Source organism: Agelaius tricolor, unplaced genomic scaffold (genome assembly GCF_023055355.1).
Source record: "Agelaius tricolor isolate 1412-34295 unplaced genomic scaffold, bAgeTri1.0.p SCAF_8, whole genome shotgun sequence".
Classification (NCBI taxonomy): Eukaryota; Metazoa; Chordata; class Aves; order Passeriformes; family Icteridae; genus Agelaius; species Agelaius tricolor.
The window spans coordinates 47,912,731-48,201,088 of record NW_027269268.1 but is presented as its reverse complement, the minus strand read 5'-3'; the positions used below and the strand labels follow the sequence as shown (position 1 = coordinate 48,201,088).

Below are 288,358 nucleotides of genomic sequence, written 5' to 3'. Positions count from 1 at the left end.
GACAGTTTTCCAGTCTTTACATAATTCACAGAATCTTGGAGTCACAGCAGAGCAGAAATTGGAAAAGTCTTCTGGAGATCTAATGCGACTCCCTTCCCCAGAGTGGGTTTTCCCACTCTGAGGCCAGTTGAGTTTTGAATATCTCCAAGGATGGAAACCCTGCAGTCTCTTTGGGCAACCTGTTCCACTGTTCAACCACCCTCACAGTAAAAATGTGTTTTCTTATATTCATTATTTATCCTGCTTAGCTAAGACCTGCCTTACTTCAGTGTCTGTACAGTTCCAAACACAGGAGGGCTCTTCAAGAGCAAGAGCAATAGAACAAATCTATGGAGAAGTTTCAGGAGAGATGTACAATAATAAAGATCATTGAAGGCTACTAGTAAAAAGTAGTCTTATATAAACATAAATAAATTTCTATATTTAAAGAGAAATTTAAACTTTCAAGTATTTAAGTATCATATCAAATATTTCAGACTAAGGAAAAAAGCAAGATCAAGCCATTACCTCATAAACCACATAATTTTTATATTTAGTGTCTATTGCATGAAGGGTGAAGGAAATGCTGTACAAAATATTACCGGTTATATTCTTATTAAAGCATTTCCATTATAATTACACAAAGATACTGTCTGACTGATAAGTCTTACTGGCCTTGTTTTTGTTTGCTGACATTATGCCTCAAATGGGTAACTGCTTTCTTTGTAACTGTCATGCAACAAAACTCTAGAAAGGAAGCATCCTTGCAGTTCACAGTTCCAGATTCCTATCCCAGGAACAGTAACTGCATTTCTTCTGTTCAAATTCCAAGTTACCCTGAAGATCCCTCTGACTTGAGAACAAACTCATCCTTTCCTCACATCATGATTTAAATCATACCCGGTCATAGTTATTTCACTTGATTTCCAGTGAGACTTTTTTGGTTTAAGTTTTGGGGGTTTTTGTTGGTTGAGGAGAAAATTTGGATTTTTTTCACTCAAATAGAATTTGATAGGTTTGTCCTCCATTTTGGACCCACTCACACTCTTGCCTACTGACACAAACACATGAATGCTCTCAAAAGGGTGGGTTACTAAGGAAACCAGAAACTATGGTAACCTAGACTAGAAACACTCTTATTTGTCCAAGGAGATGGGAAGGAAAATTCAGGCAATGCACACTGCAGTTACACTGAAGGTCCTGATCTTTCCTTTTCTCTTCAGCTGCTGCAGACCTTCTGTTTCTCATATTTCCCTTCTAGTAAGAGTATCAAAACAGAATTTTGACTAAGATAAAAGGAGAGAAAATCACTACAGTAATGTAGATGGGTATAAATAAGGGTAAATTGATTTAGTCAGTATTACTACACAAAGCTGGTAATGTATTTAGTTTTTCCTTTTACCATTAGGTCAAAAATCCTTCTTAACTTCAATCATTCTTCTATTATTAACACAGCAGCTTGGTCAGCAGTGCCCCGCATTGCCCACCTTTGCTCTGAGGAGTAAGGTGTTGTGTTAGCAATACTCTTCACAGCACCTCTTGTCAAAGCTATCACTCTGCAGATGTTTATATTCATTTTTATTTCTGCTGTCATAAATAGTCTCATTGGAGTAAGAGCTGCTGAGGGCTAGCAAATGCTCTATGATTGCTCAGTAATGGTGCTTCATTAGAAGTGAAAGGATCTCAGAAGCTCATTGAACTGGTCTGGAGATATTTCATTTGTGCCTTGTAGAAACAATCCTTTTTACTGCTGAACTAAGCAACAGAACATTCCCTAATTGTAGGGCATGTGACAAAATTTAGAAATGGATCATGGAAAAATAACAGATGTCATAATAAAGAGATTAATCTTGACTGTGTTCATTCCTTAAAAATTTTGAGAAAAATAAGTGCTGTTTTTACTGCAGGATAAGTCCATTTATTTAGAAACAGGGGAGTGCAAGTTGCCTAGGTTGAATACATTTGCCTGGCTTTACTAATGATCTGATTTAGCAAGCTGACAGGATATTGAACAGCACAAACTCATAGGTTTACTGAAATAAGTGATATTATTTCCATGAAGTCATTTGAATCAGGGTTACAGGACTGGACCAGGATTGAACTCTGTGTTAGCAAAAAGTATAAATTCTGTCAGAAAAAATTTGCTACAATGTTCAACAAAAATGCTTAATGTATTGGTGCAAGATATTGCTAGCCATGAGTATTTTTCTAAGTGAAGCATCCAGAGAAGAATGTGGCTTTCTTATTTAAACAAAACCAGCAAGTAGATTTGTAAATGTTAATGCTCTTTATATATTTATAAAGAATGTGTGTCTGTACCATACATCATGAAACAGATGAATTATGTTTTTGATATATTTTTTTACAGTGTAGATGCGTTCATCAATAGCAAACTGATTAATATCACATGCAGAATGGTTGCTGAAAAACACCTTCTGAGCAGAACTGTGGCATTTTGTGCATGTGAGCTAGAAAGACAACAGATGATGTGAAATCCCTCCCATTTAGCATATCCACTTCAGAGGTAGCCAGGATTTTGTTGCTATGAGAGAGGGAGGAAGCCAACCTGTGCTGGCTGAATGGCACACAGAGCTTTTTAGTCACACAGGGAAAAGCACGAGAGCTAGGGGAAAAAAAAAGTCTGATATTAGTAGTTAAAGGAGTTAATTAAATGGAGGAGTCACATAATAAAATGGCACGAAGTCCTCTTTGCTATCTGCATGAGTTATGACCTAAGGCTGGTAGTACACATATTGTTAGATTAGCAAATATTTACAAAATAAACTATGATTTAGGGGATGTGAAATGCTTACATTAAATATTAAAAACATACCTGAAATTTTACTGCTATCATTTCCTAATTAATATTTTAATAGAAAGGTTGACCATATCAGATGTGAAACTATCTTCCATAATCACAATTTAGATTAATGTTATTTTTCCTTTGACAAATACTTTTTTTCAGAAAAGAAAAAGAAAAAGTTAATGTGAATAGTGGTTAGGACAAATGATTTTATGCTAGATCTAGTTGTAGTATGTATGATTTGCTAATATGGACCATTTGAATCAACAGGATCACCCCATTTGCATTTGCAGGTTAAAACTCTTATTTATGCAACTCTGAGGCACAGATTATAAAGATATTGCTTGGTCTTTGGGCTGGGAGCACTACAGAAACCCCACAGAAACACCACAAAGCCCATGGGTCTTAATGGAAGCAACATTAAAGGCAGAGAGCAGAAAGTGAAGAAAGAAAATTAAAAGGAGGGGCAATTCTCTCCTTCAGAATCCAAATAGACCAAAGAAGGAAGGAGGTCTCTTTTGAGAGCACCAGAGAGGTAGAAAATCTCCTTTGCCATGCAGCAAATCTGAGAGGGTGAGATATGAGGAATGGAAGCACAAAGGGAAATAAAGTGCCCTTTCCCTATCTGCTCACAAACCTGCAGACAAAACTGTGGGAAAGTGCTAATGGTCTGCTTGGTGACTTGTCAGGCTGGACTTATCTGTCCTCTTCCCTGTAAGTGGAAGGGAAGAAACAAGATACAGATACCTGGGCATCCTTATGTCTTCCTTCTTAGCTGAGCCCCTGCACTGTTACACTCTATGTCTTCTGCTGCAGCATGGCAGGACCTGCAAGTGTGGCCTCAGGTTTTTTACTGATTGTGACCAAGGTTAACTGAACCTCCTGGTTCTGTCACTCTCAGTGTTTGTCCTACTGTGCTTTTGCTCTGTCATATGTAGTAGTTGTATTTCTCAGGGCAATTTGTTAGAGTAGCTAATAAGAAAAACAGAGGGATCATAACTTACTGCTGGAGGCTTCCTTTTGTTGCCTTGTGACTAACCCTAAACTTTCATGAGCAGTGGAGAATGATTGACACATTATGTCCTTGAAAAGAAAGGCATTGCTCTTTTGATCTAATCCAGCCTATTATAATGGCATCACCTCATTTTCACAAGAATTCTGGCTCTATGAGCAGAAATAAATCCATGCCAAGAACCCCCCGAAAATGTTTGATTTCTTGTTTTGACTGTATCAGTCCAGTTTAATTCCATGTCCTTTATGTCTGATTGATTTATATCAATATTTAAACTAGGTCTATTCCCCAACTAATTGACTTAATTTAGGCAGCCCCATTGCAGTTTTTCAATGCATGAATTAATCTTCTAAATTTAGCTATTTGATTTTCAATATGAAACTCCAAACTAAGGGAAATAAAAACTGATGTTGAGGATGTGTACAACTTTTCTATTTCTAGCATACAGAAAATCTTGTCTCTTTTCTGACAAAAAGTAGAACAATTAAAAGTTCAAACAGTTTATGACTGTAAAAAGGACTTTGGAAAACTATTGATGTTTATATGTCCAAACACATTTTTCATTTTAAATTCTCTATTGCTTCTGGCTACAGCTACAGACTGTGATGAGTCTACTGGCCAGTCAACTGTCGATAACCCAAATTCCTATAGCACCCTAAATTTTTGCCTATTTTCAGGCATATGAATTCTTCTTAATATGCCTATTATACAGAATAAAGCTTATCTGTTGAATTGGATTATCTCTGGAATATCTGCTGCTAGGGATCTAGTCATCTGTGAAATTCATTCTAGGAACACACATTCTTCATCTGAGCCCAGGAATCTGTCCCTGATGGGTCAAGTCTGTGTCTGTTTCTTTAAGCAGAAAATATGCAAGTCAAAGTTTTCAGCAGATCTGCTTGCCAAAGTATTCCATTTAATCAACTAGTGTGACTTTCTGTGTGTTAAAGGCTGTTGTGTTACATACTTATCTCCCCTATAATCCAAATGCTTCCGTTAGTGAAAATCATTCCAAATGTCAGGAGACTAAACAGTGGCATGTTGGTTGTCCTGGCTGATCTGTTGCAAACAGCAGAAGTTTACACTTTCCAAATCTAGTGATAGAGATATAATCCTTTGAGCTGAATACTTCATTCATACTTGGTAAGAAAGCAGGCTGTACAGCAGCAAAGAAAGCTGATTGACCTGCCTTGTTGACCTCTCTAGGTAAACTTCCCTGTTTAAGTACTAAAAAAAAAATAAAATAATAAATCTCTCCTTCTGAATGCATCTCTCAGCTCTGTGTTGACGAAAAAAGGAAGGGATCTTTTTCCTAATGTAATTAAGGGACTCACTGAATCCCTGAAGTATGAGTTTTGATAAATTAAATACTACGTGAATGCCAGAACAACATTACTGCTCTCCAGTCCTTTTAAAAATTGTCTGTGCTCCCAACCCCTCATTCAGGTCCCTCTCCCTCCTGATTGTTCTCACCACAAGTCCATGCATTTGTGTTTTGAGGGGCAGTCTGTACTGCAAACCCCTGCTCCCACCTTCCTGAAAATGGGAGTTATTGTACAGCTGGGCATGAGAGCCCTTCTGTGCCACAGGGGCTGATTGGCAGCCTGCAATCCCTGATTCACCCTTTAGCTTGCTCATGTCTGACATTAGAAGAGTACCCTAGTCCTTAGAAGGACCCTAGACTATTCCAGTGAGCTTTCCAGCTAGTTGCTGTGGGGATCTTGGATATAAGATGTTCAGCTTTAACTACAATCATTAATTTTAGCAAATTCTCCTTCACATCTTTCTTTGTCAACAGATGGTAAATTTTACTGCATCCTTAACATCATATGGGATGTAACATCTCCTTCTGCTTCATTATAAATACAGAATAGAAATAAATAGTGGTCGTTTTGGCAAATATGCATCACTACTTGTAACTTTAATATATGTATTTAGCAACAAACATAGTAATGGACTTTGCTTTTTTGGCGTTTTGGCCACTGTCAACTCTGGATTATTCTGGAAAAATATAGCTAGGAAGCCTAGGCTAGTGTAAAAATCTCAGTGTTGTGATTATTGTGAATATGGCTGACAAGGAAAATTTTTTTGTAGTTACTTGGAACATACTTTGGCCTCCATAAGTCTTGTTAAAGCCCAAAGGTCAACACTGGTTTTTCCAGGAACATTGGATGTCTTTTGATCACATCCCTGGGTAACTTGGTTCTGGGTTTAAACCTGCTCCCATTCTGCCATTCACGTGCTGCTGTGCCCATCTGAAGCTCTCCTGGAACTGGGGTGCTTCAAAGTGCAGTCCTGAGGCACTGAGATTATTCAGGAGCAAATTAGGGCTGCTGAGTTTACAGCCTTTATCTTTGTATCACATGAAAGAAGTTAAATTGTTTCTGGATGAGTTTTCCTTTGTATCTCTGTTTTGTTGTTTCTGAGATTAGGCCAGCAAGCAAGCAACCAAGTTCTGCATCAATAGCAACAACAATTCACAATCTGTGTAAATGTCAGTTGACTGTAGGCTTAAATAAGTAGTTCCATGAACAGGGGAACTATAGAAGTCTGGTTTGTTTTGCATTTGTATCTCGCATTAATTGACATTTTAACCATATTTTACCAAACCACAGCATGGATCTCACCCTTCTTTGACATCAAATGACATAAGTAGGATTTGTATAATAATTATTACAGTGTGAAGTACAGGAGTTTATAATTGTTGGTAATTCTCAGTCTGAAGTCAGCCTTTTCAACAGCTGCAATCTTTATTATGCTTACAAAGATCTATAATCAAAGGCTGAGAAAATGTCCAGAAATATAACAACAAAACTAATTTTTATGGTTACCAACATCCTCGTAGCAATAGAGTTTGGAATGGGAATTATTAAAAGAGTTTGCAGATGGAGGAAAGTACAGCATAATTAAACTTAGATTTTGTTTCCCTGATTGCCTGGTGTGAGGGGAGAAGACATGTCATTTATTTATAAATCTAAATAACTAATTGAAATAAAATAAGTCTGCAAGAGCAGAGAAGCATTAGAACAAGACCTTTCAGTTTAATTGTGTGTTACACTTGCCAAAGTTCTGCTGTTCCTTTGAGATCTAATTGATAGCTGGAATCAAGCAGGTGAAAACAAACGTGTGGGGCCTTCACCATACCTTCTATTAGATCATTCCATTTTTATTAAACATGTAAGAAGAAAACTGGGTACAATGCCCACTTTTAAAAGAAAAATGATAATTGACTTTCCATGAGATTATAATTTTTGGCATAGGCCAACAGGTGAAGAAAGAATAAGAAGTCTGTACTGTCCTGCAAGTGATGAACAAGCTCTTACCTCAGTATGAGCTCTCAGAAAGATGCCTCAAAAATAGAAACAAGAAATAAAATTATAATGAACATCATTATATTCTGGTTTTGTATAAGATCTCTTAATAGAGTGTCTGAGACTCCTTACACTTGTTGTAAATCAGTTTTACAGCCTGTGGAGTGACACCAAACTTTTCTTTCTTTTCTCTGGCTAAGAAGGAACATAATTCTTGTGAGTTACTATTCTGCACAAATTTTGTTACCTAAGTTGTATTTAAAATTTAAGAAAAATAATCTTTGGATAGATGCAAGCTGTGATAAGGCATCCTCAACAGTACTGAAAATGTATTTTAAAATATGGAACAACTTCCTCCACTCCGCTGATGTAAGGAAGGGGAATTACCCAGCTAAAGCCATATTTACCTCTTTTCTCAGTACAGATATTTTCCCCTTTAAAATTTCTTCAGCACTCCATAGAAGTAAATTCTCCCTCCATTAAGGAACAGAAATCATTAGAGCTGAGGTCAAAACCTGCCAAAGCCAATGCTTTTGAGAAGGATGTGGGACAATGTGTGGGATGATGTGGGATTTTCAGTCCATCAACATGATGAATTTTAATTTTCCCTTGGAAAACAACATGAAATATTTACAAGCCCTTGTCAAATTTTAGAGTCTGGAACTGAATGTCTTAATAATGCTCCTTTACAGTTTTTAATATAATATTAAAAAAATTAAGCAAAACCCATATTCAGGCACCTGAAAAAATAAAACCCCTTTGTTACTGGTCAGTGCCTCCAAGAAAATCATCTCGTTGCTCTGAGGATTATTTTATATCCTTTATTCTGATGCTGAATTTTAGTCATGCATGTCTGAAAGCTGTGGTATCATAACAGAACTTTCAGTAATAGACACTTTTGAGAATGTTTGCTGAGTTCAGCATACAACATCTTTTCCTCTGCTTTCCACTTGAATTACTGTGTAAATTCACATAAGCCACTGTTGTACCTCCAGCACAGCATAGAGAGCTCCATGTAAGCACAAACAAATACAGGCACAGAAGGGAATCTATTAAAGACCATTTAATAAAAATGGAAACCATCTGACTATAAAGTGTGTAGGGGAAAAACTGTAGTTATGTGTTAAAGCAAATGTAAGAGAATGTGTGGAGCAAGACACTCTAAGCACTGATAGAGGTTTTAAAATCAAATGCAGTAGCATGAATTCACCATGGAACAACAATATTTGAACATTATTATAGTGGATAAATCTGACTGAACATTAATAATTTGGATTCTTTAAGGAAAGAATTATTAAAAAATAAGGATTTTGATTAAGTCTAGAGAATTATCAGAAAATCTTCAGTTCTGATTCTGTATCAGGTAAGAGAATTATTTTCTTAGAAGCTCACCCTTTATCAGCGATGCAATGGAGATGACAGAAATCAAGAAACTGTCTGTGAAATCCAAGAAGAGACAAGGAGAGAGAGAAAAATGAGTTTCAATCTAGAGCATAGAAAATTGTTACTAAAATAGGAATTGAAGAAAAGCCATGCCTGCCAGTAAAAAGGCCAATAGAAATTTAGTTTTTTTAAAATTACATTGGGAACAAAAAAGATTCTACTAATGGGATAGGCCATTATGAAATTGGAGATAGCTAAAATGAAGATAATGTCTTAGGAAATGTTCAAGAGATATTCCTATCCCATTCAGAAAGGCTGATGTGTAAGAGTTACATAAGAACAAAGAAGAACGTCCTACCTGCTCATAGAAAAAGAGCTGATACCAATAACTGCTGATGTCAATAACTGGAATACAGAGTTTGAGTAGAGCTGGCTAAGGTATCTGGTCTGCTAGTGTTGAACTTGTTAAACATTTGAATACTAAGGAAGTTCCATAGAGTTGAAAACCAACCCCACGTGTACCAGTAATTCAAAAGGGTAAAAGAGGTTTCAGTTATCCTGAAAACAAAACCAATTGAAATAATGTGCAAAGTGCTATCTGATAAAATCATTGAAAAATATGAATATGATTCAAAAGTGCTATCTGATAAAACAATGAAAAATAAGGATACAATTTATCAGCACTGATATGACTTAAAGGAAATAGATAATTTCAAACAGGCCTGACAGATCCCAGGTCCTTGCCAATGTTGAATCATCCTTACGTGGCATGAAGATGCCCTGTACCTCCCCTTTCAAGGGAGATACTGCTCAGATTCCTATTAGGGTCAATGTTTTTTCAGCATTTCATCAATGATATGAGGAAGCAAATATGAAATCTGAGATGATAAATTGTGCAGATGGAAAGGTAAATAATCCTGAAGGTTTGGTAGTCATTTAGAGAAATCTGGATTGCTTGATTAGCTGGAACTATGCAAGGAATGCTCCTATTCAGGTGTAGTGTTTGGAATAGTGCTCATCAGTGAACTGAGACTTTAGGCAGAATTTCAGGAGACTTAAGCCTATGAATAGTGGACTTAGGTGATAGTTTCAGTCTTGTGTCTTTTGCTATGTGGATTTTAATAGAGCCCACATTTACATATTTATAAGTTTCGCTCAATAATTCTTGTCCTTTTCACAGATGTTCAGATCTTTTGGCCGTGCTTTTATTTCACTTTTGTACATGCAAATACTTCTTGTAAGGATCCTAGGAACACCTGTATGATGAAATGTACATGCATGCGCACACACACATGTGTGTCTCTGAAATTTCAGAATGTTGGCTATGGAATGTAGTGGGAACAGTAGTGCAAAAGTCACCCAAAAGGTGAATTGAATGTATACAGGTGTACATGGTATTTTTTGAAGTGTGTCTACGAGCTTATATGGAATGTATTTCTTACATTAGGAAATATGACTTTTCTCTCAGAAAATATCCCAGATTTGCATATTTTATATTCAATATAAACGTGGCATTATTTATTCTTTGATTCCCAAAGTGATGAACCTCTTCTGATACTCATCCTTTCCCTTGGAATAAGGTGAAAATTTGGTCTCCATTAGCTATATTCTATAAGCTGATGAGAAAAATATCCATGTAGAAAGTCACCATAAACTATTGCTCAGTTGTTTTATCTTCCTTTTCCTTCCTTGTTCATTTCAATATATACTAATATATACTTTTCCCTGCAGTACTGCTGCAAATTCCATCTTTTTCAATTTATTTTCTCTCAGATTAAGTTCACATTTTTGGTAATTTGGACTGGATTTTTACTACCCTAAGTGATATAATCAATATAAATTTTAAACCACGAGGCTTTTATTTATTTTTTTTAATGAGACAACTGCTTTTGGCACTATACTGTCAAGACAGTGATTGAGAACCAACACATTTTGGAACAAGGCTCTTTGAGTTTGCTGATGCAGTTCTGTGCCTTGTGCCTATGAAGTGATCTTTGAGCTAAGGAGTTTTCTTCTCTTTGCCTTTACTGCCTTACATATTCTTTCAAGTGTTGGATCATGATTTGGTTTGTATTGTTTTGATGAAGCAGCTTTAGTGCAGCTGTTGAAGACTCATTTGAAGGGTTTGTTTGTCTGCTTCCATGTTCATTGCTTGCAGGAAATTGTGTTCTCCATAACATAAGGATATAATCTAGTTTTCATAAACTTTATTTTGGTTTAGGTGACTTTGATTGGCAAGTTCTAATTACTATTTTAGGATAACTCTCATTCCACAGATTTTAATTCCCAGATCACAATTGGGTTTTTTTTGCTTTAGCAGAAGCTCAGTCTCTCACAATTGCAATATTACATTTTCAGATTTATATAAACAATAAAAAAGTACTTCCCTTATTCTTTGAACTACTACATAAAACATAAAAATGTATTTTATTTTTAATTTGATAATGCAGAAATTCTCACATTTCATAATCACAACTTCATAGTTATGCTCATCTGCCTTAATTAACTAAAATCTATTAAAAACAAGTACATTAGAAAATTGCTCATCAAATTACAGCTGCTCCCTATTATTTTTAGCTGGTCATTGTCTAATAGTTTGAGAAGTTTTTGGGAAAGCACTATGTTAGTTTAAGACATGCTCAGAAGGTAATTGAGGTTATTTCCTTAGAATTCTGTAGCAGTAAATGTGAACTACAAGAAGTTTGACCTTTATATTTATAAATATCAAATATGTGCAAGTACAGGCAAATTAAAAAAAACCATCAGTGGACAATTCAAATATTGAAAGATGAATCACTCAATTTTTCCAAATGTTGAATATTAGGAGAAAATTAGCATGAGATCTATGCTCATATATACAAACTCTTTATCAGGTTACAGAAAACAATGTTTGCATAGATTTATGATAAACAGAGAATCTCACTTTTAATTGAAAAGGAATCTGTATTTTTTAAAACTGGGTTTTTTTCAACTGTCTCAGTAGATGTAATAGAAGACACACCCTTGCTTCACTTCAATTGATTCATCCTCCCTATTGGCTGTTTATAGCATTTCCATGTTAGAAGATACTGTGGCAGAATCTGGCACTGCGACATTGTGCAGGTCTTGAGAGAAAAATAGATTTTATAGGCTGGGGCAGAGTAGGGCAGGGTAGTGCTGGGCTCTCAATGGTTTCCCTTCTTGCTGCAAGGGATTCTCAGCTGCAGGCAGGGTGGTTAGTGAGGATATGGATCTCTGAAGGATTCCCCACATGGGCCTAAAGCCTTGATCATTTCCAGTGAGAGAGGACAACCAGGAAATAATAGCATTGGTACAGTAGGGTGGCCTTTAGCTTCTGTGATGTTTTAGCTGACTGAAAAGTAAGATATTGCTCTGCTGCAGATTATATACACAATCACTATTATTAATTGTTCAGAGTCTCTGGAGATTCAGTGCAGATGAACTTGTGTGTTCCACCTTGAAATATTGCCAGATTCATCTCTGAGTTCACAGTAATTGTAATGTTGCCCAAGGCTCATATGGGAATGTGAGCTGTGTGTCAGGCAGTCTAATTAGTGGTCTTATCACTTCAGTAAGTCTTTATGTGAGTGGTGTTCCACAAACTACGAGGTGGAGGTAAAAAATTGAAAGAAGCCATGAATATCAGTGAAAAGACTGACCTGATCCTGCATTGAAGTTCTGGAGAAAATTCAGACTTTCTGTTGAGGACACTGTCTCATTGCATTGACATTGCAACAATGTCGCATTCTGTTGATGCATTTTACAAAACAGGAGCTGCAGAACTGAGGAATTAAGGATATTACCTAATCTTTCTTTATGACCCTTGGATGGAAAAGTGTGGGAACTCAGCACATCACTCCGGATGTCCAGAGTTGCCAGGAGAACCCTTGGGGGTCTCGGAAATCCTGGTATGTTGCCAAGAGTGTTTGGTGGCTTGATTTTGATCCATCCACAGAAGTGACAGTAGTTTGAGGACATGAGAATCACTTTAGAGTGAAGGGTGTAAAAGAGACACATTTATAGGGTGAAATATAAACTTTAAGGTTTTTGGTACAGGGGGGTTATGGAGACAAGATGGAGGGATCAGGGCGTGTCTCGTCCTTCTTTCTTCTTCTTGTCTTCCATCTTCTGTGGTGATGTTGGCACTTGGGGATTGGTTTATGGTGAAGGTGCACTTGCTAACATGGGTGAAAAGTATTGGAAAATAAAGGTAAATATCATGTACATAGATTTTAGTATAAAAAGACATGACCGCCCCGTGGGTGGTCAGAGTGCCCTTGGCTGCCTTGCAGATCAGACCTCTGTTGGGCAGACAGAAAATTTTGTAGATAAGAAACAATAAACAATCTGAAGATCGAAAAGCTGAAGAGTCCAGACTCGTCCTTTGAAACGCGTGCCACCCAAGAACCACCCTACCCGTGTCGGGGCAGAGACAGACAGCCGGACCGGACAGAAAAGTTAGAAAATATTCATTTACTCTATGCTACTTACAAAAAAATATTTTCTGACAATTTCAGATTCATAAGACAGAGACAAAACAGTTTTCAGCTCCAAACACTAAGTCTTAGTTTGCAATACAACTGCAAACATATGCCTGTATCCCCTCACCACATGGACTTCAGACAATTAGGAAAATCATTGCTCAAAGAATTATTCAGAGGTCTGCATTTCTGGTGTTTAAACTAATCTGAATTAATTGTCTAAAGTCAGAGAAGGTGGAAAAAACAATCTCTGATGCATATTTTTGTTAGGAGGAGTTAAAAATCTACTGAACATTAGTTAACTTATGGAGTTATCAGTGGAAAAAATCTAAAAATAGGTGGGCATAGGTCAAGATGGGCATGACGATGAGAGACCAGCACACAACTGCCTCTTGATGAATGGTAAAGGTGATGATTTCTTTGGATCTGTAATGTAGTAATGACTAATTTTATTAAAAACTGTATTTGTGGTTAAAATGAGTAGGCAAAGGTGTGAAGAGATATGCACTTTCTGTAAAAGACAAGTAGGAGGAGAAAAAGAAAAAAAAATTATACAGAACTTAGCAGAAAAGGTGAGAGAATGTAATTAGACAGTGGTGTTTTCTGAGGTTAGTAAGTTTGTTCAAAGTTTTTATAACAGTTAAAAGAAAATTCCCATGAAGTAATTTTCTACCTGAAACAGGACAGTTGGTTGTTTTAATTTGTTGCTATGTATTCATGTCTGCAGAAATAACAGCTTTTGTGAATACTTGACTAAGAATAATGTGACTGTTTCAGGATTCTTTGGAAATCAGCTTTGTGTGAAGGACTTTCAAGGTATTGACTTTAAAGGATTTGGCTTTAAAAAAAAAAAGAAAAAATGTATTAGATGTTTTTACAGTTGTATTTTAAGGAACATTTAGTACCAGATTATTGAGTGTCTATATTATGAGACATACTTTCTTTATCAAAAGTCATTTACAAGTGAAGTTTTCTGAAACTACACAGGTATTGCTGTCATTTCACTTAGGGTGGATTTCTCTATCCTCAAGAATTACTCACATTTATGCAGAGGATTTTTCCCTTTAAAGGCATTATAATTTTTATGACATATGCTTACACTTATTTTCCTCTTATATATTTTGCCTTACAATTGAGCCAAAGATGAAACTTGCAGTGACAAATTCCACATATTTCTGTCAAAAGGATGACATGAATTATTTGCAAAGATATTTCAGAGGTAGGAAGCAATTTCCATCTTTAAGGAATCTAATCATACTGTTTATACTAGAAACTTTACTTGGTGATCCAAATCTTTAGGAATACACCAAACCAAATATCCTGCCTGACACTGATAACATTTTCCCTAGTCATGCATATATACCTTTTACTAGTTTCTGATCAGCACTCTATATAATGCACATACATCTTTTCCTAGCTTTGATCAGCACTCTAACACATTTCCTACACTTTCAAACAAACTGCAAAGCATGAAGTTCACACAAATTTGGGTTAAGGGGTCAAAAAAGATGAAACTTCTCTGGGAGAGTGTTCTCTGTAGGATGTGGCAGAAGATTTCTCTGTGTAGAGGTAGCACAAACTTTTTTCATTTGATGGATAGAAGAGATTGTGTGCCCTGGAAGAAGTGCTACATCACCAAAGGCTTGCCTGGAATGTCAGCACATTTTTCCTGATACTTGCATATTCTGTACAAAAACCTTACCAAGTTGTCCTGTACAGGACAGCCTACTATCAGTTCCCATCTATATTTAGGGAAGATGTTAAAAAATGAAAAAGAATCAGAAATGAATTGTTGAAATACATTTTGACCAGTAGTTTTCTATTTTGCCAAGAATTAGGTGAAACAGCTACATATGTAGCAGGTAAATATGCTTCACATGTGTATGCACATTATATATGTATATATAACGTGGCTATATAGATATATATACACAGCACATTTATGTGTGTTTATATACATATACATGTTACATTTATATACGTGCTATTTTAAATAGATTTTTTTTTTATTTCCAGAAGACTGAAAATCTGAAAAAAAATAGGACATAATTTAATAGAGTTCAGCATATATGAAATCCAGTAGGTCTTGAATTCCAAGGCTGAGTTTTAATTGTTTAAGTAAATAAACTTTTTCTTTCTTTCTTTTCATTAATCCACCAGATTAGTGATTGGTTTGCCGTGATCAACTAATGATTTATAGATCAGTGCTTAAATGAGTGCTTCAGGCTTTTATCATGCAACAAGCAAATTCTCACTAGATTATGTAGCTCTCACTAAAGTAAATTAACCATAGTTTATATTCATACTCAAAGTAAAGCTTTCTTTGAAGTCTGTAATTATTAATATGTTTGAGGTCAAGCAGTTATTTATATAAATTACTGGATAAGGGCTAGCCTGTTCAACATTTTGGAGAATCAAATTTGAATGTCCTGAATCAACTCCTACTGATTCAATTTCCATGGCTGTGAAATTTGTCCCTATGGACTGCAGGAAAAAGTAACAAAAGAAGGAGCAGCTGTGATAATAGTAATGAAGACCTCCTTCACTGATGAATGCTTTAGCCCTTAAACTGAGTACTCTATGAGGAACCACCTCTTCCATAAAAATAAGACTTGTGAGAAGGTACAGGACAAAAGAGAAAGTGCACAAAAATATAGGTCTGGAAATAGTCTCCTGCATCATCAGATCTAATGATTTGTAATTCTCAGCAATCACACCAAGTCTGAAGGTTTCACAGTATCATCTGTGCCACATGCTATTTATACATCTCATGAAATATTTCTGCATTCCATTAAAAACATAAGCTCTGTAATAAAAGTCTTAGCTAAACTTTTCCATTGGAAGAGATCAAAAGACACTGTAGCCATTGTCAATGCACGATCAGGATGTTTATTAAATAACCTTTCCAGATCATTCCAGGAAAAAACACATCATATGAACAAATATCCCAGTGACTCTTGACTCCCTGATACAAGAAAACTCTTCCTCAGTACTACTTCTAGTGACCTTTCTAAGATTAATAATTACTATAAATACTGCATTTATTATTTTAGATTAACTTCACAAAGTGGATTCAAGGCAGCTTGCAGTTTCACACATTGCATTGCTGGATGTATTTTTATCTCTCTGAGCCTGTTATTTTGCATCATGTAATACTTATCCTTACTTAGCATTTTCATTAGCATGTTCACAAGACAAATACATAAATCACCAGAGCCTGGGGTCCACTGAGGTACTCACACAGGTGGTATGAGTACCAGTCAATTGTACTTGTAAGCCTAGGGATGCTGCATTTACTTCAGCAAGCTGCATCCTTTCAGAAAGAACTAGCAGATCAATTGTTTCCAGAGCTGTGGAGCAGCAAGGTCTGGCCTTTTGCTCAGCATCTGTGTTAAAAAAAATATTTATTGTAACCTCTGACTGAAGAATACTTGAAAAATAAAAATAGTATTCTTTATAGCTGCTTTTGTTAAGTAGTCATACAAAGAAACTGGAGAGCTTTACATGGTGAAGGCAGAACAATGAGAGTCAGGGAAAGCTGAACTGTTCTGAGCACTGCAGCACAATGGAGCTTCCCAGAGTGCTTTGGTAGTCCTTCACCAGGCCAAGGAGACAGAGCTACCAGATTTTTCTCTAAGTATGGATTTTCATTTAGAGTAGAAACGATTTTTTTTTTGGTGCAATTTTTGGAGTGTGAAATGTGTTTTATTCAAGTAAGGAATGCAATATGGAAATCTCAAAGAATCTTCACAATCAAAAATGAGGAAAATAGTCAGCTCAAGTAAATTGAAGTGCTTTATTTGTATCTTCTAATATTTAATCTCTATTTGGTTGTGGGGTTTTTTAATTTTTTTTTTTTTTTTTGTTATTACCTAAACTTATTTTTATTTTAGGAAAAGTAATTTTAAAATTTCAAAGCACCATGATGAAATGTTTTGGTATTTTCTGAACTCTTTGCATGTGTTCTTACAGGTTTTCCAAAGTCAGTTCTTTCCTGATTCAAATGAATAGGCATTTTCTGATGATATATATATTACTGAAGGATTACAATTACTACTTTTAAAGGTTCTTTTTACAACAAGGCCAAAACTACAACTCTTTGATACATGTATTGCTTGTATTCTTGTATCTGTAAATAAAGCAGAATATTTTTGTCATCAGTTGAATTGAAAGCTTTTTGGAATTTTTATTTCATGTTTCTAGTAGGATTTAGTATAGGTTTTCTGTGTTTTCTGCAGACCACTAATGCAGCCACTGGCTATGAATTTAGTGTCTGTAGTGTTTTCACCATAGAATAAAAGAAGCATATAAGAAAAAATCCTTGAAACTGCTTAGGCAGTGGTCTGTTATTAGTGTTTCAGACCCACTGTTGCTGATACTTGCTGATACTTGTGTTCTTTTATTCTTAGGAAAGAGCCACAGCTTAGTAGCAGAAAGACTGAGGGTAAATTATTCCATCATTTAAGTGTTTTAGGCATTCCAGCAGCTAAATGGATCCCACTGCTGCTCTGGCATCCTGAAGCATTTCTGCTATGACTCACAGAGTTACTAACGAGATTATCTGGGTGCTTTGCTCATGAGCCACTGTCCCTGCAAGTCCCTGGCAGTTCCTGCCCTGCAGGACCCAGCTCGAAGCTTCCAGGCTGGTGTCAGCTGAGACAGGGCAGCTGGGGGCAGCACAAATGGGAGCCAGCACTCACAGCTCAGTGCCTTCAGGTTTACCTTCCTGGGTCTGAAAACGGATTTTGGCTCAGATTCTCCAGGATAATATATTAGGGTGAGAGATGAAGGCAGAGCAAAAGTGAAAGGCCAGCAAGCACTTGCAGAGCACTAAGACTTAGGCCTGGCTGCCTCACTGCACATTCAGTGATGTGGGTGGGAAAATGTAATCAGGAGAGAGGGAGGAATTGGGAGAGAGGGAGGAATTGGCAATGAAATAAAGCAGGAACAGTAACGTAACTCTGCTTTTTTATTCTCAGTTAATACAGAGTTAATATAGCAAAGCAAAGGAATTTATTTTAAGTTCACATTTAAGAGAGTTGTGATAGTCTCTTACTATACCAAAGTTCTTAATAAACTATGAGAAAATGCTTCAGTTTTGAAACTCAATGAATTCTTCTGGTGAAGAAAGTCCTATTTGAATAAAAGAAATGCAGCTTGAAATAGTGCAAATATTATGATCCCTAAATGCACTTTTTAATGCTAAAGTCAGCTAACAGATCTTGGTGGGATTTTTCAGGCAGTGTACCAAAGGACAAGTTCTGGTAATAATCATGTCATGTCCTCAAACTGAGGCTGTATTCTCAATGAGTTCCAGTACCACTAGGTGACATGGTGCTGAACATGGCTTGTCCTTTGCTATATCAGTTGCAGAATCAGCATTATATTTGCAGCTGTTAAAAATGGAATAGGATGAAAATGTCCTGTGTAAGCAGGACTCTTGAGCTACGGTGTGAATAAAGAGCTTTTATTACTACTTTACTGTACTGTCACACATAATGGAAAAACTGTTACAATATCCACATTTAGCTCATGTTTCTAAAATAATTTTGAAAAATCATGTGAGAGATGTTAACAATTCTGCTTTTGGCTTTGCTCTTGAATGAAAGAATATATCATGAAATGACCAAAAAATTATAACTCCTTTGTCCATTTCTTAAGCAATATTCTGTCAGATTTTCCTGTCCTGCCCATAAAGACTTAAAGAATAAACACATTCCTAGGGCTGAGTCTTTCATATTCACACTTTACTAACTTCTACATTAAAAAAGTAGCTTCCTCCTTCTTTGTGAATATTTAATAACAAACACTAAGCAGCAGTTAAATTTTAGATTGTGAAGAAATAAATTTGGCATGGAAAATATTTTAGAGGTCATTTAATGAAAGAGTATTAAGGAACTAACCATGAACTCAAATGAATTTATATTTTTTCCCTCTAAATGCTAATGAAATGGTTTGGGGAATATTTACATAATTTTTGGAGCATGCAAAAATATTTTAAGTTGGTTTCAGTGCACTGAGCAATGGAAATTCATTAATAGCAGTGAGATCTCCTCCAAATAAAACTGAACAAGACTTATTTTAATCTATGATAACATATCATAAAATCCATAAAAAGGAATATGAAGACTTGGTTTTTAAAAGTAAGTGGTAAATTTTAGTGACCCAATTTCTAATGACATCAGAAAAGCCCATCAAGAAGTACTTGCTTTATGAAATCAGAATAAACATTTCAGCCCATTAAAATCTGTTCAAGACCATAGGAATCACAGCATTAACACCATAATCAGCAATCTGACTCAGGAATTTTTCCCTTTTATTTTTCTCACACTCTTTAAGCTGCAGCTGTCTTTACTTTTTCTCCTCTTCTCCTCTTCCCCTCTTCCCAAAGGGGAGAACCATAGCTGCTCATTCCTTCTTATATGTGAAGACTCATACTGCATCTCTCAGCAGCCTTTTTGTCTTTTTGTCTTCTGCTCCCAGTCTCAAAATAGGACTGGTCTAACTCTTCTAGTGCTGCTCTCAGTACTGAGATAATGCTACAGATGACATTTTTTTTACCTCTCAGCTCAAGATTTCCCCCCCCTTTTTTTTTGTCCATATTTGATGCTCCAGTTCCGTATTTGTGCTGTCTGTTTAGGCCCCTTTGAATACATGCAAATAGTGGGTTATGGCTGCTCATGATTCAAAAGCAGAACAGCAGCACAAAAGCAGTTAATTTGCCTGTATACATCATTACTGGCACACCCATCAGTCATGGTTTAGCATAGAGAGGTGGTATCTTAAGTTATTCTAGGAGTTTCTGCTCCTCAAGCAGCTATTCAGGCTCCCTCTATGATCTTTATTTTAGGGAGCTGTCAAGGTGCTTGCCTTGCTGTGGCTCTGTGGATGTCCCACCTGATAGGCACTTCTCCATGTTCCATTACAGCAGGGAAGAAGAATCTATCAGAGATCATATGTGGTGGACTTCCTCTGGGCCAGGGAGCAGAGCAGGGATAACCCATGTAGACTTCCAGACTGGAACAACGCAGAAAGGAGCTACTGCAGTTCTCACGGTTTTGATGCTAAAGCAATGGATCCCTGCCAGGAGTTCAGTGCCTCATTCCTCTTCCTGGGGCCAACCTCCTCTGCAGTACTCACGTCAGGCACTGAGGCCTTAGGCACTGCCTGATCACTCTCATCACTTCCCCTGGAGTTTGCCAAATTGCCCACATTGTCTGTGTTCATACTGGGAGTCATATCCAGTCACTTTGAAGTCCTTGGGTACAGTTTGACTCCCCTGATGTGCTGTGTTGACTTTCTTTTCTCTATCAGCATAACTGTTCTGTGTGTCCACAGGCACAGTCAATGTGCTGCTGCTTCACCTTCCATTCCCACTCCCCCCCAGCTTCCACAAAGCACCCTGAAGATCTGCAGACAGTGAGATCTCCAAGTCAGAATAAGTGGTGGGTGTTTTGAGGCTGAACCCTCTGACACGCTTTTAAACAGAACATCAGGGACTCACAAGAAGGAGGAGGAAAGTTGAGAAGAAAGGTACCTGCGGCTTAGTCAGGCTGTCTGCCAGTGTTAATATGCAAAAACAAGGCTTAAACTGAGAGGTCCAAGGGCTGCTACTTTTCTTGTTCCAGGGTTTTATCCTTGCTCAAAACAAGACCTAAAAGTAAATTTAACCCTATTTCACTGGAGTCTGTACTCCAGATAACTCTAGGGATTCAGGAGTAAGCCTTCTCTAGGTGTGTGTGAGCACAAAGGAGCTTTTGTGTGACTCCTCTACATCACGTCATCTTTGAGGCTCTGTTCTTCCCTTACACTCAGTGTCATGACTGAAGTCTTCCCAGCTTCAGGCTGATAATTCATAAGGCTTTTAGGGTTTCCATTTTCTCTTTGGGATCATCTGCTAGTAAGAGCAGATCTATCAAAGCTTAGCAAAGCAATAGGGTTGACCTAGGCTAAACTCAAGTGAGAGTGTGAGCACTCTTCAAAATGATAGTGCTTCTTAAACTGCATCTATCTTTAACAGCCCTTCATCAGAACTAAGATGACTCCAAGAAAAGCAAGGGAGGATTTCAGAATTGTTCTTGTAGCTCTAAATTTGATGAGACTGATCCAGTGATTTTTTTGAGAGGGATCAACAGATGCTGTGAGATGGATGTGACAGGGCCTACAGAATTCAGGAGATACAGTATGAGGGTAGGTGCTGGGTGTAAGACAGGCTCCTGGTCAGAGGCACATCTGCTTTCCTAGATGCCTAAAACAGTGAGTTGTGAATGAGTTAGTCATCAGTCAAGTGAAGATTCTCTTATAGATGGTGTTTTTCTTGAACCTGAGAGACATCAAAGGCCTGTAACCTGGTAGTGTGTGTGTGTGTGTGTGTGTCTCTGTTGCTAGGTTTGACACTTCCAAGTATGGACACAAGAAAATTAACATCCCTGAGTAAGGCTTTTCCTTCAGCCTACTATGACCAACAGAAATGATGGGAAACTTGAATTCACTTGTTGGACCAGAGGGAAGGAAGCGTACAGCAGCTGTCTACTCCTGAGCATAACGTGGCCCAGCATGGATCTTCAGGTTTAGGATTAACTTGACTCTCTGAAGAAGTTGATGTGGGCTCAAAAAGAAGAATAATGAGGAAGATGAAGAGCAAGAACAGTGAATGACTACTCTGATTCCTTCATATAGCTTATACCTGCAGCTGTTTCCAGTCCTCTGCCTGCAAGGTGCAATTGGTTGTGAGAACTAGGTCAGACAACAGTTTTAAGGCTCTGCTCTTTAAGGCTTTGATATTCTGATTTAAAACTTAGCAATGAATAATTCTATTTATTGATTAATTTAGTTAATTAATAAATCTATTTAATTAATCTTACTATGTATTTAATAGGTGTTGTATTATTTCTTAACTCTATACCTTAATCATAAACTGTAGCCTTCATAAGGACTGCCCCAAAATTTTGGTTTAAATCTCCATTTTGCATATTTTCAGAATTAGAAGGTAGGAATAATTTTATGTTTATTTGAAAAAATATAATTTTACATAACTAATTTTAAAATAATTTTATAGGGTACTTTTGAATATAATTTTGTCTCCCTTTTAAAACATTTGTCTTGAAAGAAAATCATAGTATTTTCTTGAAGGTGGTGGGTTTTTTTTGTGGTTTTTTTTTTTTTTTTTTTTGTGATTGACATGTACAACATTAGAAGTATCTTAGCAGTTTTATTGACTGGGATCCCTGTCAGCATACGCCCCTGTATTGAGATATTGAGTGTTTTGCTTCAGAACATCTATAACTTCTGCTTTCAAGAATTAAAAATTGTATTCAGACTTAATTTCATTCTTTTCTTTTTGGTTTCTTTGAACAAAAGGAATTGTTGTAATGGTCCAAGCTCAGAGTGATAGAGACCAGAGGACATTATTTTCCTCCTTTGGATTACTTTTTGACAGCCTTTCTGGTTTTTTCAGATTGTTCAATATATCATTTTCCTCACATGAGAGAAAGCAGTTATTAAGTTTTACTTGCCAACAGTGCAGAAAATGACACAAATGTTTTGCTTACTGAGCATTTTTAAAGTTCTTCTCAAGCATTAGGCATCCATAAAAACAACATATTACTTTTGATTAACACCAAGAGTTAACTTTTTTTTTCCATTAAAATGCATCTATTTCAGCTACAAGTAATTTAGAACAGTATCTTTAGTAAAATTGATGGGAGATACTACTGATCAGAGAGTCACGTGCATTAAGTATTCTGGTGACAATAGGAGCCTAAGCTTGTTGCAGATTCTTGTTGGCAAGCTCATTTTTAAAAAGTCATTATTACAAATTGCTTCAACTAGTCAGATCATACAAAATCTACTTGTACTGTAATATTCCAGATGCTTGATTACTGTTCTTCAGTGTAGTGAGTTGCCAATTTCTTCCTCCTGAGAATGTGTGACAGATTGCAGTACAATCTGTTGATGGTCTTGATTGTAGCTAAAGTACATCATTGTCACCCATGCTAAAAAGCTGGTACATTTACTGTAAATATATAATTTTAGGAAATGTATGATAGTGTTTTGTGTTCCAGCAATTGCAAATGGTATATGACAATATACTTGATCTGGTAAGGAGGAAGATCAGAGGCAGAGGAAAACAAAGCAGATAATAGAGCAGCAAAATGTACTGGGTACACTAATTCTATGAACAATATAGGTTGAATTGTCTTTGGTGTGCGTGCTGGTGTTTGCGTGTTTGGGGAAAAGGAGAGAAAAAGAAAGAGGACCTTGTTTCAGTCCTAGTCTCCATTTTCTGCTCTGAAAAGTTTGGCACAACAGCCATCCCAGCACAAGATTGTGAATGCTAAATGTTACAGCCGACTCAATGACTGGCAATAATTCAGGAAATATGGATTGTTTATTCCCTCTTTTGCCCTGTGGAAAAAGATCAGGGATAGAAAGGCGCTTTTTAAATTTTTTTTATTTTATTTTATTTTTTATTCTGCTGACATCAGAATTTCTTTGTGCATCTTGCTCTCTCAACTTCCCTTTCCAGCATAGCCCTTCTTTGAAGTTCACTAAGGTTCCAGCTCAGGGAAGCATTTAAATGTCAGGCACATTCCCACTCAGCAAATGACCAAGGTACTGAAAACACAGATGACTTGGCCCGGTTCTCTCACCCTCTCACCCTATGTGTGTTGTTTTTTCTTCTCCAAGCACTTAGGTCATGAGGCGGGAGACCTAGACCTGTCCCAGCTTTGGGTACTGCCACTACACCACACCCTGGTAGCTCTTATATCTTAGCATAGGTTTCACATCAAAAGGGACTGGCTCTGGAAGCAGGAGTCCCTCTCCCCTGCCTGTCTTTGGCCCCTTCCCCCTGACTGGAAATTGCTGTTACACGGCTGCAGGGTCAGTTGGCTTCAGCCCACACACCAGAACACTGCCCTGCAAAATCATGTCTTATTTTTGTTGGCTCCATCACATGCCAAGATCCAAGAGAATTTTTGGGAACATACCCCTGCAGACAGGCAGATGTTTTGGGAGTGGGACTGCTTACTCCAGGATTGCCAGTTCAGGTAGGCTCCATAGAGCTGCAAAACAAAACTGTGCCATCAGACAGGGAGATAGCGGTACTTCCTCCTGCACAGAGTTCTTCTGTGTTCATGGATACATGACCCAAAATCATGAGATACTGATGCAGTTAGTGAAGCCATTCAATGGGAACAAGATCAACCTTTAGTTCATGTTCTCCTATCTTCTCTTGTGCTGAATATTACAACCTGCTGGGAAGCCAAGCATTTCCATGTTGTGAAACAAGTAAAACCAGTAATTGAAAGATAACAAAATTGGTAGGTTACTGTATTGGCAAATATTATTTACATGATATTTTCAGGAGGACTAGGAGTGCTTTTAGTTTTAGGAGGATGGGTATAGTTTCCTGGTTAGAATTCTAGAATACTACATAGTTAAATTGGTGATATAAAATATTGCCTCTATTTTAGTAAATAGCTGTTTATTTACTACCAGCAAATATTCAAATATATCAATAAATTCACCAGCTTATAGGCTTTCTCTTTTTTGAACAGGACCTGAAAATGAACACGTCCTATCTCTGGACTGGTACCATAGATACCAGTACCAAGAGAAAGTATTTGCTGCATATGAAAATTGGAAAAAGTACAGATATATGATTTACTTGTTCTGGTTACCAGATGGTGCTGAAAGAAGTTCAAAGAGGTCCTTATAGGATAATGTGGAGATCAAGAAACAGATTTATGTCTAAAGATAAGTAGTGTTCCATAACATAGACTCTTGCTTTAAGGTAGTATATTGATGATAGTTTAAATATTATTTAGTCAATATTCTGTGATGCCCAATACTCATGCATACAGCCCTGTTGATGTCGAAATTTTAGCTTAATGGCTTTTGTATATTTTTTAATTTTTATAACAGCTATTTGCTTTGAATTCCTCACAAGATGAACTAGTGCTGTATTTTTAAGACTGCACAGGATGAAAAGAGAAAGCTGAGGGACAGTCAAACCATTTTCTTCAGTTTATACATACGAGGTTATCTCTAATACTCCAAGAAAATAGTGGAATAACTTTCCCTTGGATTCTTTTCAAAGCTTGGTCTGTTCTGACACCATGCTTAGAACCATCTGGCTTCTATGTATGCATTTCTGTTCAGACTGTGGGGAGTTTGGAGGCCCTTGCTGTTTTTTGTGGGAAGCAGCCCCTCTTTTGGCTGCATCTGCTCATGGGGTTTTCCTGTAAGAGAGCTCAAACAACTCATGAATTTCTCTATAGAAGATAATGTCAGAATGCAAAAATTTTAAAGTGATCTGAACCTCCATGGGAAGACTTTGAGGAATTCTCCCAGCTGAATGTTGTTGAGCTGGGCCAACCCATTTTTTGGTTCCTTTTTCTGTAGGTTGCTGGCCTGCAATGGATGATCTCTGTGGCAATGTGGAATTGAGCCATGACAAAATGGCTCAATGGCTGCTTAGAAGTGGGATGAACCCTGAGAATTACAGTGGCAAAGCTCCCACAATGATGATAAAATGTAATGCTGAATAAAGGGTGTCTGCAGTTACCTTTTATGTGGTCATGTAATATCACTTACAAAATTGGAAAGATTGCTTCTCTTGGATGAAACGTTCATTTAAAACCCCTGTGTAGAAATGTCTTGGCTCTGTTATGATTTTTCATTATTTTCAAATAAGGAAACAAAATTAAAAATGACAGATTTTCTATATGTGCATATTCATGTGTATGAAGAATTTTCAGTAACATAAACCATATTTACTGTGTGTTAATGTATGTCATACTCTCTTATACCAAGACCATTCTTTTGTCCTACAACAAATAGATGTTTTCCTTTAAAGGTTAAGAAATGAGAACCATGGTAGTAGGTCACTGAGTAATATACACCTGCTCTCACTTGTTTAAATTACATTTTCTCTGTACACTGTGGCTCAGCAGTATCAGGAGACTATTGTTCCCTGGGCTAATGCAATCTTTCCATGTGAAAAATTCTTGATCTGTTTCTTTTCTGCACTCCAGTTGCTGGCACCAGTGTTTCACCTGTTTGGTGCTAAAATGCACAGAAAGCAAATGCATGTAGTTTCGGTACTGAGGTGTCCTTCTTCTAGAATCTTTAGCTTGGTTTATTTTCATTAAGCAAAGCTTTTCCTTTCAGCACTATGCATGTCCTCATGTCCTTCACCTGAGAGAGAGAGAGTAAGAAATTAAGAAAGGGAAATGGTCTATGCAGATTCAAAAGCAAAAATATTAGAAACCCTTTCAAACAAAGATCATGAGATTTACTTAGTGCATGAAAGCACATATAAAACTGACACATCTTTATTATTGCACATTGTTGCACAGATGCATACACAAACATTCACTCATTTCACTTGCAACATGACAGCTTTTAATAAGGGTGTTATTTAAAATAAATAAGAATAGACCTGGTGCTGTTTGATGCTAAAACCTTTCTTCTGCTCTTAGCATCAATGAAAGTCCATGCTGCTAATTAGCTAACAAAATTAGTTCTTTTTTATTCTTGAGCTTTTATGAGATTTTTATGGACATTCATTTAAAAATGCACATCCGCATAATAGATTGATTGTTTCTTTCCCAGAAAAACAATGGCTTTTCTGGTCTTCTTAAGCCAAACCGGTAGGATTTGGGATCCAACATTTCTGAAAATCAGATTCACATCAATTATTACACTTTAACTTGTAGTATGACAATCTGAAATCTGGATTGCCCTGAAATCTGGATTGCCTCTTAGATCTCCCACAATAAACTCAAAGATTATTTTATGACTATTAAAAATAAAAATATTGTCAAAGTAAGTATTCTATTAAAAGCAGATTTTGTCATATTTCAATTATTTTTCCCAGTAAAACTCTACAAATTTCTCCCCATCAGGGATGATTAAAAAAATTAAAAAATACAGAGGTGATGATCTGCCACAACACCTTTGCTATGCCCATACATAAACTATTGAATTAACAGGTTACCAATAGGATAGAGCGCTGTAAATCAAAATGTTGAAAAATTTCATTACTTGTCACAAGAAAAGTAGTGTATCAGTCAGAACAAAAAGAATGCAAGAAGGTACCAAAAGTAATTTCCATAACTTACTGATAATGCACTAAAAAAATAAATATTTTTGTATCAAATTATAAGCTTTTATATTAATAATTTAATGAAAAAAAGCTAGAGCTTATAAGAACACAATTTTAATACAATAATAGGTCTGGGTTGCCATATATCTCTTTTTATTCCAGATTCTTGTTAATGATAAATATAAATACTTTGAAGTACTGCCACATGTACTATTTAATTATCAATAATTTGTAATTTATTAACTTTGCATAGGCACTCTGTATTGGTATTATAGTTGCTTGTTTTTAATTAAAATGAATGCAAAATATGGCATATGTTAAACCCCTAGCATTATATAGAGATGATTATTTATATAAAAAGCTAGGTCTCTCCTTACTGTGTGAGATAAAAGGGCCTTTAACAGTAGGAATGTTATCAGCCACTAGTAACCAACTGTCTTCTTCTCAATAATTAAAGCAGCAAGTAAATGTACCCAAATTTAGCCTTTTTAACCTCTGCATTTTTGTAGACTCTGTACTGACTGTAGACACTAGTGAAAGATACTGGCAATATGCCAGGGACATTTCTCTCAGTCTTAAATAAATACCATAGAATTGTAATCAACATATTGTGTGAAGATCCTGCTGAGCTATATTTACTTTCATAATGAGCATTTTTAAGCATTTGAAATAGAAATCAAAATTATAAATCATTTTTGTAAAGGATCAAAACCAACTGAAACACTCCAACATTTGCCTTTGAAGGTTTGCTTTTGTAAACAACTATGGTCCAAATGAGCTTTCAAGATAAAGTTATTAATTCTTTCAGTCTGCTGAATCTTCATGGGGTTTTGAATCAGTGGTCTAGTGACTAATGGTTCCAACTGCCTGAACTATTTCACTGTCTCTTTTGTACTAGGAGACAGCCTTTGCAGCACCAGTCCCTGGGGAATGGGCATGAACTGAGTTTTAGGCTTATTCTCTGAAGACAATTCAGACTTATTTATGCCTGGGTGGGGCTCCCATTTCCAACTGCTCTGGAGCCCAGTGATGTACTAGGCTGCAAGGAGGTTTGTGGGTTACTGTAGTGAGTATATGTCTTTATTTTCAAAACATGTCCTGTTTGTATCATTTTTGAAAGGTTGGTGAATACGCAGAACAACTTGAAATGAGACTAACTGACCAGGTGGCCCAAAAGATTTATCACCAGGAGATTCATTAGCATCTCCATTTCGGTTTTGCATCCAGTTCTCTCATTTTGTTGCAGCTACAAAAAAAAACCGCAGCCCACGTGTGACTTAATTCCTCAAACAGACCTCACTGTGTGGCATTAAGTGACCTCACAAGCATATAGTCCAGATTTTTAAACAAATGCATAGGTCTCAAGATAATGAAAAACTTCGTGCTTTCTAGCAGACATTGGCAATTACCTGTGTAAGTACCCTGGAAAATTCTTTAAAGCATGTATCTATGTTGCAAAACACCTTAATATGTCTTCACTTAAGTAAAAAACCTATCATACCCATATGAGCTACTATAAACTCCTGAAAATCAAAGGCAAAAGAAGCATTAAGGGCAGCATTTGAACAGGCTGCAAATTAGAGACACCTCTGCAAATCCAAGGGGTATCGAGCTGAGATACACAGCAGAAGAGATTAGAACATGGTGGCATAGTGATATCTGGTATATCTCCCTGCTTTCATCAGCTCATGGCTGGCTGTTCTCCCTGGGGCAGACAGCTTGTCACCTCAATTTAGGAGACAGCAAGGTGTCAGTAAGATTTGGCTCACTGAGACTTGCCCTTGTCAATTCAGTTCTTGCTTTGGGGACTCTGTGTTTAAATGCTCATTAAGAAGATTTTACACATTTTTTCCTCTGCTTCAGATCTATTTCAAAATTACAATTCTGTTTGGGATTTAGTTCACTAAGTTAGTTATCATTTGTGGAACTCTCCCTCCCCCCACCCACACTTTCTTTCTACAGCTATTTAGACATGCCACTTTACTTCATTGGCAGCAGACATTCTAAGGTCCCAAATTATTAGCATTTAAAATTTTTTGTCATCTCACATATCTCTGTGAGTTTCTTTTCGTCTGTTGTTGACAGAATTGGTTAGAATTGGTTAAACCCTCACTTCCTGATGTCACATTTATTAGATGATAATAGTGGTAGTTGGTGGTTTTGAACAAAGGCTGCTGAAATCAGCAGAAATAATCCAATTCCTCTGAGAAAATGAATTTTCAGAAAATGGTGTCTTACCAAAGATGCATCATTAATTTGCCAGAAGCAGAGTCAACATGCATTATCTGCTGTATGTAGGCCAAAACTGCTGTTTGAAATTTACCTGAGCAATAAAGGGAAGATCTACCTAGGAAAGTAAATCACTGAAAGTATTAGAGTGGGAAAATTCCTACCCATCTAAGCTATCTAAATGTTTTTCCCTAAATAAACACTGGAAATTTCCAGGGAAAATGCTGAGTAGTTATTTCAATGACAGCAAGCTATGAAAACAATTGTAAAAATTTATTCCACTTGCAAGTCAGCCCCGGTACTTTCCTTCATTTTGGGTGAGACAGTTGTTACCTGTAATAGACACTGTGCAGTGTTGGTAAGGAAAGTCTCCCTCCCCAGAAGGGCTGTGATGGAAATGAGTTTGGGCCCTCTCTGCTGACAGACATGGTTTTATGATCCAGTTATTAATATTTTTAGAGTGATGCCTCTGCCTGGGTTAAGGTGCAAATGAGACCATATGACAAAGTCAGTGGTATGGTTTTTATTTAACAGTAAATGAGAGAGAGAGAGAGAGAGAGAGACACAGAGAGAGAGAAAGAGAAAGTAATAGAAAAGAAGTAAGGGGAGAGAAAGAGAGTAACAGAGACAGATTATATAGAAAATTATCACCGCTCTGTGGATCTCAGTGGCATCTCATTGATTCTCTCCGTGTGGTCTTCTTACTGGTGAGGGTCCCCCCCAAAAAAATAGAGTTTTATGGATTAGTATATGTTCAAACCTGGTGGGAACACCCAGGTACCTCCTCTGGACTGGGGGCAAGTTTGACACAATCTCTTGCAACAGCCTCTGCATCTGTTGCATCACTGTGCATCACATGCAGTACTCTGGTGCAAGGTCTCAGGAATGAGTCTGGGAGTGTTTTGGGGGTCTTTGATGATTTATGACACCCCCTCAGCTGCCCCTCACATGAACATGCCATGAGTATGGCCTTTTGGGGGTGAGTGTTTTACAGCTGAGCCAGTTTGTGTAATGAAGGAGGGGTTATGCCACACACCCAAAACTCTCCTCCTTCCCCCTTGGCTGGAGGAGGGGGGAGTCTCTGCAAACCCAGCCTCAGCAGATGAGCCTGTGGGCCTTGGCCTGCCCCACCCTGAACCCATCCAGAGCTGATTTTCACAGCAGCTCTTTGGTTTGGCTTGTGGATACATTCTGCTCCCTCAGCCTTGTTTATTTCTCCCTAGACCTGAGATAATTGAACAATGGTGGCCCCTTTATCTCAGGTTCCCTTCACCTTAACTCACAGCCCAAAGCTCTAGTCAGGAGGGATCTTCAGGGAGGGGTGAGTTTTGGTGGTTGCAGCTTCTTTAAACATTTTTGCCATCATAGACAAAAGGACCTTCCTAAGACTGTTAAAGCAATTAACCATAGTATTCCAGTCTCTGACATTCTGACAGCAGCACAGGCACATGGCACTGGCTCTGTGGAGGAAGCCCATCTCTCTCCTTCTCCTTCATATCTCACACCTGCCTATATAACACACGCTCCTTTCCCTACCTCGGCAATGTGCCTGGACAGAGACAACCCTTTATGCAGGAATGTTCCTCTCCAAATCCCTGGGGGTACTGCTGGTGCAATGGTGTGTCACTCTGTGCCACATGCCTCTGTCCCTTTGGTTAGGAGGGTGGAGAGAGGTAACTCGTGGTCCTTCTTGCCACTGCTGGGACACAGCAGATACTCTAAGTCCTATGTGGGCAAAATCTGTCCCCTGCCTCGCCTTTGCCTTGGATGAGGTATCAGTGGGGTTCACACTAGTCCTTTGCAAGTACCTGCACAAGAGCCATTTTCTTGTGGAAAAAAGGATTGCATGGGAGATGGAAGAATTTCTCAGGATGAATTTCGCTTTTAGCAACGTGTTGGTTCAATCCTGCCTAAGCAAACAGTAAAAAAGCAGATCCAAAGGAATCCAAAGCAAGGGAACAACTTATTTCAAAGTCTGAAGTTCAGTCCCTATTTAAATGTAGATTTATATTTCTTCAGGTGAAGATGACTGACTGTGGGATCATCTAATAACAAAATCATGCATTCTCCATTACCTATAGCTTCAAAATCAGGATTTGATGTCTTTCTCAAAGACATTCCAGCTACATAAATTACACAGACATTGAATCTATAATCAAATTTGGAAGATTATTACAAAACCTCTCTATGGGGTTCTCAAAAACTACAGGTTTGTTATTTATGCAGTGTTGCACAGACACAATTTTGAAGGAGAGAAGAAGCTTCACTTTGAATACCAAGTCTGTCTGATATCCTCAGTGCTAACCTACATACCCTGATGGGATCACTTGCATTTTACAAAAAGACACCCTGAAAGAAATTACTAAAAGCACTCCCAGACCACTAGTTCTGTAAGTTAAATCTGTAGCCACGTACACAAAAAAAGTTTTTCATAGCAGTGCATTTTTCCTATCCTAAAAGTACCCATTTATGACAATATGCTCTGATTTAATTTAGTAAAATAGGGCATTTATCAAAAATCCAGAAACACGTTTGTCTTTCTGGGTGAAAATAATGTTGACAGCTTTTGAATTATGTACAGTATATATAGCACATTATTTAGACCTCAGGAATAGGGAGGAGCAGCAGCTTTGTGTGTGGGCACAAAAGCTGACATTCCACTATCAGGTTTGCTTGAAATTGCTAATTCCTCCTAAATGTTGATGTTTCAGCTTGTTGAATATTATTTTGTTTTGTAAGTATTTTGTAGGAATGATGAGAACTCTCTGAAGAACAAAGCAATATTCATTGTGAAAAGAATGAATATTCGTTTTCTTCCAAAACCAAAGTTTGAACTTTAGATCTCTAACCTTGATCTATCCCCAAATTTACCAGTGCTGTAGGATTTATTCCTGTTAAAGATTTGAAGCAGAATCACTTAATTATTATAATTACTTAATGTTAAAATTCTTTCCATTTTGGCATAATTGAACACCTCCATTCTATTGACTTAATTTGTATTTTTATATAACTAAACTATCTTTTTTTTCCCCCAGAATACTTACAGCTTCACTTTTTCAGAAATTCCCCAGGAGTACCTCTTGGCAGTTGATATTTACACTGCTTTTCTGATGATTTTATGGTTTAATTGCTGTTGAAAACAAACCATCAGCTATACACAGGTAGACCAGGTCTCATCTCTTTTAAAGTTTCACTTTTACTGCAGCATTTACAAACCCAGGCTCCTATCACAGAGATGGGTTTAAAATGATTTCATGTTTACTAGTTCTTCCATCCTTTAAAATACTAATATTTATTTCATCTATTCATGTGCTGCAGTCCCACATGAATTAGTTTAACTGAGCTAATGTATAATTAGTGTTTCTCTCCATCCTCATGTTTTTTACCTTAACCAGATGGGAATTCTGCTCACACTTTATGTTCCAGAGAAAGAAGAGATTGTTAGCATTTTAACTATTTTATGACTTTATGTATTCTTAAGAAATTCCACTCATTTTTAAATCACAATTACAGAATCCCTTCTGATTTTTAAATAATTTAATTACTAAGTTTCCACACTCAAAAGTATTTTAGTAAAATGCAACAGTCTTTCCTAAGCATAGGATATCTTCCTGAAGCAAAACTCTTTCTTTCAGTAGTTATGTGGTTTTGTGTTTCTTAGGCATTCAAGATGTGTTACTAGTTCACAGCCAGGATTTTGTCTGCCTAAGAGCTTGCAAGGAGAAGAAAGCAAATGGCAGATGTATGACTGAAATGTGTCTGCTAAGGGGATTTTCAAGAAAGATAAATTCATTACAAACATGAATTTTTGCCTGGTGAACCTGCAGACTTATTCTGTGGACCAAACCACTTGTTTATATACAGACAAATTGTGATCTTTGTAGGAACCTGTGATGCTACTTTATAATTTTTCAAATGAGCTTGATACCACAAAATGCTGGTTTATTTTTGACATTTTGAAACTTTTTAGCTTTTAGCTAAACTGTCCTTGTACTGCTTCTGTGTTCAGAGCACTTAATTTCCCTTAGGATGGGAGAGTGAGAGCTGGCTGTAATGACTGATCTTGTTCCCTCTATCTTTTACTTCCTCTACCTCAAGTATCTAAACTGCTATCAACAATTACAGGGAATTTGAAATTCCCTGGATAATGGAAACATTTGTAGTTAGTAATTACAGAGACTTTTCACTCTCCTGGTCCTGAAGAAAATCAGCTGCTGAGAGCTAAGAAGTACTGTTTCCAGTGCCTTGTGGTATCCTTCCAACTGCCAATTCCCTTTTAACTGTTTTTCTGATACTTCCCCACAATGACAATCTACAAAATATCAATAGAGTTAGGTGTCAGTGAAGTGAGGTCTCTCTGTCAAACCAATTGTTCTCTCTTAATAAACAAAAGGAGCATAATTGTCAGACCTGAGGGAGTGGGACTTCCAGCAGAGATGTATTTGCTATTCTTACCTTGGAATCCTTGAAGGGTCATTCTAAGTCTTCATACATGTCAGAGTATCTTGCTCTAGACAAATTACCAGCTAGAGAAAGCAGCTTCAGTGCCTGAAGCAGCAGCCAAGCAAGACAAAGGCACTGCATTGAAGACAGAGATAGGACCCATAATTCCCAGCATTATGTCAAAACACAGGGTTCTAATTTATTCAGTGATTAATCCCCACCTCCAGGAGAAATCAAACTGCTGCAGCTGAGCATGACCACTGGTTATTAGGGCAGACCAGCAGACATCACAATTCACATCTGAATACTCACATCCATGCCTTCAGAACTAAAAAGATTGTCTGAGTTCCCCCCTGTAGGGCCACTGTTAGCTCTGGAAAGAGAATTCCCAATGCTTTGCATGGTCTCATGTGCCACCCTTGGGAGTCCAGAGGCAAAGCTGCACTTACAACTAACTCCAGTGGTCCCTTTCCATAGAGGGAAATATGCTGCAGAGGGCAGAGTGGAAACCTTTTAGCAGCTGATGAGAGATAGTGCTTACTGAAGCAATTGCTTTAAAATATTCCCAGATGGGAACATTCTCAGAGCTGCAACATGCACCTGGTAGGACTCAGGGTGAAGATGGAAAAGCTTCTCTGGCATAAGTAGCAGGGGCTGTGTGACCACAAGTTTTTGCAGTGTGTGGGGGTGTAAGACAGTAATGATGACGGACAAAGGACCTGTGAGAAATCACCAAACTCAACGAAGGTAAAATTCTATTACTTTTGAATGTGTGAAATGTGTTACATTCCTGAGAGTTTGAAAAGAGCTTAAAACAGTTGTTCTTTGATGTAGACTGCTCTTCACATCTCAAAATCTGTTGTCACAGGAGTCAATCAATATTTTATTTGAAATTTAGGTTTATTAAGTGGCCTATTGGAATTTATAATTAAAAAATACAATATTTTTTCAGACTAGTTGCTGTGATTGGGGTTTTGGGATGGAGTATTCTGACTCACACTAGAGAAATGACCCTCTTATAATAAATTTTTATTTTATAAATTTTTTCTTCAAAACTAAGTAAAATCAGCAGGTATTTATTTCAGGGAAGTGAAAAAAAATCAATTTACGAGATGGTGTGTTATTTAAGGCCTTTTTTGTGGGAAGGGGGAGAAGTGGATCAGAATCTTTGTTAATTGCAAGGACCTGTGGGGAGTTTCAATCCCCATTGCCTCAAATGTGGTTCATTCGGGTGTGACTGAACTTTTGCTCATACTGAAAACATTTCTAATACCTTATTTTGTTCACTACTTCACTGAATTTTAGGATATTTTCTTTTAATTGGTTCTTTCAAGGTTTTTAAGCCTCATTAGTATGAAAAACTAGTTACTAGGGTGTTAGCCATCATCTGTGCTTACTCCATCCACCGGTTCTGTTCTATCCAGAACTTGATTTTTAATTTCCTACTTGATCTTGATAAACTTACTTCTCTTCTGGTTTAATACAATTAATTTTGTTAATTGCCCATTTATGCAGGTCAAGATCTCTAGGCTTATTACATAAATTCCAGTTTTAACACATAGACTCATTAGCTCACAGCTTGCACTGAGAACATGCTGCCCCATTGGTATATTTTCAGATGTTGACCAGATATCACACTGGAATATTGACAGCTTTTTAGTCATTAAATCCAAAGAAAGAGAGTGGAAGAATCTAGTGATGAAGAGAGAGAAAATCTTCTAAGTGTGATTGCTCATATTAACTAAAAAATCCTAGTAAATGTTTAATCTAATCACATAGTAGGCCACCATATTGCACCCAGTTTAGGGCATATATTTTTCATATATGAAAAATATAGAAGAGGCAAATGAAAAAGAAAGAGGCAAAATGTTTGAAAGAACAATGAATTCAGACTTTCTAAGGTGTTGTTGAGGGATGTGGTAGTTGACCCTGGCTGAACACCAGGTTCCCTCCCAACCACTCTATCACTCCCCTTCTTAGATGGGCAGGGGTCAGAAGTAAGACAGGTTCATGGGCAGTCAGGGAGACAATTACTGTAATGGGCAGAACAGACTCAGCTTGGGGAAATTAATTGAATTTCCCACTAATACAATCAGAGTAGGATGATGAGAAATAAAACCAGATCTTTAAACACCTTCCTCTCTCTCCTCCCTTCTTCCAGGGATTGACTTAGCTTTGGATTTCTCCACCTCATCCCAGTGAGTTGCACAGGGGAGCAGTCCCTTCATCAAACATTGTCTCTGCTGCTCCTTCTTCCTCAGTTTCTTCCCCTGGAACCTCTTTGGGTTCCACCCACAGGAGAAAGTCCTTCTTGAATTTTTCTACTATGGGACCTTTCTATAGGCTGCAGTTCTTTATGAAGAGGTTTATAGGTTCTTTCTATGGGGTGTAGGCCTTTACTACTGCACACAAGTGTGGATCTTCTGTGGGGTCACGAGTCTGGCCAGCAAAACTGCTCCAGCAGGGACTTCTTTCTCCATGGGTCCACAGGTCCTGCCAGGATTGTGTTCCAGCTTCCCATGGTCCGGGGGAGAAGGTTTCCTGTACTTCCCAGTGCAGCATCATTCAGATATATCCCCCTGCTCACCAGAGCAAGTCCTCTGCAGGTTGCAGGTGCTGCAGGGGCACTGCTGCTTCACCATGGTCTTCACTGTGGGCTGCAGGGCAATCCCAGCTTGGGCACCTGGGCCATCCCCTCCCCTCTGTCCTTCTGCACTGACCTTGGTGCCTGCAGGGCCCTTCCTCTCACACATTCTCACTCCTTGCTGCAGCTGTGCAGTTGTTTCCCTCCCGCCATTATCCTGGGCTGCTGCCCTCATTGCTGATGGACTCAGCCTTGGTGGGCAACAGATCTGTCTTGGAGGCTGATGTCACTGACTGTTGGACAGGGGGGCAACTTCTGGCATCTCACAGAAGCCACCCAGCAGCACCACCTCTGCTTCCCCAGCCCCCTATCCCTCCATGCTCACCACTACCATGACCTTGGCATGCAAGTGCAATATGTGGGGGAAGAATCAATAATAATATGGGGATGTTTAGCCTGTTGAAAGGAGGACTGTGGAGTGATGTGGTAACAAACTTCTATATATGAAAGGGCTGCTGTAAAGAAGGGGTTTTCTGTGCTCTCTCCCTATGGTGGCAGAAACAAGATGAATCTCAAGCAAGAGAGGTTCAGATGGGGTATTAGAATAAACTTGCCAAGCCTCTGAAATACTAGAATGGAAGTAAGTATGAGTCTTTATCACTAGAATATTTTAAGAGCAGGCTGGACAAACTGGTCAGGTGTGATAGATAATTGATTCTGTCTAAGGTCATAGATACTTTCTAAATATCTGAGACTTCTTTCAACTCTATGATTAGATGTTTCTATCACAACTGATGCTGTACTGTTCCTTTCCTTGGGATTTCATACATGAAGGGAAAATTTACCTTAAGAGCTGGCCCTGGTCTGGTCTGGGCTACCTTTTCTACTTAGTAGCTGGTACAGTGCTGGGTTTCCTGGATTTAGTATGAGAATAATGTTGATAAACGGTGATATTTTGGTTGTTAACTGAAAATGTTTACCCTGAGTCAAGGATTTTTCAGTGTCATTTGCTCCACTAGTGAGGAGCTGCACAGAAGGCTGACACAGAATATAGCCAGGACAGGAGGTCCCAGACTGGCCAAGGGGATATTCCACACCACAGAGCATCACCCCAGTATATGGGTATTGGCTGGAAGAGGCTGATTGCTGTTCAAATATGGGCTGGGTCAGTGAGTGGTGGGCAACTGTGTTGTGTATCACTTGTTTCTGTCAGAGTCTCGTGCTCTCTCTCAGTTTTTTTATAATTACAGTCTTACTAATTATAGTATTATTGGCATATCATTATTAACAATAACAACAATATTTTGTTTCAATTATTAAATTGCTCTTACCTTAATCCATAAGGTTTACCTTTTCTTTCTAATTCTTCTCCCCACAAGACTGGGGGAAGTGAGCAAATGGGTGTGTGATACTTAATTGCTAATTTATTCCAGTGAACTTTTAAAACCAGGACTTAGTTTACAGGTATTGAATGCCCAACAATTAACCTTATTGGCTTTGGTGAAAATAAAACAGGAACATTTCTTAAAGAGAAATTAATATTAATAGAATATTAGCTACAGAATCTAAGTCAAATCACAGCACTGTTTGGCCTTCTAATTAATTTGACTGCCTTACAGGAGGATCATTTTTTTTCCCAAGGCTCTTACATTATTCTAATTCTTATGATAAATCCTCAATTAAAATTGTAATTATAGGATAATTTACATTTCACTTAAGAAAATCATTTAAGTGCAATCAATGTAAGTATAGGCAATTCAGAAGTTCAAGTAATTATTTAAGATGGCAGTGTGTTAAATAAGCATCTGTCTTGATTTGGGCAGTATGTCAATTAAAATGTAGCCCAAGTATTACTGAGTAAAAATTACAGCATTGGTTTTAATTCTGTCAGATGTGGTAAGTAAAGGGTAAGCAAGTTCATTTCTGCTTTAAGCTTTCAGAAACCTGAATGGCTCAGGAGTGGAGATAGATGAATGTATGCTCCTCAGAAAGTAAAGATACCATTCTGTGCCATGACTGAGGGAAGGGATGGCAGTGGAAATGAAGTCTGTCATCACAAGATGATTTATTTCTCAATGGAGCAGGAGAGCTTCCTAGTCCACAGAACTGCCATTCAATTTGCACCCGATTCAGCCAGCAAGGATGAAGCCAGCCAAAAATCACTAAAATGTGTTTGCATAAGAAGAAAGAACTAAAAAGTGCCTCCAATACTTGAGTGAAACCTTAAAACTACCAGTAATAAGCACTGTTTGTCTATTGCTATGGTAATACAATGACATTCCAATCTCTGTGCTGTCATTTTCCATTATGGCAACTGTAATGTGACAAACACCCTTTTATTTTGCAGGCAAAGTAGAAAAAGGAAAGGAAATGAAACCTATAGCACTACTGTTCACATGCTTCAATGCTAAAGAGATGTGCAAAAATATGCATTGCATATTATGTTATAATATGGCTTTGTAAATAAACTGTAAAGCTGTTCTCTATAAATAGAGAAAATTAAATAGGTAAAAAAAAATTGAAGAAAAAGATCTCTTACTCCATCAAAAAAACAAAAAAAGAGAGAGAGGAAAAAAAAAGAGAAATTAAGAAAACACTCAGTTTCCTCTTGGCTCCTGTGGCCTATTTGAAGTACTGGCATACAAGTTTCCTTGGAAATTCTCAGAAGTGCAGATGCTAGAGGTGGAAAGGACTTATGAGATCACCTAAAGCATTACCTCACCTGCGCAAAAAAGGTTTTGTGTTGTCAGCATTTTTTCCTAGAGAAAATTATGTTCATAGTTAGCTTTCTTCCTTCCTTGGGTTAGACCTGAAGTTAATCTCTAAACAGGTGTTTATTTCCTTGAAGTTGCTGAAGTTATAGGGGACCCCTTCTCTCCAAAGCTAAGGTGTACTCGAGACACTTCTTATAAAGATTTTCTGATTTCAGAAATATATATTTGCTCAGACTTAAGGACCTATAAAACTAAATTTGAACAAAACTTCCTGTTGAGAACAGGTAGATTTTATGGGAGAATTTTTCTTTTTGTAAAGAAACTACATAGAAATAAATTTTGTAACTAGTCATCACTTTAGTGACGTTATACACTTTTATGTATAACACTCTGTTATACACTTTTTGTGTATGTATAACAATTGAATTCATTTATGTAAACTAATACAAGTTCACTAAACTCAGTCAATCAATTTCTATCTGCAGCACTGCAATATGATGGAAACTGCCTGTTTACTAAAATCATTCAATTACTTTTTTTTTTCCCAGTGGGCTTCCAGCAGCTTTCAAGTTGCTAGCCTAACAGAAAATGTATGCATGATAACTAAGGAGGTGATGTTTCTTCTCCTGTTCTCATCCTCAAAGAATATCTCCTTCCCTAATGTTTTTGTTTCCTGTATGTAAAATGCAGATAATAGTAATCCTTTGTAAGGAGCTTTGAAATCTATATTTGAAACATGCTGTTCATAGCAGTAGCCTGCAGGCTATTCCCACTTTCAAACCACTGCCACCCTGACAGGGTAGAGGAGGTGGTGTTAATCCTCAGGGCTGTAGAGCAAGGCATCATTCAACCTTGGCTCTCCCAACCAACAGCCTTTGAGGCATGTGCAAAGATCATCTCTTTTTCTTTGAGAAGGCATGGTCTGAGATATTGAGCAGTGGGAGGGCCAATCTGGTTCTCAGTTTAGTGGTGCTAACAATAAATATTGTGATTGTTTTAAAAATAATTGTACTGACCTTTAAGAGGGCTGCCAAAATCTGGGCTGGGCTTTTTCAATAAATGTATTTAATAAATTACAAAAAGGTTGCATTTCCTCTCTACCCACAACCTAAATATAAAATTATTATACGTTAAAGGCAAAATAATGCCATTTAGCATCAATGCAATCATACAATTACATTGTGCACTTGAAATAAATTTGCCCACTTTTTACTGTAATTTTACGGTAAGTGCCAAGACTATTGTGGCTCTTGTCTCTAAGAATCATTGCCTTTTTTTCTCTTGCTAATGTTTCTGAGGGAGACATGCAGGGGGTCCTTAAATCTGAGCAAGATATTGATGTTATTCCACAAGCCTCTGAATAAACAGAAGTGATTCTTTGCTGCATGAGTGTTTACAATTTTATTTGATTATTTTTTCAGTGGGAAAATGATTTTATCTGTCCCTAAGTTGAACACATCTGAGATTCCAGACTCTTTATTGTCCATTTGGACATCAGAAAAGCTGGAGCAAGAATTAAACATTCACTTGGGTGCCTTTTCTTTTGCTTCTGTTACTCCCTGAGGACCACCAACTACAGTGGCTGCCTGTGAGTTGCCATTTTAGAGGGTTATAATGGATTGAAACAGACTCACTTAGCCTTCCATAGGCTTTCTCTTTTTCTTGGTGATGGGATATTAGGGAGAGATTGCTGCAGAAATTGCTGTTTGAGTCTTTCTGCTTTTGATATTCCTTCCCTGCAAAGTAGAACTGTGCAGCAGTGCTGCAGAAAGAGGACGATGGTGCCCAGTAGGCCTGATGTGAATTAAAAAATATACATGAAAGCTTGAAGTAGATCCTTCTTCTTCCCTGCCCAGCCATCCCTGTTTGGATCGTGTTTTTTAAATGACTGGAGAACTGGTTACAGATGGAGAGGACTCTCCACATGCACAGTGACAGACTGTGCACACAAGGGTAATGGTGCTGCCTCTCAGATTTTCTAGGTTCTCCCTGGATGCCAGTAGTCCAGGAAAAGCTAATTTAATGGCAGAAAGCTGGTAGGGGTGGAATAGTATGAAATTCTAGAAAGGAGGGCTTGATTCTTATCCTGCAGTTTTTGAAAAGGGCTTGATTCTTATCCTGCAGTTTTAAAAACCTCCTCTGCCTAGCCAAAATGTAAATTAGCAGTGTACTTTGTTTCTGAGGTCTGGACTCATGCTTTGTGACAGTTCAACACTTCTGACTATGAAATATAATTATTGGTCATAAAACCTGGTGGAAAACAGAAAAGGACTGCTTGCTATAAATAGCTGTGTCACTTTCCATGTGCAGAGATGTATTGATAAAATGCAGTTTAGGCTATTTTGTTTTCATTTATTCTCATCTCTGTGAGTGCTATTCACTTGGTAGTTGATTTGGGCTTTTTTCCCCCCTTTTTCTTGTTTCTACTTCTGGCATGAAAGTTAAGGAAAAGAAGTGCTCCTTCTATTGAATTTCATAGCACAGCACTTTTCACTCATGATTTATTTGAGGCCAGTTTTTCAATTTGTGGTCCATATAGGAGGTAAGAAAATTCTGTGTACAATGGTTGTGTTTAGATAAAAAACACAAGGTCAAAAAACACAGTCATATACAAAGTGGATCAGAACTCTAAAAAAAATTATCCTGAAATTTGCAGGGAGAGAAACTGGCTATATAATATTTTATGCTGAACCTAACTTGAAGCATTGTTTTCCTTTACTGGGAAGCAGAGCACACAGGGTGAAAAGGTAATGTTGCTTTGTTTTAATGAAAAACCATTTTTCTGCTTTAAGATCCATTTCTGAATATAAACATACGGAATTGCAACATCTCTTATATTTCTATACCAAACTGTCAGGCAAAATTTATCGGAACAGAATGACAGATTTTGAGACTGAGTTTTCCTTCTGCCTTCTGATACTGTATCTGTTTACTGTGAAATTGCATGGAAAGAAAAATTCTTATAGAAAATGTTCATAATTTCAATTTTTAACATCATATACTCAGGAGTGGTGGAGACTTTGGGCTCCAACGTAATCCTGACCTTTTCTCTGAAACCTGTAAAAGTTGTAGAGTTTTGAAAGGTGAAATCTGTAAGAGTGCTGTACACTTAAAGTAAAGGGACTGAAAAGATAAGGTTCTCATACCTTCATTTTAATGTAAAAAGCCACAAAGATGATCAGAAGACTGCAGCCTCTGATCTCTTTTTTCTATGGAGACTGTCTGAGAGAGCTGGGCTGTTCAGTCTGGAGAAGAAAATGTTCCATGGAGACTTCATTGCCATCTTTCAGAACAAAAAGGGGGCTTATTAAAGAGAAAGAACAGCCTTTTACATGGGCAGATGTTGGTACAACAAGGGGAATGTTTTTAAACTAAAAGAGGGTAGATTCAGGTTAGATATTAGGTAGAAATTCTTTCCTGTGAGACTGGTGAGGCACAGGCACAAGTTGCCCAGAGAAGCTGTGGATGCCCCATCCCTGGAACTGCTCAAGGTTTGAGCAACCTGGTCTAGTGGAAGGTACCTGGTGCCCATGGTGGAGGGGCTGGAACTAGGTAATCTTTAAGGTCCCTTCCAATCCAAGCCATTCTATTTTATGAAAAAAATAAAAGGATGGCTTTTCACTTAGTCCAAATAATTTGTCATCCTGATCTCATGCACCCTTTTGTTAAATCAACCAGCTGTTTATAGAGTCAGACATCCTTGGTGTTCTAAATGATGCCCTATGGAGACCTTATTCAAATTTATCTTTCTTACACTCTCAGTGGAGAGCCAACAGTATTTTTTACAAAGTCTCAACAGCAGGATGATAATTTACAGTTTGGGAGATTCTGATGTAAGCCTTTTACATCTTGAGATAAAAAATACCAGCAATGTATCTACACAGAAACAAAAGGTCACTCTTTCTATTACAAAATTTCTCCACAATTTTGTAACAGAATAAATTACATAGGATTGATTGCAAAGAAATTAAAAAAATGCATAAACCAGCACTGATTTTAATGGGCTTCACCCCAGATTTAGTGTTTCACATTTTGACTAAGTTTCTGTACATACACATGTGCCCACATACACAAAAGATTGCAAACTCATTTTTTTAGTGTTTCTTACAGAACTTATTATGCTTTTCAAAAGCAGAATGAAACATGGAAAAACATTTGCAGAACTGAGGAAATCAGTCCCAATTCTCACACAAATTAATTGATGTAACATGACAGTAACAGTAGAGATGTTCTTTCCTATTAAGCAAGAATACAGCTTATGTCAATTAAATAATTGACCAGGTGCCTCTAAGAAACAGGTATATATCAGGGGAAATGTCATGTCAAGAACATTCAGTTTGAATTAGTAAAAGGTTAGAAACAACTAAGGTAACAGAAAACACAATGGTATTATAATGAAGTTATTACTGCTCTAGAAAACATCTTTAATTGATCAGATTCAATTTTACATTATCCAGGAGAACAGAAGAGCATGTGCTGATATTTATGAAGAGCCAAGAGCACTAAACTGCTCAACCTAAAATAAAGTGCATTCAGATGTAAGACTTTGCATTAGTCAGTTGTAAGGAGAGGATACAACTGGGACTTTCAGATCACAGCTCAGATTCTCTTCTAAAATGCAGTTTCCTCTCTTATTCCCTCAGTCATAAGGCAGCCATTTCTGAAACAGAGATTTGTTCTACTGCTAAATTTTATTTTAAATATTATAGGCAAACCCTTTAGATGAAATTTTTAATAATAAATTCAGGAATTGTTCCTTTGTTTTCTGCTGGTCCTTCTGAATCAGATTCCTATTTTCTTTCCTGAATAACTCACATTAATTTTCCAGGAATACAAATATCTACAGAAGAAAGAGAAATTGACTTATATTTTCCTCTAAACAGGGTCATAATTTACGAAATAATTGCCAGAGGGTCAATTTATTTGAACATGAGGCTATCCCAAGCCTCTTTAGAAATGTGGATTTTAAGATTGTAGATTTTACATCTGCAATCACATTAGATTATTGATCTGGGATGCTCTGGCTGCCACTTGAAGTATTAAGCACCACTCTGAGTTGGAAGCAAACTAGGAAATGACACTTCAGGTATAGCCTGAACTTTTCTCCTTCTCCTTCATCTGAAACAGAACAAAACAAAATAATTAAAAAAAAAAAAAACCCACCATAAAACCAAAACCCAAAAACCAAAGAAATAAATAAACAAACAACATTGTTTTGGAAAGTTCCTGCAGTTCTTACTCTGCTGAGACAGGCCTGGATAGAGTATGACACAGACAAGTACTTCATGCTTGGCTCTGACTTGCTGAGTTATGGCAAAGGGCAATTCATGTTGCTCCTTATTGCAGCAGCACATTTCTGTTACACATCATTCTGTCTTTAGCTTAACATCTGATGACAACTGGCAACAAGGCAATTAGGAAGAAGCTACTGCTGACTTGAATTATAGATACTCTATTAAATGCAAAAAAAATTATGTTCCCCACTGAACTCTCCTGTTGCTGCATTGTGCACTCAAAGCCTGGAAATGTCCAAGTTAAGTGGCCTTTGCTCTGCCCTCTGGTGTATATGCATTACAATGGTCTTTAAACACATGGTTTCAACAATTTCTCATGTAACAGAATGCAAAAAATCCCACAGTTAAGAATTTTAGCTACAAAACTAAATCTTTCTGCAGTAATCCTCTTTTTCCTTCTGTAGAAATTCAATGGTCATGACATTTCTAGTGCTCTAAATACTGTTAAAAACACTTCAGTAGAAAAATATGATTAAAGCAAATATTTGTAGCAAATTCACATATATATGTGAAATAAATGTCTCATCAGAGTAAATTATCCTTTTGTGATTTATATTTTCAACAGATTTTATTTGATTTTTAACAAACATGCATAGGAATGGGAAAAAAGACCTTGTTTCCTCAAAGTGTCTCTATATATAAACCATTGTAATAAAATTGAAATGGAGGATTTTTTTGAGCTTTATTACCATTATGTTATTACTGTAATGACTGCATTTCAAAATGTCATATTTTTTTACATTTTGTATTCATAACATGCATTAAACAAGGGGAGTCCTACTCTCCTTTTGTGAGGTGGAGAGATAAAGCACAAAGACCTAGGTTCCTAAGTGTCTTTAGTACTCACTAAAGTACCTTCTGCACTGCTGTTGCTGACAGAGCTGGAGCTCAGGAACACCTGTACACGCTGCCTTCAAGAACCAGACATGGTGGGCACAGGTAGTGGGGCAAGCAGCCTGGGTTGTGAAGCTGCCAGGGAAGAATCCTCTCTCAGGTGCCAGTCTGCACTGAGGTCACTGCCACGCTCTGCTCTCTGGCAACTCATCCAGTCTGTGCTGCTGGAGAGCCACCAGGAGTGCCCACCTTGCTTGGTGGCTTGATCACTGAACACAGATAAATCTATTTTACCTGACACAAGCTATTCAAAGCTCAGCAAAATCCTAAACTTCCACCTCCATTTGCAGCCAGTTGTATCAGTCCAGGCATCAGAACAAAATAAATCTCTAAATCTCTCTCTGGAGATGCGCACCTTTTTTTGCACTGTTGGAAAGGAATCTTGATATCTGATATAGACTGGACAATTTTCAGCATCTGAAGTTAAACAAGATCACTCTATTTGAAAGGGTCTTGCCCCAAATTATGTTGTGAACCTATGGATGATTAGGATGCAAGACCAGGGACATCTAATCCAGACTGTTGAGCTTAGCAGTGGGACACTCTTATGTGCTGCAAAGCTGAAACACTGAGCATTAAACACTAAAGAACCAGCCTCATCCTTTGCAGCCTACTAAAAATCTGGAACGAGAATTGAACAGTTCAATTCTTGTGCCCTTTTCAACTAAATAAAAGGTGATTCAGTAACATCCAACTGAATTACCTATAATGCTGGCCAGCATGCTTGACTGAAGGTTATAGTGCATTGGCCAAGGATGTGAGATGGGAAGATGCGACTGCATAAATCTTGCCCATAGAAATGCTCAACAGCTATTAAACTTGCATGTGGTCTTTAAATTATGAGATACCGTTTTAGGGGCTTCAATGGAATTTCAAAGTTGAATTTAGTATTTGCCATCCTTTTGAACACTGAATGTTTCTTTGTTATAGCTAGTAGATGCTAAAATAAAAGGCTCAAAGAGTAGAAAAATAGTTTGAAAAATACTATAAAGTTGTTCATAAAGCTCCCATAGAATTTTTCATTCCAAAAGTCTTCTTTACAATATTTACATGATTAGATGTTTTACTGAGAAGAACAAACTTGCTAAAGAAATTGTCACAGAAGTTGAATCAGAGTTGACTGGGGGTCAAAGAGAGATAGTTTTAATTCTGTTGTGCTGTAGTAGTTTTATGCAATACTTTTTGATTTCCTGCCACAAAATGTCTTGCGTGAGTACTGATGTATCTGCTCTGTTGAGGCAAAATTTCTTGTGCTTGTGATAAAGCTTTCCTTGTTGGGTGAAAATGAATTAAAATATACTCAGTGTGCTTACAGCCCTTGAGAATTCTGTTTATTTTTGCTTTTGCCATCTGTGTTAATCACAAAAGGAAAGTCTAGCTTGTAGCGTTAGTACAGCACACACAATGCTTTTGAATAATGATGATGTGAAATAAAAAAAAAATGAAAGGAAAACTAATTTTACCTCTGGAAACAAAAAGACATTCTTAAGGGCAAGCTATTATTCTCATCTACTTGTTCTAATTCCAGCATGCTTCTGCTAAATTAATTTCCACCTAAGAAACCTTGGTCAAGGGTCACAATTCTAAATACAGACAAAACTCCATCTACTGCTCTTCCTAGAGAGTACTGAAAACCTCCTCCAGGCTCCATTTTGTGTTTACATCTCTTCCTGATTCTCTGGACACATAGATATTAATGATGTGTACAAATCAAATAAATCTAGATCAACTACATATCATATTTATATATCCCTTTAAAATATTGTCTTGGTGGAATTTTTAGGCTCTGTTGATATTGGAATTGCAGAGCCAATGTTAAACCCAACAAAATCAGTCTGTTATGAAAAAAGACCCTTTACATCATTGTCATCGAGAACTGAAAGAAAGTAGAAAACAAACTTTTGCCTTTTTTCTAATGCCACAGGTTCTCATGTATATATGACAACACAAACCCAAAATGCCATAGACATGTTGAAGTGCTGTGGCCTTTACAGTTTTCCCAGCCTGAGGTAACAAAATGAGTTATTTAATCTCTTGTCTGGATCAGCCTCATTAGGAAGGACTGTGACATGTCTTCCTTATTCAAAAATGGCAAGCAGAGACCCAATGTCTTGTTTCTCAAGAGCTCTGATTTGTGTGGCATATTGTTTTTTTTCTCAGAATAATTTCTGCCTTGATTGCTTGTGCAATGTCAAACTCTTTTCCTTCTGAACACATACATTATTACCTTTACTTTTATTGGCTCATGTATACTGGACGAAGCCACCTTTGAAGATTACTCAGCTTCTGATCATGTAAAGTCAAGCTGCTTGGTACAGTTTTTTGGTGACATACTGGATTTCTTTATTGAGAGGCTTAATAACAGTTTCCTTGAAATGAATTAAGATGTGTCTGAATGGCAGGCTTTTCTCTTCAGTTTAGGATCATTAAATATAGTCAGTCATACAATGCTCAGATCTTCAGATTATACAAATTTGGACCTTTCTCTCTGAAAAAGAATCTTAGACTTTGGTTATTACAAAATAAACAAAGATCGAGGCTGGTATTGAACAGGGTATCAGATAACATATCTTAAGAAACAAAACATCACCTTTCTTTTAGAATGTGAGTTAATAACACAGGTCAAATCCCTAGCAGTGATAGATCTTGACATGCCTTTCCTGCCAATTTATTATCTCAGAAAAATTGGCAACATATACACCTCTAAACTGAAATTATTAATCAGAATACCCCTCAGCTCTGGATAACTGGAGCACACACATGCACATGTGCATGTATGTGTCCATTAGACTTAATGCCCTCTGTGAAAATGCCACAGGAAAATCAGTTGTGCTTCCCAAATTTGTGATGAGTGTTGGCCAGATTTGTGGTTTATTTTATTGGGGTAGATCATGGAGTAAATTATAACTCAGTGTGAGTAAGGATACCAGAAGGAGTCCCTAACTAATTATGTAGATGTATTACGATTAATAAATAATAACTGCAATTATTGAGGAATGGCTTAACCAATAAGGTCTTCAATAAATGTTTAATAGTTAAAATACATGATAAACAAAACCAGATGGCAATATAGCATATTGCCAAGTCCCACTTGTGCAGCACAGGGTATACTGCTTTATTAGTTTTGAAAGCCCAAATGAAATATACCTCGAATGTAAAGAAAAAGTAATTGGAATATATTTTCATTCTTTATGACTTTGTGTGACTATGTAGTGCCCATACATCTCCAAAGCAAAAGTGGCTTTTTTTTTGTGTCATTGATTGGTTTACTGAAATTATCCATATGCTTTAGCTAAGCTACTTTCCTTATTTCTTTTGTATGCTAGATTCAGAATAAAAATAGCAGAATAGGAATGAATATGGCTTATCCTTATACTGAATCTTTTAATCACACTTATCTTTTAGATGAAGTCCATAGCTATCCCACTACTCACTGTCCTGTACAAAATAGAAAGATCTATTTAATTTTCATTGGAGCTATGATTACTCTGGCCCTGTGCAGTTGATCTTGGTCTGGATTCCAGGTTTTCAATGCACCACATTGAATGAGATTTGGGACATTTTCAAATGAGATACAAACAGTTAATACTTGGATCAACTTCTTGAGTCGTACTTAAAGTTGTGATCCATAAATGACTGTAATTAGCAGATGACTTTCCATTGACCAAATGGCTTTGAGATTACCTTTCTCCCCAGAGTGTCCTGTGATCACAACATGGCTGATCACTGACAGCTCGGTAGCAGAGTTCTCGGTGTTCTTTCCAAGTTAACTTAATTAACTCCTTCTCCAGGTCTTACTGACATTATTTTCCCTTTATTGTGTTTGTTAGGTTCAGACCATCATTTCTGTCAGTTATAAGGTTGGCATTTAATCTATGAGAGTAATGTTTGACCTTTATGATAAAGGAATAAAGGGTATTTAGTTTTATTCAGAGTATTACCTGTCTTTTCCATATAACATATGAAAATAGATTCAGAATTTTCCTTCTGAGGCAGCAAATGATTAGAATATATATGATTTAAAGGATATCTATGCAATGACACACAACTTCAATAGCCCAGTTACTAGGGTCCTAGGCCCAGATTTCAGTCTAACTACTGATTCACATAAGCTAGATTTTGCCTTTGCTTTTAAGAAAACAGGAAAGGGGTACCTTTAACTTGAATTTACTTTTAGCCAAGATCTGAATAAAACCAAGGCAGTCTGTAATTTTTATGTTTTAAAAACTTTGTGGTATAGGCTGGCCTTGCTTCCTGCTAGCCAGCTCACCAAATAATAGAGCTTTTGATGTTTATAATTGAAAAATTTATCTTTCCAGCAAAAAAGAGGAATGGAGTAACTCAGCTCTGCTCTGTTAACCTCAGCAAAAGCAAGGAACTTGATGTGACTCCAGCCAAAGCACTTAAAGCTCTTCTGAAGGAAGTAGCTGTTCTTGCTTCAACCACTCAGCCTTCCTATACTGGGAGGCTTTTAAACCAGGGATAAAGGAATAACATCCTCCCTTTCTCCTTGTTTCCCAGCCAATTCTCTTGCTTGCACCCATTTTAGCAATTACATCCAGCTGCACTTTGGTGTTTCTTGCAGGGCTCCTGCCTCTCGTCTTAAGAGAAAGCCAGATCTTAACAACAGCAACAGAATCCTTTTCACCCTGTGTTCTCTCATTTTACTTTTCTTGCATTGGTAGTCTTGGATAAAATCCTGTCCTTCTGTCTAGGTAAAGACCAGAACCCATTCTCTTAACCTAATCCTGTATTAGCAAAATTTGGACAGGCCAGGGCCAAAAAAATATAATTTAGCTCATGGCAGTATCCAAGTCTTCCCTGTCGTGCTTTTGTTTTGGGCTAACTGGCAGCTTTCTAAAGAGCTCTGAGGTTTGGCTTGGGAGCAAGTACAGGCAGAGGACCATTTCTAAAAATCAGCTTTTGTGGGACCTCTGTTTAAAAATACAAGCACAAATTGTTTCGGTCTACAAGTCTGCAGTGCCAGAGAATGGTTGCAAATTTGTTCAGCTTCCTGACATGGATTGACATGGTGAGGACATAAACTTGGTTCTGCTTTTGTATAGATAAAAGTACTTCTACACATAACACTTCCAGAAGCTAACAGAAAATACTATAAGGATGACGAAGTATTAATTTATGAAGCTGTCCATAGTGACATGAATATCCCAATTAGAGGACACAAATTTTATTTATATAACAGTATGGATTATTATTGCTATGCAGAGCATAGCATTGTAATAGAACAAAAAAAAGGAACACATTCAGTGACAATAAAAAAGACTATAAAAATAAGCCTGATAGAAAATAGCTGTTTGTATGGCATAAAATTAGCCCATGGAACTAATTATCAGAAGTTTAATTAAGACATTTTGCTCAGTACAATTCAAACATGATTAGGATTTATATGTATAAATAACTAACTGGAACTAGTCTACCTTGGTTAAAATGTGGCTTTAAATCAGCACAGAGTTAATAAGTAAGTTTATAAATAGTCCCTAAGGGCTTCTTACATCTTGTGCCACTGAATGTTTGCAGCTGATATGAGCATCGAGTGCCTTAGAAAGAGATGTGGACTCCCAAACTAAGAAAACCCCAAACAAAAAACAATATTTTTTGGATCTCTTAATCTCAGTTCTTAACAGTAGCAAAAGGATGTAACCATTTTTGTACTGTCTTATGGAAAACTGTGGAAGACATGAAAATGCTTAATTCTGTGTACCTTTGAGTTGCAGACAGAGTGGGTGAGAGGTGAAGAAGAATGAAATAGGAAAAGGGTGATGTCCAAAGGCAAATCCTCAGAGTCCTGTGTTGCTTTGAAAATAATTTCCTGAATCAATAAATGCAGGGGTTAAGTACTGAATACTAATGATAAGTACTATATACTAAAATTAAGAGCTAATTTAAATACAAAACAAATGATTTGCATTTCCTTCCTAGCTAGAAATGAATATTGTTCAACATCTTTTATGTATTTTGCAGAAAATATTTATGATCCGAAGGAAATTTTTTCAAAGCAGAATTTTCTAGTATGATTAGTGATATTCTATTCTTTTTGCCAGCTTCCTAACTAAATGTAAAAAAATTAAAAATCTGAATTAGCTGAGACTAGAAGGTAATTTCTTTTCAGCAACTAGAAGTCTGCTAAATGTTTGACTAATAGAATTAAAGAGAGAGTACAGAACACATGGAAAATGACAGAAAATACATCTTCCCTTCTTTTATAACTTGTTTTTTAGTGTAATTTTCCAAGTAGCTGCATTATATTTTCCTTTTTTAAATCTAATTTTTCTCCTTTTTTTTTTTTTTAATTTTGCTCCTTTTATTTTGTCTGTCACAATCCATATTTATGTTCACTGGTCCTCCCATACCTGACCCTTGCTCCTCTTACTCCCAGTCTGAATTTCTTGCTCTCTCTTTTTTTTTTCCAAATTTTCCCTCTTACCTCACACAGAAAAAAAAGTTTTTCTGTAACTTAAAAATTTTCTTGCCTGGGGAGGTGGCAGTGAAGCAGGACTGACCTTAGCAATGCAGCTAAGGTCACGTTTCTTCTGAGTAATTCCAGACAGACTAATTGGGCACAGTGAGATCCTCATGGGTTAAGGGAGAAGGTGGTATCTCAGTCCACTACACTAAGAGGATTTCCACTTGCAGAACAGATGGCAGGTACAAGCAGCCTCTCTCACTTCCATTTATGAGGCCCTGTGTGGAAATGTGCAGAAATTTTTCTTGTGCTGCTTAAAGAAGCATTAAAATCTTGAGTGAAGTGGCAGAGTAATAAAATGCTGCCCAATAGATGATTTCTTTCTGTAAAACATTTATCATTCTAATTCTTAAGAGATGATTAAACTACAGTTCAAACGCATAGAATCAAACAGCAAATGATAATCTTACAATTAGAATGGATTATAAATGTATTCAGATAAGTGCTCTGGAAAGGTAAATCATGCTGTAACAGCTGGATTTAAACTGTCAGTATTTGTCTGAGATTTTTACAAACTATGCTACATTTTAATAATGATGCTTACCAATTTATACTTTTGGAACTGTACCTTCACCACATAATTGTAGAAACAGCAGCAAGAAATGAAACACACAGGCAGATGTATTCATTCCTGTTGCCAGTGTACATTTTGCATTACCTTGTGACTTTATGGAAGATGTTCTGTTTTCTGAGAGCAGTTTGTTGTCAGTACATGACCTAAGGTGAAATCAATTAGTCTTACTGTCCTCACTACTGAGCTTCTGTAATGTTTGCTATAGGATAATCCTTTCTGATAGGAATTGAGAAATCTATAAGAATGCAAAGAGTTGTCATAACCATTTTTGTACTATTTCAGAACATTTAGAATGGGGAAAATGCCAAAAAAATACCCATATAATTAAATATTGCGGCACTAAATAATTTTAAAATAAAATTTTGTATTTTTGTCAAATTTCTCCCTGTTTAGAATAAGAATGAAATGTGACTTCTCAAAACTTGATCTTTATGAAATTAAAAGAACCTCAACAAGTAGATATTTATTTCATAAGAAGCTATCCTATCACTGTATCATATCAGTGGTCTATGTTAAAAACAAACCTTTCATGGGTTTTGCATAAAGACTTCTAGGCATGCAAAATACTGTATAAAAAAATCATAAACACTGTCTTTGCCCCAAATACTTTATCTTCTAGTCACGACACAGCATGCCTAAAACTGGGAATGATGATACAGAATGTGATTCTAAACCAGAGTAAAAACCTTTTTCCCCTCAATCTTATTTTAAACACCTCTAGTATAAATGAGAGGATTTCTGGAGAGGTCTGGAGAGGTCTGAAGAAGAGATTTTGAGAATTCCAGATGTGGGAGCAGAGTGGATGGTGGGCAGAGCCAAAGGCAGTTTGGCAGGAGTTGTAATGTCAAGGTGCTGCTCTCCTTCCCTGCAGGTGGGGTGTACTCCTTAACACACACCCCTGAAAATGAAGTCACCCCTTTTCTGCACAACACTTGGCTCCTCAGCTGCATCTTGATGGGTGTCAAATAAGAGAGGCTTGAAGTAAAATCTAATATCACACCCACACCCCACCCCCCCACCACACCCACACCAGTTGTAAAAAGCAGTATAGAGGCACAAATGTGTCTGCCATGGAGCCATCCAAAACAACCTCTGTGTTTCAGTGTCTTTTATCTTCCACAGTGTTACCACATTAGTCCTGTTTTCAAGGTCACTGTTACATTTTTACAGTTGTCACTCAAAGAAATAACAGAAACTAGCTGTGGTTACAACAGCTATGGTAGCAATTCAGTTGCTTAAAAGAGCTAAAATAACCAGGAAGTTCAATTGCTGAATTTATCTTGTGATTCAGACATCATTTAAAGATAATGTTTCCGGGAATTGATGCATATCTGCGTATGTGCTGAATCCAGGAGAGACCTTTTACCTTGACTAAGAGGGCAATCAACTAAGCACTTCACTTTCTCTATCTGATCTGCTACCTTAGGCACTAAGTTAAGAGTTGGGAATGTTGTGAGAGGTAGTTTTTAAAATGCAAAACATTCTGGGGAATAAAATAAGTTGCTTTTCTTATTCATTTGCTTTCCAAAATTTATGAATTAAGTAGCTGACATTCCATTGCTTGTCATTCATGAGTCTTCAGTTAGTAAGGACTTCTCCTTATGGTTTCTACAGGAGTAGTATTTAGTCACATGTAAATGTGTATATCATTAATAAACTTCAGTATCTTAGTTCCCAAAGCTGATGCAACACTTCACTGACGCCAGTCAGTCCAGGGCAAAACGATGAAAAACTGCACATGCTACAAATACTATCATGACACTATTTCAGATTCCCTTTATACTTCTGTGAATGACTTAATGAAGTGCGAAGGGAGAGGGGATCATTAATGAAATGGGAAATAGGTTTCCCCACCTGTAAAATGGGGATAATCATTCTTACTTTTCCTGGAGAGTATTAATAGCAGCTAGAAAAATGTGCTCTGGTTTTGTAATTATTACTGCTAGAAGACAAGCAAAATGAAATGATTTATGATATGCTTTTAAATGGATGCCCAGACTATGGAACAAATACTTTTTAGGGCTGTCTGAGCATAGTTTGCACATTAATTAACTGGATTAGGATCTAATTTAATTAAATTCTCTTTGTATGGAAAATGTCTTTTGGATGAATAATACTCTATTCATTTGTTTTTTTGGTGATTTTTATTTAGTGGTTAAACAAAACTGAAAAGAGGAATACTGAATTCAAAGTAAGAATGCTTGTGGGAGGAATACATAAAGTTAAATTAAATTGGTCTCTGAACTAATTCAAGCTGTAAAAATAAGGTCATTTAGATCTGTTACCCAGGTGTTATCTGAACTGTGAATGTTTATGTGCATATATCCATGCAGAAAACAGAGTGGACTCCTCATCCTGGGTTACTGTCAATCTCTTCTTTAAACTCTGGATTGTTAAAATAAGGAAGATTTTGAGCAGAATGAAGATCCTAACTTCAGTAAATTGTAGAGGATTGTTCACATGCTGGGAAAAGCTAGAGGATCTATACCTTAATCTTTATGTAATAAAACCTTTATTGGTCTACCTTGATCATGCAAATAATGTAATATCTTTACTTGGCCCACGCTTCAACACAGCACACTTTGGCCTTGGAATCTGTTTAACCATGGTGCCTTGATAGTATACCCAAAAAAGTAACTCCTCTGAGAGGCAGAAGGTCTCATGTAGTTCAGATTGTGGCTGCATCCCCTTGGAGACCAGGCACTCTGAGGAGGCTGGTGGGTCATCTCTGCATCAGGCAACCCCGCATCCACCTAAATTTCAACTCCCTCTCTAGTGATGTTTACATGAGGTGTGCTCATAAGTGTTTCATGACCAAAAAACATGCAGTGCAACTGCTCACATTCAACATGGTATTTGCCATGTCTTATTTACAACCTACTGTTAAAAAGAAAATCTGAGCATTTTTCAGGGTCCTAAAAGCTCTCCCAAAACATCTTAAAACAATTTCATTTTTCTCTATTCCTTTCTAATATTTGAAGTAATTCTATGCACAAAAAACTGATGTGAATCTTCATTTTCCTTGACTGCAGTAGCCTTCAAAGTGTTCACATTCTCCTCTGAAACGTGTAACTTCCCTCCTCCACTGACTTCCCCTGCAGCTGAAAATACTCTGCATCTTCAGTGCCCTAAGACCTTATAGTTATAGGACCTGCCTATTCACTGATTTGTGCCAGCTTAGGTATTTAAATAGCTTTCAAGAGTCTTGCATGAGTTTGAATCTATGTGTATATGTATGTACACATGCAGTCATGTTCTATATTGCTTTCTTAATTTGGGATTTTGAAAAATATTTTTTAAATTGGTTTTGTTTTGGACCCATCCAGAAAATAAAATGATAGTGCACATGATCTAAAGAATAACAGAGGCATTTGGAAGAGCTGTTTTTACCATATCAGATCTGTGATTTACAGTGTTCTAGTCACAAAGTGCATTTTCTAATTATAGAAGGCTTTAGGGGGGAGATGAGAGGGATTGATATAAAAATGAGGCTGCAAAAATACAGTGTTTTACTTGTTTAGGTAATTTCCCCATGTGTTTGAAATATATTGTAATGTTCAAGTCCAAATAGCGTTTGTGAATGTTAATATGTATTAATTCACCTCATAGTTGTTTGTGTAATTATATTTACCAGCTTTGTCATAAATTAAATTTGGAGCAATCTAGTGATTAAAATATACTTCCTGAAAATCACTGTTCATTAAGCTTAGTAAATATTCTGGATGTGCTGACTTCAGCTGATTAACTAGTCACCTGTATCACAGGAGAAAGGACTTTTATTTGAAACTGCTTAAAGAATACTCAGCTTGTGGCATGCTGTTGACCCCTAAGAGACACCTGTACTAATACTTTTAAAAGGCATGAATAATGATGAAAGATCTTATATCATCTAGCTATGAGATATTGCCTTTGCCTTATGTAAGAATACAATACTCTGAACATTATAATTTGTGCTACAAGGCTCTTTTACTGTATGTTTTCATTTATAGAAAACCAGGTGTGGCTGAGTTTGCCATCTGGTAGTCATACTGAATTAAGTGAAAACTCTGGAATTATGTAGTAGAGGTAAAAGGGACAGGGTAACAGTGAACCTTAGTGAGGAAGAATATGGTGCATCTGTATGGCTGTGGGCCCCCACTGTAAGCACAATGGCCTGGTTCCAGGCTTCTCTCATGAAACTTTCCATGGACGTTCCTGTGGTTAGAGTCCTTGGGAATGTGATGTCCTAGGGAACCCAGGGACCCCAGCCAAGAACTAAAGGGGACCTGCTTCAATCTGGGATTCTGAAGAACCTTGTGCTCAGAGCGAGAAAGAAGAGTCCTCCACGAGAGCTGGGACTGTGCAATGTCAGAGTGACTGGGCTGGCTCAGTGCAACCACCTGCCATGGCAACCTTCTTCTTTGAGTGTCAACCACCTACCTTGGCAACCTTCTGCTTTGAGAGTCAACCACCTGCCATGGCAACCTTCTGCTTTGAGTGTCAACCACCTACCTTGGCAACCTTCTGCTTTGAGAGTCAACCACCTGCCATGGCAACCTTCTGCTTTGAGTGTCAACCACCTACCTTGGCAACCTTCTGCTTTGAGTGTCAACCACCTGCCATGGCAACCTTCTGCTTTGAGTGTCAACCACCTACCTTGGCAACCTTCTGCTTTGAGTGTCAACCACCTGCCTTGGTAACCTTCTGCTTTGAGTGCCAACCACCTGCCTTGGCAACCTTCTGCTTTGAGAGTCAACCACCTGCCATGGCAACCCTCTGCTTTGAGAGTCAACCACCTGCCATGGCAACCTTCTGCTTTGGGTGGCCTCAGAAGCCACATCTGTATAAGCAAATGAAGCATAGTCGAGAATAGCCCTGTATCCAGTGGCCAAGGGGAGAGGGAAAGCCTTCATCCCTGTAGCTTAACACCTCCATGATGCCATCAGGGAATGGCTCTGGGAAAGCTCTGCTCTTGAACTGTGCTGCAGAACTATTTGGGAAATAGTTGGCAAAGAAGTAGTATGCCAAGGACACTTATTAGTATTTATTTGCAATTAATTAGCACATGTGATTGTGTTTCTGTGACTGGGAAATGATCTGGACTTTAGATGAACTGACTAGCACAGGCACAGTTTACTTAGCAAAGGTGCTGCTTTCCAGGAATTGCTAAGTAGAGAAAAGGAGGTGCTTTTGTTCATTTTATGTACTTGCACTCAAATACAAGGTAGATCACGGATATATTTAATTAAACTTTTGCAAATACTATGTTTTGTGGGACTGTTTTCTGAGAACATAATTCAATTCTGATTCAAAAGCAATGCAGACATACTTACTGAGCCACTGGATCTAGGTTAATAAATTCTGCTTATTGGGAGTAATATCTATAGATCATGGAGATGTTGAGGTAAAGAGCTTTGTTGAGATGTATTGGTCTGATGCTCATGGTAAAATTTTAGTCCCTCTGAAGCCATTTTAACTCCAATGGAAGTGGGGTTTTTTCCTGCCTCAACTTACTATGATTAAACCTCTAATCTTCTACTGAAAGTGGTTAAAGACAAAGGCTTTTATGTAAAGTGATGTTTGTTCTTTTTTTCTTGTAACTGTATTTTATTGCTGTGAGGGTTCTACAATTTAATTTAAACATGAACTACACCAACCCTTTCTGAAATAGCAGTTTGTCTGCAGTTTAGCTCTGGAATCCCTGCAGATAAGGCTCCCATGAGAAAAGCCCTGAAATATCTTGAGGGATGATTAAAAGCTTCAGTAATGTTCTATTAAACCTTGCTGCTTTTAAAATAAATGGACACTTCATTGCTGTAAGACATTTTACCTGTAGACATTCATTTGGTGTCTCATGTTTTTAAATGACTTTGCCCCCATATTGCAGTCAAACCTCAAGATATTACAGGAAAGAAGGATTAAGGAGAAATACCTATAATGACTGGTAGATTAGTAATGATAAGCAGAATGACTCAAGCTCAAATTTTAATTTCATATGATGCTTGATGGGTTTCAGGATGTTATGGTTCGTAGTATCAATTCATTAAAATAAGTAAATGTGGCCTGGAAACTAAAAAGATCCCACCTATGTCTTTCAGAGATGGTCAGATTAAAGTATGTGGTTTTTTTAATAAGCACAAATGGATATGTGCTAAGTATTTTAATGGAAACCTGAAACCACAAACCTTTTTCCTGCCTTTATATTTTATAAGAAAACTTGAAGTTAGAACAGATTTAAAATTCTCAGATCTTTTGTTCTAACTTGATTGCTATTTTAAATTAATATAGAGCTTTGACCTAGGAATAAATCTGCTACAGTAACCCACAGTTCAATCAATATTTGTGATAATTATTAACAGTTTGTACCTGTATAAGAAGGGGTGAGAACTCTGCTCTGCAAAATGCAAAATTATGTTGGTTTAGCATTTTTATTAGTATGGAAAATAAGTAAATTATTTCCATAAGTTATGGAAAATAAAGTCCACTTCAGCTCTTGCTCTGAAGCTTTGGACTCGTGATCCTGAGACTGAGAAACAGAGATGATTGAAATCACAACAGAAATTTTGCAGATTATTATAGTGTTCACCAGTATTAATAACTGTGTAGGCTCTCTCAGAAAGGCTCATATTTTTGAGCCACTCAAGGAATATTCAGGAGTAATTTTTTTCTCTCTCTCTATATTGCTGTTTCCACAGACAATGATCAGCTATTTTTTTAAGTTTAATGTGACTTATTTTGGGAAATGTGGAAGGTATTATTATTTCTGAAAGCAGCTGAGGTTCTGTGTTTTCTTTAATTTTCTGTAGAAATTATGTCAAAAATCTTATCTAGTATTCAAAAAAAAAATCCTGTTCTCATTGTGGCAATTTTGTGCTTGACTTGTGCTTCCAGTGGGAAGAAGCAGCTACAGAAATTAGGAGTCATGGACAGAGAGGTGATCTCAGATTCTAAAGGTCAGTCCTGTGACAGAGTCCAATTAATGGGATGGCACCATGCACTCGCTTATTTTTAGCGGGGAATCAATGCAGAGATGGGAGCCATGCTGTGATATTCTTATGGTGCCTCAGCTGGTGGGAAGTTGCACTTGCATCAAATGGAGGTTTCTCAGGAAAACACAATTTCTCTCTTTGCTTACATGTTGCAATAATTCAGCACAAGAATCAAGTACTGGCTATTCACGTCAGACAAATTACTTCAAAAACTGACCAGCAAAGAGCTCTGGTCAGCCCACAAATGGGAAAGAGCCATGTGTTTGGATATCCAGTTACAAATGGACTTAAAAAGCTTTTAGGAGAAGCTCTTAATAGAAAGGGGCATTGTGCAGAATGTAGTTGGAACTAGGTGTTTTCCACTTTTTTTTTCCCTTTGCTGTTCCAGCTGCTGACCCCTGCTAAGCACTGAGCAACTTGAGAGATGACTCTGCTTGTATGTGATAAGAAAGTTGCTGTCCACAGGTGGGTATGGACACTCAGTGATAAGAGAAAAAAGTATTTTTGCTGGTTAAGAAGAACCTGCCTCCAGATATGTGGTGAAAGTTCAGAGGTGAATAACTGGTCTGATAAAATCTTAATAGGAATAACTGATGGAGTCTGCCAGGGCTCTGTGGGTAGGTGTTGTATCTGAAATTTTACACATATCTGCACTAATTTTTATTTTTTAAATTTTAGTTTTATCTTTATTTTGATTTTTTTTAATGTTTTATTTAGACTAGGAATGTAAAATAGACTCATAGTAACCTTTTCAAAGTCAGCCTTTTATTTGGCCTTTCATTTTCCTATGTTTTTCTTTTCTCTTGAAACTAAGACAAAATGTCGGAAGTGGTATTATCTATGAGAGCCATTTAGAAATAGAAAAGAATTCAGCTGAAATGAGTTGTGATTGAATAGTCTTTGCAATTGTTGTAGCAGGGAAACTTAATATAGAGTTGCCATGGAGACTGGTTCTTTGGCCACTGGTCTAACACATTAAAGCCTTTTAGTTCAGCAATATGATATTTGCAGTTGATGCCATACATGATATTAACAAGTGGTTTGCCTGCATTAAGAGGAAAATAGCTCTAAAATTACTGCACTTCTCATTAAAACAGAAATATGCAAAATGCCTTGAAGTTATTTGAATAATCAGTGATGTGAATCATATCAGTTCATATAAGAGCAAAACATGTTTATTGCATCAAAACTTGGGCAGACTCCTAGTCAGAGCTATTGAAATGTGAGTTTTAATGGAGGCTGTCATGTCAAGGTGAAAGAGGCAAACCAACTTCCTCCAAGTGTACACTGTGGCTAGTTTTGGGGTGAGGTTACCTTTTCTCTCATTAGCCTTTTTCAAAGGAAGTCTCCTGAATGTGGGGTTGTTTTGGCTACCAGACTTGCACTGTACCATGAAGACACCAGTTCCTTTTGCCTTGAAAGATTTATATTTATTACTGTTTAATGACATATTGTTTTTGTAAATGGCATGGTATTTTTACCATGTGGCCATTGCACCGAGTTCTGTAGAGTACATTTAATGGAATAAATGGAAGAACACATTTAACAGACTGTAGAAACTCAAGCAGAGGTAAACCACTTAATAGCAGTGCCTGTAATGAATTTCCTAACTAACTGGCCCGCTTCATAAACTGATAACATAGACAGAGACTTAGCTTTAAAGGCCCTTGATCAAGCAATGGACAGAAACAAAATGAAAGACAGAGCTATAGCCATCAGAATCCATTCTGGTTAGACAAGACCCTGGGGCACTCCCTGTAATGACCTGTTTGCTGGCTAAGTCAATATTTCATATCTGCTGTCCAGCTGGACTGGAATGCTAAAATACTGAGTTCCTCAGTCCACCACTGCTGTGTCAAATAGAGCCTGAATAACATTGCGATCCTGTAAGTCCAGCATCTGTAATTCCAGATTTAACTTTCTGCAGAGCAGCTGTCAGGCACAGAGGTGACCCAGAGAGGCCAGGGGCTGGATCAGGACACAATGTTGTGACACTGTGCCATCATTTCACTGCTATCTTGTACTGGCTGTTTCTTCCAGGGTGCAACAGCATCCACACATCACACATAGTTTGTAATTTTTTTTGTGTAAATCCAAGTTTGTTTGCAATTTTTTGGGGAGGATGATTTATCCTCCTTGCAAAACTGGCTGTTCGAATGCTACTATCTTGATATTCTCAGAAATGTCCTGGGATTCCCAGCACAGATTTTGTGTTCAAGAGTTTGGGAAAACATATCATTCTCAGTATGAAATTCATGTATATTCCAGTATCCACAGACCTTGCTACTGTTAGAGGACAAGTTCATAATGCAGTAGATGATCCAGCTATATGCTCTGGTTTGATCAGTCAGTTTATTATGGTTGTGTTTTGCACAAGAAGTCTTTGGATTAAGGATGTATAGGAATGCCTTTGGAACTTCTCTTTGCAGGAGGACATCATCTCCCTGTCTGGAAGAAATGTGGATTACCTCACCCTTCTTTCCACTATGCAGAGTGCCCCATTTTAATTTCTATTCTTTTGTATTTTTCTACAGTTCTGTTAAAACTGAGCAAAATCAAACCGTTCATTTCAATTGGTCCTGCACCGCACTGATTAATAGAACTAGTTGATACATTTTCTTTTGTCAGAAGATGTCATTTTTCTGAAGTCAAACAAGTATGGGTGTCTGAGACTGCCCTGCATGAGGATTAACAAATTAATAATGTGAGACACCTGTACTCAAATCTAGAGGTTAGGAGTGATGTGGGGTGTAACATTCTGATACAAAATTAACATAGTGTCTATGGATGATTTTCAATAAATATGAAAAATAGAATTTTTCCAGAAATCATTTTTTCTTACTATTGTCTGTTTTTGAAGAGAAGAAAAATTTTAAAATCTGGGGAAAAACCCCAGAGCTCTCAATTTATAGCTGATTACTCCTCTCTAGTAATCAGCTATAAATTCCTTTGCCATACTGATTTTTACTTTCCTGGTTGCATGAACTTTGAAATTCTCAGAAATTTTCCTTTAAATTCCATAATATACAATAATTTATATCTACAGGGATATATTCCCAGTAAGCAAAATATGCTGCTACTCTGGGCTTTAACTGGGGCCTCAAAATGTGGAAAGGGATAATTTTTTTCAGTGACTCTTGCTCCTAAAACTTTCCAAAAAATTATCTGTTACTGCTACTGTGAGACAAAAATAGTGAAAAATGACACTTTTCCTGAGATACTCTGATTTCTGTCTGAAATCTCTGATTCTAATAAAGGTAATACACACTCATACTCAGTTAAACATTACTGCATTTGAAACAATTTTTTAAAAAGAGATTATACTTTGTTAGCCTTTTAGGGCTGTGCCCCAAAGCTTGCTGGATCAGCAAAGATTTTAGTTACGTGAAGATAAATTGAGTTTGTGGTTGTAATTTGCCATGAAGTGAGCAGAAAAAATGCCTGGATGGTGGGTGGGCAAGGTGAGAGCAAGATCATAAGCAATGTATTGCTGGTCCTGGAGAAGGGTGGGGAGACTGCCTGGCTGCAGAATTGCCCCAGACATTCCCAGGGCCTCAGGGCAGAGAAGATTTTGTCTTATTGCTGAACACACAGCAAAGGGAACTTCTACTTCCCAGTGTCACCCCAACCGACACCTGAAAAGGAGGGTGGGCTTCAAAACTGGTAATTAGCTTTAGCTGCTTCCTATAGAGCACTTACTGCTGCCAGTATCTGTGACAGCCAGGAGGGACATCTCTGGTGTCTCAATCAAAGAGATGTAACACAAGCACCAACCCTTTGGGTATTTGGGGCCAGTCCTGCAAACTGCTGTGCACTTCCTTGGAAGCACTCAGCACTTCCCTGACAACTGCATCAATGACAGTCAGGACAGGTGGACCTCAGGAGCCCAAAGGGCCATAGTAGCCCCGGGAGGTGCTAAGCACTTGGCTGCATGGCTGCTTCTGTCTGCAGGCCCAAGAGGGTACTGAACAGTTCAAACTACTGCAGGGAAGAACAAAACCTTTGGACAGAGTAGGAGAAATTATTCATCTGTGTAGGAAAAAAGACAACCTTGAATGATTAAGAACCGTGTGAGAGATATTAATAATCACATGACTGAGCTTAGAATGCAATAAAATACATAATTCATGAACTCACAGCAAAGAATGAATGATTCACATCGCCTTGAAAATTAATTAAGAAAGATGCCTGGTAATGCTAAGGATTCACCAGGGTCCATAATTCTGAAAAAAGACTGAAAACAGGCCTGTGTTTTTATTCCACTAAAGCATCACAAAATTCTGATAGGGAAGAAAGGGAATGAAACATGATGTTTCAAAAAATTATCAGACCTCTCTGTAATCATCAGAAAATCAGTTTCTAAAAAATCTGAAATAACCATCAAGAGGAATAATACAGCCATAAAGCAACAGAGAAATCAGACAAGAAAAATTTGCCAAATTTTCATGAAATAAAACTTAGAATTTTTGTTTTTAAAAAGCAGCTTCCGAGTTTCCGTTTCCTGTCAGGAATGGTTGGTTAGTTCTTTGTACTGAATTGCTTTGCCTCTTTTCTGAAAGACAGGAAACTTGTTTCCTTAATAGGATACAAAACAATACTGGAAAATTTGCAATTGTAATTAGTGGTGGCTGAGGTCAGCAGTAAGAAAAGCTAAATTTGTGAGGTGTTCAAAGCATTTTGCAATTCACTTGCCCCAATGTTTTTTTTCCCTTTAACAAAATTAATCTGTGAAAAGTCTCTCCAGGTGCCGAATGAAATAACTAATTTGGAAATGGAAGGGATAAACCACACCATTTTTCTTCTTAGCTAAAACATTTCTTCTGTCCTGAGTTTCAGTGTAAAGCGCACACTATTTCAGAAGGCAAAACGTACCAGTGCAGTTCCATGGTGTTTGCAAGGGCCACCCAAAAGAGAATTGTGCAGAGCAGTCCAAATCACCCAGTCCTGGAGAAGCGTCTTCATCTCCTTTCTTTGTAAACCGTAATCGCTATCAGTGGGAATTCTGTGGCATTTTGCACCTGGTCAGGGTTGTGTTACTCGGAAGGCAGCGACTGTCTGTGCACCTCAGTCAGGGCATTCCAAGTGGGACTGTGCTGGGAGTGCAGCAGTCACCATCTGCAGGATGATGTTCTGAGAGGTGCCTTTAAAGGCTTATATAAGCTGATAAAGTTACTGTGTGGGGGAAGTTCCTCCACAGCCAGTGATATGTCTCCCTACAGCTCTGGAGGCACACTTATTAAGTGGCAAGAAAGCTTTCATGTAATTAGCTCTTTTCTCAGCAGTTATCATTATAGGGGACAGGAGATTAAATGCAGTGTATTCTTTGGGTAAGGGAGAGATCATTGTACTTGCATAAAATTAAAATTTCCCAGGGATTGTTTTTTTTTTTTTGCTAATATTTGTTCCACATAAGATTGTTTGTATGATTTTGTGCATGTGTGTTACTATTATTTCACAATAATCATGGAGACTTGGTAATAGCACTCACCCAATTTATTTCATGTGGTACTAGATTAAATAACTGATTCATTAAGAATCAACAGATGAAGATCTGCTTATCAATATCATGCAGATGAGATACTTAGGTGCATATAGATAATACTCACAGAGGCATTGTGCTAGAAAGCAGGTGTTGTTCTTCAAATTTATGGTTAATGACAGACATCAAACACATGATATTTGCCCTGCTAAGCATGGTTTGCCAAGAAAGAAAAGGTTTCTAAGCATTCACACATGCTCTAGCCTATCTGTGTGAACACACAGGAGTCAAGACTGTCTTAACAAAAGAGCACATCTCTTCTGGAGAGCAAAGACCAGCTCTAGCATTGTTGTATTTTTTTTTCTGATAATGGTAATTACTTTGCTTTGTCCACCTTGCATTGCTTTTATGAATTAACTAGATGAAAGCCTCCGGCCAGAAATGATAGCCAGCTTTCCTTTGGATCTCTGCCAGCAACCTATAATTAAAGTGTTTTCTTGAGAGAAGACCACTATATAGTACCCATTGTGCATTATGTCCTTGGAACTTGACTGCAGAAACTGAAAAAAAAAATCTCTAATTTATGTCATGGCATATTTCCATGGCACACAGAAAAGAGAGAACTGATTAGTGATGGCCAACATGGCTTCACTGAGGACAAATTGTGCCTGACAAATTTGGTGGCTTTCTATGATGATGTTATAGCATTGCTGATTGAGACAAGAGAGACTGGTGTCATCTACTGGACTTGTGCAAAGCCTCTGACATTGCTCTAAAAGGCATCCTTCTCTCTAAACCAGACAGACATGGATTTGATGGATAGACCTCTTGCTGCATAAGGAATTGGCTGGATGTTTGCACTCAAAAGAATTGTTGTCAATGGCTCAATATCCACATAGAGCCCACTGACAAGTGGAGTTGCTCTGGGTTTGGTATTGGGACTGGCACTATTTGACACCTTTGCTGGTGACACAGACAGTGGGACTGAGTGCAGCCTTAGCAAGGTCACTGATGACACTGAGCTGAGTGGTGTGGTCAAAACACTGCAGGGAAGGGATGCCAGCCAGAGGGACCTTGAGGGTTGGGCCCACGTGAACCTCATGAAATCCACCAAGGCCAAGTGCAGGGTCCTGCACCTAGGCCAGGGCAATCCCAAGCATAAATAGGCTGGGCAGAGAATGCACTGACAAAAGCCTGGGGAAGATGAGCTTGGGGCTGTTGGTTGACAACAAGCTCAACATGACCTGGCAATGTGCACTTGCAGCCCAGAAAGCCAACTTTGACCTGGGCTGCATCAAAAGCAGAGAGGTTAGCGTGTTAAGGGAGGAGATCCTGCCCCTCTGCTCTGGTGAGACCCCACCTGGAGTGCTGTGTCTGACTCTGGGGCCCCAACACAAGAAAAACATGAACCTATTGGAATGAGTCCAGAGAAGGGTCATGAAGATGATCAGAGGGATGGAGCACCTTTTCTATGAAGATGGGCAGAAGGAGTTGGGGCTGTTCAGCCTGGAGATGAGAACGTTCTGGGGAGGTGTTATAACAGCCTTCCAAAAGGGGAAGCCAAAAGGGGAATCCTAAAGGAGACCTCTAAAAAGGCTGGAAAAGTGCTTTCTACAAGGGCCTGTTGTGACATGAAAAGAGGTAGGTGTGGAAGGATAGAATGTAAGAAAATAGTGCAGAAGGTAGTCTCACACCTGAGGAGTTGCAGCTGTACTGATCACCAAAGATCAGGAACAGCCCTGCCCTTAATAGGCCACAGCTGTGTCCAATAAGGAGATAGTGCTACAAAAGAGTCGTTAGCTGGCTGAGGAGAGTGATGGAGTTTGTTGGCTGTGCTATGAAGAGAGGTGGAGTCAGTGCTGTGAGGAGCTGTCCATGAGAAATTGCTGAGAAGGTATGGGACTTTTGAGATATGATGACAGCAGGTAGGTGCTTTAAACAGACAGAGGATAGGTTTAGATTAGAATTTGTAAATAAATTCTTTACTGTGAGGATGGTGAGACACTGGAAGAGGTTGATCAGAGAAGTTGTAGATTCCTCATTATTGTAGGTATTCAAGGCCAGGTTGGAGGTTTGAGCAGCCTGTGGAAGATGTCCCTGCCCCTGGCAAGTGAGCTAGAACTACAATATCCTTAATGTCCCTTCCAAGCCACACCATTGCATGATCATATTGCCTCTTTCTGTAGCTAGTTACATCTGGGGACTGTTGCAAGTGAAACTGTATTTCATGGAAATAACCATACAATCACAGAATCACAGAGTGATATGGATGTACTTAAATTGGATATACAAATAAAATATCTTACAGTGAATTCAGCTAACTAAAATGAGGGGATGGTCCCAGAAGTTTAGTGTTTGCAGACAGAAATACTGGGAGTGTCTGCTGAATTTAAAGACACACCAGCACTACTCTTTTAATTTTCTGACATAGAGAAGATCCAAAAGTTCAAGTCTTGTTTTGCTACGTGAGCTAATATTGCTAAACAAAAGGATTTTGTCCTGGCTTTAGCAAGAGACCCTTGAGAAGCTGCTTTATATGCTTAGAGCCATCAGGCAGATGGAATGGCTTTTTGTTAACTGAGAGACGAACCAGAAGGAGCCATTATCCAAGTCTGTGCCATCATGATAAAGATGGAAAGATTTCTATGGTTGACATTGTGTGTAGGTTTTTAGAACCTCCATGTTTTGCCTAAATGAGATAATAACTGGAAGTCAGGAACCAACCAGCAGAAATCATAATTATTTGTCCTTAAATAGAAAAAAACAGTGCTTTTCAGGTCCACTGGTTACAAAAAAAAGTGAAGACTGTGAATAAGAAACTTGTCTTTACATCAGCAGTTATACTGTTGGCACTTTTAATTTTGCATATGTGAAAAAACACTGTGTAGTTTAAGGGTACATGGATTGGTTTACACTATTTTTGCCAAAAAAATACCTGTGCTATTTATAACAACAGTCAAGTTAAAATCCCTGCTTGAAAAATTTTCAGCAAGTTCTGAACATTCTCTAAATTGCCAAGGTCAAGAACCAAAAATATTTGTAGAATATTACTTCACGCTTGGTATGTCTCAGTGGAGATGCAGCTATAATTAACTGCTATTGAAGCAAAAGTTACTAAGTATTCCTGATTTAGTTCTTTTCCTAGTAAAAGCTGGGAAATTTGATGATAACTTCGTTAAAAGGTTTCAATTTTTGTTGCTTGTTTTATATTTAAAGGAAGAAACTTAAATTGATCAAGTTACAGGATATGTGCTTTTAATTTGTTTGTGTTTATATCAGTCAAATATCTATGTTAAAACAGATTAAACTCCTTGTTCCTGGTGGCTTTTCCTTCATATCAAAGACACCTGCAGAAATATGAGGTCAGACTATTCTTTAGGAACTGCAAGGAAATAAATTACTTTTTAAATGGACAGGAGTATTCAGAAGCTTTCCAGACCTTTTTCTAAAGTCAGCAAGATTTTGAAAGAAGCACATTTTGATAACATTTTTGGAAAAAAATCTGGCTCAATTTGGATTAACAAAGTTCAGCTTTTTAGATGGAATTTTAAAACTGTTCTTTGCACTGTGTCTTGCAATGTTATTATTGAAATAAACCTCAGTATACTGACCACCTACATAAAGTTTATACAATTAGTTTTTTGGGAATTTCTTAATATATACATAGAAACTGTGCTGCAAATGCCATGCTTGTCTTAATTTGCCTAATTTCTTCATTGTATTGCATTCAAATTCCAAATAATGGTGATATAGAAATTTTAAACTCTGGGGACCTTTTATTCACATGGAAGCTGCTTTAAAAATTGATTATTCTCTTGAGTAAATCAGGATTTCAAGTGTCATCGTGCTGGAAACATCTGTTTATATATAGGAACTGCCGACATCCCATTTCTTTCCAGCAGCAATGCCAAATAATCATAAATAATGGCAGAACTCTTCACTCTATAAAGAAAAAAAAGTATCCAGAAATTAGTTTAAGTCCTATGTAATTAATATCTTTTGCCTAATCCTCAGTAGGATGTTGTGCATTCCAGATTATGTGGTGATCTAAGGAATTGCTAGATCCAATAGTCTGGTTCCTTTGCCCAGAAGAAAAATGGATCCAGGAAACTAAAATCTTGGAAGGAAAGCAGGAGAAGAAAGACATTTTGGAATCTGTTTTTTAAACCCCGAAACACAGAAAACTTCAGTTGTTTATACAATTTGGAGTACATTATGAACTTGTTCCTTCCATATACCCAAACATGATAGATAACTTGCAGACAGCTAAAGACTTTGGATATATGAGGCCTCTAAGATCAGTAAATTTAGTTTTACAGGAGACTTTTCCTTGAGATTCTCCCCTTTCCCAATTAGAAATTCTGCAAGGCCAACCTGTTCAATACACCACAATCAGATGGAGCTCATCGTTTTAATGTCCAACACTGTCCAAAACACAGCAGACTGCTGCCAAGTGCAGGCAGGTCTGAAAGAACCTTTCTCCTCAGGCAGGACTGGGGCCTCCTGGATGGTTTCTTTAAGTGTAGATATTCATCTTCTTAAGTGCCATCCCCTTTAGTATTACTGGTACAATGAGAGAGGACCAGAGACCTCAGCTGTAGGTGAGTGGTTTGGGTTGAGAGGATCTTTCCCAGCTTTTTGAAGACTGAAAGGTGGTGCCTTTCCCACTGGCTGAGCTAAATGCAATTTATTTTGTATTTTAACCAGCTGCTTCTGGATTTCTATTGTGGTTATCAGTTTTAGACTTCTACATTGTAGTAACATAGAAGCTATTTCAGATAGCTTCTATGTTAGATAGATTTTTGGTACACTTTTACCAGCTAATACCTACCTGTGTTGTTTCTTACTCACTTTTTCCCTGTGTTTGTTTTACAGTCCATTTGACTGATTTTTTTTTTTTTTTCTATTGTCCACAGTCAGGTGCAGTTTGGAATGCTTAAATAAGTTTTGCCCTCAGGAAAAAAAATCCAAACAATTTATTAGCAATCAGACATCAATAGAAAGGTTTCTTGAACCCAGAGATATTAAGGATACACAAGTTAAAGTAAGCAAGTTTCAAAGGCTAAGATTCTTTCTTAGATGTCTATTTCAAAGACATCTTTCTAAGATGTCTATTTCAAAATTTTTCTAACTTCATATTACTGATCCATTGGAACTTGGAATTGAAGTTTTAAATTCTTTATTTGTAGATTCAAATGAAAGTAATACAAGAATGAGATAACATTTGCAAAATGTAATTTTGATCCAGTTCCAAGCAGAATATCTTGTTGTGCTACAGATGTGCCTAATACTAATTGATTATTTCTTTAGCAGAAAAGCTATTTAGAAGTGATCCAAGATACAAACTGACACTGCAACTGTCTGTATGGCAGCAAGTTATACTGTGTTTTCACTTCTTTCATCTTCCTAAAATTGAATATGTCCAGAAGGAGTGATGCAGCTTCACTGAATCTTATGCTAATGCTTTCCCAGAAAATGTTTTCTTTTCTCCCTAAATTATTCATTGAGCTATTAGAGGTCTGAAATAAAACTTTAATTAGTTGTTAGAGGCTTCACAAAGTATGACCTGCTGGAACGTATGAATGGAGTTGAAAGGGAGCCATCTGACTACAGGAATTGCAGCCAGGGGAACAGGACATGGGCAGAAACTTAACATCTGTTGCAGATTTCCAGTGTTTTGGGCAATGGGATTTTTAGCTGAAAGCTGAATGATAGCTTTTAGTTGACTACATTATGGAGTACAATAAAATATATAAAGTGCTGTCTTAAATAATGTGTACTGTCATTTTCAACTGGTGATTTCACATTGGAATGTACTCACCTGTCCACAAGCTAAAATTCATCAGTTTGAGGGCATATATCATGTTAAACAGTGCTCAGCATTATCTGCTCCTGAGACTGTTATTTTCAGCTGCCCTCCACTCTTTGTTCTGTAGCTTTTTGCTTGAGATAGAGAGGGAAAAGTGGACTGGAGTTTTGAAAGCAACAGGAGGAACTTATGTATCTACCTGTCACTAAAAACAACCCTTTAATATACTTGAAATAGAAGAAAGAAATCCTACTTATATGAATTCAGATGACAGTGAGGCTCAATAATTCAAAGATATCTCTTCTTGGATGTCTGCTTAAACAGAAACATCTCTTTGCCTTTATTCTATTTAAGTTTGTCATGGCTGCACACCCATCTCAGGCTGCAGCATTGTTCCAGTGACTTCATTTCAAGATAAAATCATGGAGTTAAGTATCAGTATAAATTTTTCAGGAAAAATGACTTTCAGCAAACTGGAAAGTAACAGCATTAGCATTTATCATTATTTTATTGAAGTATTTGTGAAGTTTATGAAGGTTTATTAGCAATGCTGAAGTCAGATATATTGTCATATCTAAAACATCCACCACATTGTTATTGTCAGTGGGACTTATTTCTTCAGGTAGGTACAGGGATTTAAAAAAAAAAAAAAGATATAAACCTGTGAAATGCTGAGAGCATGAAATCCTGTGTAATAGTAATAAACTTTATGACAAGTGAGTAAGGGTTTCTGTGACACTTCAGTAAAGAGTAGTGTGGGCTGCTTTTCTCTACAGGCAAAGGATGGCAGATGAAAATAAAGCAATCCTCACTAATAATCTTTCAGTCCTCTTCTACCCAGTGAAGTTGAGGTTAATTTACAATATACATGACACCAACAAAGAATAGGGGTAGGAGGGAGTGGCTAAAGGACTAGACAACTGCCTAATACAAAACTTCAAGAGCATTAAGAGGGGGAAAGTCTTGTTGAATGAAACAGGAAGACTCAAGGGAAAGAAAGAATAGGAATCAGACCATGGTGTCACCAGTATATTTGGAAAAAAGCAGTTCTCCACAGCACTAGGACTGGCTGAATAACCGGCTTCACAGTTCACAGATTTGTGGATGTTTTTCTTTTTAATTTGGCTTAGTTTCAAATTGGAACAATTCCATTTTTTTAAGAAAAATTTCTTCAGAAAAAAAAAAATTCCAGGAAAATGTTTTGGAAACACTGACATACTGTGTTTCCAAAACCACACATTTCTCCCTGACACTACAGCTGCCTAATGGAACTGGCATTCAGAGAGCAGCTCCATGAGAAGGTGTGGTCTGGGGTTTGACTTTGGGCTTTCTGTTTTCAGGTCAGCCACCATGGGCAGACAACAAGTAATGGGTTTAAACTGAACTATGAGATGCCTTTTTTAAACTGAACTAAAGATAATTTTTTAAAATTGTTATATGTATTCCATATGTGTTTATATAGGTATTGCATATATTAAAAAATATCTATTTTTTCTGTTAAAATGTCCAGAAGGAATTGTGGAACTGCTTCTAAAATGTTTGTATATGTTTTTTGAACTTTTCACATCCCTACATAGCAAATCTAAGCATAATAACAGCTGATTTTCATTTCTTGTTTTGCTTTTCACAACCCATTTTAAAAGAAATCCGTAGGTGATCAAACATTTTCAATCCTAAGTTTAATAGAACTGAAGTAGATAATGATCTGCAATCTCTTCCATTCCTATTTATTATTATTATTTGAACTGCATGTGATATGTAAATGTAACCTGGAAAGATAACAGTTAATATTCTTTGTGATATTCCCTGTATCCTATTTTTTTTCCAATCTTTCTCTAAACACTTCCTTTTCCAAAAAGTCTGGCTTCTTCAAACCAGTGCATTTTTATACTTTTAAGATCCAAGAATAGAAACAAAAGCCTTTTTCTTGCTTTCCTGTGGCATAGCAACACAGTTTGAATTTTGAAATGTTAAGTGTCCAATGCTCACACTGGTGTGAGCTACTTGTATAGGAAAAAAAATCCCTGAAAACCAAAAAATGCAACTTGCAAAAACATGTCATTTATTTTTCATTTTAAAATAACCAATATGTTGGTGCATAGCAGCATGCAGCAGAAGTATGAATAGCTCATGTCATTTTCAATGAATCATCCACTCAAACTAACAGTGAGGAAAAAAAAAGGCAAAAGAACTGAGTGAGGAAACCACAGAAATTAGGGAAAATAGAGAAGGCCTAGATTCTTGTCTAGATAGGCAATTATTTAGAGCTCATATATACAGTCATGCCTATTTTTGATCAAAAACTTTACTGGGATTCACTATCTGAAAAACTATCTGAATGTCCTTTACTTTAGCTAGCAAAGATTTTTTTTTGCACACAAAATTTGCAGTTCTTGGCTACTGTTAGCATTTCCAGAACATCTCTTAACACTTTCGCATCATATTCAGAGTATTGGTTTTGTGATCTGAACTGTTAAAAATGATTGGGAACTGTAAGTTAAAATTCTGATATGAATTGGTGTATTTAGGAAAACTTTACCAAAACTTTGTTGTTTTCTATGATTAATAAGGTTCTTTCTGAATATTTCACTGATTAGATGGGGTAACTGAAGTGAATATCAGCTTTTCCAAGGAGTTAGCTGGAACATACACTCTTATAGTGACCGAGATATATTTCCCTTGACCAGTGATGTATTTGCTGGCAGTGGAGACCCAATGCAAATGAAAGGTGTTTCACAGTTCTCTCTGAAATGGGACAAAGTGTTTTTGTAATTAAAGAATTACCACATGATGATGAATTCCAAATTACTACACAAATTTGAACACACAATTTGAACATAGTTGAACCCATATTTTAGAGGCTTTAATTTAGATATTTATGCTGGTCTTTATGTTTAGAAAGAGAACTTAATATAAATTTTCTAGATTAAAACTGTTCCTGCAGACAAATTTCTGATGTGAACATGCATGCCATTACACATAGGATTCAATCTCCCATTTAAAAAAAATGTGGGAACAGTCATTATTTGTAATTGTGTTCTTTACATATATATATGCATGCATGTATGTATATATATGTAATTGTTTCTCACAGTTTCAGTAAGTTTGGCTTACTGCTTGAAATTCAAGGTCTGTGTTTTCATTGCAGGACTGGTCATGACAGTCACAACTTATTTCTTTAGATTTCTGGTGAGATAGTATATTTATTTTACAGCTTTGTAAATCCATGGAATGAATATTTACTCTTCTTGAGAATTTATACTGAGAACTCATGAAAATTTTTGAAAGCAAGCCTGTAAGAAATTAAAATGTATTTGAGACAAATAATCTAAGATATCAACTAAAAGATTCCTTTGCTTTTAGCAGAAAGTTGGTAATACAACTGGGAGCAGAACTCTGGTGATTCATGGTTATGCCAAATTGTAAGTATAGATATCAAAGAACTGAATATAGATTACCTTTCTGGGTTTGATCCTACTTTTAACTCGCCATAATATTCACTTCATAATAGATGATTCTTCTCTACTTGGGGAACTCGCTATATTTTCAAGGTTTACAAACTCAGAGTCACAGAGTCATAGAATGGTTTTGGTTGGAAGGGACCTTAAAAGTCATCTCATTCCAACCCTCCTGATATGAGCAAGAGCACCTCTCACAAGATCAGGTTGCTCAGAGCTGCATTCCAACTTGAACACTTCCAGGGATGGGGCTTCCACAACTTCTCTGGCCAATCTGTTCCAGGGCCTTACCATCCTCCCAGTAAAGAATTTCTAACTAATATCTAATCAAAACCTACTCTCTTTCAGTTTGAAGCCGTTTCCACTTGTTTCACTGGAGGTTCTTGTAAATGCTCTACAGCCCAATTTGCCTTGTGTTCTGGGACACATTTTCAGCAGTTGGCCCTTTGCAGTCTTTGCTTACTGAAATATAAAACTGATCAGTTAATCTTGTATAAATATTTGTAGATAATAGAACTGGTGTATAATTTAATACTTTTCTCAATTTAAAGGAAAACGTTTCAACCTTTGGTTATATTAATTGTGAGTAACCTGGAACTGTTCCCATTTTTAAGGTGTCAGTTTACAGCTGCATTGTAACATAATCTTATCTGAACCCTGTACAATCTGTTCCAAGGCTAGGGACATTAAAAAACAAAAAAGAAAAGGACAAATGTGTTTTTAATCAATAGCTAATATGTGTGTGCAAGAGAGATTACTTTAGTTTTAAATGTGGGTTGTTATATTTGGAAATACTTAGCTTAAAATGAAATGGTAGAGTGTAAGAACATATAAAGGTATCTCATTATATCAAACAGAAAAACTGTTCAAAGCTGTAATTTTCAGTGGTTGCCTTTTCTATATTTTCTCTCATCCTGTTGAAAAGTCTCTTGATAGTTCCTACTATTACCCATTATAATAAGCTGGATTTTTGAGAGTGCATCCAGGAAATTCTAAATGGGTTATTTTACCCTAATACTCCAAAGTACTATGTATTATAATAAACACCAGTGTGATTAGGAGATGGTTGTAGGGCTTGTGCTGTAATGAAGCTCACCAGTAGTCTTACCACCCTCTCCCTCCCCAGAGATCCATGGCTGGGATACAGTGGTTAAAACCAGGGAAGAGCCTTCAAATTCAAATGATGGTTGAAATTCTGAGATACTTAATAGATTAAAAAAAATCTTATTTAATTTAGTTTTCTTAGTTTTAATTTTTGGGATGTCTTGTCTAGATGCCTACACATTTTCAAATATTTGATTTTCTTTTAAGTGCAGTCTTAACTCAGATTTTCCTGGTATCAGCAAACAAATGTGGGAAGCAACTTTCCATTTTATATAGATGGAGAAATCAAGTTGCATCTCAAGATTTGTATTGCTTGAGTCTCAGAATAGTAGTCCCTTTGAAAATCAATATTGAGTTGGTAATATCAATGAATTATAATTTTGTTAATGCTCTTTTGAATTTCTGCTTTTGTATACAGCTTTACAGTACTAGCTCTATCAAACCTATAACATATTGTGCTAAAACAAATACTGAGTGCTAACCTTCCTTTCCCCCCTGAGCTCCTCCCAAGGCTTCAGGTAGCTAGCAGCTGATAAATCTAGTTTCTAGGTTACCAGTGAACCAGATGGTAACACACAGAAAAAAACCAAAAAGAAAACCATATTTTTTCTCCACTTATTTAATTATGTTTTCTTATAGTTCATTAGTTAACTTCTGCTAAAATCACATTTTGTTCCAGGAAAAAGGTTCTGCTTTTCAAAATGTGACTAAAATAACTAAGAGTTCTGAGATGTAAGTTCCTAACTGTTAAAACATGCTGTCATGCAATATAACAACATTTAATACATGCAACCATGTAATTATGCATAATAACTAGTGATCATTGTGTATGCTGATAGGAAGGATAAGGGGGGGAGCTGGTCCTCTGCACCTGCAGAAAGCAGACAACTCTTCTCACTGTGGAGGAAACAAGATAATGACAGCATGATATTACATGCAAACATTTATTTTTTGCAATAAAATACTAGGAAGAAGTCTATCAATTAAGGTTTGTTATTGGGAACAGCAAAATTATGTTGTTTGTCAGCTTAAAGACAAACAAAAGACTTGTGGAATGAAATCCTTAATTCTGTTTACCACATAGCTGCTGAATTCATTATTACTATTTTGAAGAAGATTTATATTGGCTATTTAAGCTTCTGTTTGGGATAAACTCTCTGTATACATATTAAACTCTACTTCAGTCGTGAAGTAAATAATGAAATCGTCAGCCCATGTGATCTGATATTTTACTAAAAGAAAAACAAGCTGCTGTGAAAACAGAATTGTACTAATGCTGAGGCTCTCAGCAGGCCTTATTAGCTCAGGCACAGTCCTGCATTAATGTAGCTAATGGCTTTGGGCAGGCAGTGCCTCCCTTCCTGACGATTTGGAGTGCGAGTGTGGGGCCTGCCCATGGCTCTCTGCATCCAACAGCAGAAGCACCCACTGAGCTGATCAGTTATTAGTAAAAAGCAACTTAATGTGTTTGGGAAAGATTAAATCCTGCTGAAATGTTTGTGCTAGCATAGGAACGTGGCTACCTGCCATCTGGGGCTGATGAAAGTGGCTAAAACTGCTCCTGGAGATAAAACCCAGGCCTTTCAGAGAGTGAAGCACCCCATAATGCTGAACCTGTCAGAAAACCAGTACATGTTATCGTGTTTTCTCCATGACTTTCTGCAAGAAAAGTCTTTGGAAGAAGAGCTGATAGATACTATTTTCTCTCATTAACAAGATTTATCAGATCTTTAAACTATTAAGAGTGTCGTGTCACATCCTTTATGTTCTGAGCCTTGGACCAGGATGTTAACTAGAAATGGTTCAGCAGCGCTGGTGGGAAGGTTCCTTGTGGCATCTCAGAGGCCACTTCTGTTGACTTCACAAGGAGAGCTGTCACATGGTGATATTAATATATAGCAGGTGCAAACCTGAGATGGAGAAAGCCAGTCCTCCTAGTTATACTTCAGTCAGTCATGATGGCTAATCTTTCCTATTGGGGGGAAACTTCTACCCAGTATTTGTTAACAAATTATGTACTCTCAGTCATTAGTTTGTGCTCCTTATATATCAAAATCATTTTTAAAGTAAAACCTGCACTGTAGCACTGGCAATGGATCGTGCTAGCAAGTATTTGCAGTGGTTGGTATGAGCACCCAGCAGTCCCAGCAACTATCTGAGCAGTCTTTCATTTTGGCACAGTCCAGATAAGGAGACAATGAACTTAAGTGCACAGGTTAAATACATGTTTTCAAAATAAGGTCAGATTAAACTGGCTCCAGAAAAACATTGATACTATAATGTTAGATTGGAGCAGCAGGTCTTACTGTAGTTACTGTTTAACTTCTAGACTGCTGAACATATACTAATAAATGCATCAATAACGTCATTTCTTGTTTGCTCTTCAATTCTTGGAACATTCTCGCAAATCCAGTATTCCCAACTGCAGCCAGCTACATTACATTGGGTTGAACTCAGTAATTACATGCAGAGCCTCAACAATGCAATCCTAACTTGTCATAGCTTGGATGACAGTGACACAGTGCAGACTGTGCAGGGACACAGCACAAAGCTGCTTCTATTGAACAGCCCATCTGCTTCTAATAAAGAATATACTAACAATAATTAAATATGGTAGAATCAAGAGGGAGAACACAACTCGTTCATATCCTACTAGAAGAACATTACTATATACTTAGTGCTAATGTGCAATAATCACATTCACAAACTGACAATTCCAATCAGCACTGTAGAACTATACAATTAAAGCAACAGCATAATTAAGAGCACAGCTTTCTGATAGCCCACATTACCAACAAATGACTATAAATTTGAATAATGTTCTCATCATGAAATTGGCCATTAATCAGATCATAATCAGCATTATTGCCAATCATAAAAGAAATGGATTATCTGGTTTAAGAGCAAGATAGTGCTCTTCAGCTAATCTACTGTTCCAGGTTGCATATGTGTGTCACATATTTTATCTCAAAATCCTAGTTTTCTGAGCTTCTGTTTTCCTCTGTCTAGAATTTTGTGCGTTTTGTGTGCAGTTCAGGTAATACATGTCAGAATGGATAAATGGAAGTGAGAAACAAGTCAGTCCCTCTGAATTAATCAAAATGAAAGAAATGTAAAGAAGTAAAACTGAAGGCTATTGTCACTGCTTATTTCTTTGGGAAAGCTGTACTCAGCTGTGCAGATTTCTATTAGCATAAACAAAGTTATGTGTGAGATTAATTTCAAGCTTATTGTTAAGAGACTATTTTCACAAATATCTTGAGAGACATGAGTGTTAGAGGTGACTTCTAAGCCTATATTACTCATAAGATAAGTGTGGACACACTTGCCTACTTTTTCCTTGGCATTGCCTTCAGGAGTTTTGTTTTTTGACCTGACTGGAAGCTGATCTTAACAGCAAAATGTTTCCCTTTGGACAAATCAGCTGAACTGATTAATGCCAGAAACATCACAGCCCAAGCAGTGCACCCAGGCAGGGAGACAAGGTGGGGCCGGAGGTTTAGAGAAGTTTAAGCAAACCTGGAAACTTTGAAGGTGGTCATTCTGACTCGCACCAAAGCCTCAGAGAACAATGGGCTTTGAATGGAATTAAACACAGGTAGTTTCTCTGAGAGCTTTCAGTTATGAGTATAGAAGAAGGTTGTAATGCTTGTAACTCTAAATGCTATTTTCTTACAAATAAATGAAATATTATTGATGTAATAATTATAATGATGACAGAGTTTTCCTATCTATAACTAATAACTTAAAGGCTTGTTAACAATTTGGAAACAAATCCTCTTAGCTTCAAACTGTGAATTAGTGTTTTTTTGTATGTATATATTAATAATATTTTTTTATACTTGTGATAATTTAAAAAATCATTAATTTTGTAAAACAATGATATGTCTTTATTAGACCCACTTAATACAGTTGTAAGAGACTTTATTAGTCATCTAAATCTCTCTTCTAAGTCTGAATTTGAAGCAAAACTGCTCAAGCTAAATATAGTTGGAGAATAATTGTACTAATTTAATGCAATTCCATTAAATAATTAGAACATCAGAGAGAAAAAAATTATTGGATTGGTATCTCTACAGCAAAGGGTTGTTTTTTCAAGCATAAAAATGATAAGACTATTGGATGGATGGAATAAGATAGTAACCCAATTGGTCAAGTTGATTATTACGTTGGAGCAATTCTGAAGCCCTAAAAAAATCATTCCCTGGGAAAATTATGCAATTATTGGAATTGAGTCCCAAGCACCTAAAGGGCAAAGACATAATCCAGAAACTCAACACAGATTTGCCAGGGCATATTATGCTTGACCAAGCTGACTGTCTTCTCTATTGATATGACTGGTTCTTTGCATGAGAGGAGAGTGGGGAATGTGATACAGTTTGACTTCCACGAGGTTTTGGACACCATGTTCCACAGCACTTTTTCTTTGTAAGCTGAGAAGTGAGGTCTCAAGAATGGGACTGTTAGAAGAATATTAGCTGGACCAACAAGTTTGAAGTGCAATAATCCATGGTTTGAGATCTGCTGGGTAGTCAGCTGTGGTGGTGTTCACAGGGGTCCCAGGACCAGGGAAGAGATGAGAATCTTGACTCCATCTTTCAGAAGGCTGGTTTATTATTTTATGATATATATTATATTAAAAGTAAATGATATATTAAAATTATACTAAAAGGAGTAGAAGAAAGGATTTCATCAGAAGGCTATCAAGGAAAGGAAAGAATGAAATGATAATAAAATCTTGTGACTGATCACAGTCTGGGACAGCTGGACTGTGATTGGCCATTAATTAGAAACAATCACATTACACCAATCAAAGATGCACCTGTTGCATTCCACAGCAGCAGATAATTATTGTTTACATTTTGTTCCTGAGGCCTCTTAGGAGAAAAAATCCTAAGGAAAGGATTTTTCATAAAACATGTCTGTGACAGTCAGCAATGACTGTAATACCCTGGGCTTGGTATCAGACTCATATTGTTCAATGACCTTCAGTGGTATTATGGATGGTGACACAGTGTATCCTCAGCATGTCAGTAAAGGGAGAGCAGCTGACTGAGGTAGCAACACCTTAGTCTGGAGACACTTGAATAAATCTGAGGATTGTGCCTGCAGAAATCCTGCATGGTTCAACATGGAATATTGGGAAGTTCTTTTTCCTTATGCAGAATTACCCTGTGCAGACTGGGAAGTGACTGGCTGAGAGATCTGCAGAATAGGGCTGGGATGTTACAGGTGATGTCAGGCTGAACGAGCAGACAACATGCTCTCACCGGGAATAAATTTTGTAATACAATAGTCTGAATTTTGAGGAGATGGACCCCAGTCCGAAAAAATTGCTATCCTCTTTACTTGTCACTGGACAGGTCACTCAGGAAAAGTCCATTCAATTTGGGGCTCTGACATTCAAAACATACAAAACAAAATAGGAGAGAATCCATCTGGGCTAGCAGGATGCTCTGGTGCCTGCAGAACATCTCCAAAGAGAGGCTGAAGGACCTGAGCTGGTTACTCTGGTGGAAAGGAGAATGAGGGCCCATCTAACATCTGCTTACAGCTATTTCAAGGGTAGCTGGGAAGATGACAGGGCCAGGTTCTTCTTGGTAGGACAGATTATGTAGTAAGGGCAATGGTCACATGTATCTCAGACATTATGAAGTTTACACTTGCAGGGAGATGAAGGACTGGAACATGTTTACCAGACCAGTTATGGGACCTCTGGATATATTTGAGGTTTGGCTACACCAAGCCTTGGCCTACCTGACCAAGTGCTGGCTGTGGTCCTGCTTGAAGCAGGATGTTGTATTAGATGATAATCAGAACCCCTGCCCACCAAGATAGCTCTGGGTTTTTCAGCTTTGAAGGCTGGTTCTTCTACTTCAGACTTAAAGAAGGAGTTCTGAGTAAGACTTTATTTCTTAACCTGTCAGGTAAGCAAGTGTAAAATACCAATTTCATAGTCTTTCCTTTAATGATAAACTTAGCCTGTGCCTGCTGTCATCAGTATCATGGAGCACTCTTCCAACAATTTTGTTTTTGATTGCTGTCTTCTTTTGGGTCTCAAGTCAGTCAGACTATTGTAAATGGATATGAAACTCCACTGGTTTCTTCTGGTGGTTTATTCAATTGCTTCTGGCTCATACTGATAGATGATAACTGTAGAGATTTGCCCCATGATGATGAGAACCCATTGGATATAAAATCAGTAATAATGTGTCAACTGCTACATAGATTTCGTGATCGTGCTTTCTATTACATAGGATTGCACAGTTATCCTGAGGGCAGAATTCAAGATTTTTGCTTTTCATACTCTTGTGATAAAGACCAACAACTATTTTAGAAATGCTGGTGGAAATAGTTTCCCCATATGAGCAATAGATGAATTTCTTCTTAAATTTGGACAGTCAACATATATTTAGAACTCTTGTTTGAAAGAGAAGATGAGCTCTCACCCTGTGTCCCTGTTCTACTGAATGCCTATTCTAAATAATTAAATTGTTTTGTAGAGACTGTAAGTCATACATATGAGACATAATGTATGTTAAATTAAACAGGCAATCATTATAAGTGACAGAAATATACACTATAATAACACAAGGATGTATCTCATGGAAAAGAGAAAAGAGTATTTGAATGACCTGTTCTGAAAACTTTTTTAAAAAAAATATATATTTAATATAATTTTGGAAAACAGCAAACTTTTTTCTTCCTAGTTAGTTGTGTACTTTCACGGCAATAAAAAGAAGCATAATAAGAACATATGGAACATGGACTTTCAAAAAGAAACAGTTGGCAAATCTGTGCTTCAGATTGCTGTCAGAATATCAGCCTTTCGGCAAGCTTGGAGTAGAACAGATGGGAAAAGTCAAAACTGGTAATAGTTTTCCACAGTTAGCACAGGAGAGCAAGTTAGCAGTCTAATTCATCCTTGGCATAATATAATTGCCTTTCCATCTTTTATTTGAATGGTATTTATATCCAGGGTCTTATTCTCTATATTTCTATGCTAAGGCCATGGAGTCACTATAGAATACACACACGAGCTGGGGCTGATGCACCAGATTGTGATGACTGAGGGAGGACATGAGGCTTACCTGTCACTGGAGCACTGGGCTCCATTTCATCCACCCTGCCTGAAATCAAAAGCCATGTGATGTATGGGAATAGGATGAATGGCTGTGCCAGGTCCTGTTTCCACAGGGTGTCTAGCTGTGACAGGCATCACTATAGCAATTTGGATTTCAGAAGTCTTTTTTCTCAGAACTTCAATGAGACTTCCTATGGACTTAAAGACTCTGCACATGCTTCAGTTCCTTGAGGCTTGTGCATTGCTGGAATGATGATGCATCTCTGTATGGAAGTGACTTTACAGGTTTTCAGCATTCTACAAATACAACTTGAATAGATTTAACCTTAAAAATGGTGATAATAGTACAGTTTTTACTTGCTGAGGTATAGTTAATATCATCCCATATGTATGAAGGACTAGGTTCTTAGTTCAGGGGAAGAATCTATCCTCTTGCACACATTAAATGTTAAAACAAAGGTACACCTTTATAGTAATGTGAGTGGAAGCTTGGGATAATAAATATTATATAAAATTAGGTGTTCTTGAATAGATGGAAGCTTTCTGGAATAGAGATAGCTTTGAGAATGGGGGTATTATGATAATCAATGAGCAATCAGGGTAATTCTCTAACTTCATGGAAGAGCTCTGTATGCTATGTAATTTTAACCATCAAAACATCTAATTTGAACTAGTAATAGTATAGTATAGTAATAGGACAGTTCAATGCATCACATCTTCTGCATTGCTTCTGCTTATGTTCTTTTCTGAAATGTCTGTGGAATCAGCAGACATGCTGTTCTTGCTACAAATATTATGGTGCAACCTGGAAGAATAAAGTGTATCCTCTTCCTTCTCCACCTTTCTCTGGTGCTGTCCAGTGTGGCTTTGAAAGTTTTCCTATCACAGTGATGCTATGTTGCCAATTACAAATGTAATTCCTAGGAAATAACAGTGGACTAGGCTTTATTTAAGTCTATATATTTTTCAGAGTAATTTTTGCTAGATAGGTTAAATTTCAGAAATGCCACTAGGAGGTAAATATCAGAAGATTTAATAATAAATCTGTGATTTTAAAAACATGAATAATTGTAATGTCATCACATAGAAATAATAGAAATATTGTGCGGCAATAAGTGAATTGAAAAATGAAACTCAGAAGATGATAGCTTTGTGAAATAGCTAAGAATATATTACAGCATGCTCTTAGGGAGGGTTCATAATTTGAGCTTGACCTTGAAAAAAAGTAATTCAAATTGTTCAAAACATTTCTAAAAGACATAAGAGGAAATCACAAATCAGTAAAAGCCAAAATAGGCTTCAATATCTAAGTTTCTAATGTAATATTTATTTAATATTTTACATTATGCTTAGTCCTTTTGGGAAACTACTGTTCTATTACTATGTAGACTATTTTAAAAATTATTTATTTAACTGAGAATCTCTTACAAAGTACATGAGGAATGATTTACTAGACAGTCCCAGAAAAATAATTCTTGAAATATTTCAGTGCCCAAAGTGCTGTTGCTGAAATGCATGTAGGAACAAATGTTCCTTCCTCTGATTTTAGACATCAAAGTCAGACACGAGGTGTGGAAAAAAAAATCTAAATTCTCTGCATGACTACCTAAATGATAGGAGTTGTTCTTCCTTTTGCAATCTGAAGATAAAAATACCTTTAATTTCTACTGAAAGCAACTATAATAACAACTGTGCACATAGTCTAGTTCATACATTTATACCTTCCTAATACATTTCAAGCTCTTGCATTTTAACTCAGTTTCTTGAACATATTGAAATGAACAGATCTCAAAGGAAATGAAATATGAATGGAAAAAGTAGATCCCTGCCAAATCTGGTCAAACTGCAAAATTGGCTCAAGCAATGATCTGGAATGGTCAGCTGAGTTCAGACATTGGAACTGGGAGCTTTCTGTCTCTGCTGTCAAGCAGTTCAGGATAGCTCCTTGATTTTTATTTGTTTGAGATAAAAGACCTGATGGGAAAAGGTGATGAGGGCAAGGAGCTTAATGACACTGAAAGGAGTCAGAAATGAGAGCAAGCCTGAAAATCAATCAGCTGCCCCTGTGGGGCTGGAACAGTCTGGGGACAAGAGGGAGTGACAGGTTTTCTGGTCCCCTCAGAGAGGTGTGCTGAGGAAGGACTAGAGAGGAATAATATATTATCAAGTACTTAAAACTCTCTATTAATGCCTACTGAAAAGGGAGGTGAAATGATTTTTTTCAGCTTAATCTAATTCTGCAATTTCTAATTGTTTGCTCAATGTCACTTTGTTTTTCTTTTAATATACTCTATGTACATGTCTCATGTGAATTATTTTTCAATATATGGAAAGGCTATTTTAAATTGTTTTAAATTCAAATTATACCAGAGCTGGGTTGACTGTCTGGTTTCAATTGAAGGGGAGTAAAAGATAGTAAACAGATCAAATTTAAATATACATTTTGGTGGAATAGCTTTCATAGTAAGGTTTATTTCACACATTACCATTCCCCTGAAATTTTTATAATAGCACAAACAGACAAGCCACACAGTAAGGGAATTTTGCCCTTAAAAATAAGCAAAAAAGTCTCTTCTCAGCAGGCTTGCAAAAATGGTATTTAAAAACCTCACTTCTTCCCTGTTATTGTAAAGGCTAAAACACCAGGCATGGATTTGATTCTGATCATTTATGAGCTAATTACTGCACTTTGTACTGAAATAGCTCTCTGGGATTATAATTTCTGGTTGCAGCTGTGGAAAGAGAAATTCAGAATATTAATGAAGAAAAGATTTTTCTTATATTGAGTATTTTTATTCAGTTTTTTGTGTTCTATCCTTTTCCAGTATAAACTGCAAGAGAAATAGAGAATGACAACAGAAATTGAGAATTTCTATTTGATTGTTTTTTAAACTTATTTCTTAACACAAACAGAGGACAAAAATATATAAATTATTATTATTGCACATTAAATACAACTTCACCAGTTTAATATAATTGAAATAACTGGAAGATATAAGTGGGGAACAGCAGAAGATGAAAAAGCTTTGCAAAACTGAGACCAGCTTTTCATAAGGGGTATTCTGTCCTTTTAAAGCACAATATGTAATAAAAATTAAGCAAATTATTTGGAAATATATACAAAGGGTGTTAAATTATTTTCCCTTTGTCCTACTAAGTATTTCTTGGTCAATACTGCTTACCTAAAATCTCTGGACCTCTGTATGGGGTTTTTTTGTGCGTGTGTGCGTGCCTGAGCAGGGACTTCAGGCTTCCAGTGCTAGACTTCAGCCTCAGCAGCCATCCATGTGCAAACTATCCATCTGCCTTCAACTGGAAATAATGCTGCTGCTGCTAAGGACATTTTGATTTAAACTCGTGGAACTGGCTAAGCTAACTCGGAAGGAGAAAAAAATCTCTGAAATCTCGTATTTCCTCTTAACTCTGAAATCTCGTATTTCCTCTTAACCTTATTCTTGTGACAGGGGAAATTCTTCCTCTCAGCACCATGACTTGTCCCTGAGTATTTGATTTACAGCTGATTTATCAGGCTGCAGATTATTACATGTATACAGTCTGATCAGCCACTTCTCCAAGGTGCTCCTCACATCCATGGAGGATCAGCCAGGAGCAGACTCTCCTACCACTCTAGGCCCTACCAGAGACAAAAGGTTTTCCTGGGGCCTCCTCAGATCAGGGCAGGAGCAGGCTCTGGATGACAGACCTTGTCTGCAAGATGCTATGCTGCATCTTGCAGACAGCATCCTACTCCTAAAATATTTTTCCCTTAAAAGTGGAATGAAATTGCCACTGGTATACTTTTTATTTCTATCACTTGACTTAAAAGAAAGCTTTCTAAAAAGCATATTTTTCAAAGGATAAAAATGAAAAGGAACGTTATTCCAAATTTGTGACTCAGTGTTATCAATGTGAGACTTAAATTGCCAATAAACAGACTAACAAAATAGTTTTGCATATATTGATAGTTAACAGAGCTGTAAAATATTCCATGAGTAAATAAACCTACCTGAAAGAATTTCTTTTTCTCTTCAATTTTGTCTTAAACAGAAAATGAAGAAATACCTAAGTGGCATTAACCATAATAGTTTTGCTTAGGAATCACAGCTTTTCCTGTAGGAAGAGGCTTCCATGAGGCACAGTGATTTGTCTGCTGAAGTGCATGTAATTTCTCTGGATCTCTTTGGGTGTTTAATATTGACAGAAATGAGTTTGGCTGAGCCAGGGCTGTGTAATGGAATACAACAGAATATCACAACCAGCTCACAAAAAGTGTGGTGGGCAGCTGGACCACATGCTTGCAGAAAGCTTCCCCATTGTGCAGTGGCCGAGTGCTGCACACCAAAAGTTATAAAATAGAGGCCTTGTCTGTCCACACAGTTATTAGAAAAGTCACAGAAACAGTGTAACCACAGGACTTGGTTCATGAATTAAGCAAAATGGTTTAAATCTACTTTGGAATGCCATTTTTCTGTAGTAAAGCACTTATTGCATGCATTTAATTTTACTATGAATACTCCCATTGATTCCAATGGGACTCTCAGATGCAAAAGCTTGCAAAATTTTGCAAGATTAGCCCTTTCCCAGTAGAGTTATTTTTGAATATATATTGGCTCAGTAAGGATGGGAGTGAGACTAATTTATCCAAAAATATTTATCAGATAAGGTGATATATAGAATCATATTTCTAAACATACTGTTCTGAGACTCTAAATTTCAGCCTAAATTTGGAATAAGTGTGTGCCACACTGTACCTCAAAGGCTCTGCAGGTCTGGTTGTCTGAATGTCATAATGATCCACATCCTAAAGGATTTAAGATGTAGTGAGGTTTGCCTTGGAAACAATGCTCTTTTAGGGAAGATCTGCCTCTCTGCATCATATCAGTGTGTGTATATGCATGGGATCTCTCTGTCTCTCTATAAATATAGATTAATAGACAGATTCATGGATTAATGAATTTTTTTGAATCAGTAAGTATCTCTCTCTACTAACAGCTGTACTGGCACAACATAGATGTGCCGTGGTTGGAATTAAGACAAAAGTGCAACCATAGCTTCTCCATTAGAAAAGCCACTGCTTTAGTTTCACCCTGCCTATCTTTAAGGGGCCTGAGGCCAGGGGTGATACTCTGATTTAGTGAAGAGCCTCAAGTCTTGCAAAAGCAAAAGAGTTGGATGGTTAGGACTGTCATGTCTAGCACCCACTGATGACATCAGAGCATAGCAAGGTCACCCTCTGGGAAATGGAAAGCAGAAGAGTTTCTACATTTTGTTGGAGGCAAGCATGAAACAACAGTAGCAGAATGTGCAATGCCAAAAGAGAAAATAAATTGGTTCGGGGCAGAATGATTAATATCTGAACCCAGAGCAGGTTATCAAGTAATGATAAATTAGTTTTTACTTTTAATAATTAACTTTAAAATATAAATAAGTAGAAGAGAAAAATTGAATGTGATTTCAAATGTTTTATGGAAATACACTAAAGGATATTAGAAAGAAAATGAACAAGCAGAAGAAAAATATTCCTACACATTGCAATTGGCTTTTAAGAAGAAAAGAAAAGCAAAAGTGGCATGGCAGTGGCTAAAATATATTGTATCATCTTTCTCTGTGAAGCATTACCATCAGTTGGTGAAAGTCTGTTATAGGGATCAGTGACAATTTGTAACTAACTTTTGAGGAACAAAGAATATCCATTTAAATATTCCACTGCTGCTGATAGAAATCAGGTAAGGAGATCCTGGGGAATTAGTACCTGTTCTCTTTCCTTGCAGACAGACAGGCAGAATTTCTCATACCTCTGTGCTGTCAGTTTGATTGATATAACTGTGGAGAGGGAGTTCATGCTTAGTTTGCTTAGCAGTTGTTGTTTATTAAGAATTGATAATGGTACTCCATGACAGGGCTAGCTCTACTGTGGTAGCTGCAGTTCTTTCCAAAGAGCTGACATTTACAGAGTAGGAAATAACTACAAACAATCAACAACTATTGTATGGCAGAAACCTAAAGAATATTTACTGCTTGCTTCTTCCCTGGAATGTCCCGGTGCTTTTGCACTTGTGACTTTCCCAGGTATGACATTTTACACTTATTTCAGAGAAACTGTTTCAAGACAGCAGCTGCTTAAAAGCTATTGTGCTGCTAACTAAGGAAACTGCATCTTCAAAATATTATTAAACTGTTGTTTTCAGTAGTTGACTTAGCTTGGTTCTGTCTTCAGCTTGCTGTTATTAACAAATTAGAATCACAAAAGACAATGTTTGGCAAAAAATGACAGCCTGAGTGGATTTCATGGCATTTTTTCCCTGAATGGCAATTTTTCCCTGTTGCTAACCTAAACTTAAAAAAATTTTAAGCTGCAACATAAAACAAAAGGAATCAGATATCCTACAATGTATTTTACTGTACAGCATAAACATTAAAAGAAAGGATGACAAATAGTAAATAGCTATTCAGTATTGCATATGTAAGAAATCTAGCATGGAGAAATGACTGATCATACTCTCACACACGCTTTCCCTCTCACCCATACTTGTTCACATTATAAATTAATGTGGAGGCCTTTCTTTGGTGAAATGGGAGAGCCAGTTGTTTCCAAGCACAGGCACAAGCGAAAGCATGGGTGTAACTAATTATGCAGTCGCTTGTGTCTCAGATGGAAAACGGATTAACTCTCCATGTGCTGCCTTTTTCCTCTCCAGTAGGGTCAACTAACACTTTAAGACTTGAGATACATAATAAAAGACTTTTAAATTAGAAATGTGAAAGAAAAGGCCTGTGAAATGTTATTTTTTTAATGTGGGTACAGAATGAATGGATTTCTTTGTTGCAAATTGAAGCAATAAGCTGGATTAGATTAATGCAAAAAGAAGCATTTTAGAATGCTTTGTAAATATCAGAATAGTTATATGAATTTGTATAATCATAAACTTGATCTTGGAAATGTTGTTTGTGTAGCTTGTTGTATGTGGTTTCCTTAGCAATGTATAAACATTACAAATGAAAATCTGAGCTCTCTTTTCTTCTTTCAGTGTGACTTCAGTTTTGGAATGAGTAGAAAACATCCTTTCAATGTGTGGGGATATTTTTTGTATTTAGTAAGGCTATATTTAATAAGCATTGCATTTTAATTTAAATAGTAATTTATTTTACATATCAGTTCAACCATAATTTAATTTGCTTCAATATATCTTAATTTGTTTCTACACTATAGCAATATTTATGTAAAAGAATAGATAATGAAATTATTTTGTACAAGTAATTAAATATGGTGTGGAGATTTTCTGTGAAATTATTGTATTCAAATCAAACAATTTCTATTTATTTGAGTGGTCATGACTTAAAAAAGCACACATATCCTTTGTGGTATACGCATATATACATTTAAATAAAGAGACTGGAATTTAGTTTTGTATCAAATGTTGTATTTTCCAAAATGTAACATTTTTATAGATAAACTGCTAAGAAAAACAAAGATAAAATTAAACTCCAGTTAACACAGATTATATTGGTTATTCACATTTAGCATCTCCATGAATTTGAGAAAGTATGTGTAAACTGGAAGTGAATTTGGATGTGTTTTCTCATGTAAATGCTGCAGTTGCTGGGCTACTGTGTGATTCCTCAAGCCTCTCCTTTGTGGTACTTTGTCATTTTGCAATAGTTTCGTGTTCCTTAAAACAGTGTGAGATGTGAATAACACTTTATCGTGTGGGTTAAGACACCTGGTTCCAGTCCGTAGCATGGGAAATATTTAATAACTTATGCAAAGGGAGCAGTTTCTAAAGGAAAAACTGAGGAAGATCATTGAAAGGGCTTTGCAGCTTCTGGTTCCACAGTGAACAGATATCTCTGTATGGACATTTTGTGTGGCGGCTGTGAGTACAACTTGCTCCTGAAAATCAGGTCTCTAGAGCTATGAGAAATTCTCCAGAAATACATACACAGTTACTGAAGCTCTTCATTCTTGATCTAAGAGGAACAAAGAGTTTATGCTGTTTATGCTTATGCACTTTGCAAGATAACTGTCCTCTCTCTGTTTTATTTTTTTTTTTTTTTTATAATAAAGGAAAGAGGAGCAAGAGATACTTTAAAGTTATCTGGAATGGAAATCTAAAGCAGATGCACTGATCTATCTCATTGGATCTATCTGTCTTTATTAATATCAATTTGATTGTTGAGAATCCATGCCTCAAGTTATGGCATGGCTACCCCACTATTGTGGCAAGCAGCCTTTCCAATAGTCAGCTGTGGTGTGGGAAGGGGTTGCATATTTAGTTCTCTAAGAACTCAGCAGAATTAATGCCCAATGGGCACACACACTGTGTACAGGATGCTCCCACACTTTTGAAAAGTATCTCCTCCTAAGCTCTTTTTCTCCTTACCCTAAGAAAATCTTTAACTTCTCTTTGCAGGAATACTTAAAAAAAATCATGACACAAAAAATCTCTGTCAACAACAACAACAATGAAAAAAAAAAGGAAAGAGACAGAGACAGAAGAGAAGGGGAAAGAGAGAGAGAGCGATCACCTTTCTATATTCCTGAGTCTGTATTGGAAATCCACAGGACTATTTACTGATAACTTTGATCTCTTGGTTACAGTAAAATCTTTCTGGTATTTTTATTTCTATGATTTTTTTAAAATCAGATTCTGTGACTGAGCTCTTCCGAGAAATCGTGATCATAAGACTGAAAAAGAGCAGTAAGAACATGGAAGAGAACAAAGTATTTCACAGTGAGAATTTTTCTCTGACATTACTTTCAAAACTTCTCTGAAGTTACTTTCAGGAAAGGTTTTCTTTTTTAGCTACTTACCTGCTACAATGAACTGTGAATAAAGTGCTGTGATAGATACCAAAGCATATTTAGGGGGTTAAAACAAGGCAGAGGTTGTATGAATAACATCACTCCCATACCCATTCCCTCTGAAGAGCCCGGCCGTTCTGGAATGGCAATGGTTTGGCCTCGCTGCAGTTTTTATTTCAGGAATCGTTGGAAAACATCGCTATCTTGTGGCCGAAGGGCGAACAACAACTGGAAAAGGCTTATTTCCTCACCCGCCTGTTAGGTCAGGCTCTCTATCAAAAATACTAATAAAAATATCTTGCATGAAAACTGGAATCTTAAAAGAATGGGATTGAAAAAATCTGATTAGACCTGGGATGACTGAAGAACTTCTCCAGAAAAGCTGAATTTTCCTCTGGGTGTGACTTTTATGTTGCAATCCTGAATTCAAAATATCAATCAAGTTTTTGAATTTGGAGTTTAAACACCCATCTGGCTTTATACGGTTTGAGCATGCTGAATGGACACAAGCAAGGCCACTGGGGCACACTATTTGGAATTTCCAGAGAATATTTGTGAATGTTCATTGCATGTTTTGGCTAAGACAAACAGGCACTTTGGGTTTTTAGAACTTTGCAATTTATTTTAGAAAGTTCAGGCCTTTGGTGTCAGGTTTCTTGTGCCAAGGAACTGGATTATTTTCTTTGGTCTTTGCTGACAACTTTTATCTTTTATTCACCCTGTGCTCTCCTGCCAACTGATCTTGTACAGGTCTGAAACTGTAAGTTCAGCTGACTGTAATAATACATGGCTGAGGTCTTTGTGATGCATTTCAACTGACTACAGTGGAGTCTGGTGCAGTTTGGTAGAATCCAACAATGTAGGTGTTCATTTTGTTTGTTAGTTACCAGAACAATCTCCTATCAAGGAAGAATGTTCAATCAATTTCTATCTGTTCTGTCTGGTGTTAGCTATGAGTTTTATTTCATGGAATCCTGGAATGGTTGGGTTGGAAGAAACCTCACAGGTCATCCAGTTTCCACCTTCCCTGCTGTAGGCTGGGTTATCTTTCACCAGAACACATTTCCTAGAGTTCTGTCCAACCTGCCCTTGAATACTTCCAGGGGTGGGACAACCTGTTTGAGTGCCTCACTGTGGTGCACAGTTTGTGGGAATTGGGAGTGGGGCTGGCCCAGCTTCATCCCCCATGGGCACAGCTGTGAGCTGCATTGAGGGTCATGAGACCTGGAGTGCCCAGGGGCACTGAGCAACCACCAAAGGGAACAGAGGGCACACAGGTGCAATGCATCAACATGAGGGGTATGAAAGTTGGGCTAAAGAATGAGAAGGGCAGGTGCCTGAAGCCTTCTGAGGTGGTGTGGTGTTACTCTGTATGGGTTCATGCATTCTGAAATTGTATGGTGCTGCTCTGTGTCTGGCTGTCCCAGCTGTGATGGATGCTGCCACACCTCACCCTCCCTAACAGTAAAGAATTTACCTCAGGTAAGGAATTTCTTCCTAAGTAAAGAATGATTCTGTCATAATTATGCCTATTGTTGTTCTCTGTCATATCTGTCTTCTGCGACTGATAATCTATTCTGTCTGAATTGCAGTAAAGGCTTCAATCTGTAAAATTACTTGCTTAGTTCATTAATATCTTGTTTTCAAAAGAAAAATAGAGATTTGGGTGACAGTGATATATTTCCAAATAAGGTATTCTAATTTACTAATATGATCATAATTTGTTTGGGAGTACTCTCACTTGCATGCTGTTGTAACTAACGTTTAAAGATAAATGCTTTTTTTCTTCCCATACATCTGGCATACTCCCCCCCTTAGATATAACAATTCAAATCAGACAACTTTTGGTTTTTTCCAATATACTAGCCACACTAATCCACAAAAGATAGCATTAATGAGACAAGATTTCAAGTCATCAAGGATTAAAACTTTCAAGTTCTAGAGCACAGATCAAACTTTAAAGCTCCAATGTAAATTTAAAATAGTATTCTCAGAATTTTGATAATATCAAATTAAACAGATACAAGGACTGCATTGCCAGAAAGGATGTAGTTTGCCAGGGAATAAGGAATGCCTGCTTTGCATTAAATCCTTCAGCATGGGATGGCTTGACAGAATTTGTGTTGGCAAGGTTAGTTGCATGAGATTTCTAGTGTCGTATGGTTGAGAAGTTACTGCAATCCTTCAATACAGATGGAAGGGAAAACTAATAGAAGAAACATAAAAACATGTGGCTGTGAGCAACATTGTTAAAGAAGATTGGATAGGAGTTCTGGCAACTGAACTTTGCTTGTAAATAGGTCAGGAGTGGTTTGGAACACTCTTACTCAAGACTGAAGAATCCCCTTGCATTCATGTACATTTTTTCACTTGGATATTCCCCCCAGCTCCACATTTTGTCATCTCAGAATATGACACCTGTGTTAGCAATGAATGGTATTCTCTCTCAAAAAACCAAAGTAGATTGCATTTTTTTAGTTGCAGCAATTCTTTATCTATGCTGGAGAACCCCCTAGGCCTGTAGGACTAGCTGGGCACATGTCCTGTACTCAAGTACTGCACTGCAGAGCTCTTGGGTAAAGTTGGTCTGCTTATCCAGAAGTCATCCAACTGCTTTGCCTTCTTCCTCATTCCCCAGTACCTAAAATATACTAAACCTTATCTCCCAGTCTTATTTTCTTTCATATCCCTTAATTCTTAACTTCTTTTCAAAGCACCAGGTGCTGGACATTGTGATGTGGATGATTTGAACATTGAGCAAAAAGAGTTAATGACAGCTTTGGCCAAGGTTAGTGTACTTAGTGTGAGGATGTGGTACTTCAAGAAATGATTTAGTGGTGGACAGGGCAGTGTTGGGTTAACAGTTGGACCTGATGACCTCAGGGGTGTTTTCCACCCTTAATGATTCTATGATTATGAACTATGCAGTATACCACAATGGGTACAGACAACCTTTCCTGACAGAGGTGTTGGCAATTCTTTGTTATGAATTATCTTTGTACTCTATTTAAATGGAAGTCATATAAAGTAGGATTTACTAAGGGTTGAATTTGCCCTTTAAATTGTGTTCTCTTGGCCTGTTTAATATTTGTAAAATAGATGAATAATATATTAATTTTTAGCCTATTAGTTAGAAAGTCTTAATTTCAGGCCTCTGTCTTCTAAATCTTAGCTGCCTTGACTTACTGCATTTTAGATTAAGTCTTCTCTAAATTTGTCTGTCCAAAGGAACAAACCTAAAGTGCCAAGTCACTGGTACAATACTTTGTAAAAATTTAAGAGATCTCTAGGTAACATTTACTGTCTGTGGTACAGTTTCTATGGTAGCATCCTCTTGGCTGTTCCATTGCTGCTTTTTAGACTAGATCTATATACAGCAGATGGCAAGTGGGTTGACATTTCAGTTTGAGTTATGCCAATTGAAATTGACAACCTCATGTTAAGTATGCTAATCCTTAATTGGAAAGTATATCCCATTTGGACTACTGAATTTGCTGAGCTTTCATTGAAGAAAACTGTTGTAATCTCCTAGGATAAAGCAGACTACAGAAGCAGGGCAAATTTTATCTCAAGAAAGATTCATTGGGAGGGACTGCTATGATGCTAAAGATCAGAAAGGAGTTGTTCTGCGTTTTGTTGGGTGGTATTTGTTGTGTGGGGTTCTTTTGTGGGGATTTAATTTTTTTTTTTTTTTGTTTAAGGAAGAATGCGTTTTTGGACTTGAGGACAGTGTTTAATGAGGCCAGAGGCATGCTGGACAAACTTCAAAATATTGAAAGTTAGGCTTATGTTGACACCTTGAGTTTTTGAAAGTGGGCTCAAAGCCATGCATCCTACAGGGGCTACTGCTGTGGCTCAGAGAACTGATAATTCCAAGTAGTAGGCTGCAACCTATCTTCACATATTATCAGTAAGGAAATTAAATACTTGTTTAGGTTGAAGACACTGAATCCTATGCTTTTGTAGCTGTTAGAAACAAAAAAATATACAACAGGATTTCCCCCTTTTTTCCTATGAAGATTCTTGAAGGACAGATAGAATAAATTGACTCAAATGTTTGGGGAAGGATAGAAAAATTCATTGTAATGAAATTTTTTTGCAGTATGAAAGGGAAATTGAAACAGAAGTTGTGTTCTTTTTTTTAAATGACTAACCTTAAAGGATCAGCTGATACTCTGCAGTTTAATCTTCTTAAGTTCTTCTCCTTTACTCCTCACACTTAGCAACTTCTCCAAATGAGAGACTCAAGAAGATAAGGGCATGCTTTCAAAGCACTTGAATTTTCTCATTTGAAATGAAATATTTATTTTGAAAGTTCAATGAATTTCATAAGGTACATGGTAAAATCCAAGAGTTTAGATCTCTGAAATAATTCATGGGGCAGAATAAGAATGCTGGAAACAGTATGAGCCATGTTTTGGCTAAAGATGGAATAAGGTGTTTGTTGAAGAAGTTTTGCTTTATTCTAGGAGCCTTCTATAATCAATATTCAGTTTTCTACAGATATCTGCTAACCCAGCTACAGAGAGCGGGTGGCATGTAAATGACATGCCTAAGGCATAAAAAACTCTTTGTTAAAATACTGTGGCAAAATTTGACTTGTTGCTTGTGCAGACCTAGCAAAATATTTAAAAGGTCTACCACTCTCCATTTACACTTTCTGCTCTGGAGTGTGTATTTTCTGATTTTTGTGATGCTGTGATTGCTGCATGTCTGGCAAATTTCTCACCCATACTTTGGCTGGATCCATGCTGGCTCTGCATAGTGTTTCTCTTCTGTGGCTAGAGTAAGCCATATGGATTAAAGTCTGTGGTTTGGCAGAAAAAACCTATGAAATCCTGTCTTTTGCCAATGCAATATAATACATCTATTAAATAGTCCTGGTGTTAGATAAAAGGACAATGTAATACCCCTTTCATCTCAGACTGTGTAATGAAGGTATACACTTCAAGTTTTCTCTGGTTCCTGTAGCTGCTACATGGAAGCCAGGAGTCAGAGAAGTCCTGATGTCCCACAGGGGCTATTTGATTTCCCATTTTTCCAATGAATTCTCATTTTTCAAGCAGTCCAGCAGCTGATGGGTATATAGATAAAAGGTTAGGAGGGTTAGATGCCTCTTGTCATTTATCCCATGGTGTCTGCAACTGTAGGTAGCCTTGAAGATTACGACTAGTTTATTTGAGGATCTCAGCCTGCCATAGTCTGGCTAATAGGCAAGAATGTCTGAGAGTGGACAGGGGCAGCTGATAATTTGATGGGAAACACCAAAGACACAAATCAAGGGACATGCATTTTTTATTAGGAAAATGAGGCTTGGGCCTCTGTGACTACCTTTCTTGAGTTCAATGTCTACACTTAACCATCCACAAAAGAGAATTAAATTATATATATGCTGTGCATAACTGACAGATGAGCAGAATGAGTCCTATACAAAAGTATTTACCATTGTGACTGCAGCTGCAGAATTGGGCACATTTTCAGCTTTCAGATGAGAAGAAACATGACTGGAAAAAGAAATGAAACCTGGCTGAAGTCCTTTGCAGAGGAATGCTTCAGTAAGCTGGTTTATATTTTTTCTACTTTGTTCTACTCCAGGCACTTGCTGGCGAAGAACCTAACAATTCCATATTCATCGAGAGATTTGGTATCATATTTCAGTCTGTTTTAATTGTTTTTAATGCAATCTTGTTCTACAGGTGCTATGTGAACAGAAATGATAGATAAGTATTAAGAAATAATATGAAGAATCAGTATTAAGTATAACAGTATTAAGAAAGTCCCTGAAAATGGTGAACTCTTACTTAATCTTGTTGCATAACAAAGAATTAAATTATTTAAATATTTTAATTGATGCAGATTAATAGATCAGACAATATTTAAGTTTTCAGAGGATTTCTATTTTGATGAATTGGTATTATATGCCTAGAGTTCTGAATACAAGTTGTTCCAGTAAAAATGTAGCAGCTATGTAATTTGTAGCTTGTGGAAATGTGAGGAATCTGAAGGAATCATGGCATCTCAGGGAGTCTCATTATTTTGAATTTCATTCCCACCTTTGATAATATTTTTCATCTTTTTATTGCTATTTAGGTTAAAGTCCAGTAGATTCTAAGAAACATTCAGTGTGTTAAATATTATGTAGGTGCATAATTTTACCTCTCCTCAACAAGTCTGGAAACAGAACAATGACTTCCATCTGGTAAGGAACTGGAATCTGAAGTCGTCATTTGCACCTGCTAGCAAAGCCGTAAAAGATCTAAGCAGTACATGTCGGATTATTTTAAAACACTGTACACATATGATTTGATTTACCCATTTTGTTCAGTAAGGGTTACTGTTACATTTTATAATCTTCAGTAAATGCATATTTTATATACCCTAGGGTGTAATTTAGAAATTAAGGTGCACATCTTAGTTCAGAGGTGCAAGTCCATAAAGACCTTAGTATATGGAAGCTGCACCTAGAGCATGACAAGTGCCTGGTGGATGTGATGACAGATTTGTATAAAGAACAGCCAAAACTACAGAAGATGACAAGAACAAAAGTTCAAGGATTGCTTTGAACTTCTTAACGCTTTGGACTTAAAGGAGCTGATTCCTCGTGGTCTCTGAAGAGACCAGAACTCTCAGAGCATGGACTGGTGAGATTCTGTTATAGCACACCACTGTTCAGAATTCCCTAGCTGTATATGTACTTAGCAAAGCTCATCTGTTAGTAGATAGCTTATAGTCTTAGTAATCTTCCTTGCTGAATATTCACTTGTCCAGTACCCTGATGTAGGACTTTGGCACTGGCCAGAAGTCTGTTCCACTTTTTATTTAAAGTAAGTATGTTAAAAGATATCAAATACAGGTATCTGAACTTCAAGGGTGAAATATCTTATATGAAAGACAGATTGGAAAAGTTTAAAATGAAGGTTTTGAAAACAGATCACTTCTCTGCTCACTCCTGGTACAGTATTTCCCCCCCACCCCCCTCCCCATGTCTGAATTCATTGGTTAGGAACTTTCTCTGATGCCTGTGGTTGCAGCAAACTACATAGAGCCCTGTCTCTGATCTTGGGAAAATTTCCCTCTTCTTTCTGTCTTCTTTTGACTCTGGATTGTCTCTCTTTACAAGGAGATTGCCTGGTTTCCCTCAGAGGAAATACAAGTTTTGCCCTCAGCCTTTCTTCTGTCTGCCAACAGAGAAGCTTCTCTCACCTCTAGTGTGTTTATTAGGGCTAGACCCTTCTCGAGGGCCTGACTGACTTCTGATGAAGTGATCAGAGTAACTCCTTCCTTGCTGTCCTATTGTGGCATTTTAAACAAAACATAAAGTATTAACTGCAAATAAACTAAGGCACCAGGTTTTGCACCCCTCAGTATTTACTGCCAGACACACAGATTTGAACTGAGGAGCAACTAGCATCATTCAGTCAAGTTCCAGTCAAGGAGTATGTGTTTCCTTCTTGCATTGTGTAATTATAAATGCAAATATATTTATAACTTTTGAACAACTGTAACCCCTGAAAAACCATTTTTTGTGTCAGTCTGCTCAACAACAGCACCTGGAATTTAATCACTCAGTCATTAAATGCATGGCTTGCCACTGCTACACTCTTGTATGATCCTGCTGAGGGGATCATAGGCTCTCCAGATGAGTACTGTGACTGAAAGGGACAGTGTTATTTAGAAAGGTTCAGTTTAGCATGCTTCAAAATACTGTTATGGTTCATAGCTTCACCTGTTATCCCACATTTCAAAAACTGGCACATTTTTGTAGATATGTGAGTGTGCGCCTGGTTTTAGCAATTCTCTGCAATCCCTGGCAAGGACTTCCACAGTCTGCCCATGGTCCAGGGTTCCATTTCAGTCCCCTGAATCTGACAGTCCTTGCCCCAGTGACACTACAAGAGGGTTGATCTCCAGTCCCCCCCTGCCCTGGAGTCCTGCTGAGCCCAGGTGCCATGGCCATGGGATGGGTCACAGCCTCCAGGCTGCCCAGCTTCCTGCTGCTGCATGCCAGGAACGTGCCAGGCTGACTGGCACACTGTGGATGGCATTGCTGAGTTTGTCTAAGCTACTTAATGTTTTTAATGACTAGGCCTAACTTTCATGAAAGTGCACAAGAATTATTCACAGCTAATGATATCTTGAGTATATGATATTATTTTGTGTGCTTTTGTTTGTGCATGGGTATAAAATACACAATATTTTTAGGCATTTTGTAGTGGCCATTATATTTTTAACCAACTCATTTGTAAGGGACATGTTTAAACAACAGTAAGCCCTACTATAGAATATTAATGGATGTTGTTTCCACATGTAGCTCAAATACTGGGACATTCTTCTATATTTTTGTGTGTCAGCACATGGAACAATGCTCCTAAGAAGATTTATTGTCTTGTCAAAAACCACAGTTAAAACAACTAAAACTGAATAGCAATTAAGACAATTTATTCTGGAAACACTTTGCGCTGTAGTTACAGCGTTTTACAAATGCTTCCTTAATACTTTGTCACTTCCTGCCATGTACAAGTTGGATAACTCCACCAGAAATGTACTGGAATTAAAACACATATGGAAGAAACATTGCCTTGTATGGGAAAAAGAGTTCTGATAGGAAAGAAAGTAAATTGTTTTTGTCCTAGACAGGAAGTTGGTTTCATACTAGGGAGATTCTCTGTGTGCCAATTACTTTTAAAGAAATGTCTTAAGTCTCCTGCTGCTTCATTGTCATTCTTGGGTTGAATTAAACTTAGGCAAATGAAGGTGCCATGGGTGAATATATTAGCAGCAAAACAATACAGTAATGTCAAAGATCTTTTGGAAAGGATGGAAATCAAAGAGACTATGAAATAGAACATGAACTAGGGGAAAAAGTCATAATAGAGATTGTAGAAAATATATGAGGAACCTAACTGGAATAAAAGCTTGTCACCAGGAAAAAATGCTCACCATAACAAATTTTGCTATGGCTGTTTATACTTTCAAGGTTATTTCCTTAGTCCATTGTTCAGGTTTCTGTCAGTAAACATTATTTACTTTCATATCTGTTTATCTTTAACATCTGAAGAGAGGTTTATTTAAATAACAGGCCTACTCTTGACACTGTATGGGTATGTACACTTCACATAGACGACATGGAACAAGATGACCCCTGATCTTTCAAATGTTTTATTTCCATAAGCTTTCAGGCAGAATATGGGGTAAAGGAAGGGGAAGATGCTTAGTTTGAAAAATTTACTTATACTTGAAAATATAATTCAGAGTAAAATATATTATAGTACATTTGGCTTCATCTTAGACTGAGATAATAAATCTAAGAAACTTCAGAGCAGAGCTTTCAAATTCTGAGTATCTTTAAGACTGCTGTTTTAGTATCAATTTCTTCCATTATTAAAGTTGAGTGATGACAAAGCCAAGAATTGCTGCAAAATAGATTTGCCATTTTGGATAAACTGTTTCCTTAAAAAAATCTAATTCCTGATTGTCCCCTAAAACTTGTACTGCCATTAGTGTGAACACTCTGACTGTACTTTATCATAATAAAGCAGTTAGTGAAACAATGGAACATTTATGGCAGGTTTCTAGAACACTACCTCTTTAATCCCCTTCCCTGTGTCTTTCAGAGGAAGTTTTCAGGAGAAAGTGGGGGTATCTTTTTACATGTTTTTTGAGGAGTCTGTATTTGAGTATATGAGTAGAGTTTATGAACACAAGAAGAACATTCTATTGTTTGGACTATCTCTAGGATTGAATCTTCACCTAAAAGGAGATTTGGTCCCTAGTGAAGCAGTTGGGTTCTGTATCAGTGTAAAGTATTGCTTTACTTTTCTCTTACATTGGGTTTTCAGAATTTTAAAAAGGAAAAGCATTCTCATTCTAAACTAAGTTTGTCCACAAATGGAAATTATATATTTATCATTATCTATTTTACTGTGCTGGTGTTTTAGTGGCAGACATGTCCATTGTAAGTAAGAGCTATTCAACATAAACTTGAGGACTGAGGGTTGCCCAGCAGTATTGGAGTAATTTTTATTCTCCACTCAGATATGTGGATGGTTCTTATAGGATAGGCTTCCCCAGGAAATCAGTAGTTTGGTTTTCAGATTCCCTCCACTGAGATTTTGGAATTTGAAATGGTCCTTCAGGTCCCACTGTGGCTCATTCTTCCCTTGGCAGCTGCCAAGGCTCTGTCTGTGTAGAGCTCAGGAACTGTAGTGGCTTTCCTCCAGCACCCCAGCCTGAAGAGCTACTGGTCAGCAAGCACCCCTGTGTCTCATGATGCCATGGAGTTAAAATAGCTCCAAGCTGTTGAGGACCCCTCTTGCCTGTCCACATCCAAACCATCTGGCTAGGAGAAACTGAAAGATCAGGAGGTCAGCATAGATGTTCAAATTACTCTTATTGAGTCTTTGGAGCCTTTCAGGTCCCAGCTGTCTGGGATCTCAGCCAGCACAAAACCCCAGTGGGAATTTTCTGCCCAGTGTAAAAGCCAAAGGTAGAAACATTTTGTGTCCTGAATGAGCTCCTGATAAATCAAAAGGTAGATGAAAACACCAAATTAATTATATATATTTATAAGAGAAAAAAGCACTGGTTTCTAGATTAGTCATTGCTCATGGGAGGTCTGACTCATGAACACTTAAGGCTTGGGGATGTAACACTGCAGTGTGCGTTCTATTTCATACATAAAACTTGTGTTCATGCAAAGTAACCATTGAAAAGTTATCCAGCTTGAATTCCAAATTCAGAGTTGAAAGCTCAGATTGAGCATTGGCAATTGTGTTATGATTTTAAATTAAGTGTTAGATTACAGGGTAGCACAAACTCTATTTCCCTGCTCAGAAAATGACAATCTGGTTAATCTCTGTAGTTCCCATCTAAAATTTCTTAAAAGTGGGGGAGAGAGTGGGGTGCTATGAAACTGCAAAGGGGGGTGGCTGTTGTGTTCAGTGAATGGCCCAGAGGGATACAAGCCAATGCTGTAATGCCAGGTGTTAAGTAGTGCTGCACAGACGAGGGTGAGCCTGTTTGTGTGACTTTGAGCTGCCAAAAACTGGCTCTCAGCCTTGCCACAGTTGTCCTTCTGTATTACCTGTGTGACCTTTGCAGTGCCCCGCACACCCACGCTGTCCTCCATTGTACAGTACTGGGAAAGGAAGGCTCTCCCCTCCAAAGCTGCTGCTGGAGTCTTGCTGTGTGAGGGTGTGTGGAAAGAACCAAGCCATCAGGCAACAGTTTTCCTGGTTTTAATGTCTTTCAGTCTCCTCCTGAGCTCTCTTGGCATCACTGTATTTATCTGTCCACAGCTTGCAGTATGGTGCCATTTAAAGACAAAGTTGTCTCAATAGCTGAGGTCTGGAACTGAGGAGCTCTCCAAATAGGAACTGGAGAGAATTGCTCTGATGATGCATTTCACCATTTCCAAGACCCATTCTCATCTTTGCAGCTGGATGTGAAATCTTGATGTTTTGCCACATCTATTGTTGCTCTTCACCCTTTTGGCTTTAAGTGATAGAGCCCTGGAGCCTAAGACAGCAGGTCTTGTTGTCAGCTTGTTCAAGGAGAATTGCTCCACCTATGCTCTTAAATATACTCAAAGGTGTTTGACTATAGGGTTTGTGAATTTACTCAATTAAAAACATGCATGCACAAAAGTTGGGGTGTATTTAACACCTTTCTTAGTATGATACAGGGTGTCTTTTAGAAGCAACCACCTCTCTTTATTAACTTCAGAGGTAAGATAATTAGCTGTGAGTAACTGTCTCAACTTTGGTACAAAAGCTGAAACCAGACCTGAACTGGGAGGTGTAAAGTAGTGAAAGCATGTGACATTTCTAAATAAAAAGTCCTCACATTTCACCATAAAACTGAAGAGTGCAAAACTGTGAATGATGCCCACATGTAGATCATCCAAGTGGCCATGTAGATCATCCAAGTGATATTGAACTGATAGGATAGGTAGGCAAATGACAGCTTGAATATCCAGTAAGCCTGGTGGGAATGTATTTTGTTCTGTCTTGGTTTGGGGGTTTTTTAGGTCCTGTGTTCCTCCTCACTTTGTGAGTAGAGACAGTGACTATGAACAATATGAAAGCGAGAAGGAAAGAATACTGGTGCAAGAGAGCATGAACAATTGATCTATACAGGTCATTAGTCTTGACCTTTGTTTGATCGCTTTCTTTATGCAAATTCACTACAACTTGAAAAATTACTTAAATAAGTTATTCTGGAAGGTAGAAGCCCATCTGAATTATATGTGATATTGCAATAGGCCTGGTTTCTTCTTTTTAAGAAACAACTTAAGCTGTTGTTTCTTAAAAAAAGAAGAATCCCTAGATATTCATAATCATTATAATACAACCATTGTTTGCTTAGTATTTGGGGGGTTATTTTTGTTATTTTCTCATTTTTTTTCTTTTCATTTATCAGTACCAGATATTTCCATTTATTTAGTGATGTGAAAAGAATTAAGGACCTCTATTATCTCAGTACTAAAATATTTGAGCTACAGAAGAGACTGATGCTAACCTTAAACTTTAACATAATGGCTTTGTTTTCTAATGCTTGTAAAATTTATTCTATTGTTGAAAAAAGAGAGCACTGTATTTTGGGTCCAATACAAAGCAATTTTAAAATAAACCCCAAAGTCTGAATTTCTTCTTTAGTTAATGAATAGCATTTTAATTTGACCTGGCTACTCCAAAGCACAGTTGGTGTATGAAGAAGTAATGAAACAGTAGATGGCGCTCAATAATCTGCAGGAATTTTAATCCCTTTTTAGAAACTGTAAAACCTATTCTCATCAAATCAAACTAAGGGTAAATTTGTGGCATCAGTGCTATAAATTACATCATTCTAATATTCAGTGAAGGGGTCTGCTAAAGAAGTAGCAGGCTGATTAGATATTAGAAGCCCAGTAAAACTGAATTTTTCTTTTTTTTTTTTTTTCCAGTGCAAATGCTGTTGAAAAGTACATTTGTCAGTTTACTGTAAAATATCCTCACTTATATTCTTGTTTGTGAATTTGTTCAGCTTTGGAATTACTTCTCTTCGGTTTTGTTATCAAAAATCATGATAGTCTCAACTACTAAAGTTTTCTAATAAAGAGATAAAATATTTGGCTTGACCACAAAATGGTATCTAATTTTGATTTACTGTGTTTTAATGAGGAAACAATTTTTAAGATTTAAAAAAAAATTCTTGTTAAAAATAATTTTCTGCTGTTCAATCTATAGTATGGACTGTTTCTATAAAATGAAATTAGGGGAGATGAAATCTATCTCTCCCATTATTTTCCAGTGACAAAAGAATTCTCACCTATGGTCTAATGTGATCCTGTAGAGAAATTCCCTTTTGTGTGATTGAGAATTTGGGGCTACTCTGCTTTACAATTCTTAGTATCAAGTTCTGAGCCAAAAGTAATGTCTGAAGAGGGAAGATGGATGAAAGTTAAGGATTCTAGCCTGGACTTCAGAAATTCAAGTTCAGTTCCTTTCTGCCCTTAAAGATGATCTGTGTGGCCTTGGATAACTTTTAAATACTCAGAGAATGCAGTGCCAATGGCCAGATGTCTCAGCCTGTGCTGAAGATATGTACCTTAATCCCCCTCTGCCCAAATCCTTCATTTGCAAGATGGGAAAACTAAGACAGCTCTGCTTGCAAGGATGAATGTTACATGATACAGCTGTGACTGTACTGAGGGGCAGGAGGCTGAACCAAGTACGTCCAATTGATATTTAACTCAGTCCATTTGAGGGACTGGTGATGGAGGGAAGCTCTGTCCTGTAGAGCACAATGATTGCATTTCTATGTGTATTCTAATAAATCTCCCTAAAATACAAAAAATATGGACCGAAGTACTGATTTTTCTCTTCTGTAAGAGGTTTTTTTGAAAGACACTAGGCAAAGTCATAGTTTACTGAAATTCAGTGGGAACTAAATTCTGCTACTCTCCTTTGAAAATTCTCTGAACATGCAAAGAATCAGCAAAAACCCCAGTAATCAGAATTTGATTTTATGCATTCCTATATTTTTATTTTTTTGCAAAAGCTTATTTATTGTAAAATAAATTTATTGTATTGCATTTTCAGTTGTTTTCATCATTTTCAGTATTGTTTTCATCAAGAAACCTTGATGAAATCTGTATTGGAGTACTCATGGCTACTTATACAGCTGTGCATCCAGACTAATGTTTGCAATAGCTTTTCTGGCTGTCCTAATTTCTACTTAAGACTATCCCATTTCCCTTTCTGTTTTAATATTCCACTCAATCTTCAGCTTCATTGCACAATTCTAGATGGCTACCAAATTCAGAATGATTTAACCTTATGCATTGTTGATGCCAGTTCTTCCTCCTCTGAGATACCATGAATCACCATTTTCTGTAATGGTGTCATTTTCTGAGTTATTTCTCATGTGAGGTGTTTGCTTTCCAGGCTCCTATTAATGTCCAAGATGTCTGTTTTCTTTCTTCAATCAATGTTTTCATTGCAAAAACATCTGAGCTGGCCCACTGGTTTAGCTTCTAACTAGGATCACTGGAAACATGACTGTCAGACCTGTCATAAACTGGAAATGCTCCTGTCTTTGTGTTGACATTGGCACTGAAATTGCTGCACTGAAACAATAAAAACTGGACCCAAAGGAAACAGGAAGTAAAATCAAGTTTTAGAGCAAAATGAGAAAAACTTGTTTCTAAGAAACAGAATTTGTTATATAATGTCTACAGTTGTGACTTTTTTAGGGGGAAGAAAGCCTTCTAGGAAAGTGTTCCTTTAGTGGAAAGCTTTGCCAACCTTTGCAGAGAACAGAATATCAAAATGTGTAGTGAGTTTTCCTTTTCTAAAAGTCAAAATCACTGTGTTTCTAACACTGAATTACCACAGCAGGCCCTGTCACCTCTGGGACCACTCTGTACCTCCTTTCTTACCTCCGGTTTGTCTTGTCCTTTTTAGATTAGGAAGTATCTTTTCTTTTTGCACGTTTCTGATGCCCAACTCCTTCTGGGTAGTACTGCAAACCAACAGCAAAAAATGTTGTGACACAATAAAAGGGAAAATTCTGTTGTTGTAGTGGCAGTATCAGTTGAGAAATGTTAAGTGGTACTCCCTTGGTGCAACTCAGTAAAATAAAACAAGTAATGTTTTGACAAATACACAGGAGCAAGTTTGGACAGTTTTCCTTGTAGCTCTGAGGGTATATTTTGCAGAAAAAACAAGACAAGCATGGCTGAAATATTTTCAAACCTATTCATAGGGGAATATTAATCTCCAGGAAGCACAATAAACACAGACTTTGATTTCCTTTTCCTTCCTTTTATAGACAACCCAAGAAATGCTGCAGAAAATGAGGAAACCAGAAGCCAGACAGGAAGCAATATACAGAAACTGAAGTACTGCAGGTCTTGTTAGCATTAGATAACCATATGGCCCTACAGAAACCATAGAATAACAGCCATCCTAATTATAGATAAGTGATGAAAGGAAGCTTAACATTAACTTTAACCCCATTAAAACAGCAGCTGAGGCAATCTCATCACAGTGGAAAAATGCAGCAGGAGTTGAAAGGATGTCCAAGGAATTATACCTAAAGACCACAGAAACCTGTATTTGGTCTTACAATGGGTCGTGCTGGCTTGATTTAATTTGAATGTACACTAGTTTTGTTGCAACTCTGTTCATGTTAATGGAGATGCTGGTTCCTTGCCATGGACAGCATTTTTCAAACAGCTGCAAGTTTTGCTGCTTGCTGCTCATGTCTGATGGTGTGTGCTATATGTTTGGGGTTTTTCTGCAATTATGACATTAGTCAGCTTATTGAAATGCTAAATATTTCAGTATTAAGCTGTGCATACTTTTATGTGGGAGGCAATTCCTTTCCCTTTAGGCTCTTTCCTGGGCTAGGCACCATTTCAGGGTCTGCAGTAACCCCACTCCTGATGTCTTCTTTCCTGACAGTATTCTGATATTGTGGCTGATCACACTTTCACAGGGCTTGAGGGTCTTTTGTTTCAAAGTAGCTGGGGAAAGGTACTGGTAGAAACTATCAAGTGCTTTCAGTGCCTTCCATGCCTTGACTTTGATTCTTTACTAATCTATTCTGCCTTGACTTTATCTAAGGGAAAAACCTCTGGCCCACAATACAGACTAAAGTTACACTTGAAATTTCTGGCATATAATTTTTTTCCAGTAGAATAAGCTTGAAATCTTATCCAAGAAGTAATAACTCATGATGATTTTGTTTTTCTGCTATAAAATTGGAAAATGGATGAATTTGCCTGCTAGTGTATATCTACTGTGTGAAGATCCATATGGTTACCCCAGTTTATATTCATAAAAAATGGAAACTAACAAAGTCCTCTATTTCTGACTGTTTATAAATGTAATTCCTGATTTGCCAACACTGTTGTCATATTCCTTATATCTCTCTTCGTATTCTGTGCTATGTGTAAGCAGCAAAGGAATTACCAGCTATCACATGCTTTTACTGTGCTCTAAATTTATTTTTCTAGAAATGTGTTGCTTTCTGATTTCATTTTTGTCAGTACTCAACAGACCATCCAGTCATGTTGTTGAAATATGAACTGGAGTTGCCATGATGAGATTTTGTTTGGATCTAGATCACATCAGCAATAAATTGTTCTTTGTGCTGTATTAGAGAATGAGTCTGTACTTTGGATTTGACAGGATTAGTTCCCTAAGCAGTTTTAGATTTTGGCTGTAAAATACCTAGAAAAAAAAAATCTGAAAGTCTTTTGTGAATACTCTCTAGAATCAGTGGTCATGAAAGATGTAGATTCACTTGTCATGAAGTTTAAGGAAAAAGAGGTTTTGTGCAATTCCATTTCTCCTCTAATCAAATCCTATCATGAAATTTCTTCAAGTTTTGAAGTAAGGTTCAAGCTTGATTAGCTAATGACATTTTCAGTTCAGGAAAAGAAAGTGGGCCAGAGTGTCTGGGTGATGTCATAGCAGATTTCTGATTTCAGAGAGATATATTAGGCCTTGTAAATTGGAATATGCTTATGTGAGCTAATTCCTAAAGTCACACTTAAGTGAGTATTTCAGTACGTTAGGGAATTACTACAGTGTTTAGACTTTTGCCAGGAGTACAGAGACTAGCCAGCTACTCTGGTGCAAGAATTATCTCAAAGAAATATTCCAGTCTCTACTTGTGTGCCAAAATGTAAAATAATGAGCCAGTTCCCAGGAACTAAGGAAATTGCTGAAGGTAATATAGTACTAGATTGCTGCCTGCTGGAATCTAACAGAGGTGGACTCTTGCACAGGTTTTTCCTCCAGGAATTTTCCATCCAATGTACCTACAAAAAGAATGCTCACTTTGAGACAACTCAAGAAAATAGCTCCTTCAGTATTCTTATGCCCCTTGCAGTCATAGAAAAGCAAGTAACCAAAATGAGTGGATTAATATACTCTGAGATACATCACATGAGGACACAATGCATTTCAGCAGAATTACACTTGACCTTTAAATAATTCCATAAACAGTGCCTGTATAATGTTAGCAGATGTTCTGTAACAGAAAAAGTAAAGTTCATGAAAGGTTTGTATAGCCAGTTTGGACATATAAAGCAACAGAGCAACTGCTTGGTTGTGGTCATCTCAATCTGCCTGGTTTTCACACACCTCATGTGACTGTGCAGCACTGGTAACTTGAGTTACAGTTAACATTGAGCTCCTTCTCTTTGTGGTTTTTGGTTGTTTTGTTTTTGTTTTTAATTTCTATAGTGTAATTGATATTGTGAGTCTGAATGACTTATAGTTGTTGTGAATACTCTGTGGGCACTAATGGTTCCTTATGTCCCCATCATCTGCACAGGAGATCTTTATCCACACCCACTGCTTATGGGCCCAGAGACTCCTTTTCAACTCCACCTTTGCTGAGAGGAGATTAGAGATTTCTTTTTGGGAGCACCTAATCTATTATTTGGAATAAAACTAAGCTAAATTAAGATACCCATCAAGCTTCAAAACAATCTTTGAGTAATGTTTGGGAACTTGTGAAGCTTTTGACAATTCCAGGCTCATAGAACACCTCAAGCTGGAAAGGACCCATAAGAATAAGAGAGTCCAGCTCCTTGCTCCTCACATGACTACCTAAAGCACAGAATACAGCTTCACTGTATGCTCAGCTCTGCTGCTGCATTCAGACACTACATCTGCATCAGATTCAGTTTCCAGTGTTCTTAGCTCATTGTACATGGTCTATGTTTCTGGTCAGATAATCATGACTTTTCTCAACTCAACCATGAAGGTAGTTTGGAAGATATCATGAAGTGTTACCTGAATTTCACTGGAAGTTTTTCATTAAGCCCTCCAACTAAGAAAACTAAGAAAACTAAGAAAAAAGAAATTATGTCATCACTACTACCAAAATTTTCTCTGTGAAAATCTTGTTTTCTGTATTTCAGGGGTTTTCACAACTGTCATGAAAATTATTTTGGAGTACTTAGTAAACATTAAATATTCTTTGAATATCTTATTTCATTACCCATACCAAGACTTAAGGCAAAACTTAGGAGCAGAGTGCCCCACAACAGCTTCATATGAAGAAGCCCATGTGTTTCCATAACTAATGACCAAGCAGCAAGATATAAGGAATTTGCACAGGATTTTCTAGAGTTATATCACAGGTTAGCAACTTTTAAAGAAGTCAGTGTAGAGTGGCTTCCATCAGGTGTCCTCAACATTAGAAAATGTAAGTGTCCTGCTATATTTTCTCACTGCTATATGTGACACTTTCTCTGCAGATTTTTCTCCTGAAATATAAGTGGAAGTTATTTCCTTATTTACAGATATACCCAAGAGTTTTTACCCAAAATCTTAATAAAAGTGCAAGACAAACCCCCTACAATTCATTGCTCCATTGCCGTTTTTGTCATTCAGCATCTGTACAAGACATTGATTCAATTACAATGTATCTTTCCAATTTTCTTCATACATAGTTGTCATCAGGAGACCTCTACCTAGACTGTGAGGATGGGCTGCACAAAAACTTTCACAGTCCAGAATAGTTCATTAAGTGCAGTTAGATACTGTTACAGTTTACCATCTTCATTAATCAAAGATTGGATTTCACGTGACTTGCCCTAAATTTGTGAATGGTATTATAAGATTCTAAAGTGTTCTAAAACCTTATTTTCTTCCCAAATAGGGATGGTGAGTTGAAATTTTGACATATATAAAAGTTATTTAACAAAAGCAATTCAGAAATATCACAATAAATCCTTAAGAATTAGAAAGGTAAAAACATATTATGTCAATGAATTATTTATATGCTTCTGGTTATGTGTCAGGTATAGTTCTTCTCTCTGCAGCCCTTTTTCATAGTATTATACTTTCCTATCCCATTAAGGACTATTTTCTTTAGTATTCCACTGTGTTGTATGCTTTTTGGCATATGGGTTTTGATTTGTCATTTAAACTTTATTACATTTTGTCTATTATACTGGTAATATTATGAAACACATCATTATACTCATACTGAGTGTCACAGCTTCATGAGATCAAATCTCACCAGTCTTGTGTCTGAAAATCAGTTCTGAATGAATCAACACAAAGAGTATTTCTCCTAGTGCCCTGCCCTTCTCCTGACTGCCACAAAAGATGCTAATATGGTTCTGCTCTTTTTTCCATTCTTTTGATATTTGGTTTCTACATTTGTCTGCTGGATTCTTTCCTGTGGCATACAGCTCAGGAAATACCACTTCCATCCCTCCCTGTATTCTGCTTGTCTCAAAAGCAAACAAGCAAACCCAAAGCATCTTAGTCTTCACAATTGCTAGATTTCAGCTCAATACAAGATTTTCCTTAATTGTCACATAAATATTTATGTAAAATTTTGATGAATACTAAAGTGAGCATTTACACTTTTCATAATATTTTTGTAAAGGAAAATTCTGCTATACCATGTTTGTTTTCTATTGAACATACTTGTAGGACTTATGATTATTATTGTATTTTAATTGTTGTTTTGAAATTGTGCCCTTAAAACCCCTTAACTTTTTATCCATTCTGTGTTTGCATTGTCCCTCCAAAATACAGTTGTGCTGCCAGTGAGTTATGAGAATTGCTATTGATGATACTTACATACTATGTAAGTACTTATTGACTTACTATGTTAATAGTACTGTGCTGTTCACACTGTCACTCCATTAGAGAGAAGCTGGTGCTCCAATAATATCTCATTTCACCTGACAAAGTGAGGAGTCTGGATTTTATTTTATTTTTTGCAACAATATGAATTTAATGAAGAATGCTACCTCTTATACCTATATTAGAGTGGCTTCAACTCATGTTTCCTGAACAAGCCTTACATTACCTGCTGGGGCAAACATGACAGTAGAGCACAGAGCAGTTGGATGCTCAGTGCAAGTCAGCCATCCAGATTTATACTAAAGATATTAAGTGTTTCTTACAGTCAAAGATGAGCTCAATGCTTCTGCTGGCTCACACTTTTGTATCAGCAGAATTGATACCCAACCACTCGTGAAGGCAAGCTACATGGCCTGTGGGGTCTTTCAGGAACATTTCAGAGCCTTTCAGGGTCTTTCTCCACTATATGACTACCACCATGTGCGAAGAGTGGGTTGATGTAGTTGAATCTGAAATTATTAAACTGTTAGAAAAGTCTTGAAATTTGAAAAATAATACCTCCTGAGACTTTCTTTTGTGTAGAGGAGGGATTGTCCCATTTCACTTCAGTCTGCAGTCCTGCACTTTTCTGTAGGAGGAAATTACAGCAGAAACTCACAACCAAACTTAGGAATAACTGACAAAATTGAATAAGTACATGGAGCAAGGGAATGAAAGGAAACATACAGTCCCTCCCACAAACTAGTAAAAGTCTGACAGTCCTGTTGTAAGTATTGGAAGCAAGTATAGTACAAGACAGAAAGAGATGGAAATGTTAAAGGAGAAAGCTCTAGTGACGTATTAACCTGGTGACCTCCATCAAATAGCAATCAGCTCAGAATTTGACCTCCATCCCAGAAAATTTTTCTGGAGAGGTGGAAGGCCCATTTGTTTTCCTTGTGGTTAAAACTCAGGAAGGAGCAAGAACAGATCAAAATTCTGAGACATCATGTCAGCTGTCTCATTTGGGTCAGTTCTTCCCCCTGCCTGTGCAGGTGGATGGCTGCTGCTTGTTTTGTACTGTAAGTTGGTGGAATGAATGACAGTGTGGAAGGAGAGGAACCTCCTGTGCTGACCACCAGATGCACTGAGAAACCTTAGGAGGCTTCATTTGGAATTGTTTCCCAGATGCTTAGCCCAGTCTAGAGGAAAGATGCAAATGCTGGAGGAGAAAGGCAGGAATTTACTTTCTCTGTATAAAATATGTTAGGGTGGACTTTGTCTGACCTGCTGGTCCTTTCTTGGCCATACATCTTTTACAAGGTGGGGTCCTGAGAAACAAGACCTTTATATGTAGCAATTGTTTTAAGTTGTCTTTATAGATCCATATGTAAAGATTACTTATTGTGAGAACACATAGTATTTCAAATGTAATTTGTGAAAAACGTTATGTTTGAGTTTATTTCAGTATTCCTGACATTCTTGCAAGCAATATTGAATAGGTCCTTGTGCAGGCAAGTTGTGAGAAAACACGTGGTCTAACCAGAACAAACTCGACTCCTGGAGTTCTTTGCAGAAGGAATCTTCATTTGCTGTGCTTCAGCTTTTAGTAAACTGAGTTGAAAATGCTCAGCCCTCAGGTTATGGCCAATAACTGAAGAATAATCATGTGAAGATGCATATTTCTATATTCATCCCATAATTAATAACATTCAGGTGACCCTATCACTTCCTTTAATGAATGATTTTACATCCCAAGCACTCACAACTATTTAGTATTTGAAATATGTGAATGTTCTGAACGTTTGATGGTAGAAGAACATTTGAATAATTTACCATAAATATTTTTCAAACATTTTCTTGTTGTTACCAAACTTGGAATGGCCCATTTTCTGCATCATATTGCCTAAAACTGCAGCTGCATATCACAAACAAAAGAGGATTAAAACCAGAGTAGCACATTTCAGGATTTGCATATAATCTGTTTTACTTGCTGTCAGACACCAAGCAGCTGGTGTGTCTTTTGGGAAAGGTTTTGGTACTGTTTCCTCTTAAACAAGCATGCAGACTAAAGTGCTAGAAGTTATTTATTTAATAACTTATGTTGGCACCTTGACACTACAGTGCTTACTGTCTGTCTGAAAAACAAACTAGTGATGAAACAACACACAGGTCCTTAACTGTGTGTTAAGTATTATTTCCAGTTTTATACCCTCTATAATGATGCTCTTATGGACTGCTGGCAGAAGCCTTGGCCAGCAACAAAACATCTGCCTTGTAAAATACTTGGTCAGAAACTTTGAAAATTGAAGCCTAAATTTGCAAGGGTGCTACTATAGGAGATAAAAGAGGTATGAGCTTGCACATAAATGCATTTCTTTTAACAAAAGAAAGAGAAATTATACATCTAGACTAGGAGGATATAGTTGCAGTCTTCAGGTACACAAAATGGAAGATACCTCAATAGCTTCTGGCACTCTCAGGGCAATATTACTTATGTAATGTGGCATTCAACCACACTGCAAAATGCCAGCAAGAGAAAACTGAGGAATTTTTTTTCTTTAGTGATTCCTTACATTTATTGAATTAATTCACTAAACATCTCTAGCTCCTTACAGAAAGGAAGACAAGTCTGTCATAGAATCACAGAACAAGAACCATTTAATGGCTTGGATTGGAGCATCTAGTTCCAACCTCCATGCTGTGGGCAAGGACACACTAGACCAGGTGCCCCTGAGCCTCATTCAACTTGTTCTTGAACACTTCCAGGGCTGGGGAAGCCACAGCTTCTCTGGGTGACCTTTTCCAGTGCCTTACCACCCTGGCAATAAAAGATTTCTTCCTAAAACCTCCTCTCAGTTTAAATCCATTTCCCCTTGTCCTGTCATTACATGCTCTTGGAAAATGACTCTCCCATCTTTCTCAAAACCCCCCTTCAGGTACTGGCATGCCATAATTAGGCCACCCCAAGGCCTTTATTACTCCAGGATGAGCAATCCCACTATTTCTAGCCTTTCCTCATAGGAGAGATCCTCCATACCTCTGATCATCTTCATGGCTGTCTTCTGAAGTCACTCCAGCAGGTCTGTGTCCTTCCTGTGCTGGGGAGCCAAGGCTGGATGCAGCCCTGCACAGGGGGGTCTCACCAGAGTGGAGCAGAGAGACAGAATCACCTCCCTTCACCTGCTGGCCACTCTGCTTTGGATGAGCCCAGCACAGGTCCTTAAAGAAAGAAAAGCAATATAGAAATTGATATTCTGGGAAAAGCTGAACCTAAATATGCTTTGGTAGAAGAATATTGCAGATCCTTTGGGGAAAATTCATGGCACAGATAGAGATCTTCCATTTTGTGTGCTGAAATATTTTTGTTTTAAATGATTCAGGTGCTTAAAACTGAGAATAGACTGAACAATGATGAGCTGTATTGTGAAAATTAGTGTTTGAAGGTGCTCTCTTAGTTTTCCTGGATTTCTGTGTACACCAGGCCATATTTAGCTCATGAATGGGTATGTGAGGGAGTACTGGACAGAAGAAGGGAGGCAGTGCAAATCTGTATAATTTCTGAATGCTTTAGAGGCATTTTACTTGTTCAGTCTGTCCTGTTACATAGCAGGCCATAAAGTTAGTCATTGTTTGCATCCAAAATGTGAATTGAATGAGAATATTTTCTTTGATTCTTGGTACTTTTCAGAATTGAATCCTACTGTTGTTGAAAATCCTAACCAATGGCAGTTTTTTGCAGTCAGTTGATAATATTTTCCAGGATCTAGATTGGAAATTTTAAAATCTACTGATTTTAACTAATTATTGAAATATTTTTGGGTGTTGGCAGATTCAAGTGTTCTCAAATATTAATAAGATCAGCATGCCTAGTATCCCATGATAAAGGCATTTTTCCCCAAAGAATTTCCCTGATAAAACAGGCCAGTTCTAATGTGGCTTCACACTTACAGTGGTATAGCAATGTTTGAAGATGAAAAAAAAAACCAACCAAATCTGTCTCTCCTGCCACTGCTTCCCATTCTAGATGGTGAAATGATAAGAACCAGAATCTTACCTCTTTAAGGAGGCAGTAGATTTTAAGGACTTGACTCTTAAAAAAGAGTCTTGCAGCCTTTTTTCTCTACTCTTTTGACAGTAAGAGTGTGATGTGTGCATTTTTACTGATGGATGAATATGTAGGCCTATCACACTTTACGAGTCTGCTGATTGTTCACACAAAATAAACATTTGTTAAGGGACAAATGCAAATAGAGTTGAAATTGAGTATCAGAATCTGGCAGGGAATTAGGACATTGTGGGCAGAAAAGAAAGGTTTCATGATTCTCTGTTTAGATGAGTCTGTGAAGAGAGAGCTGTACTTTGGCAAAAATCCCCCACCAAAGCCATCTAGCCAACCAACCAAAAAATCCCACCAAGACAAGCCAACCCAAACCCAGAAAATTTAATTTTTTTTTTATCGTACTTGCCCAACATTTCCTTTCTGATCCTAACTATAATCAAACAAATTTGTGTGCTCTACTGCAATGAAATAAGATTCAGTGCCTGAAAGTGAGATTTAAGGTTTCTGTGTTTCTAACAGACATTGTCTTATAAATTAGTAAGAAAGGTTTGTTTTCATTTAGAATAAGTTTATTTTTCTTCTCGTTTGATCTTGTGTCATTCATGTGTGTCCTAAAAACTCTTACAATAAAAAGGCAATAAATATTCTATCATCAGATGGCTGCTCTCTGAATATAAAACATTGCACAGAAGACAAGTAAACTATGAAGAGAAACAGTTTCTGTTTCTTATCTAATGATACAGGTAAAGTTGCAAATTGAATGAGAAGTCTAACTACATTATTATATGCAGATGCTAAGCAAGCAGATTTTAAGTGCTTTGTATTGCATTTGAAAGCTCTCTAAACTTGTTTCCCAGATCCTTAGGCAAAGATGTATGGTATATGTCCAACAGTGTGATTTTGCTGGCAGTAAAAATACTAATAGTGAAGATCCTGCACATGGTGAATCCAAGCTCACCAGAGATGCTTTCAGCTTACTTTTCTGTGTGCTGAAGATTTGTAGTGAAACACACAGAAAAAATAATCCTGCTTTAATCACTGGATTTCAACTACCCATATGAAAAGTGCCAAATGCTTTCACCACTGGAGAATGTCTTTGATTTGTCTGCTGGATGAGGTAGATTTAGCAGTGTCAGCTCAGTACTTTAAACAGCAAATGTACTTGGATCTGACCACCTGGAGCATCTCTTTGGAAAGGAAAATCTATTTGGCTCTTGCACTTCTCAGACCCTCGTTACAGATCTAGATTTGATTTACAGACTATAGATGTTCTACTCTGAAGCAGATATTTCTTCAAAATACAATATCAGCCTGAATGGGAAACCCATGCTTAAGGCTGTCATCTCATCCTTGTGTTGTTATGCCCTGCAGAAGGATAAGTAAGGTTTGAAAAGAATGTCTATATATGATATTAAGCATATCCTGTGAGATATGTCCCACAGAAATACTCCTGAAAGCCAAGAATACTCCCCAGGATATTTGATTGTGCATTTGCAGTAGACTCAAGGTCCTCCAAATGCTCCGTGTTTTGGCTTATGACAGTGCGTGAGGGGGCATGAATGTGACATGAATCAAATATTTAGTTGTGGGGTTACTCACACATACACTGGAAATGAAGAGTAGCCAATAGATCTCCTCTTTTTTATAAGTAATTGCTTTAAATAGTAATCCAGGATTAAAACAAACAAGAAAAAAACCCAAATGAACCATAGCTCAGCCTGCACTAGCAAATTACCTTATTGTCATGCAGTGTATGAACATGCTGTGATCTGACCCCACCATTTACCCCATGGACTGGTTTCACTGTGCCCAAAATGTCAGGGAAGCATTTCCTCTGAAGGGTTGTCTTGTTTCCTTATGTGTGTGTGTAAGAGCAGTTCTTGAGAGAGAGAGTGAACTTAAGGCATTATCTGCAAGTACGTCAGGATTTCTGGAGCTATGGCAGTGGTTCTAGATAAATGAAACAGCAATTTTCTGTTGTAATCTGCATTTCCTTGGGAAAAAAAGTTTCTTTTCAAGTTGAGGATTTTCATGTTTATTTTCTGGTTGAAAGAGAATTTTTTTTAAAAGTCTGATGTTTCATAAATTAATATGGTATGCCATCTACCATTATATTTTGTGCTGGTAAATGTTTCCCATTACTTTTGTTGTTCAGCCAGAAAGCTGCATTTCTTCATCCATCATGAGGGCAGAGTTGAGGTTAGGTCAAACAGTGCATGCAAAGTGTTTTTCAGCTGTTGTTTAAGCAAGCTTTAGCTATTTCTGCAGCTGATTTAGAGTTCTTTGATCTGTCTCGTTCACTATAAATATAGAGAAGATGTAACCATGATCAAGGCTGCAAACAAAATATGCTGACCTTAGTTACCTCTGGGCTAAAATAATGATGGGAGGCAGGAAGGGAAAGAAAACAGGAACAATGAATTAAAGTATAAAGAATCTGATTCTTCACTTACTTATACAAGCTTGTTCCAGTGAATTCCACCTAATTCAGTGAATTTACTTGTGATTTACAGTGGTGCGTGAGACAGTAAAAGCCAGCTTAAAATAATTGCAAAGAAAACTAAGAGGAAATATGACAAATGTTCTGCGTTTCTCTTGTTGCACAAATAATTTAGATTAAATGCATTACAATAGATTTTTCCAAGAAAATGTTTGGATAAAAATATTCTTCATGGAACCTAGAGTTTATACAATAATGTGTAATTTAGTGAAAAATACTCTCATGTGAACACTGAGCCTCTGCATTTTCCTCTGCAGTGTTCCTTGCCTTTCACTGTCAGAGAATGGTCCAGCATCATTGTAAATTTTCAACATGACAATTTTGCTTTCTTCTATTTCTCCTTTTCATTCCTGAAGTTAATTTGCTAACGCTACTCTGTTTCACCAAAGATGCAAAATTTTCATTGTTTGGAAAAGCACTTTTTGTATCTTTGGGGTGTCTGCCAATAAACATTGGGAAAGAAGTTGGATTAAAGACCCAGTCTCCTTTTGGAAAATGGAAAAAGCCCAACAACTAAAGGTTGAAAAGATCAGAAACATTTGAAATTCAGCAGGCTCCATTAGTATAGAAATCAATGATCTGCAATCAAGTAACTTCTAATGCAGTTGACTTTTTTGACACTGTACATGACCAATTCTGATCTTTTGGGAAGGTTCAAGGCTCGCAATTTGCTATTCAGTCCATTTCATGCTGTCCAGTCACTGGTGTGGTTCTTTCAGTTTCCTTCCCTTTGAATCTCATTCTAGATGAGGCACATTCCTCTTCCTTGAGTGCTAACAGTTTTTTCTAGAACTGTTTTCCCTTTGTGTTCACTTGTTCAAGACTTTCTCCTTCATATTCCCATGACTGCTCCACTCTGCAGTAGTGTGGCCTATCTTGAGTCCAGTGTGTGGTTTGGGGCACAATGATAAAAGAAGGACATAAACCTATTAGAGATTGCCCAAAGGAACACAAGGATGGGGAAGGCTCTGGAGGAGAAACCGTAGGAGAGCAGCTGAGGTCACTTGGAGAAGAGGAGACTGAGGGGAGACCTCACTGCATTTACAACTTCCTTTACAACTTCCTCGTGAGGGGAAGAGGAGGGGCAGGCACTGATCTCTGCTCTGCCAGTAACAGAACCCTAGGGAATGACCTGCAGTTGTGCAAGGGAAGTTTAGGTTGGATATTAAGAAAAAGTTTTTCATCAAGAGGGTGGCTGGGCACTGGAACAGGCTCCCTGGGAAAGGGATCACATCAGCAAGCCTGGCAGATTTCAAGAAGCATTTGGACAATGCTCTCAGGCACATGGTGTGACTCTTGGAGCTGTCCTGTGCAGGGTCATGGTCTGGAATTCCTGGATATCTTGGGTCAGATGGGGTCAGCTGTCCCAGCTGGATCCCCTCCCATTGTGCAACTCCAGACTCCTTACTGGTGAGGTTGGAACAGAAAATAAGATGGACTGGGAGATGATGTTTATAATCTGATTCATAACAACACTCTGATAAATAAGCCCAAGATGCATTTCAAGTATGATGGTAACTACCACATTAATAAACTGACATGCAGTAAATGGAAAGGGGAGAGGAAAAGTTTGTGGTGTAAATATTTCCTGAGCATTTTTTTCTCTCCACGTGCAGGTTCAAAATATTTAAGTAGCAGAGTCTTGAATGTGCCACCTAGGCCTTGAGCAATGATCACAACAGCTTGGTTTGTTAAGTGTAGTGTACAAAATGACAATTTTTGTTTCAGCCACTTAATAATTCTTTCAGGTTCCAAAAAACCACAATGTTCTGCACAAAAGCTGCTTGTAGCGTCAAAGTTCTTGGACCACATTGCATTCTGCAGAGTTTAGTGTCATAGAAAGAAAAACAAATTAGAGAAACTGAAATTTTGACCATGGTCACTGCTGAGTGTCCAAGTTCTTGGAGACATTCTTCATATCATTGTAAACCTGGAGCCAAAGGGGCTTGTGCAATAATACTGCCTTGATGTGGTGTTACTCAGATGAGAAACTCATCCTGTAAACATCAAATGCAACTATATCAGCTTATCTTTGGGAAAGATGTTTATAATTGAGAAAAGGCTGTCAGGTGATAAAGAAATTATCACTTTCCTATGTAACCCATTCCAAAGGATAAATACCACTGAGAATTTTAAAAAAAGAAACTCTTTAACACACATTTCCAATATACCTTGTCCTACAAGGTCAAAGCTGGTTGCTGTGATCTCCTCCTGGTACATATGCTTGGGAATTCTTTGCAAAGCTTTGCAAATTTGAGTGGAAATAAAAGAATTATGTTTATTTTCAGAAAGTGCTGATATTGGCTCTGTCTAGACTGTCAAGCAAGTAATTTCTGAACTTAGGCTATGTTCCAAATGCAAAGAGGAAAGTTGAGTGTATAGCCAAAGAGAAAACTACAGTGTGCTTCAATACATCCTCCAGACTGGATCAATCAAAACTAAGACTTCTGGGCACATTGAACAGCATATTTGCCCTGTGGAATGTTAGCAATCAATAAATCCTGAACGTTGTATTTAGTATTCACTGGGGAGGAATGACTTAAGAGCACTAATTTGTTCTTTCATGGAATATTAGAGTTGCATGATGAAACACCACTGAGATGTTTACTTCTGGAATCTATCAGCATTGTTGCAGTTGAAATGCTTTTGTTTTCATTATTGAAGTGTTCCAGCTCATATGTACTATGTACCTATCAAGGCTTGTTTCTGAACAGAGTTGATGTCTACTTGTTATATTCCATATCTCTTATCTTATGATGGCAGATTTACATCCTTAAAGAATCTGTAAATTCAGCTGCAAGTTCTCTAGCTACATTTGTCTGGGGAAGATTCTGATATGTTATTGTAATTTTAAGGGATTGTATGCCAATCTGCCTGGAAGATGCATTTAATGTGTTTAATAGAATCTACAGTTTCCTTATCATGATAAATAAAAAAATATTTTCTGAAATAAAGTATAAAGATTAAATATTTTTAGCAGAGGGAATGCAACTTTAGGATATAGACAGATGAAACAATTGTTTTGTCTGAAGATTGGAAGAGAAACATAAATCAAAAGATCCAGAAGTCTAAACACAGTTTATATGATTCCATATAACCTCTTAAGTGCTGATTTACTTTCTGTGAAAGTTACAGAATATTTTCAGAAGTAATACCTGATCCAGAGCAAGTACATACCCTTCAGCTTTTCTGAAAATAAGACCATTACTTCATATTTGGGTTAATTTATTGTTTGGTTAGTTCGTATTTGGGTTAGTTTATTGTTTTGGTAATCTTGGAAATTTTTATTTTCCTGAGGCAATATTAATGCTTTAAGCCTGAGCATCCAACGCCTTCAGTGTCATAAAAACTGAATCCTGAGCTGACAACCAGAGTATTTGTTTGTCAACTCCTGGAGGTGGTAGTGGTCTAAAACATTCACCTTTTTATGCATCAATAGTCAATTAAAAGGTTATATTGCAAATGACTTTCAGGGCAGACCTACACTCTAAGCTGCTGCTTTCTTCATTCTTCTCAGGTGGAAAAGCAAGAAAATAACCACACTTGTCAGCTTCCCTTTTTCCTTCAACATGGGCTTGCTTTAACCCAGGAATGCCACATGGCTATGCTGTGAATTAAACTTCCTTTTCATCTTGTGCTCCAAAAGCACAAGTGTATTCAAAATGTTCATATTCCTAAGCCCTATTAATCAATATTATTTATTTTCTACATCTGCACACTTTTCTGGGGGCAAATAAGTTTGGGTAATACTGCTAACTAGTTATTTCCCTGCAAGTAGCTTAAAGGTTTTACCTGAGTAAATATTAAATGTAGTATTTCTTAATTGATGTAACAGCAGTGATGCAATTTATGGATGAAATGTTGTTATCTTGGGCAAAATATAGCCAAGGACAACAAAGTAGATGGTTGGAAGCAGTTAAAAAGAGGGAATAATTGTATTTGAATTAGGCCAGGACACAGGGACTATTACAATATGTTTGTGAGGAGAGGTATTTAGAAAACTAAATGCCTCTAAAATTCCTGGCCTCAGTTAAATATTGCATTGAAAGATGGCAGATAGTGGCTAATTTACTTAGCCAGAAATACTACAGACATTGCCAAGGCTAAAAGAAATTTAGTTATTTCCTATTCATTTACTAAGTGAAAAGAATGACTTTGATGCTAATGCAGTGCAATAAAAATCAAATCTGTGACAGTTTCCTGCTGCCAATGGACTACTCTGCAAACAGTATGGAACCATCTACCAGGCTAAGAAAAAACCAATCATTTTCTTAGCTTTAATAAAAGTACACTGACCTTGCTAAATCTTTGTAACAATTAAATGATGCAAAAGAAAGTTTATAGTGTGGAGACAGAATATGCACAAAGCATCCACCTCTTATTTGTGGTAATATTGTCCTCAAAAGTGGCTAGAAAACCTATCAAGCATGGAGGGATGGAGAACATGTATGAGGAAATTGGATTGGAAATAGCATAAAAGTCTTTTCCTTCTATTTTATTTCCTACTACCCAGAGTCCCCAGACTCCTCCACAAGATTATGTAATAAGTTTGAAGGGTAATTAAAAGGGCTTTGAAAAATCTTGCTGAAGTAAACAAGGATACCACTGTGTTTAACATCTGCTGAAATCCTTGTTAAAGTAGAAAACCTCTCTTTTAAAATAAAATATTATCAAATGAAAGTATTTGTCTATATTTTGTATAGGACTAGGAGAAGTCAAAAAAATTGAGGGTCTCCGGAAAGGTGAGTTCCAGGTAGGGAACTGTTTTGGATGCTTTGAAGCAGCAAGATTCTGGGATCAGACAGAAATAGGTAGGAGTAACCTGCTAGGTGTATATGTGGCCCCACACAGAGATGGACTTGGAAGGCAGAAGTAATCATCTGGAAAGATAATTAAAAAACAAGGAGTCGGACAGAAACAGGAAAAAAAACCCCACAGCAAATCAGGACGAGGGCCCTGATCCGGCAATATTCCGTGCATGTTTAACCATACCCTGGGGACTTGTTGGATTTATAGGAAGTATTCACATAAATAAGGTGAACCGTCTGCAGAGTTGAGGCAAAGGGCCAAAGCATCTGTCCTCAATCTTATAATACAGTGATGCAAAATAAATTACCTGAAAAATAATGGAACCTTTAATTCCAGTACTCTGAGCCTTTAATTCCTCGGTGTATTATATGTGGATTCATTACAGTATATGCACTGAGTCTATTTAAACAGCTAATACAGCATGTAAAATAAACTTTTCTGATGTAGGAAATACATTCTCATCTAAGTGAAAGCTGAACTCATTTTATTTCATAATCTGGTTTATGTCTTCCACATGACCCAAGTGATTAAGGCCAAGTGGAATACATCTTTTAATAATACTTGCTGTAATAGTCATGGGTTTAGTTTGTATAAACCTGAAATGCCATTACTAATGAAGGAAAAGGATTTTGTTTTTAAGCAGAAATTGTCCTTTTAAGTTAAGGTTGAAGAAACAATAACAATTCTTGCATGATGATAGCAACTAATCTTGGTTTTTCTTGTTGGTCAGTACGTTTCATACATAAAACATTAGGGATCACATCTATGGCTGACAAAGATGATGTAGGTTATTATAGTTTATTAGCCTAGAGATAATATCTAGTTTAAGGTGCAAATCTACTCAAAGGTCAAACCTGGAACAAAATTTGAAGGAGGCTATCAGTGAAAAATCCATTAGTTAGCTTTTGATTAGTTATTTAGGGAGGATTTGAAAAATGCTTCCTGGAAAAAAGCAAAAGTTGAATGCTAGACAGATATCTCAGGTACTCACATTAATGCATACTGTGACTGACTTTCTCAATGAAGCTGAGAATTATAGAAGTCAGAACAATAGTCAGAAAAATGATATTCCTTTTCCTGGAACAGCAGCTGCAAAAAGGGCTTAAGCTGCCTGGATATGAGTTGCCTGGATTTAAAGTGGGCTAAACTCCAAATTTTAGCCAGAAGGAGTTTGAAAAATCAGAAGGTAGTTCCAGTGTATGTGCCATTCCATTTTTGTTAAATACAATTGAAAAATCTAGTCCAGAGAGAAAGTGGAGCATAATAAACTGAGCTAATACCATTTGTTTACATTAAATCATCATTTGACAGAGTTGCTGACAATGTAGTCTTCAATGTCCAGACTTGAACCCCTCCAAGTATCAGAGATAGTATCACAGATACAAGTGTAGGTATTTCCATATATTTCCATATATTGTCTTTACTTTTTTGCAGTTTCTAAATGTCTGAGGCTTTCATTTTCTGCTGGCTTCTTTATTTTTATTGCTTTTTAAAGTGTGTATTAGGCTAGAGTTATTGCTGGTTTACTCTCTCACCTCATTGCTCACCTAAGGCCTTTGCAATCCTTAGAGTATTTTAAAATTTTATTTATATTTTCATCAGGTGCTGGTTCTTCTCCATACTCTGGCACTTCAGCTACTCAGAGATGCATACTGTGAGCCAGCTTAATAGTTTCTGCAACAGCCTGATGTTCAGAGCTTGCAAGGACATGAACTGTTTACATTAATTTTTAGCAAATTCTGATGGTTAATATGTGCTCTTCTGTTAAATGGTGAGAAAGTTGAGGTTACATTTCCCTTCCTAATTTTTATCTTGAATCCCGAAGGCTCTGATTTATGTTCTGGGTTAATAGCCTGTGCTGGATCAATAGCCCTTCAAAATTTTAATTTAAAAAACATGTGGGCATTTAAAAGAAAGCTGGTATAATTCATTCTGAGGTGGCATGCAGTGGTATGACCTGCCCTAGAAACATCCTGCAAGACAGTCTACCTGGTCCCACAGTTGGGAAGGTGGTCTTGGTCAGCACAGATGAAGGAATAGGAGATAGTTTAACACGTGGAGACTCTCATAAAGATACTTTTGAAGTCTTGAGGCATATCAGGTACCATTTTAGCTTTGTGAAGATAGTGGAAAAAAGTATCTGGGGCACAAGGTAGGTTTGACCTCAGTTGTGGATAAACCCTGGTTGCTAGTTAAGCTTCACACAGCCACTCACTCACTCCCCCCTGGTGGGAGGGCAAAGAGAATGAGAAGGTTAAAAATGGGAAAACTCATGTATTCATGTAAGGACATTTCAATATATAAAGCAAAATCTGCACCCACACCAAAACAATGAATTCATTCACCACTTCCCATGGGCAGGCAGGTGTTCAGCTGCCCCATGAAAACAGCGCTTCATCATGAGTTACAGTGGCTTGGAAAGGCAAATGCTACCACTCTGAACATGATGCCCTTCTCCTTTTTCCTCCTGGTTTGTATGCTGAGTGTGACACCCTATGGAATCTTTGGATCACTGGGGTCAGCTGTCTTGGCTGGGCCCTCTTAAAAATTCTAGTGCACCCGCAGTCTCATTGCTGGTGGAGTGATGTGAAAGCAGAAAAGGCCTTGCTGCTGTGTGAGTGCTGCTCAGGAACAGCTAAAACATCTCTCTGTTATGAAGTACAAACCATAGCCCTGTATGAGTTAATGTGAAGAAAATTACCTCTGTCCCAGCTAAGACCAGTACAACCTATTATTAGGAGACTTAACATGAATTTTAAATGAATTAGATGGAGCATGTGGCTATGGTGTATGATAGCCTCACAACCATTTACTGGACACACATCAACCTTGTAAGAGAGGAAATGCTGTTTTCCTTATTTAACATACTAAGAACAGAAACACCAGTTAGAGTTCACTCTGACAGGAGGTTTGTAGCTGGCTTTGGGACAGTCACTAATGTTGTATTCTGCAAGGCACATTCAGAGGTGTTTTTTCCTGACTTAGAGATCAGAGTGCTGACTTCACTGTGGGATTGTGCCCCAGGGAATTCAAGCTCATTTGGCTTGAGGTTGTTCTTTCTAAGTTAGGTTTTGATATGCAAACAAATCCTAGACTTTTGACCAATATCATTCACCAATTCCCTGGCAAATCAAAACTTAATTCTAAGCCCTATCATTCTTCTCACTTATTACTGAAAAAAGCAACACTGAATTTCTTATTTGAATAGTTCACAGACTAAGTGCAATGTGGTTTTCCCCCTTTCTAATAAGGCTAAGAGGAAAAGAGAGTGTTATCTTAGTATTAGGTATTTGGCTTTTGATTTTGCACTGTGAAAAGATATGTCTGTGAGATATTATTTTATAAAATTATGGAAGCTCTGATAGATCCTGAAAATTAACATCTGAATTCCAGTAAACTTCACTACTACTGTCAAGCAGTTTAAAAACATTGTTGATACAGAGGCTTATTAATTACTAGTACAGTCTTTGTAATTGCCTAGTCTAGAAATTGATGAACAAAGTCATTCCAGAAAGCAATCAATTTGGAATCTAATTTGTTGGTGAAATGAACCATATAAACAAAATGCCACTTGCAGTTTGACTAAAATGAGATGTGCTTAACGAGCCTATCATCATCTGTAATATTCATCACGATGGGTCACAGTTACATAAAATGTCATTAATCTCAACCAATGCACATAAAGATGAAATATAAAATTGTATTCTGAAAAGAATAAAACATAAAACAGATGGCTGCCCCATGGAAACATCCTTAAATTTCTCATTTCTATTAATTGACCTTTGGGCAAATCAACTGAAATTCTGTGTGTGTGTCAGGAGAAGGGGGCAGGTGTTTTCTTTAGAGTGCATTTTACCTTATTGTCCATATTGGAAATTGAGACTGATTGGGTACACAGAGGTTTTAGATTGCAGTGACCAAATATAATCCCACTTAGAATAAAGTGATCAACAGCTTCTCTATCTTTATTTTAAACTGCACCAGAGCAAACTATTCCAGGCAAAGAATAGAGTATTGAAGGCAGCATGGTGAAAGCTTGAGGACTTGGCAGAATGTGTTGGAATTTTTTTTTCTTTTTGTAATCAGTAGTGATGAATAAGAGCTGCAAGCAAAGTTGCAAGTAAAAATTATAAGGTGGTTGGATAAAAAGACACTTTAGGGGCTAAATAACTGATCTGCCTTAGATAATATGAAATCTAATTTCTATTTCTTTAATGCTTAGCTAACCATACAGCATGTCTTCTCCCTTCTGACTAATAAACCTATTTTTCTTTGGAATGTCTAAACCAAAAAATCTGCAGTTACAAATTTAACATTTAGTATTTGATAATTGCATATTACCCAGAAATCCCCTTTAAGAGAATTTTTTTTTTATTAAAAGCTATCTGAAATTCTAGGAAAATAGGGGATTTTCTTGAATACAAAATGCTTTATTCTAAATAGTGAAGGAGAAAAGTCCTGTATACAGAGAAAATTGTAAAGTTTCCATATGGCTCCAGAACAAGGAAAAAATAATTAAAAAGATAAAAAGAAAGAAAAATAATTGCTAAATATTCATTGTATTCTATGACAGATATTTATATTTAAAATTTTAGATTATTTATCTATGGATGTGTGCTCACAGAGATGTGTGTTTTTATTCTTTGAATGTGTGTAGATGTATCTGCATAGGAGTAGAAATTTATATACTTACAAATATATATATATATGTATATGCCTGTGCTGAAAGAGAGAGACGTGTGAGTACTCTGTGAAGCCCTTTACTCTGTGGAAAGATATGTTCTTTCAGTGTACAAACGATAAATTAAACATTTGCAATGTTGTTGAAGAATTTTTTCCCTTTTTCTTATTATAGGATTGTGACGCAAGGGAAAACATCTTAGGTAGGGGGCTGGATTGTGATCTTACAGCAATATAAATTCATTGGTTTCAGTTCAGTTGTTCCAGATGACAACATCACAACAGAGTCAATCCCCTAATCACTGAAGTGTTACCTGATTGTTTTTCAGATATGAAGAGTCTATTGATTTCTGCTGTCAGAAGACAGTGTTTTACAGCAGTGTGTTTATGTAAGTGAGAGAGAGAAAATAGCAAATTAAAATCACTACTGCAAAAATATCGTTCTTTTTGCCCAGATAAATGTTTTTCAAAGAGAAAATAAATAACAAAATACAGAGGAAATGTACTTTTGGCTGGAATTATTCTTTTCTCCTGTCTGCACTGTTGAAAAGACCTGTTTTTCAGGAACACATTGACCAGTATGTGGTTTAACACAGTGAAGAAAGAGCAACCCCTGCCAAGTTAGCTCTGGCAGAAAGCTGCCACCATGCCTGGTGCAAGGGCCAGCCAAAGGGCCCCACAGGTACCTTGGGGTTCCATGGTGTGAAGGCTTGAATCTTGTCTGCTTAGGAGATGGATTTGATACAGGTCCTGGTGAGTTTCCCTGGGCCAGGCAGTTGATATCGGTTAGGACCTGTTGGACAGAGACAGTCCTTAGGTAACAAACGGTGTGGGGAGTGCAGCAGGGCATTTGTAGGTGACCCATTAACAAACCCCTGCTGTGTCTTGTCAGGAGAAAGCACTAGGTTTCTAACGTGCAAAGGGCACTGCTAGCCTTCCATAGCCAGGTTTATTTTAAGGAAGTGGTGTAATCAGCTGTTTAATTTGGAGTAGAGTTCTGGAGTAGATAGTTTTCAAATTGTTGAATCAATTAAATTTTCATAGGAAAACTGAGCTTTGTAAATTTAATGAAATCAATGGGCAGCTATAATGGTTTTTTTCAAAAATATTTTCTTCTAAGTAAAAACAAATTTTTAAAAAACATGATGCCTGCTTAATATTCTAATAAGAGCTCTGCTAAAATGTACCCGGTGTTTGAAATCGACCTGTTTGCCTCTTGGCTACTTTATCATCTAGTGAAGTACTGGGAAAGATATTTCTTTATTTTCCTTAGGGTGTCTGCTTCACATATTTTGAAAAAGACTCAGAGGCTAGGCAGAAATTTGTATTCCACTGAAAACACAAAAGAATTTAATACTCTGCCTAGTAGGATTGGAGCCAAAGAAGATCCTGCTTGACAAGCTTGGTTAATATTATCTTAGATAGGAAAGTTTAAAAGTGAATTGACAGAAATAATCTGTGTTTAAAACTCTCATCCTTCACTATCACATCCCTAAAATCTATGTGTTTTCTGCAGATTCAACTCACTTCTCAGATGCAAATCCTCCAGGAAGCTGGCAGGCAGCTGAAGGCTCAGCTGAAGCCCAACCATAAATAAGTAGTGCTTTAAATGGTTCCAGCACCATTGTGTCTCCTGTTGTGTTTATTGCACAGTGTAAGCTGTGCTGGGTGGCTAAGACTGAAAATGCTAAAGGAAAAAACGGAGAGCTCAAGATGTGTATTTTCTATTTCTTTTTCTGCCATTTCTCTGTTTTTTGCTGAAACTGAGAAGACAGCAATGGAACAGTGGAGAAGTTTGTTTTGTATTCCTCAAATGATTCTACTAAATGAAGACTAAAGAAAATAATTTCCTGTCTTAAGAGCAGGAATTTGATTAGTGTCATTGCTATACCTAGCAATGAGTTCTTGAGTTCTCCAATTTTTGAGTAAAAAACGTGTTGAAATGATTTCTTGCATGGCTAATTTGTAAATATAATAACTATGGGAATAAACAGTTTTGTTAAATTTATGCTAAGAGTAAAGGCATCAGTGGCAGATAGATGGATATCAGAAATACACCATCAATCTGGCAGAAACAATTAAAGATTTTCCTAAAGTACACGAGAGCAATTTATGCACATTAGTCTGTCCTTTCCTAATTTAAAGTTTATGATTCTTGTAATATCAAGATACATGAATCTCAAGGATTACGCATGTCCTTAGAAAAAATTTCTCAATAGTCAATAAAGTGTAACAGTTAATTATAATAAATATGTAAATAGAACTTATGACAAAAGGCTGGGTCAGTTACTGAATAAAATTGACAAGGTTTCTACTCAGTTTATTTAATATGCAGAAATATAAGAACAAGGAATTTACTATAAAGAATTATAGGTCCATCTGACATGAGAATGAGAAAAAGAAACTTATTTGCACAATGCCCTCCCTTAAGGAAAAGGTGTGGTTTTTTTAGTTGGGGTACAGTTAATTTTCTTCATAGTGGCTGCCTGAGGCCAGATTTTGGACTTGCACTGAGAACAGTGTTGATAATACAGAGATACTTTTGTTACTGCTGGGCAGTTCTTGCACAGAGTTCTTGCCTTTTCTGCTTTTTGTGAGTAGGCTGGGGTGCACAATGAGTTGGGAGGGGACACATCTGGGGCAGCTGATGTGGACTGTCCCAAGAGATATTCCATACCCTAAGGGATCATGCTCAGCATACACAGCTGAGGGGGGAGAAGAAGAGGGAAGGGCATGTTCAAACTGATGACATTTGTCTTCCCATGTCACTGTTACATGTGATGTAGCCCTGCTCTCCTAGAGCTATGGGAACAGCTGCCTGCCTGTGGAATGTGGTGAACGAATTCCTTTTTTTGCTTTGCTTCTGCACATGGAATTTTCTTTACCTGTTAAAATGTCTGTATCTCAACCCATGAGTTTTCTCTCTTTTGACCTTCTGTTTCTTTTCCGAATCCCAGGAGGTGAAGAGTGCAAGGGGCTCTGTGGTGCTTGGTTGCCAGCTGAGCTTAAACCATAACAGAAGACCATAGATAATTGAGATAATTTTGTCCTTAGACTCAGTCTGCCTCTAGCATGTCTTGCATCAAATGATGTCATAACCCTTGCTTTGCTGCTTGGTGGTACTGATTATAAAGTGAACTTCAATATCTTCTTGTAGCATCTGATCTGTATAAGCCCTGAGGTTCACTTTCCCTGGTCATTTAGCTTGCATTCAAATGATGATGATGATGGAACTTGTCATATTAGAAGGTGTGTCTCCATTATAGAATGACTCTGCACATCATTCATAATGGCAAAAAATTCAAACTTCCTCTCATAATTTGTTTTCTTTGCCAATCACCTCCTAATTTGCATGAAATAGTTAAAAACCCTGATCAATAAAAGTGCCTGACCCATCTGTACACGCTAAAAAGGCCCACGGTGCTGCAACATTACAATGTCAACAGCAGGGTGAGCAGGAAAGATAGCTCACACCATTGTCTACACGCTTTATTTAAAACAAAGCCTCAAGATACCTGTCCAGAATTTCTTGTGCTGTAAACAATAATAATGTTTTTTATATAATAGACATTTACACACACACACACACACACATATATATATATATATATACCAGCGGCAATGCATGATACACCTGATATATCAGAGCTGGAGGGAGAATCCCTGGATGAAGACTTTATTGAGCCCAATGAATTATACAGTTGATACCTAAATGAAATAATATTTGCCATTATTTTTAGTTTTCTGGTTGATCCCAAAACTAACTTTAGACAACGTCCAGATTGTCTCTTTATGTAGGTTAATAACAAATTTCAAGTAGGTAAAAATCTGGATTGGAAGTGAGAACACATTTTCTAGATATCAAAGGGTGTTTTTCTTACTTATTAGTAATTTTTACAACTCATGTAGCCTTATGCCCCTTTACTTACAAACTGTAACTAGAACAGAGACACTATCATAGCCTCCACAAATTTTGAGATGCTAAGTGTGCTTTAATACACCTGTCAATTCATGGCAACCCTAGATGCCTTTTTATTATTTTATTTATTTTCTAGTAGCTTTAAGCAGCCCTAATAAAGATTTAAATTCTCTTATTCCTTGCTTTTTACTGAGGGAGCCATGAACCACATCACACCAAGGATAACACCTTTGGAGGCAAAATCACCTAGTACAGTAATATAAAAGTATTATGTCACCTTCCTTCTCCAGGTGCTATGCTCTAAAAAGTTCACAGGGGAAAGCTTTGCATTAAGACTAAACCTCATCAAAGTCCTTGTGCACTGGCCATGTTAGATAGATTGGGAAACTTAAGTCCTTTGTAATGGAGAAGGTTTTTATCCTGTGGTGCCCTGGAAAGAAGGTTGGACACTTCTCTCACACGGAAGTGCTGTGTGGCAGGCAGAGTTTGCCCCTAGCACCTGGAATTGGCAGATTAATTTAATTAATTCAGAATGAATTAAATTAATTCTGTTTTATCAATGAAAACTGGCTGAATCATGATTATTTCTCTTCTCCTCCCTTTGTCAAATGTTTAATGGATGTTATACTACTCCCTGTTTCAATGCCGTGTAGGTTCATGGCATTTATATTTTTATGGAATTTTGTTTTCTAGGTATGTGAAATCATCTGTATTATTTCACTGAAGAGCATAACTGACATTTTCCTAATCCATACAGATAGACATTAATGCTTTTAAAGCTGGCAGTATCATGTATATGCATAAATATTTTAAGTATGAAGAAAGTAAAACTTGGGAGTTCCATCTAAAGATATATATTGGCCTTCTGGGACTAATATTCCAGGCTTCATCTACAAAATAGCAGTCTATTGATCTTGAGTCCTTCTTGAAATCTGATTTTTCACTTGCCAAAGCAGAACCACTGTTCTGTTTTATTTATAGACTCCTGGGAAGGCTGCAAAAATATAAGTGGGGGAAAAAAAGAAAAGAACGCAAAACCTTTCTACTTGCAAGTTCCATTTAGTTACCATTCCCAATTTCCTCCTGTTCAAATGCAAACCAGTGTCACTATTTGTTTACTAAAAATATAAGCAACGAATCACTGTGTTTTGAAACATGGATTTTCAAAGTAAGGTTTCTGCATGTCTTCTGGAAATACACATGCATAGATATGATACTTTCTAAACTGAAATAAATGACTAAATTTTCATTTTTGAGAGGAAAGAGTAGCCAAAAGTGACCTGAGTTTAAAGTTGTTCATATCTATAACTTTTGTATGAAAAAACAAGAAATGTGAGAGCTTTCATCCTAGTGAGATACATGTCTTTCATTCCCTTGTGAGTAAATCTAGCTGTGTTGTCTTCTGTTCACATCCAATCTATTCTTTTCTTGTTGCATACGGGTATTCTGGATTAATGAAATATTTGTGAGTCAGATAAATTAATTTCTCCGAGGCTCTTTCAGAATTCAAGTGGTAAGTAGTGTCTTGTATTTCTTGAAATACTTTGCTCTGGGATCTATGTTGAAAGGGTTTAAAAAGATCATTCAGCACTCTCATTTTACACACTTTCAATTTTGTAAATGTATATATGGGTCTGAATCTGCTCTCATTTATATACATATACCTATACATACACATATACATGTAAGTTATTTGCTAAAGATCCTAAATTCAATCAATAGCTAAGCCAAGAAAAGAACTAATGTTTCCTAGTTTTAATGGCATTTCTCTTTTCAGTGAACTAAACATGATAACCTCTGACTTAGCTTCAATTTTTGTTATTAAACAGATAGTATTGAACAAGATTACTCAGTCTAAATTAGATCAGACTCCCTGACATGTCCTGTTATTAGATACTATTGCATAAATAGCTGGTTGGACTTTTACCCACAAAAATGATTGCAAGTGAACAGATATTAAACGCTCATGAATGTTTCATAATGAAGAGAAGAGAGAAGTCTTCTTTTAAAAAATTTATTGTGGTAAAGAGGTGATTAAAAAAAAATCCTTAATCATTCTTAATCCAGTATGTATCTGGCTTGATTTAATATTAAGCAAATCATGGATTCAATGTTTTAGCTCATAGATTCTGCTGGCTCTCTATTTGCTTTCAAAACATGTTCCAAGGTTTCTGAAGTGCTATGACTGATATACCTTTACTGTTATTTTTAAATCTTCACCCCACTGCAACATCTAAAGCATGTAAGTGAATACATTTACTCTAATAGGCACTTTTAGCAGATAATAGGCTTGACATGATGTCCTTAAGTAGAAAATGTTCAGAGTTGGTTATTCAACAACATGACCTCATGAGACACAATTTAAAAGCAACATTTTTACCCCAGTTAAACATGCATTCATAATTTAGCTTGTTTTTTTCCTACAAATGCTAATGCTATTCTTTAATAATCTGACACAGTAAAATTATTTAGTCTGAATTGCTCTGCATATGTATTAGAGCTAACCTACAGGTTAGGTTGCTTAGGATGTCTAATAATCCTTATGGAATGAGTTTTATAAATATTAGTTTTAGAAAACTGATTTTATCATAGAATGTTTTGGGTTGGAAGGGATCTTAGAAAACATTATTTTCCAACCCCTCTGCCATGAGTAGCTTGAGTAATAACATTAATCTAAACCTATCCTCTGTCAGTTTGAAGCTGTTACCCCATTTCCTACTCTCCATGTTCTTCAACTTCAGGTTAAAGCCCTCTTTGCCAGCTTGGCAAGCCAGTGACTCAAGCTGCTCTTTCCCTTCTCTTACAGATGGATCCCATCAACCTCCAGTAGAACACAGCTCTCAAAGTGAGGCCCGTGGTCAAAGCAGTCTCACTGAGAAAGTAAGTAAAAGTTTTCCATCAATCTTTTTATGGCTACATTGTGCTATGGATTGGTCTTCACTTACACATAGGCAAAATGTTGCTATTCCCATTTTTTCTTTAAGTTTAGTTTAGAGGTAGAATTTCTCCCAGTTCATCCACTGCCAATACAGAGCTTTCATTGAATGATTTCTCTATCCATATGTTAAATAGATTAGAAATCCATCATGACCTCTAGAAGGCTAGAAGCACTGTAATGTAAGCTTGTTAATTCAGTATTTGTTTTAATATACAGTTGAAATAATAATTTGGTTAAATTATTTGCCTTTCTTAAAAGGGATTTTGCTTTTAAAGAAACCTAGAAATCATGTGCTTGTCCTAGGCATAGAGTAATTGCAGTATCTGCAGAAGATGTCTAAATTTGCTTATTCATAGCTAGTGTGAGAAATGATGACAGAAGAGCTACACAGATATTGAATAACTACCCAAAGGTCATGGGCAGGATTGTGCAGACTGTTTTGAAGACTACACCACTTTGTTATGATGATACCATTATTGAACATAACTGGTCGTAACCTATGGTAACAAAGAAGAGAAAGTCACCAGATTTTCTCTGTGTTTGTGTGAGTCTGTGGATACACATCCAAATCTATCCAATAGATCATAATTATTTAGTGAGGGAAAAAAAATAGTGCTAACTTTATAGTGTTTGCTGCTTCTTTTCACTGATAAAGGTATAAAAAAAAAGAAATAGAACATATCAGTTTCTTTTCATGTCAGTTTAAAGCCCAGGAAAAATTCTCCCTTTAATAATGGCCTTAAGAACAATAGAAAAACAGCAAGAAAATAAAGATTCAAGAACAGCATCTACCTAACAGAAAAATTGCTTTTTTTTTCTAAAATAGAAGAAAGATATAATTCCAAGGAATTTCCCCCCCAAAAATGGTGCTTGCAGGGTTAAAAAATCAGTACCAAACATAAAGTGACCAGATTTTCAAAGGAATAATGAAGCTACATGCCAAGAATGGACTTGGTCTGTGGTGTAGGGTTTATCTGGAGGTAGATAGATAGACTAATGTGGAGGGGTATAAGAAGATGAGTTATGACATGAGGAATGTATGGGTTTCTCTCATCACCTTCCCCAACCAAATCCCCATTTCCCTTCAGTTTCACTTCAGTTTAATATTGAAAAAAAGCTATTTTAATGAAAGGGGTAAACATGCACTATATTTTCCAGATTCCTTTTTTTTTTTTTTTCAATTTTGTTTAAACCTTCTATTTATATGATTTGTATTCCTGTAGTATTTCCTAGTTCAAAGTCTTTGCTGTTATTTTTTTATTTGGGCTCAGTGGCTTTATTTTTGTCCAAGATTTATTCAAGTTACTTTGAATTCTCTCTCCTCCTTTTTCCAAGATTTCCATCAAAACCTTTCTGAGTAGGTTTGTTTCTCTGTTCTTTTTCCTCACAGTGTTCCTTAATTGTTCTTTGCTCTTCTTCAGCTTAGCTATGATTGCTCATTCCTCATCCACCCACTTACTTGATTTACTTTTCTCCTCATGCTAACAATCACCCACATAGGTAGTTTTATTTCATTCACCATTCTGTCTCCTTCCTCTTTGCCTCAGCCACCCATTAATTCATGCCTTATTCTGCCTCACACTGGCAGTTACTTATTCAATCCACTTTAGGAATCTGGTGGAAATTCAAAAAGCACAAATGTAAAAAGTAGGCATAAATAGCAAGAGGAAAGATGTAGGCTGTGAAAAGTGTGGAAGTGAACTGCTGGGAAAGGGGTGGTCAAAGAGACAGAAAAGGAAATCTGGGTTGAGACATTCCCAGGGTGTCAGGAAAGCCGTTACTATCTGGGGGAGTTTGTTTGGGGGAACAGATGGGGAAAGGAGAGTTTTGGAAAATGGATGGATGGAGCAGAAAATTGCTGTTCTCAAGAAATTCAGTGTTCTCTTGTATGACCCTGATGTGGTATCTCTGTGTGAACTGAGCAGGTTCAAAAGCCTTTATTTTAATAGTTATTGAATTCTGGCTTTTACTTCCGAACTTTTTAAGTGCTCATTTTTAGCAAGCTGCCACAAGACTGCCATGGAGCATACCAGGAGAGCCACCATCCTGCTCATCATCCCATGCAGAGATTATTTATGAGTGCACGTTCCCTTGGAGTGGAACAAGAACTGTGTTATTCTACATCACAGCAGTGAATGATGATTTACGAATCTTACGGCAATTTAAGCTCATAATCTATAATCACCATCACTTATTGCATCTTATAAGAGTCTTTTTTTCTCAGTGAAGCTGGCTTGGAAATTTGCATCTTGCATGATAGCAAATTATATATAACAGCCAAATATACATAAAAACAAGGCAATTATCATGGAGAAAGACTCAGAATTAGCGGATATTAAATAGATTAAAATTACATATATCATCTAAATGTATAGAATAAACAGTCAAGAAACAAAAAATTATCTTTATAGGTAACATGCTGTGCAAAATTGCACTGAGCTAAATAGTACTAGTATGAATAGGTAATATTTAAATTTTATGAAAAACTCCTAAAGTTGCTAAAGTGTACATTCATTTTTAATGAGTCTTTGCAAAAGCTGTGCTGCATTTCCATTCAGCATTAATTTGTCTAATTGAGCCTTGTAGAGAAATCCGTGCCCACAAGATGGCAGGATTCTCATTCAAACCTGACCACAGACCTGCAGAGAATTGAAAAAGTTTACTATGAACTTTGCTTTTTTTCTGTAGCTATAGTATGACACTCCTGCTTCAAATTTGCCTTTCATTTTGCAAAAACAGGAACTTATGAGAAGACTGCTTTTGTGTATCATCTTTTTTATATATTTTTGAGCCATGTTACCCTCCCTCATGGTTTATACTGCCATTTTTTTTAATGCATACATTACCCTACTGGAAATTATGTTTTAAAAAAATAAATATCATTTTTCAAAATCAGTGCTATCAGTCCGTGTTGTTTCAGTAGACTGAGAAATATCAGGAAGACATATAAATTTCCTAAAATTTGTGCAAAGTATTATCAAAATATTTCCATGAATGCTGTGCTGCGGACAGTTTGATGAGTATTTAAGAACTTCCATTTCCATATGCTGACAAACCTTTTCTTCTCTCCAGTGGAGAATTAAAGATATTTTTGTTTGACACTTTTCAAAACATCTCTTTTAAAGCACAGTCCATCAAGGTGGGATTTTTAAGAAAGCTTGTTGGCTGACCTCTCCACCTAGGAAACAAATTCTATAGATTTTGGGATGAGGATTATGGTATTGTGTCTTTCTGTTGTGGCTTACATCCATGTTTGATACAAATCCAGAAATATCAATTTTCATTTAAAATAAATTTTTCTGGGTCTGACATCTATGATGGAAAACACTTGGAAAATAGATTGATAAATGACCTAAAGCACAAACCAAAAAGATTCACATATTTTTGATTTTAACAAATATTTATTCTAAATTCAGTCAATTTTTTTTTTATGGCCTGACTCAAAAGCATTTACCATAAGCTGTTATAGACGACAATGAATTTTGCCAGTGATATCCAATGAGTTTAGGCCAAAGCTGGGGGTTTTTAAAACCTTTCCAAGTATATTTTTAGAACACACAGAAATTTTTCTGCCTTATGTTTAAAAACAACTGCACTTCAAAAAGAACTACAAACGCTAATGCAGGGATTGTAGGCAGGAAGAAAAATCCTTATTCATATGATTACAAGTATATTCCTCTTAAAAGAAGAAAATTCACTCAATTGCACATTAAAAAATACAGATAAAATTGCTTTGAAAATTCATTGTGTGGTAAGATCTAAAATAAGGAACTTTAGGAATTTACACTAAATTTTTTGAGTTATGAAATGAAAATGTTGATGTCATTATTTCTTTTTTTTTTTAGATTGTGGACATTTATATTACTGTATGTAATAACTATAATAATAAGAGGAATTTTGAATTTGAGCAGTGTGTGACTGTCTTTAATATCATCCATAAAATGTAAAGCACAACTCTAATCTGAGGTATTCCAAGTTGATATCTTGATACATTGTTTTAATGTGAGTGCATGGTTATTGCATAATACCAACACATTTTAATAAACTACAGTGAAAGAGAGTAAAATGCCAGGTCGATTAGGATAAATGACACACCAATACTCTTATAAAGACAAATCCCCCAGTGCAAATTATTCAAGCTGAATATAATGAATAAAATTAAAATAACATCCTTTGATGCACTGTAGAATAATTCCACCAGGTTAATATTTTTAATACAATTGTTTGGTATTAGTAAGATGGCAATATCTGCTTTAGGTGCTGCCTTTTCCTGGTAATTTTATTTTATGCTTCACATGTGCAAAACTTGATGCATTTTTAAAGATGCAAAAAGCAACTTAGAAACAAGCTGTGCTTTAATACCACCTTCAGGGTTCTGATTAATCATTGGAAGAAGAATCCAACCCAACTATACTATAATATTGGCTCAGATTTTGAGCCAGGCAGTGATACTGGACTCAGAATTTCAGTAAACAAATGTTAGAATCTTGTTCTTTACTTCTTCCCATGAAAATAGGTTTTCCATTAACACTTTGGTTCCAAATGAGTGCCAAGGAGCAAAACACACAGCTGAGCTTTCTTGTAGCCACTGCTGAGTAATCTTTGTACCCACACTGTAAAATCATCATTACTTTCCATTTCTTGTCAGTGGCAGTGTTAGTTCCTGTATAGATGCCAGTGTTTACTACAGTAGTATCTAAGATACTGGTTTTTTTTTTTCAAAGTACTAAAAGGGCAAAATAAGTTATTTTTCTCAGACAGGTCTCATAAAAACTCCCTCAGTGTCTGGATGCAATCAGAACAAAAAACTCATTGGGCTGTGACTGATTAATTCATCTTCAAAATTTTTCATGGTTTTTAAAAACTGTATTGCTGGAATATTTACCAGAGGCTCATTTCAGTAATTGACATGTATGTTAAGAATCCTCATTAAACTAGGAACTGAACTGCAACAGGTAAGAAAATAGTTTGGCTTAATATCTGTTATCAAATATGATTTTCTGTAATGTAGGTCTATTTCTTTCAGTCACAGAAACTGCATTCAGAAACACTCATAGGTATTAATGTACATCTATTTATGTATGTGTTTATGTACGTGCTCAGGCTACTTTTGAATTGTAGTTTTCTTCACTTCAGTACTTCTCAGTATTTCCAGTTTAAATCAGAATCAGTATACAATAGGAATGTGACTTTTAGAGGTACAAAAATATCTTTATCATTTTTTACATGATGTGATTTTAAATTAATATCTCTCTTTTTCTGCATGCTGATGTGAGATGTTCCTCAAGGAGCTAGGTCATGCATAAGGAAAATAATGGTATGCTTTCAAAGAATGTTAATTCTTGATTCAGCTATTGAAAGAATTTGTACTTTATTTAACTTGACGTGTGAAAATCAAAAGTTTTTGATACTGTGCGTAGGTAATTCTTGTTAATCTTGTTTACTTTACTGTTATTCTCTCAATGGAAGAAATAGTTACATAATGTCTTCTTTCTGAGAACAGTACAAATTCCAGGAACGCTTGGAAGATGAATCTTAAATTCAATTTCATTATTTACAACAGTATTTCCAAAAGCTGTTTTGGAGGAATACCTGGAGTCTCCATATGATATCTAAGATGAATTATGATTCTCTGCAATGGCTGTTACTGTTTTAAAACCAAATTATGCAAAGATAAGAGAAAGATTTTGCTAATTAACTGGCAATAAGTGCAAAGTTATCTCTATTGCCTTTTTTGAAATGCAGGGAAAACGTACAGGCAGATCAGGGACAAAAGCTTTAGTGTACAAGAGAAGCCATTCCAGATCAGACTAACAGCTTGCTTATGCTATTATTCCATCTGACAATGGCCGTTACCAGATGCTTCAGAGGAAAGTGCAAGAATCCCTGCAGTGAGCACTTATGAAATGCTCTGCCTGTAGAGGAAATTTCTTGTTAATCTCTGTCAGTGATGATTGGTTTATATCCTAGAGCATGGTGGCTTGAAGGTTAAGTATAAAATAACTGTAGGACAAGTGCGACTCGTACTACTGTAAAAGAGGCTGTGTTTTCCTGAGATACTTCAGTTTTATAATGTGATAACAGGCACTGGCCAAATGATGTTAAGCAACTTCCTCAGAATGTTTCAGCATTTATTGTAGAGACCGGATAATGAAGGGGATCTGGGATAAACACAAGGGATTAAGTCTGTGTGATTTACAAAGAATTAGTGAAAACAGGCATGTCTTCTTTTTCTTTTATTACTTTTTTTAGTCTTGCATACATTTAGTGGTAATACGGAAAATCTCACCTAGTTTTGGTAGAATAATCATATTTAAATACTAGATTTTGCATTGATAATATTTTCTGTTTTCTGGTCACATTTCTGACTTCTTGAAATGATTCGTGAAACGACTTCGTGAAATTATTCTTTTGCTTCTGATCTACAGGCAAAGACTGAATTTTCTCATTTTAAAAGAAGAGTAAAAAGAAAAAGTTTTCAAGCTTTCTTTACATATCATGAAGGGACATAAAAGCATACATCCAAACATGTCCTTCTCCTACCCCTCTCTTTGTATGTGACTTGGTGGTGAAAAAAAAGCTAAGCTTCTAAAAAATTTTGAATGTCTAATCTCCCTAGGGTCACGAGAAGATGTCTTCCAGTGATGAATGACGATGTTAAGTGTGCTCAGCTCTCCATACCTATAATCTGCCAGCTGGAAGTTGCCATTCCCACATTGCCATTCCTATTCTCTGCTGGACAAAGGAGTCTGAGAGCTTTGCCTTATCCACTTGAGGCAAAGTCAGTTCTCTTTTCAGACTGCCTTCATCAGCTGTTTATTACTGCTGTGACTCCTTATGGGGTTCTCATATGATCCATTATGCCCAGAAGCTGCAGAACTGGCAGGCTCTCAGGAACAGACAGGAGGAAACTCTTAGGGTTGCTCATAACTTCAGTTGTCACTGTTCTTTGCTAGATGAACATCTGTCTGCAGCCTACAAATGAGCTCAGTATAATCACTCTGCTAAGAACACAGCTATTTTTATCCTTGTGTTTTTGTGCACTGCTCGTGAACTTTTCATCTCCTTGCTAGCCTGGCTATCTTAATGTTGCTGGATATCTTCAACCTGACCCATTTTTGTATAGTTCAGATTTTGTATAACTACACTGGAGGTTTCAGCTCAGTCCAACATTTAAGAGCTCTGGGTGTTACTCAAGCAAGGCATTTTATAACACTCTTCTGGGAAGAAATAGCCTCAAAGCATCTGGATGTAAATACCTATATTAATCATGTGACTGAATATAAAAGTAAGAATTCTAACATTAATTGTAAAGCAAATGGCTGAGTTACATCCTCTCTAAGTGAATGGTGTAGTTTTATTATGTGGATTATTCCTGTAGCAACTGAATATTGGCCCACATTGTGTAATGTTACTCTGATGTAAGATAACTCTGGTCTAACATCTGGGTAAAACCTTAAAATCACACCTTTCCACAATGTTTGTTGCTAAACAAAGTACTGGTAAAATGCCTAGAAATTCATATCAACCATGTTTTTTTGTGAAATGTGTGGAAATTTCAGTAACCTCTCTCAGAAAACCTGTGTAAGCCTACAATACCAGGTGACATGAACTGATTTCTTAAAGGCCAAGCATAGAGCTTTATGGCTTTATTTTTGATGCCAAAATGATAATTCGTTGTGCTTGAGAGAAATGCCTAATCAGGTCCTGATAATTATCAACTGTTTGCTGCCAGCTCAGAAAGCATATGAACCCAGTATTCATGAAGTTCTTCAGGAGCTTGGGACTGATCCCTCAGAGAAGCTGTATTCATTGAAACTCAAGCTTGCCAGCTGAAGTTCCTAGACTGATCCAAACTATTTTGTTGAAAAACAGAATCAATACTTGGAGCTGCACTTAGAAATAGATTGCAGGAAAGCATAGGTCACAGGGTGCATGAGCAATGACCCCTGTTTGGTACAGATTGTCAGATAAAGCTGCCTGGAGACTGCCACAAATGATAAGGGTGTTCCCTGTGAATTAGAATAGATATTTAATTTGGGTAGATGATGGCTTCACCAAGTATCTCTAGCAAAAATACCTTTGCAGAGTAATCACTGCTCTTATTTTAGTGAGTTTACTTCTTATCAAGTCATCTTGAAGATCAAAGGAAAACCCTTTGTGGAACAAAGTGATGAGAATGAAAATACAGGAACAAATACAAAGATTTAAGTAGACCAGTATTCTGTCAGTGGCCAATAGATAAAGCTTTGAGAGAGAATAGCAGAACAGGCCAAGCAGAAAATAAAATTTTCCTGCTACTGTTTCTGACTTTTGTCAAACCATAACTCCAAGGCTTTGTGAGTGAGAAATGGGCTTTTTTGATGTGTGTTATAGAATAGCCTTGGATGAATTTTTTCTTCCATACGATTTTTTCTAATTATTTCTTAACCCACCTAAGCTTTTGACATTTCCAACATCCTGTAGCTATGAGTTCTGCAGTTTAATTATGTGCTTTGTGAAAAGTGTTTCCTTTTGTTTGCTTTAAGCCTGACACTTGATAACTAAGTCATCTAAGTTCCTTCATGATGGGAACCAGAGAACAGTTCTCAGTATACTTTATTCAAGTCAATATTTTATAAATATTCATTGTAATAATCTCATGGGTATTTCTTTTCTATCTAGTAGTCTTAATCTCTCTACTTTAAATAACAACTTTTTATTCTCCTAGGTACACTTTCTCTATCTCTTTAGTTCTCCAAAGTCCATTTTCAGATGTGGGGAAATAGGACTACATTCAATATTCAGCAACATTTATTTTGGATTCCTTATCCAACTATGTCTCCCATTCTGCTGCTTTCATGATCTCTCATGAGTATTGAGCAGAAGCTTGTATAGATGTGTTAAAGACTCCCAAAACTCTGTTTTGAGTGAACATGGCTAATTTAGACTCACCATAGTAATAGCTGATTTGTATTGGTGGCTGTTGATATTCCTTGGATATTTTCCAAGTCCAAACAGTCTTTATGATAACCTTCTGTAGCTTGTTGCAGCTGGCTTTTGTTTTGGTAATGCTAAATAATTTAGCATGGTCAGCAAAGTTGGTCATCTTTTCATCAGTATCCCCACAGCTTGCTCTAAACTCTGAATAAAACAAATATCCGTATGCTTGTTGATGTTTCCTAGAAAACTCTCTTCACAGAGGAATTTTTGTAAAACTTGTTATTCTTAAAAAATCAAGTATCTTACAAAATATCTTTCCTATTATTCCAAGTGCCTTACTATCTTTACTGTCTTGCTGAGAAATTTTGTTAAAACCTTTTTGAAAATTCAAGTAAATAATGTCAGCCACATCTCCCATGCTATTCAATTTCTCAAAGAGCTCCTATAAATTTGTGAGGCACAATAATATACGAAAAAAGCTGAATTAATTCTTCTCATTGTACCATATTTATTTGTTTGTCTACTCCTTTTTTACATTTAGTTTCCTTTCTATTAAGGAGGTCATTAACTCATGCCTATTTTCTTCTACTCCAACTGAAACTTATCAGTAGAACTGACTTCTTTAACCATTAGTTCTCTCAGCACTGAGATCACTTTCAGTAGTATTAGCCATCTGACAATTTCATATTTGATATTTTTAGCTCATAGGTGAATATCACTTTATTGTGGCAATTTGTTACTATTATACTATTTGTTATTGATTTGTTCTAAGAATTTTTTCACTGAGAGTCCAATTGCAAATAATTCCTATAGTTCTCCCTCTGCAAAAAAGTTTCCCCTGTGGAAACCAGTCAAACCTCATCTGTAGAGAACATGGATACAAAGAATTAATTTAACCATTCAGCTTTGGCCTTATCTTCTTTTACAGCTCCTTAATCACCTGTTGGTCTTATAGAGTCTTTGTCAGACTGCCTATTTTTATATATTCATAAACAGTTCCTTAAATATTTTTAGATGTTTTTATGATTTCATATTTCATTTTCAGGACTTACATTCTTTCTACTTTCCACACTTTCACAAAAATTTACAAATTCTGAAAATTTTCCTTTATACTAGCAACAATTTCATACCACAGCTTTTAAAACCTGGTTTGTCTTGGTTTTGTTAGGGGTTTTTTTTAATTGGTGTTGTCTGTTGTTTGTATGCACACATTATTTATATAATTTGACTTTCTTATGACAAAAAGGCATTCTTTTGTTTCATAGCAAATCTTATTCCAAATATACTCATGGTGTATATATAGTTGTACCAACAGCCCTTAACATCAATATCAGTGTATTTGAATTTAGGTTTTATTTTGCTTCTGCTGGAATACGGAGTGTTTTTTCTGCATTTCCTCCAAATCTTTAGAGGTATAAAATGAAGATCTGAGGTGTGAGGCCAGAACAGTAGATTTAGAGATACAACCCAATTTTATAATAATTGTTGCAATCTTACCAAAAGCTAGATTTATTTTATAGGAAATGTGCTTCTAAGTTTTTGTATTTAACCAGGTGCCAAGTGAATTTTCTTTATTTTAGGGTGCCATTTTAGTCTAATGAAGTAAAATCAAGCATATGATTTAAAAGGTTTGGAGACCTGCTTCTGTCCTGTACTCTGTTCCCTTGTTCCTCAGGAAAGGTCAGTACTAACATAAGCAAGTCAGGACGGTACACAGAGAAACTAAATATTCTGGTGTAGTATGGCAAACCTCAGTGTATTCCAGTATACCTAGGATCCTCAAGGAGCAAACCATGTGTCTTATGTTGAGTTGAGAAATCTTATGTGTTTGAGAAATCTTTTTCCCAGTTTTGACAGAGATAGAATTGATTTTTATTTTCCCCCCACAATTATTGACTTAAGTGGCTAGGAATCATGCAGATACTATATGTGACTGACTTTACTTCTTAAGCTGATTTAGTTTCTCTCCTGGAGAAAAACATTTTAAACAAATCAGGATTTTGACATAAAGTTTTCTTCTTGCTAATCTCTCAGGTGTTATTAATGAAATCTCTGGTAAGATGGAAGGGAGAGGACTTTGCCACTGCCATAGTGATGAATATCTTCAAATGTTCTGCCTAATTTCCTATTCCTTATTTAAATGAAATCATATTTATATAGTGAGCTGTTGTTCCACTGATGCTCAGACTGTTTCTCAACACCATCACAGCCACCTCAGCCACTCACAGATGATCATTCTCCAGCAGCCATTCCTAACTGCAGGTACTTTTCCAATTACATTTGGAGACTTCCCATAGACCAGGTCTGCACATCTGGAAAGTCTCCCACCTCTTGGAGATGAAGAAAACCTCACTTTTTGGTATTGAAATAGTCATTCAATTTCAGAGAAGTCTGTGATGATTTAAGTGTCAAGCATTGCCCAGGGGGATGCAGGCACTGCACCAAGATGTGTGCAAACTTTTCTATTACTATGAACTAGGACAAAGGCAATTATTCATGTTGTGTTTTAGTAGCCTAACTCAGAAAAATAGCAGAATTTGTTTGATAAGAACATAGTTCACTGGAATTTAAATGGGCAGCTATTTTCAATCTGCAGAACTAAATCCAATTTGAGATGTGGAGAATTTATCTGTGCAGCCAAATCTAGGACGTGAACATACAGCTAGATGCTTAAGCTCCAAAGTGCTGTCTACATACTGCAAAACTCTCTTCCATCTTTATTCTCCCCCTGCTTTCCCACATAAAATGTACTAAAAGCCAGGGTGGCTTTGAAGAACAAAAGGTTGAAGGTTTGCAAATGGCAGGCACAGGGCAATTAAACAAGGGAGGTGCCAGTGCCATTTGTTCTCAGGGTGCCCACCCAAGGCCAATGTTAACAGGGTTATTACTACAGTCTGAACAAGGATTTTTTTTGCTTTTAGAGTGTCTGCTGTGGTAGCTGCACAGTGCAAAGTATGATCTGCTTTGTATATCCAAATTATTGAAACTTACTTGCTGGGGCATGTTCCTTTTCTCTTTCTTGTTGTCTGCATTTGTCCATGGAATTTCAGTTTCCTACCTGCCTATTCATATATTTATTATCAGCATCTGCCTTTTTCATAGCAGATCCCTTCTATTCAGATAAGAGAATACCAATTTTTTTATTAATTAAACTTTTAATACTCACTAGATTAATGGTCCACTGGGAGGAGGGAGATGGGGGAGGTGGTGTTGCTCCATTCTTGCTCTCTTTCCATCCATTATAAAAAAGAAGAGGATGTTTTTAGTTCTCTTACTAAATATCTTGGGGAATTTGAAAAGAAAATGAATTTTGAGCTTAAGGTCAGATGATAATGAATCTAAAACTTGTCTATTGAGGATCTGCTTTGAACATACTTCAGGTCCCTCCCACACTATTTACAATCTGCCTAACCTATCTGGGTTACTTCAGTCTTGAAGAGAAAGATATATAGTGGTGACTAAATCAAACAGTCAGAGCAGCAACATTATTATTTAAAGTGCACCATAAATTTCTAAAAAAATATTTAAAGCATTGGTATATGTCATTGTATTATCATACCTATATCATTCCAGTTATGGGCCCTCGAGACATTCAGTTCATTTAGAAGAAGAAGAAAGTGAGAAGCTTGTGGATAACCAGAAATAAAGTGTTTTTTATTTGAGTGAACAATAAACATTCCTAAGCATGATTCAGAGGAGTTCAGGTTGTTGGCATATCTGTAATGGGGCTCTGTGCAAGTTGTTTGATTCAAACTCTTGCCTGAACTGAAGTGTGACCCAAACTTATTTTTCTAGGCCTTAAAGCCCTAGATTTAAAGCTGAGTTCTGTGGGTCTATATTTTCTGCTTTTTCCAAATTATCAACCCTCCTGGCACTGCTCCTGATCAGGAGAACTGGCTTCTTCCATAGGCAGGAAGATACAGTGAAGATTTATCAGAAAACCTGAACTGACTAAAAAAGCAGATATTGTTTTAAAATTTGGTATTTCTCTTGGACTTTTCATCACTGTTTCGATGAAGCTTCTCGGTGCCACTACAATACTTTACCGCAATATTCAATTTCTTTTGTCCTTATGCCATTTTGGATTGACCTTTCCTCCAGACTGACAAGAAATGATTATATTCCAATGTTTCTTTAAGGCATTCTTTCTTGTGTTATTTCATTGGAAGCTTGGAAAAACCTCTTCCATACCATAGCATTTCTCTTTCACTTGTGTCATTAGCAAGCTCTTGTGAGTAATCAGTAGGAGATTTTGGGTTGGCATAATGGTAGTGGGTATGTTTAAAATATCAGAGCAGAGATTTATAACCTGCCTTGGAAGTTTGTCTTTTTATTTATAGTTTCATCAGTCAGTGAAATAATGAGGAAATTCTCTTTGGTCAAATAGGTTTCCTCTTTGGAAAAAATTATATTTAATTTATTTTATATTGAAAAAAAATATTTAATTTGTTGTCTTATAAGGCCTAACAAAGCCTTCTATTGATAACAATTTCAGTATAGTATTCAGGTTCTCTGACAGCCCTGGAATCTTTATACAAGCTATTGGATTGTCCTGACCAAGAACCACATAAACATATTTTCTTCCAGTCTTATTTGGAGATTGTGAACATAGGCTTGGAGATGACTTGCAGTTTGTGGGGTGATAAATGAAAAGAGCTGGGTATGAACACTTTCCAGAATAAGCTTACCAACAGGAGAAAAAGGCTGTTTAAGGTCTTTATAGAAAGTCTTGAGGGAAATGAACGTATCCTTCAAATTTTATGTGTCTTTTAGACACAGGATAAAAGCAGAAGAGCTGGAGCACAGAGGAGGAGCTCTATAGATAATTCTGAGCTATACAATGACAATGACCAGGCATGCTGGAAGGTCTGGGCCAGGGCATTAACCAATATTTCTTCAGGGTGTTGTTTTTTGGTCATAAATGGAAGTCATAAATAATCATTAGTAAAATAATGTGACTGTTGTATATCAGTCTCTCACTTAATGAATTGAGAATAAGATCTGACAGATTCTTGCAGAGATCGATGCCTTAGATATTTTAGTTACACAAAGTATTTTATAAATATAGAAGTTGTTTATTATTACTGAAGTCTTGGGAATATATAAACTTCTGCAAATATTTTTCCAAATATAATGGTTTTTAATGCACATTTGTAGTAAATCATATGATAGGAGCTTTGATTCCATACTACAGAATGTGCCTATGTAGTTTTGCCAAAATGCCACAAGTAGTTTTTCTTTAGAATACTGAATGTTTATTATGTCTTGAAAACATAACCTTTCCCCTTCTTTCATGTACAGTTAGAGTAATAAGTCTCTATAGAAGACAAACTAATTGAAAACTTTGGGGACCCCCACCTACCTTTCTGAAGATAATTTTTCTAAAAACTTTGGTTTTGATATCTGATTATGCAGTAGCATCTCACAGACATGATTTTTTTGTTTATTGTACGTGTAGCTTACTTTTAATGCTCACTAGATTTTTAATGCCAAATCTTTTCTATCAGGGTTTTCTGTTTCAAAATTTTAAGTTCTGTAAACGGATCATATCTGAATATTTGTTTCATTTTGGTGGTGTTGGTGGATTTACTATCTCTAAGAAGCAAAAGTGACATAAAGATATTATATGCTAGCATAATACATTTACTAATATTACTGTCTATTGATATTTTCCATGATTGTTGGATTAAATTTGAAAAATAAAGCTCTTTGCAAGCAGGACAAGACCTAAACAGCTGTGACTGTGTTAAGTGTTTCTAAAAATAGTCACAGTGCAGAGTGCACTGTTATTTTTTTGTGTTTAAAATTGTGTTAGACCTATAAAACCCAGTATGTCAAATTTGTCATGAAATAATTTGGAACTTAAGGGGCTGTGTGGTTCAGGGTTATGTGTTATAGAAATGAGAATTTTATTAACATTGGAAGATGGCCACACTCCTTTAGAAATCTTTCTCAATTTGAAATTACTTAAAATATTTTGCTAGCATTCAACTTCAAATTGTTCAGAATGGCATGCAACCACTGTGAGTGTGGGCACAAGCAGAAGAATATCTGTCTGCAAAGATTATGGTCCTGGATGTGTATGCATTTTCTTGGTGCTCTGAACTTGGAAAAATATTGATTAGAGTGAAGATAACAGTTTAAAGAGGTGAAGTTCACTTAATGTTTTTCCAGTTTTTTTAATGTATAAATGCTTATACATGGTTATTAAAAATAGTGAATGCATCCTGTGGTATTTTATCTATCTGTGTGTCACATAAGATACTAGGAGCTCCAGAGCTCCTAGTTAATTAATTTGGGTAACTTTTATTATAATTGCTACAGGCATGCTTGCAACAGGCAGCACACAAAGCTTAAATCAATATCTACTATAAACTGATACAAAAAAGATAAAAAATGCCTCATATTTTCATGGAAATGGACAATGTCATGACGTTGCCCAGTGCATGGCAATGAGGAAGTCAAAAACATAATTCTCTTAATTAGATTTATTTGAGAAATTTTAGTAAATACCAATGGAATTCCTGATCTGGAAGAGTCTTTTTATGCAGTCTTATTTGTTTCTAAGCGCACAAAATATTTAAGTATTTTTCTGACTTACCACTATTGCGAGGTTTTATTTAGGAGGATTTCTGCAGATTTGTGCCAAGACACGTGTGTACAATGCTCATTTCATGGTCTCCTGCTTAGGGTGTGTTCAGCTGTCCTCCTCCTCTGCCTTTCCTGCTTGGATCTCATCCCAAACCAGCACAGGAATATGGCTGAGTGTGTACCTTGGCTGGAAGTTTAGTGGCAAAATTGGATCCTATAGGAGTGACATGCTCTAATTTGCTACAATTTTGATCACTTTGATTTTAAAATATATTCTAAAGAGCAGCTGTAAATTAAATTTTTATTTAAGTGTGGCTCAGGATTGCTTCAGGTTAAAGTGGTTTAATGTTCCAGCAAGATAGAGGCAAATAATGCTGATAGAGTTAAGAAAAAACTGTTCTAAACCTCGGCTGGTACCGTCTCCTGGTAGAGCTCAGGTGTACCTTGCTCTCATCCACAATGGCTAGTTAAACATTGTAACACTCATTTTCTCCTGAAGACACCTCTTGTAACATCTTCTAATTTGTGGATATTTGGCCTGCAGTATCAGAAAGCAACTGCTGCTGGCATTTATTTCATTTCTAATGTGCAGTAACCCAGCAGAAGCAATTCAGTGAATCACAGAAGTAGCTTCAGGGAACCCATAGGCCATAGAACTAATTTCAGCCTGTGAATAAATAAAAGATGTGAAAGTACAATTCTTGGTGGAATCAGAATGACAAGGTCAATAGACAGAGATAAGTGAACTGTACACATTTAAAATGTTGGTACTTGTCTACCACACAGAGTATAAATTTACAAATCCTTCCTACCCTGTCAATATAATGAGAATTATCTTATTTACAACAATACAATACTTCAGAGAAAATCAACATTATTTCTTTTGTGTTAATATGCAAATAGTTTTCATGATTCAAATGAACTAAATATGGAGCATATTTTGGTAAAGGCCATAGAAATTCTTTTTGTTTTCTGATTCAACCTAGAAATATCAGGATTTTTGGTAAAGTTGTCAGTATTAAAGTAAGAAATGAAATATTCTATAATTTTTTCCCATTTTTGCTATGTTTCAGTGGTTGTTGATATACCAAAAAAGGGCTGACAAGTTTAGAAAAAAGTGGAAAAAAAAGGTCCAAAAAATTAAATGGAAAACAGTTTTGTGGAGTTCTGATCCCAGTGGCTGTCTGAGTGATAATGGTTAGCTGGTATTTGTAGTAATATTTTCTTTGTGGTCCATTTTCCAGGTATAAGAGATTAAAATATTTCATTTTCTGCTAACCTAAGAATTAAAATATTCCCAGGATGTAGTTTGTAATAGTGCATCTAATGTAACACAGCTGAAGCCAAAGGGTTTGCAGTTGGGCTGGATTTTGTATTGGTTTATTATTTTATTCCATTCCTACGCCAATGAGTTTATTCTCCTCGGTGAGAGAACAATTCTTTCCTCTTCTTCACTGCTCCCAAACAAAGAGAAAACTTTTCTGTACAGCAAAAAGAAACACAAAAGACACCCAGAAAAATAATCTCATGCAACCCCTGCATATTTACTGGTAGTGATTTCTGTTCCTAATTTATCGAGGAAATGAACAGACACAACCTGCTGTCTCCTACCTTGCTACTGTGTAGGCACTGTAACCTGTGCAAAGTCAAACAACAATGAATTCAAGAAATTAGATTGTAGTAAATTACAACCCCTATACTTGACCTATATTGCCTTAGTGCTTGATAAAGTCATTTAACTGCATTTCTCTGATGAAATCTTGTGGCAGGACAACTGATTAGCATTGACTATTTTGGAAATCAATCCTTAGAGCTAACGAGACACCTTTTGATGGAATTGAAATTAAAATCTATGTCATTACATGCCTATCATATAGAAAACACCTCTCACTGTCCAGACTTTTATATATGTTACACACTTTGTCTCATCATCAGTTGATTTCATTAATATTTTCCCCCTGCTTCACTGGATAAAGACTATCTGCAGCTTGGTAAGAGAGGAGCTATTGTCTGTATACTGTCTGCATACTGCAGACATAGGTAGATTTGCTATGGCTGGAGGAGAAATCCTGGAACAAAAAGGAAACCTTCACAGTTGAAGGAAATAATTATGCTGCTGTGAAAAAAATTAATTCTAACGATCTCTGAATTTTTACAATGGCAAGTGAGCCAATTAATCCATATTAATTTTCTTTTTCTAGAACATAGAGTTTTTGTTTTGAAAACATTTAATTTTGTGCTCTTAACTACAGCTAAATCCAACAACTTCTACCTTAAAAGTATATATAATTCTATCTAAAGTCCAGTACTGTGAGAAAAATGGATATAACTATAGTAGGAAGGCATTTGGTGTAATGGAGGCTTTTACCTTACATTTTCTCATTTCCCTATTTGTTAATTGGACAGTATAATCCTCTTTTCTCACAGGACTCTGCAACAATACATTAATTAAGGTTTGGAAAGTATTCAGATTCTAGAGTACTGAGACCCTGACTGAAGAGACCCTGAGAAAATGAGTGATTGGGCCCACAAGGAGGTTTTGAATACGCTCCAATAAATAAGGCCCATAGATACATATTCAAAAGCACAGAGAAAGTATTGAAAAACTGCATCTCAAGAAACCATTGTCTCCCTCTCCTTCTGAGCAAAATTACAGTATGTGTTTTCAATCCATACACTGCACAGTGGATTTGTAACTTCCAAACTGGGATCTGTAAGGATGAGTTTATGTGACAATGTGAACTCATAATAGTTGGATTACTGGTTTAAAGAACTTTTTGAAAACAAGCAAACAAAGAAGCAGAAACTAATAGCCCTGCAAAACAGACAAACCCAAACTGAATTTCTATAGTTCCTAGATTTCTATGGTTATATGATGATGATTGCTTTCTACTTTTATCTTTTTTGTTTTGATTTTTTTGTTTTTTCTTTTGTATCTATGTGGAAGACAATCAGATATAAAAAAAGCAAATGGATTGTATTTGCTTCCCACAAATGAAGCTGTTAGACAGTTACTTAAGTTTAAATGTGAGTGATTTGGAAGGCTTAATCAGAACCACATGCATGTTTAAGGTAAAAGATACTTTTTTGTGGTTTAGTATTGCCCTGTAGATGACATCCAGGAAAACCCATATGCTCAGACAAAGAATGATTTAAGCTAATAAGATATTCCACAAAGTGGTGTGAGTTTCTGTCTGTGGCTTTTATGGAGGACAAGAGCCTCTTACTGTGTTTGTGAGAGCTGCACTGCACAGGTGGACTAAAGCATTTCCCAAACAGGATTGGTTTGCTTGTGTAATGCCATAAACTTCCTCTCAGTTTCCATTGCAACCCAGGGAAAGTCACTTGGAATTCACACACAAAGAGGATTGCTTTATGTCTGTGTATGTAGATTTAAAACAATAGACACCAATATACAAGACATTGGAGTAATTAATTTATTCAATAATTAGTATGTGATCCACAAGTAATCAGGTATATGCTGTGAGCTGATATTACTATTTTTCAGCATATTAAAAATGTTAAATTTTAAAAATACTGGACTTGATTATTTTGTCATTGATTTTGATAGATAAACTTCCAAATATTAAGATTAAAAAGCATCAGATAGGATACATCAAATGCAGTTATGGTGTGTGTTGTTCAACTGTATCTAATTCAATACTCCATTGACTATTATGGGGAGTGATAGGAGCTCTATTATTATTGACCATTTATAATTATTTGAGAAATGATAGGATATAGGTTTTGTGAGGAAGGAAATTGCCTAATAGTAGTCATTTGAGTAATTCAGTAAACATAAACTTCTAGTTTGAATAAGCCACACGTGAAATCAAGACTTGTAAGATGATCATGAGCCTTATTTTGTTATTTGCCTGTGGTGTACACCAGACAGAAAAGACACAAAACATTGCTGGAATTTAAAGAGAAAATTAATCGTGCTTTGTTCAAGTGTTCCTGCACTCTTTAGAGGGAATAGTGGTGTTTCCTTTACTGGAATTACAGGATGGATTTTCAATGCAACATAGCTAAAAATGAAAGCATATATACATTGTGGATACAGATATATCCAAAGTCCTGCAAAGCTCCCCCAAGATGATGGGATAAAAAAAAAAAAAAGAAAAAAGGGGGGTTGTCATCTGCCCTTAAGCATATATGGTGTGAAGATGTCAGCTCACATTCTGCCTTTGCTATGACTCCAGATACAGAACAACAGCACTGTGGCTAGGCTTTCAGTTTCTGTTTTTATAAAAGTGTCAAATTTTGTTTCAAATGCACCAGTTCCTATTTTTCCTTTCCCATTCACCCGTGATAGTTCACCAGTCAGTTTAAGAAAAAACAGTTTTAAGAATTCATGCCTTGGTGATATGAACACCTGAGCTCCCTTGTGTGCTTCAGCGCAGGAGCTAACGAGTGAAGACGGGTGATTTGTAGTGGAGATAATACACAGTTGGGTACCCAGACTGTGTCTATTCCTTTGTCAATGATGTTAACAAAAGGCAGGCATGCTGAGTAGTCAACCAGTGGGACAAAATATTTGTTGAATGGAGAGACTTATTGGAAATAAATTCCTATTTTTGCTCTTCGGATGTATTAGCAAAATGAACAAATCCATAAAAATCACAGATCAATTGCACATTTTCTATGAAATTCAAAAATTAATTGTTTGTAATTGAAAATGAAAGGCCCAATTTTTCTTTCATTCATGTTATGTTAACTTTCTCTGGAAATGTCTGTGGACCTAAATTGGTCATGGCTTTATTTGCCTTTTTAATGTGAGTGAGAATTAAGCCCCAAATTGCAGAGATTAGTGGATTCATCTAGGGTGAATGAAAAAAGTTTTTGTATCAATTTTGATGTGAGGAGCCTTTCTCAGTTACAGCACAAGGAAAGCATTAATATGGTTGACTTGTAAATCAGAAGTAAAAAGTATTAAAGATGTTAAAGACTTAATTTCAAATTACTTCTACTCCATCTGTCCTCCCTTTTGAAGCTTAAGAAATTATGTATAATACAAAGGCAATGTTCCATCAATGGCCACAGAGCAGAGAACAAAGGAAAAGTAAGAAATGACTGTAAACATGCTGCTGTAAGAAGAACAAAACCCCATGAATGCCACATACACTGACACATAGTGTACTACATATGTGTAGTCCAAAAGCAGTGATGCTCAAAAAGCAATTCAAAAGATAAAAAACTCATCCCTGTTCCAAATCTTGATATTCACAGGAGAAATTTATAAAATGTGCTTTCTGATTGAATACTTCGCTGGCATTTTTTCCATCTCTTTATCATTCAGGCAGCATTTGTTTCCTTGTGTTTCTAATAAAATGAAAGTCCATGGAAACCAGGAACATCACTGTGTCAGACTAAAAATTGTTGGATAAAAGAGTATGTGCCTTTCATAAGATAAGAATCAGGAGTGAATCAGCTAACAGCAGGTGAGACTTAAACTGACATAAATTAATCTCCTAAAATTTTCCTTATTTTTAATATTTTGGATAATATTTTTCCTCCAGTTTTCAAAAGATTATTTGTTTAACACAGAACATGATTCATTACTCATGCTGCATTTCCAGTCATACACTAATTATTATCACCATGTGATTAGAGTGCATGGCTTGTTAGGCTCTTGTGAGGATAGAGGAAAGAAAACAAACTGTTATAACAAACAATTTAGAAGCCTAATAGGACTAGCTCTCTAGGTAGGAATAATTTTCTGCTCAATACACAGCTGAGACACATATGCAAAGAAGGGATAGTGGAAAAAATAAGTCTGATAATTCCAGAGAAAATTTTAGTGCATCTATCATCACTGTTTCATTCTTTGTGGTTCAGGAGAAGCACACTTTAGCACTCATTATTGCTTTGCAGGGCTAACTACCTTTAGCAGTAGTTACAAAACAATGATAGATCACTTAGGGAAACATTTGCAGTATTTACAAATGCCTTTAAGAGATGAATGCATTGTCCATGAATGGATATGGCTATGCTAGTGAATTCCTAATGATGAGTTGTTTAAACCACATTAAAAGTGGCTTCAGATTGAAGGTAGTTGATGTAAGTAAGACAAAGGGGCATTGGAAATGGAATGGAATAACTTGAATAGAAATATAGTAATTCTACTAGAGAATGGTTACTGGTAGCACCAGATTATTTTATTTAAGGAAGCTCACATTTTACATTTTCTGCAAAATCCCTGTGCCTTCAGAGTTGCACATTGCATATGGACTCCCATCAGATATACAAAAATAGCCACTCATTAAATCAGTTGTCCAAGGTGGAAAATGCTAAAAACTGGTTCCTGTACTCTACTGGCAGCCCCCAGATATTTTAAAGCTGTACCTTTAGGGAGGAGGACTAGCCCCAGATCCTGATTCACATTGGCTCTGAAAGACAGGATTCTTGACACCACCTTTGCACCATGCAATGGAATCTTCAGCTCAGCTGAGACTTGGAGGCAAGCAAATCAATTACTGAGTCGCCAGCACCACCTCCTGTACTGTCTGGTTTGGCTTTGAAGAGGTCTCTTCTCCAATGCCTGGTATTGCTCACCTTATGAAATCTGACAGGATCACAGCCTAAGACAGTGCAGCTACAGGCCTGTTTTGCATTACTAAAGTGGTGCATTGGACATAAAGTTTCCAGCCTCAGTGGGGAATTTTCAAATGTAATTTGAACTCAGCTCTCATGGAAAAATCGAGAAGACTGATCAGATAAATTTTGTATTTTAACTTACATAATGCCAGTAATTGCTATTTCTGTGAGTAGGTATGTTCTTCAAATACCATCAGAGAGTTTTCTTTCGAAAAACTTTGCCTACATCAATGCTCTCCCATTCGGGAAAATAGGCAAATCTCTCAAACTACTGTCTGGTTATGACTCAGCTGGGTTAACTCCATTCCTTGTTGTTCTTTTGATTCAGATTTCTCTTGAGATAACATCTAATCTCAAAGTTTTATTGTCCAAGACAATAGAACTTCCTAAATTCATCTTATTCTGTGTCGTAGCATTGCTATGCAAACAATTTTGTCAGCACGTTTATGTCTCATCAGAGAGTACAGTGCTTTAAACAACAATATAATGTTGTCCAGAAGAATGTAAAGTAATGCACGTAGATTACTGTAGGCCATTTGATCCAAGAAAAGGTCAAGAAGAAACATTTTAAAATATCAAATTCCACTTGCACTAATGGCTCAGTATTCATGTATTATTTCAACAGCCAGTATAGCACACTGCTAATGATTGCAATATCTCTTTTGGAGTGCTAAGCTTTGATTTTGAAAGATGCAAGGCCTAAAAGATTAAATTCATAAGGTATATTGATATTTCTCCTTTGCTAGTTAGTAAACTCACAAAGCTCTGCGTTGCTGGTCAGAGCAGTACAGAGAATTTCATCAGAAGCCAGTGAAATACACAAAATTGGAAGGTCAAACAGTACACTTGTGTCACAGCTGCATGTTTAAGATGTATAAATCACATATGCTAGATGTACATTTGCAAAAAGGATATGTTTAAAATAGAAGAAAATGTAACTTTGAACTCTTTTCTCTCAGTATGTGCAGTTCCACTGTGTTCTCATTGATGCTGAAGATGCTCTGCTGCTCAGTCAAGCCAGAGGTTGTGAGGCATGCCTTCAGTTTGAATTTCTAGCAGTAGCACTTCAGTGTGACAAGTCTGCTGAATAGAATAATATATTTTTACCAATTTTTCTGAACACTGTTAGGTGGGTTTATGTTAAAGATGTCTTATTCAGTACAAGTACTGACAAGTGACAGCTCTAGGTCAATGCTGAGGGAAGAGGGAATGTTACCTGCCTTAGTTGTTGTACTACTGAAGTAAATAGCAGGCAGAGCACATCTAAAACTGGTCCTTCTGTACTGAATTTGTTTTTATATGATTATAGAGAATTATAGAATTGCCATGCAATTTCACCTTTGCTATAATTTTAGGTTCTTTATTCAGCAGCCTGTATTTAGCTAAATTTTTTGTGCTCTGTTTGACATTTTGTTTGACAGTGTGTTTCCCTACTTCACCTGTCAGATCTAGATACTTGTCTATTTACTGCAAATATTCACTAATCTGAACCACGATTTTCTAGGTGCAATCATGGTTCCTGCAGGAAGTAAGAAAGGTAGTGAGAGACATTATCACCACACTTTATACTAAATTTCACCTTTATTTTGCCACTCTAAACACTCACAGATTTTTGCAAAGAAATAGGATCAATGTGTATTTTAATTTTCTAGACCTCTTGTCAATAAGATTGCCATTTCACCAGGAGCACAGCAGAATTCCCAAATTAGACACTGTGTAGTGATTTGTTTCTTTTCTGTCTTCTAGTTAGCTTCTATCTGAATTCATTTTCCTTTTCCTTTTTATTTTTTTCCCCTGGTATCATTCTCTGTAGGTGTATAGCACATTAAAATATGGGTTGTCTCCAAATCTTAGTTCCTGAGTACATCTTCCTGCCCTTTAGAGAGTGATCATGTCAGTACATCTCTGACTGCCCACAGCTTGGAGTCCAAAATGTGCAAATTTTTATAGTCTTAAATATTTGTGAAATATTGATCTCTGTGGAATATCTGTCTGATGTCTGCCTGTGTCAAAAGAACTAGACAAATTTAATTATCAGAAAATTTCAGTAAATTGGTCAAGTTAGCACCAACCTAGTTTAGCTAACACTGTGCATATTAAATACCCAAGGTTTTCCTTCTATATTTTCAGGAATGAGTCTAGAATGCAATTTTGCCTCTTATCATGTTACAGTAACTTCATAAACCCTGCTGTGAAGGGCTTGTTTTCTCTTAGTTTTCTTGGCCTCTCCTCCTCATGGACCTTTCACTGGAGTTTTCCCCATCCTTCTTCAAATGTGGACCACTGTGGTATTTGCTGGGTCCCCAGGACAAAGGAGGAATTGAGAATCTGACTCCATGCTCTTAGAAGGCTAATTTATTATTTTATGATATTATATTAAAGAATGCTATACTAAAACTATACTAAAGAATAAAGGATACTTACAGAAGGCTTAACAAGATACTAATTTAAAACTTGTGACTGATTCCTCAGAGTCCCGACACAGCTGGACGGTGATTAGTCATTAAGTAAAAACAATTCACATGAAACCAATCAAACAACCACCCTTTGGAGAAGCAATCTCCAAACACATTCCAAAGCAGCAAAACACAGGGAAAGCAATCAGATAATTATTGTTTTCATTCTTCTCTGAGGCTTCTCAGGGATTTTTCAGAAAATATGACAGTGACAGACCACAAAACTAAGCACAAAGGTAGTCTAGTTTGCTGAACTGTTTCAGGGGTAAACTTCCCCTGATCCTACTTGATGTTCTTCAGGTAATGCTTATAAGTGCTCCAAGAGCTCTCTTTGCTGCAGATTGCAGACAGTTGCACTGATGTCACTATCCAACGACCTGTATGTCACTGCTTTCCAAGCATCTGACTGTCCTGCATCATTCCTTGTGTCTGAACTGAGGAGCCAGGGGTGTGGTGGATTGACCAGTCAGTGGACACAGACTTGGCTGCTGGGTGGCTGAACTCCAGGAGCTGTGGCTGCCAGTGCAGTGTCCAAAGTGGGGACCAGTGAGCCGGGCTGCTGCTCAGTGGGCACTGCTGGGACCGGCGCTGTTTAACGTCCCTGTCAGTGGCAAAGGGGGAAAACTGCAGAGGGAATGCACATGTAGTTTCTGGACAAGGGGGAATGGCTTTAAACTGGAAGAAAGTAGGTTTGCATCAGATATTAGGGAGAAATTCTTTACTGTGAGGGCGGTAAGGTGCTGGAACAGGTTACCCAGAGATGTTGTGGATGACCCATCCCTGGAGGGGATCATGGCCAGTTTCAATGTAGCCCTGAGCAAGCTGGGGTAGTGAAAGGTGTTTGTGCTCATGGCTGGGGGTTGGAACTACATTTTAAGGTCCCTGAAATATAATAATAAAGCATGTGCATTGTTAACTATTGTGTGCCAATGGAACCTGAATAATTATAGTATAGTGTGACACAGTAAAGCTAATAGCTTTTAATGACTATGTTCTTGCAGAAAATACAAAATTTGTGTGTGAATAATTAGCTGGAAAATAAAGATGCTGATTTTGGTCAAGTTTCAGCAATGTTACAATAAAAAAGTGTGATTAATATAAAATTAGTGAATAGAAACAATTCACTACATGCATTATATTTAATGTTTACAGGCGTGATATATGATAAAAAACTTCCCACATGTGACAACAGGGGTGATTCAAATTATTAATAATTCTACAACTGAACTACATGAATTTTGGATTTGTTTGATACACACATAATATTCTCACCTATGTGGTCCATTGTTCTTTTAATGCAAGAAACACATATTATGTCTTATTATCTGTACTGTATCCTTCACTAGTCAGTCTCTGTCAGTGTACTTTACTTTTGACATTCTCTCTCTTCCAAGTTAACTTGTCCAGGCCAATTAATCTTCCTTTGTTCAGAATGTTAAAAGCTCAGGAATATGTGCACATCCAGGTATGCCATTTAGATGTTTAAGGAATTTTCAGACAGGTGCCAACTGACTTCTAAGTTTTCCTGACTGGTGGTCACAGAAATAGGAATTTCTGGGGTCATTTGCTTAGACTTAGTGAGAGAACATCCAGTTAGGTTTGAAATTGGCATAGACATACGATATGTTAAGACAAAAAGCAATTAGAAGGAGCTGATATTTTATGCCTGATGTTAGTTCTACTGTCTTCTGTAAAATTCATCTTTTTCTTTTGAGCTTTGTCAGTTTATTTCCCTGAAGTTTTCACTAAGGGCTTCAAACAAAAACTGGAATGGTTGTTCACTGTTCTAATTCCAGGGGGAGGTTGGGGTGGGGGGGTGGTTATTGCCCTGCAGTTTTCTTCACATTGTCTTAAGATCTTTTTCTCCCTTTTTGTTTTTCACCTAACTATTTTTATCCTTTGGTACTGCTGCAAGTCTTCAATATACACTTTAAATCTCTTTTCCTTTTACAGTGCTCCTTTTGTTATGTTATATATAATGGGTCAAAATGATCTTGGGCACAGAGCCACAATATTAAAGTAGGAATTAATATGGACCAGTACTCTTAGACTGAAAAATGCTTACAGTCATTTGAAAACCAAAGATAAGAGAGAGAGAGAGAGAGAGGCATATTTCTAAATTCTTTGCAAATGGAAGAGACAGGATTGCTGTTTAAGAGAGTTTCAACTGAGCACAGAAACAGACTGAATGCAATCAATCAAAAAAGATTTATTCAAGAGTCATAAATTAGGCTCTATCTTAGATTCCTTCTGTCTCCCTTTCTTATATATCATCTCTTGTCCTGACATTGAGTCTGAAGTATTTCCTCCAGCCAGTAAAGAAAGATTTTCCAAACTCAAGAGTCCAATTAGGAAAAATGTTCCCCTGCCTTTCAGCATTGCATTATCTGAACCAGTTCCCTCCAGAGCACCATCTACAATGGAGGCATTTATAACTGAAAGTATCTCAGTAGGAAGGGGTACTCACTTATTGTATGAAAAATTGAAAACTACAGACTGAAAACAGGCACAGCTTGAGTGCTGCAGTATACCTGCTTTGTGTCTGTTTTATGACTGAGGCAGTATTCAGCAATTGTGAGGGAAAGACACGGTAAAGATGGCCTGAAAAGTTTGATAAAAAGTAAGAAAAGTGGTTCCAGGCCAGCTGCTATGAGAAGGGTCCATAGTTACAAGTGCTCATTCCAATTTTCAGCAAGGAATTATTTCAGCAGCTTTTGTTTTAAGAATTCCCTTAGCTTTTGAAACTGCCTCCTTCACTGGCACTTCCAGTTCCTGGAACAGCCCCTGTCCTGTGAGTTAGCTGGCATCTCTTCATCTGTAAGGGAAAGATTTAAAAAATAACAAACTTGAGCCTCTTTCCCTCCATTGTGAAGGTTTTGTCAACAATCACAAGAGGTAGAAACATTCTCAATTGCTAGCTCATCATACTGTGATGAATGGGTCTCTTAGCTGTGCTGGCACAAAGGTCTGTGCACCCACAGTCAGCTTGCAGTGAACTGATTTGGCTCTGAAGCACTTTTCTCTCTCTCCCTCTTCTCTTTCCCCCAAGTATACTTTAAGCCAGAGCAGTTGCCCAGATTTGCTCTAAGCAGAGGCATTAAAGTGGTTTTGCTGTAAGAACTGAAAGGCTAATATGGCACACAGAGAGGAGTGGGTAACATCAGAGGAGCCTCTGTTGAAACAGCCTGAAGAACTGGTGCTTTATTAATGTCAGCAGGGGCTGGAAACACAGACCCCACGTGTTTTAATTACATTACATATAATTTAAATGTGTGTTGGATGTTAGGGGATGCTGCAGAGATATCACTGAATATTTACTCTGTTTTCAGAAACAGGTTTCTATGCTATGGTTTCTCCTGAGTGCCTTATATGTCCTTCTTTAAACACAGTATTTCTGTTTAATTATCAATTAAAACAGCCAGGCAAGATCTGACTCTGTTATTTCTTTTCAATTTGTCTGTGCTATCAGTACTCTCCAGCTTTTCCATCACTGTGAATTCATTTGTTTTCCTTGTGACAGCTGATGTCAAGCTGATCTGTATTTATCATCTCACCTTCAATATTAACTGGGATGTGCCACAATTAGAGCAGCTGACATTTTGCTGTAGGCAGAACCAGAATTATATTGTGTGTGTTCTCTGTGGGTCACTCATCTGGCTACCCTTTACAAAACACAGTTATTTAGATTCATTGTTAGGCAGTTCTATGTTCTGTGTTTACACAATATGCCACTCATTTTGGATCCTGGGCTGGGTTCCTGCTCCTCTGCATTGCAAGGAGTTAGTGTTCAGTAGAGAGAGAGAGCAGGTTAGAATGGTCAAGATGATGGAAATCTAAATCAGAAACCTAGCAATGACTAAGGTAATTTCTGGCTCATCAGAATGTTGTGGTTTTGAATTGCCTCTGAATCAGGGAGAGGTTGATGGTTGGAGCAGTGTCTGAAAAATACATCTCTGAGCTAAGCAGACCCCAAAGATATGAGTACAGTAGCTGGCTTACACTGCTGAGGACAGAGCAGAGGAGGAATGTATCAGCAAACTGTGGTTCAGGGAAGGAAAAATGGCTTGTGAAAGGATGAAATAGCTGAAGATTCAAATCTGGTTTTATTTCACAGAAATTACTTACAAGTGCTTTCTATCACTTCACGGTATAATTTTGACTATTTTGAAGACTAATTTAAACAAAATATTGCTGGCTTGTGATCTGAACAAAGATCTGTACAAAGAAGGAGAACAAAACCAAAATCACATTTATGTGACTTTCAGGTAGCTTTGGACAAGCATCTGAAGTCAAAGTTCACCTAAAATGTTAGTGTTGACCTTTCATTGGTTTAAAAGGATTGTCATTGTATTTGCAACATTGTCAGAGCCAGTGACAAAGTCAGCTCGCTGTCCAGTTACATTGTGTCACATGGAGTTTTGTGCCATCAGACACGATAGATAGAGCTATGCCCTGTCACTGCCTGATGGGAGCTGGCAGAATGTGGGACAGTGATAAGAAAAATACTCAGCCTCTTTGCAAACCTAGTAAAAATCAAGATACAGTTGCCTAAGGTTCTTACATGCTATATTAGGTGAAGAAATAAGTGTCTTTTCATGTTTCATTTCTTTACAATATTTGGATACATCTTGGCTTTTTTTGAACTGCTACATTGGTTATCTAATGATTATTTAATGATATGGTCAGTTGACATCATGGCTGCTAATAAAGTGGCAGTCAACAAAGTCACCTGCTCAGCAGGTTAGGGAATGGAGAACAGAACCTCAACTACCAAAAACTGGTTACTGTAACAACTTCAGCCTTCAGGGTTAATGCTCTGGACAATCTTCTCACCTTTCAGTTGCTTTTATTCATTTAACTTGGCTAAGCACTTAGTCACAATTTCTTCCTCGATTGCTTCTCCAGTGTTTGTAACATCTCATCTTCCTTAAAAACATAAAAAGACTCCAAATTTTGCTTCAGGCTGTTTTCAAGGAAAATTGTGTTCCCTCCATAAAATGAGTCAATTCAAGTATTTATTCTCTGTATATACTATGCAGGAAGGATAAAAGTCACACATAAAACCTCTTTATGTATATGGGCAACATCTTTCAAGAAGCAGGCTAAAATCTTGAACTATGGCAGTCCGAGTTAGACACCAATATTTGCCCTCTGAAATTATATCTCCAGTTTGCTCTGAAAAGGGAAAATTTGGTACAAAGCAAAAATTCTCCAAAGCTATTTCTGGCCACACCTAGGGAGAAATTAGGAATAGACAATGAAGTCAGTGGTTGGATGTAACACTTCTCATTTTCATCTGTCTCCTAACATTTAGAATTCTTTGCAGGTTTTATTCTATTTTCTTTTTCTTTTCCTTTTTAAGCAAGTAATGGCAAACAAGCCATTAATAGTGAGAAAAAATATCATCTGTTGGAACAATTGTTAGAATATTTCTCAGATCACAGTGTGGCCTGGGGGAGGGGAGAATGCTCCACCGCAATTATGCACAGAAGTACGTCACACCTGCAGCAGAAGCAGCAAATTTAAAATGAGCAGAGGCTGAGAAAAACTGCTCCAAATTTAACTTAATTATGATAATTCACTGCTTTGTTCATGTTTCATGTGTAAGGTGACATGCAAAGGCTTTTTAAATGACAAAGAAACACAGGTAAACCAGAAAGTGTCTTGTGCCATTGTGGAACAGAACAAGTCAAGAATCATGCATTCTTCAAATACTTCAGAAAGTGGTTAGATAAACTAGACTATCCAAGTTTTGTTAATTTAAATGCATTCTCACTGCACATAGACTCAGTCTTAACCTCAGCACCTCACTTTATTTACTCTACAGGAGGCAGGAAGACTTCAGTGGGTTCAAGCAGACTTAAACTCCAGGTTTGGTCATAAGCTTAACTTTAGGGTAAACACCATTCATTAAGTCTTCTTGTGCTTTTTAACCTAAACCAAGAAAAAATTCCTGCTTTCCTTTCCCAGTGCACATGCTTAATAGACTTCTAATTAATCATCTTCAACATGTAACTCCTTGTACCTTTTAGCTTTTAATTTTGGTGGCTTTGCTAGTTGTTTTGTTAATTTTCCACTCCAACAATCAACAAAAATTGGTTTTATTTTCTGACTATTCCAGATTTATTGGTACATGTTCAGAAAATGAGAATTTTGTTCCCTAAAAAAACCCCTAAGATTTCAAGAATTGGTTCATTCATTATCAAGACAGAAACTAGATTTCTTGAGAAAATGAACCACTCTGTGATTGCCAAGATGTTAATGCCCAGCAATATATTCTGAAAATATACTGGAGACTCAAAACAGTTACATGATCTAAAGGTAGGCATGGGGAAAGGTTTGTCAGGAGAACTATTATCTTGTATTGTCAGCTGATTTATCTTTAGCAGCACAGCATCACTGTTGCTGGGCCACTGCCTAACCCCATTCTTGCTCGGCCATCATTGTCCCTGTGCAGGCAAGTGCCCATCCTGGCCATCCCGGCCTGTTTATCCTTATCACACTCCAGCTGTGTGAGCTGTCCTGCCATGTGCCTGTGATCCTAATGAGCCTGGAGCTCTGCAAGGGCAAGCAGACCTCTGATTCCCCCTGTGCACTCATCATTCTGTGAGTGCATTATTGGACAAGCAGTTCAGATGGTGATTTCCCAGGGAAAGGGTGAGCACATTCCCCATCAGGCCCTCATTTGTGTGCATTCTTTTAGGGATACCCTTCTTTCAGCCCTGGTTTCTTCATTATGAGGTCTCTTTTGTCTACAGTACCTTGGACACTCTTCTTGCCAAGCTATGTATTTTCCTGTGTGTTTTTATTGAATTATTTTATGACTCCTGGTCATTGTGGGTGCAAACTGACAGCAAGACTAAAAGTGATATTCATTTATGCAGTGCACAGCTTGCAGTATTGGCAAAATACATGTGCTTACATTATTAGACAAACAATATAGGATCTTAAAGACTAATGATGATCATCTTTCAATGCTGTCTTGGATATTTTAAAAAAGCTCTGTGTTACTTTATATTGCTTGATCTAACAGTACATGAGAAACAACAATATTTTTAAATATGAAAATCTAATAACTTATTCCATGTGAACTTATAGAGAAAAAGAGTTACTGCGTGTTTGGTTTAAGTAATCATTTAGCTTAATTTAATTTTCATATTGCAGTCTTAGTTCAGAGAACAAGTGTTTGTCTCATGTCTTTATTTATGCCTCACACAGTTTACTTTTTATTCATTACCTGAGAGGTTGAAGACATTGGACAATGATGCTTTAAATCTTTGGGTCCTTATCTTAGATAATGTGTTTTTCCCTACAATTCAGGCATGGAGTGATCTGGAATAACAACAATTAAACCTGCCTTCAAGTTAGATACTATGGCTAGATACTCATGAAATGCTATGCAATTCATCATAGCTGAATATGCATATGCAGGTCCATTCAAAGAAATTATCTTAGTTCACGTAATATACCTGTCAGCAACAGTGATGAAAGAGATAAGCCACTCCCTAGTCTGCTCATTCTTTTAAAATAGTTAGCTGGCAATTCCTGGATTTCTAGTCTTCAAGAGATCTTCAAAGACAGATGATGGTTAATATCAGATGCCCAGTGAAATTATAGTTTTTGTTTGAAAAGTATTCTCTATGTACATTTTCATTATTTATTCAGTACTCTGACAATAAAAAGGGTTACTGGTTAAGTTAATTCTATTGTGGGCATTTTTTGCCACACATTTTCCCACTTGTGCCATTCTGAAGCAGAATGTGTCACAAAAGTAGCCAAGATAATTTTAAGAGAGCTGCTGAGAGTCTGAAAGAACATCAAAATCTATTAAATATTTCCTTTCATATATTCAATGCATATTTTACATATATATAACATTTGTATTGTTCTCTTGCAGCTAATGGGCATCTAACAAATTAAATACAAATTACTGGTTATTTAAACCAGGAAAGAACAAACAAGAAAAGTAGTTTCCTCAGAGCAGCATGATGCTTCCAAGGAACCAGAAAAATTTACCATGGCAACTTTGAAGGGATGCTTTTTTATTTTCAAAAAGGCTTGAGAGGTAGGGTGTCTTGGTGATACACCCTAGAACAGGAAATTTGCCAGCTAATTATTTTCTTTGTTCCCAAGAAGAAGAATAAAAGTGCCCCTTTTCAGTGGTACAATGAATTGCAGTATGTGACAGTGTTGTTTTTAGAGTTTGACAAGTATCTAAGCAGTGATAGGGCTAGGGATTGAGGAGGCTAAAGGCTGATCTGAGAGCTTACAGCTGCTCAAAAGGCAGTCACAAAGCTGACACACTCATGATGCCCCTCTTGGTAGCACCAGATGACATAAAGAGAAACAGCTGCAGACTGCACTTGAGGACATTTAGGTTGCCTTCCTGTGACAAAGACAGTTACCATAGGTCACTTCCAACTAATGTTTCTGGCTTCTAAGAAGACAAAACGAATGATACTAAATTAACGCTTATAAATTTTAATTAAATACAGTTTTACCTTCTTATATTTTATCAGATGGCTGTATTAAATATCTGAGTTTTAACATATTGATGTCAAGTTTCTTATTCTCCCAACATTCCACATGGTAATGTCATAATATAAGGACAAAACTTCTCATTTGTTGTCAACTGCAGCTCTACAATGGGAAAAATAAATGTATTAGGTTAAGAGATTCATAGATTGCGATTCTGCAAAGAACAACTGTCAGCACCTAATCTAACTTCCTGACTGCAGGGCCTTTCCAAGTTATTACTTGTGTAACTAGACACATCATTTAGGAAAAAAAACCCTTGCAAATGTGATATGACATTTTCAGTGAACTTGTAAGCCTGGTAATTGCAACAGTGCCTATGTCTCTTCAGTCTTTGCATTTTCTCACTCATTATGTTTTTCCAGACATTATCAACAGTGATGTGATGTTTCTCTTTATTGTTCATTGATAAAGATATCAATCAAGATAAATCCGAGAGGCTTTACCATACATCCCTCAATAGAAAAATAATTTTTTGATAATTATTTACTGCTCATATCTGTGTGTAGACCTATTCACCAATCTTTTAAAATATTAGTGTTTGCTTTTTATTTTTTTTAATTAGTTAAGGGATTCTTTTTCACATCTCAGTTTAAAAAACAGCAATTAGTTTTTCCATGTATCTTTCCCATTTTCTTTCTTTTGATGAGGTTCCCACAAATTTTATATGTGGGGAATTCTTTTTGATCTTCCTAAAAAAGTGAGGACATTAGCTCAGGGTCAGCCATGAGCTCATCTGCTCATGTCTCCCCAAAGTGATGAACATTGTAAAATCTGATGTCCTTTGAACACGCATCAAACCTCAGACTAATTTGTCTGAAGCTTATTCAATATATCTCATTTTATCTAAAATAGATAATTCAAATTCTATTTCTACCACCAAAAAAGAGACCAGCTCCTCCCTCTCTCTAATATATGGGTTTAAAAACTATACAGAAGTTTGAAGGGAACATAAATAAAGAAAGACAAATTTCACTAACATTATAAGAAATGAGGTTAGCTATGAACAAAATTAGTGAAGAACCAGCTTAACAAAGTGCCTTCAGATAATTGTGTGAATGAGATTCTTCTGCCTTCTTAATTAATATTTGACTTTCTTCTAAAACACTGCTGCTAGTTTCCATTTGAAACATATAATCTGGTTGTCTCCAGCTCTCTTTCCTTCACTGTAATGGAAAGTTTTCTGTTTATCACTTTACCTTCAGAAGTGTGCCCAAATTATGGGAGGTGAATGTTCAAAACAGGTCCTGAATGTACCACAGTTTCACTAAGAGATGAGGTTTCTCCTTAAAGATGTCTTATTTGGTGACAGAGATTTAGCTTGACTTTTCTTAAAAGAAAAAGCTTTTTTCTTTTAATTGAGAAAAAGAGTATTTTCACATATTACTAATGTTTTTGCATAAATGTTCCAATATATTCCTTCTAGAAATATGAAGAAAAAGTAGATAATGATCTCAATTGTACTGTGTAAAGCAAATAAATTAATGCAATTAGTGGTTTCATTCTGTGTCTGTATTCCTCAGCTAAGAACAGAGTGTACAGTTCTTATTGTTCTTATTATTCTTAAAATCATGCACAGCTATTTATTGTATGCTATTTTTTCTTGAAGTTTGAGATCTGTAGTGAAGTGATTTAGAAAACAGTGCGTGAGGGAAGCATCGTGTGCTCATTCTTTATTGCTGCATCCTATAATGCCAGGTCGTTAATCATTAGCAGAAAGAGTAAAGGTCCCAATTCAGTGCCCGGGGGAGACATCTCCATTAATCGCTTGCCAATTGGAGGGGACACAATTGACTTTAACCTGCTGGCTATGGTCCATAGGAAGAGCTCTGACCCATTTAATCAACCTGGAATGTGTTCCCTAACCTTTCAAGTTGGATCATCGAATGTCAAGTTCTGTCGAAGGCTTTATTTAGTCAACCATGACTGGTAACCTCCTTATCTTTTGCTTTTTGTGTCAGAGATACAATAGTTTTATCAACACATGTGGAGTTATTTTGTTTTAAAGTTGCCAGACTCTGTTCTGTCCAAATGGTTTAGGAAGATTTACCCTGACCGTGATGGCATCATGTTATGCACAGGCTGAATGAAAAAGTGAGATTTGTAATCTTTATTTTCCTGTCATTTAATCTGTGAATAGTAACCATATTCAGAGAGCTTCAGTCCCCAGTACCTTCATCAGACACCTGAGAAATATTAACAAAAGAATCACCTAGGTTTTGATATTCAACAATTGTTTTCCTTTTTTTCTATCAACCATAGTATATATTATCAAGTTACCATTATTACTGCGTCATTGTTAGGAATGGATAAATTCAAAATTTCTGATGACACTGATTGATGCTGTGAATCAAGATGTCTCATCAGTTGGATTTATTTCTTTTATTTCTGTGCACTTGCTTCATCTGCAAGTTCAGGTTCCCTAAATTATTTTTTTATGTTTTATGAAATTGTTCAGTAATATCTGCTCTTCTGGAAACAGTAAATCACAGTCCCTTCTGAGGGAATTATTCACTTTATATTTTCTGTCTATTCAGAAGTAGAAAATCAAGTAAACCTGCAAAACAGTGGTAGTCTCAACAATAAAACCTCTGTGTTTATTCTGCCTGATGAAATGGCTATCTGACATCTACAGCTACCTCATAAAATGGGACCAGATTGATGAGCTTAAGTTATTCAATGTTTCTCAGTTCTGTGAACATTTTGATGTTTACAGCTATGTAGGCAGTTTTCTTTTTCTCTTTTGCTGTTTCTCTCATTCTCCATTTTTGCTGGGAAGGAATGCTTAATGTTTTCAACCTTTTCATTTTACAAATTGGTCTTTAAAATGCCTAGCTGCCTGGATGATAATAACAGGGAAATCATTTCTGTCTAACTGTAGGTGCATTCATGAACCTGGCAAAGTGAGTGCAAGGAATAAACTGTACATTTAATTAATGGCATTTCATTTCATTTTCTAAGTTAAGTTCAGCATCACTCTGTCATTAGGACTAAAAGGATGTATTTAAAAAACAGTATTACATTTCCTTTAAAAGATCCTTACTAGTTTTGAATAATAACAGCCTACAAATGTATTAATGATAATGAGTATGCAAAATGTTCTGTACAAAAAAGATCTGACAAGCATGAATGGTGACAGATGATGACCAGAATTTTCAAAAATTTATGATCATTACAATGTGAAAAGTAATTATGAATAATAAAAATCTGTTTCAATAATTAGCTGTAATGAATGCTCATAGCAAGGTAAATGAACTGGAACAATTTAAGGCAATAACACACAATTTGCATTTTATACTTTGTCAGAACATTTTATCATCAGCAATACACTCTTATATTACCACAGTTTTCAACGTTTAGCCATGCACCTCATGTTCAAGTCTTTGGCTAAGCTGTGATCTGTACATAAACACAAAATGGTAATAACAATTAATTACTTTAGTAAGGCAAGATTTGTTACATTTAAAGTAAATACTTTCATGCAAGTGTTGGTTTTGTACATATGTGAATAAATCTGTATTTTGAGACTTCTCTATATAATATGAAAACATTTACAGTGTGGGAAAGGCTCTGTCTAAGGTGTCAGTGTTCATTTTGTACAAACTCGGACGCATCTGTGATGGTCTTGTGGAATTTTCTGTGCATTCATTCATGCTGTTTATCCCAGAAGCAAGACCTCTTTAAAACAGCCAGGTTCCACTTCTCTGAAACTGGGTTTTAGCATGTGAGAATATGCAAGTGCTCCAGGAACCCAGAGCCAGGGGACAGATTTGGAGCTACTTTAAAGTTTGCAGATCTGTCTCTTTCAAATTCTCCCCAGCAGTGAGTCCTGAATTTCAGGGTGATAAAAGTTACAACTGACTGACTCCTGCTGTTGGACCAGAGTAGTCACTCCTGGCTGGATTGTCATCACTACTGTTCAAGATCACTTTTTTTCATTATAGTGAACCTTTCCAAAGGGCTGTAATTCATCATTCCTTGGATGTGATGTATCAGATCTAGGGGCATCTCTGTGATTTACTTCACTTCCAAGTCTTTTTCACTTGTATCATCATTCTGCCAAAAGACAAAATTGAAGAGCTTGTTGAAGCCCAAGTGATAATCTGGATGTCCTTTTGCTTTTATGTTATTTTAAGAAAATGATTATGAAACCATTGAACTGGTTATTATTATTATACTTAGCATGGCTAATTGCTGGTTTGCCAAAAATGTTGTTCACTCTTGCATAGCCAAACTATTTTTCTGAAAAGTTTATTGCTAGCTCCCTGCTATGAATCTAGTTCCTGCCAATTTTATCCTCAAGTTTCTGAGTTTTGCTGCACTTTGCTCTAACCCTCATGCTCTCTCATTCCTGGAGAAATTTATGGCAGTCAACAAGTGTCATTTCTAAATAAAATTGTGACCCAACTTATGTTGAAATCTGTGGAAGTCTGTCTGCTAGCAATGAGGAGAACTTAAAAAGAACTTCCATAAACATGTGGCAAATAACTCTTCTTCCTAACCTCTGTTAGGACACAGAAACTGTCCTGGAAGCTGCACTCAAGTTTGTTTTTGATCTATCTGTGTTTTCAACAAATACTCTGAAGCCGAGGGAAGCATTTCTCAGCTTGCATTTTATAAGATGTCTTTGGAGCAAACACATCCACCAAAGACATAAGAGTAATTTAAAATTTTATTTTATTAAAAGTAGAAATAATACATTTTATTTAACCTCAGAGAATTAATAGATAGTATCATATAAGCTTAGAGAGGCTAGTTTAATGCATTTGGTGCAACCATTTTTTTCCTATTATCTGAATAATGTGTTAGAGGCTATATTTTCATACCAAGGAAGTGTAGGATGATCCTTCCCTCAGACCACTTTTACACTCCATTGGAAAAGGTTTTCCGGGTATACTGTCACCTGGGAAGGTTGTGCCATATGAATGAAACCTCAGGAAAAGACCTGAAGAACCTCATTCAAAACATCTGGGAGTCAGAGTCATTTGCTGCGGGTTTGAGATTTTTGTGTTGCAGAAGTGTTTGGACAGTAGCACAGGCCCAATGGGACACAATTTAATTACTTGTTACTCTTCTTAATCTACTTCAAACAGAGTGAAGTGTAATAGTGAGTGTACCACAGTGCCTGCCCTTGTTCTGTGTGTGGGGCTTTTTTTCCTGTTAACTCTGAACAATTTGTTTTTCTGGGTCAAATGAATTTCTAGATAGACCAAATACTTTCATGTATGACAAGGACAGTAGGACATCAAAACATATATACCCCAGGGAATGGCTTTAAACTTCTCCTTTTGATAATACTCTTCCTGACATGTTCAATGCATCCATCACATCAAAGCTTTAACTTTTTTTTAAAGAGGCTGCTTAAGTATGTTTTTCTTAGAGAATGCATGGAGGTTGTTTAAATAAAAATAATACTAAAAAAAAGAATTATACACTTTCAGAACAGGAATTGCAATCTGCTTGAGCAGATACATCTGTTATTTTTTTTCAGTGCCCCTGGAACAGAAGTTTGTTGTGGACAATGGTAATTTAATGTGAAAGTCTACAGAATACTAAACATTTAAAACAAGTGGGTGTAGATATAATAGAAACATTAAACTGATCTGGGCCTGGAGCTCATTCTGGATTAAAGCATGGAAGAACCTGAACAAGTTTACCCAGAACTAAAGTTTGAAGTGGTGCTTACTTGGGTGTCCTATCTGTGCTGGGCATGACCCTAGCCACACTTTTCCCTTCTCATATCTTTGTTTTGAAGTAGAAATCCTTGTTTATGATTGAGTAGAGCTTATGAGTTTATACACTGCTCAATTTGAGAAGAAGGATTGCAGATATAGGGATAATGACTTTTTAAAGAAACTTATAACTTCCTCAAGATTGCCCTTTTTATACTCTGAGTTGCACACGCCTGCTTTTGCAAACTGGTGAACAACCAATGAACCCACTGAGAGGCTCCTGCACAGGTGCAGAAACTCTGTAATGTCTTTAAGCACTTGCAAAAGCAAATGCATGAGGAAACTTTTCACATGGAATAATGACTCTTTTTTTTCTGATTTCCAATATTTTGAAAATTACCCGGCTCATCTTTGTATAGTCTTATTTTAATGAGTTACTTACACTGGTTCTTATTTTGTTCTCTTACACCTCTGATGTCTTTTGCTGTAAGTGCATGTAGCTGTTAAGAGAGACAAATAAATAAAGATTTTAGTGAGGTTTGTAAAGCTCTGGTGGGAATGGACCCCTCTGTTCCCCAGGTGAGAGTGAACCCTGCCTACAAGAAAGTTGATATTGACTGCTCAGTTTGTTCAGCTGAGTCACACAGCTATTTCCACTGGAGGTGCCTGGCACCAGCCCTTGAGCTTTTCCAGGCATGAAGGGAGTGCTGCCTGCTCGGAGGGGCAGTGGGACCTGTACCACAGCTCTGACCTCAGACCCAGGACAAGCGTCTGCCCATTCAGGGATTTGGGGCTTTCTGTCTGTGCACACTGGGATCTCTCAGGTTGTGCTCCACTGAGCACCCAGCAGGAGTGAAGAAGCAGGTTGTCTTGCCTCTCATGGGAGGGATTGCATGACCTTCGTGAGAAGCAGCTGCTGCTGGATCCCAGTCCCTGCCAAGTTTGGCAGTAGCTCCTAATTCAGGGCTGAGAATTGCACGCCCACGCTTTCCCAGGCTCCATGCTGAACGCGGTCAGGGGCGCGTTGCTGGCTAGAAAAGAGGCCAAGGCACATTGCAAATAGTGGTTTTCTCTGCAGGTTTTCCACAGTATTGATTGCAAGGGACCAGTGACTGTGACAAAATTAGAAAAGTCATGTTCAATGTCATAAATAAATGATCTCTCTTGAGTAATTTATGTTGATAACTTGCTACTTACGAATGTCTCCATTGAATCCATGCTGCAATATTTGCAAACAGTTTTTGAATAGTTGAATAAAATAGGATTTTAATAGCTTTGTTTAGATTCAGAAATGCAGATTATAGTCCTCTTCAGTCTAATGTATTTAAGTTGTTGCCTACAAAATCACAGTGTTTTGACCAGCATTTCTCTTTACACTCTAGATTTGTGTTGCTTAGATGTACAAGAATATTGAAGCTAGACAAATTTCATATTGTTTAGAGCAGAAATGCAGCTTAATAAACAAAGGAGTTCTGCTACATTTATCTCTGTGGTGTTTTGTTGTGCTTACTGTCTTTTTATTTTTGTTGTTTTAGCTCTGTGACTGGTCTGAAAAGACATACAAATTTCACAAGATACTTTAAATGCAAACCATCAGTTTAGAGGCAGTCTTTAGTTCTACATGATGACTCTGTGGTTCGTGCAATCATTTTTGCTTTTGTCACATCTTCTTTTCAGTAATGTTCCATATACTGTGTTTTGAAGGTGACAGGGGATGATTGTTGATTTGATGCACATTATGGCATTATCTTATGGTATGCAACTGCTCTATAAACACTGAAATATTAAGACTCACAGTCTCAAATCTTACCTAGCTGACAGATAAAATATTTTTTATTTTATTGAATTTTTTGACACAACATTTAAAGCTCTGGTTAATCAGTTTAAGTGAAGTAAGCAGCTATTCAAGCTGCTTGGTGTTAAGAAAGAGAGGAAGGTGAGGATGAGAACTGACTCAGCACCAGCAGTCTGTCTAGGAGAGTATATAAAACAGCAACTTACTGTCACTCACTTTTTAAAGTGAGAATTCTGAGTCCCTGCAGACCAATGTGGGATTTACTACCTCCTGCACAGGAAAGGAAAATCATCTGCTTCTTGCAGGATTGTGATTCATGCTGACTGTACTGGCTTTGGTGGGAACAGCTGAAAGGCAACATTTTTCCTCTGTAGCTGGCAGGAATGCCCACCTTCCTCTTCTTGGTCTGCATGAAAAGTTGTATTTTTTATTTCTATGAATTAAGATACTTTGGATGCCTAATCATTGTTTCTGCCTGTACTGACATGACTAAAATATTTTCCAATGATAAAGATAAAAAGCTTACAGCTCCCAGACAACATAATATCTATTTTGTCTCTGACTGACCCAAATAATAAATTAGCAGTGGTAGAGTGAGAAAGAGAAGTATACAAATATTTTAGCCAGTATCTAATGCCTCTTTGCAGTGCTGTTGATTGCAAATCTATAGAAAAAAGTGTGTGGCATTCCTTTTTAATATGAGAAATTAATTTAAATATAAAGCAGTAAGATTCATTTTACCATAGATTATCACATCTCATCTCATTATGTGCCTTTTACAAGACACCTGGCTGTTGAAACCAGCCTGGTCATAAGTACATTCTGCAAAATTTTCTGGTAATTGACTCATCTTTTCAAAATGTCTAACGGTGCTTTCTCTCTCTTCCTGCCTCAGACCTACACAAATGTTTTAGAATGGATATAACTTTTCATTCCCATGCACAAAAGATGAAAATACATAAGAGAGGAGGAAAAAAAGGAAACACCCACTGTTAATGTTTTTCTTCATGAAACACTGGAAATGTATTTGACACTGAAGCACTCTCTGTGAGCTTTCAAGCTAACTCCTCATTCCTGCAGGCCTGGAGCCCACGGGCTCTGTGAGACCCTGGAGTCTGAGTGCACACAACATGTGCATGGGACTTTCTGTTCCCTTTGTGTTATTCATTGCTACATCTATGGGAAGCCAAAGAGATCCAGAATCCCATTGGCACAACAGCACTGTATTTCCTAATTTAACCTGTGCTTTAATCCATATAGCACCTCATTAGTCAGGCTTTATGGGTGTAATCCAGAGCCCATTGATCTCAGTGGAAAACTGCCCGCCAATTCCACTGGGCTTTTGATCACTACCTGTACACGTGATGATAATTTCACCTCTAAATCTTGTGCAAACCAAGTTTGTGACCAGGCTAATTTTTCAAGGTTATACATAACAAAAAGTTAAGTGAAAAACATGTTTCCCCTGTGTACCTGAGACAAAATCCTGCCAAATCCAGCACAAAGTGGGAAAAAAAGCAGGAAAAGCAGGATGTGAATCTTCCCCCTGCCCTGCCCCATTTCTGAGTCTGGAGGAGCACTGTGCCATGGAAGTTTACAGACTCAGCTTCAACACCTGGCTGTGTTTTCTAGCTCCAAACTTGGCCTGGCCTCAGAAGTGTTTTTCCTCAGAACCATGGGTGCCTCCCACAGAGAGCTGAAGGGGATGGAAAGCTTAAGCAGTCCCACAGGGAACTTAAATCCTAATTCAGGACTAACAAAAATTGATTCTTTGCAGCTGTGGAACAATTTTCTCTCCTGAGCTGAGGGAAGAAAAACTCAAGGAGTTCCAATATATTTCTAGGAGCCAAAGTTTTTATTGTACTTGGAAATTTTTATTTGATCAGCAGCCTTGAGATATGAAGGGGATTATTCACCTCCCTTCCTTGTTTTGAGAACTAGCATAAATAATCCATTTAGCAATAATGCTGTGCCTCCCAGTGTTCTTGTTTATGGTTAGACTTCTCCAGCTTTCAGTGGGCTAGTGTACTCTGATTCTTGGCTGGATTTATGATGCAAATGTCAGACAAGAACTCTGTCCCTCTGTTTTCAAGCCAAATCTCTTTATTTTGTCATTGGATTGGAGTTATACATTTATGGAATCATTGGGAAATATTTGAAAATAATAAAAATCTCTTGACAGTTAAAACCAGGTTGTAGGTTAACTCCAACCTGAAAGTTAACTGTAAGTCCATAGGAATGCCATTCATGAATTGTTACTTTGACTGAATTTTCTCTAAGGATCATCATGTGGGTTTTTGGCATGCATTTCAAACACACAGTCATTCTTTCCTCCCTCTGTAATGTCTTTTCACTTATTTTGTTCATATATTGTATCTTGCTTGAGAAGAATCTGGGAATTTTTAAGGATTCTTTGTAGATAACAAGGCCCTGTTACAGGAATAAGTACATTGAAACAAGGAACCCAAGTGGAAAAGACTGCAGGAACCAGAAGAAAAAAGCCTGTCATCAGTAAGACCTATAGGAATAAATATAGAATGAACTTGTCCCAAAAACTTTCACACATTGCTCAGTGTAATCCAACTCACCTGATCAAAATTAATACATCAGACATTGAACAGATTACAAATTGACAGATAAGTCTTTGAATGCAGTTATTGCTGGGGATTCAATAGTAGCTGTGTGATTTCAGGATTACAGAGAAATGCAGACTTCTAGTACAGGGTGACAGCTGAAGAGGAGGTGCCATCCTTGGAAGCAGTTTATTAGCTTAAATGATTGAACCAAACAATTTCATTTAAACTACTACTTGCAATTGTTTAAATGTAAATACAATGCTTTTAAAAAGAAATATATTAAGTAGGGTTGTATTGTTTCTATATTCACAATGAGATACAACCTCTCCTACAGTTATTGTCCCAGGTCATAAGAGAACAGTAAATATCTTTTGAAGGTAGAGAGCTTTTAGATAAGATCTACAAAAATTACATAAGATTTAGAAAATGTACCTGGCAGTAAGAACTGTGAGATCTAGACCTGCTGAGTTCAGACAGTGACAGTAAAGTCATGGTAATTGGGGTAGGGGTATCTGCAGTCCAAGTGCAGGAGGTGCATAGACAAAATCACATTGGAGGAGATAGATCTGTGCAGTGGTAATGTAGATATCTGCAGTGGTAATGAAGGAGATAAAGTTGTACAGCTTCTCCAGTAAAGGAGAGCACAAGCTGGATAGAAGGAGCTGTATGGTCTAACAATAAAGATGGAAAGAAATTGGTTGTTGGAAAGAACATTGTAGGCATTGCAACTGTCAGACCAGAAATGGAATATTGGAGGGCAGCCCACTGAAATAATTCACCAGATCTTGATGTGAATTTTCCCTTATTTCAGTTTTTTTTGTTTTGTTTTGTTACCTCCCCCCTCCGCCTGGCCAACTAATTTGGATATTTTTAAGAGTTATCTTCTACATCACAAGACTACTTTAAAAAAGTGCAGTATTCAAGACATCACACTGAGGGGGTGTGACAGACATTCTGGATGTATTGTTTGCGGAAAACATACTAGTCATGTTTCTTGCATTTCTGTTTTCATGAGCCCTTGATTTAATGACCATTTTAATGTCTGTCAGAAATAAACATTTGTGCCTAAAATGCATATGTACAGATAGGAAACAAATTCATAGTTTTAATTTTTACATGTCAGTTTGCTATTTCACAGGTAGAATATCAGCTTTTATGTGGGCAGGGTGTTCCCAAGTACCATTAATTTCAATGCGGGTTGTAACCGTTCGGTGTTGCTAAATTTGAAGTGAGGGTGGATTTATCTTTTGTATCATGAGAAATGAATCATTGCACCTGAATAATAATGAATAATAATGTTGTACAAGAAAGTGAATGCAGCAGTTCCAAGACAAGAGGGGGACAGGCTCAGGGCATATCCCGTGACCCATTTTTTAGAAGGAATTGCCCACTTGCTATATGTACATCTCAGTAAAAAGATTAGAATTTAAGAAAGGTGTCTGAGCAACAAAATATAAAATTATCTTTGACTTAAGAAATGTCAAAGTTTTTGAATGTTATGCAAAGTAAAAATACATTTTAGGATGAGGTAGGATAAATTGAGTCATTGGAAGACTTTTTGTGAAACACTATATAGTTTGGAGATAAAATACTATTTTTTGTACTAATCTTATGCTTTGTACTGCTGTATTTTCTAGTTTGTCATTTATGTGACAGAAACATTATGAAATATCTCTGGAGAAGACTGTTCAAATGATATTTCAAGATGAAGAAAAAGTGGGAATGTGAAATCCTCTCAGTAAAGATTGAATTAATATTTTCTACCTGATTGTGTAAAATTACAGGGGTTTAAAAATAAAAACCAAGGTTTGTGTCCAAAGTCAAATTGCTATAATCATGTGCACCTAAATCTGTTCCCAGTTACCATGATGAAATCTATATTCAGAATTACATAGCAACATCTGAATGAGTCCTTTCTATAAGTAAAAATGTTCCTGAATACTTCTGAAAATGAAAACTTGAAATCTTTATTTTATTTCAGCCTTCATCTTTCAATCTTTTGACTTTTAAGAATCACCAAAAAAATGAAGAGATGGAATTATACATGTGACATTTAAATTCGCACTTAGATAGGCACTTATTGAGAACAGGTATAGTCTTTGTAAATAATACCTGGGGACAGATAACTACCAATTACACTGGTTTCCTTTCCCAGGAATTTAGTCACTGACATTAGTCAGAGATTTATAAAGGAATAAACAGTCCTGTATCAATAGATTTTATAGAATTTTATACAAAAGTTTGATTTCAGAATAAAGGGAGCTTTAGACTGCATTGTGCTACTATGTGCTTTGCATGAAATCTTTACATATGTTGCTCATTTCAATCCTGAGGCAAATGACAAATGATCTTCAAGCACTAGATCACTTTTCTGTTTTCTTTCCAAGTACAGACTGAAAGTTTCTGAGGACCTCAGGTGATTTGGCCTCTACAGATCTCCACTTACTATTTTTTTATCATGGAGATCCAAATCCTATGGTATTTATAGCACTCCCACACATGTATGTGTGTAGTTACTGTTAGACAATTGGTCCTGACTTCCATTGAAAAGGAACTGGGAATGGTTTGAGAAACTGCTTCCACAGTGAGCTCAGCAGAGTTGTATTCAAGGCTCCAAAGAGTGCATGGTTTGTACTGCCCTCTGTATTCCATAGCTTAGAGGTGTCTAGATAATCTCAGGAGCTTCTTTCAAGAATGGGATTTGAACCTATGTCTCCTTTGAGGCCAAAGTTCACTGCTGGAGGACAATATGGTGCTATAAAATTGTATTAGTTATTAGGTGACACTACAGCTGCACATTTCAGTGCAGGAAATGGCATTCATACTCAAGGCTAAGACAAGTAAAGGTCAAGAGCTTTGTAATGTCCCTACCCTGAAACAGATTAGCAGTGCCACCAAGAAGCTTCTTTCCTGAAGGCTTTTTGTACTAAAATCTAGTCTCCCTCCCTCCCTCCCTCCCTCCCATCCTTCCTCCCATCCATCCATCAGAGGATGCCTCTCATTGAAGGACAAGTCACAGCCCTTTGTTGTGGTTTAACCTGAGCTGGCAACTCAGTACCACAGGGCTTAGACCCTGACCCCACCATGATGGGGAGGAGAATCAGAAAAAGGTAAAACTCATGCACTAAGAACAATTAAATAAATAAAGTATGATGATGAGGATGAAAAGGTAAAAAAAAAAAAAAGAAAAAGAAGAGAGAGAGGAATAAACCTAAGAGGAACAAGACATGCAAGCTACAATTGCTCACCACCCACTGACCAACACACAGCCTGTCCCCAGGCAGTGAGTAACCTCTCTTGGCCAGCTTTCCCCAGTTTATATGTACTGGGCATGACATCCTATGGAATGGAATTCACCTTTGCCCAGTTGGGGTCAGCTCTCCTGGCCATGCTGTCTCCCAGCTTCTTGTGCACCAGCTTTCTGGCAGAGCATGAAAAATGTAAAAGTACTTAGAGTAAGCAGCACTGAGCAACATCCAGAACATCAGTGTATTATCAAACTGATTCACACACTGAATCCAAACCACAGCACTGTACCAGTTACAGGTAGAAAATTAATTCTATCCCTGCCAAATCCAGGACACCCCTCTCTAACACAAGCTGCATTTCAAGCATAGCTTTGATGCAGCCTTAAATCCCTGTAAAGTCAATATTTCATGGCTTTATCAAAATAAGAACAGACACTGAGTTGGAATGGCATTGTCTTTTTTTATATGAGGTTGGTCAAAAGAGAATCAACAAAACCTGTGAAAATAGAAAACATTTTTCTTAAATCGATTTTAAAAGATTCTTAAATCATTTTAAAAGATACAGTATTAATTCAAATACATTAAACTGAAATGATGACTAATCAACTGACATCCACAATACATTGTTGGGAGGGGAGAACCTTCTCCAGCTACAGCGATTTCTCTCTTTTGCTGATGGATGGAGTTCAGTAAATTCTGATCTGGAGTGAGACACTCTCAGCTTCACATAATCCACTGAAAGTCTGCAATACTTCTACATGGTGTATCTAGTGACCTGAAACATAGATTGTTGCCTGACAACTGCATATTCAGTAAAGGTCAGCTACTGGAGGATTTTGGGGAGTATACAAGAAAATGGTTGTAAGTATTTAATTGTAAAACTGTTCTTAACTCTCTGTTGAAATACTATGATGGGGATCATGGGATAAATACTTGCTTTTTATTAAGTTAGGATATTTGAGGACCACAGGACAAAAAATAATTGCTGTGAATGTTTAATTTTTTTCCATCCTTACTTTAATTGCTCTTACTTGACTGAAGTTTTGAAGTATATTGTACTTTTTTTATATATATATGTATATATATATATATATTTTTTTTTTTATATATATATGTACTTTTATATATATATATGTATATATATATATATATATGGAATTTTTGTATTTAAGAGATTTTTATGTAGACTAGCATTACAGCTCTGAACTCAGGTAAAATGAGAAGATGAGGTAGGGTATAGCACCACAGAATACTTAGCCTTACTACAAAGGCTTACCATGTTACACAAATTGACACACCTTACAGGTCCTAAAGAGGAAGTTAATTGGATGAAGCACTGCAGCTTAGCAAAACTACGAAATAATATAATTACACCACTGCTTTTCCCTTTCATCATACCTGTCTGCCATGGTTATTAACTTGTTCCTTATACAGCTAAGCTTTGTTTTACAAGAGAATAAAGGATGTAGGAAAAGAGATTTATAACCAAAAAACATGTATCTTTATACATTTCTCAAAATATATACTGGACAGATACATAAGGTTTGTGATATAAACATACCTGCAAAAATGTCAACACAGTGCAAGCATGTGGAAAAGAGCTTTATGAACATGTTTTTCCACTGTATCAAGAAGTTCATCAGTTTAAACCACAAACTGAAGTGACATCTGTTGACATTGTTTTGTCCATAATAGAATTACTTAGTCAATGCCATTTTCAATGTTAATTTCTAAGCAGATGAATATTTTCAATGAGAATGACATCCAGATAGAATAGCAATGAAACAGGTAATCTAATTCATTTGAAGAACTATTCTATTAAAGTAATGGCCCTGAGGCAGTGAGAGATGAAGAGCACAGGTTAGGAAGAAAAGATAGCGTGATTCCATAGTAATGCATAATTTTTCTTTCCAGAAGGAAAAATAAAAAAGGAATTATATTGACAAGGTGCAGGAAAGAAAGCTATACACTATGCAGGCTGAAGTTCAAAAAGACCCAAAAAAAGCACATCAAACCACACAACAAGTTGTAAATAAAATAAAAATATTGAAATACCCCATGAGAAATACCTATGTACAACTCATATTAAATGCATGGCCAGACTGTTAAGTGCAGTTTTCCCATTTTGAACCGTGGCAAAGGCTGAGCTACAGGGATTAAGTGATCTTTTGCCAAAGTGAGGTGTTAAAAGGGCAATGTATTCTTTCTTCAGAAGCATCGAGACTCTTAAATTAGAAAAGATGCCTATGCAGAATGTTGGTGATATGCTGTGTCAGAGCAATCATGAGAAAAACTATTTCACTAACAAGAGAGGTTGTTTTCTCTTTTGCCCTTGCAGTGTTTATCACAATAGCCTCCAGCTGTTTTCCTTGGGATACAGCCCTATGGCTCTGGGGCATCCAACCTCTGGGGTACAAAGTGTAGTAATTTTTAATTTCAATCTCCAACACCTGCATGAGGGAGGGAGCTCTGGTCCTTGATATCATTTAGTCATTGGCTTTCCCAAAAATAGGGTTGAGCCTTAATACATCCCTGGGCAGCTAGAAGACATTAGGGGCTAATAAGTCTTATGATATGTGCACACTATACATTTACCATGCTAGCTTTTAGAATCTGAATACCAATTGCATTTACCCAGGGGTACATGTTAAGCAGGCCCATATGGAAATATTTTCTGTGCATCAAAACCATGCACTCAGAGCTTTTGCATTGCATACTTTGTCTAAATCACTCAGATTGTTCTCAGAACTTGTATATAAATAAGCAGATACAAAGACATATTGGACTAGAAAGCTTTAAATAAAAATCAAGTGTTCATAACTCTTTGCCTTGGTTAAATTCTCAAAGTGAAATTTTATTTGGTAATAGAAAAATAGGTTTAGCAGAAAAGGGAGCTGAAGATCTGATCTGGAGACAAGACAAATGCCTCCTTTGTGCTGCACTTGAAAAGACAGGCCTCTCATCATGCAGACACTTAACCTTGTGAGGAAAGATTTGCAGGAACATGAAATCTAGAAGTTTCTGTTGGGTTTGTACACATTATGCTATCCCAGTAGAGCTGTTCTGTTAACTATGACAGCCAAGGCATGCAGCTCACTATTTCCTAAAGTGCATTTTAATTTCCGTTGAACGTTCCTGCTGTCCCATCCTTACAGATGTATGCCTTTTACTTGTGTAAAAGCTTTGCTTTAATTTCCAAATGTGTCTTACAACAGCAGAAAATTACATTAAGGTGTTCTCTTCTGGAACATTGAAGCCATAAAGGAGTCAGGAGTATGTCTGAAGATAATACCTTTTAGTGAAAAGGCTCTCCAATATGTGGGCACTGATCCAGCTGAAGAAAGGACACACCCTGTTACATGTAATGCTGCTTCTGCTGGTATCAAGGATTTTCTTTGACTGTAAAACAAATGTCCCAGCAGAGAATACCTAACTAAGCATCTAACATTAGGAAAAATAATTTTTTATATGATCAGATTAGTTAAACAGATTTTTCTGCAAGGGAAAGAACTATTAAAAGACATATTTTTTATGACTGACAATGAGAAGAATGAGTGTTTCATATAAAATGTATTTTCCTTTTGGGACACAATTTATCCTGATCTTCCTCCTTATCAGATCTGTTTCTGAGGAGGCCAAAAATAAATAGTTTCCTTTAAAAACAAAATGGTGACTGAGTTAGTATGCGTCTGTGTAATAGCAATTATTTCTGACAGGTGAAAAGGCCATTAGACTTGAATTGATTTTCAGAGGTACAGTGAACTCTTGGTCGACAGGAGCTGTGTGTGCTCAGCACCTCTGAACATCAGGGTCAGTCTCGCAAGGTGCTGAATGACCTCAACCCACAGAAAAGTTTTCTACACATTTCAGGAACTGGCCTTTAGAAATGAGACAAGAAATCTGTGAGCCCAAATACACACTGTGGAAATGCTGAAATGCAGTCCCTGAGCTGTCATGCTGTCCACCTTAAACAGCATTGAACTTGGCACCATGAGATCCTGAGAAAGCCACTCAACTTCCCAGTACTCTTTCCACTTTTATTCCTTCTGTGTCTTGTCCTTCTAAACAGTACCAAGACCTGAAATATCTTCTGCTCACGAATACACTAACACTAATTGGGCTTAGTATCAGTTGTAAACCCTTATTGCTATGAAATGGCTGTTTTTAAATATGAGAATAATGAAATATAACTGATTAGAAAAGGTGCTTTAACTTGGCTAATGCTATGCTGTATCTCCCTGGAAATATATGACTGAGAATAGGTGACAACAAATGCACTGTGCTCTTAGCCCTCTATATCCTTCTAGAGTAAAAATTAATTCTGAAACTATGATACACTCAAAATGTTTACATCTAAGTACTGTAAATATTCACATCTAAGTAATGTTGCATCTAAGTAACATTTTCATCAAAAAGCCAATACAAAGTAGGAAAAAGCCAATACAAAGTAGGAAAACAGCAATTTGAGAGAGAATTGGTAAGTACTAACACAGATGAGATATCAAGAATTATATACTAAAGAATGTATAGTTGATATGCACTTTCTTGTAATGTTTTAGATTTTTTTTGTCTTTGTGCAGAATCAGGTTAGATCTGCTTTTCAAAGATCAGTGAACACTTGAGTCCAAATATATCTGAATTTTGGGGAAGATAATACTGAGGCATGATTTCAGAACTTTGCAATGTGAGCATCTCTCATCTTGTCATGATTGCCTTTTCTTTCATCCTTTCTATACATCTTATATTTCATAGATGCTACATCCAGTTAATTTTATAATAGGAAAAAAACCCACATGGAATTAATATAAATATGCTGGATATATTCATAGGTCATGATTTCCACTTAAAAAGGGTTTAGAAAATTGTTCTGGATGTTTGCAAAGATTCTCTAGTTAAGTCCTCCATTTGTGCTTCATTTCCTGACTGTATAAAGGGAGGCTAACAGCATTTGATTAAAAAAAAAAGCAAAAAAAAAAAAAACCAAACAAAAACCTCAAAATCTGAAAACTAAAAACCAAACCAAACAAAAAAACCCTCCTCAACCCACAAATTATGGTGGGGTAGAGTTAATTATTGCAGATACTTTTGGCACTCTTAGGTAGCAGATGACTTAAACAGTAAGATATACTGCTTATTTACATGTCTGCATTTACAAGGATTTTTGTGTGCAGTTGTCCAGTGATGCTCATTGACTGTTTTAGTATTCTGATAACATAAATGTAGCTGGAAAACAGCAGTGTTTAGGATTATGATTGCAATAGTATGGATTTTGTTTGGAATGGTGCATTAGATTTTACTCTTTTCCATCAGATGGGGAATATATACATTTCTAGTAAGGTATTTAATAAAACAATGATTGATATAGCCAAATGATGATTTTTTCCTTGATTTATGTTTTCTGGATTCTAAGGGAAAAATTTGGTACTATGCTTGTGTTTTGGCTCTTGCAACATTCCTCAATAGTCTAGACCAGAAGTATGTCTTCTCCCAAGTACTGATATTTGGAAATTGTCCTAAAGTGAAACTCTTTTATCAAATCCTTTTTACCACAGCCCCCAGACAGGAAATACCAACGTGAAAAACCTTGATCTGAAAACTTTGAATAGCTTGACTAAATTCATACTTTGACTCTTTGAAAAGGACCCTTGAGAGCTGAAATGTGTGCAGTGAGTATTTAAGACCTATAGCTCACAAAATGAAACTTGACTCCAGACAGGTTTCATTAATTGGGAAAAGTTATGATGATAAGCATTGCTTTGCTTTTCTCTCTTCCTAGCAATAGAGTTTACTAAGATTACATTGTGCTCTATCTTAACTGTCAGAGTTAAAAGACTTCATGTTACCAAAGCTGTCACTTTGTATAGTCATAATGAAACTGTACTAAAAAATTTCTGTAAGTCTTGAAGTTTTCTCACAACTTTCACCCAGTATAATAGGCCACATAAGGCAGTAAAGACTTGAGATTCAGCCACCTACACCCAAGTTCCTGTTAACCCATGCAGAGCTTTTACAATGAAACGAGGCCTCATTCATTGTGGCAAAGTCACAGCAATGCTTTATTATTGTCATCTATGATGCTCATGTTTCAGCCACAAGCTGCATTTCTGTGGAATTGAACTTTGAAAACAGTAAACCTTATACTTTAAAGACTTGATACAAAAAATGATCACTGTTATTTAAAAAAAAAAAAAATATTTTTTGACTTGGTTCATTATCCTGCATACTATTTTGAATTACTACTTCTTTAGAACATGACTTTCTGAAAAGCAGAGAAGACCCTCTAAGTTTTAGAAGATCTGTTTAATGTGAGCTGTTTTCTTCCCACAATCTAAATCTCCCTTGCTGTCCTGTGTCTATTTCCTCAGATCTTTGCTGTACCAGATTCTGAGAAGCTGATGTGTTTTTCATTCAGTTCCTCAAAGGATTGGATAGGTAGGTAATGTGTCTCAGCAATGGCCATAAACAAAAAGTTCCACTCCAACAAAATGAGGGTGGGTGGCAGAGCACTGGAAGAGGCTGCCCAGGGAGGTTGTGGAGTCTCCTTCTCTGGGGACATTCAAAACCCACTTGGATGAGTTCCTGTGTAACTTTCTCTAGGTGACCCTGCCTTGGGAGGGACTGGACAGGGTTAGCTCCAGATGTCCCTTCCAACTTTAATGATTTTGCCAGTCTGTGAAAAAAAATTAATTTAGGAAAAAAATTTCTCCTACAGTCTGTCCCTGACAGTGCATAACTTTCCTTTTTCCTGGCTGGATTCTATAGAAATGATGCTTTTGTGTGTACTGTGTTTTCCTTAGTATTGATGTATTGGTCAAATTTTAAACTATGAAAAGATGTCAGAAACTGAGTGTCAAAGACAAGTATTTCCTCACCCTCATCAAAGGAAGTGGCAGGATACAGTTCACAGTGACTAAAGAGCAAAGGCCCTTTTACAGGAAACAGGTTACTTGTTATATTGGAACTCTGAGGAAGCTTGTTTAATAAAATCCTCAAAATAAACAAAATTAATAAACAAATAGATTAACATTAGGCCTTAATTTGTTTGGAAATAGAAAACTCATACTATGCAGGCAAAAAGGTTTGATCTTTGGAAATATTCAGAGTAGTAATGAAGGTAATTATTTGTGGTAGGCATCACAGTATATTTCCAAGCTTTCATCATCTTTCTCCCTTTCATCACCCCCCCTAGAAACTGACTCATCAAGTACACATGGAGTCATACAAATAGTAAAGTCAGATCCCATACCTTTGTTTCAGGCAAAAGAAAAATGTATATTTGTTCAGGTCCTAATCTTGTTTATTTAAACAAATGTAATTTTGTACCAGGAAGATACGGGAGCTTTACAAAATGAGAAAAACACCTACTGCCTGCTTGCTGCATAAAAGTACTCCCTGGCTGAACTGGAGTATGGATTTGACAAATACTTCTAGTTGGAAAATTTCTGCTCTCCGGAATGATTGGGCAAAAAAGGAATGCATTATAGATGGGGTGGGACAGGCTATCCTCCTTTCTGATTATTGACAGCTGTGCAGGACCTAAAAGGGAGACCCCAGGAGCTAAAATACAAGTACAAGCAACTGTGAGATGCTGACCTGACTGAGTGTGAATATGGCAGAGATACTTAAAATATGCTGGTTTCTCCTTTCCAGCCTTAGGTCAAAGATAGGAATCATTGGAACTTCAGCTTTTTATATTTCATCTTGAGTCTTCTGAAGTTCAGACCTCACTAAAATGAAAAGGATGTGTTTTATTAAGAGCTTTTCTTCCATGTATCTGCCTTCCTGCAATTGATCGTGCCTCTTTTATAGAACTCCAGAGCAGAAGTACATGGGAAATGTTTCTTTTGAGGTAAATTAGATAGGGGGAAACAGAAAGACATGCTTATTAAATAAGGTTTCATTTGAAACTGGGTAAAAATTTGAAAGTTCAGGAAAAAGAAATTACAGTGTTTGAGGTAAAAACCTATATATGAAGAAAATGCACAGGTCTGTGCCTCTACTGCAGGGAAATAAGGCAAAGAGAGATCTACTTGAAGCAGGTTGGCTAATTAAGAGAAAATGACTAGAGAATCCTTTTCCCAGAAGAAACATCACACAAGTAATGTGACTACTATAATTTGTGACTATTCATGATGGTTTACCTATAAGGCCTTGGTGCCCACTTGATTTGGGTGGATAGCCTCTGTTAGCCTTGGCAGGTCGGTGGAACCAGACACATTCTCATCGTCCTGTGGATCCACAGTGAGTCCCCTTAAATACTTTATCACTGTTTCTCCTTTCCCATCAAGTAATAATCTGGTTTCAAACTAATAAGAAGTAGAAAAACAAAGATTTTCTTTTCTTTTGACTAGTGTGTCCTCTAGAAACTGCTTTGGGTTTTACTCTGCATTTATTCAAGTCTCCTGATCCAAGCTTGCATTATGACAGAGTACAGATCTAGAGGAAGCAATGGCCACCAGAAGAAAAAAGATGTTTTGCTTTTGTCTGGAAGAAAATAGATAAAAATTGTGTCACTGTCCCTTTGGTTGTCAATGCATCCATGAAACTTGAGTATATGTTCTGGTACCATAAAAACTTACTTCAGTCAGGATAAATTTATGAGCTAGCTAATTAAAATCACTCTGTGTTAGCCTTTTGTCTCAATTTTACTAGTTGGAGATATAACCTCTCTTAAACGTGGGCAAAATTCATTTATATCAGCAGAAATAACACATACTATTTCAACATGTGTGTAATCAAACTCTTATACTGCTCAGCTTATGTTTCTGTATCTTTTGGTGTATAGGAAATTTTACTTTGCTTCTTTTCTGTTTCCCTGAAAATACTTTTCTATGTAGTTGTTGCATTTAGGAGGTTTAATTTAGGTGGTAAATACCTCTATAGCATAGATAATCACAATAAAGTGCTCAAGTAGTCTGCTTTATCCTACCCTAATTACAGGAGAAATGGATGTCATAACATACATAACATATATTGTGCAGGAATAATTGTAGTAAATCTAGTAAGATGCAATTCTACACATTTAGACTTTGCTATAAATGAGTATAATGTTGTAGCACAAATTATTGTGAATTAGGATGGCAAATTCTTCTAATGATACCAGAAGCCAGAGAAGCAATTTCCAGAATACTGCTGTGAACCTTTACCACATAGCATGTAGTGGACTGGAAGGGAAAACAGTATCTATAATTTATAACAGGATTTTCTATTTTTGCATAATAGTAATTTAATCCTAGATTAAATTTAATAAATGTACAATACTGTTTCAGTGCATTCCATTACATCAGGATATATACAATTAATTTCCACCTTGCATCCTGCATAAAAGGAGAGACTGATTTTACTAGTTCGTGCAACAGTAAAAAAAAAGTTTCTCTTTTTTTCCCTAATGTTCTTGGTTGATTTGAAGAAAGAATGCTTCAGAAAAAAAAGAGGAAAATACAACCAATGTAAAAGTTAGTCAGATAAGACTATAATTTGTTCATATAATAATAAAGTAGTGCTTTTGATCTACTTATCAGGACCCTATTATCTGACACTTGGGCACTAGAATAGTGTGAGCTTAGAGGTTTGCAATGACACTGCTCTTTGTACATGACAGCTCTCTCTGAGCCTGTGTGAAACCTGCTGCCTGTGTGGCAGCCTCACCTGCCATCTGAAAGAGAAAGTACCTGCTCTGCCTGCAAAGATCTTGCCCCCAGGACTCCAGACTTGCCCTTTTACAGCTGTGACATGACAGTTTTACCAAAATGAGGACTGGAAAAAAAAGAAAAAAGGAAGGAAGGACGAATTTAAAAGAAAATTATCATTATATATACAAATATATATATTATAACATCAAAATCCATTCCTCATAGATTAAAAAAGGGCTTATTTGATTTAGTAAATATTTTTGTCTTTCTTTCTTGAAATAAAGTTTCCTATGGTGAAAAACTTGTAAAAAAATCAAGCTCATAATTAAAATTTTAACATTTTTATTGTAAATACATATTTTATTTTCCTCACCATTAAGTGAGTGCCTTGAATTTACTCTGTGTTTAGATTTTTCAAAGCAGGTAAATAAAAATTTGAAAGTACAGTTGAAATAGTTTTTTAATAGGTTTTACAGGCAGTTATGATGAGAATATAAATCTTTTGAGATTTTTCAAAGAGAAAAATATCTTCAAATCAATAATTTTTAGTTGTCTAACCAAAACAAAGGCTTTTGACAATCTTACCAGACACTTATTCATATTCCTCAACACTTAAAAGCATTGGCAAATGAGATTTTCGGATGTAAGAATTTTTTAAGTGGAACTTAGAATCCAAAGTTACTTTATTTTGATCTATTGAAGTTAAAGTACCTGGTAAGTCACTAGTGTTATATATTTTAAGCTAATGCTTAAAAATTCTCATGCATTTTATTGAGGGAAGAGAATTTTTCACTAAAAATAATCTTAAAAATTTCTGTTTTTAAAAACTATTACATTTCTAAACCCTTCAGAATTGTAATTTTGTTTGCGGGAACAATTTTAATGAAGTTTAGACACGTTAAAAAAAACTATTCTGAATACTTTTATCTAAAATTCAAATTTCCTATATATACTGTAACAGTTGCTGTAGAAAATAGATTTATGCTGCTCTCTCTGTATCTTGCTAAATACTCCTTTTAGTTCAGTTTTTGAGATTTGAATCTAGACAGATTCTCATTCTAAGAAACCTCCCACTGTTGCCAAAATATTTGATTCTTTGGAATTTGAATTTTGAGCACAACTCAACATTTTTCTAGACGTTTGCAAAACATAGAATTCATTAATTTATTGTACCTGACATTTCTGGTTATATTTCTAATTTCCTCTTCCACTTCTTCGACACTTCTTTTTCTTATAACCCTTTAAAAAAATACTTGCATTTCAAACTCTCTTTGTTATACCTTGCCACCAAATTCCAGCTTCATATTTCATATAAAAGGTTCTGTTCTTTTTATTTTCACATTAGTTCTTAGTTAATCCTATTATTTCTCATCCTATAATTATACCTTCCTATTCTCCTTTTACCACAACTCCTCTGTATGACAGTTCAGAGCATGAAACATCCATAGTGACAGCCCTTGTCTCCTGCAGGAGAGGAATGTGAAGTAAATGAGCACAGGATAGCTGTTCTCAGGGACAGGTCCTACACCACAACATTGGTGGGTCTGAGAGAGGCAAAGTCTTGTGTTTGGCATCCAGACTGCTGACTTGTGGCTTTTTGGGGGGGTGGTACAACATCAGACTAGGGACTCTTGTACCATAACATTAGGCAGTGAGTAAATTCAGGGAAGAAAATGTCTGCTGCAATACTGTGGGGAGAAGGTGTTTACTGACTTGAGAGATCAGCCTCGAGATCTGATGCCTATTCTGTGACATTTTTGAGAGTGTCTAGTTTCAGACATCATCAGAAACAAACCTGATCATCATCTCTGAAGTTGTGCTCTGTAGCTCATGCTCTCACTGAGCACTGAAAGCTGGGCAGTGTCAGCCGTGCCTCTGGGGCTATTGAAGCCTGGTGTGTGTGCCTCATCCAGCCACCTCCTGGCAAGCACCAAACCACTGTCTTGTTCGTAGAGAAACAACTTCTGTGTCATCTGCTACAGCTTCTGGTCAGAAGGTGATGGCTCAAATGTCATAAATACTTTTCCCACCGAGGCATGGTGTGTAGTGTCCAATGGGGAGGGTAGATAATATCACTGAAAAACAGCAGTTCTCTTGTCTCAGATGTTGTCCCTTATGCACAGATGTGAGTGAAACTGATGCTGGTGGAAATAGGTAGAAATCAGAATGACTGAGCTCTGGATTCACAGATTAAATCTGTGAATATTTGTAACTACTTTTTTCTATTCCTGATTCTTCCACATGTGATAGAAAATTTCCCATGTCTGATCTGTTTATCCTCACTTCTTTTTCTTTTCCTGTAGAACATTCAATTCTTATTGTACTGCAAGATTAGCAGTGCATAGCTCTGAGAAGCAATATTCAACCAACAAAGTCTCCCAGTGACATCCAGCTTTGATAGAGTTACACAAGCATGGGTTTGAGATACATGAGGCATAGTGGCCTGAATTTCTTCCCAAGGAATTACATTTATGCTACTGAAGGGCGACTGGTTGTAGAGAATGTACCTACTTAGAGGAAACTGATGAAATTTATTTTCTTTTAAAGGGTTTATTAGACAGTAAATTGGTTATAAATGGTACGGGCTACACTGTCCATGTAAATCAAAGTAGTTGTAGTGAATTAAGAAACTGGTTCTACAAATGAATTTGTTAACAGCAATACTGGTCTGACTGATTATAACAGTTTTATGGCAAAACCATATCCAGTTATAATTCCTGTTCACAGAAGTCTGGATTGATTTATCTGGTTCAGTCCTGAAAAAGTTACAAATTTAGTTGCTTTTCAGGGGAGGTAGAACTGCCTTCCAATAGCTTTGTCTTGGCTTGGAGCACTGGTAGAATTGCTGAAAACTATTCAAAGAAAAATATTGTTTCTTTGTCAAACTCAAATTTTATCTAGCAAGTGGTGACCATAATTCTTTGATGTGACAAAGACAAAACTTCTCAAATATCTTGCTTCATTTATGCTCCACTCTGACTGTGCACTGATTACTTTTGTCAAACATTTTTTTCAATTTCTTTTAAATTTATTTTTAGGATAAATCAGATAAATGAATTTAATCATGCCACTCTTTATATTTTTTTCAATTAGCAAAAAATTTTTTTAACCATGTCCTGCAAACTGCTATTGCTTTTTTAACCCTAAGGTTGTGAGGGGATTCATACCCAAGAGCTGAGGGTGAATTAAGTTATTATATACCTATATTAGTCCATTAATATTACTTTAAGTTAGATAGACCAGGTAAGCTGAGTGGAGCTCATAATGCTGACATATAAAAATATATAGAAACAGGTTTCCAGCTGTTATGTAAAGAAGGAGCCTAAACCTATCTTAAAAATAACAGCCTTCTATTTTCTTCCTAGATACCTTCCAGTAGTTGAATATTGAACAGGAGATGAATTCTGATCACTGGACAAAATAATGCGTCTCAATTTGAATGTTAAAAACTACTGCTGAGCCTATGAATTAAAAAATCTGTCACTGGAGAAAACTGAAATAAATTACTTTTTACTTGAAGTAGATAGACTTGAGGCATTTTTAAACAGGAGAAATCTCTATAAAAATGTAATATTCATTGCTGATCCTAAAACTGGCACATGAATGTTCCAACTATAGGTTCTCTACCAACTTAACAAACATTAATTTAGGAGGTATACATTTTAGGATTGGAAAATAAATCAGTTCTCATTGAGGCTAGTGTGTTATCCTGAGGCTTTCCATTACATTGCTTGTAGAACTCTGAAGTGTCTACCTTAGTGACAGAATGGAAAGAATATTTTTAAACTTTTTGTAATTTTTTCTGGCAATTAGAACTTGGTGCGTGCACCCCTAGATTAATAATCATACTGTGCCAGAGATGTGATGAGTTTAAACTCTTTGCAAATGTCCTTGATGGAGAATTTGAAGATGATTCCTTAGGAAAACCAAGACAAAAAAAGAAAATGGAAATGGAAGCTTTTTTGTGCCTTTTATGGGCATTGGTTTCAAAATGAAGTTAAAGAGACATGAGAGGGGTAACTTGGCCTCCACTTTCCCTTGAGGATCATCAGAACCCTGATCCACTTAGAGAATGAAAATCTCTTCAGCATGGCTGACCTTTTCCCTGAGCAGGTCAGCCATCCATGGAGCTGAGCACAATAACTTTGCAGGAATTATTAAGAATAGATATAACTGATAATGGTTAGTTAAATTATTTTTTCTCTGTATCTAATGAGCTATCAGGTGAAAAATGTTGAGTTCAGGCTAGAAGAAGGAGAACTAGTTGGACAGATTGGACTTTACAATGAAAAAGGACTTGGCTTTATGATGATAATTGCTGGCTATATGCCCATCATGACACTTGCTGCCTCATAGCTCCTCTTTGCCTTTTGGCTTTGGGGATTTGACACTGACATACTTTTGACTAAAGAATGAACTTTAATGAAACTGAACAAGCACAATGGTGATTGGCTCAGAGCTCTCTTCAATATGCAAGAATCCAGCACCACACATTGTCTTTCCTACCCTGAAAGAATCCTGAAAGATGGACCCCAAAGTCATGAACTTAATGAACTCAGCAGACTTTTATAGGGGTGATCCACAGATTAAGGGAATGTCTGTGTGCACATCTGAAAGAGAGGAGAGGTGATGGTATAGTGGTCATTGTGGGACCTGGCATGATGTAAATTGCATGGAATAAGGGATGGATTCTGCCCTGGTTTCAGCTGGAAGAGACTTAATTTTCTTCATTTGTATAGGGCCATATTTTGGATTCAGTATGAGAATAATGCTGGTTGTTACTGAGCAGTGCTTACCCCAAATCAAGGACTTTTGGGTGTCTCATGCTCTGCCAGAAAGCAGGTGCACAAGGAGCTGTGAGGGATCATGGCCAGGAGAGCTGACCCAAACTGACCAAAAGAATATCCCACACCAGAGAATATCATGCCCAGTATATAAAATGGGGTGAGTTGACCAGGATGGGCCAGTTGCTGCACGGGGATTGGATGGGCATTTGTCAGAGGCTGGTGAATACTTGCATTCTGCATCAATTTTTCTCTTGGGTTTTATTTCTTCCTCTCTTCTTTTCCTTTTTCATTATTATTTAATTTTTTAACCAATCAACTCTTATTATGTAAGCCCATGGTTTTTACCTTTTTGCCTGGTTCTTCTTCCCATCCCACTGTGATGTGCAGGTAGTGAGCAAGCAGCTGTGTGGAACTTCTGTTAGTGGTCAAAACAACAATATTTCTCACACAGTATTATTTGTCGTATTTCAAAAGTTATTGAATATGGATTGGAAAATTGGTAGGAATAATGCTTGTTCCTATTTATTCGGAGGTGTGACTGCTGTAAAGTTATGAAATAATTGTCAAATCAGCAAACTTTCTTGGGTTGTGTAAATGCTGAAGAAAATTATAAATCTCTTCATAGAAATCTCTCTTGGTCTTGGACAGAACAATCTTAGGCCAATTTATTTGAATTAAATGAAACCTAAAAGTAGTTCCTCTAACTCTCCTTCACAATATCATAAAAATATATTTGACAGTATAAGATAGTTCCTGAAATGAATTAATTTGAAAAGCTTGGGGCAAAAGCTGATTGAAAAATTTGTCATTTTCTCAATGTAGAAGTGCATAAACTACTTCAAATATTGATTCCAAAGAAAGAAATAAAAGACTATGAGATGCAGATCTGCTTGAAACACTTAATACCCTCATAAAGCATATTGGCACTATAATGAATGGAAAAAGAATGGATTGATGAGCAAAAAAGTATGTATTCGAGGTGTTTGGAGAGAAAGTTGAAAGAATTCAAACTGAGCAAGACCTTGCATAAGGATATAAAACTGCCATTCAGGGGTTTTATGGATACATGGATAAAAGAAAAAAAAAAAGGAAAAAAGTAACTAATTATGAAATAGAAAATTTCATTCCTAATTATGAAAAGCATAAAAATTTCATACTAATTATGAAAAGCACAAGTTGTGCTTAAAGAAAAAAAATCTTTTTGTTTTGGATAAGATAGTGATCTGAACAGAGGAAAAAAAATAGACTGAGTTGCCTGACCTCCATGGAGCATTTGTGACCATACACAGGAAATTCAGTCAAATGCATAGTGCAGAGGTGTAAAGCAAGTAGACACAATTTTAGGATGATCTAGGATCATTAGGATGAACCTTAGGATAAACAATCTTGGGATGATCTTTAACCACCTTGACAGAAAAGGAAAAAACCAAGTAGTTGGGACAGGTAGTTGGGAGTTAATACAGAAAATAATTTGAGAAGAACTGAATGGGCTTGTAGGTTAGAAATACAGGAATAAATCAAATACGGCAAATACAAATAAATTATTAATTTAGGCTTTGATTTGACCACTGGTGCTCCATTTACTTCTGAATGGAATCTGGCTTCTGGAACCAAATTCTTGAATAATAAAATTATAGTGAGACTATTCCTGTTAAAGAACAAGACAAAGATTTGCACCTCTATGATACAGGAGAAGGACCTCAGAGAGAGTGAACAGTGTGCTGCTGCAGCAAAGCAGGCCAGTGGGGTGTTGGGTGGCATCAACCAGTGCATGACCAGCAGAGACAAAGAAACCACTGTCCCACTATGCTCAGCCCTTGTCCAACCACACAATGAAGTTTTACTTTACAAAAACTGCTGTGCAAAAAATATGTGAGCAGGCTGAGAACTGTTTGTTCAGTGTTGAGAAAGGAAGGCATAGGGGAGGCCTTATCATCATGTTCCACCACTTATAGGGTGGCTACCAGAAAGAGGGAGACTCCCTTTTTTACAAGAAATCACCTGGAACAGCAAGGGGTAATGGGTACAAGTTACTCCTAGGGAGGTTCTGATTGGACAGAAAAAGAAAAAAAAAATTCTCAATGAAAACAATCAGCTATTGGAATAATCTTCCCAGGGAAGTGGTGGATTCCCTAGTGCTGGACACTTTTAATATTCAGTAGGACAGGCTACTGGGCCATCTTGTCTGGACCATGCTTTTGCCTAGAAAGATTGTACTGGATGATTCTTGAGGTCCCTTCCAACTTGGTGTTCTATGATTCTGTGTTTTATAGTATTTATAGGAAATGTGATGTAAATGTCTTGTACATATATCTTGGAATGTAATCTCAACGGGTTGTGTTAATGCCATTATATACTGACCCTACAGAGAGAGGAAAATCTATTTTAATTTTTCTTAGGCATTTTACGAAGATGAGCATAGCAAGCATAAGCAGGTACATTTTGCCTGGCACTCCTGAATTCTGTGAGATGTGATCTTTGAGTTTACTGCAATCCCTTAGAAAGTAATTGTCTCACTACAGCTGAGAAATTGACTTAGTAAGTTCCTTGAGTATTTTATTACTTTCTGTTTCTGAGCAAATTCAAATTGCAAAGATGAGGCTGAATAACTGAAGAGGGGAAATATTCTACATTTCCTCCCCCTTCAGTAAAACATGTGAATTAAAATCCATAAACTTCAGTGTATCTGAAAAATTTAAGCACTGAGATACAATAAATACATCCATTTATAATTTTCAAGGAACAGATGTAGAATGTTAATAGCACCACAGCTGAGGCATGAAGTCCTACTTTTGCTACAGCACTTAGTAAAATTTATTGCAACCACTTGGCCTACCAACATTGATCCAGTCTATGTAAATTATGCATTATAATTTTCTATTTATTATAATTTGCATCAATTATTTTCTTAATTGCTTGGAAATATGCAGCTGTACCTTCAACTTAGATATATGCTATCATATAAAGAATACTGGGAAAATGATAGAGTAGAAACTCTTTTCAAAGACCTGACACCCCAGCTGAAATATGTTACATTTATTCACAGTTTGGGTGCCAGACTCTCTGTCGTGTCCCCTGAACCTTGACCTAGAATGACCAAACTCTAGTCATGCAAGAAAGTCTTTTATCATCCCAGTTTCTTCAGTCCTTTCAACAAATGTTGTCAATTATGTCATTTAAATATGTTGGGCATGGTGAAAAATTGCCTGCTAAGACTAGTCTTTAAGGTGAGATATAGTCATCTCTGAACTCAGAAGACAGAAAATGAGACTCCCTGTCCCAATCTCCTTTAATTTACAATGCTCTTTATTTTCCCCCTCCTGCCTCCAGAAGGGCTTTCAGCATTATCAGGACATGCACACTTCTGCTAGTGAAAGGTCACTGATTAATTCACTCTACAACACAGTGCTTTGTGAACTTTTCAGATGTAAATTCTATTGTTCTGCTTGTTGGAGAACATGTAACTGGAAAACATAAGCCTGTTTCAAGCTAAGCCATGAATGCAAAAGGACAAAAAAAGAGGATTCTTTAATTAGGTGAAAGAAATTAATCTGCAAAGGGCCTGGATCTGCAAAGTTGCTTTGGTTGTAACACTCTGAAGGGCTTCTCCTCAGTGGTTCTCAGTGAAGCCTGTTTCCCTAAGTATAAGCATTGCAACCTGTGCTCAGAATCAGGATTATTTAAGTTTCATGAAAGGAAAACAAAGAAAAAAGGAGAAAAATGTCTGCTGATGAAAACTAAGAATAGCAATCAAATTCATTTCATGGGAGCTGGCTTTAATTGCTTCACATTGGGGTTTGGGGGGGCAAATTGCAACAGTAATGCTTTTTATTTAAAAAGTAATACACTGATAATATAAATGTATTTCATGGCATTTGCTGAACTTCATTTCTGAAGAGATGCATGATGGGCTTTTTTGTGCACTTCATATCACATCAGACCCAAATGATTTTACACTTCCCCAGATCAATGTAGTTTCTCTCTCCTGAAGTTTTTGAATATTTCTGGGTACAGCCTTTCAGTTTAAAGTCAGCACAGGGATATTTTAAATTGTAGTAAATACCTCCATAGGTAACTGCTAGATCAGATATTAACATATTTCAAGAATAGCACCAAAATTACATTTTCCTAAGCACAAGAAGTAAACAGCCACCTGATAAATCAATAAAACACTTCTCTATATTTTCCTTCCTCTGATTCCTTGCTACTTAGTGTCCTACAGGATTTGTATCAGCATAATTTCAGAATTACAAAATGTCTTATCGCAACCTCTCTTTGCCTTTGATTTTCACTTTCTTCTTTTAAATTCTTTTGTCTTTATGAACATTGACATCCTGTTTCTTTGATAAGGTTTCAAGAGAAGTTCTTCTGCAAAGTGTCCCTAGATTATAGTCAGGGCTATGGTTTTTACCATGTTTAGATAACTAAAGGAATTAGACAATTAGAAAACTCCAGGTTAAAAAAAAAAAAAAAAAAGACGTTTTCAATTCTTTTGTCTCAATTGAAGTCTAATCAGATTATTAAAACCTTTGAAGATATATGCAGGTTCTGTTCTCAAGCACTTTGTGCCAAGGGCTATATGTAGGACTAATATAAAAAGACCATCATAATTGCACAATCTCAAGGATATGTAGAGTTTTGCTAATTTGGTGTGCACAATGCCTCTTCTGCTTTTCTGTACCACAGAAGACGGGACTTAAATTCATGCAAGAAGAGTTCTCATAGATTTCTTTGAAAACTGCATTTAAGTATGCACCCTGGTGAGCATATTCTGCCCCAGTCATCAGGCAGAAAATAACTCCTATACCAAGGACACACCTGATTCAGCATGGAAAATGAAAGGAGGAATTTGCAGAGGATTAGAGCTGTTTCATGTTATCTACTCAGACAAGATGGAAACAGCTTTCAATATGTGAATGTACAATGGAATGTCTTAGGCAGTTCAATGTGGTTTCTAAAAACAGTTAAGAACAGATGGTTATCTTTTCTGCCATTGAAACTCAGATATTTCATTAGTTTGAATTAGTGCTTCTTGAAATTATACATTTACTATCACGGAAAAACACTGAAGATGTTTCATGAAATTGAGGTGATGTTTCCTCCTTTTGTAGCAAGCATGTTTTCATCTTAGCATAGATGAAATTATAAAATGTAGAAAAACTGAGTCATTTCTGTCCTGTAGGAGCCTTTACTTCAGCCATTTCTCTGTTATGTTCCATTGACTTCAAAATATGTTTTTAAAAACCGCAATTTAATATCCAGCACCTGCAAAATATTGTGAAGTATTAGGAACAGTTGTAATGAAAACTGACTGCAAGCGTCATAACAACAGGTGACATTATTCATAACCTAGAGTTATAACAAGGTTGTGATGTAAACTCAGTGATCATAGATGAAATAAGCCAGCTACAAATGTGAAAATATCCTGAACTTTAGAAGTAATACAACCAAATATAATAAATCTTGCCTGCAAATGTAATAAGGCCCTTAACTGAAATGTAATAAAATCTATCAACAGCTGCAATGTATATGGAACATATTATATAGCTTTACTATGAATTATACCCCCTGCTGTTTATGGACTCCACAATGTCATGCTTTGTCTTCTTCCAGAAAATCAAGTGCTATGGGACTAAGTGTTTTCCAATTTATATTAAGTATGACAGTGTGCTAATACAAAAATGTTGAGGGTGAAAATGAAATTTTGAATCCAGATGTGCTCCTTCATCATCCGTTAGCATAAGAGAAAGGATGTGGTCAACCACATGTGGCCCAAACACTTCCTCAGCTAGACAAGGTAGGAACTGAAATGGATGTTCTGGGTAACTAATATGTTCCTCTGCTCCTAACAATGTAAATATGTACACAAAGAAAGAAGGAATTTTGTTGAGTGATGCAGCAAGGGGAAAGTTCAATCTCCCTGATCTTTACATGCCTTTCTCTTTTGGCTTCTGAAATTTTATTTGAGGGTAATGTATATCATTTCCTAGGAAGTGCTGAGTTGTGACTTCTTTATTGGACTCCTATTCCAAGAAATGAGAAGGAAGGAAGGTCTGATGTGATGTGTCTCACTGGCTGCCATCTGTTTGTGATAATCCTATGCACCTCTAAAGCTCCTGAAATGACAAGAAAAGCTAGTACTGCAGCTCAGGAGAAACCTAGGCAGTTCTAAGGCAAAATATCAAAGGAAAGATCTTGATGGTTTCTTTGTGTGCAGAGGTGACTTGATCTTCAGTGGGCTAAATCCTTTGCTATGGAGTACTTGCTTCTGACAGTTATGATGATTTTATAGTGACCCATTCCCAACACAAATGTTTCCATTGCAAAAGTAATGCACAGCAATGAACTATTGCACGGGTTCAAAAGCTGTTATATTGTGCCATCTGAAGCCACGCCACTGTCCCTGGTTTTCTCTCTGTCACAGTGCCTGATGGATACAAATGGGGTGTCATAGCATAGCAAGTTCTTGGATAGTCTCCTGACACTTCCAGCAGCACACAGCTCACTATTAATATCTCAATTTATAAGCTTAACAGTATGGTGTCTTTAAAAAGATATTAGAGAGCACTTTTGGTAGAACTTACCAATGGATTAAAGTATCTTGCATTTCCAGGCAGGAATTAAAACCTGCAATCTATCTCTAAAGGTTATGGTAGAGAATACTGCTGCAACTCTGTGAGTACAGAGGGACAAATAAAGTTATTTGGTAAAATTTGAACTGTGAACTTCTACTGGGCTTTTTTTTTTAAACAAAACAATTATGAGCCTAAAACCTGCTAGGCACTTCTGTACATATATTAAGATGTAAGTCTTTATAAATTTATGTAAGTTTATATAAGTCCTATTGAATCTCAGAAAGTAGAATTTGAAATTAGGGAAATGAAACACAGTTATGGTAAGTTGCTACAGAGAAGAAACAGTAAAAATGACTGTCAGAAATGTAAACACCACAAAACAATAGGAAAATTAAGAAAACTCCTTTGTTCTGTATTTTTAAATTTAATTAATTGTTACTTGCAGCAAAAATATATAAAATATTTTCAGTTGTTTTAAGTTGACAGTGTCACTTAAAGGCTGCCATTACCATAGGTCTTGCTTTCAGCTGAAGATCCATCTGGATTTAATAACTGTTCTATATTTTATTGTATTTTGATTTCCAATTTGGAGTTGTGGGAGACAAATGACTGCTTTACTAAATTAAGCCCATGTCCATTTATTTCACAAATGGTATTCCAGAATAACTCTAAATCATTTGTAAGCAAGTCACATACTGTACACTGGTCATGTAGACAGTATTTCAATGAAATTTGCTCAGTGTTTTCAATATAGTTCCTAACTTTTAACATATTTTTAATACTTAAACATTTTCATGGTATGAGATAGATGTAAGAAGATAGGTGTGCTATTTTGCCTGAAAAAAAACAGAAATAGCCTTGCACTGAGAGTGGTGAAGACATGAGCTCAAATTCAAAGGTCAGGGATATCACTACTGTTCTAAGAATCTGACTTCATTGCTCAACATTTTCCTGTCCTGTGCAAACTGTCGTAACTGCAGCCATGCTTTACTTTTCTACTTAACACTTGGCTAACTGTTCTAGTTTTGGCTGTGGTAGAGTTAATTTTCATCACAGTGGCTGACGTGTGGCTGTGTCTTGGATTTATGGTGACTACAGGGTTGATAATATAGAAATGTTTCTGGTTTTGCTGAGCAGGGCTTGCACAGAGCCAAGGCCTTTCTTGCTTTTTGTACTCCCACGCTGACGAGGTGATTGAGGGTACATGGGAGGTTGGGAACAGAGCACAAGTAACAGTCAGAACACAAGTAACAGTCAGGTGACCCAAACTGACCCAAGGACTGTTCCAGACCATGTGACATTATACTCAGTATATAAAGTGGGGGGAAGAATGAGGAAGGGGAGGACATTTGGAATGATGGCATTGGTCTTCCCAAGTAATGTTATATGTGATGGAGCCCTGCTCACCTGGGCATGGCTGAACACCTGCCTTCCTGTGGGTAGAAGTAGAAGTGAATTATTGGCAACTAATTGTTTTACTTTTCTTGTATGCATGCTTATTTTTGCTTTCCCTTTGAACTGTCTTTATTGCAGCCCACGAGTTTTCCATCTTTTACCCTTCCCTTTCTCTCCCTGGTCTCACTGGTGGGTGAATTAGTGAGTGGCTGCTTAGAGCTTAGTGGCTGGCTGAAATTAAACCACAACACTGAAAAAGAGCTTGGTACTCTAAAAGAACAGGGATCTAAACTTTTGGGGATTCTTTTTGGGATATAATCCAGAAATATTAATTATTTTGCAGATCCATTGATTAATGCACAGAGAGTAAACACCAAATGAAAACCAAATTCACCAAACTCTTTAGACTAGTGACTAATGAGTTGCCAAAAACACCCATAAGCATATTGAAAAGGCTAGAAAGGGCATCCAGAAATGTTCATTTCAGCATTACATGTTCAAATAGTAAAACTTATTTGGATTAGTTTGGCAATAACTACCCACTGTAGTGGTAGCAATGGCAGGCCTTAAACAGTGGCAGACCTTAAACAGTGTGGAGCATGGGTGGGAAAGGGGGCTGCCTCTAGTGATGGTCTGATACCAAATATTCCCTCTTGGAACAGAACGGGAGCTCCAAAGGCACTGCAGTTCCAGGAATACATTTATTTTCTTCCCGTCCAAAGGAAAAGAAAAAGCACAGCTGCAACACGGTGCAATGCAGTCCAGAAGTTCAGGGGCATCCTCATGAGATGTTGCTTTTTCCTAGAGCTCTTTGGGGAGGTGTAACTACTCACCACTCCTGACTCCCAGCTGACACAAAACATAGTGGAGCATTAAATGAAATGCACAGCACTGACATTTCAAACCTTCCTTGTGCCAGAAAATGGAACACCTGCGCTGGACAATAGGAAATGGATGATTATAGTCAAGCAAATTTGTCAATTTTTAAGAATAATGCTTTCTGCCAGATCCTACAAATGAAAGCCATAAATGAAAGACTATGGCAGTGAAAATCCCTCCAAACCCTATGTGTATGTAACAACTTAGTTATACACTTTGGTCACCTGTTTTTTTGATTAATATGTTGAGGGTTTTTTAATGAGGTAATAATATGAAAGAATTTGAAAACTTATACCATTTAGAGCTCCTCCTAAAGACAAATGATACTTGAATACATCCAAAAGAGAGATATTATGAAAATTCCCTTATGACTCAGTTCCTCTCTCTACTGTCAATAATAATTGTTGAAGTATTACCATTCAACGTTTAAATTTAAACCAGGAATCTCCTATCATTTATAACAACAAAGAATATTCTTAAAATGAAACTTGGGTATTATCCTTGTCAAAGAGTAACACCTAAAATGTTAATTTTACCCCACAAGATAGCTAAAGGGATGATAATGACAAGTGAAAAATGAATTACTGTTGTAAGCATGGAATTTTATTTATATCTTAATTGAAATTTTCTGGGAACTAATTTCAGAACAACATGTCATTCTATTAGGTTCTTCTTTGTTTCTTATTCTTATGGTTAAAATGTTTGTATGTCTTTAGCATGGTGATATTATGAAATTCTTCAGCATAGGAAAATATTTTTTTATACATTCCAGTTTTGCAGTTGTAGAGAAAAATTGAAAGTAACTGGAAAGCTGTCATTGTTACTATATTAAACAGGAATGTCCTGTGATTTAGAGGAATTTTAAAGTATTTTTAATTTTTCATATTTGTAAGTATTTATATTTGTCAAATCCCTTCAGAACCTTATAGGAATTAATTTTACATTTTGTTCCTTGGGGTCATAGTAGTGACTTCTTTTTCTTTGAACAGGCATCACAATAGCACAGACAGCAGTCATGATGTGGAAAACCAAAGGTCTTACTAAATTTCTTATAATACTGTTGTTAGTGTATGATTGTATTCCATCTCTCAGGTAAATAGGAGACTTACACATAAATGTTCAGATCATGATGGCAGGTGATTTCTTCTTTCTGTTGCTCTGACAGTGGCTCAAAAAAAGCACCAAGATACTCATCTCACATTAATCAATCCTGTGTATTTATATTTATGTATATATATATATATATATATATATATGTATATTTTTATGTAAATATGCATAGCAATACACACACCTGCATTTATATCCAAGTACATTTATGTGTTGTTGCTATGGCAGAGAATTGCTAATTTCTGAGAAATAAAAAAATAAATACCACCAGAGGGCTCACAAGCTATTTTATTTTTGATGTCACCAACTGTCTAAACCAATGAACACTGGGACTTACACTTTGTCCATAATTAAATCTCCCACATTTTTAATATTTCCATGAGGACATCTAGGTGTCCAGGTACCAAGGTGAGGGTGCATTATCCCATCTTCTGACACCAGAATCTCATTTCAATATTGCTATAATTTTCCTGCTTGGTAAGAGTTCACTCTAAGCCCTGAGAGTTTACTTCTCTCTAGAAAAGCAATTGCTGCCTTGAGCTTAGATATGCCTGAAGTGCAATACCCTCGACATTGGTTGGTAGCCTATAGATCCCATGTGCATGCATGCAAGGTGTTATAGTTCTGCAATCTATGCAAAGACATGTGGGGTAAGTATATGAATTGTCTACATTAAAGAACCTTCTAGAAAAGCTATTCAGAAGATATACCACCTCCTCTTTTCTGAACTGCATGCATATTTCATTGCCCAGGTCAGCCACCTCTGCCTTAAGAAATAATTCTGATTCCAAGGCTCTTCCATGGCAGACAGATTGCTGATCCTTTAAATGCCTCTTGGGGCCACTTGGCTTGAAGCAGGCTGGCAGCAAACAATATAGTTTGCATGTACTGGCCATATACTAAAAAGTACGAACAAGGAAGGCTCTACCTGAGAAAATGACACTGTTATAAAGTCCTTAGAGGGTAGGTTTGAGAAAAAAACACCTAAGGAAAAACAAATCCAAAATCAGATAGGCTGACATAACTAACTGTACATAGACAGGGCGAACAGCGATCATAAAACCCTTTCTGCAGGGCTAACGTGGGAAAGTCTGAGAGATTCATCTTCATGTATTGAAACCTAGCCCCAAATCATCTCCAGTCCCTTTATTCCCTCCCCACAACCACCAGCATCACTCTCTCAGTAGCTCTTATTCTCCCTTCCTTCTTGGTTTTATTTGTTCCTTGTGATCTCTACCAAAGCTGGCTTTGCTCTTAAACCTCCCTTTGATTTCTCTGCTTCTCTAATTCCTTTCCTTCCCTCTTTGTTTTCATTCCCTTTGCTTGATGCCAGAGCCTGTATTTTCAATTCTTCCCACCCTTGTTCTCTCAGCTCCTCACTCCCCTCTCAGCGCTCTCCACCTGACTAATCCCCAGTACTGGCTCCTTACCAAAAGCACTACTTCCATTTCTGTTCTCATGCTGTCAAACACATCTGGAATAAACTCACTTCCTCAACTTAAACATAATTCTCTTATCTGAGATTGTCTCAAGATTTTTACTTTTCTTTCTGAGCAAACTCAAGCGGCAAATTGTATATCATTGCTCTCTACTTTATAGTTCACTCTAAAATTTTCTGCCCTCAACACTCTGCCACTTTCTGCAACATCCCCCTCACAATCTTTCCCACATCCTCCATCTGTAAGGGCAGTAAACCCCTTGCAAGGTTTGAGTGAGAAGCATCCTTCATCATTTGTGAATTTCTGGTTTTAGTGACCAAATGCAGTGATCAGACTTTAGAAATTGTAATCAACAAAGACAAATTAATATTAACCCAAGAATGACATTTATCTTCCTTAGCGCTTTTCATAGGTTTGATTTACCATGAAGAAAAAATAATTTTCTAAATAAATATTCCTATTCTGTTATCTTTAAACATTCTGTTTCCATCTGCTTTTCTTTTACAGCAGACATAACAAGAAGGTGCTTAAAACTTGGTTTTATTAAGAATACGCAATTGAAACCACTTCAAAGCAAGACTTAGTAAAATATAAAGTAGATGATGACCATTGATTATAATTTCATTTGAGTTTAAAGACTTAATTCTTATACATCTTGAATGGACAGTATTCAACTCAAGCAAAAGATTTTATTTTATTTATTTTTCTTTTAAACTCTCATTGGGTTTATCTTAGATTTCTTGGTTTCCACAGATGCTTTTGTTCACAAGGTAATAATTTTCACAAGAACAGAATTGATGAAGTGTTTTTCTAAATGTCCATGATATTTGTAGGCATAAGACTTTGGTACTGTGGGTTGTGTCTACTCAACTGCTACCATTGTTACCAATGAAAAGAATAACACTGATCTAGTGAAGAAAAATATTTGATTGGGAGAAAAAAATATTGAATGTATTTATAACTGAACAGCAATTTGAAGCAGTAAATGGAGGTTTTGTCTGCATTAGCTTCAATGGAAGATATTTTTATTTCCTTTCCTCCAGTAGTGACTCTAGTTCAAATTTTCACTATGTTTATGCAATCTACGTTCTCTGTGAGACTTCTATCTACCTTCTATTCTTATTTTGTACTAGTTAATTTTCAGATTTAATTCTGATTAAAATGGCAGTCTTTGTTTACATTAATGTGATATATATATATTTAAAAGTATCACCTATGAACAGAAAATATAGAAAAACTGGGTCTTGGGGAGAGAAAGATTTTTCTCTATGATTGTGTTTTAACCTTAGCCAGCAGCCGAGGCCCACACAGCCTCTCACCAGCAGGACTGGGGAAAGAACCAGAAGAGTAAAAGCTGGAAAGCTCCTGGGTGGAGATAAAGACAGTTTAGTAGGGAATGAAAAAGCAGTGCATACAAGCAAGGAAAAGAAGGAATTAATTCACTGTTCCCCGCGGGCAGGTGTTCAGCCATGCCCAGGAAAGGAGGGCTCCATCACCCATACCAGTGACTTAGGAGAACAAATGCCATCACTCCAAATGCCCCACTCCTCCTTCCTCCCCTACTTTATACACTGAGCACGATGCCACATAGTCTGGAATATCTCTTTGGTCTCTTTGTGTCACCTGTCCTGGCTGTGTCTCCTCCCAGCTTCTCATGCACTGTCAGCCTCCTCATCAGTGTGGCAGTGCAAAAAGCAGGGAAGGCCTTGGCTCTGTGTGAGCCCTGCTCAGCAATAGCAAAAGCATCTCTGTATTACCAACCCTATGTTCATCTGAAATTCAAGAATAGTCCCATACCAGCTACTGTGAAGAAAATTAGTCCAGCCAAAACAGAACATCTACATTTGGAATATGGCCAATTTTATCTGCTATCCATGTTGAAATGAAATTATATTAGATCTGAAAAAAATACTGATTAGTAGAGGCTATGTGTGTGGAAACCTTCTTGACCAGGACACCTTTGCCACAAACATCATCCAGCAATTGGTTTGTTGTTGTTCTTTTAATCATTTTCTAACAGGCATGCATGTTTAGCAGCCAAGTGTTTCCTCAAAAATCCACTCAGCAAATGTAAGATGGACACACAATCCAGTAAAGCAAAAGGTTGTGGAGGAGAAAATTGAGTAAGAGTTGCAATTAAATTTTCTTCATTGGTTGACACTGAAGTAAAGGGTGTGAGAGCAATTTGCTGGTCTGATCCCTTAGCTTAGATTCTTAATCCTTTGCTTTTATTTTAGACAGATTCTGAGCTCCCTGGAGCTTAGTGTATTAAAAATACCCTGGTGCTGAGTCAGTCAGTTGTTTAACATAATGTTGAACATATGCACAATTGTAATGACAGTCAGTTCGAAGCTTTAGCCCCTTTGCCTATACTGCATTTCAGCTGAGTTGGATAGCCCACTGAACTTCCAGTATGACCCATAATATTGGACATTTGCTTTTTAGGACTGCCAAAAATGCTAAGACACACTTTTATCACAATGCTATGACCTCTTAAATCAGCTCCCATTGATCTTATAGATCAAATTCCAAGGGTAAACATCAGTATAGATAAGAACAGAAACTGAAGAAGGAAATAAAACTGGATAGAGAAGACTAAAATGCATAGAACATGACCATGGTCAGTGACACATTTACCAGAGGGCACCTTTTTTTTCCCTGTTGTGTTAGTGCTGCTTCTTGGGGTGTGCCCTCTGTGTCACTTGTCTGGGAGGCAACCATAACCCTGGGCAGCCTCTTGTCACTTGAACCATCTGCATCCAGCTCAATACCTATCAACTGATAAGCAGCACTGCTTTTTAAACCTTAACTAAAGCACTTCCAAAGCTGACACTTCTGTAAAAAACTTTTTCTCTGCCTATATCACTTATATTAGTATACGCAAAGCTCATCCTTAGGAACTGGATTTTTATATAAATGCATTAGAAGCCATTTTGTTAATGAATAAATTAGAAAAAAGTATGACTGAAGAAAAAATTGTAGTCAAAATATCTCAGAGGTATAGGAATTTTCACTGCCATCTGTGTATTTTCAAGGTGACAACACAAAATATTTCTCATAATATTTTCCAATATTTTTTTATCTTTGTGTCACTAGGATGGTTACTTTTCTTTACATGAAGAATTCACACTTTAATTAGTAACCAGTCTTACAGAGAATTTTGAAACTGGCAAATGCTGGAAACAGTGTAAGTTGACATTGTAAGATTCAAAAGTTTACCTTAATTCAGACTTTACAACAAAATAGTCATATTTTCCCCTTCCTCTGTAAATTTAACTATGGAATGGTCTCATCCTGGCTGCTTCTTTCAAGTATCATATGAGATTTTTGCATCTTGGGGGACACTGACTCTACAATTGAGAAAAGAGATTTCAAGTCTTTCATTTAAGATGCAACATTCAATTAAGTCTTCATTTTTAAGTTTCAACACATGACACTAATAATATTTTTATCAACCCTATTTTCATCAGAAAAGTTTGGAATGATTTTATTTAGATGATAGCATATGAAGAAGAATAACAAAATATCTGAAATTGGGATAATAATGAAGAGGAATGTTTTTGCATCTAGGGCTCTGAGATAAAATTTGTTTTATGCTGCATTCTATTGTTAACTGAAAAGTATTAGTGATCTTCTGTTTGTCCTGGATTTTTTAATAGGCAATACAAAATTATTTATTGTTCATGATTCAGTTAAAATCTCATAGCTTGCAAAACATCTCATGAAGGCAGTTCAATTTTTCTTCTTATACTTACATGTCTATCAACCTGTTCCAATTAATCTCACTTTTGATGGTGAATTTACATCACCACTTGTGGTTTCTATTGTTTGTGAAAAGTACTTTGGTCATCTCTGCCTACCTGAAAACCTGGCTAATCAGTAAGAATTCCTAAGCTTTAGAATTTTCTCTGAATCGCTTGGGTTATGACAATGTTTCAGTATTTAGTTTTTAAATTCCCTGGTTTGCATGGGGAGTTTCACACTTGTGTAGTGTGTAAATCCAGTAAGACCTATTGAATATTTTAGTCAAGATTGTGGGGAAAAGATGAATATTAATTGCTACTTTCAGACATAGCCAAAGGATATGAGAATAGTTGCCCTACCAGGCTGGAGCAGCACTGGGAGAGCCTGTGAGTCTGACTGCTCTCTGCAGTGCAGTCTGCCCTTCCTGCCCCAGAATGTGCAGCTGCTGGGTTCAGGACTGTAGAGGACCTTCTGTTGTTTGCTTTAGTATTTCTCTGTTATTGAGCTGGTCTGAACTCCTTCCCAATGTGCAGTGGAAGCAGCTTCTACAAGTCCACCATTGGCTGCACAAGCAAATACATTCCTTTAGCCATTCTAAATCAATCAGTTAGTTTGACTGAATGCTGTTTCATTCTAATACTATGGCTGTGAGCAGTCTGCCTTATTTTTTATTCATTTTCTACTCATTAAATTTGTACTCATTTAATGTCTGATAACACCTGGTCTAGTGGAAAGAGTCCCTGTTCATGGCAGGGGGGTTGGAACTAAATGATCTGTGAGATCCCTTCCAATAGCCATTCTGATTCTCTGATTCTGTGACGTGATGCTGATTGAGGGAAACCACACTGGAGCACTCGCAGAGCCCAGCAATGTCCTGTCCTCCAAAGAAGTGGCTCAATACCTCATTCCACTGCATGAACTTAACTATTTGTTATGATTAACTCAACAGAAAACTTCAGTGATTAGTTCATATAAGAATGAGTAGTTTGGGTATTCTTAAGCTTGGGTTGAATGGAACTAACCAAGAGGCTGGTATCCCAGTTGGTTCCACAAATATTGTTAGTTTAGATAACATCAGCCATCAGTGATGCCTTTCAGTGCTTTCTTAAAGAGCAAGAAGTCTGTGTCTTTTAGAAGTGCATGCTAGGTGTGCTTTTATTTGTCTTGTAAAATATTACTATCCCCATATCCCCAGTAGCATCTCAATCTGTTTGTAAGTAACTGAGTGAGCATAAAAAGAGACACATAAGGCTTGATAAGGGGACATGTGGGAGAAGGTGTCTCATCTACAATACCTACCCAGCTGCATGGAAGGGATAAGGTCATGAGGAGAGAAGGAGCATCTGCACAACAGGAACCCAAGAACAAGGGTTTTTAGGGACTAATTCTTACCATGGACTGTGACATGAAGACAGTGCTATGTAAAGCTGTACTGGGGCGTGGGCTGTAAAGCCCAAGTCAGGCTGTATAGTTAGCATGCCCATGTGACCTATAAAGACTTGGCTTTATACCAATTTCAACTAAAATATAATAGAATATGAGCAAATCTTTATTTCCTTCCTCTTGTATTTATGCCACAGAAGAAGAAAAGTACTTTAGCAGCTGGTAATTGACTGGAAATAGTTAAAAGAATGGGATAAAGTTAAAAATCCTTGAAAATGCCTCACTTCACACTATTCAAAAATAATCTGGGATCAAAGTACATAAGCATAAACTAGAATGACAAGAAATGGTTTTTTGGTATTTCTTTAGCCACCCATACTCTCTATTCTATTCTGTGTTCTGGCTCTTAACCCTCTTTACTCAGCCAAGGAGGGGTGGAGTGGAAATAAGAGCTCCTTTCTCTTTGCACAGTGGCACATGGACAGCACACAATAGCAGTTCCTGTGCTTCCTTCAGTGAGGGGAGCTTGGGAATCATTCACTCACTCATCCACTGATGAACAGGGTTCAGGGAAAGCTGAGTCTGCAGCAGTGACAGCCTCACTTCACCTGGGGGACCAGGACTGGCGAAAGGCATGGTGCCATGGTGTCAGAGAAAAGTGCACAAAGCCTCTCCCCACACTCAGAGACGATGTGGGAAGGAAGGTCTGGGGCTGCCTGAGGCACCATCTCTCCAGCAGTCCTCCTGGGGCAGTGTCTACTCACCACCTGCTAGCCAGGACTTGCAGACAAATGGCACAATCTACCCTTCCTTTCATCTTTAGGACTCTAACAGCATTATGCAAATCCCAGCTATGTCCCTGGCAACCCAATCCAAAGGCAATTTTGTATGCCTTTTTTTTTTTTTTTTTTGTCCTTGTGACAGATTTCATCCCCAAAGAGATGAGTCCAGTAGAGGACAGAAGTGAAGGCTGCTAGCATACAGTGTGTCTGGTTTTGAATGCAATGAGTTGATGGTTGCAGCCTAAGGCACTGGTGTGATTTTGTTTAAACAAACATAAGCCAATTAAAAATACAAAGAGATTCAAGGAAAAGATGCTCTTACTTGAAAGCCTCATGGGAGAATAATTTAAAGAACAGATCAATAGCAGTGAGAGAGATTTGCTCCCATAAGACCGAAAGCCAGCATGTAACAAATCTTGAGAAAGGCATTTTATAGGATTGTATTTTGTGAGTGACTGTGGCATAAAAGAATGGTGCTTTAGCATAATTACAGTTAAATATTTACACAGTCTTAGCTGTTTCCAGGAAAGCAAATATCCTTGCAAAGATGATTTTCTCCTATTCGATATATCACTGAAAGTGCTTGCTGTGCATGAGTTTACTGCAAACATAATAATTATATAAATGCAGCTTCAAGCAAAAGTCTAGTGGAGAATGCTATCTTAAAAACAACAAATCACAAAGTAAGGACAATAAATACTACAAGTTAAAATATTCTCTCCCTTATTTTCCAAGTAATGGCTTTTTACTTGTCACCTCTTTCTCACTCATTTGCACATACAAAAAATTCTTAAAAATTGAAACAAGTAAAAACCTATTTTTATAAATACCCTGAAATATTTAGCTACATTTTTTTTTTAACTTGCAGGTTTAATAATACCATATATTTTGACCTTCCAAATATAGAAACAATACAGGATATTCCAGATAATTTTCTCTTTAGCCATCCAGTTCAGGAGTCTTATTTAGGAGATTATTTCCCCTACTTTTTAACTATTGTAGGTGTACAAGGGGAAATGATAGGGACCAAAAATATATGTGCATTTATGTGTCTTCCAGAGGATGACTGAGAGCAGCAGCTCAGTTTAGAAGCTATTTGTCCCTGGGGAAATTTGTGTCATGCTCTACTAAATGTTTAGGAATAGCAGAGGGATGGGTGTCCTATGCTGGATCCTTACAGTTGATAATATAAATTTTCCTATAACCTTAAACTTTTGAGAAAACAGCAGCTGAAAAATATTTTTTCCAAAGGACATAGGTTTTCTCCCAAACATGAGAAATCTTGAGAGATTGCTTCTGAGCTGAACATTCATACATTTTGCAGAGCAGATAGAATAACTCTGAAGAAAATACAAGAATTCTTGAGATTGGAATGAGAGACTGTTTCTGTGGTATGATGACTTTAAAAATAGGATGTACACCAGGTATTTGGTGTACACCTGTGTGGTTCCACTGCTTTGTGCTGGGTTTGTTAAATCAGTGGTGAACAGCAGTTTACATCAGATGAAGAAATGACCCATTGTTTCACAGTGCTCAGCAAGATTAGTAAGGCAGAGCAGCAGCTATAGGAAAAGCCCAATGACTTAATTGTGTTGTTGTGTTCACCAGAACCATACGGGCTCCAGAAAGCAGGTTTCTGCTGGGCATGTGATCAAAATGTTCATAGGTAACTTAAACATGTTAATGGCACTGTTTGAGTCCCAGCTCACTTATCCCACTCCCAGAGACTCCAAATTAACTTGGTCATGATATATTTGCTGATTTCCCAAGCAACAGTTGCCAAGACCCCAAGACCATATTGCAGCAGGGAGACTGTTTTTTTTTTTTTTTTTGTGTACAGCTTACAGCTTGTTCCATTAGCAGGCTTGGACTTGAGGATGTCATTTGATATCAGGAGATGAATAATATTATAATACTACCTGCCAGGAACTTGTACAACTCCCGGGGTATTTGGTGATTAGTATGTTTTAATATGCCGTGGATATGATACCTGTATATATATATATATATATATATATATATATATATATATACATAATTCTAAATATGTGAACATATACATTAATACAAAACATGCATAAATATATTTCTTAAATGCAATGTGTATTGCAAAACACTGGGAAAACTTTTTTCACTCCCTCTGAAGCATTAAGTGAAAGGTCAAAACATGAGTTTCTAATGAAAGCTGAAAATGCAGGTTTTCCTCAGGTGTTTGCTGATTGCCTTTTGGATTATTGATGTTTGTGGTTAGGATTTCTCTAATGACTCATGACACAGGTGCAAATGTCATTAGGAAAAGCTTCTAGTTGAGCATGAAAGCATGAAAAGTTTTCAATCTCCATTTTTAACCATCTAAGGAGTAAAAGTAAGCAAAAAAGTAGAGAAAGGAAGTATCCGCCATTCTATTTGATGAAATTAAGTAGTGGAACCAGGAAGAATAAGAAAAATAAAATAAAAATATTTAATATCTTTGTAAAATATGCATAAAATTACTAAAATAAGAGAACATAGTTTAGTAGAATGATGAAATTTAACTAAGAAATAAGATGCTATTTAAAAGAGTTTTTACAGCATAATTAATGGCAACGTGAATTTTCCCAAGAGTTTCTTGCTAAACTTGAAGGAAGTCCACTGAAATCTTCAGTGTCTTTTGAACAGATCTTAGATAAGGCCACACATTTCTGACACTTTGACTTATCACTTACAAGAACACAGGCCAAATTGCCCTTAGAAAAAGACATGCTTCTCATTTTCAAAATTGATAAGTCAAACACATATTTCAGTGGTATTCCTCAAAAGAAGATGCCCAAAATAAGAAAATTTGAACCAAAATACAGGATTTCCAGTGCATTATTTTTGTCCATTTAGTCAATATAAATAGAATGAAAAAGCCCCACCAAACAACAGTAAAACGAATAAAATTGCTGAGTTCCAGAGTATTTCCCTCTTGAATTCAAGACTAATGTGCTTATTTCTGTACATATCAATGTGTATAGAGAAAGAATTTATGCAAAATAAAGGCAAACTAAACTTACTTCAACTATGCATCTTTACTTAATCATTCATTATGGAGAAACATTTTTATCCAAGGTGTATTTTGTGGAAGAATTCTACAGATAATTTACCGTCTAAGTATATGCTGCAACAGGGAATTTATACCCATATTTGCATATTCTTATTAATTTGATGAGAGAAACAATTATTATAATCATTGCTTTATAAAATAAAGCAGTATTTAACTGCCACATAAATGTCTGAAAGTTCTTTTGCTTAGATTGCCCATTGCCTTTAGCTTGTGCCTCAGTCAATAATTGTCGTTGAAGGGATAAAGTAATAGTCTGAGTGATTGTATAATGGGATCTTCAGAGAATGATTTGTCTTTTGTTGTTGCTTAGAGACAAGATTACATATCAGAATGCTTCAGTTTCTATCAAGGGCCACTGAAATTTATTTCATGGAACCAGCACATTTTTTGGGCAACATCTTGACCTTTCTGAGTATCATTTTTTCAAGCTTGGAAATAATGCCTATTATTGGTCATATTCTTACATATGATTTTAATTTACATTTCTGGAGTGATTAAAATATACTCAGGACCAGGGAGGGAATTGCAACTTGAGATAAGTGGCAAAAATTACCTACTTTTTAAATGGTCAAAAATGCCCAAGTTTAATAAAAAATGCAAACAACCTAAGAAAATAAATAAATTCCACCCTTCGATACCTTTCATACAAGAAACACAGGAGATGTTTTTATGTACACAGGAGGTACATTTATTTTTCATTTGTAGTTCACTTTTCAGTTAGATTCAGGGCTTAATGGGAATGGCTGTGGGGAATGTGTGTGGGTGAATACCTCTTCCAAGTATTTCCTCCTGAAGTGCCTGCCCAAATCAAGACAATGTGTTGTCCCCCCTACTGCACCTCTCCTATTGTGAGGGTTGAAGAGTCCATGCCCTCCACAGTTCTCTCCCCAGTAACATTTCTATGTCTTGATCTGGATGTTAATATACTGTGAATGTTGCTCCATACGTTTTCCCACATTTCTCTTTCACTACAGGTTAAAGGTGCGCCCAGGTTTGGCCTTTTGAAGAAAGTTATGACTTCACTATCTATTCATGGGGACACTTAAATTAAAAATTGATTCTTCCAAGGAATGACAGCTTAAGAGGAGGCAACCTGAGGAGCAGACACCCGGGAAGTAAAGCAACAAAGTATGCTGTGTGTATCATATAGGCTTTGCTCTCTCAGCAATATAGAGACATAACTGCTGAAATGAAGTCTGGCATTGTTTTTCTCACAGCTGAGTGAGTGGCAGACCCTGGGGAGAATGTATTAGAGTTCTCATCTTGTAACTTAACTTCTCCTTTTGTTATTCTGCATAATTGCTGTCACCCAGGTAAAGCTGGGTTGTTTCTTCCATGGTAAATTCTCTCCCACACAACCCTTTGACCTTCAGGCAGCAAGAGCAGGAGGGCTTCTCATCACACAATTTGACTGAAGAAAATAACTATTGCAGAGGAAGTCATCTGAAATAAACAATGTCTCTGAATTAGAAAACTAAACAACTGGGTTTTTAGAACAAACTCGTTCTCCTGGGATTACTTGCTTGGAATTAAGGAAAGATACAACTAAGGTGCTTAATCATGTGAAGTATTAAGCAGAAATCTGAGTACAGCTGGGAAAATCGCTTAATTCTGAGTAGAATTCTGATAAATGTAAAAGCAGCTCATGTTTTATCAACAGACATTAGTATGAATTATGAGCTCATATTGATTCTCCAATTCTTTTACATTAAAAAGTCCAGGATATTTTTAAGATGCTGAAAGCAGTGTGATAATTGCCCTTAACAATGCAAGTATGGAAAAGAATATGTCTGGTTTGTCATTATATGCCTGATAAAAGAGTGGTTTTTTTGATTGTTCTAACAGCTCTTACCTCAGCCTAGAGTTTGAGGAAAATTTCTTGGCAAAAATTCCTATAAGTCACAATCTTTTTTCTCAACTTTTCTGGGAAAAAAACCAATCTGATTTTCACTAAGGAGGTATTTTCTTCTTAAAGACTTCACAGAAAATACCAATATATAATTATTCACTGTAGTGCCATTCCGTTAATTTGATTTGATTACTTGCTATTAATTTGATTACTTAATCTATTGGTATATTGATTCAATTTTAGTAGAGACCTTAATTTAATTATTGCATTGCTATAGTTTTAATTAGCAAATTAAAAGTGTAGTGTATTAGCTCACTAATTGTCACATATTTCTTGTCTTTGCTGAAGTGTCTGCCTGACGCCAAATTTATTAATTTATTTTTTTTTTAGAAATCCATAAATGGAAAAAACACTTTTGTTTTTTTTTTACTGTGTTGTTAAAAAAATGATGAAAGTACTTGTAATTGGGAAGATTTGCAAGTCTTTTTGGATCTAGTTGCATGACTAAATTTAAATCACTGTATAATGTCTTTTTTCAGGAGACACGTGGGAAAAGTTTCAAGCAGAAGCATATGTAACTACAGAAAAAGAAAGAAAATATAGCTTATTCTTTGGAAGGATTAAAAATTCTGAAGTATTTTTGTGCCATCTGAAGCCATTTTGTGCCAAATACAGAAGGATTTATGTGCCATAAATCCTGTGTTTTGCCAGAGTTCGATCTTTCCTAGTCAGAGATTTCTCAGTTTTCCAACGTCTTCCACTGCAGCTGTAACTTTGTAATGTGCCTTTAAGTCATGCAAACATAAAGGCAACAATGCTGCTGATACCTGCTAAACTCTCCAAATGAAGACTTCCGGTGTTTTGCTTTTGGTTTGTGCGTCCTCACACGTCATGATTGTTCAGGAAGGACTCAAATATTTTGAGTAGGTAGCTGGAAAGCAAGGAATTTCCCTTTAGTTCCACACACCCTAAACCTTTGGTGCTAATCCTTATCAGTGGTCTTAAAAATGGTGAGAATAGAAGTACATTTCTTAGAAAAGCTAAGAAATGTAGTATGTACCAGCATTTTACTTTTATTGAGAAATGTGAATTAAAAGTCGACTTAAGGACATTGTATCTGACCAGAAAATGAGCTGACCCTGTCGTAGCGGCGGGAGAGATGCGACACACCATATGCGATGAATAGCAAATCTCGAAGTTTATTGAAACTCCACACATATTTATATTAGTGTTAATGAAGCTTATACATATTGCAAAAGCTGAGCTCATTATTGGTTAAAGCACACTTAGATCAAACACACCTACTTCTATCTCTTAACAATTATTTTGCTTCTATGTGTACATTCTTCTAATTTCTCTACCTTGGGATAGCTACATTTTCTGGCAAGCAATTTTCTCCCCCGTCTTCCCATTTTAGAGAAGGTCACTGTGACCTTCGTCAGTAATTGGGCACCGGTTGCTCAGTTCCCAGCTTGTTTCTCTTACCCTTATCCATCGGTATCACATCGGAATGTCCTTTCTCAGCTAACCAATTATCCAAAAAGCTCTCTACATGACCCTACACTTGTGGTCACTCTTCCATTCCCTTCCTACCTCAAGCCACTTTTCCTTATTTTTTACTGCAGTTTGATAAGTCTTACACATATGAGATGTAGGATGTGGTCCAGGCCCTGACATGGCAAGTAGAAATCACCTTAGAGATTTCTAACCAGGACTGTCAGTCCAATGCAGGAATAAAACACCCCTGACATACTGGGCACATTTTTGTTGCAGTGTAGGCAAAATCTGTAAGGGAAATGATTAAATGTGCCCTGAAGTCCAACTAAATAAGCAAACTGTAATATAACTTGCTCTTCCGCTCTTCCTTTGCAAGCTTGGATAGCCTCGTGCTTCTATGCCTGAAATTAAGTACTTTAAACTTTGTTTCCTGAGGCATAATTTTTTTTTACTCTGCATTTGCATAAACTGCAAACTATCCATTTCCAAACAATTTAAGTAAATTAAAAGGTCCTGATTGTCCGAAAGACCAGAATGCTTGATGGTATCAATCGGAACATAAAGACCAATGTGTATTTATTTAGGAAGCACAAGAGAGTGAGTGAATAAGTCTTTTAATATATATTTAATTTTTTAAAAATATCATAATTGTTAATGGTTCTGTTATGTCATAGATCCTTTGCAGAATTCAACCTTTTTATTCTGAGTTACGAAACAATCAGAAGATTTTTTTTCCTTTTTCCTTTCTTTTTTTTCCCTTTCCATTCCACTTTCCATTTTCCTCTCCCTCTCCTGTTTGATTTTTTTTCCCTTTTCTTTTTGTTGTTTTCAGTTTTACTGAACAAATGGCCCTCACAAAACTCAAAACACACAAAACACACAAAACACACAAAACACGAGAAACCTGACTTCTGCATGAGTAGACAAGATCAAATACAATATGCATTGGTTAAAGTTTTGGGTACATCCTTTGAAGGCTGAATTAATGTAGATAATACCACTGTGGAAAAGGGACAATTAGCTTGGACAATCAGTGGGTGGTGACTATTGCCATTGCTGCAGAGTTTGGATTTACAAACAAGGATCAAACACTTCACACCCTTCACCACAGAAATGAGCCATGTAGAGGACTCAGTGGTCTAAAACAAAGCACAAGCCTACATTTTTCTATCTGTCAAAAGATTTCAGAAGTAATTCATTGTTACAGCTCCCTGGAGTGAGAGTCTGCTTGTCCATCTGATTTTTCCTGACTGAATGCTTTAGACATCCTCTGAGGAAAAAACTGTTGTAGTCTTGTTTCCAAAGCATAATAGTTAAGACAGGAAGTGTGAAACCATTTGGAATCCTTCTTCCCTGCTGTCATATTTTATCACTACTAGGATGTTATGTTCATGAGCAGCTCTTGATTGCAAGCCTCAGAGCTAATATTATTTCTAGGCACTGTCTGGTACCCCTCTGAAAGGTCTCTGGATTTCAGAAATCAGATATACAATACTTTATGTTTCAGATATTTCAAATAAAATGAATGAAAAGACTCACCAAAGTGTAATTTTGATACCAGACTACACTGCAGTGTAGGACCAATATTATTTTGAGAAAGGTTCTGTGAAGTCAATGGCATTGCTTCACCATCTCAACAGTTATATAGCTGAAACTAGAATTTAATTTTTAGGGTGTGACACTGTGGAAACTGGAAGCATCTGCTGGTTCCTGCTGTACAGATCTGGCCATTGCAAATGGATTGTTGACTGAAATAATGAGTCGAGACCTGTTCTTAATAAAAAGCAGCATAAATAACGTTCCTTTAGAATAGCCATGAAATATGGATTTCTAGTAAATCTGTGAATGAGAAGGGAATGGAAGGAAGACATTTTTAAATTTTGTCTGTATATATTTTCAGTATTTTGATTGTAGCAAGAACCTTTTTGAATGGAGCAAATGTTTAATAAATTTTCATGTTCAGAGATATTTGTTCACCCATGGCTATAGAAAAATTTAAAAGTATAAATAAGCTATGGTCATCAGCTGAGGACTCTATTAATTATAAACAAAATTCAGTTTGCTCAGCTGGCAGATTTTTGCAAGTTCTCCTCACTCTCCTTGAAATGCCCTTCATATCTGCTTTCTATTTTGTGCAGGTTATATTGGATATTTCCATGAAACACAGCCTATGGGAAATCAGCTAGCCTAGTGCACAGTGCAGTCAAACAGATTATTGCAAAAAAATATCACACGTAAGATACCCAGTTCTGTGATTCATAGGAGCTTAAAATCACTTTCCTTTATGCTGTTATTACAGACTTCCTGACTGATTTGCATTTTGATGAATCACCACTGCTGTGTTCTAAGTGACGTGGGAACACATATGATTAAAGTGTCTCTTTCAGCAGCAATGGTCCACCAGAGCTTTATAAACCAATATAACAATTACTAGCTGAATGAAGCCAGATGGCATCAACTCCTTCTGTGTCAAGTTTCTGGTGGAATAAACTTTTTTTGGTACCTCTGGCTTTTGAGCCACATATTGTAGAAAAGAGAAAAAATATTAAAAAGGCCCTTTCCCCTTATATTGGGTTCTTTCTGTTTTGTTGGTTGGGTTTTAGTTTGTTTTCATCAGCCCAAGAAAATGTGTGACCCTGCAGATAGGTGCAGCTCTGATTCCTATGGTTACCCCAGATAATACCCTTTTCTTTTATGTTTCAGAATGGGAGAAATTAAAAGTAGTGGGCAAAAAATATGGGAAACACACTGGGAACACTTCAGCTGAGACAAACATCCCTGCTTGTGACAGAGAGATAAAGGTGACATTCTTCTTGTCAATAAATCACCAGCTTAATCCTTAGCTTGCTTTAATCAATTCTGGAAGATTTCCACGAGGGCACAACACACATGTTGATTCAAAGCTTGTTAAAAAAATTACTTGTTAATTTGACAGCAATTAAATTGCAATGTGAACAATAATTTCTCTTCTGTAAATATAATTTTATTTTGTAATGTAAATGAAAGAGGAACAACTGAGGATAAAGACTGACACACCGATGCATCTTAAGGCAGAGAGAATGGCTTTTTGGCAGTTCTATCTGTCAGGAGGGTAACAAAGTGTAACATTATGCTTTGCAACCTTGTTAAGCAGAAAGTTGTGATGGAAACAGCATGGTTCTTTTAAAAAGAACTGCACTTTGCAATCAAAGCGAGGGATGCTGAGCACATGTAACATGATCTGAAAAGAATTGTGAGAAATATCAATATTCCATTTTCATGTTTTGCCAGTACGAAGGAGTTTGTACATTTCAATACTCAATATGTGAAAAAAATAACTGTTTAAAGACAAACTCTACTTTTAGCACTGATGTAGTTAAAAGGTATAAAATGCAGGGCAGAAAGGTAGAAAATGGTTTTTTGATTATTAGAAAATTTCTTGGATCTCAAAAAAAAAGGAAAAGTAATGTTCTTTTCCATTGCACAATGAAAATATGTTCTTGTACCATTTCCTCAGTGAAACCAGACTTCACAGTACAGTTCTGCCTTTACCATATTTTATTTGGCTAACTCACTTTCCTGGAATGAGGGAAAGTGAAATTGTAAATTCCTTCTGGATCTTGGTCTGGCTTATGTCATGAAAAGTGCCTTAACTGAATAGCTAGATTTCATTGTTATCAGCTGACTATTTGGAAGTTATATTTCATTTTGTCCATCCATTCCATTATAGACCTAAATTTTTTCCTAGATAAGCTTTTCTTGACATACATAATTCCACATAATGCACTGGAGATGATGAGTTGGCATTCACCAATGCACTAGTGATTTATAAAAGCCCTGAATGCATCTAAAATTCAGGATCTACTGCAATTATCAGTCAGAAAGATTTTTCATTGATGATCTTGGGGGAGTAGCTAAAAATTAAGATAAAAGATAAAAATCTTTTATGTAGCAGTTGAAAATTTACCTATTGTTACATTAAGTCATTTGGACAACATTTTGCTAAAGCATTCAGATGTGCTGAAAGGGAAATGTATGTATTTTCCTCCTAGCATTTGAATGTGTAAAGACATTCTTTTTTCTCTTTTCTTATAAACTCTATAAATTATTTATTTCATTTGTGAATATCCTTTGTGATATTTAGTTATGTCAACATTAACACTCCATTAACACTAAGAGTGAGGGAAGGCATTTTTATCAGAGCTAATCTTACACATTTTAGATTTGGCTGATTTTATTTATTATAAAATAGATTACAGTTTACTCTAATGACCTATAAGTCCCAAGTGCTCCACACTCAAAGCTTGTCTTCTATCTTCCCTATGGACTGCAATACTGGTATATGCCATGAAGAAATAATATTTGGATCTCTCTCTTTATAGATATTAAAGTACTTTACCATAGAATTGTTATCCTTCATTTCTTTTTCTAAACCAAAACAACTTAAAGAGGGGAGGGAGTTAAAAAATGAGTGGCATGGTGATTTGTAGAAATACGAGTTTTAAAATCCAGATTGGAGAATTCTTTGGTCTAAGAAAAAACCTTAGATCATCCTACCTTTTATCTGAAAATAGGAGAGGTGAATTTCATTTCAAGACAGACCAGCAGAGCTGGTTAAAGGGCATGGGAAGAAATGAAAAAACTGAAGAATAGCAATACCACGACTGACTATAGAAAAGGAAGGGAAAGGACTTTTTTCTTCCTGCAAACTCCTTGCTGGCTGTGACTTTCAATGGCACTTACCCATGACCCCATCGGCTTTTAACTTTTGCTTTTTATTTTAAAATGAACAGATAAGTAACAAATATTACTCAGTTCTTGAATTGGCTTTTTCAATAAGAAGTGAGAGTTAAACACTGCTGCTGCTGTAAGTGCTATTGAAAAACATCAGCTTCAGTAATAAAACAATTCAGGTGGGAGCAGACGAGCATGAAAAAAAGGCCTCAAACCCTTATTTTTTTATTAACCTTTTGTTGACATTAATACTCTGCAGTGGGAGATTCACACAGTGCATGAATAGAAATACATTTAAGAACGAAGCACGCTTGCTTACACAGGAAAAGGTTAGAACTTAGTTAAGAACTAGAGGTCTCTCACAGGATTTGTCTTCAAATAAAAGCTACAGTCAAGCCCTACAAGTTTCCTTGACAAAACTATGGACCAGATCCAAGAAGAGATGCAGGCATCTGTGATGCTTAAAACTAAACTTGCCGTTCTGAAAGCCTCTGCTCTGCTGACTCCTGATGTTGATGTTGCCCAGGCTCCCAATATTCTATACCTTTTTAGCTGCCATTGTCCTTTATTCAGTCACAAGGACTTCTTTCACATGTGTGTCTACACCTCTGCTTGACAGTGGAAGCACAAAACTCAAGCACTTCTCTCAATTTAAGTTCCTTATTGAGGGAAGAAGGAATTTTCACTCCATCTTGAATTTTGAGATACATTCACAAATTTTATTCAATGACTGCTAAAAGCAAAATACAGAATTTTTCTGGGAATAGTTGCCGAAGCTCAAAGCTAACAAATTAATCTGGTTCTGTAAATAAGAACTTATAAAATCAGGTGTTAATTATTGCCTGCTTATAAACCAATGGTTTTGGGACATTCTTCTGCATAGAATAAACACTGGTGGCAAGTACCTAAGTACAGCATGCCTGACAGTATTTCAGTGTCTCTTCATTAGGAAAGGAGACTGAGTAAGGAAGATGCTGGACTCCTTGGTCAGGAAAAGGAGCTGAATGTGAGCTTCCTTCCCCTGGCATAGAAAAATGTTTGTCTTTCTCTTCTCCTCCCTTCCTTTTTTTAATAGTGTATTCTAAAGAAAAATATTTATCCTTTCATTAAAGGTGTAGTGGGTTGATGCTGGTTGGATGGCAGACACCTACCAGAGACTGTCTATCACTTCCTTCTACAGCTGGACAGGGAAAAGAAAATATAGCACAGGTTCATGTGAAATAAGATCCAGGACAGATCACTCACCAAATGCTGTCATAGGCAAAACAGACTTGAGATGGGGAATTTATTATTAACAAAATAAGGATTATGGGAATTAAAAGAAATATTAAAGAACACCACCTTTCTTCCACCATTCCCTCCTTCCCAAACTCCACCTCCTCCCCACAAGTGGCGTAGACAGTTCTTCACAAACTTCTCCAGTGTGAGTCTATCCTATGGGCAACAGGTCTTCATGAGCTGCTGCAGCATGGTTCACTCTTCCACAGGGTGCAGTCCTTCAGGCACAGCCTGCTGCAGCTTGGGGCTCCCCATGGGTCACAAGTCCTACCAGGAAACTTGCTCCAGCATGGGCTGCTTTCTCCACAGGCCCTTGCCAGGAGCCTCCTCCAGCATGGGTTTCCCAGGAGTTCACAGCTCTCTCTCAGAAATCCAGCTGCTCCAGCTTGAGTCTCCTCCACAGGACTGCAGGTGGATTTCTGAATCCCTGTGTTTCTGCATGGGCTGCAGGGGCACAGCTGCTTCCCCATGGTCTGCACCACGGGCTGCAGGGGAATCTCAGCTCCAGCACCTGGAGCACCTCCTCCCACTCCTTCATCATTCATCTGGTAGCTTTTGCCATCTTTACACTTTACATGACTACACGTGACTCAAAGCACTCCCTAAATCAGGATGCTGAGAAGATCTAAATTTTACCTACCTTTCACAAATGTCCAGATATTTAGCTATGCTGTATTGGGTGTCAGGAAAATCGGGTTTAATGATTTATTGAAAGGTATATAATATTAGCTATTGTTCCTTTTAAATATTTCACTGGATATGACCATAAATAAAAAAGCAGCAATGACTGTGGGAAAAAAAAATTAGCATAGAATTTGAGAATTAAAGACAGGACTAGAAATAGAGAATGGGAAACCCCTTATTTTAACTGGTGAGTTTTATTTCTAATGAGACACAGCTGATACATCATGGAGTGGATATGTATGTTAGAGCAACTGTGAGCCTTGAGTAGAAAAACTTGTTGGAAGACTATAATTCTTGCAGCAACATGCACTAAGAGAAGGTACTACTTTTGGTTAGTTTTTTGGGTTTTAGATAGTTGACTTAGAATGTCTTTTAATGTTATCTTTACCTAAAACTAAGGGATGCTTATGTAGTTAATTGGTTTTATGTTTATTGGCTAGAACATGCATATTGAACTTTTCTACAATGTATGCATAATAATAGCTGCTGAATTTATGGATGAAATATTTAGATTCCATCAGGGTAAGCAAGGTTAAATTCTTTAGGATGACTATTTGGTTATGTCATACTTGTCTTCCAAATTATAGATTGCATGCATTGCATGTTTCACATTATTTTCCAAAGAAATTTCAAGGCAGGTAATTTTACCAGCAAGGCAAAAAGGAATTAAAGGGAAAAAATAAAGCATCTTAGCAAACCCAAAGACAACTGATTTTATATTACTAAAGAGTCAGCAGTTTATGTAAATATTCTCCTCACAGCTTAACTGCTTCTCTTCTTGTTGCAACACTGCCATGTGTTAATCCTAAACAGATGAGCCCACATCTCCTGTTTGTAACTATGGTATTAACTGCAAAGCAGAGAGAGTTGTAGTGTGGGATGATTTAATTCTGATAATTATTAACTACTGAAATTTGTTCAAGTGTCTTTGTATGCCTAATTTAATATAATTAATTTTACATATTAAAATTATATTTTGTGCTTGAGAAACATGCCAATCAAAAACAAGAGAGTTTGGTCTACATAGATGCTACAATACTGATATGGATTTGTTTAATGGCCTGGTAGAAGAGCAAACGAATGTGACAGCTGAATGATGTCCCAATCAAGCTGCCTGTTGTTGATGAAACCAGCCTGAACTCTGAGTTATGGGGTCTGTGCATTCACTTCTTACAAGCCATAGGAAAATGACCCAATTTTTTATTCTGACAACTGTTTAGTTTTAGTATATGCATAGTTCAATTTTCTATTCCCATTCCTCTCATGTATACTCTTCCAGAGAAAAGTATCTTTTATGTTGACTTATTGCATGTCAATAAACAGTCCTAGAAGGTTTTATATCACACCTAGACTGGGTGTCAGCTGAACAACATTTAAGCTTGATTTGCTATTACTGTCTTGGAAAACAAAGACACTTCAATTAGGTCACATAATTCTTAGACAGCCCTTTGCTTGCTGGTGGGTGCTTTTCTTTCTTGTTGTTTCTTTAAAGCAAACAAAACCTTTCACCCATCTGATTCAAGTCAAGCAAGTCAAATAGAATAAGCTCAAGGGTTACAGAGGAGCAGGGCTGTACTTATGACCTGACAGGCTGCAGATCAGGATTTATAGCAAGAAAGATTGGGAAAATCCTGTTACAGCTACCTTGAACATATCAGCCTGAGGAATGATAGACATTTCTCAGGAATTATTTTCTTTTTATTTTTCTATATTTTCATGGAGCTAAACCAGTTTCTAATTAAGATTCTTAGTCATATATCTTCATCCAATAATTTCTAAGTTCCTTTTTGACAATAACAATGTGTGTTATTTATCTAACTGTACATCACTGCACATATTGCAGATGACATTAATTTTTAAGATTACTTTATCCAAGAAGAATTAAAAAGCAATTTATTGTTAATGTTCACCAGTCTACAAGTACATATAAAGCAAACACAATGTTTTCATGCATACTCTGTAATTTGCTACATTCCTTTTCCTTCATTATTGCAGTACCTACTATTACTTATTTATTCAACAGCACTTCTCCATTATATTTCAGAAACTCGTTCTGAAGTGCCAAAGAAAGCTAATAGTAGTTATTTTAAACTTTGGTGACATTTTTACCATTCCTTTTTATTTTCCTTTATTATCTTCTTGGTGCCATGAAACAGCCATGGCATGAGCATATACAGAAGACTGGCCAGGGGAGCAGTGCTCCTTTTCAGGCCAGGATGCAGATTTAGACTCACACGTGTTAGCTGGAAGCTTGCTAATATTTCTCACTGTTTCTTGGCTTAAGTGGTGGGAAATCTCTGGAGATTAGTGTTTCCTATGAAGTGACTGCCAGTTTGGGCTGAAATCCTGTTAGTATGATTCTTCTCACATGATTACTGTCATATTCAAAGAAGTGAAGGGAAGCACAGATACTTTCCAGTCATAGCCATGGAGATACATTAGTTCAACAACTCCTTGCTGACATTTGGAACAGTTGTGGGGGAGGTTCCATTTGCCCAATCTCTAATTTAGGCTAAAAGAAATCAATTGGAAATTTACTTGATCTCTAGAAACAGGGAAATTGATATACCCTATATTTTTTCCTCCTACCTCATTATGTGTGGAAAAAAAAGAAAGAAAGAATGACTCTCAGTAATTTTAGATGCTGGATGGTAATGGCAATATTGTATTTGCTACTGTTTGGGCCATTTAGACATCACTCTTCTTTCTGAGCAAATGGTGGCTGCCTAGGTGCAAAATATGTTTGCCATATTGCAGACTGCACAGCTGGGAACCGAATGGGCAGCAAGATTAATGAGATTTAGAGCTTGTTTATACTACCTAACTACTCTAACTCACATTCTATAATAAAAGAAAGGTGTTGAAAGACTAAAGACTAGTGTTCTCTCTGCCTGAAGTGTCCTGAGGTTCATATAGCACTTCAGTTGAGAACAAAACCAAATGTTACTAAACAGAATCAGAGGCTGTTGACAAAGCCCATATTTTTCTATTCAACATACATTTTATCATTTATATCTCCCCCCCCCCTTCTGTTGCAAACTTTTGATTCCCTTTTACTGCAAGTAAATTAGAGAGATGATTTCTCTTTCACAGCTCCTATATGACACTATAACAGCTGCTTCAGTTTTATAGGTCCATGTCCCTGAAGAGACTTGAGCTTTATGTGGCTTAACAGTAGTGTTTGGATAGCATGAGACAGCACACTGTCACTGGATCACACTGACTTTTCCTTAAGGAAATATAACCAAAGTCCTGTCTGGTGTACTCATATTATATTTTTGTTTTAATGAAATGAATTACCTTATAGTTTAAACCTCAACTGAATTGTTTACAATTATTTAGGCATTTGTTTTCTTTTCACAAATAATATTTGTATATTATATATTTAAGGAACTATGTGTATGCAAATCCTTTTAAAGCAAAAAATATTCCTTAGCAGCACTTATGAGGTATTTTAAAACATGCACTTTCAAAAATCTCCACTTCTCTTACTTTAAGAAGCTGTTCTTTTTAAGTGCAAGTGTAAAGAAGTCTTGACTCCTGATTAAATATTTACATGTGTCTGACCAGTCAGTAATGTTTTATAATAGCTTTTAAGAGTTGCTTATTAAATTGCAATTCAGCAATCAAGGATTTTTTGAACTAGACCTGTAGGTATTCATGGAAACAAATCATAAATTCATAATAAATGAGATATATTGTATAGACTTATGACACTTTCAAGTAGACTAGAGAGAGAGGGGTAGAGGGGCTCATAGGAGAGACTCTTGGCCTTTGACATATTTATGTTTCAAGTCCAAACTGAAATGCAAAATGAAGCAAATTTTCTCGTCTCTGTACAGATCCTTCAGAGTGGGTAATTGCATCATCAAAGCATATAAATCTTTGCACAAGAGTTAGACATATGAAAGATTACTTACTGCAGCTAGCACAGTTTTTATCTCTTTTTAGCAATATATTTTTAGTTTAGAATTGAAAAAGCACATCAACAGTTTTTCCTCAGTGAATTCATGTTGTGATAAGTATGAAATAATCACTGTGTCTCTTCTTTTCCTTAGAGATAATCAAATGGCATCAGCTCAGAGCTAAAAGCATTTATCTTTAAATCTATAAAAGGTTCAGAAACAATACATTTAATGCATGCATTAGCTCTCAAGTCTGCAACATCCCTTAGTGGGAACTTGCCTTCCAAGGATTTAATGTTCTTTCTCAATTCCCTTCTGAGTGAATGTAAATTGCAGAAATGAAGCACTCAGAGCAGTTTCCACTGCACCTTGCAGTGACCAGTTCCCTAAAGAACATTGCCATAACACTAAACTGAGGATGGCACTGGTAAAAGTTCTTGCACATTCCTGGCATTCACTCTTTGGGTGCCATGGTGGATTGCTCAGGGGAACACTGCTTTAGAATGAGCCATCAATCAGTGTGACTGTTTCTCAGTCTTTCAGTCTACCAATGAGTTAAGGAAGTACATGGTGTAATGACAGATGAATTATTCTGCATATTTCCTTTTTCATGATAATCAGTTAATACATATGACAAATAAGGCCTTTTGGAAACTATTGAACCAAGAGCTGTCAGAAGAGCTATTCTTGAAATTTAGTGTTGTACATATATGTGCATATATATACATACTTGCTGGAATAACATCTTTTCCCTCCTAAAAATAGTTGATCCATGGGAATGTTGCATAGGTATATTCAGAGTTGTGTTTATCTAATGGAAAATCAGTTTTCAGTCTCCCTTACCTATGACCCAGACATTCTTTTCTTGCTGATGTATTAGCAGGAGTATCATCCCAGGTTTTTCCATGAGTCAGACAGCTGTCATGTATGTGACTGAACATTAAATATGAGAGAAAAAAACAGCTTGACCTTTATAATCACATGGAGTTTGTATGGTCAAGTAATCGAAGAAGATATGGAAATGTCCATGTAACCAGAAACAAGGCTCTACAGGAGGTTTTGTTTTTTACATTCATAAGCAATTTTATACTCTTAAACTGTGTAATTGCATAAGTTATAAATTTATTTGTATTCATTGTTGGAAAAATGGTGAATGTTTATGTAAAATAACTCCCTAAATTATTAAAGTTGTTATGGATCTTCTCTAATGCTTTTATCTCTGAAAGAAAAAAATTAAACATCTATTGCAGTGAAACTTAACTGGAAAGAAATAAAGAAATTCTGTCTAGGAATAGCATTCCATTCCTTGAATTCCTGTAGTGATTAGTATTGTTTAAACAGCTGATCAAGCAAACGACAGATGGGATTAAAATGCCCAACAAATAACCAGGAATGTATGTTGCATATTTTAGATACAAAGTTCAGGGATGATGATGATGACTTACGTGGAGTTCCTAATAGTTCAACACTGCAATTCTCAAAACAAGTTTTATCAATAGGAAGGGTTAAGAGAGTTGCATTGCATATCCTGATGTATATGTTACCTGCATTCTTATTTTTTCTACAAATAGCTTTCTGAGAGAGTCCTAACAAGATACCTTCACTGTTGTTAATTATGAGAAAAAGCCTAAACTCTCCCCCAATGCCTAAATATGTTCTAAAACTGTTACTCAGTGATGATAATAATGCAACAATGGTGATAATAATGAGACAATGTTACTTTAGGGAATGAAAGTTTATTTTCATGTCTTCTTAAATGTGTGTAAATGATAAAAAGACAACAGCATCCCCAGGAACTTTGACTAGGAAAATTATTTGTTTTTGTGCTTTTCTCTTTTTCCCTACTTGGTTATTTCCTCACTCTTTAATGTAGAATGACATAATAATTCTGTGACTGGAAGTGATGTCAGAAACATGCTTTGGTTCAACCTCTAGCTCAAAGCAGGGGATATTATGGGATCAAACATGATTGCTCAGGACTTTGTCTATCTGGGTCATGAAAACTCCCAGGAGTGAAGATGATACCAACTCTCTGGGAAACCTTCTTCCCTGCTGGACTGCCCTTATGGGGAAAATGCTTTCACTGATACTGAGTCAGAACTTCTTGTTTCAGCTTGTTATCTGCTCCTGCCAGACCACCACCGTGAAGGTTCTGGCTAGGTCTTTAAAATTAGCTCTTCAAAGATATCTAAAGGCAGCTATTAGACCCCCATTAGGTTTCCAAGACAAAAGAGAGAAGGAAATGTGATCTTCATAATCTGTTGATTTGTTGCTCAGTCCATGATTAAAATAACACAGCTATATAAAACTCATGGAAAGAAAAATTGTCCTTAGCCATTTTAATAATGATTTCATTCATTGCTTCTATGATGAGAGGCAACATTCTGAACACACTTCACATTCTTATTTTTGCTAAGATTATTTGAGAGGGCTTCCAACAATCATTTAGGAATACTGGAGAGCATAAGAATTAGAGATGAAAAAGAAGTGTTTAGGGTAGTCCAGTGGGATACAACTGAGAGTGCTGTGATACAGTATACAAAGGAAAAATTTAGGCTGACAATTAGCTCAATTTCTTGAATAATTTAAATCTAGTCCAGATACATCAGTCAAAAACATCCTGTAGGCCTGCAGGAAAAGGAGCATGACTGAATAAAGGGGTTTTGAGTCTCTTTTTTATAATTTTATTACCATCCCAAAATATATGGATATATTCAGATGTGGTAAAGGCATCAAAACACAGATGTTAAAAAAGTAGTTCCCAACAGAAGAATTAGTCAAATATCCCAAATATCCTTGTACCATGGAGACTTTCTCAAGTACCAAAAAATTGATCTGGAGAATTCTGAAATCTTGTGAAGACTAGTTACTTGTACAGAAACTCTTGACAGCGTTTTTTTAAATTTGCCTCTGGCAGTAAAGACTTGTCACTTGAGTAAATTAGCATAGTTTTAAATCAAATTCAGTCTTTCAGTAAGTAGAGTGGATAAAATATATTTTAAAAAATGAAGGGCAAACCAAATACTATTATTTCAGAAAACACTATTTTTTGTTTGAAGATACTTCAGACATTATTGTTGAAGTACAATGATATGTTATTACCTACAGGCTTACTGTTTGCAGGCTTTGGGATATTTTCATTCAGTTCCTGGGTGCATTGCCAAATACAGGTGAACACTTGTATTTTATTTATTTATTTATTTTTTCCACTGGGGCCTGAATTTTATTAAGTTGACATGAATTCTGTTGACCTGAATAGGTTCTAGACCAAGCTCTAGAAAATCTAGGAAACAGATCTTGATGTTGTAGGATTTCTTTACTATTTAAGCACTAGAATAGATAGCCACTAAAATATTTTTTCTCTATGGAGTACCTAAAAAGGGCAATGTGTGGGCAATTACAAAAGTCATTGGTGTTTTACTGATAATGGAAACTAGCTTATATGATTATGTATATGATATGTATTATGAATTTTGTGTTGATTTAAAAAAAACAGAAAAAGTGAAAGGTACCAATATTTATAGTATTATGGAAATTTTAATGAGATAATTCTACAGTGCTGAAAGAAAGCATATTTATTATAAGCACAAGAGAATCTATTCTTTCATTAATTGAATAATTATCTATTTTCACATAAATATGTAAGAAATCTATTTCATAAATTAATACACACACTACTAATGCTGACTCAAAAAGTCTTCACTCTTCACAATACATTGGATTAGCTCCTTCTTGGGAAAGCTTTATTTTCTAGACTGATCAATGCACTCTATAGGTATATGTCCATGTAGGTCTGTCTGCATGCAAAACCTTTTATACTACACTTTGTTGTCAAGTGACATGAGATACAGTTTTCTCAGTTTCTCAACAATCAATGTTCCCTTTCACTTTCTGACCAATTCAGGGAGTCAAGTGAGAAAAAGAATTTTTGTGAGAAGAGTAAAAATATGCTAAAGGATACAAGAGGTTGGAAAAGAAGTGGTAGAAAGATAAAAATGGAAATTCTTTTCTATTATCTTCTTACCTTCTCAAAATATTCTGAGATTCTTTGCTGTTATTAAACAGCATCCTTGGTGAGTAACTACTTCTTCATGTTGGTAAAGTCATGTCTATGTTGGCACACTCCATCACCTTTTTCTAAGGATATCACTGAAGAAGGCAGAAAGAGAAGCTTGAGAAACAAAGATGTTTTATGTAAAACAGTGTTCTGGAGGGTTAATGCAGCAAAAGGGAAGATGTCATTTATGCAAGTCTGTTTGCAAAACAGAATTTTAGGACTCATTAGGGATACCAGGAAGAGATGACACATTGTTACTCCAACAAAAGTTCTTTCATCAGATTTCACCAACTTTATATTTTGTTTTATATCTTCTGGAATGTCTACTCTCAAAATAATAATATATTTTTAAAAGAATTTCCTGAAGCTCTCTTTTACACTTAAAATTCTTTCTGTATTTATTTGACATAGTTTAAAAAATCAGTCTACAGCATTCCAAACAGCAATTCCAAGCATTACAAAGAAAAAGGTTATTTCAGAGGTTCTTTTAATTATGGTCTTTAGTCAGCCCATATATTTAATGCAGTGTTTGTTGTTTCATTTTTTGGACTTGCATTAAGGATGATTTCTAAACAGAATAAATAAAAGTGCATATAATGTCAGAGCATGTGTGTTCATGCAATCCACAGAATTTATAAACTAAAGCAGTCTTTAATTTCTCCTGTATAAAAGGATAATAATATAGATTTAGTATAGTCATATTTCTCCAATGTTTTAGCTAGTTCTGGTGTTCAGACTTCAAAAGGCTTTTGCAGATTTGGAAATGCTTCAGAAAATCCTTAAAAAAAATCTTTGTCTTCTCTAAAGATGTCTAACATTAAATCCCAGAAATTCATAAAACTAAACTTTACCCCAAAATGGTTGATGAGAGATATTGATATAGAGCATATTCTGGGCTAATTTAGTTCAGTTCCCATCTACAAAGTCATAGTATGGTTTAAATTGTACAGGTTCTATTTTTTTCCCCTCAGAACTGTCTGACTCATTGTGCAGGCTAAGTAGTGCTTACTTCACACACACAGGAAAATTTTGCTTTATCCATATTGCGGCTTTGAAATGTGGTTATTACACATACTATTCAAATTCTGTACTCTAAGTTTAATTGATAGCCATTAATGGCTAACAGCTACTTCTGTTTAACTCATCACAACAATGCATGAGTGCTTGACAAAGTTACTTGAATTTTACAGCCCTGCAAAACCAGAGTTGGATGGTACAACCCCCTTTTCAATACATGAATGAAGCTCCAAATATATAGTAGGATTCAAGTTGTCCAGTGGCACGTTTTTAGGATGTTGGTATTCACATATGACATCATATGTTCAAATGACTACTCTTACTGTCTTTGACTGCGCTGGAAAATTTTGAGCATTTCTTCATTTGAGCCACAGAGTTTCAGAAAATGAGGAGAGTGCAGTTAACAAGCATTTCTGTAACAATTCCTCCCTTGGAGATATTGAAAACTCAGCTGGGCTTGGGGCTGAGTAACTTGGTCTAGATGACCTTGGTTGAGAAGGATGATTAGACTAGAGGATCTCCAGAGATCCCTGCCAATCCCAATATTTTGTGATCCTATAATTTATCTTTGCTATTAGTCTCTCCTTTCAACTCCAAGACCCTTTCCTCATCAAGTGATACACCATAATCCAGCAAACTCCTACAGGGTAGAAGCCAGACTTTTCGCCAAGTGAAACATGCAGAAGTAACCATAAGCAGGCTCTTATGAGTGAAAAAGTTAATGTTGCCTTAAAGGTTCCAGAGTTCCAGCACTCTGTATAACAAGAATGGTTGACAGCATTTACAGGAGGACAAAATTTCTGTCATAGATACCCTTTAGTGAAGAAAAAGCACAGTGAGAGTCAGGATAGAGAAACTGGAAGATGAAAAAAGCCCAAGGTGGAGGTAAAGTGCACATTTCAGTAAATGTAACTTTTAAAAGATATGCTTGTATTTTCTTGTATTTTTAAGTCAAGGTTACATGTATTAAATACATATGCTCTAAGCTGACCAGAGACTTCATGATGTGAAAGTAATGGCCTGGGATACGTACGTGGTCAAGTTAAATTACTGTCATGGTCTTGCCTGGCCTTAAATTCTGTAATTATGAAGATGTCTCTCTAGAGAATTTCCAAGTCATGACTTAAACCTGCAATTAATACCACTTAAAGGAAAACTGTTAGATTAAGTTTGATTTCCTTAAGACTCATGAGAGATAAGAGGTTAAACACTGGCAGCAGCACCACTCTTAAGAAAAAGTCCCAGGCATGAACTCAGGTTCTTGGAAAACCTCCAAATACCACTCAGAGAAGACGACCCTGACTATTGCTGTTTGTTTCAACTTTCTGAAGTTCTACTCAGTTTATATTAGCTAGAAGTTTAGTCTTGTTACAGATAATTCAGGATGATGACTTAAATATCAGTATGATAGGATAACATTTGTCACCAGTGTAGTTTTTTCCCCATCCTGAATATCTGCAATTCCTTTTAAAATAAAAAGAAAATAAATAAAAAAAGCAGTTTTAGGTGAGAAAGTCTGGGATTTTGTGTCAGCATAGATGCTCTTTGCCAGGATAAGTATCTACTTAGTGATTTGGTTTTGTTCTTTGGTTTTCCTTTTGATGTGATATTATTGTCCACTAACCAATGGTTAAGTAAACTAGTTCTGAGTGTACTCTTACTCTACCTTCACTGTACATTTGAAGAATATTTATTTTGAATAAAATTGTCTGCACTTAGTTTCTCATTAGAAAAGACAAATTCCAGGAAGGCTAATCAAGCAAAGAAACACTTTTCATCCTAGTGAGAATAATTGTCCAAACTTCGTCATCAGAGGGGCAGGACTGGACTAGGGTGTACACGTAATCTGCTGCAGCCCAGTTGCATCCCAGCCCCTATAAACATGCAGTACACACTTGAACAAGAGCAAGTCTTTCTGTATTAGCTAAATTTAAGTGTTACCCAGAAAGATCCATAGGTTTTCTTAATGGCAAGGCCATCCTGATCAATCACCATGATGGATGGACATGTTATGCGTATGCCACTGCCTTAGGATGGAATCCTTTATATCCATTAATCCTCTCATGTTACAACTATCTGATAATTTTTAAACAGGTATACTATTATTAAAAGACTTAATAAGTATGTTAGAAATAAGAGAATGAAGGACAGAATGAAATTCTCACCCAGAAGTTCCATAAAATTGCTGTTCTTGGTTTTAATTGAAACAAAATTGAGTTACATTTTGATATTCAAAGTGCTATTATTATTTTTATTAAGACCCAAACTAATTTTCACTACTAGCAGGTTAAGATATATTTAAATTAGTTTGATTTTTTTTTCTCTTGGTTCATGAAAGTGCTTATTAGTCTAATTTCAAGTCTTGTCTAGTGTCTGAAGGTTTGAATTCCATTTCTAGTGATTTACAACAAACTGTGATCTTTGTGGACACTCCTTTAAGAAAAAAAGTACTAAATAAAAGGGAGAAGAAAATATGCTCCTGGATGAGTGGTATTTCTGAAGTTGTTAGGAATATCTGGCTGCAAATCTTAACTGTTCCTAAATATGAAAGAACAGTCTCCAGCTATTTATGTTATTACATCAGTTTGTTCTATATATAAAGTTATAATTTTATGCATATACTATGGAGTCATATAAATTACTAGATCTTAAGTTAAAACCATTAATATTGAGCACATTTTGGGGACTGTATTTTCAGATCAATTCATGTGCCTCACATGAACATTTAATAAATGCTTTTTCACTTCCTCAACTTGTCATCCTCTGCATTCCCCAGATCTCTCCTCTGCATGATTCCTTATTGGTTACACCATCTTTTGCTATATTAAAATTTCATTTTCAGTAAACTCCTTGAAGAATTTACATATATATTCTTTTGTTCTAGAAAAAAGACATGCTGGAACTGCAGACTCCATAGTCTGGAATATGTGCAGCATAAATTACCAGGAAAAAAAGATTTTAGTGCTGAAGAGGAGAACTGCTAAGAGTGCAAGTTTTTTTGGGCACATATTTCTCAAGTGGATAACAGACTAAACACCATTAAACTCAAAAAAATTGTAAGAATTCAAATTATTTTTTTATTTTTTATATCCCACTTCAGAGGCAAGACCACTTAATATTGTTTCATCTGTTGTCTTGCAGGACAGTTTTGCAGAACACCTACATTCCCATTTAGGACCAAGCCTTGGACACACTTATTTACTATTAGCCACATTTTGTTCCCACTATATTATGTCTTCATAGATCTTTGTTGTTTTTCTGACAGTTTCTATGAAGGAATCAGATCTGTCTTTCCTTTCATTACAATAAATTTTATATATAATAACAATAAATTTTTATATATGTCCACAGTTTTTCTGATGCTTAGTTTACTAGATGGATCAGCCTTTGTTGTCTAATTGATAAACAAAAAAGTATAAACACAGCTAGCTGTTCAAGAAATATAATTCTGTGGGGTGGCATAAGAGAGTTGGACTCCATGGATCTAAAAAAGACCAAAGCTGGCCAACACTAACAACCTGGCCAAGATAGTCTACCTAATAATTTCAGTGAAATTTTTGCATTTGTCATCATCATCATAATTTGTGCACCATCAAGAGAATATTTATTCCAAGAAACAAGGAAAAAAATTTTAAAAAATCATAACCAAGCTCTATACAGTATGTGGATAAATGGCCTTTCTGACATATTTTTCTCTAAATATTTTTTTTGGTGTATAATTCAAATTTCAAGGCAGAGTTAAACAGAGATAAGAGCATGTGAAATTTAAAGCTAAATTGAAATTGTGAAAATCTAGACTAGCATTCCCAGAATCTAAGCATTAATTAAAAAACTAGTAAAGTAGGACAATTGTTTTAATTTAGCACAAAAGCTGATCATTCAGTGCATCAGAGATCTTTTAAAAAGCTTTTAATTTTCTACTGCTATTCATCACTGAAATTTTCTTGTTAATGTGTCCTGTGTTCTTAGAGTGAAATTTCTGATTTTGTCCTGCACTGCTAGTTTCTGAGCTATTTTCTTTCACTTCCTGTTTCCTACTCATTATGTTCCATGGTTTTAATTAATTTCTATATTTGATATTATACAGCTGCAGGGTATTCCTCTCTTTTATGCCTTTAGTTGCATTTAATACAATATTAATCCGCATCATCCATATCTTACTCTATCTTTGTTGCTTGGTAGCTTGTTTACCCCTGAGAATATATTAACTAATCTGACAACTATTTCCTTCTGACATTAAGCATACTGATGTATTTTTCCCTTTTCAATCTCAATTTATTTTTAATTATAAGCCTTAATTAGATCATGGTTCCTACTGCTTAGGTACTTTTTCATTTGCTACATCTCTAATTGCATTCTGTTTTAGTTAAATTGAGTGATTTTTTTTTCTCTTTTGGCTTCTTTAAAAAATATTACCTCATAAAGCTCAGAATAATCTCAAAAGAGAGACTAGTAAATCATGGTTTTGCTGATTAGGTATTTTGTTTTAGCCTCAAAATGTATTATATTAAAATACATGTATCTGAAGAATAACCTGATCACAGCTCTTCATCCAAACCTTTTGCCAGCTCTGATGAGAAATAAGGCATTTGGACATTGTTCTTGCCACATGAATCAGATGTGGATTGTGTGCTTGTTAAATTAGAAATAGAGCAGATGAGAAAAGGAACTTCAGCATCTCTTTATTAGTTGGCTCCATCTTGGATAGATAATGCTTATTATTATGAGGTGCTGAAGCATGTCCAAAAAAGGCCAATGAAGCTGGCCAAGGCTCTGGAGCATATCTGATAAGGAACAGCTGAGGGACCTAGGGTTGTTAGCCTGGAGTAAAGGAGGCTCAGAGGAGCCTTTTCACTCAACTGCTGCACGAAAGGAGGTTGTAGCCAGGTGTGGGTCAGCCTCTTCTCCCAGGTAACTTGTAACAGGACTGTAGGAAATGGTGTCAAGTTCCTCCAGGAGAGGTTTAGATTGGACGTTAGAAAACAATTCTTCAGAAAAAGGGTTGTGAAGCACTGGAACAGGCTGCCCAAGGAAACTGTTGAACCACTCATGTAGGAATACAGCTAGAAAGCCATGTCCACTTCTGTCCAGCTCATGACAGAAGTGGATATGTTAGCATTAGCAGGCTGCAAACCTTGGCACCAGAAAGCAGAACCGTGAAGAAGTAATGCAGAAGTTAGAGATATGCTTGGTACGATGTGCTTGGTGAGTAGAACTTATGTGAGATAACACATTCCTGCACTAGTCTGTACGAGGCTTTGAATTTAGCTATGTTACATAAATGTTGTAGTTGTGCTATTTTTAGTAACTGCTGAAAAGCTCTATAAACTCAGCTTTGAGAACCAATAATCGGCTTCATGTGTGCAAACCATGGAGTCCACGCCTCTTTCGTCAGTTGCTGTCACGCCATCCCTGGAGGTGTATAACAATATGTAGCTGTGGCACTGAAGGACATAGTTTAGTGGTGGATTTGGCAGTGCTAGGTTAATGGCTGGACTCGCTCTTACAGGTCTTTTCTAACCTACACTGTGGGAACCCAGGAAATTCCTCTGGCTGCCCTGGAGGGCTTGAGCCCCTGCCCAGAGGGCTCAGAGACCTTGGCACAGAGCCCAAGACCCCTGTGCCTTTGATTTAGCCCTTGGAAAAAACAATTACTAACCTTATATGAAGAATTACAAACACAAAAGTTTAAGTAGAATGATAGTGAATTTATTACAGGGTGAAAAATAGATTTTTTTGGGTTTTTGGAATGGGGGGTCAGGGGGCAAGGTGGAGGAATCTCGGCATGTCCAGCCTTTCTCCTTCTGCTTGGCCTCCATCTTCTGCTGTGATGTTGGCACTTTTAGATTGGTTTAGAGTAGAAGCTCACTGTCTAACATAGGTGATAGGTATTGGAAAGTAATTGTAAATATTGTACATGTAGTTTTAGTATAAAAAGATAACACTGCCCCGGGGGAGGCAGAGTGCCTCTGACTCTCTTGCTGAGCAGACCTTGGCAAGTCAGGAAAAAGAATTTTATAGATAAGATACAAAAAACAACCTCGAGAGAGAGAAATGAAGAGCTCTGACTCCTTCTTCAACCGCCAGGCTGGGAAAAGAGACTTTCTAACTTTTCTCAGGGTCATTCTGACCAGCTAGAGACCCTGAGACTACACTATTCTATGGTCCTTTGATTCTATTTCTTCCTCATGGCTAGTGTCCAAAGCTGTGAAAACTGTGTGATTGCAGTGGTAAGGGACCATACTTGGCTTGTGTTGGCTATAGGTCATGTCCAGGTGCTGAAACCAGAGCAGAGAGCTGCAGAGGTCTCTGTGAGGAGACACAGACAGTTCCAGCTGGCTCCAACCAGCTACAACAGATCCCTCAGAGGACACGGCTCGCCGCATCAGCCAGCCCAGTGGTGCCTCTGGGGTAACATGTTTAAGAAAAGTGAACACACTGTATGGCAGTGAGGAGTGAGGAGCATGATGTGAGGAACAGCCCTGTGAGCAGAGGTCAGAAGAAGGAGGAGAGGAGCAAGAGATTCTCCTGCAGCCCACAAAAGGACCATGATGGAGCGGTTTTCCCCACTGCAGTCCAAGACCCCATGTCAGAGCAGGAGGATGCTTCCTGAGGGACTGTGTCTCCTGGGAGGTATCCCATGACAGAGCAGGGAAAAAGAGTGAGGAGAAGGAAAAGTAGAAGGAAAAAAAATTACAGGCTTACTGAGGCCTTCCATTCCCATCTTCCTTGTGCTGTTTGGGGCAGGAAGGGAGGTGGAATCAGGAGTCATGGTAACTGAATGGGTGTGGGAAATACATTTTATGTTTTCTCTTGTTTCCCACTGCCAAATATATTTTTAATTAGCAATAAATTAAAATAATTTTTCCCAGGTTGAGTCTGTTTTACTTGTGATTGTAATAGATGAGTGAGCTCTTTATCCTGTTCCATGAGGTTTTCCACCTTGTGTTCTCCCCCTGTCCTTTTGAGGAGTGGGGCTGAGAGAGCAGCTGGGTGGGTATCTGGCAGCCTGCCAAGGCCAGCCCATTTCTGGATATCTGCTCTCACCTAGAGACTGAAGATCAGTGTATTTGTGTTAAAATATGTACTGAAATATAAGAACCAAACCCATAATAAACGTGTTTCTGATCCATTCCTGTCATTACCCTCAGTTTAATCCTTTGTATATGTATTGAAAGGAGCAATCTTTGAATAATACCTTTCATTTGTGAGATTCACAACTCTGCTGGGTTTAATTTTACTTAAACCATTTTGCATAGTAAAACTTATACAAACAACTAATAAAAATAAAATTGATGCATCACCATCATATCTGGGAAAACAGAGGTTTAATTCAGAGTTCTTGAGGCAGAAAAATTGAGACAGAGTTTTCAGACACATTGAAAAATGAGTTTCTGAAAATACATGGTTGAGACTATGGTCTATGGTATTTGAGAAAATGAGCTTTAAATGAAAAAATTAAAACTTTCTCAATAGGGTGAGTAACCCAGCCCAGCATTTTCAGGCTTTGAGATCTAAATTCTTACTGCTGCCCTCCAGTTTAAAATACATTTTCCTTGGGTCTGCAATGGTGGAAAGGAATAAACACACAGTTTTGCTAATCTTGTAGAATATTTTGAACACCTTCTGAAGATTTCAAGTGTTCAAGATATTCTATCTTTTCCAGCATCTCTGTTCTCCTCAGTTCTTTATTGAAAGAATAAATGCTAAAAGGTGCTGTATAGTCTTCTTCACCTGAATGTCTCATTCTGTTTTATTTCATTCTGTTTTTACTCGGTTCTTTCTCTGTTTTATTGTCTGATTTTTTTAACAAGTATTTTACAACAAGCAAAAAGATTTTTATTTGAAGGTTGCTCTATTTGATTATTGTACTTTACAGTGATACAGTTGATGGCTTGAAGCATTTGTGATGAAAATAATTTTGCACACTTGAGACTGTAGAAACAATAAAAGGAGATTAGTCCTTCGAATAACGGCATTAAAATTATTTTAGAAGGGTTATGAGTATTACCCAGCTAAAACCAATCTTAGTACTACCTTCCCTGCTTCTTTTAGCTGTTACCTCAGGCTACAGAGTAGATAAAATCTTGTTAGTACATGGATGAGCCTATTATAAAGCTATACTGTGTTGAGTCATCTATTATAAAATGTATGCACATAAAACTATATGACAGATTGAAAATGCTTTTATGAAAAAAATAATGGTAAGAAAACAGTCTGATATTTTATTACTGAAATAAAATTGGCCAGAAGGATTTCAACAATTAAAACATTCATGTCTGAAGTAATTCTGGTAAGCAGATCAAAAGAATGGATTCATGATCCCTTTTAATTAGTGGTTTCTTATTGCAAGTTATATCAGGTTTTGTTCAAGTAATTTTAAATTCATATTTCTCTCTTTGCTCTTGCAGATTTGTTTTTAAAAGACTATCTAATAGGGACTTTGGATCTCTGCACTATTCAGATGCTTGTGACAATTTTGTCTTAGGAAAGGGTAGCTCAAAGGGTAGTACAAAATCTGCTTCCACCAGGCTATTTTCAAAGAAAAGGAAATCCTGAATGGCTCCCTGAAACTGGCCTGTAGGAGTGGGCCACTGTCCATGAAATGAATGTTCCTAGCCCAAACATTTGGCAGGACTGTGGCTGGATTACCCTCTTGTTTTAGGGAAAGGAACTAGTGGTAAGTTATAAGAATACACATTAAGATAAAGCAGTGTCACTGAAAATAATTGTCTCACTTGTAAACCATGCTTTACTGGCTTAGTGTTATGAACTCAGATTTTCCTGGTAACTGAATTGAAATCACCACAGTTAGATGGGTCACAGCTAGTCTAAAGTGTAAAAAGGAGGCTGCAGTAGTCCCCTGGGTCCAGCCTGTGAGTCATGACAATGGAAACATATCTTAAAGTCCTTATTTATCCTGTGGTCCTGCATTTTCAAAATAGTGACATTTTGTAAAATGAGAAAGTTCACATTTGTAGTTCTACTGAGCCAGTTGGACTGGACATACAGAAGTCCAAGTTTACATGGAAATGCAATGGCAAAATTAAATCTACAGTTAATCTCCTAAATGTTACCATTGCATTCTTTTGTTCAGTTTTTCTTTCTTATCTCCCCCCAAACATGTGCTTATCAAGCAAAACTGTTCTGCTCCATATCATGGAACTTCCCTTTTAATTTACTCTGATATAGGCAATGCACCTACAAAGTTATTAAAGTAAGCAGTCTGTGCTAATGGAAATCTTCAGCATGTAACATCACTGAATGGTGATGCTTATGGAGCAAAAAGAAAAAAAACAAACATATTTTCAAAAACCTGCAGGTGTTTTTAAGTCTGTCTTTAAAGTTCTCTCCCTTGAGCCTGTGTATGTTTGAAAGCTGACTGCTGTGTATGAGAATTATTCCAGTGCTTTCATGTCTAAATATTTTAGTGGTTTAACACTATCAATTGACATGATATGATAGATTGTTAGATTCTATTAAGTACTTAATATATACTTCCAAATTGCCTCAGTGCTGCTGTAATGACTCCTCCCACTTAAAAACCTGAAAGGAAATTAAATGACTGTAATGATATTGAAGTGAATGCTAGGATATGGGTTCCTGTAGAGTAAAAACACAAAAAGAAGAAAGAAAACCGCAGAAGTTTTGAACTAAAACTGAAGTGCTACAATACTTGTTACAGGTAGACTTTTTTGGCTACTATAGTAGAAACTGCAGAAGTGACAATAGATAGCAAATGTTCATCCTTCAGTTATCCTGGCCTCAATTTTGTACATTAAGTGGATATATTTATTTATTTTTAAAATTATTTTTCTATTTTTTCAAGGAAAGATGCCTTTTACAAGAAAACATGTTCACTGAAGTCCAATTCATATCATCCTACTACTGTTTAAATAAACCAATCCCCAGTGGTTGTAAATATGCCCAAGTTAGCAAAGACAATGTAAAGGAGGATCTGTTATGGTTTTATAGAATCTGTGTAATTTGACTCTCTATTTGCCCATGAAAATAATGCAGTCATGTCACAATGTGTTTACATGGTGATTAAAGTCATCCTATTAAATCATGTTTCTAGAAAATGCACTAGTTTGGGACTATTTTGGAGAAGAAGCAATATTAATATATTTTGAATTCTAAAAATCTTAGGATGGCTGAATATTGCTCATTACAAATAAAATTATAGTAAAGGGTTATATTTTGAATATCTGTATAATCTGCATAGCAGTGTAATCTGTATAAAACAGAATTTTTCCTCTATCATAAGTTCATAGGGCTCCTCCATTGTAATCTGAAATATGGACATTAGCACCAGCTAAGAATCTAGAAGATTTACTCTTAGAAAGCAAAGGTTGTTAGAAAGTATGTGATTATTTCTGCCCTAGGAACTTGGGGTTTATCCCTTCCCAGCTCCTTTCTATCTTACTAGCAAGTCACTGATTCTCAACACTGCAATGTCTCGTAGTTACATTTTGTGAATTTTGTGTTTCATATGCATATTTTCCTGTGTCCAAATACATCCATGAACAACATGGATGTATTTGGACACAGGAAAATACAACAAAATTTTTTCAGGGGGTAATTTTGGTTTTTTGTGCTACAAAGACACTACTAAAGTAGAATGATTTTTACCAAAAATGGCTGCAGATTTATACATGCATATGTTGTAGTTTAAAACTGGCTGGAAATTAAGCTTTAAGCTACTCGTCCCTTTCTTCCTGCTTTCTCTGGTAAGACAGGGACAAAAAATCAGAGATAAAGGTTGAGATAATAATTTACTGTAAAAAACAGCACTAAGGAAAACATACAGTAACAGCAAAAATGCTAAAAGCAACAGTGTATAAAAGAAGGTAATTACAAGCAAAAAAAAAGAAAAAGAAAAAAAAAAGGAAAGTTGAACATGAGCCAGCAGTGCCCTGGCAGCCAGGAGGGCCAGCCCTGTCCTGAGGGGCATCAGGCACAGCATGGCCAGCTGGGCAAGGGAGGGGATTGTCCTACTCTGCTCTGAGCTGGGGCAGCCTCACCTCCAGTGCTGGGGGCAGTTTTGGGCATCACAATACAAGAAAAAGCCTAGTAGAGAGTATCCAAAAGAGGACAAGCAAGGAGGGCAAGACTCATGAGGAGCAGCTGAGGTCACTTGGTTTGTTCAGCCTGGAGAAGAGAAGGCTGGGGGTGCCTTCATCCCAGCTTACAGCTTTCACAAGAGGTCAGTGCAGGGGCAAGTGCTGATCTTCTCTTTCTGGCAACCAGTGACAGGAATAAGAAAATAAAATGAAGTTGTGTTGGGGAAGGCTCAGGTTGGTCATTAGGAAAGAGCTCTTCACTGAGAAGATGGTCAGTCCTTGGAGTGAGACCCACGGAGACATGGACACAGCACCAGTCTGAGCTCAGGGAATGTCAAGGTGACACTCCTAGTCATTTGGTTTACTTTTAAGTTGCTCCTGTGAGGAGCAGAGATTTGAACTCAGGGATCTTTATTGATCCCTTCCAACTTGAGATATCTTATGACTTTTCATGATACGTATTTTGAAAAAAATGTAGAGAGACTTCCTCTCCCTTTTCATTGGTTTAAGACACTGATGTATTAGATATCTCTGACACTACTGAACTTTCAGGTAGATGAATTGTGTACTGGAGGGGCATGGTAATTATACATATTATAACCCTACTTGTAACTGGAACTCAAAGCAGCAGTTTTGTTACATCTTGTCTAACCCAGTCATTATGAGTCTAAAAGAAAATTAATCAGGTTCTTAAGGACTGAACAGCATATAAAACAAGATAAAAGAAATTAGTGAAATATAACTTTAATTCTTTTGTCAAGTTAAATCAGATTCCTTAAGAGTACAGTGGAGTAATCATATCTGAGCAGCTAAGAACTTCCATGATCTCTCAACTTGCATGGCTTTGTCTCTAAAAGAAAAATACATGTGTGGTTTGAGTGGGTGTATTTTGGTCATGTTGGTAAAAATTTTCATTCTTTGAAAATGTTTTACTTTGCAGAAAAATAAATCATAATAGGAAAGCCTCAGGATTTTAATTATTCTTTGTGTTTAGTTGTCTTCTGCTCACAAGAATGCTGAAAGAAAAGGTTTAAGCTGTTACCACTGTAAAATCCATAGAGGGACAGATTCCTAATTTGGCATATTGTAAGAACAGAATCAGCAAGCATCATGACCACAATAGATCTTTGCTCATATGAGTCACAGTTTTTTTATAACGCTTCTTTCTAATGGATAATTTGTCACATTTTTTCCTGACTTTGTATCTTTGCCACTTCTCCAAAATCCATTATCCATAAAATAGCTTTCTCTGTAGACCTCTGCCATAAATAACTAAATCCAGGCACATGAGGGTATCTTTAAAAAGTGTGAAAGAGAAAAAAGCACCTTTCTTTTTGTTAAATCATTATTTCTAATTTCTATGTGATCTCATTGAGGAGCATCCAACAGGGATGTCCAATTGGGAAACCATCTGAGCAAATAACAGGATGATAACACCTTTACTATAAACTCAGATCTGAACTAGATATTGTTAAAGCCATGTAGAAAAAACCTGAATCTCTCTTATACCCAGCGTGCCTGCAATTGCTTTTCTGCCTGTTTCTTGGATTGTCAGAAACACATGAATGTGTCAGTCACTGATTGAGATGACAGTTCTGTGGACAGATGGGGAAGGAACTGTCTAAGGCTTGGTTTTGGTTTTTTTGTGTATTTTATTGAGGAGCAAAAGACCATGTATAAACAAAACCCATTTGGAGTACAACATGGAGGAAGATGTATTAGAGCTGGTCATTTGTCTTTCTATTACAATAAAATGTAAAAAAATAATAAATCCTCATTTTCTAATTCCTAGTGAAAATTTTTAGGCCTAACATATACAAGAGGTTTTCTCATTCTTCCTGCAAAATCAGGAAACTTCCTATGGAAGTCCCCAATGACATGAGTCAGATTATTTTTTCATGAGTTCATGTCATGAATAAATGCCATTTCACTCAACAGATTAATTAGAAGAAATTGGTGGATCAGACAGAACAAAATATACAGAAATGTGATTACTTTGTTTTTCATGTTTTTGGTTTGTTTTTACTTTCTTCCTGTCTAATTTCACTTGCAGCAATAGCGATTTTCCTGTTTCTTAAGAGGATCTCAAGTGATACTTTCAGGTCAGATGGCACAGAGTTATTGAATTGCCTGAATACAGTAAGCTTAACAAGAAAGAAATTGTACTTGTATTACTCATCTGCCTACCTGAAACACAGGATCTTATTTATATCACTCTTATAAAAGTGAGCAGTTATTTAAAAAATAGACCGTGTTTATATCTTTCAGCAAATATGAAAATAAAAAGAAATAAAAGAGTTACCAAATTTTAAGTAGACACATGTATATAAGTGTATAATACACACATATTTAAATGAGTATAAATATTTGCAGACTAAATGATGTCTTTGAGAGGCATTGCTGGAAAATCATAAGAAGGATTAGAAACAAATTATACCCAAATTAGCTTTCAAATTCCATATAGGAAACTGCAGAAGAAAGAGGTAGTAAAGAAACAGTTGCTACATTGTTTATCAGACACAAATTAACATGTATTTTTTCAGTCATCATAGAGGTTTGTAGAAGCTGCTTCTGCTGATAGGAGCTCAGTTATAATTTGCTACTACAGAAAACCTTGATCTATTTTGTGTGGTCTGATCAGCTTATTCCGCAGACTGAAATTAATGATATTTCCATGTGAATACATCTACAGGCAAAATGACCTCCATATCCTCAAACCCTCCTGGGCAGCATGAATTTCTTTCTACCTTTTCTCCTGGTAAACAGGAATGTGGACATAAAATATGAATAGTATTTCTGTATTACTGATTTCATCTGTGCTTTGGTTCTCAAATCCACTTGGCATGACAGTTAAAATTAGCAGAACAAGGGCAACTGTCAAGGATGAGATTGGCTGTGAGCAGAGGGGTTTCTGTGGCTTTGTTTGCCTGTCATTTCAGCTGCTATGTCAGCTTAAATACCATCAGTTAAAAAACACAGAGCATAGCTTAAGGAGTAATGGGGTGGGGGGCACATTTGAGCAATGATCAAACAAGAATAAAATCCAGAGGGACCACACTCTCGGGACACTGTGGCACAAGAGTCTTTCACAAACTGTCAGTGCAGGCTGATTAAACAAATGCTGCTTTCAAGGCAAAGCTGATCACCCCACAGTTTATTGGAAAAGTTCACATGTACTTGTGTTATCATGAATACATGTTATCTGAAATACTATGGGTAACTGAAAAATATTACAATGCTGTGATAAAATGGAATGCTGCATGAAGCTTAAATATTTTCTCTACCTAGTACACCATTATTTCACATTTTTCTTGATTTGCATTCTGTTGACATGATTTAAAAGCCTTTCAAAATGGCTCTTTGCCCAGACACAGCTTGAAAGTCCAAACTCTCCCACAAAAGCAGGTGAAATTCATTTTGCCACACGTACGATTCCATTCATAAATCTTTGTTCAGTATAGTTCAAATTTTTTTCCATTAATAATTGTCTTTGCCTAAAAAGTTACATGATACTCACCAAAGTTTTTTCTACAATTCTAACTCACTTTTTTCTCTCTCTAATCTATTTTATATTTATACATTCTTATAAAGAAATAAAAAAAAAAAAAGAAATAAAACAGTAAAAAAATCATTGTAAAAGAAATTGGAGTAAGATTAGTGTAACCTTTTTTTTTGGAAATACAGAAGCTTCATGGGTACTCTTGCACATTATAGATCCTAAGTTCACACTCCTTAATCGAGTGACTGTCCTGTAAGTAATTGATTAAGGATTGCAGAAATTGGCTGAAGTCCCTTGATTTCAACTATGACAAGAGAACAAAGGTCCATTTGTGTAGAGGGAAAGGAGAGACAAGGAGTGTAACCAGGCAAAAAGAGGGTAGGGTTGAGCTTTTCAAATAGGTGCAGAAGTCAAGACAGGTGCAAAAGCAAGCTGTGAGCCAAAGAGAGGAATGAATGGTTAATGATTAAGGGGTTAAATCAGATAAAGCCCAAACTGAGGGGTATGAATTGTATTAGAAATTAGTTATGCAGGAAAGCACCCATATAGGAAAGGCATAGAAAGACAGAGGCTATAAGCAGCCAGTAAAAAACCCCAGAACATCCCACTAACAACAACCCCAGACACAGGTGACAATCAAAACAGAAACATGATCAAATACAGAAAGAACTCCTAAAGCCATCTTTTTCTTCTGTGAAAATGGCATAATGACAGTGCAGGGGAGTAATCCTCTGTTTCTGGGCCAATGAATCTTAGCAGATCCTAAAGAGGATGTGTAAGGACAGATCCTGCAGGTATTCTTTTGGGGAAATGAAAGTGGTGGGAGTGGGGTTGACTTTCTTATAATCTTTTCCCCTCCTAAATAACCAAAAGAAGTCATTGGAATGAAAAACTCTTCAGCTGAATCTAAGTCCAAGAAGGGATTAAAAATCTGAGCTAGACGGGACATGGACTGCATAACCAAAGAGAGATCTGAATCCACCCCAGCTGCAGAAGGAGGGCTGAGACAGCAATTGATTTAGTGAATTGCCCATTTAATTCATCTGCATGCCCAGTGCAGCCCATCCCTGCCACAGGAGCATGGCTGGCAATGCTGTCCTCTGGTGTCAGGTACCACTTTCCTGGATGTCTTACATACCTTCTACATACCTAGATCTGAATTACTTGCTAAGCCTATTCTGTGGGGTTTGGACTAGACAGCTCAGATTTTCAGTTCCTGGAATTCAGATTGTGGCTGTAAACCCTGTCAGGCTGAAGACATTTCAATGTAAATTACTGCATTCAAGAGGAATGCATTAGCCACGGAATGATTATATGAAATGAGATTGCAACAATGCCACAGCTGTGGTTTTAAACAAAAGCTCAAGTAATTGTGGTTGTTTTGTCCAGACCTTAATGAAATTAGCAGGTTATAGAAGTGCTTTTCACATGCCTGGGCTGAAAGGCATTACATTTATCTTTTAAGGTAAGAAAGAAAACCAGAGGTACATATTTTCAGATCCTCAAGGAAGTACTAGGGTAAACAGTGTCTTTATGAGATTTTCTCAGCTGTGGGGTCTTATAGGATTCATTCTGCCTCTTTTAAAGATAAGAGAAAATTAGAAGTGGAGAGAGGAGGTGAAGCCTATTTTAGTTAGGAACAGCGATGTATATTCTTGGAGTATAACAACTCATTAATTGCTGTTCATTGTATTGGACATTTTTAATCACTTTACCTTATTCTCACATTTCAAAAGAAAAAGGAAAACTATCTAGTACCCCTTCTGAATTTGTAGTTACAGTATCCTTTCCCATGTGGTAGGTCAACAGGACTATATAGTCTTGTTTTGCGTGTCAGGGTCCCATTAACTTAATGTAATAGTTGGCACAGATTTCTGAGCAAGTTTCGCCTATGAAGTCAGGAGGAGAATCTGAGTGGAATATAATACTCTGCTAAAACAATAATACTCTCATAATCTAACCCTCATTAACTTGTCAAGCCTAGTGACAGTCTTTAATAGCATTCATTCTTTTTATGTTTTATTTTAAGTGATTTCTTTGTAGCCATTTAAAACCTAAAATAAGATTGTTACTCTATCTGCATTTAATAGGGAACCATTCTGCCCTTTTTCTTTTTTTTTTCCTTTTTTTTTCTTCTTTTTCTTTTTTAATTGGAAAGCACTTATGTTTATTTGTAAGGCAGCTTGCCACAGATTTCTTTAAGCAGTGGATGGAAGTACATACATTTTATTTATGTTTATTTTCTATCTAGTAAATGTTAAAATGCTACAAATGGTGTTACAGGAATACTGTTAGAAATTTTGTTCCAAGTCTCATGTTTTTTGTCACCAAAAGGCATATTGAGAATTGAGGGAAAGGATTGGATTTCCATGGCATGGCTGGGCCACCTGACATTGTCAGTTAGCAAAACATATTAGAGAGGAGAAAAATGTAGATGTGTCTGGGGGGGCTTTGTGCCATCCTGTGCTCCTTGTCCCCTTCCACTCACCACAATGTGCACCCCTGCTTTCTGGCCTGGTGTGGCTCATGCTAAGGCAGCTCTGGTCTCCCAGAGCAGGGCTGGATCCAGCACAACGCCCTGCCCTGAGTTCTGGGAGTACTTGTAGCTCACCATGACTTCAGTGTAGGTCGGGAAGATCAACATCTGACAAGAGTAAGCTCTGAATTCCTCATAGAACTCCCCCTTGTCAGGCTCCCTGAGGGCTGGTATCCATACCATGATGAGAATGTAACTCACCCACTGACTGATTCACCACACATCAGGCGTTCATACCTTTGTTCATACCTTAAAATCTGGAATGAAGACTTGTCAACGATTCTGAAAAGAAAAAAAAGCTATCAAAAAAGGTTGAAACTTCCCTTTGAAAGAAATTAGGAGCATCAAACATTCTATAGCTTAGCTGCTGTTTCAGTTTTGAAAATTGTGTGAAAATACCACAATTTTGTTCCTTAAACTTGATTCCTTTGTACATTTAGTTACATACCTCAAAAATAATAAATACCTTTTCAAACTGATATTACATTAGTTTCTTTTTCATTAGGTCTCTGTAACCACTTTCTACCCATTTGGGTCCCCCCAAACATAAAAATGAAAAAGTAATATACAATTCCTAATGATTTTCTGAAATACTGCACAGGTGCAAGCTGCAGCTGTTATGAGTAAACTAGATTTTGCTAAACTAATTCAAATCCCATTGGGGAAATAGAAGAACCACTGCATTCCCATAAAAAGAAAAATGTTTTCATTGTAGGATAATGAAGTTTCCATGTATGTTGTACCTAGTCAAAAGGTGCTTTACAAAGAAAATTAAAGTTATCTTATAAAAATGGATGAAATATATAATCTCTTAGATTCTCACTTTGTTAAAAGTAAATGCTATTAGTGATCTTCTTAAAAAATCCTCACTAGCATTTTCAAAATTGAATGAAATGGCTAAGATTATGTTACAGATACTAAAATAGATCTGAAATTAAAACAATAAGGCATTATCCAGACATATTTAAAATATATAACTTTTCATATGAACAGGTATATTACAGTGAAAATTGCATTTCTCTGCACATTTCTAAATGTGTGTTTACATCTGTTCATATGCTAAATGCATTATTTTGTGTTGCCAGGCTATTCAAAAAAGAAGTTGTCTGAAAGATTTGAGTGTTATTTTTATTTTAAAACCCATATTGTATACAATGATAGGGATTTCATGGAGGAAACATACACACCTTCGCCTCCAGATCAACTGGCTAGTGGTGGATGGAGTTGAAGGAGTGGGTTTCTCATCTTATCCTCTCAGCACCTTCTCAGGCTCGAGGTAACACTAACCCCTGTGAGGTGTGGAGACCTCAGCTGAGGTGTGGACATGAAACTGAGAGAGGACCTTGTTCTCTCTAGTGATTGGCCCAATAAGATTAACTTGGAGTCTCAAAGTGCATTTCCAAAAAAGTGAAAAGAACTGAATAAGCTTCTGTACTAACATATAAAATACAAATCTCAGAATAACAACAGGTTTTTCACTAGAAAAGAAGTTATTTTGAGGCAAAACTTTCCTTCTCAAACTAAAATGTTAAGCTGCTCTGAAAATCTGGAATTCCTGAAACACAGTTTAGCTCTGGGACCGCTGCTAAAAACCCCTATCAGTGCTTGGGCACTGGTAACAGGATACACCCTCCATAAACATCTGCAGGGCTGCCTTGATTGACATCAGCCAAGGAACTGGGGGCTGCATTGCAAATCCTGTTGTGCAAACTGGGAACCTGACTGCAGGTTCCTGGCTTGTACACTGGCACACTGCTGGTCCTGGGCCTTTCCACTGCCATCTTGTTATGGGAGAGAACATCCTGGAAAGAGCACCTCGGAAACCGTCTCATTGCTAGCCTTAGGGAGAGCCCATTCAGAGCAGAGCAAATTACTCTAATAATTTGTTAGCTTACAGGTTATTAAGGGCTTATTTATACATTCCATAGGGAAATTTTCAGCTTCCTAATTTTTATGTATTATCTGTTTAAAAACTAAGAATCATCGCAGACTTTGGATTTGCACTATGAAGAAAGCCTAAATTAATATTTTAGCTTTCTAATGATGCTAGCAGGAATGAATAAATCTTTTTTTTTTTTTTTTTTCCTAGCTAATATCCAAGATCAGAAGTGGATTACTTACCTGAATTTGTCTTGGTACTTTACACTCTTTATGATTATTTTTAAACTAAGTGAATTAATTTAAAATCAGTTTCCTCTTTTAGGACAGATTTGTTTTTCTAAAAACATCAATGAACTGCTAGTAGAGACTTTAAAAGTGGGATGTTGAACACCAAGCCATGTATAACATTTGCGTATTTTGCTATTGTGATATCTCCATCATAAAATCTGATTAGGATCTGATTGGACACTGTAAAAATAATGCATTTTAAGTCATCTTAAAATAGATTTTAGGACAAAAAGAGGTAAATTTAATTTTTTTTTTAAATTTTTCAGTACCTGCAGTATTTTGTAACTTTATTTTTGGACATAACCCATACTTTGCAGAAAATGGATTTGAAATGAGGCTTAGACTCTGTGGGAATTTTTGCCCACTTGAATCAGACTGGAGAAGATTCCATCCTGATTGGAAAAACCACTCCACTTTGCTTAATAAGCAGAGCTGTCAGTCACTTCTGTCATTCTGGGCAGTCATATCACCTCCAGCTTAGGAAGACAAGTATAAGGCGACACTCTGAAAATCTATGGAAAGAATTGATGCTCTGGTTGCAGCTCAGGTGTTCAATTTTCATGTTAAACACCTGAAGCTTTTTGAATTTTGAGGTACATTTTGTTGCATATTTCCAAATTCATTCCCATGTACATTATGTCATGCTTCTAGCCAAGAGAAGACAAATTGGTGTATTGAGGCTGCATCTGTCTGAAAGGCATGTCCTAGCCAGTCAGATTTTGGAAGGAGTTATTAACAAATGCTTGTGTGTGAAAGGCTAATAGAACGGCAAACTGTTAACAGTAATAATTCCTTTATGAAAAATTATTACATTACATATGTTTCAACATGTAAACCGTGAATAGAGCTAGCAATGGGGCCCATTAGCCTTAGTGTGTTTATCTGCTTACTGTAAACTAAATATCCTCAGAAATATCTGCTGGAATGAGTCAGTAATTTACAAATTGGAAATCTTGCAGAAGTGCTTCAGCAGATCTTTATGATTATGCACGTGTCTTTAGGAACAGCATACTTTCTGCATGCTTTTAAGGATCAGGAAAATAGATTAAGGATATCAAAGCAAAATAAGACCCCCTGCAACAGATCATTTTAAATTCTGAACAGTTTGGAGAGCATGTAACCACTACAGCCACTCCATATTTATTTTGATAATTATGCCACATAGAATGTGTTGCTTTTCACCCCATCCTGTAAAACTCAGAAGTTTACAGTCTAGTGTGGATTAGCAGCATCAGAATGCTAGAGATGGACCTGTTCCAGCACTTATTGAATCATTAGCCTTAGGCAGAAAAAATTTAAGATATCCATACAGAAAAGAATTTATTCAAATATTATATGAGGTTTGACTTAGACTAGGGAATTATAATTGTCAAGATTGACAGGTGATACTGCCTTCCTTCACATCTCTGTGACTTTCCTTTATACATCATGTCAATCATTCCCCTTCTAAATTTATTTAAATAATGTGTTATTTCTCTTTAGAGATGTTAACCCATTAGTATCTACTGCCCTACCAGTGTCTAATCAGGACAGAAAATGAATTCTCCATAGGAATTATGTCAGGAGTCATAACACAAAAGACCATGTGAATAAAATCAAGAATGCTTAATAAATTTGATTTAATGAAAAATATGATTCTGAAAATAAGAAAGGGGTCAAATTGGCTGCTTGCCTAATAATGCTATGGAAGTGAAATTAAAGCAAAAGTGAAAAGGTATACTCAATACAGAAAAATATTAAAAGGAGAATCATTTTCAAACCAATAAAATACATCTTTCAAGTGTAGAATATTAATAATGAAATATTCTGTGCTAAAATATCTATAAAATAATATATATTAAGATCATTAGAGCAATAGAAGCCTTAGGAAAGTGGGGTCATTCACTACATGGAGAAGATTGAGATATTTTGAGAAATAAGAAAGCCAAAGAGTTTAGGAACACTTCTACATTTGGAAAGAATTAATATGTCTATTGTTTAGGTGGATATATATCGTCCATTTATAACTTAAAAAAAGATGTTAAGTAACATCTGGAGGTGATAAACATTTGAAATCATCAAGCTGGGAGAGTTGCACAAAAAAGAGCTGGTTGATGACATCTCTGGTTTGATAGTGTTGATTTGTAATAAACCTCAGGGACTGCAGAAAAAAATCCAGAAGACTGAAGGATAGTTTATATTGTGCCAATAATCAGAAATACAAGTATGAGGAGCATGATATTTCTAAGCCTAGAGCACTTATCTTTAATTATGAAAAGTTGGATACACTTTCACTATTGAGGACACAAAGGAGAACAATTCATACTAACCAACATAAATTTGTGGGAAATGTATATTGTTCAACAGACATAATTTTATTGTTAGTTTATTTGGAGATTATAACAGTGATCATCACAATTATGGTAGCATGTAGGAATTATAGACATGCAAGCTGAATCCCATTTTATTGAGGATAAATGGAGAATAAATATCAAACAGATAATAAATGCTTCTCCCAGATCTTTTGGTGATTCAGATGTTTGGATGCTCATGGAATAAAATTCTCTTCACAAACGCAGCATCTGATCAGTGAAAGCCAATGGATAGGAATGAAGAGAGAAAAAAAGAAAAAATGCTCACTTAATAACTGGGTGGTGGCAATACCTGCTCCCTCTTGCCTGGAATAAAACACAAAAATTTTCCAAACAGTGTCAGAATGATAATATAAAAGCAAATCTTTTATTGAAAGACTTCAAGGTGCACAGTATGGCAATGTGCACACATGATACAATATTTCTATAATTTTATGAAGTTATCTGATTAGTACACCCCTCAAATATAGTCCAATTAGAAGGGCAGTTGGTAAGGCAACTTTCCCCCAGGTTCTGCCCCACTGAAGCTCTCCCTACCTCAATCTTTTAGCTCTACATTTTCTTGTGTCTGTGATATATGGTGCAAAACAAAGCGTCCTTGCTAGACTAATGGCAACACTAAAAAGAATTTCAAGAACTTATTAGTAAGTATTTTTTAAACTATGGAAGAGGGCAGGAAACATACTAGAAGGTATAATGATGTATTAACAGTCTACAAAGTTTCAATTATATGCAAAAGTATATAACAGGCTAAAGTCTTTAGGCATCACCAACCACCCTGTGTTGGTGGGAACCCTAATGGAAGAATGCTGAAAGACGGTTTTGCATAAGCACCATTGTGGTAAGAATAACTTTCTGGTAATCCTTGCCCTCAGGGAAAACAGTACTAATAGTAATATAATGTTTATAAATGAAAAAAAAAAACAACAAACACATTTAAAAAAATCTAATATACTTTAAAACATATTTTCTCTCTAGCCATATCTGTCTAGAGAGAAGGCAGAAAAATATGCAGAATCCTTTCCCTGGCTTCTGTAAAAAGTCTTCTTGTCATGTAATAAAGGTGAAAATTTGTTCAGTCTGTTCTCTTCCTCTCATTACCCATTTTTCTACAGTGATCTCAGAAATATTATGGGTTGTGTAATTTGCAAACCCATAATGTGTGTGAGAGTGAGTTTCACACACAAAGGGACATGAAAAGCTTGAAAAGCTGTTTCACTTCATGATTTGCCTCTGCCTTTCATTGATTTCAGCTACCTGTCAGGCTCAGCTCTTATCTTTGACATTACTAAACTCTGCTGTGTTCAAAGTTGTAAATTATAATAAAACTCTTCTATTCATCATTTCAGTGCCATGTGCATAACAATTATTCTAACTGCACAATAAATGTCAGACCAAATTGTTCAGGGCCTTTTTTTGTATATTTAAGTGTGACTGAGGAAATACTGAAAGAATTTAAGGAAATTGCTTAGAAGTTGAATTATTTTCTAACTTTATTACATACCACAAAAGATTTTCAGGGATATATTTTTTTTTTCCTCACTATAAAGCTGAAAAGCTGTCTGGGATTTAAAACTTTTTTCTTTCCACTTTATTTGAACCCAAGTCAGTTTAAGTAGTTTGTGTTTAACAAATTTTTTTTTTGAAGCTGGATGCCAGTTCCAGGATATCTGATCTAACAAGTTTGAGAAGTGATTGGAATCCTTTGAACATTATTTTAAAGTAATAATTATTTATTGGATCAAGCCTTTACCCAGAAGTCTCCCACAAATGGCAAGAGTTAAAAAACTAGATGGTAAATGGTCAATTGTGAGACAACTGATTGATAGTACAGAGTTTCAAATCTCCATGAAAAGTCCAATGTTAACATATTTGTAAATATTCAGTGAATATTCACGATGTAGCTTTGAAGTTCAGAAATTATTTCATGAATAATCAAATCCAGAGAAAGCCACAAGAAAATATTAGAGTATCATGTGACTAGTAATGTGGTAGCCTTATGTCAAATAGAACTAAACCAATACAAATTAATCCACAATAGAGTGGATTATTTGAATTTCCTGCTCATATTACATGTGCAATGCATCAATTCAGGAATGATTCCTGGGAGTTTCTAGTCATCCTGACTCTGAGATACAATCTCAGAAGCTCACAGAATTGGGATGTCTTAATGAAAAGGGGAAGATTCAATCTGTTTAGGGAAATAGCAGTGAGGTAGATAACGTGACATCTGCAAACTGGTGCTGGACTCTATTTCAGAAAGCATGCATGATTAGAGACATGATAAGTCTGAATCAGCCTTGCAGTTCCCAGCTTTTTGTAAAGCATATTTTTCTAGAGGAAAAAAATATCACAAGGAATATGTCTAGTCCTTTTGGAGCCCATTTTGCCTATTGAAATATATATATAAATTCCAATTTTTTTAGTACTTTTTAAAAGCTGAAATTTTATATCCCTCTAAAAAAGAAAAATTGTTTTTGGCATCTAAACCACAAAGACAGAAACAATTTTGCTTTGTTTCTAGGTCAATTCATTTAAGAAGGTTTGGAAAGTGGTGTTACTCTTATAACTACCAAAAACATAAGGTCTACATGCTCTTTAAATAAGTTAAAAAATATTTGAAACTTGGGGTTTCAAATAAGTGAAGATTGGAAGAACAATGAAGGTGTGCTTGTGGTTGCTTGGGATTAATGACTTTTGCATCAAAAAAGCCTAAAATTTTTTGCTGTGACCAGTTTTGTTTATATTTTTTTCCAAAGTGAAATTTCTTCCTTTAAAGTTCATAATGGCATTTACTGCTACTGTTATATATATATAAACATATATAATTTTATATACATATACATATATACGTGTATATATATACACACATCTACAGTATATAAAAAATGCAGAGTTCTACTTTTCTGCCTGCTTGTGATGCAGACCATGTACAGTGCCAGGTGCTGAAGCACTCGGTTGCCAAACCCCTTGGATCTCATTATGACTTTTTTCATATGAGCACACTCAGGAATTAAAAACATAATTGAGATTGGTCAATCTTTTACAAGTTTGTGACCTTGAGATGTGTGCCAAAATTGCCTAAGAACTTTTCAGACTGGAGAAATGTCTTTAGCTTTCTGTACAAATTGGATTTGTATATTCAAATTCAGAAAATATAATAGAAATAAAGTGTGTTCCATTTATTTGAAAGAACACCTACAAATATATTTGTTTCAAATCCAATGATGATGCTGTTAATTTTGGTGTGGAAGAAAAAGAACTGGCAGAGACATCTGATTAATCTATTTTTTATCTGATAGAAGAGGGCTCTGACTTTATTCTACCAACATACTTGCAAATATTAGGCTAATTACTAACACTGAAGCTTTTATGACTATGCAAAAGCCTGGTTTTTGATCACTGAAAGTTCTTAGAAGGATCTGTATAAATGCTGCAGTGTAGGGTCACCAGTATTTCTTCTACAAAGCTCAAGAAGGGTCTGGCTAAAAGACCCTGACTCAGTCACCTCCTTGGTCTTCTCTGGAGTTGCTTCAGGGTGGTATTGCTGTCACAGTATATTCCATAGAGAAATCTCAATTAATATCTTCATTTATTGTGAAGAACATAATGGACTGACACTATAGGATATGTCTACATTAGGATTAGGAATGTGTTTTTTTAAAAGAACCACCAGCTCTCACCATTCATTCTGCTTTTGTTCAGGGTAGGGAACAACAATCTTCTTTTATGAGCTTGATGTAAACTTGCTTTCTAATGGTAAAAACCATGTGTAGTGCCCTCCACCGACACTAAACCAGAAGTTTGGCCTAAATCTAAAGCTCAGAGTTACTCGTGCTGTTGTGGGTTTAATTTTGTAATTGTAAAATGTCAACATGAAATATTTTTGTATTGGAAATGTCTTGGAGGTTACTTTTAATTTTTTTTTCTTTTAAGTGAAAGATCCAGTTTTCAATGAAGAAAGAAGAATGCCAACAATTCTTGCTTAAAGTCAAACATTTTACAATTTAATCATGTAGTTCTGAGCTTATGTGCTTCATCTTACTAGGAATTAAATTTAACATTTGAACTAAACCTGAAGATTAGAATTCAAGTAGAGATGCAGTGAGCACTATAGAAGGTTAAAACCTTGGTTCCATGACACTAGTGAATGCGTAAGACTGGGAGTAAGAAACAGGAAACATGGAAGCGTATAGAAGCCTCTAGCAATAATTTCCCATCAAATTTATAATGTCCCATCAAAAAAAAAAACAAACAACAACCCAATCCCTTGTTATTTTCTATATAACTTTAATTGAGGGATTGGAAGCAAAAAATGGTTGGTGAGAATTGAAATGTCATTCCACTTACCAGCTGAGATTTAGCTAGCAGCTCCTTCAAATGGTTTGAGACAGCTGAAATATTTAAGAGGATGTTGAACTTCAACATATTTCCTATATCCAAAATTAAACATATCTTACTGTAGGTAAACTGCCCAAAAGCACAGAAAGGTCTGTCAAAAAATGGCAGCTTTATCAGGAGCTCTATGGGGATTTGGGATGGGTTTTCTGATTTACTTAGATACTGAAAATAGAAAAAGAATGATCTAGAAAGTTCAAAAGTGACAATACTTGCTTTAATCTTCTCCCATTGAAATCACTAAGTTGTTTGTTTGGTTTATTTTTCATGCAATTTCAGGCAGAAAAGATATGATAGTCACAACTTTCTATTTTAAAGAGTCTTTTAGAAATGCACCAGTGTGCAGAAGACTAAGATAAGACCTCTCCAGAAGTTAAATCCTGTTCATTTATTCAGTCTGTAAATGTTTAAATGGAATTTAATTGATTCATGGGCTTTGTGTTGATCATTTGCAGGCATCTACAGCCATAATTTCAGTGTGCTTTTAGATGTGAAGATTGCTGAGTGAACAATGTAAGTGCAGCAAAATCGCAGATATTGAATGAATGTTCCCAAATAAATAATTTAATCAGACCTATTATATTTCAACAGAGAAATTCAATCTCGTATTTTCCCTGTACTACAGAAATAATACTCCATTTTAATCACTGGGTTGGTTTTTTTGTTTTTTTTTTTTTTTTTTTCCTTATAATAGAGTGAAATTCTCCTTCAATCTATGTATTAATTCTTTCTGGGCACACCCCAAAAGCTCAAGATTTATGAATAGCATTCCAAGATTAATGAAAGCATTCCCATTTAGAGTAGAAATGCACATTCCTTACTTCCTCCCCACCCTTTTATCAGGCAGGAAGCCAGCAGTATTTACTTATGTTCTAGTGTGGTTCTTAGAAAAGTGACTTGAAGGAAAGAAGAGGGAAGTGTGTTTACAGCATAACTAATAATTCACTTTCCTGACTCTAGGTAAAAGGAATATAATATGTGACACAGCAGATTCTACTCTTGCCATTGGAAATATAAATTAACTCTCCTGACTCTAGGAGATTTGTGTGTCGAATTGAACTGGTGTAACTGAGATCAGAGACTGTTCCAAAGATCTTGAATAATTCCTATAAGGCAAATGCCTTCAGCTGTCAATCTTCCCAACTGACCTGTCAGTGTCACATAATAATTAAACAGCAGCTGGCATTAGTGCAAATTTATAATTGCTATAATCCTTATTGCTGACATGTCAATATTTAACTTGCATTAACCTTTCCTTTGAGGCTTACAAATAGTGCATCTCTGGCTAGCTCAGTCTAATTTTTCATGTCATTGCCTAGCAAGGTACAAAGATTTATAATGTCATTTGGTGATAGATACAGACCACTCCTTTACTTAGCCTTGTAAGATGCACTAAATCTACAACACTGGTTCATTTATTATTTTTCTACCCTGCCTGATAACTGCTTTTTAACCATTTAAACAATTAATGACATGAAGGTCAGGTTTCCAATATTTGGTGTAAGAATGTCACTCTTGTGAATTTTGGACTGCTTCTTTGGAGGGGGAGACCATCCTTACTATATAACACAGGCTCAGTTTCTAGAACTTTTTCAGTTTAAAATGTAGCTAAAGGAAAGCAATAGCATTAAAACATCAGGGAGACATGTTGCAAATTTTGGAATATTTATGAAAAGTCAAAATCAAGCCACTATTTTAGTAGTCTGTCTTGAGAAAAAACAAATTTGAAAATTCTGGCCAGAGTGGTTTGTTTTGGTTCATGGACATTCTAGTTGACAAACCAAAAAGATGAAAAGAATTTGTGTACACTCTCACTCTGAATTGTTGTCTACCTCATGTTAAGTTTGAAAGTGATAAATTGTATGTAAACTTTTTTTGTAATGTAAAGAAAAGTAAAGCAAATCCTCATTGAATAGAGAATAATGCAAAACAAAACTTTTTGTTTTGCATTATTGTCTATACAATGAGGATTTTTATTCAGCTACTTATCATATGGAAGCTCATAAAAGCAATTATCATTAGATGCAGCATTACATTTGGGCTCCATATACTTACAGTGATCACAAAATTAAATGAGATTTGGCTCCCAAACCCTTGTGACTGCTCTTCTGTTCATCACCCCAAATTAAAGCATGTTCTAGGAAGCTAACCCATACTTCCATTTCCAAAGATCTCATGGTTATCTTGCCTTCCACTCTTTAGGGTTCTGAGAATTATTTAACAACTACCTGTATGCTTTATACTCCTTACAGCACTGATAATGCTATGGACTAGTATAACTGTTCAGCATATCCTAAATATTGTTCATCAAAAATTCTCATAGCAAAGTGAAGTAAAAGACTTTTTATTAACATCTGAGTGTTTTCTCTTCAGTCTTATATTTCCATTATGTGCCTAGTGATGGCAGATTATAGGTCAGGGCTCTTCCTTGAAAGGATGAATTACAATTCTACCTGGTGTAGACACTGTTTCATGATTTATTGAAGTTACAAATAACCTAAACTCATGTTTATAATTAAACAATCTAATTTGTCACTTACTGTTACATTTCTGAGGGTTCTTGACTCTGCACTCCATGGGGAATCGCTGATCATCTCTTCCAGACCAAGTTTTAAAGCTGGATGTGTGTAGTGAATTGATAAATGCCAGGCATCATGGGTAGCAGGCACAATAGATGGTACTTAATTCAATTGATTAAGAGGAAATGAGAAATGTGAGCATTAAATAAGTGCATTAGACCAGATTCTATATGAACAAAAACTCCTTTTGTGTCTGAACATTCTAAAAGCTCTGAATTGTCTTTAAAAATAAGTAACTTTTAAAAAGAAAATATTTGAACCTTCTGGAGAATCCAAATGTCCTACAAGTTCAATGAATGAATTAAATTACTGCTACAGTTACATCAACACATACTGTAATATGATATAATCAGCTGTGATTTGTTGTGGCACAGAAATTGCATAGATATGTTCGATTTTAAAAAAGGCCCTTGCCAAATGTTCTTGTTTTACAAACATACAAGGTGTTTTGAAATTCCAGAAAGGTTTAAGATGCAGGCTGTCAACTTTGTTTATTTATTATGATGACTCCTTAAAAGGTTTCAAGTTGATCTGGGAACATTTTTCTAAAATTAATTTCCTGGATTTAAGAACTAAAATATTTTTAGAACAAGTAAAACCTATTTTTTTTTACATGTAAATCCCTTCCAATATTATTTTTTAAATTGTTTTAAATACATACAAGAGTTATAAGTTGCTATAACTCTTTTCCATAATACATCCATTTTAATGCTCTTATACTAAATGAACACATATTTGGATTTTTCATTCATTCTTCCCCTAGATTTTTCATTATTTCTTTTTCCTTTATCAAATCTTAATTTTGCTTAAATTAGTTTACTGCATATCACCTGGATATCTCTTTTCCTAATAAATTATGTTGATCTCTTGTAAAATTTCCTGTATCTTTCAATATTGATATTATGATCTTGATATTTTGATACTTTGATTTCAGAATTCTTCTTATTTTTTCATCCCAAGTGATGTTTACAACTCCAGGCAGATGGTGTAAGTCATTGGAGAAGGAATTAAAAGATGGCACACATTTTAGATAACGTGTCAAAAGATGGCTCATCTATACAGCACATGGCATACTGTAAGAAAGAAAGTTACCAAACCCCCTTTCTTGCCAAGTTTATAATATCCAAATTATTTTCCCTTATACATTGGGCAATATGTGGGGAAAAAAAAAATAAATAGAATTAGATAAATGTGTGCAGTGGTTTTAAAAAATAATGCTGAAATGAACAATGTACAGATTTTATGGTAGAATCTCTCTCTCTTTCCACTAGGCCAGGTTGCTCAAAAGCCCATCCATCCTGGCCTTGAACACTTCCAGGGATGGGACATCCACAGCTTCCCTGGGTAACCTGTGCCAGTGTCTCACCACCCTCACAGGGAAGAATTTCTTCCTAATACCTAACCTAAATCCACCCTCTTTGAGTTTGAAGCCATGATCCCTTACTCTGTTCTATACCACTGCAGAGTGCCATGCATGATACCCTCCCTTTAACAGCTCTGTATTTTACAGAAGGATACAGAGCCAGTCTCCCTTGTGCTTTTTTTTAATTTTTATAGTTGTACATTTTTCATGGGGTGGGTAGGATCTCAGTCTTAGTTCAGGCTACTTTTCATAGTCTAATCAGTAAAAAATGTTTTGGGGAAGTACAAATTACAGGTCTACATCTCTAGAGGGAAAAGGCTGCCTGGAAGAAAGTGCTCCTTCTTTCTTTATCCATATATATATTGTGAAAAAAGTAATTTCCTTTTTTACTACATATAGACTCCTGGAAGTAGATGCTGCTTTGAATTTCCAAAGGGTGAAAGTTTGGGTAAAAAGTTCAGACTAATTCCTCTGCAGCTACATTTTTTTTTTCTGTGTGTAGGCATTTACCTTTTTATTGTGCAGTACTTAGATTGCATGCTGAGACTCCTTCTGGATAACTAATTTTTAGATGTTAAAATGTTAAATGATTCCAGTAAAAGATAAAATGAAAAATTCAATGAATTTCAATGTCTTGAGAAGAATAGTTTACTGGGAAATATTTGCAGTGATTAGTTTATATTGATTAATATTTTATGAGATTTCTGATATTTAAAGTTAACAATACTTACCAGATGGGGTAGAATTCTTGTGTCAGCCTTTGTGTTTGATTTCAGTCATTGAAGAAGGACTTAGGCATAAAATTTTCACTACTGTTTCTTGTCTCTTCAGTGTACTAGATCACGGCTATATTTTTCAGATTGCTGTAGTCTTTAGCCCGTAAAGGACAACTCTAATCATCTGTGCTGTGCTTGACTGCGAAATGAGCATCTGCTTAAAAAATATCTTTATGTTTTCAATATCATTAATTTTACCAGCCAAAACCAACCAAGCTTGAAGAAGTGGATTATTGTGTGAAATCAGCTCTCAATAGCCCTAACTGTACTTACGTGAAAAAAAAAAAATCATCAGTGCCAGAATTGTATTTCAAGACATTAGATTATGAAAATCTTTCAGAAAAAGTAAGGGAAATCTCATAATTGTAGACAAAGGATATGAAAACATGTCTGGATAAAGGTCAAGAGAATATATGGTTTAGTTCTTCTTTCCATGAGGGTGAAGTAATGAAATGATTCAATGTTCTGTGACTATATATTTTATACTATCTAATGTGATGAATTTATTCTCTAACTCTCAAAATCTTAGGTGTGCCATATATTCAGTTATGATAGAATAGCAGATGCTTGCAACATAAAATATTATTGTTCCTGCCAGCTCTTTTTTCTAATTTGGATAGCACTAGGTATTCAACTTCAGCAGGAAAGTAGGTAAACTTGTGGCTCAAATTGTGAATATTACCAGGCAGAAGACCACTGGCTGTATGTGTTTGGGAAGAGTGCTGCAGCAGCTGGTATGGGTTGGCTGTACATTTTTATAATACCTGGACCTAACAAAAGTCACATTCTCAACGTATGAATTGAAAAAAAAAATATTTAAAAAATGGAGATGTTCAGTCATGTGTTATGCTTCCTTACCTAGACTGTCTAGACTGTGAAAACTGGAAGTGTAAGGTCCTGGAAAGGGGAGGTGCTTCACAAAAGAGAGATTCCCAAAAGGGAGAAATGATCTTGGGGAAAATACTAGGGGAAAAGGAGAGAGTGAAAAGGGAGGGAGAAGGGAGGGCAGGGAGGGAAGAAATTACAGGAAGTAGAAGGTGAAGATTGAAGCTGGAGAATAAAGCTGGAAAGTAGGGGAAGGTTCCAGAGATGTGTGGACTCAAATGCTGGTGATCCCCAAGAATGGAGTGTACCAGTACAACATTCTCAGCTTCCCTGGGTGAACATCCACCTCTCATCTGGGAACTGGAAACCCACAGAACCCAGTGTGGTGGGGGGAGACAGTGAGCAGTAAGCTAGTACCTGAGTCAAGTGTAAGGGAATGTTTCAGGTTTTTAAATTCTCTTATGCAAATCCACTATGGGATAACTTAATCTCACCTTCTTTTATTCAGATTTGGGAATAATTCAAATTGTTCTTACTAGAAAGTTATGTCTGCCTTACTATAAATTGCATCTGACTTTGACTTTCCTTCTTTAAATGTTTAGTGTGTTCTTAATGCTTAAAGTTACATTGTATTTGAAAAGATTTTAAGAATTGCCTTAGTGTCATGAAAGAAAAAGTGTATATTTTTCAGTTGTAACAACAAAATCCTTTGATATGTACTTATTTACTCCCATATAGTTACACAGGATTGAGATTTTCATACATTTCACCAATTATTACTTTATTCAAGATTGTGCTCATCCAGATGATATATCCTCTTCAGTCTGTATTTACATCTGACATATAACTATACTTTTATATTTAACTGTGTCTATATGGCTTACTTTATATCCTATTATTTCTCAGACAGAAAAGGGCAGTTTAGTCCAAAATCAATTAATTAAATTATTTATTTTTGAAGCCTTCTTTCAGAATCAAGAGGAGAAGACATAAAATTGGATCTGAAATACCCTGTGACACTCAAGTTTTTGATCTTCCTTTCCCTGGAAAGGATTAAGACCTGTATATAGATACCTGAATAGGAAACGACCTCATTATTTTTTCATATTTTGTCTCATATAATTATGTCCTTCTTCAGACACACTTTTGATCTATGTTACTCTGCATAAATCATATCTGAGTTCGCAGAGCAATCTGACCTTGGGAAAATTGGGCTCTTTCAGGTACAAACTCTATTTCAGGAAGTCAATACAGGTTTGTAGAGATCTAGTTGCAAAAAAGCTTGGAAATAGGAAGACATTGTTTCTTTTGCAAAGTTTCATATTAAATTAATTTCTGAAGTCTAACCATACATAATTTTGTGCTGGTAAAATGAGCTACTAGCAAGACCTTTCAACAAATCCAAAGACTCGGTAATAAAATCTACTCATCTCCGAGTCTCAAAAAATCAGAGGTCAATTCCTCATCTACATTAAACTGTTTGTGAGGTTATCCTATTTCCTCTCAGTCCCAAAAGGAATGCACAAGACAGGGAGCAGGGAAGCAAATACAGCTTCCTGTAAAACCTCTTGAGCACTTATTGCAGAAACCTTACGATTAGCAAAGCTGTAGGGAGAAAGCTAAATCAGAAGCATTTGATGGTGATTTGATGATCACAGTTTGCCTAAACATGATCATTTATCATGTACTAAACCATTCTCTTGTAAATCTGAAAGCATTTGAACTAAATAACAAATTTCTCTTAACTGACCTTTTGGATACCCACATGTGAAGGAAAGGACCCGTATGAGCTGAGTATTTTGCACTGAATCATAAGGACTAATTTGGGTACTGGTGAGATGAGGTGCCATGGAAACTGAATACTTTTAAGTCCACTCAGGGAACTCAGTCCCTTTTTTTGCACATTATGAATGTTTAATTCTGAATGGCAGTGGTCATTGATGAATGTCTCTTCCCTACATTCCCTTGATTTAGTGCAACCAAGCTGGCAAGTGTACAGTATGGGAGACAATGCTGTTAGCATTTGTGTCTCATTTAGTATCTCACAAGAGTTCCTGTGATAAGAACAGCTAGTTTCAGGTTTTTTTGTATCTATTCTCTTCACTTATTGCTAAGTCTTACATCATATCTTACAATCTGTGTGGAGAGTACTAAGGTTGGTAGGTCACCATCTCCAACTTTAGAACATTGCAATATTTTTTCACAACATACTCATCCTATGAATTGAACTGATCCAAGACTCATTACAAATATCGGATATTTACATTTAATTAAAAAATCGAGATATATTAGTTGACTGCACAATGACAACAAAACATTTGTTTTTTCACCCATAGAAAATTAAATCCTATCATGTATCTGTAAGATTTCCACTAAATATGAGAACTAAACCCATGAGATGGATATTAGTAAATCTTCATTTAATACTTTGTAAAGTTCTCATCACCCTTATTCAAGAAAAGTTAACTCTGAGGGTCTTAGAAAAAAACAAAACTATAATGATCAAGAGGAGAAAAGCTCTACTGTGAATAAGGGGAAGAATAAAGGATGTGCTAAGTAATGTTATCAAAGGTGGGATGTCTAGGAGTTCTTTAGGAGTTCTGGCAGTGTGAATATGGGGAACAAAGAGCATTGAAACAGCTTCAACCCATTAAGGATGAAAAATAACAAAGGTAACTAGGCCAAGAGAAAAATTAATTCTTTGTAACTTCAGGTCTCTAACTTGGATCCTCTGAGTCATCACCTGCTAGATAACATATTCTCACTGGAAAGTTCTTAGAATCCCACATGAACTGGACAATTTGCACAGAGAGGTTATTTCTGTTTCACAGCTGAAAATTCATAAGAGTATTTGTGTACCTGAATCTTATTCATCAGGGATCTGTGTTCTAATTTTTTAATCAGCAAATCAGACCTAAACATGAGTTAGGCAAATAATTACCTTCATGTCTCTGTGACTACATAATCAAAAAAAAAGGTAATGAGAAGAAAATATTCATATAAGATACTAGCTGAAAGTATCGTTTTCTTTAAACACATGCCCAGAAATATGATTTACAATGAGAAGAAAGGATTAGTGTTGAAAAGAACCAAGAATTTACTGGTAACTACAGCTGAAAAATAGCAAAATCTTAATTGAATTATCTCTCCTACAATCATGGTACAGAACTGATGGAAGAAAAAGAGTGGTGAAAATAATGAATCTTCTGACTGTGTGGGAATACTAGTGCTACCTGGATAGTTGAGGGATGCATAATATACATAAATAAGAGATATAGAAATACAAATACATTGAGATCAAATTTTGAACACATGATTAATGAAAGCACAATTATTAAAAATCAAACACTTAAAAATTTAAAGAGGAAACAGGCTTATAAAGGTGATAAAAAGCTATTTAGAAACATTTTAGGATTTTGTGTGAGATACGAGCATAAAGCTATTTATGCTATTGATTTCATTGTCATGACAGGGTAACTTTGTTTCTGCCAAAACAGAGGTTTTTCATTTTCTTCACTCTGTGACCTTTTAAAATTGCAGGAGTTCAATGGCAACCAGTTTGGAACATCCATCATACTCACTGCAGCTGCTCCAATGTCCCTGAGTACATGGGTGTTGAAATGGGAAAGAAATTCACAGTTCATTTGTGAAAAGGGTGCTTTCTTCCCTGGGTACCTGATGAGACTTCTCCCTCAATGTGTCTCTTACAGATAAATCAACATTCATACGTCACTGCACAATACTTGCATAAAATTGCAAAAGTATACAGTAAAATATCTCAAAACAATGAAGAGAAGTATAGAAAATTATTTAGAGTTCCTGAAACAAAGGAAAAATGAACAATCAACATTATAGAAATGATACATGTATTTCAATGACAGATAGGTCAATAAATAATATATACAGAATAAAATTTTCCTATACATCATATTCAATTAATAAATTAAACATCAACTGGACTGGACTCTTTTCTGTATAGATACCAAAGAAGAACTGCTCAAATATTTACCTCAAATGTCAGACAAGACACATACATCTGAAAAGAGAATATATTTGAATTTATTTGATAGCACTAGCATAGAAATGATGATGATGATGATGATGATGATGATGATGATGATTACTATTAGCAAGTAAAAAACCCCAATACACAGATATTTTCTCTGTTGAAAATACCCATTGAACATCTTATCCTATTCTTATACTGAGTGAACCAAATACATGCAATTAATACCAAGACAACAACAACCCATGGCTGAATTGCAAAGAGTAGATTTATTCCATTACATCTCTGGCTGGAGGATTCCAAAACACTAACCAAGACACATACACTACAAAGCTCATTATAGCAGGGGCAAATGTGGTGAGGCCTGATCCCTGCATTACATATCAAAGGGCCTGATGCGCATGCAATCTTTCACCAGCTGCTGTTTTACAATCTTCAAACCCTCTTACCTCCCTTTCCCCTTTTATAAGGAGGCCCCGGTCTGTGGAAAAGCCTCTTAAGTCTTTTCACAACATCCTGTTATCTACTCAGATTCAATTTCTTTTTCAGCAGATGAAAACAAACCAAAGCGAACACAAATATGTGAATTCTCTCACAATGAATATTTTCTAACATTTTCTAACATCTTGGAGTGAAAACAATTCTAAAACCAACTTGTTTTTCTCTCTCCTCACCATTCTCATGTTTTTAAACCCTTTTTTTTCCCCACATATACCATTTTAAGAAAGGATAATCTGCCTGTGATATTGACATTAATAATTGTTTCATTAGTTGCCCAGGGAAGCTTTAGAGCTAATAGTCAGTGATGTGTTCATTTAGTCAGGTGTTAAGTGAGTGGTTAACCATGAAGTTCAAACAAGGATCACAGCAAATCCTGCTATTGGTGCTCAAAGGCACATCTGTATTTTCATCTGGAGGTTTAAAACTGATGCCTTAGAGGCAGAAAATGAAGATATGGCAGGGGAAGAGCCATTTAATTTTCTAACTGAACACTATATTTATAAAGTTCAGGTTTATAAACAACTTCTGAATTTTTATCTTCAGTGACCGTGGACACAGTATGGCCAGAGGGGTGCACCCAAATAACCAGTTTGGCCAGTTGTATCACTTCCTTTCTTTTCTGCAGCTAATCAACCCTCCTTGGTTGTGTATCTTTGGCTGACAGAAATCAGTGTCTCTTTATCAACTTCAGTTATTTCATGGTTCATAATAGAACTCTTTGGACCTAATTTCTTTGATTTTAGAATGATGAAATGTTGTTTATTTGGAAGGGGGAAAAAAAAGATCCTTAATAAAGAGATCTTATGGCTTCCTTTGGCTCCCGCCCTCATCACTAATTTTTCTGAACTCCAAACATAAACAATAAGGGCAACACAGTGAGTCACTGGCACTACTTCTGACTCAAATAATATGATTTTGAATTATTTTAATCTTCTGCTCCCACTGACTGTATACATTTGCTTATTAGAAAAGACTGAGAAATTTTAAAAAACCACAACGTGTAGTTAAACATCAATGCTTCTAATGATAATTAATGTTAGAAATATGTGTCTATACATAAAAGAGGCAAACTAGACATGTGCAAAATAGTAAAAAGACAATCTCAACAGTCTAGCTCTTATCAGGTTAGCCAAGAGATACAAAGATGTTGAGTAAAGAAACAAAGGGAAAAAAAGACTTGGCAAAAGCTGTACCAGTATTAACACAGCCTTAAAATAGCTGTGGTAATTTTTTATTTTTTGGTCATGTCTCTTTGAAGACCTATTTGATCAACTTTATATTAATTCTAGAATGGAGATTTTATTTTTGCCTGATAGTAAAATATCCCTGCTGAAACTAAATAACTACAATATTTCTGGATGAAAAGGGCATAAATATTCACAGTAGAATGTGATTGGTCATATTTGCTTCACACTTTCTGGAAGTGCATTTGTCCTCCTGAGACATGCCAAAAATCCAAAAGAAATATTTTATTACTAAAGATGGTAGTGAGATACATGTCTATTTAATAATATTCACCTGAAGTGAATTTTTACTCCTGGAAATAAAAGTTTTCCTGTCTTTATTAAATTACATTACACTTAATTTAATTTAATACATGTTTAAGAGTATTGCACTACTATGAAATATGGTGATTGTGATGCCTTTATCAACCTAGAAGTGAAACTTGAGATAATTTTTTGTACAGTAGGTAATATAAAAGTGGATCTTTATTGGAACTCCTGGGCAGTTATGGAATAATGCCCAAAAAAGCCCACCCACACAGTGTGAATACATTTTTATAGGTTTTGGGAAATTGGCATAATTGATAAAAGTCACCAGTTAGGAGGACAAGTGATGATGCAATTCCCCCCCAGGTCAAGCCCATTCTCTGGAGCCCCCCTTCAGCACTGGCTGTACTTTGTCCATGAGAATGGATCTCAAAATGTTGTTCTCAGCCTTGGTTCCCAGGGAGAACCAAGGTAGGATAGGGGCCTTGTACTTCCTGGGGCTTGGAGCTCTGAAATTTATTTTTCCTTCCTGCCTAGGAAAGGGCATGGAAAACTATTGGGAAAACTAGCTACAAATGCAATAATATGCTACAGAGCTTCAAATATATGTGTAAGGGATACAGAGAATATATAAAAGAGTAAAAGGTCAAAGCCAATAGACATCAATTCTATACTTTGCATAAGCAACAACATATTCAAGTAAACTTTAATTTCAATGATTATATAAAAAATAATTTATAAGATCATAAACTATGTTTCATTGTGTTTTTTATCTTGAAAATTATACAGATTCTTCCCCCTCCCTTGGGAGCTGATATACTTCAGAGACAGAGACAAAAAGAAATCAGTCTCCTCCTAGATTAGGTTATTTTGAAAGACACAAAGAAAATGAGACAGGCAGGCTTTGTGTGCACTCTATTATACAGCATATAATATTCATATACAGCAGCCACTTGGCAACCTAAAACATAAAGAACTGTCATTTTAATTCAGCATAGAAAGAACAAGAAATAGGAGAGCATAAGTTCTATTATGTCAGACATTTCACTAATTTTATGGTCAGTAGGTGATATGAAGATCAGCTCTTTTATACTTGTTCTATTTCATCTTAATATATCATCAGACTTTTTCCAGGATGGATGCAAATAGAAAACCTCAAAAACATCCAGTTAGTAGTTGACTCCATCAATTAACAGCTGCAATAGGCACTAACACTTGCTTTCTCAGTGCATAGAGATATTGATAGCTCAAATAAGCAGCAGATGCATTCAACTACCAAGAATTTAAAAGTAGAATGTGAAAACAAATGTCATTTTTCTGCTTTAAATTACATTTCAGTAATTATGTAGATTATGCACATTGACCAGATTAAGATTGCAGATAGCCCTTGGTTACTTAATTTCATTTTTGGATTTTTGAATGTCTGTTTCAGAACCATGCAGAAAACACTGAATGTGACAAAATGAGAGCTCTCCTTTTCTGAATCTGATTGTCTCTCTGTGTACCGTATAGGAAAAAGATGCATTGGAGCAGATTTAACATTAGATTTCATTTTTGGTTATTGCTCAGACATCAGGCTGAAGAGATGAGACAGAGAAACTGATTAAGACAGCTCACTCTGAAGACAAAACTAATTGTTAAATTGGGGTTGGATTCAGGTCAAGGGTGGTTACTGTAGTAAATAAAGAGGGAGAATTAGACTGCAGTTAGAAACAGTCTGAGTAATTAAAAAGGGACAGAAAGGCCTTCTAGAGTGGCTGAAGAGCCCAGAGTGAATAAAAAGGGCATACAGGCTAGCAGTCACCAATTGCACACAGAATCAGACAACCCAGCATATTGTGGTACCTGGATGTACAGGCTGTTTATTTCAATGAGTTTTCTAGGCTACTGTGGTTTAAGTTTTAGGCAAGCAACTAAAGTTTGAAACACCTATCTTTATTAAACTTCCAAAATCTATTTCTATTGAGACTTAAATTTTGAATTAAGAAAGTGCAGAAAAAAAGAGAAAATGAGGGGGAAAACCTGCTGTATTTTCACAGGTAACATTTAGCAAAATTTTTCAACTTGAAAAAGAAACGAGAACTCAGTAGTTTTACAAAGACTAAAAAGGTTTTAAACACAGAAAAGAATGGAGTATTCCATCTATTGACTCTTCCTATTTAAAGCAGGATTCTTCTCTTCAATCTGTCTTTGAATCTAGCTTTGAAGATTTCAACAGAATTTAAAATACTTTGTACTTCTGGGTTTTTTTTCTTTCTTCTTCCCTTTTTTTTTGGCTTCAGTTTGATGCTTCACAGTCTTTTCATGTCATGTTACTGTTGCTGTGAAACAATATTTACACACAAAGTGCTGTTTATGTGTAAAGTATACTGTATAGGTTATTGGCAGAGGTGTGGATTATCTGTCTGAAATGGGAAGTCTTCTGCATCATTTCATTCCCACAGATGAGGTTCTTTCCTTTTAGCACCTTACAGCACATCCGTCTTTGTCAAAACCTATTTACTACAAATGAGCTCAGGCATATTTCTTCAGTGATTCAAGTCCTAGTTTATTACTCCTCATTACTTGATGTTCCACCCAATTTAATCACATCTGCATACTGAGAAATTGTCCTTAGATTCATTATTCTAGTTGTGCTGTGATACGCTTGATAAAACTGAATTCTTAGCTATTTCTTTGTATTATATAAAGGAGTTTATCACTGTATATGTAAACTATATTCTTGATGCCAGATCTAACACCATATCTTTGACATCATTATCTTTTTATTTGAAATTTATGAAAGCAAGATGTTAAAAGTGATGTCTGCAGTAGAATGCTAGTAAAAGTTACCAGGAATGCAAAAGCTGTAGTTAATTCTTGGTCTATTTTCCCAGTTATTCTTTCAGCTATTTCAAGACAGGATTATTTAAAAACAATGTTTTGTTAGTGCCCATCTCCTGACATCTTTCCTGTAATGAAGTCTTTTGACTAATGGCAATGAAGTCTGGTGGCTATAATTAGTGACAACAGCTAGTTTATATTCTTGACACTCACAGATTTTTGCAGTGTAATCTGGGGGACATTACATACATCAGGTCACCTATAGGTAAAATGTAACAGCAGCACAATGCCTAGTGATAAAAGATCCTGTGTACCTTCCTCAAGTTAAAATACTTTGGTTTCTGTAAGAGGAGGCAAAGCTTAAAGACTTATAGCTGATTATTTAATATTCTTTAGAAAATTAATGTCTGGATCTAAACTGCCACTGAAAACAGTTACTATCATTGGCAGCCCATGCGTTTTACCAGGATAGCTTCTCATCAGCATGCAATAGCAAGAAAATACTGTCATAGTTGTTCATTTTTTATCTGTGGAGTAATACATCTTTGTTACCAATTCTTTTCCTATACAATGTATAAAATGAAGGCTAAACTAAAACTAGAACTATATAAATGAATCCCCATACCAAAAGTATCTCTAAGTTGAAATTTAAGATTTTTTTTGTCTTTCAGTTTGCAGTTAAACAATTGACTTAAGTTGCATGTGACAAGATCTGAATATCCATTCAAGTTTGCAGGAAAGACTTTTAGATTCAGTTCAATGGTTATGTTCAGTTATGGTTTTCATTGACCTCTAAATGGTTTGATATTTAGTTTTACTCAGTAGCAGCAGTAATAAATAGATTGATTGTATTTTCACTGCAAAGAAAAGATACTTCCTCATTCAAAAATTTGTGTTAATATAAACAGTATCTAAAAAAGACATTATCTGATTCTGTAAATACTGATTTTTTTCAGTTTTTTTAAAAAATATTTTAATGTTTCATTGTTCCAAAAGGAAAATTAACAAGATATAAAATATAGGACACTTACTGCAAGATTTTTATTGTTCCAGAAATAAATTAATAATCCATCCCTCAGATTTCTGTAACAAAAAAGCTGTAGCTAATATATTGATTAATATTCTTCCTGGAATGAGAAATTCCAGAACTTGGTCATGATTCTGTCATTGTTTCTTCATGGGAAATAAATTCAAGCCATCTGAGAGCATCTGATGGCAGACTAGGATTGGATTTTAATTTTTCCCCCTCAACCTACTTTTCTAACTGGTAAATAATCAATTACATGCTGTCATCATGGTTCAAAATAAGCCAGCACATTCTAGAAGCTTCATTAAACTTTTCTCATAAACCTGGAAATTGTGTGAGATGGAACATATACTCAGCGGTATGGTAATGTAACAATGAAAAATCACTGATGGGACATCATCTTTGCCTATAAGGAGAAGACTTGCCAAAAAAAAAAAAAAAGGAAAAAAGGAAAAAAACAAAGAAGAAAGATAAAAAGAAAAAGCATAGGCAGAAAAGAAGACAGCACCGGAAAATCTGTGAGTGTGCACATTCACCGAGCTGTGCCAGAAACTTTGCTGGTCTGATTCCTGTCTTTTAAATCTGACCTAATGGAAGAGTACATGTTTTAAAAGACATTAAAATGTGGGATTATTATAAGAGTTTATTGGATTTTTATATTTCAGACTGGTTCTGATAAGACACTCTGTTGGTATAATTTGTCATTAATAAAACACATTCTAATTACAGCAATCTCTGTTCAGGTCTATCTTTTACAATAATAGTTCCAAACATCTTAACCTGACACTTAGGAATATGTAAACTATTCTGTACCAAGTGTTCACTGGATGTACCTGAAATACTGGATAGAGATGATATTCATTATAATATATATTGATTCTCTGACCAGCAGCATATTACTCTTATTCTTGTCTTATAAAAATATAGGAAATAAATCAAAACATGACTATCCTCTGAGATCTTTATTCTCTATTTATTTACTTTGTATGGTATATTTTCATTATTGATAATTTGGCCATAAGTCAAAAGATTCAATCAATGTTTACCTTAATATATAGTTAAGTTTTGTTCTGTATAGATAATAACTGCTGATATATTAAGCACATGATTTTTTTTTTTCAATGACTTTCTAATCAATATGGCAGTAGCAGAAACTAGTGGGTAGAACTCAGTCACTATATTATCATGTTTGAGACACAGCAATTCACTTTCCGCAGAATGTTTATTGTGTCTTCCCTTTCTTTTGGCTGAAGTGAACAAAGGCAATATAAAAAAACTACAAGATACACAGACAACTCTAACTAATATTATGAACACTTCAGACATGTTTTGAAAATGGTTTCAGTTCAGCACAGCCTTGCCTATGCTTATCTCTTTCATCAAAACCTGAAAGAAATTGAAAGACAGGCTAATTAAAGAGAAACATTCAGAGACTTGAGAGTATGGATTGAAAGACTAATTACAAGTTTTTCAATACTCCCTTTTGTTTCTGTTTTTCATTTGTACTTTTCCTTCAGAAAAAAAGTCAATTTCTACTAGAATTAGCTAATAATGTTTAGTTGCTCATCCTACATTCCAATTTTTTGTTCTTTATATCTTTGAGGCTTCAACATCCTGTTAAGCAAAAAACAAAGTGAGGGAAATATGATCGTGCAAATTTGATGGAAAAGTCTTGTTCCACTGCTCAGTTTTATAAATTATGCACAAATATTGACTTACGTATGCTGTAAGACCTCCTAGAATAGGGCCCCAGCATGTGCATCTGTTGAAAGAGCCTGCCAAAAAAAGTGTGTTTCAGCCTCCAACATGTAAAATATGCATATTCAATTACAAAAAATCATGACATCATTTCAAAAAGGTTTCAGTAACTTGCTGCCATCCCCAGGAAACAATAACTTGCGTGCCAACAACTCATGTAAGTTTTATGTATCGATTTAACTTAAACAACAACACCAAAAATAAATTAACATTACTGCATGGCATTTCTCGTAACACACAATGCACTGGAATGCCCTCCAAATAAGGTTGTTGCATATAACAGTGTATATGCAAGCATCTTTTTACTTCATGCACCATTTTGAGAGTAGTACTGACAACAAAAAGCTCACAGGTTCAAAATGCGCTTTTTTCCCAGATGTTTTTCTTTTGCATACTCTTTTGCTATCATGTACTTGACAGTATTTTTCTCCAACTTCCTGAAAAGAACCAAAATTATAACCCTGAATATTTATGAAAAGCAAAACACACTTCGAAGCACCACCTTTGGCATTTTCTTTCCATGCCAATATTAAAGTTATATTTTGGGACTGAGCAAATGTTTGAAGTATAGGAAACCATAAAAATGGTTTAAAAATGGAAAAAAAGCCCTTTCCTTTCATGGACAAAAACAATATCTTGTACTCACATTTGCTTTTCTTTCCAGTTCCTCTGTTCCATTCCTTAGTGTCCCACAGTCCCTACCAAATGACTAGCAATAGAATAAAATCCTCTACCTCATACCTAAAATAAATATAGATAGGCTGACCTAACCACAGGCATACTTTTAATGAACACAATTTTGAGTGTTTTATACAGCTGTAATCTAAGATTAGAAACATATGGTTCTGATGGTAAATTAGCACTATGAAGATATACGGCAGTGAAAATTTCATGACATTTTCAGAACACATAAAGTACCCTGGGCTTAGATAAATTCAGACCTAACTCATTTTGAAACATGAAGGTTGTAGCCTTGTCAAAACAAGTTGGAATAATGATAACACTATAATGATTTATTGAAGTTCATATGAGGAATAATAAGGAGAGTTTTAAATTATCATCTGTGTTAGTGTTTCATCTGCATGGGAATCATATAGAATTATGTTTGAGAACAATAAAGCCTCAACAAAAAGGCCGGACTATTACTGGGATAGAAAGACAAAATCCTGTGAAACTATTTAATTTCATTTCAATAGATTTTTCCTCTCTGTGAATATTTATTATGGGGACAAAAAACAATGGATTTGGAAGGCAGCTTTGTCTTCAGAGCTCCATCTGTCTGAGTGCCAGATCTGTGGCTGTGGATCTGTGGCTGCAGAGCACTGCACCAACACAGCAAGGACATTGCTTTGAGCCATTGCACTCCAATTAGACTTAGAAGGTACTTAGTGTACATGTGCTTCAGAGAGCCTTTTTCAATCAAATTAACATTTTTCAAAGAGCTGTATTTCTAGAAATACAGAGCATATAAAACAATCCAAAACCAATTTTGAACACATGTTTTCTAAAGTGAATACTTTCTGGGAAGGAGAACTTACAATAGCTGTAAACTGAAGATCATTTGTGCTTGATTGATAATATCCATTTTGCCTTGATTTTTTTGTGCCTACATGCCAATGAATTTAGGGGCTAAGGGACTCTTTAAGGATCTCTGTGGCTCAAACACTTTACTATTAAATTTTAATGGGAAAAACAAAGGGTAAAATGTAAAGGACCATAAACCACTGGTAGGTCTCTGCTACCCACAACTGAATGCCAGTATTTGTAGAAAAAAGTGGGTCCATTGGCAAGACTAGGCTTTGTTTAAATAAAGAAACATTCTGCAATAGCTGTGAAATACCAAAAAATTTAGATTTTGTCTATCTTTAATTTATTTTATTTTAATTTATTACTTGGTGGCAATAGTTACCTTGGAAAAGTTAAACAAGGCTTTTCCTTTCCTTTGGATAGGACTAAAAACAAAGAATGGCATCATACTAAAGGAGATGGAAAGACAGATTTCATATAATCAAATGCAGATATTTTGCCTGTGTTCTGTTTAGCCTCGTTCAATTGGAGCTTTTTAAGCCTTCAGAAACAGATGAAGGAATTTTTATCATCATGTTCAATTCTCAGCCTATCACCAGTGGAAAAAAGAACAATATTTAGACTGCCTCCTACCTATCATAAGAATGAAATCTGATTAGTAGAAAATGTATAGGCAAGCTGAGAGAGAAAAAAAATCCAAACATATATGCATGGGAAATATTTCCTTCACCAAAAGATTTACTGAATATTTTTTAATGAAAGCTATGGTCCAAAACAAATGGAACCAAATTAAAAGTGGTTTATTTGATCCATCATAGAGTAGGCTTTACAGAAAATGACTAAATCCTTTTTTATCCTAAATTTTCAAAACCAAAATCTTCGAAAATATTAAATATGAGGTCAGTTGTTACCAAACAGATGAGAATTTTTTGGAAGTACCACAGTTGACCAGAAGTAAGCTAAATAATCTTGAAATTATATGGCAATCAAATATAGTAAGAGAATAATATACATACACACCAATAAAACTAAGAATTTTAATATTCTGGAAATAAAAACATGAAATATTGCAATAATCCAGTAATATCTCTCAGGAATTCTATCAGACAATGAATGAGAGTAGTATCTGAGGTATCACATAGAAAGTGATATAGGCAAAATGGGGAAAAGCAGAAAGATCAAGATGGAAAGGGACAAGCTCAATCTGTATAAACCAAAAGAATTTATTTAAAAATTGCAATATAAACTACAAATGTTTTTCCCTTATGATGATCAAGCCTGAAGAATATTACTAACTACATAGAAAATGAGCAGCCCATCTGGATGTAGTAGCAAAAACATGATGCAGAGTGGAAGTGTGATGCAAGCTGTAGGTACTGTAGAAATCTTTTTACAATTTTTTTTTAAAGGCAGATGGCAAAAAAAAATCCAGTGAAATGAACTATAAATTACTTTGCTACTAGGATAGGACTCCAACCAAGACATAAGAAGTCTGGATTCTTAATTAGATTAACCTACAAAATCCTTGGACTAATAATTACTGTTTTATTTTCCATCTCTCAAAGGCAAATTACTTTCAGGAGCTTTGGAGAGTATGATCATCTTAATCCATCTGTCAGTAGCTTTTTAATATTGGAGAAAATAAATTTCAGTTATTTCACTAACTAACTAGGAACTGGAAGGAAACAGAGGTAGAAAAAAACAAGTTATTAAAATTGAAAACACATACTGTTTTTTGTAAGAAAGCATTATTAATTTGTTATTACTACATAAACTATGAAAGGACTATATGTAAGGTGTATATTGTTGAAGTTGAGGTTTGAAAATCTGCATTCTTACTGGTTAACACTACTTTGAAAATTAAAAAATCTCCAAACACTATACTACTAAGATAGCTGTCAATTTCAAAAATATTCCAACATTTTTGAATAATATCATGCACAACCCTCATGAAAATTAATCCAAATTTCAACAATTAAGAAGTCTTGTAAGCTTAAATAAAATAAGTGGTCCTTTCATTTGCTGTGAAGATAGAGTGGGTGAAGACCTGGGTAGCATCAGAATTATGCAGGTCAATGTGATCATCCTGATTACTGAATTCCTACTTTTGAAAAAAAGCTCATAAGGATAACTCCAAACCTTCCAAGTTTACTTGTGCAGAGACATCTCTTTTGGAAAGCTGTCCCAGAATTCCACACACTTATATCAAAACTTTCAAGGTCATAAGCTGTTATATTCACACTTTATCCCTTACTCTTATTAATTTTGAGGAATTATATTCTGGTAGAAAGTTTTACAAGGCTTAGCAAGGCCAATAGCCTCTGGAGAATAGCATGACTCCAAGACCTTAAGATCCTGAATTCATCTGTATACAGATCACTTTAAAAGTTGACCATTGAAAAGCATCACTGAAGGTATTAAATAATCATGAACTGCATCCTTTTAAAGTTAAAAAGAAAGAAAAATGTATAAAAGTAGATGTTATGTGATTAGGAAGCATTAGGAAGATTTTATCTTTTCTTCTATTCTTCTTTTGCTGTTATCAGGGTGACTTTCTACAAGGTAATTCAGATTAAAATGCCACATTAGAGTAACCTCTGCTAAACATATCTAACTTTATAACCAATGAAATTTAATCATCAACATCAAAGCAATAATTAAGAAATTTGGATCTGTGATTGCACAGAGAAATGTTGTACAGTGAAGAGTAATTGCAAGATTAACTGCTACATATATGCCCTGAATTCAAGAATGTTGAATCTGCTAAGTCATGCACTGATCCCCTTTAGATGCTTATTTGCATGCAACTTCTATAACAGACACAGACCTCATATGGAAATACTTTTAGTTATGATGACTGCAATTCATTAACAATAGGATGGATTGAGAAGAAGTACTCTGTCTTTCCCTAAGCCAGGTATTTTGTAAGATGTTTTACACAGTGACTTGTTTTGGTATTTATAAAAACATGCTATCATGGAACTGATCTTTTTCTACTCAAGAGGCTGAGCAGACATGGCAAGAAGACATAGTCCAAAGCACCATACTACTCTAGAAAGCTAAAACAATACCAAATTCTGAATTAAATCTACGTTTTTTTTTTTTTTTTGAAAAGCAGGAGACAAATCTGAATTACAATATTTTTGTTTGGTTGTTTGGTTTTTTTGGTTGGTTTTTTTTTTCTTTTTTATTTTCCCATAATTAGCAGCAGAAACAGGTTAGGAAGTGTACAAAACTCTAGGTCAGGGGCATAATGTCTAAAGGGAAGTCAGTGTTGGGTGAACTTGCAACTGAACCTATGAGCTGCTAAAGATCTAGTTGCTTTTAAAATATAATTTAAAAAATGAAAACTTAAGTAATTTACTAGAGAAAAAAGTCCTTTTGAATATCAAGAATTTATGTTTCTAAAACATTCAGGAGTTTTTGATGACCCAACACTAGAATTACTTGAGTTTAAAGAAAAATTAAGCTATCAGCATGCAATTCTTTTTTATTTCTCAGGGGGATTTGCTTTGCTGTTCAAGACTCTTCCACTTTTTAAATCTGTTGTACCATATCATACCTACTTAAAAATACAGATTTTCATTGAATAACAATATTTTCCTTTAAATAATGATACCTGTAAATATAAATTAAAATCTTGCCTGCAGTTTGGAAAGAGGAATTAATAAGCTCTACTCTAAAGCCACGTAAGATGATCTTGAGACCTGAAATAGAAGAAAAGTTGGGCATTTTTGAATATATGATCAATGGTACTTGAGCTTTCTCCAATTTCCTTATTACTATATGGAGAAATATCATAGATATATGTAAAAATATATTATAAAAATATATAAAAATATAGGTTTTGTCAATATTGTCAAAAAACTTTGTTTCCACAAACTGTGCTTTCTTCATTGAACTATGCATGGGCAGCTGCTGCCCCACTGGGTGGCCCCTATGCTATACTTTTAATAGTTTTTGTGCTTTCAAATATAATTTCTTTTAAGCAATATTTTATCTAATTTATATGACCAGCCAAACCAGAAGCTGCAAAGATAATATTTTTTAACTTCCTTTCTGATGAATAATAAATGTCACATAGGAATTAGAAAGTAGGATGTAGTTGCATGTGCCATCTGCTGTGTATGGGAACAGAAGAAAGATATTAGATTTTAAATTAGGGGTTTCTTTCCTAGAAACTCAAAGATGAAAGGAAACCACACTGATCACTTGGAAAGCAATACTACTCTCTATCAGTCATTAGAAATCTACCAGTGCTGAGAAAATCTCACAATATGACTCTGGAAAGCTCTCTAAGGAATATCTACAAAGTGTATTTTAAATAAAAATTAATGTCATTAATGTCATACAGTCTTCTGATTATTTACTTTAATTTCTTTTCTGTTTCTTCTAGTTGCCTAAGGCCTGTGATAGCAGGATATGTGGAGAGAGTTCTGAGGTAAAATACAAAAACTTGCACGCTGAATTCCCATAGTAGCTGACTATTTGCAAAAGTAAGGAGAGCTACATAATTACATATTTACATTTTAAAAAATTAACTTACCTTAAAATAACTCCCCAAAACTCCTCACATTTTGCATCTGAAGTGGAAACTGTTACTGTGCCCATTCTAGCTGCCCACTTGGCCTCAGCTGTCACTAAAGACCCAAATGCTGACCGAGCCATAAACAGCACAGATTCTGCTTTTCTGCAAGGGGCACAGCCCTGAGAGATGACAAGGGACGAGGTGGCTGTCAGGGGTGGTGTCCTCCAGGATGTGTGCAGCTGGGATGATTGAGCTGTTTCTGGCTATTTTTTATTTTACATCAATAAAACATATACCAGATTGTGTTTTCTTCTGCTTTATAATTTGTTGTTTGACTGCTATGCACAGATTTTTAGTTTAAACAGTTGTCATATTTTTTTATTTAGTATCAGATGTTAGCATTTATTGTACATATAAGAATAGTAGGAGTAGAATAAACGGAAAGATAAGCAAGACAAAAGTGTAATTGTTTTGAAAAAGTGGTAGAAATCAGCTTCAGAACAGTTGGTCGCACACACAAAAAAAAAGTTTCTGGAGAAACCCCTTCATCTAGACAGTATTTTAATATTTATTATTATATGTAATATTACAGGACCTTGAAAGTGTCAACCTGGGATCAAGGTATTTTTTTGTAGAGCTTTAATTAAAATTTCTTATAAAATAGTTTTGGCTCAAAGAAGCCATAATTGGTCAAAAATAAAGAAATTATGAAATGAAATTAGCAATTGCTTATACACAGTATTTATAGTAAGCTTGTACCATCATAAAACCCAACACAGATAATATTATACATGAAGGGTTGTGAACAGAGGAGAAAATGTAAAAATATGGAACTATCCCTGAAAACACTGTCAATGCTCTAAATTTGAACTTTTAACTTTCCTCTTTTTTAAAAAAAAGCCAAATTTCTGTGATTTTTTTTGGCTCAACACTTGGGTAGCACACAGATGACCTGGGACAACGTTAGTCTGTAAGATACCTGCAGATAACTCATGTTCTGACTTTCACTACTGTCCACATTCCCCTCTGAGATGAAACCTGTGTATGGTTCTGGGGCTAAATTGGTTCAGAGACCTCTCTCTACAGGTGCCATGGGTAAAAGAATGAAGTTACTCATGGCTGGGCTATTTCAAGCTTTCCAGCATTAGGATGCTATTTCAGCAGCCCCTCAGCTGCAGATCCCCACTGCACTCCTTTAGTACCACTGCTGGGTGTACCATGCAGCCTTGGGGTGACAGTACAGTGTAACAGCCTTCAAGCTATCTAAGGAGTGATTTCTCAAACAAAAAGACACCCCCAGTTTCAAGGCTGCAAGGGCATCACAAACAGCTCACAAGAGACCTGGACTGCTATGACACATGGAAATAACCTGCTGGCTTTAGAGTCACTCACCCTGGAAAGCAGGCACTTGAGCCACTCTGTTCCCTTGCCTATGGAGCAAGGGGTCACATCCTGAGGAAGTTATTAAAGCTATCACTGTAGCTTTAATAGAAGTCTAGTAGTATTGACATCTGCTACCATAAAATGGACCCAAGCAGAATTTATTAGAGATTAAGTACCTGTGTCTGAAGTAAAATTTCATCTTGTGAGCTTTATCAGCTTCCTTATGCTAATTAGAATATTGTGAAATATTAAAAGAACATCCACCTCTGCTCTCTGCATAATTTTCCAGTAAATATTGACTTACAGTCTGCTAATACCAAGTGCAAGCAAATAAAAAAAATTTGCCTGAAGCTTCAGGAGAAATGTCCTGGTTGAAGAGTCTCCTCCCAGGTTCTCCATCATCAGGAAGCCAGACTGTGTAGGAAACAGGGCTGTGAGGATCACCAGAAAATGCTGTTGGGGCCTCTGAGCACCTACACAAAGTAAGAAATACCTCAAACATCCCAACCCTCCCTTGTTCAGCTTGCTTTTCCCAGCATAATCACAGAAAATAAAACTGGAAGGTTTATGCTGTCTCCTCCTGCAGGGAGGATGAGAGAGTCCATGCATGGACTGGGAGTATAGAGACCATGTACCCAGGCTGGAGGGGAACAGCCCTCTGAGCAGCTGACAACAAGCCAGTGCTCCTCACCAGTGCCCAGAATAGGTAGGATGAGACAAATGCTGTCTGAAGGACATGCCTTTACAATGAATTTCTTAAGTTTACACATGACAAAATCTATTCCCAGAGCCTGAGAGAAAAAAAGGTGATTTGAGAGATGGAAGTCTGACAGAATTATACTCATGTATTCTGTGCAGATCCACAAAAAATGCTTGGAAAGTCACACATAATTGATCACTGCTTGTATTTTCTGAAGCTGTAGCAGTCTTAGCATCTTAGTCATATAATTTCATGTAATTAATTTTGCTAGCTGGCAAGGCAGCCCCCAGTCTTTTGTGTATTGTTAGTTATTTTCTAGCAAATAACATCTTAAAGAAATAGGACAATAGCATGGCTCATTTTTAGGCTGATTTTTTTCCCCCAGAAACAAGCTATAAGAAAGATGAATAGGTGAAGAAATGAAACACTCATGTTGTGTATGTTCAGCACTGTATGTGGACCTGGTGAAGGTAAGAAAAGGCATATTTTAACAGAAAAACAATGGTTTGTATCTCAGCATGCCATCCTCACGTTCTGTTTCTGCTCACCACACATGCATTCCTCAGAATATCCTAAGTCCATCAGACATGGATTGGGCTACATGGGGAGAGAAAAAAGTTGTATTGAAATATATCATGAGCAGCAGGCTTCACACGTAGTTTTCACAAGTCTCCAGCTTCTGCTGACATGGCTCTGATTTTGACAAGATAGGTCAGTCTAGTTCAAAAGCTGGAACTCATTATGGCAATCCTTTACAGTAAATATGTGGGAAAAATTAACTATGATGGAATACAAATATTTTTGAGCAACTGTTAAATGCTGGGGTTGGGCCAAATGGACAGTTGGCCTGGGGCACCAGATTTTTCATAGGCACACGTATTGTTAATGAGCACTTAGTCCATCTATCTGTTACCTTCAATCACTCAGGGGTGCCTTCATTCTGCCTCCAGGATGTCTGAGCCCAGACGTCTCGCCCCAGCCTGGCAGCAGGAAGCCTTGATGTAGCCTCAAAGATGAGAGAAGGCAGCTGCAGATGAATGAATGCATGAAACTAGAGAGTGATGCAGACAGAAGAGGAATCTGCATGTAACCATCTTGTGGATTTCTGTTGTTTTGTCTTGGTCAAATAACAGTCTGCCCTCTGTATGTGGGAGGATGTGGTCCCAAAAGGCCACTTTGGATGTAAAAGGGCAAGGTGGCAGAAGGATTTGTTCACAATGCATATTGAAAACTCTGATCTTGTTATTTTCTTTCTTCATCCTTCCTTCTGTTCATCTGCTTCGAGGCTTTTGCTTCATGACTCCCCTCAAAATTACTTTCTTACAATTTTTGTCTACTTTTAAAAAAAATTTTAAAACTTCATTTGATTTTATTAGTACTCTCAGTTGAGTGACATGTAACTTGTCACTTGATGTCATCAGTTCTCAAAAACTAAATAAATTATATTCAATTATCTACTCAGTCTTCTGATAACAAGCAATGTTTTTCAGGGAAGCTTGAAGACAAAATACAAACAAAAACTCTGGGCCTTGCCTAGGTAGGATGGTTTCTTACACATTTTGATATTGTGTCATTTACAGCAACATTCTACATGGAGAAGACTGGCAAGCCTTAAACCAAACTCTTAATAAACCACCAAGAACACAGCCAATTTAGAAACACTCAATGTCGTACAAGTGACCCATTCCGACCTTCTGCAACTTTGTTTTCAATTGAAACAATCACCAGTTCAAGCATGCAATCTAGTACCCCCCCATCCAGTTAGGCATTTCCTCAGGGGAAGAAAACACCAAAACCCACGACAAAAACCCCCATTAAAAACTGCACACGTGTTCCTATATTTTAACTACCCAATATTTCCTAATAACTACTTTATTATTATTCAGTCAAACTTTAAACACACAATCACGTGCAAAGAATCTGCAAGAGGCAACTTGAGAATCCAGGTGTTTGCCTGGATCCCCAAGAATAATTGTATAGGTGAAAAACTGAGAGGACAGCTGAGTTCTAAATAAAATCTGTGTGCACTGTATGGTATATGACAAGTAATTATTTGACTATTTTTTTCAAGGATGAATAAAGGATTATTTTGCAATGCACAGTGATGACCAAATAATCATCAGCAATGATTATCCTGTCTTTGTTCTCATGCAGGAATAGTTTCCTCAATCAACTTGTTATTTGACACAAATAAAAAGCTCAATAAAGAAACTCTAAGGGTCAATTTAAAACACTGATCATTTTGATCCATTACAGACTTCCACTTGGGGTCAAAAGGAAATATCAGGTTTTTCAATTATTTAGTTAGAGTAGTATAAAAGTGCATTTTAGATAAAAATCAAATAAGGAATGAAGGGAACCTCAATTTTTAGAACAGAAGCAACTCACTAGGGTTCACTGGCATTGTCATAGGCTACATATATTGTGAAGCAATGTTTTTCATCTGGGCTGCATGTTTGGCATGTGTGTCTCATTTGCAACTTACACTAGGATGCTGTAAATGACTTAAGGATGTGAATTTCAATTGTATGAGACTTAGTAATCTCATTTCTCTCAAGATTTAGTACACTGTATACCTGTCTAGAGGAATAGATGGTCAGATATAGGATAAAATTTAGAAGAGCAACTGTTGTGATGCAACAAAAGATATATGATTCTCCTCCCCCAGTCCCTCTAGTTTACTCATTTTCTCTCTGGAAATTGTTTGAGGTTTTTTTGACACAAAAATTCTTGGTGTGCCTATCACTTTCTGTTAAAAATATCTTAATGGAGTAAAAGAAGCAAAATTAGATAATAAATTAAATAGATTATGATGCATTTACCAGGGAAATGACCCTGTAGAAAACTGTTGACATGT

The 288,358-nt window shown here is 36.4% G+C and overlaps 1 long non-coding RNA gene across 1 annotated transcript; it reads left to right on the top strand.

The window, feature by feature from the left end:
* The first annotated feature begins 138,740 nt into the window (after window positions 1–138,740).
* Window positions 138,741–288,131, top strand: LOC139592647 (uncharacterized). The gene is made up of 3 exons (XR_011680079.1): window positions 138,741–138,951; window positions 283,287–283,331; window positions 286,452–288,131. It is a non-coding gene; the product is annotated as an uncharacterized lncRNA (long non-coding RNA).
* The last annotated feature ends 227 nt before the right edge of the window (window positions 288,132–288,358 follow it).